The 288,358-nt window shown below is 43.3% G+C and overlaps 1 protein-coding gene across 2 annotated transcripts; it reads right to left on the reverse strand.

The window, feature by feature from the left end:
• Window positions 1–60,101: 60,101 nt before the first annotated feature.
• Window positions 60,102–218,129, reverse strand: LOC133356387 (contactin-3-like). Of its 2 annotated transcripts, none has more exons than XM_061573876.1 (23): window positions 217,457–218,129; window positions 161,134–161,259; window positions 157,329–157,458; window positions 152,815–152,984; window positions 147,407–147,502; window positions 133,528–133,731; window positions 130,695–130,797; window positions 127,747–127,928; window positions 119,126–119,262; window positions 115,483–115,615; window positions 114,487–114,637; window positions 105,481–105,608; window positions 101,315–101,460; window positions 97,843–97,969; window positions 83,224–83,382; window positions 81,406–81,555; window positions 79,472–79,542; window positions 76,873–77,107; window positions 74,125–74,240; window positions 72,204–72,390; window positions 68,634–68,746; window positions 67,086–67,254; window positions 60,102–62,740 (listed from the first exon to the last, which is right to left on the reverse strand). In XM_061573876.1, exons 2-23 carry the CDS (start codon window positions 161,186–161,188, stop codon window positions 62,631–62,633), a joined length of 3,072 nt encoding a protein of 1,023 aa, XP_061429860.1. In that variant the 5' UTR covers window positions 161,189–161,259; window positions 217,457–218,129; the 3' UTR covers window positions 60,102–62,630. The 2 variants fall into 2 exon arrangements, with proteins under 2 accessions (XP_061429860.1, XP_061429859.1); XM_061573875.1 differs by having other exon boundaries at window positions 101,285–101,460; window positions 217,457–218,125.
• Window positions 218,130–288,358: the final 70,229 nt, after the last annotated feature.

The following is a 288,358-nucleotide window of genomic DNA, read 5'->3' on the forward strand; positions in this document are numbered from 1 at the left end:
TACAAGTAAGTTGCCAAAATTGTTATCAATTGGTTGACTGCACAGCCAAATTGGCTTTTCTGTGGAGCCGATTGTGAATGGATTGTTTAAACTGCTTCATTTAAAAATTTTAGTGACTTCAAGTGTTGGAGTAAATCACCGTTTTGCAGCAAGCACAGTTCTTGCAAAGACTTTTGTGAGAGTTCTTGCCATGTTTATTTTTTTCACTTGTGACATTTGTTTTACCATTTCTGCACATTGTGTCATTTCTCACGGAACCTAATAATGGAATGGGTTCAGTTGTGCCGAGTGTAGTTTTTGAATAAAATGTGTTGGTGAAGTGGAATTAACCGAGTGTCGGTATTATGGAATCACGCAACATTGCGGCATTTCACGTGCACAGCTGACGTTGAACAACTTTCCAACGTATCTCCCATAGATGTTGTGGCGAGACAATTTGGTAGAAATCTTCTTCTTGTTCTTCTTCCACGCGTTTGGCCCACTCATGTGGGGTGTTCCACTGTCCTTGCCAACCTTTTCTATGCTGCCCTGTCATGCGCCACATCTCCTTCTGCTCTTCGGGCCACCGAGTCCGATCGCAGCACATCGCCCCATCTCTTCTTCTGCCTTCCGCTTGATCTCTCTCCTTCCACTTGCATCCACTTGCATCCCATGACCCACATCATTTTCCTCTTGTCTCTCCACACGACCGAACCACACCAGCCTTTTCTCTCTCTCGTCTTCTCTGTGATTCATACCACCTTGAGTCTTCCTCTCACGTCTTCATTTCTCACCCTGTCCTTCCTCGTTGAACCCAACATCCACCACAACATCATCATCTCTGTGACTGTCATAGCTTGGTCCTCTTTCTTGTGCCCCTGCACTTGGCCCCATACAACAGCACCGGCCTCACCACCGTCTTGTACTATACACTATACACTACTTCACTACACTATACACTGCACTATACACTACACTAGACACTACTATACTATACACCACACTATACATTATACACTACACTATACACTACACTATACACTACTTCACTACACTATACACTGCACTATACACTACACTATACACTACTTCACTACACTAGACACTGCACTATACACTACACTAGACACTACACTACAATAAACTACACACTTTTCCCTTCAACCAAACTGGGATCCTCTTATCGCACACCACACCAGTCATCTCTCGCCATGTCAGCCATCCAGCCCTTGTTCTAGTTCTCTAATCTCTCCTATCTACATTTCAGTGAAATAATACACATTTCAATCCATTTTTTTAATTGCAAGTACATTCCTGCAGTGCAATCTATGCATGTTAGGTAGTTGAACAAAAACGAAATGCTGTTCGCTTATGTAGCGCATTGAATTCCATTTTACTAATAAATATGCCACCATAAAAAAACAAGATTATTACATTTGCAGTGTTGATGACCACTTCCGGCCAGGAGGCTCAATGCCGTTTGGGGGTTGTCTCAGCCCATCATCTTTTCGTGGTCGATAAAATATATACCAGATTGCGGGAAATCAACGGTGGTTGTCCTATGGAGACACTCATCCCTGACATGGGAATGCCGAATGTCCAAAGACCACGATGTCACTTTTACTTTTGATAACTCTGTGCAACAAAGAGAATGCCACTCATCTCAGGAAGTATGCAATTAGTCTTTGTTTTTTTGTGTGTGTATGTGTGAATAAAATAAAGAATCGTGTCCATTATCCACAGGAGCAGCAATCGTGGGCGAATGCTGAAACGCGCGCTTTTGTGTGCATTGTGCGCGCGCTCCGGCAGGAAAGCATGCTGCCCCCCCCCTCCAAAAAAAAAAACCCAACCGATTTCATGCAGAAAGCACAGAGCACGCAATTACGCCAAAGTGACATCACCTTCCATCAAAAGAACCAAGTGGACTGGCGCTGCGAGCTTCGGGGGGGGGGGGAGGAGGAGGGGGGGTTTGAACCGCATCCGTCGTGAAGCGCTCACACGGGCACTTGAACATGCCCGAGACAACATCCTCGCTGCTGCTGCTGCTGCTCCACTTGTGCCCGCCCGTCCCACGCTGGGCACGGCGGTTGGCTGTGTGTGGAACGTCGGCTTGTCGGGATGAGCAGTGAGGTGCCACATGAAGCCGAGTGTGGTGCATGAGAAAATATTGTAGTCTTCTTGGTTCTTTCGGTAAAGTCACGTAGAAGGAGAATAATAAAATAATAAAAATAAAACATAATAAAATAATTCTCAGCAGCCGTCTTCAGGTGGAGAACAGGTCTGTCGAGACCTGTTCTCCACCTGTCTGTCGATACATGTTCTCCATCTGAAGACGGCTGCTTGCGTTGTGCCCGAAACGTCGTGAGAAAGAACCAAGAAGACGAATCCCTGCAGTCACGAAAGCTTTAAATCGAAAAATATTGTAGCTTTGCTTAAAGTTGTATTATATATACACATACATGTTGACCACATCTAGAGGCTGCCCAATGAAGCAATTTAGCTTTTAATGTCAGCATTGGTGTAATAATATATATTGAGAATGCAAGATTATCAGAGATGGTAGTGATAGATTTTGGAATTGTTTCGCTATTTGGGGCACGTTTCTGCAGGTTACTGTACCTCGGAGAATTCCCCAAGCCAACGCATGGATGTGTTGTGTGTGTGTGTAAATAAATAAATGTGTTATATGGTTTGCCCAGTTGATCATCCATGAAATTAAGGATTGCACAGTAAAATGTAAAATAAATTGAATGTGTATGCAAAGGAGGGTTCAGAATCGAGGGATTTCACGTTGAGGAAAAGCTTCTGCGGTGGGTGGGAAGGAGGTGGGGCTGTGAGGAGCGGTGGCATAGTAATTAGGGTGGTGGTGCAGTGATTCGAGTGGTGGTGCGGTGATTAGGGTGGTGGTGCAGTGATTCGAGTGGTGGTGTGGTGATTAGGGTGGTGGTGCAGTGATTCGAGTGGAGGTGCAGTGATTAGGGTGGTGGTGCGGTTATTAGGGTGGTGGTGCAGTGATTCGAGTGGTGGTGCGGTGATTAGGGTGGTGGTGCAGTGATTATGGTGGTAGTGCAGTGATTCGAGTGGTGGTGCAATGATTAGGGTGGTGGTGCAGTGATTAGGGTGGTGGTGCAGTGATTAGGGTGGTGGTGCAGTGATTAGCACGGTAAGGCAGAGATTCACTGTTCGTGACAATTTCGCAGCACTTATTTCCAAATGGCATGTTAAAATCACGAGCAGCACTGAATGCCAAATAAAGAAGCCGCCCTTTTAGCAACCAACGCAGTGCCAGTGTAAGGTGCATGCCTTGGCAACAGCGGAATGCAGCAGAGTTATCAAACGGAAACTATTTCCTTGATAGAAGATTTTGTTTGTTGGGTTAGATCGCGTAAATACAAGTGTACGTTAGACCAGCCACCATCCGACACAGCCAATTAGTAAGGTTTGTCACGTAAACCAAACATGGCAATTTGTTATTACTTCGGCACACCCGTGTTATGGAGAGCAAACCGACAATATTTACAATTCTAGCACGACGTTTCACCAGGAATTACAACTAGCATCATCAGGCGGCAGCCACATGAGAAAAGGACATTTCACTCACTGTTTATTGTTTTGTTTTACCAGGTAAGGCCCACTGAGCTATGTAGCTATTTTTGAGAAGCGACCTGGCCACAAATGATAGCTCAAACGAAGTGACTTATCACGTGGAAATGTATAGCAGCCAAATACTCCAAACGCACGTTGATTCTAAAATTGGAAGGAAAAACCGGAGTACCACGGAAAGAACATGCAAACCCCAAATATATAGACGTCAGGGTCAGAATCGAACCCACGACCGACTGTTTAGCAGGCGAGGTAGTTAACATCTCATCACCAGTACCGCGGGGACAAAACCTGGGAAGTAGTCTGTGAACTGCGTAGATGCATTGTTAGGACCGCTTGAGAGGGGATTGTAACAACAGAAGTCAAGTTTCCAAGTGTAAATGTGAATTCATTTGACTCACTGCACAGCACGCTTTCAGATGCGCTTCTGCAGCCGTCTGGAACGCTCTTCCTTCTGATCTACACTTTCAAATGTAAATTTCAAACTGATTTATTTTTTTAACTGTTTTTTTGTAGTTTAATATCCTCACCCCGCACCTCTGATTAGCACAGTTGGCTACGCACGGTGCAAAAGAAGTTCAACATACATACACACATATATACATACATACAAGCCATCAGCCATATCCCCCTACGTCTCGGCGCTTGTAATCGCAACGAACGAAGCTACATTTGCAGCAGAATATATCTTAAAATAAAGACATGAGCTGCTGGTATCGTGTATTTGCACTTATTCGCGCATCAAGGTCAAGGTCAGAAAAGGACTGTATTGAAAACGTAATCTTGATGTGAAAATCTGTTTACGCACGGTGTGACGAAAATGCTGGATGTACTGGCCTGCCTTGGTTATTTAATTTTTTTGGCTCAATTAACTCTTCCCAGCTGGGTCTAAGCCATAATAACTATGACGAGTAGATATTTTTTTCGAATTACGGAAAAAAAACAACTCAATATTTCAGGAGCCGCAATGCATGCGAATACGAGACGCTATGGGTCCTTAAAAAATAACATCACGAAGTGGTCCTTCAAGAGCCACCGTGGCTCCGTAGCCGCAGGTTTCTGACCCCTGGTCTAAAAGGTCACGCATCGAGCTTGACTCCACTGATGGCGTCACATCAAAGGCCTTCGAAACCCAGGCACCAGGTCCCAGCCATTGGCATGGTCTTGCACTGGCTGTGCCTTCGATAGGGCCCCAGGCCGAGGGACCTTCACGGCCTCTGTCATGTTGCGATTGGCACCGGGATGTCGTGTCAACGTTGTCGCCACCCGTCAGCAATTCTCACACTGCAGCCGCGGCGACCCTGCTATCGTTAAGGAAGGAAACAAAGTCCCTGACCACCACCAACCCCCCCACCCCCTCCAGCGTCTCTTGGCAGTTACTTTGCGAGTGCCCTACAAGCACTGCACCTCGCCTGCGAAGCCGTCTCTCAAAGCACACTGGCAGATGGTGCCACGCTTATTAATAGCAGGCAGTGGTGTCAAAGCCGCACAGGCAAATCTGCAATGGATTAGCGCTCTTGAATCTCAAGTCTCTTAACATCTGTGGCTGTGGATTCATTGGGCTTTCAAAGGGGTCTATAATTTCTTGCTGCGGTTATGGATGGTTGGTTTGAAATGTCTGTGCATGTTTTAGATATGGATATATATATATATATACGGTACGTATACAGACTGTGTGAAAAAGTACTTTTGTTAACTTTAAAATTGTAATATATAAATAGACTGGTGGAATGGACGAGGTCACAAGAGACCCATCAATTAAGTGGATGTAGGGTTTGGCCTCGGAAATCTGACGCAAGGGATACATTTTCAGCAGCAAAATATATAGAAAAAATCGCGAAGCAAGTTGAAAAATTATTCTCCTAACCGATGATGAATTAAAGCAAGTGCCACACGCACGACGAATTAATTATACAATGCCCAATCGAAGATTACATTATCCGTTAAGCAATGCAAAAACACAAAAATATTTTTCCATAAAGTTATCGTGCACGGATTATGTTTTTATTACCAATTATCTACAGATGTTATGCGGTTGTTTTTTTATTTGTTTGTTCGTGGAGGTGGTTTGACCACACACCACCACACTGGTCAGTGTGGACGGATTAAGGTCGGCAACCCAGGACCGGTGCAGACATCACTTGCCACTGGCGTTTGGCATCGTCACGAGAGCACGTTGACCAGGGAGGTGGAATGATGAAATCAATGACATGATCGTAAGAGGTGGCATCGGCTTGGGGAGGCCTTCATCCAGCAGTGGAATGACCGTGGCTAATGATGGTGATAATAATGAGTTTATTGTAGTAGCCCTTGCCATTGACGATCTGTGGCAAGATTTACAAGCTGTTAGTAGGTTAAAATCTAACATTTGCATCAAGGCCAATTCAACTTAAGTCACTGACTTCTCAGTGCAGTAACGCTACCCACTATCGCCACTCATTCCCCATTTGGATTTAGCCAACAACAACAACAAAAAAACATCACACTGCTTCTCTTATTGTCGTATATATCTGATGCACAGGTTTAAATGTGTGGAATAATGTATGCTTTAAGTGAACGCAACCAAGCTTGCCTCTTTCAATACAACAAACTGAATTGTACGGTGGCAACAATTCATGTGGGAGATATTCTCATTGTCTTCAAAGCAACACAAAGGACACTACAATAATTTAAATCGTAACAGGAATGCTAAAAAGAGCCAAAATGGGGATACTTTACAGCAATATATTCTGTGACCCTGCCAGTTAACATTGCCTTCATGTGTCTTGTATTTCTTTATGTAATATACATACAAACAAGTATAACCCGTAAAAACAAAGTGCTTCACTATAAATCCTTTATATGCGTGGCGGCTAGAGTCCTCTCGTCCTCTGGCTTGAGATGGCTGCCACCTATGGGTCAGATGATTGCATGGCAGCATTAAGCAATTGATAATTAAATATTATATTTTTGTCCTAAAAAGTGTAACATTTTTGAAAAAAATTTTCACGAACATTAATCGTCACGCACAACGAGTCTGTGTGGAAAATGTCAGCTCGATTGGATCACGGGAAGTGGGTTAAAAAACGACCGAAATATTTGCACGGTCATAAGCAAGCAAGCAAGTAAACTTAATATAAAGGATTTAAAAAACACACAAAGATCTCCCTTATAGCCTGAACAGACTGAAAGTGTTGTTAGCGAGCCGCTGTGAAGGCCGGCACGGCACACGGGGGAATTGCCATCACCACGCCTGGCCACCTTTGTCTCCCCAGTGGCGATATTTACACACCGCACCAGGTACTCATTTGAGGCTGAGTCGACCGAGGGGAGGTCCAGGACCGGTTCAGATTTTCGTCACTGGTTTTGGCCGTGAGAGGGAATCGAACTCGGGTCGCCGGGTTTGTAGTGCAGGGCGCTAACCGCTACTACACTGGCGCTCCCCACAATACATGAAGACGCCCTGAGCGAGGGGACATGACCAAGAGGGCAATCCGTGAAGTCGGCTCGCGTGCAGGTGCCAGATGGATTATTAAATCGCAGGACCGCAAGAGTTGCCTGTGGTTTTGGGGAAGCTTTCACCTCGCAATGGATCGATCATGGGTGCTTGATCTGCAATGCCATTTAATGCGTTCAGTTTTTCGCAGCACGAGGTTGCTTCAGCCTATTTTGGATTACTTTCATTATCTCGCGAGGCGTCTGCATTCAGCTGTCTTAAAGGGCATTTGTTGAGACCGCTAAAATGAAAGGACGTACTTTGCGAATTACTTGAACCTACGTTACTCGCATCGTCCGTTACTCACAACGTACCTTCTTAGCAATTGCCATAGTTCTCTGACATCTTGCTCACTCTCATCCCGTGCCGTTCAAAGTTGAATAAATAATGTTACCGTAACTCCTGAAAGATTTATCTTCTTGGTTCTTTCGGTAAAGTCACGTAGAAGGGAAGTAATAAAATAATAAAAATAAAAATAAAATAAAAATCCTGAAAGATTTATTGAAAAATCCAGCTGCCACGAAATGCTAAGAGGCAGTGCTGAAAGTACATTAATGCGTCTCTGCCAATGTCCAAGAGACAATGAAATGAACTTGATTAAGAAGTGGGGAGTCGATTGTTGAGAAAGCAATTAACCGAGATGATCAGGGACACCCATTGCAGTGTCTCGCTGCCTTTGATTTCCCATTTATTTAAATGAAGAACGTGAGATGCTTTAAAAAATTAACCCGTAAAAGCAAAGTTTTTCACTATAAATCCTTTATATGCGTGGCATCGGTTTTATTTTATTATTAAATTGGAAACAACACGATCAGACGTTCCTGAGAATAATTTTCATATTTACATGACCACCTTTTTTTTTAAACAAAAGTTTAAACAATTATCGTTTACAAAGAGTGGAAATGTAAACTGTTTTACGGTTAGCGGGTTTTTTTTGTTTTAATAAGAGCGCTGTAAATTGCAAAGAGAGAGAAATCAATAGCATATTTCCTCCTACGTAAGATAATCAATGACAGTCAAGGAAATATACGTACGTAAGCACAACGTTTCTTTGCTCAGATATCACACACTGATACGCATACAACAATCCTTGTAACGGCATTGCATTGTTTAGCTTCAAGTCTGTTTTATATTGATGAAGCAAGAAAAAATACAAGTCATCTCTGGCTTAAACGTACATTTATTTCAGCGGTATTAAGAAACACTCTTTATTGAGACCCTTTTAAGTGGAGTGTGTACATTATTGACGACAGTACTTCAGTACTAGAGCTTGATATTTATGCTGACAGGGTTGTTATATACACATCGCAGGAGTACATCTTTACAGGAACAGGTTTTTTTTTGCTTCCACGTAAATCAGGGCCCATGAATCGTATACCACGTCGTGCACATTTTTGGAAAGCGATGCATGGGGGAGGGGGGGGGGTGAACGTTTAACATGTGAAGTGAGACAGAGGAGATGGGCTCAACACATCAAGTCAATTCAGAGCAAAGAGAATAATGTTTCGTGGTATGCACAAGACATTTCCTCGTGTCAACTTGACGATGATTAAACCTTTGTAAACCAAACCCCCCGAAAAAAAAGCTGTAATGTTTAATTTTGATGGGGGCGATGGATTAAAAAAAACCACAGCGTTCTTCACGAGCATCACTTACAGCCCAAGCGCTGCGCCACTGACCTTCAGAAGAGGCCACGTGGGGAAAAAATCCGCATGGAGAATACAATTCGTCACGGCCAGAAGGGGCCCACAATGCAATGTCAAGGTCATGCTTTACTGATGTCCATTATGAGGTGTCAACATTTGTCCTTGTGGGCATAGTGCTTTCTTCGTCTTCCTCTTCCATGTTCCCTGCTCATTTATTCATGTGCACAATAGCAATTGAATAATTGGATGGCATGAATTAAAAAAATAACGCTCATCATTGATCGTTGTTGCCAATAAGCAATGCTCAACGCTACTGCTTTCTTCGTCTTCCTCTTGCATGTTCCCTGCTCTTTTATTCACGTACACAATAGCAATTTAATAATTGGAGAGTATAATAAAAAAAATAATAATCATCATTGATCGTTGTCGCCAATAAGCCATGCTCAATCTACTGCTCGATATAGGTCGTCATCTCTCGTTATCCCGTGATGTAGTAATCCAAGAACCCTGACTTGCAAACTGATGCAATCGCTCCATCTCTTCGCTGGATGTCTTCCACTTTGTCTCCCCTATTCTTGAGCCATGGGCCATCATTCTTGCTTGCGACTTGCTCTGCCCAAGCCCATTTGCTAAAAAAGGAAATATACATATTCATTTATACGGCCAATTAATTCCGAGTATGGAAGTGTTGTTATTATTATTGTTATGTAATTACATGGATGCAAAATAACAAACTTTCTTGTGGAAAATTCGAAGATCACATTGGCAGGGGGAAATAAAAAAAAATCTTTGTGTGCGTGTAACTTAATATTTTTTTAAAGAACAAAATAATAAGAAACTCTAGCGAGGTAACTACCCAGCTGAATGAGCGTCTCACAATCGGAAGGTTATGACGTAAAGCCCTGGATGGGGGCTTTACTCAGCCCATAATCCCTCCAGAGTCATTAAATAAATACCACTTCGCGAGAAAGTCACCAGTAGTTGTAATATACGAGAAACTGGACCCGCCATCGGAATGTGGGACTTCCACCACTTTCTCAGGTCTGTAATGAGGAGGAGGTGAGCGTTACCTCAATGCCAATTTTTAGCAAGAAATGACTTGAGGGGAGACAAATAATATGACCAACATCTTCTTGGTTCTTTCGGTAAAGTCACGTAGAAGGGAAATAATAAAATAATAAAAATAAAACATTATAAAATAATTCTCACGACGTTTCGGCCACAACGCAAGCAGCCGTCCTCAGGTGAAGAACAGGCCTGTCGAAAGACATCTTTCCGACAGACCTGTTCTTTCCGACAGACCTGTTCTTCACCTGAGGACGGCTGCTTGCGTTGTGGCCGAAACGTCGTGAGAATTATTTTATTATGTTTTATTATTATTATTTTATTATTTCCATTCTACGTGACTTTACCGAAAGAACCAAGAAGATGAATCCCTGCAGTCACGAAAGCTTTAAATCGAAAAATGACCACCATCGTTTTATGTTCAGTGCCCCATCACACGTGAGTTATCTTGTGGGTTATTTTTTGTAGACTCCAATTTTGTCTTATCTGTATCTTATTAAGCTCTTACCTAATTTGTGTAGAGGGCATATCCTTATAAGGGTGTTTTATTGCAAGATGAGCTTTTCTAGTTTTTTAATTAGCAATTATATGCTTTTCAAAGGTATGTTTGTCTGAGATGAACAACACATAAAGTACCTCTCCTCCAATTTAAAAATGTTATTTTGAGCAACAAAAGCTATCTTTGGAGGTCATCGCATCAGAAGAAATCTTCTAGCAAATGTGGAAACGCATAGCCAAAAAAAAACATATTTCTTACACATTCTGCGACATCTGTGTATACATTTGATGTGAAAAAAATGTTTGCAATCAATTATCTTGATTAATTGCGAGAGGTGTTGAAGGTTGTGATATTGATATATAAAAACTACCTATTTCCACGTTGTATTTTTTACGTGTTTAGATATTCCAAAGAGCACGTTTGCCGACACGAATCTTTGCTTTTTGGGACAGAATATTTGTAGCCATCGCAATATTGCGTTAAAAAAATAAACTTTACAATGATTATCACATGCTGTTATGGCATGGCATCGTTTACATACCCAGGTACTCTTATTGTGTGCTGCAAGAGATTGATATAGTTTGAAAAGTGCCTTCAGGGTTAAACAAAAAAAACACTAAGCCACTGCTTCACATTAAAGTACATGGAGTGGTATTAACGCGGTTTTCTTGGTCATAACGTTCCAACATCCCTTAAGTGCTTGACAATAAGTATGGCCATCTGGTCACCACTTGAAACAAAGGGGGGACGAGGGCGGGGGGCAGTTACCTTCCGTGGTCAACATTTATTTGTCTAACATGACAATCATGGACCGTTAATCACTTATTTTGGGTCCTATATTGACTAAAACAATACACTTTTCACCAGGTCAGGTCCACTTAGCTAAATAGTTATTTCTTTTCAAAATCGACCTGGCCAGAAATGATAGCTCAAACGAAGTGCCTTGTCGCGTGCACATTTATAGCAGACAAAACACTCTATAAGCACATCGATTATACATGTAGAGTGAAAAACCGGAGGACCCGGAGAAAATTCTGCGCGAACATGCAAACTCCAAATATACAGCAGCAGGCGTCAGGGTCGGGGTCGAACCCAAGACCTCCTGTACACCAGGCGAGGTAGTTAACATCTCGCCAGCGTTGCGCTCCAGGGACACCATCGCAACGTGCATCACTTAATTTCTCACTCGATTTGGAATCCTGGCCACAGCCACAAGTCGTGCTGAGTGACATCTGAACAGCCCCAAATCCCAACCTGACCACCCCCCTCCCCTCCCCCACCCATCTCACCAACCTGCACTGACCGGCGCGTGACGCTGCTGTCTGCCGCTGTCTGCCGGGGCGAGTCGCCCTTGAAAAATTACTTTGTAGATCGGCGGGGCTTGACTTTCAGAAATAAACTTCTGATTCTGAACTACCATTAACATAACCCTCGTGACGGGGAGGAGTTATTTATCCAGCAAGCTGCGAGAAATGAAACAAAAATACAATCATTATTATTTGACGTGTTTGCTCACGGAGCAGCACACGTGTTTGAGACTAAACCGCACACGCGGACACACACACACACGCGTGTGTGCTTGTGTGTGTGTGCGTGACTCTCCTGGGCTTAACTTGTCACTCAATCTTTTTCAGAACACTGGTAGGCTGGCTCATTACAGTATAGAGATGTTTCAGCGCAAGGCACTACCACTAGATGGTATACCCAGTGATGCGAACTCGTTATTATTGTACCCGATATTACCGACTCACCATCGCGGTGTGGTGAAGACAACATGAGTTGAGATGGATGTGATGTAACCAAAATTATTGCCCGGAACGGCGTGCAATATCTATACATCATGTGCAACGTGCATACATCATCTATACAATTTTCTCTAGAAATGAATGTAGTAGGAGGTTTAAAAAAAAAAACTGAAAACAATAATTACGAGTATCATTCACGCATATTGCATCACTGCTCAAGTGTTGCCAATTAACGATGTACGCTGGATGATGTTTCACAAATTATTATTTTTTGTCGGCAAGAATTGCCCAGGTGTAGATTGCAGCATTGCTCTGCGGCGTTCTGTGAAGTTGTCAGAGAAGAATTCCGCTCGTTTGTTCGCTCTGCGTGCAGAAAAATGTGGGAGAGGGACATTTTGATGTCATATTTTAGAAAAAACCGTGCATTATTGTGTCGTCGAATTCCATAATGTCTTAAAGGATGAGCACTAAATGAATATGTTAATCCTCGCAATGGGCTTTCACTGAGGCCCCCTGTAAAGTGGTTATGCACATTAGGACACATCTACAAGGGTATAGAAACGGCTCAAAGCACATTGTTGCTGCAAGTTATAACTTCATTCTATATTTAGATTTAAGCTTTCGTGACTGCAGAGATTCATTTTCTTGGTTCTTTTGGTAAAAGTCATCTATATCTTTTGCAGTCCCAATGATTTGGAAAGAGGCAACAGATCATATCAGCAATTGTTACTTCTGCATGGCGCCTCCAGTTGGGAAAGGTGTGTCAAAGAAGAAAAAAGTGAACGGTACATTATCCAAACATTCCATCAGCTATACGCCCAGCACCCCACTGAGAAGGACTGCGGGTGTCTGATGCACCAGAATCATTCTCACTTGAGTCAGACGAGGAAGAGGATGAAACTTCTGGTCCTGAACCATCAAGGTCACATGACCAAGATTTCCCTCCCATCCTCCTTCTTTGAACCACACCTCATAACACAAGGTGAACTGAAATACCTTGTTAGAGATTTGGAACTACCCAAGAGTAAGGCAGAGCTGTTGGGCTCCAGACTGCATCAGTGGAATCTCCTGGCAGGTGATGTTGGGGTTTCCATGTTCCGTGACCGTCAAACGGATCTTGTCCCATTCTTCTTCATGGAATGTGATCTTTAGCCTGCAACAACATCGATGGTTTTATGGCAGCCCTCAACATTGTTCATGATCCAGATGAGTGTAGACTGTGCACTGATTAATCGAAGATGAGTCTTAAAGCTGTTTTGCTGCATAATGTCAATTTTTGCTATCAATTCCAGTTGGTCATGCAGTCCATATGAAGAAAACCTATGACAACATGAAACAACTTTTGAGGTGCATAAACTATGACCAAAATCAGTGGCAGCTTTGTGGCAATTTGAAGGTTATTGCTCTCTTGCTCGGTCTGCAGACTGGATACACAAAGTACTGCTGTTCTCTCTGCGAATGGGATAGTCGTGCGAGAGATTCCCACTACATCAAGATAGATTGGCCACTCCGACAGTCATTGGAGATGTGGAAGAAAAGTTTTCAGCATCCACCACTTGTTGAGTCAAGGAAGATTTTGTTACCACCTTTAGACATCAAGCTGGGTCAGATGTAGAACTTTGTCAAAGCCATGGACAAAACACAAGCAGCTTTCAAGTACCAAGGTTAAGTGAAGCTAAGATAAAGGAAAGTGTCTTTGTTGGTCGTCAAATTCTTGAACTTCTTCGAGATGATACATTTGACAGTGCACTGCGGGACAATTAAATTACGCCATGGAAAGCCTTCCAGTTAGTGGCAGCAAATTTTCTCGGAAACAACTCGGCAGACAACTACAGGGAGTTGGTGGAAAACTTCTCAAGGCATACAAAAGCCTTGGTTGCAACAAGTCACTAAAGATATTTGTTTTGCACTCTCATCCAGATTCTTTCCCACCGAACTGCGTAGCAGTGAGCGACGAGCGTGGCGAGCGATTCCACCCAGGACATTGCAACAATGGAGAAACGCTCTCAGGGCAAATGAAGCCCATTAATGCTTGCAGACTCTTGCTGGACAGTGATATAAAATTATTCATTTAATAAATACAAGAGTCAAGCCCAGACGTGCCGAGAGGACACTAAATAAGGACTAAACTATGCACCTATTTATACATATTAGATTATTTGCCTTTTTTTCATAACACATTTTATTTATTTCACCATTTTACTGATTTTAAAAGTGTTACATGAACAGGACAGGTGACATGTTATCATGTAAAGCAACCATAAACACATGAAAAGACCTAGGTTTACGATGTATAATTAAAACTATACTATCTCGACAGTATGCTTAGACGTAAAATGTAAAAACTAAAATATCTTGGGAACAGTAGTTTTTTTGTTATTTTGCTATTTTCTTTTAACCTTTCTAAGTGACTTTACCGAAAGACCCAAAGAATATAGTAGCCAATCAACTGTTCTAACTGTCATATTTGAATTCAGCACATGCAAATCCATAATGAACGGCACATTTCATCTCTGAAGCAGACGACGTCTAAAAAATTGTAGACCAGTGTTAGCACGGTTGGCTACGTACAATGTGCAATTATTTGAACATACGTGCATACATGAAGCTGATTTCAATTCATTACCAGAGCCAGTATCAGTTGCAAGTCTTCTCTGAACTGGTTCTGACCCCTGGTAATCCACCAACTCATACTGACCAGAGGAGTGAAGTATGGTTAAACTACCCCAACCGTAAATGCAGGTTCCTGTCAAGTTGTGGATTGACAAAGGGTTGTAATTTATCATGGCAGTATTATTATAAACTGATTAGTTTAGTATAGTCATCAATATCAGCCGTGTCCGATAAACTTTGTAATGAAATCCATCAAATTCAAGATAGCAATTATATTTTACGAACTGTACAAAGAATAGCAATATTAAGTATACGTGGTTAAAATAATGATCTTTATGAAATATTAAAATTATACTCTAACAAAAATACCGTCACGTTCGTACAACACATTTTCGTAGATTTTTTTATGAAACATATTTGCAGTTCGCGGCTGTATCTGGACTGCCGTGTTGCCAGACGCGTCCGTGAAATTTGCACATTTTGCATCTGCTTGGAACATATGGATGTGACGGGTCGTGGCATCTGTCTTCGGGAGAGCTGGCTCATGGAGTGGCAGCCGGTCTCTTGAGACAAATGAGGAGAGGTGTTAAGCAACCTGGCCACCGCTAGATGAACACAACTAGCGGCTGATCTGCGCGGCGAATCTGTTGACGCTGCATTGAATTGCAAAAGGCGCATTTCTGGTTGTTTACACCGGCATGAATTATTAATAGGGCACTTCTACGGTGCAATGATGCGGAATACCCGGAATTGCAATCTTGAGCTCTCTACTTTGATTCGGTCTCCAGGTACGGCAGTTGCAACAATGCCGCTAGTGTGTTAAACACCCACCAACCCCCAACGCAACACATCCCCCCACCATCCAGCTGTACACCACAGTTAATTCTAGATTTGAAGCTTTCGTGACTGCAAGGATTCATATTCTTAGGTTTTTTCGGTAAAGTCACGTAGGTAAAAAATAAAAAATCAATAAAAGTAAAATAAAAAAAAAGAAAAAGAAAATCACGACGTTTCGGAGGCAACACAAGCTTCCGTCTTCAGGTGGAACTGTCACAGCACGCTTGTTGATACAGCAAGCGTGCTGTGACGGTTCCACCTGAAGACGGAAGCTTGTGTTGCCTCCGAAACGTCGTGATTTTTTATTTTATTTTACTTTCATTAATTAAAATTTTAATTGTTTACCTACGTGACTTTACCACAGTTAATCCATGCGGCGTGGTGAAGTGTGGGTACTGCCATCGCCTCCATGATGTGTGTGCCAGCCTGGAAGAGGAGGCACTTATGTCCATGCAGATGGGGCTCTCTAGAGCGGACCCTGGTGGAGGCCCTTCTGACAGCGCGAGCGAGCAACCGCACGGCTGCATTGTCAACATTGAGATGGTGCATGGCTGTAGGATGCCCGTGTGAGAGAAAGGGTTATTTGGATTACGATAACACGATCACCTTTCCATAATTATCAATAGCGATGTGATAGCTCACAAGCTGTGCCAGTAATTTGGCACATTAGGGCACAAACACAACCAATCTCGTTCCATTATTTCAAGCATTGGGCACTCGATAAAATGAAGGCGACTCAATGTATAGATTAATTTACCGCTGGAACACCTCTATTTGTGCAATTCGTTCTTTCATTTTACTTATATTATTTCCTGGAACCCCAAAATGCCTTTCAAAAGCTTCTTATTCCTAACCTTCCCCCCCCTCCCCGCCTATCAAATGTAGCACATCATTCTTATTACAATTATTATACTATTCTGTATGGCTAGGGTGCCATGATGGCGAGATGTTAACTAACTTGCCTGGTATTCAAAAGGTCGTGGGTTCGATCCCGACCCTGACGCCTGCTGCATATTTGGAGTTTTACGTGTCTTTCTCTCTCTCCCCATGGTCGACTGGAGTTTACTCCGGGTCCTCCGTTTTTTTTACCTCCACATCTGCAAACATGCTTTTAGAGTATTTTCCTGCTATACATTTCCACTTGATAAGCCACTTCGTTGAGCTATCATTTGTGGCGAGCTGGCTTCTTGAAAAAAAAGTCTATATAGCGCAGTGGTCCTTAGCTGGTGAAATTACAAAAACGAGTTTAAATAGTTTTAGTTTCGCCTAACAGAATTCCGTTTGCAATCGCTGTTGAAATGACTTGGGACAATGACCTTGGGCTTGCTGACTCGAAGCACCTCCACGCACCTTGCTTCTGGTCAGGTGGCTCAGCAGGAAGAGTGAGCAGCTCGCAATGGGAAGGTTGCAAGTTCAAGTGCAGGTTTGGGGGGTTGACTCAGTTCACCATTCCTCCTGGTGGTTGATCAAATGAGCAATACTTTTGCGGGAAGCCAACAGTGGTTGTTTCATTCTTTGGAAAGAACCAAAGAATAATTCCTGCAGTCACGAAAGCTCCAAAATTAAGAGTGGTTGTTTCCTGAATATCTTCGCCCTCCGTAAGAATGTGGAATTTTCACCGTAGGTTCAGGGGGCTGTAACCGGGAGCTGAGCACTGCCCCAGGATACATTTGAGCAGGAAATCACTTTGACTTGACACATCGTACACAGCCATTCCTCTGCTGCGCTTTGTTGAGAGAGAGAGAGAAAGCACTCTTGCCGTGAACGAAACACTCCAGGGAACGCGTCGCTTTCTTCGCGTGTTCGCGAGCGTCTTTGATTGGCATCAATAAGGGAAGGCGCGTGACATGGCGGAGATCGGCGCGTTGTGTGTGTGCGCAGCGTTCGTGATCGCGTGATGACGCGTCGCTTTTCAAAAGGCATTCATCTGTGTGACCTTTCTGCGTCTTGAACCTGTGAAAACATCCACGACGTCGTAATTCTTCCCACGAATGTTTTGTTACACATGAGCGATTATACACACAGATTCACCAACAGTAACACGATGTTTATTTTTTTACGTGAATTCATAATTAATTAATCAAGTATTTTATACATTTACAAAGACAAAATGTACGTCGCTTTATCGATCCATTGTGGGATGAAAGCCTCCCCCCCTTTATCGTAATTTTTTTTTGGGTGAGGATAGCTTGACCGTTGATTCACCACGCTGGTCATCGCGGGGTTGAAGAACGGAAGGGGTTGGCCCAGGGCAGGTTCACACATCACTCGCCGCTGCTGTCAGCCATCGTCATGAGTCGAACTACCATCGCCAGATACGCTGTGTGGTGTGCTCACCCACTGCAACTTGCTCTTCACCCTCGTGCCCCGTACAATGAAGTTACATCCGTCGAGATGAATGTGCAAGACGGAAAGAATAGGGGTCATTGAAATGAAATATATTCTTTTGGAGGATAAATGTGTGTCATACGATTGAACCCCTTCCGAGGAAATGAGCTCTTGAACAATGGATCATGAATTCTGTACAAACGTGCCCACTAAGATTTGTAAGCATTCCATTGAGGGCATTTGATTTACAGTTCTGATTTTAGTTTTGGGTTAAAATCATCATCGTCATCATCATCGTCGTCGTCGTGACGATCTTTCCATGTGATAAGCACGCCCCACAGATGCACCCTCAACTTATTTCGTCACTCCATCTCCGTTGTGGACTCTCCTCTCAGTCGCGCCTCGGTTTTAACTGCAACAAAAAACGTAAAAAAATGAGCGGTTAAAATAATGATAAAATGTGAAAGAGTGTGGCTTTTGTTGTTATTATACGCCCGACGGCGGCACGCGTACTGTCAGTTAAGAATAAAAATAGCCCTAACGGCTGGTGGAAGCACCTATTAAACGTCCGTAGGTTATGTAATGAATTGAAAAGTCTAAAAGTGTGCAATTTGCCGCTTCAGCCCTCAGTGATTGGGGGTACGAAATGACAGAGTGCCCTTGTCAAGTGAATGTGTGGGAGAGGGGGGGGGGGCACAGTGCACCGATGTTCTTCAGATTCTATTACCTTGCATTTTGCATGAATGCTTGGAGGGTGGTGGGGATGGGTCGGAATGAAGAACATCCTTAAACAAACACTTAGTTGACCGTTTGGTCGTTTTGGCAACGGCGACCTCGGATGCACGCAACTGTCCAGGCAACAAAGATTGCAAATGGAAATGCGTCGGCCCCCATCTCACCGCTTGTGTTAACTGTTGTGAACGCTGTGGATATCGATTTCGCTTGGATGCGACGGGTGATTGGCATCTGTGACGCTGTTGCAATGCTCTCCTCCATCGAGCCAAGTGGCCGTGCTTTCTTTCTTTTTTTTGTTCGCATGCCAATTCAAGCGTCCCACTGACAGGATGATGCCATGACAGCGAGCCGGAAGGATAGACCACTTGTGACCTCACACACACACACACCTCACAAATTGTCGTCTCGGTTCGCCCACACACACACACAAAAAACTTTCGGCACGAGCTGTTTGCGATGACGCAATTACACCGCAAAATCGTGATATCGCCCAAAAACAGCGGCGTGAAGTCTCGCATGTTAAGATGCGTATCGTGCTTCGTGCCATCAATCCATTACTTATAAATGGGTCCAAACAACAGAGATACTACATCAAATCCAGATAGAGCGAGCGCATATCTCGAGTAGCCAAATGCGGGTGAATGTGATTGATATACATCCAGATAACCTGTTTATGACCTTGTGAGTCCTCTTCATCAATGTAAAAAAAAAGCTCTCATGGATGTATCAGCGCCGTTGCTTCACTGTTTCACGCTCACCCATCAATATTTGGGGGGGGGGGGCACGCCACCCCCATCCCCCCCGTGAAATGTGGTTCATGCAAGACTTAATCGATAGAGCCACGGTGTATGATTTTCTTTGGCACTATCTGTCTCCTTCGATATTGCGGCGTCTCCGTATTATTTATCATGCAGCCATCTGCCTTCGGTGTGCAATTCCGTTCAGATATGTTTTGAGTTTTTTTTTGGTTTTACCTCAGGTTTTGGCCGCTCTCTCACCACCGATGCCTAATGTGCAGAGCAGCAATTGCCTGGAATAAAGTAATTGTCGTTGGTTCTTTCGGTAAAGTCACGTAGAAGGGAAGTAATAAAATAATACAAATAAAAGATAATAAATTAATTCTCACGATGTTTCGGCCACAACGCAAGCAGCCGTCCTCAGGTGAAACCAGGTCTGTCGAGGCGACAGCGTCTGAATGAAACAGCACACGTGCTTGGAGCATATACAGTATATAAGCTGGGTTGGAAGGAGGGGGGGGAGGAAGAGGGCGCCTTGACAAAATAATTTGCATATCAAGAGGAATCCAGCATACCAATGGGAAATGCAGGTATGTGATTAGTATTACTTATTTATTACTTCCCTTCTACGTGACTTTACCGAAAGAACCAAGAAGATGAATCCCTGCAGTCACGAAAGCTTTAAATCGTAATTGTCGTACGTTTGCACGGACATATTCACGTCATGCGATGGTTAGCGCACTGGACTTACAATCCAGAGATTACTGCTTCAATCTCCTGGCCGCGCAGTTCAAATGACGGGCACATTTCTTAAATCCCATCTCTCTGTCCACCCAGCAGGCTAATTAAGTTAGACCACAGTCAGGCGATCTGAAAGTTGCGTTTGGCGGGGGGAGTAAACTGGTGTGGACTCGAGTCATGTGACTTGGACTCGAGTCAGACTCGAGTCATGAATTTGATGACTTCAGACTCGACTTGGACTTGCATAACAATGACTTTGTCCCACCTCTGAGGTGTGGACTCGAGTCATGTGACTTGGACTCGAGTCAGACTCGAGTCATGAATTTGATGACTTCAGACTCGACTTGGACTTGCATAACAATGACTTTGTCCCACCTCTGGAGTAAAGTGTGGTCATCCTCACCTCCGCTGGGGTGTGTGGCTGGCGTGGAATACGCCGCTAAAAACCTTGGCGAGAGATTCGCCCATCCGCCGTCCGTCATCTCACTGTGCAGACGTGGCCAGACCCGTGGCTCGTCACTCCAAAGGTGGGCACCATAGTCCCGGTAACGCGTCAGTCGGTCGGTTGTGTGAGCTAAAGGTGGGACAATCTCGACTCTTCATGGAACTCTGGCTATTGTGGAAGAGGAGAGATAAAGTGGCTCCCTGTAGGCGCTGCCTGAAGCTCCCTCTATCTTGAAGGGCCTTCCTCCAGCAGTGGCATGAGCAGGCGATTTACATGGCTGCGCCTTTAACCGTTATGCGTGAATGGGCCAGAAATGTCTGATTCAAGTAAATGACTTCATTGATTTTAATTAGATGCTTTGCATCGATTTGTTTTGGTAGAAAACAAAATAAAATTAAACCGTACTCTAAATTGATGAATCACGTCTCAAATTTTACCCGCAAACTATTTCACACAACGATAAAAAAAATCGATGACCTACTCATTTAAAACAACTCTAAAATTGGTCCTTCACACACTGCACACACCCCTAAAAGCAAACGAAAACACGTTCATGTAGTCGTGAATAACAATGTCTTAAAATGGGAAAACAAATGTATCCATACTCGGTGATGTTTTGGGCAATACTCATTCTAAGTAGAACATAAAAAATCTCCAAAAACAAAATGCCAGATTTTAGGTTGTCTCTCTTTTTATTTCCATTATCAACTGACATCCTTTGGTTGAAATGTTTTAAAAACCTAAGACGTTGTGTGTCTGTCTATGAATGAACATGAATATACGCATACTCTATATACAGGGTGCTTCAAAAATCTTTGAATAATTCTGAGAATTTGCAACAATACCCCCAAAAATGTGCCTTCGGGCTCTGGAGACCACTTGAAGAAGATTCCAGGCGTGTGTTGACACTGCTGGCGAACAAGTGGAGACTCTTTGGCTTTTTGAAACTTTTAACATTACATTTGTTGTCATGTTACAGTGTATTATCCGTTCTTTTTCCATTAAAAACGATAGCCACATATAAATGTAAAAACATTCGAAGCACCCTTCAATTGTACTCATACACGCAAACAATATATATATGCTACAGCCGGTAGCTGAGTGGTAGAGTGAACGTCTTTCAATCAGAAGGTTACGAGGTCAAATCCACGTTGGGCATTGACTCAGGCCACCGTCCCGCCAGGTGCAATGCTTGTCCTATTAAGACCCATCCCCACCATAGGAACGTGGAATTTCCTTTTGCATGAACTGCATTACTATGGAAGGTGATGCCACGCCTCCAGTGAGCACGGTTGGCTACGTACGGTGCGAAAGAAGTTCAACATGCTGCACGTACCACAATTGTTCCTAACATTCCACGCATTTTTGAGCCATGCGGCCGGTTAATAGACGCTCGCTTGTCCTGTCTCCACCGTGACAGATTCATTTTGGCCTGAAATGCAAAGTGGCAAAAATTAGCCACTTGAGGATGGCTTCCTGTGGTCTCAATCAAGCCCCCCCTCCCTCTGCCCCCCTTCCCCCAGCCCTCCCCACAGTGGCATAGCATGGGGAGTTAGAGTCCATCACTGTCAGCACGTAGGGGACCTGAGAAAAAAAAACTGGCATCCGCACACCTGCACATTCGCTCTGGACTTCCATGATAATGTATCTCATTTTACCCACGCTGCTCCATACCGGGTATATCAGTTGACCTGCAGCATGTCCAGAGGGAGTGGGGATTGCTTTACGTGCTGTTGGTTACGCTTGGAATTCATGGCTTATCTCTTTTGAGCCAAAGTACTCGTGTGATACGAGTGGAGTATCACGAAGAGCACGCTCCCTTGTGTCATCATGTACGCGAAAGGTGCTGCAGGATGGTGACTTTTGTGAAATAAACATTGGCAAGACATTGAAGTGTCCTAAATGGTCACCGTCACGGGTTTTTTTTATGGACAAATAAGTTGACAAAACAGCTGTGCTAAATATTTTTTTCAAAAACACACAAGTGCTGTAACTATATGATTGTGTTCATTTATTTAAAAAAAACATGCTTTTAACACTAATACTACAATTACCACGGATAGAAATGCAATGTATAACGGGGAGCTGACCAATTTTAGTCAGTGATTTCCCAATGTAAGTCTGAGTTCCGAGGTGTGAAGCGAATGTGAAGCGGTAGGCAGGAGGGGGGAGGGAGGGGGAATTAACACATCTTCACAAGGGGAAGATGTGTTCAATTGCATTTGCCTTGCGTGATTATTTTAGAGTTTAAACCAGAGGAATAAACGTGCAAACCACGATTATTATTATTATGATACCCGATAGAATAATTGGGCATCTAATTCTGACATTTAAAATTGTTTTCGTGTTTGCCTCGTAATTTATTTTTCATACATATTTATTGCGTTGTAATTGGCAAAACAAATCAATAATTAGTTTTGGCTATGCATACGGCACTGTTTTGACGCGAAGGTTTAGCGATATACCGTCTATGCTTATAAATGATGAGGCAATATGAGAAAGCTATGCATGTCTGATTTAATTGCCAAATTACTCGATCATGTTTCATGATAATCATGGTTAATACAGTAATGTACAGTCCTTTCTTCCTCTTTCTGGTTCTCATTACGAGTCTTATTTTTTCCAAATCTACTTTAGTTGGCGTTTCGTTTTTAAGGTCATTCTGCAGGATGACCTCATTGCTATACACGAGGCTCTATAAGCGGTTTATTTACAACGGTGATTTTTTTTTACAATCGTTTCGATTCATACGTCAGCACTATTCATCGTTCATTCAGTTTGTAGCAAGTTCCGGCATATCTGTTTTGCGCGAATTATTTCACTTCCTGCTCTGGTTAATCTGCACATTCCCTCAACGTAATGTCCTGTAACTGCCACCGCTGAGGACATTCGTGCACCGTAGCCATCCTTGTAACAGAGTTGTGAGCTTAATTGGGTCGTTTCAGCTGAAACAAGAACTGAGTGTTTCGTGTGGCAGGGTGATTAGCAACGTTCTACGTCAATGTTGAGACTGGTGATGGCTTCAGGAGTGACGTCGCGAATTCCTCAAATGCTGGCCAGTGGATGGAACAAACGATTGGGCATTTCTGGACGATGCATTCTATGGCAGGGTTCTCATGGCCACAGTCGCCAAGACGATGGGCTGCTTTTTATCCCCCATCGATGGCCTCGCCTTCCACGTGGCGTTCAGATGTGGTGCATATTATCAAAGCAGACCGCGTCTTCCTCGGCGAGTCCAGCCAAGGAGGTTCTGTGGTGGGATTGGTGATCACGGTTGTGAGATGTTAACTACCTCGCCTGATATGGAGGAGGTCGTGTGTTCGATCCCGACCCTGACCCATACTGTATATTTTGGAGTTTGCATGTCTCTCTCTCTCTCCGTGACCGTGTGTATCTTTCTCCGAGTCCTACGGGTTTTCCCTCCACATTTAAAATGAACATGCGTTAAGAGTATTTGGCTGCTATACATGTGTAGTATACCAATTCAGAGACACTAGTAGAAAAAACTCTCTTCTTCTTGGTTCTTTCGGTAAAGTCACGTAGAAGGGAAATAATGAAATAAAAAAAAAATAATTCTCACGACGTTTCGGCCACAACGCAAGCAGCCGAAACGTCGTGAGAATGATTTTATTATGTTATTTTATTTTCTTATTTCTCTTCTACGTGACTTTACCGAAAGAATCAAGAAGATGAATCCCTGCAGTCACGAAAACTTTAAATCGAAATTGAACGTTCTCTTGTTTATTCCGGCCTTCACAGCCATAGGGGATAACGACACACCGGGTCAGGACAGCCAACATACTTCCAGACCCACAGCTTGAAGAGGGCGAAGACCACGACAACGAACAGCACGATGAGTTCCACTGCAGATGGCAGCAGCCCCGACTGTGAGTCGGAGCTCGCCTTTCATCCTGCCCAGCGTGGCCAGGCCTCGCCCTTGGCCCCGCCCCTCTGGATCCCCCAGAAGGCTCCTTGCCTCGTCCACAGGTGCAACTGGTAGAACGGGCTGCTACCCCAAATCCCATTGTCTACAAATCTCCCAGCGCCACGCGCTACAGGGACTCCTTCAATGTCACTACACATGTCTACATGATAAACCGCTTCGTTGACCTATCATTTGTGGCCAGGATTCACTTCTGAAATAGAGCTACACAGCTCAGTGGGACTTAACTGGTAAAATTGAATAAGTATAACCTGTAAAAACAAAGTTTTTCATCTCTAAATCCTTTATATGCGTGGCGGCTAGAGTCCTCTCGTCCTCTGGCTTGAGATGGCTGCCACCTATGGGTCAGATGATTGTCTGCCAGTATTAAGCAATTGGTAATTAAATATTTAATTTGTTTTCCCTAAACAGTGTAAAATTTTGTAAAAAAAAATTTCACGAACATTAATTGTCTCGCACAACGAGTCTGTGTGCAAAATGTCAGCTCGATTGGATCACGGGAAGTGGGTTAAAACGACCGAAAGATTTGCACGGTCGTAAGCAAGCAAGCACGCAAGCACGCAAGCAAGCAAGCAAGCGAACTTAATATAAAGGATTTATATATCTTACTTCAGTTTAGGTCAGGCTCTTGTTTGAATCGTTGGCATTGTCCCACGTTGCTCTCCAGCCCTCTTGTAAATCCACTGCTGGATGAAGGCCTTCCTATACCATGTTAGCAATGGGGGATTTTTTGTTTCGTATATACAAATGTAACATTGCTGGTCAATACACATTGGTGAAGAGTGAGACCACGGCCCCAAGCAGATATTACTCGCCACTTGTGTTAACCATGGCTGGGAATGTAGCTCGGGTCATTGGGTGCACCACTGCTTCTCCACTCATCCCCTTCCTTGGCTTATTAAGCCAATTGGAAATCCGCAGAAATATGACTAAAGTTGACATGCCCTCTCAGCGCCAAACGGTTTAATTTCGTATGCCAAAAACAACCGGCGTACGATGATGCGTTTGTGAAAATTTATTACAAATCCATCAAATTAAAATAAATAGGAAGGAAAACTTTGTTTTATCCATTGCCACCAAAGTCACGTGCATTCATTTGCCACTGGGTGACCTTTTGCCGTGAGCACACTTGGGTGTAGCACAGGTGAGCATGAGAATGCCTGCGGGTGTGGAATCATTAAAAATAATAAACGCGACGCAGCTAAAGGGAAATGAAAAAATATATATAAGTGCACAAAAAACTATATTAAACTCGTTATTTTTGACTTCTACAATATATAGTTAAATAACACACGCCGTATAAAGGTAAAGGCTTCGCGGTGCGATTGCTTGCTCTTGCTACTGCTGGCAAAGGTGGCTTCACTGGAGAGAGGGCCCTCTTACGAGGCGTTTGGCCTACGCTTCCACACTGGCCTGAAGTCTTGCAAGAGGTTCGGAGTCACCCACACTTTACCCCACCACACTGCGACCTGTTGACCGTCGAGCTGGGCGGGCGCCCGTTTGCAGTGCGGACTGAATGGATGCGTGGGGATTTCATAAATCGTTGTTCAAACCAGCACTGACCAGTTTGGTGTTGTATAATCACCCAGCAGCAGATTGACAAATGTTTTTTTACGTACCTTAAACTAGCCACACGCCCTAAAGCGGAACGCAATCCATGCTGTTGTTGTTTTTGCTACATTCATTAATTATGTTATTCCATCTTTATGTAATCGTGTCCGTGCCAGGACATCGAAACGGGCACAAAACAAGCTCCATAAACAGGTTGAGAAAAACAAATGAAATATATTCCTTGCACCCTCGCACAATATTTATATATATTTTTGTCTCCTTTTGTCTGAGCCGCTTGCCCCCCGAGCGGCGAGAGACGTCGGCTGTTAGGCAGCGTCTGATTGAGGTCATTTTGGCACGTGATGGGGGTCGGTGACACAACACGAGTAGTAACGCGCGCGGCGTTCCGCGTGGCCGCGAGAGATGCGCGGGGCTGTGCCCTCATTTCTGGCCAGAGATGACCGAGATCCGGGCACCCTCCTGGGGCGAAATGGAGGGGGGGAAAAAAGAAGCAAAATTAGAAGCCACATTCTGATAAAGAGAAGTGAAAAAAATCAAACAAATTTCTTGAACGAGGTTGTCCACGGATTTGTGTTACCTCGAAGTCTTTCACAACGGAGACACAGACGCGTGGGGCCGTTTCTGCTGCGGTTTCTGGAAAGGAGTGGAAGAAGATTTCGCTCTACAATGATAGTGATCTTCTTGGTTCTTTCGGTAAAGTCACGTAGAATGGAAATAATAAAATAATAAAAATAAAACATAATAAAATAATTATCACGACGTTTCGGCCACAACGCAAGCAGCCGTCCTCAGGTGGAGAACAGGTCTGTCGAGAAGACAGAGTCTGAATGACTGAATGACTCTGTCTTCTCGACAGAAATAACCAAGAAGATGAATCCCTGCAGTCACGAAAGCTTTAAATAGAAATGATAGTGATGTTAACTGGCTTTGGAAATAACATGTGTGTTATAGTGTTTTTCACGTAGATGTATTTATATATCATGGCCAGTCTAGATTTAATTCAATTCACTTTATTTTACACCTACGTGACTTTACCGAAAGAACCAAAGAGTATGGGTCATGGCCAGTGTAGGTAAGAGGTCTTCACTGCCTCCCCCCCCCCCCCCCCCCCCTGTTCTGGCAGTTTTTATCGGTTCTGTTTCTTGGCCACTTTTCATGCACGGCACGTTGGGATCTACGGATGGAAATGCGGCTTACAAATGTCAATTATTATTATTATTCTAGTGACCTGCTGCAGCAGAATTGGTTTTGTTCCTTGAGCATTTAATCACTCCGTGCCAATCATCTTTTAATGGCGGGCAAGAAAGGGGAATGGGAGGAGTGGGTGGTGTGGTGTTGGTTAACATGCGACACTCCGAACCTGGAAAATCTTAAACCGTATATATGTACACACGCTTATACCCATAATGTTCCAAGGCAGCGGTATAAGTGTGTATGCAACATTTATGTTTACATTGAACGTAAGACAGATAGTTTAGATGGAGTGCTCTTGCCAACGACATCTGGTAACCCAAAAAGCATTTGTTCAGCATGTTATGACTCTGCTGATTCGACTTAAAAGTCCAAAACTGGTCCAGAATTTGCTTGTTTTAACAAAGGCTGCAGGATTATACCGGTCTGGAAGGCCATTACACCGTTGGACACAAACTTATTGTTTTCGGTGTTCTGCTTATACATGCTTTGACCCGACGCCTAAGTTTAATTCCCAGCAAAGGCTAACATCATTGGCAAGGAGTAAGTAACTGAGCCCATCTTGGGTCATCCACCCTTCCAACCAACTTGCACTGACCAGCGCGGTGAAGTATGATCACACGATCCCCGTTATCAACGGCGCATGGGCAAGCCTTCGCCCAGCGGCGGATGGACTAATGGTTGTAATTCTAGATTTGAAGCTTTCGTGACTGCAAGGATTCATATTCTTAGGTTTTTTTCGGTAAAGTCACGTAGGTAAAAAAATTTAAATCTTCAGGTGGAACCGTCACAGCACGATAGCTGTATCGTGCTGTGACGGTTCCACCTGAAGACGGAAGCTTGTGTTGCCTCCGAAACGTCGTGATCTTAATTTTATTTTAATTTTACTTTTATTAATTTTAATTTTTTTACCTACGTGACTTTACCGAAAAAACCTAAGAAAATGGTTGCAAGCAAACAATTTGACCAACTTTTTGAAGTTGCAGGTTGCGTTCATCGAGTTGCCCTATTATTTATTTGCACAGGCAAACATTGCATGCCATTGACGCCTCGATGTGATAAGACGCGCAGCCTTGTCCAGCCCTTATTTACGCATAGCAGGTGTACGATATTTACCACGGAGTGTTCCATTTCGCGACTCAGGTATTAGTAGCCCCCCGTGGCGAGTTCTCGGCCGGTTCCATTAGTCTCGTTGAGTGGCTGATTACCATCTTATCATGGCATTCCCTCCGGGACGCCCTTGCCTGTAGCTTTATTATAGCGGGTCAAAGTCATTTCGGATGTTGGCAGGGGAATATTCGCGATAAGGGTGGGGGGAGGGGGTATTACACGGTCACTCAAGCAAAATAAAATAAATAAAGCACCCGCTTGCATCAAAACAAGATGAATTTCTCTGAATTCCAGGCTCATATCCTGTTCCACGCCCCGCCTATTGTGATTAGAAACGTTGGCCCTGGCTGCGAGCTCCTTGATCCCCATGGCATTTTATGGGAAATTGCAAAAAAAAAAACTTTTTTTTCTCCCTCTCATGTGGGCACATGCCATCGTGCTCACGGTTGATTCATTACGGCGAATGCTTGAGGATCTTGCTTCAAAATCACTCTTACTTAGAGAATAATTTGTGAGTCAGGGTAGACTTATTTCACTGTGACTCGACTAAAAGCCCTCCCCTATTTGCTATTCAATTGGCATTGCTCGATATTGAAGCTGGAAACGCACTATGCATAGTGCCATGAACCCAATGACCTTAGTTTGATTCCCAACCCTGGATAGTGCTGGGTATACCCCCCTTCAACAACTCACACTGACAGACGTAGTTAATTACGATCAAACAACCCACATGGGACACGCGCTTTGAGGAGGCCTTCATCCAGCAGTGGATTGATAAACGCCTGTACATCACGCGACATTATTTAAACATTGCCCCTTTTTTATGTGAATGCCACGTGCCAAGTCCACGTGACTTGTTGGAGTAACTTGGGCGATTCTAATTGCATTGTGGGGACTTAATCATTATTATCGTCATCATCATCACAATTAATATGTATACCAGGCAGCCTATGTGCTACATCTCGAATTGCATTGTAGCAGAGGGTCTCCTGGTGGCAGCTGTCCGTGTGAAGCACAGGTTGAGGGCATCACTTGCCAGAAAGTGGGCATTAGTTTGCCGGGCAGGAGGGGAGGGCGATGTTGCCAATTAAGTAAGTTGCAAATAACACTGGTCAACTAAAAAAAACATTTTTTTCTGGCCTGGTCTTTTGCAGCTGTTTTAGACTAATTTCAGGGTGCTGATTCCAAATCTAGTCTCAGATTTGCTCTATCACATCTCATTTTATGCTATCGGCATTACCCCATTTTCAGTTGATTTTACCCGACATTAACTCTGTCACTTATGATTGCAAGTTGTTGCGAGTCAGTGACTGCTTTAGTGTTAAAATATGGTACTGTATTTTTAGGATAGTGTGTATATAATATCATTTTATGTAGATATCCACATTTTTCATATTTTTCTTCTGCAGTTTTAATTGAAAATGCAATATTTGATGGTCAAAATCTGATGCCAGATTTGGAATCAGCACCCCAAAATTACCTTAAAACCGTTGGAATACCTTATGCCGGAAAAAGTGTGTTGACCAGTGTAATTGATCAAACAAAAATGTTGATAAACCCTGGCACATGCAGCCATACTCTTTTTCAAATAAACGTCACGTGATGGATCTTTAGCGTCAACCACGAAGCAGACATGCATTTTATGTTGAATGCACTCGCGGTGTTAACCAGGGCGACCACTGGACTCGAACCACGAACATCTGCAACAATTGGCCAACAATGTCTCACGGTGGCATTGAGGCACCTATCACTTTGACACCTGAGCGGCAGATAACAGTAATTATCACTCACGACACAATATTAAGAATTACATTCATAACGCACCAGATTTTGCAGATGAGTGAACAACTCTGTAAATTGTAGCGAATTTGCATGTTTTGTTTACGTGACAAACGTTACTAATCGGCAGTGTCGGGAGGATGGCTGGTTTAACAACACATTTATATTTCACGCGATCTAACCCAAACACCTCTATCATGGATCAGGAATTGTTCATGAGCCATGCCGCGAACAATTAATATTTCATCCGGATTGGAATGAGGAAGTAATGGACAATGTTCTTCCTATTGTTTGTGCCGTGGCTCCCCTCCCCCTCCCCCCTCGTCAGATCTCAGAGCACTGACCGTTGTTGATGTTGTTTAGTATTCCAGTTGGGAGATTGACTGAGAATGCCAGCCGTTGCAGGTTTTGGGTCACGAGGTGATCAGGAGATACTGTGAGTTTTTTTCGGTAAAGTCACGTAGGTAAAAAAAATGAAATTAAAATTAATAAAAGTAATAATAGAAATAAAATAATAAAAATCACGACGTTTCGGAGGCAACACAAGTCTCCGTCATCAGGTGGGACCGTCACAGCCAGATTTGCTGTATCAAGTGAGGCAGGGATTCCAAGATGCAAGTTCTTAAATACAAGTGAAGGGGGAGGAGGGGGGAGGAGCTTATCAGAATGTGGTAGCCAATGAATGGAACGTATCGGGAGGGGGGGCGGGGCTTAAAGAGAGCACGAGGTGCACGTGTACGTGGACATGTTTATGCACTAGCACCTGTTGGTGCACATGATAGAAGAGAACGAAAATGCCCATGTTGTTTTTACCAGTGTTGGCTGACAATCAAATACGAAAAAGGAGAGTACTGTTAAACGCTGGGGATGTTAACACTCGGTAAAGTAAAATAGTGCCTGTCAAATAAGACAGGAGATGGCAGTAAAGCAATCGAACATTGACTCAATCTGCGTGGAGATGTTTGTGGTACCCCCCCCCCCCCCCCCCGTTTTCGTGTGCATGGCAGAGGTCGCAAACGGGTTTTAATTCCTTACCCGTACCCGGCCGCACCAGGGTCGCAAATGGGTACCCGTACCCGGCCGGGTACGGGTAGCCGTTCGCTACCCGTACCCTACCCGAAATGAGTGACAAACGGCTACTCACCAGTGACTCACTGCCTACCCGTACCCGTACCCGGCCGCACCAGGGTCGCAAACGGCTACCCGCACCCGTACCCGGCCGGGTACGGGTAGCCGGGTATCGAGTAGGGTACGGGTATCGGGTACCCAGTTGCGACCTCTGGGGCATGGGTTTTCTCTCGGTTCTTTGTCTTCTTCCCACATAGGAAATACTGTTAACAGGGATACTATTGCAATGCAGCATCTACAACTTGTAAGAGTGAATCGTTTGTCTGTTGAAGGTCATTGGCATCATCACCATCAGCTATGATCATTCCACTGCTGGATGAACGCAAGGATCCACCGAGCGGAATTTATTTCAGTGCTCCATCTCCTTTAGCTGGGACCCTCCACTGGGGCGGCGTGATCCATTCGTTGGTTGATTGAGGGTCACAGTTTAAAAAGATCGATGTTGGTCCTCCAGCCCACAAAACCGAAAATCCCAAACTCAAAGCCATGGAGGTAGTTAAAGGCTTAAAGACTACGCTTGGCCTTTTCGCTATCTTATATCTCTACTAGACAACTAGTTTGACAATCTGAACCTAGCACTGATGTGTATTGTTCTGCACACACGCACACACACACACATACAACAAAGGTGACACATCAAACTACTTTTGTTTATTTTCAGCAACAACAAAAAAATGTGAGGACAATGTGAGGTGAGCTGTTGAAACAGAGATCATCAGAGAGTTGAGCGAGCACCGCTGAGATATTGGGTTTGAATCCAGGGCAGCCATCTGTGATAAAACCAGTTTCTCAAGTGGAGAGGGTTGATGGTCTCAGTCCAGTTACCAATGGCTGGCGGAATTTTTGTTGTTATATTACAGTTTAAAGAGTTATTTGGAAAATCCTGTGGAAATAAAACATATTTTCCGCAACCAATCTTTGACATACAGAGATGCCGCATTGCACCGCAAGGTTTCTGAATCGTTTGGCTCCTGACTTGTTCCCGAAAGCACGATCAAAAAAACATTTCGAACAAAGACCAAACGAAAAATATTTGAGAGAAAATGTGATTTTATTTACTCATGGAAAGCTGTGTTTAAATAATATTGGACAAATGCATATAGATACGTTAATTTTACCTCTGAATTGTTTAACTAATAATGTTAGTGACACTGTGTAATTAGCATGATAATAGAAAGTATAATTGCCTCCTGCAGTATTTATGAGGATCACTCTAGAAATACAAACATATAAAATGAATGCTGAAAATAAACTCAATTTATAATGCTTGACATTAACAGTTCGTTTTAATGTGTGCAATAAATTGATGATTACCATTTATTAAATTAAGATATTCCCATGTTAATTGAGCAGCTTATAAAAATAAATGTTACTATATTAAGTTTAGTCACATGTTTATTTTAAGGCAGTGGTTTATACACCTGTTAATAAAATTAGTACGAATTCACACCCCTTTGTCTACATATACTGATGGATGACGACTTTCTAACGCTGTCTTAGCCATCGGGGGTTATTTGACCATACCTCACCATAATTCACGGGGAATTCCCTGGACCTATTAAGATATCACTTGCCACTGGTGTTTGCCATGGCTAGGACTTGAATTCCGGTCACCAGTTTCACAGCACAGTGTGATCACCACTGCGCCATTGGGTTATATCACCTATATATATAATGAGAATTACGTGAGTTAAAGAGTAAGTATGGCACGTGGTATGCAATGAAACTAATTAATTGTGGTCACGTTTAAAAGGACTTACTAGGCTACCTTCATGTCACTTGATGTATAGAGCATTAGAGAGTGACTAAAGCACTTAAGGTCATGCACTAAGAACAACCAAGAAATGTCAATTATGATGGATTGTGCACACATGAATTCACTGCGGGACTTGTTATGGTATATATTGTATTTTTAATGGCTTCACAGGTCAGGAAGTGGGTTAAAGGTACATCATTATATCATTATTCTGTTTACATGTCTGAATACAATCACCTGGTAATGACTTGTCTTTTTACAAACTATGGGGTGAGTACAAAGCTCACCTCCAGCCCTGAGTATTTTTTTACCATTAACATTTTCGTGGCATTTGCATTGTTGCATATAAAAAAAAAACACGCACACATCTGTTTACAAGCAGATAGCATTTGTAATAATATTTTTAAGTAAATAAAAAAAAACCCCATGTCTGAAAGACTTTAGAGAACACAATGTAAACTTGGCATGATGCTGAGTGAAAAAATTTAATTATATTTATTGCGGATATAAATGTTGTTATACGTGTTCGATAAAAGCAAACCAGTTTCTTCCAATTTCCCAAAACTGTTTATCTGGCTGTGTAAGCCAAATTTAAACTCTACATGTTCTTTGCTGAATGTTGAAATGAATGGAATGCATCCATAATCTTCATTAGCATTTATAGCGATGTCATAATAGGGAGAATTAATCGCATACCACATTCATATTAATGTTTTTTGTTGTTGTTGAAGAATGTGTATATATTTAAAACTTAGTCAAACAGTAACAATGCCTATTTTCTCAGCGTGAGCCTTTTTTCGATGATACATCGTGGCCATGTGCTCAGAAAGTAGGTAGCCACTTCTTCCTGAATTGCTCTGAACATCTAATACCAGCAGACCTCCGTTCTGTGTCTCTACAAATAAGCAGGAGTAAGTTTTAGTCCATTGGCCTATTGGCTTTTCAGACCAATATTATCCAGCAAACATCCCTTTAAAGTGCCCTTCCCTCTTTGGTTTGGTCGGTTGCCCCTGGCTCTGTTTGTGTCTCTTGCTCTTCATGCATTACGCTTTGGGATCCTGGAAAATTGTAATTAGTATTACTTAAATTTCGATTTAAAGCTTTCGTGACTGCAGGGCTTCATCTTCTTGGTTCTTTCGGTAAAGTCACGTAGAAGGGAAATAATAAAATAATAAAAATAAAACATAATAAAATAATTCTCACGACGTTTCGGCCACAACGCAAGCAGCCGTCCTCAGGTGAGACCAGGTCTGTCGGGGAGACGCTGTCCTGTTCATCACCTGAGGACGGCTGCTTGCGTTGTGGCCGAAACATCGTGACAATTATTTTATTATGTTTTATTTTTATTATTTTATGACTTCCCTTCTACGTGACTTTACCGAAAGAACCAAGAAGATAGTATTACTTAATTAAGTGAGCAACGTCTGATCAGTTTTGACTTTCTGGGTCTCATCAGCAGGGTAAGCCTCGTTCGATCAATGCTGCTAGGATGATCAGATGTTATTGGCAAGATTCACTCCATACAATAGGATGGGGCCCTGTTCAATGCAAAAAAAATCTATATTTATATGGACATATTGTGTCTTGTTGTGGAGAGTTATGGGTGAAAGCATCTTATTTGCAGGAATCCATCTGCCATATAAATAATACGTGCCTTTTAACCAACAATGCTTGATAAGAACGCATTAGAAGTGTGTAATCTATAACTATAGCGTTCTGTAAAGTGATGATTGTTTATATAAAATGCTCGGGAAAGACCTTGGAGAGACACAGAGAGAGAGAGAGAGAGATGTAAACCGCGCAAGAGTCGCAGGATCTGGCAGAAGGAAGGAAGTGAGAGCAGAGTGCGGTGGCATCAGCAGCAATGCCCTTGGATGACCTATTGAGTATACAGTGTACCCTGCGCAAGGAATTCAATATCGCAGATTAATTGCAGAATGCAGTTGATTTATAGGGCACGCGAGCTTGCAGCGTTTAATTTACCATCACTTGTGATTGCGGCTCATCCATTTCAGTGACATTAAAATGATGTGAAAGTTATAGCATGTTTATTTATTGACGTGCAGAGTTTGCAAAGCTGTACCAGTTCACCTTGCTTACTAATAAATAAATAAACACACGGCAATAAAAATACTCATTTACAATTCTCTCGCAATCCACTGTTGACTCCCTTTTTTAAATCCTTTATATTAAGTTTGCTTGCTTGCTTAGGACCGTGCAAATCTTTCGGTCGTTTTTTAACCCACTTCCCGTGATCCAATCGAGCTGACATTTTCCACACAGACTCGTTGTGCGTGACAATTAATGTTCGTGAAAATTTTTTTCCTAAATTTTACACTTTTTAGGACAAAAATATTATATGTAATTACCAATTGCTTAATGGTGCAATGCAATCATCTGACCCATAGGTGGCAGCCATCTCAAGCCAGAGGACGAGAGGACTCTAGCCGCCACGCATATAAAGAATTTATAGTGAAAAACTTTGTTTTTACTGGTTATACTTATTTCCCCTTCAATCCACTGTTGAATGAAGGCCTCCCCCGTGCTGTGTCGGGGGTTGGGTGACCATACTTAACCATACTGATCAGTGCCGCTTGGAAATTATAGGGGGGAGGGGGGGGGTTGGTGGGAGGGGAGCAAAAGATCTGGTGTAATTTAAGATTTCAATCACCGCCGATGTTAGCCGCGGCCGGGCATCAAATTCAGATTACCGAGTTTATAATGCAGTGTGCAAATCATTGCTCCCTTCATTCCACCCAAAAGAGTTTAAAAACATTCGCTGGTATGCCAGCGCTGAGCACTATAGCTGCACTCGATAATTTCTGGCAATCTCTTAGCGGTGTGAAATTACAATTAATACACAATGTTGTGCAATACCACAACTATTTAATTGGCTGTGTGTATGATGTGGTTTTTTTTTCGAAAGAATTCAACCCTCAATGGCTACAGGATTCCCAGGGCTTGCGCGAAAGAGCTGTAAGTTTAGCAGGCTTCCTCTAGACATGTCGAGGAGCGTTATCATTCCAAGGTACCAAGGTGCCTACAGCTGCAAATTCAGAATTGCCAAAAGGCACAAATTATTCTGAATGCTATTAATGGTTGTGCTCTCACCACGCAATTAATCGCAGTTTTTTTTTTACCTTTGAAATAGTAGCGAGCGTGGCGGTCAGCCTGCAAGCGAATATTTACGTACAAAAATGTATGTGCGTGTAAAAATAACACGCAAGTACACTATAAATTATGATTTACATTAAATAATAAAGTCTGCTGTTTTATGAACACATTCGTCAATAGCACTGCCTTCTTCGGAGTGCATAAATGACACGCTAAGAATAAGGGCCATTTCCTGAAACGTCACCTATAATTTACTTTTCTTTCAAGGCCACGGTGTTAATGACGATTGCGCTCAGTTTTTGTTGTTGGTATTTGCGTTTGGGCCCCACTGGTGTATATTCTATTTTATGGTAATCCGCAGGGCCTATGGTTGATATTATCAGCACTGCCGCTAGAATACCAAGTATGCCTATCCATAAAAATCCTATATTATTGTACCCTATATATCCTATAATCATATGAACAGGTTAATAGAGCATTTGCGGACAGAATGAGAGGAGAAGGACGTGGCATGCAACAATCATTTCCGGAGCAGCATTCTGACCATATATACAATAATCAGTCATGCTCTTCTTCTTGGTTCTTTCGGTAAAGTCACGTAGAAGGGAAGTAATAACATAATAAAAATAAAACATAATAAAATAATTCTCACGACGTTTCGGCCACAACGCATTATTTTATTATGTTTTATTTTTATGATTGTATTACTTCCCTTCTACGTGACTTTACCGAAAGAACCAAGAAGATGAATCCCTGCAGTCACGAAAGCTTTAAATCAGTCATGCTCTGTCCACTGCTGGATACATGCCTCCCCATGTCCCATCACTCCATTGCGGTGATGGTCGTCCTCCAGGACAAGTTCCTTCAGCTGACGCTGTTGTTATTCTTGACTGTCGGTTGTCACCCCCTGTAGTTACTCAAGCCCACTTACGGTATTTAACGTCTCATTATGATTTCTACTATTTGTGTTGTTTTATTCTGCTCACATTCTGTTTCTTCATTCTGTCTCTCAGACTAATTCCCAGAATGCACCTCTCAATGCTTATTTGTGCACTTTTCACGTATCGTTCCACTTCATTTGTAAGTGTCCATCGTTTCAATCAATATCCCATAATATGCATTATGAGACGTTGTTTTTTTTTTAGGCTTATTGATATTTTGCTTCGCATTATCAAGTTCAGTTTTCCAAAAGCAATCCAATTCGCTTTCACGCCCCTCTTTATATCATCACATTGATCCCAGTGTGCCTCTCAATGAATGTCCCAAGAACATTTTCTCCCGATGCGTTTTCCAGTTGTGCCCCTCGATCATATCACCCGGCGCGTGGCGCTTGAAACAACGGAATGTACATACAATGGGGGCTGCCTGGTTGTCACGTGTGCCGGTTGACCCTCCCAGAACCGTGATAGCCTCATACACGGGGGGTGAATGTGTGGTTGTCCTTCCCCCGCACCTCTGATTCGCGCGGTTGGATACGTACGGTGCGAAAGAAGTTCAACACACATACATAGCCCAAGTTTCCTAAATAAGAATCCCCGCAGTCAGTGGTGTGTGGCGAAATAAAGCACGGGTACTCCCCGCTCCTCCAACATGCCTGAGCGGTGTGAAAGAGTAGGCCAAACACCCAGCAAGGGAATCCCTCTAGATATTTCCAACGAGTGGAGGGAGGCCCTTTGGCCAGAAACGGCGTGGAACCTTTCATCGGTAGACAAAGCCACGGGCTGCTTCTGTGACTCAAGCAAACCTGAGCACGCGGGGCTGCTGCATTAGGCATTCCGTGGAGGCTGTGTCTCACAACCCCCCCACCCCACCTTGTTGTTGACAAAGATTACAGCTCAGTTTGCTCGGATGATTGTTGCTCTCCGGCAGGGGCTCCACAAGATGCTCTTACACGGCACGGCGGCTCATACGAAAAGTCGCAGCACGAAGCGGTGCCAAGCGCTGCTGTGCAATTATCGTGATCGCGCACGTTTTATAGTCAGCCGAAAAACAAATTACACCCCCCCCCCCCCGCACTTTGCAGCTGCCGTGACAATTAAACAATAGCTAGTTCCATGGTGTGGACATTGGGCGTCGCGACTGCAACAAATGTGGAACAGTCATTGTTCAGATGGGAATGAAGCATACATTGACATCGAATACATACAGCGGGAGAATAACCCATGTGCTTGGACGTCGTGTGCGTGTGTGTGTTATGAAAGAATGCACTTTTCAAAAATGAATATTTCTGAAAACGCGTGTGTGTGTGTTTGGTGTGTGCAGTGTTTGCTGCCTTGTGCTATGCTACCAGAGCTCAAGTCTCAGCAGCTGCAGCCCAACATGCAACGCTTGTGATGGGGGGGGGGTGCCTTCATCTCACTGTGGATTGACAAAGAGCTGTGCATAATAATGATAATAACATAATAATCGTCATTGAATTGAAATAATACCATTTTACCATTCGCGTGAAAGCATTTGGTTTTAATGAAACAACCATAAAAGCAGTGCCTGACCTTAAGCCTTGCCTTTAAATATAGGCACACGCGGTGAGTGGTGGGAATTTTAAGACAGGATAAGATTATCAACATGGAAGTTCAGGAACGGAGTGTGGCAAGACAAAGGCGTCGACATAGAAAGAGCCCGTTTTGATGGGTGGGTCATGTGAGTAGGATGGAGGATGGCCGGTTAATGAGACAGACATTGGAGTGGCAGCCAGGGGTCTCTGACCAAGGGCAAGACCCAGAGCCAGATGGTGGGATACTCTGAGAGTTGAAGGACAGTTGGCAACCGTGCAGAGCCTAAGGATTATGGCAGGAGGAAGTGATGGTCGCGTGTTAAGGCATCAGCGGCATTGGACGTGATGACCTCTTGGTACAAATGGGCCACGTGTTGAAACACTGCTCCAGCACAATGAGAATGTTTGACTGGGCTAGTACCTCGTTGCGATTGTGTGGCGTCCACGTGAAACGCGGCAGACATCTGCCTGGTAATAATTATCACAGTACCCCATGCGTACCGCTGTCAAGCCACACCGTTCACAAGGCACGGAGGTGGAGTGTGCAAGATGCATTTGCTGCGGTGTCATTACCAAGCGATTGTTGTGCAATTAAACGTGATACATGGCCAATTTAGCAGAATTCACGAAGCAATGTTCTATTCGCGTGAATGCTACTGTTACGGCAACGAGGAGTGATCGAGATTAATACTTACGTATTTTTCGGGATATATGATTGTGGATGAATGCTGACTTGCAATTGGAGTGGGGGGGGGTGCCTTAAATCAGTAAATAACGATTTCAATTCTATGATGATTTTTTGTCAATAGTCGCAGTCAATTTTATTAAGGTGTATTGGATTAAATATATCCTTGTAATAAATGTTACGAATATAATTCTAACATAGTTAATGATTTATGCTCCTTTTCATACTTGAATTAATATTGTATTGATATTATTTATCGCTGAGCAATACATTTAACATCATTCTATTGATTTGCATTTAGCAGCATTGCTAAACAACATCGTTCCTTTTAGAAATAAACTTATTTAACTAAACTTCAGTTACAAGCCTTTCATGTTTTGCAGTCCTTTTCTTTCAGCATGCGAATTGAGTAGCATGCATTAACATCAATACGTTTGAACGTGGAGACTGAAACGCCAAAACCGGGCCAGAGTTTGCTGGACATTGTTTCCATCATCGGCACAAGTCGTCAATGTGCTGTGCAAACCACGCGTGCATTATTTTTTGAATTGTGGAAAAATATGGGAAATAGGCATTACCTATTTTTGTAATAAAACTGCAGCTTGACAATTATCTGTCGTTTTTGCCAAGCAGACTGATCTTGCCCATGTGTGTTTAAAATCATCATTGCTGGTAGTGGCTCGGTGGATGTAATCGAAGAGTCTTCAGAGAAAGGTAAACTTTGTTTTAAATAAAACGTTGTCCACACATGACGTAATATATTCTACAAACGCATTAAAGTATCCCAGCGCCTGGCTTTAGATCTTGCCACGACGCTATCTATTTATTCTCGAGTTACCTTCTGCCCTCGAAAAAATTCTCGGTGGTTTTCAATCTGTGTCATTTTCCTTTCAAACTATCGCAATTTTTACTTAGAAGGGCGTTCATTGCATCTCTGGTGCCTGAATCAATAGTCTCTAACTCTCACCGCCATTATAATTCTACACGCAAATATGCCCAACAGCGCATAGTTTTCAACGCTTACAATGCTTAGCAATCTCCATAGTAATGTATCACGACGCTCAATTTAAAACACTAAATGCAAGTAGCGGCAGATGCAGCAATGTATTTCTAAAGTTGTCATGAAGCTATTCTTAAAAAAAAAATCACACTCTAAACTTTTCCATGGAAATTCGGCTCCTAATAAATAAGAATGATACTAATGATGTTGAGTGCACATCTGTGCACTATATATGCAATTACATGTGCAATATCTCATTAGCCAAGCATCCAATTATAGGACCACAGAACTTGGGCAATTGTTGGCATCAACTCCGGCTGCCTTCCCACTTATCTGTGTTTTCCCCCACCTCTTGATCACTCCCTCTCTAGCTCTCTGAAAATGAACGAGAGCAGTGCGTGATACAAGTTCAAAATTAATTAGATTTATTTATTTACGGTACTCTAGCTTCAGGGCTGGTCGATGCCCTTCTGCGGCGTGTGGCAGCAGCTCCCGTACAGCGGCAGAGATTCCGTGTGTGAGCGCACACTCGTTAGTGTGCACGTGGTTGTTCAGGAGGCTCGTGCAAGATGCTACTGGGCAGTTTGAGGCAATTTGCCTCGAGCAAGAACAGAGGTTGGAGGAGTGATGTTGACAACAATGAGCGGAGCGCGCGGGTGGCTAAAAATTTAACCCGTAAAAACAAAGTGTTTCACTATAAATCCTTTATATGCGTGGCATCGGTTTTATTTTATTATTCATTTCTGTTTTTCTTGAGTAAGAGTTTAATTTTTATCACATTGGTATTTTAAATTAAATATGACATTTTTTTGTTCCCTAAAAAGTGGAAAATTTTGGAAAAAAAATTTCACGAAAATAAATTGTCACGCACAACGAGTCTATGTGCAAAATGTCAGCTCGATTGGATCACGGGAAGTGGGTTAAAAAACGACCGAAAGATTTGCACGATCGTAAGCGCGCAAGCAAGCAAGCAAGTGAACTTAATATAAAGGATTTAAAAACAAAGCAAGTTGGCACAGTCTGGAGCACAGATTGCGCATCTACCAGTCATATCAGTCAGTTAACGCATAACAGCTGGACATGTTCCTTGGCCTCCTGTGAATGAGCATTTAACATGCGAACTCAAAGTGTACCTAGCCTGGCACAAGCTCTATGGTGACATTGTCACCACTTCGTGGGAGATGACAGCTGTTGTTTGTGTTGTACTTGCAAGCCAACATATAGCGCATCAGTGATGTAACATTGCATGAATAAATGTATTCACATCATATCATGTGTGTGTGTGTAGGAATCTCGTTTTTTTTTCATTATGTGCTGTATATCATGCGTTCACATCGCAAAACATTCACCACGATGATAAAATAGTGAACATTTAAATAAATTCCGATTCTGAGTTAATTGATTCTTCGGGATTGGGAGGTGCAGAATTGTTTCAGACTTGATAAAAAAAAGAGATTGACTTGTACGGTGACACGGTGAAAAAGGATTTTAACTGGTATTATTTTGTATTCACTTACATAATAACAAACAAACAAATATGCTTACCCCGAGCTCTCATACTCTGATGGTGCATTGTCTTTGAGTTGTGCGCCTTTTGGCGTCATCTGGTCCAACACCATGTGAGACTAGGCTCTAAGGAAAGCTGTCTCGGGTGTGGACCAATCAACTTCAAGGACAGTGCATACATTATCAGAGCTATATTTTTTGTTTGCATTATGACTGCAGGTATTGTGGTCTATGCAAACATAACTCCTTGTTAAAAAGGTGTCAGTTTTGTTGCCAGATGAAAGGGTAAAAAAACAATTATCATATGTTTTACTGGCAAATGAGGTTCCAATGGTGTACATGCATTTTAATTAACGGTTTATAGCCAGGCTAACACATGTTGAACACAATTGCAGTCACAGTTTGACAAAGAGGACAATGCTCCAAACCGTGACTTGAAACGCCCTCCAAAGGTTTTCTGTCCTTCCCCGCACCTCCGATCATCACGGCTGGCTAGGTGTGGTGCGAAAGAAGTTCAACGTACATGCATACAAACACTGCCCCGCCATGGTGTGCTGTCCCTGTAATGCGGTGTCCAGCGTGCCCTGCCAAACGATTCCGTCATTTCCACGTGAAAAAAAAAAACCGAGAGACGTATCATTTGCAATATTTAAAAAAAGTGAACGGACGCAGAGAGCTCATTGGCCACAAGGTGCATCTGCGAAGCGACTCGGCGGGTGAATAGACACAAAGCAGAATTGGAGGCGCCAATAAGACCCCAAGCTGCCACGGTGGCTTTATCTGTCAGTCACAGATGCGTCGAGAGCAGTACTTAAAAAAACAAAACACAGAGACGTGCGCATCTCACAGGGAAAGAGGACAGATCAGCAGGGTGTTTAACCACAATATTCTGATCACCTGCAAATCTGATAAGGCTTGCTGATGGGCTGACCTTTTGCTCCCGAGATTGCTGTAAACAAGCCGATTTGGCTGGACGCGAGTTAATGATGTCTGCTTAGTGGTTTATTTTCAGCAATGTTCAATGCCCGCGATTGGACCGAGGCTCAATCCCACCGGAGCAGATCAAGGGCAAGATTTGTTTGCTGGGCAATATGAAAGTTAATATCATTGCATTGTTATTATTATTGTTGTTGTTGTAAAAATAATGCAAATCAAAAGGTAAAGGTGCAGCCCCTGCCACTGCTTGCACATGCCACTGCGCGTGGATGGGATTCAGCGAAATGTATTTGGCCTCCTCTTCCACGTTGGCCAGACGTCTCGAAGAGGACCCAGACTTTGCCTCACCACCAATTTAGAACTAATAATACAAATATATATTTAATCATTCTTCTATCATTAACGCATTGCAATAAATAAACGAAGGCTTCTAACATACAACAATGTATTCGTATTGTCGTACATATCGAAGGCGTCTGGGAATCCTTGATCTGTGTTGCGGGCACAAGTGGGAATAAACAGGAACATAACCCAATTAATAATTGATATTTCCATCAAAGTTTCACCTTTGCACGCAGTGCCAGCCCTTAATAGGCCACGGCAATATATGTCTTTAATTGGCAAAACGAAAATGTACTGCTGAGTATACAGTTTACAAAAGTTGTTAACTTTATAGCCGAACAGCCCTCTCTTGACATTTACACTCGCATTCCCACCGGCCTTGGAAGGGCCCGACCTTACTTTTTTAGTCAGGTTGCCCCAGGTAAGAAATAAAACAGCAGCTCTGCAAATGTATTGCTCAAGTCGAGGCGCGTCTTCTCCGTGCATACCCCTGCCGTGTCACCACGACTGGCCACATTTAGTTTAGCCGTGCAGATATTATATTTTATATATTTTTTAGAGCCCGTCTTATCGTCTGGATTTAGGAGCCACCTTCACCTCCTCTCCCCAGTATTTTAGAGCAACGGTTTGTTAGATGTGTGCACGTGTGGGACCAGATTGAGGTGTGTTTATCGACACCGCAAACGACGTCGGGGGTGCGTGTTGCTCTCCGGAGCATCTTATAATCCAGAGGACGCAGTATATCACAATGTTTTGAAAGCACAGGTGGCTCGTGCACTGTGCGATGAGCCCAGCGATCTGACTTCGACTGCCAGCAGTGGCTTATTGCGCTCGCGAGTGATATTTGAACCGCCCTTTACCGCGACTGACAAATGTGGTGAAGTATGGTCGAACAACCCCGACAATTGACTCAGTGTGCGACAGCCTTCATTCGGCAGTGGATCCAGAATGTAGTCGCAAGCAAGTCGAATTAAGCATCTGATGTTTCAGCTTCGGTGCAGGCGATGCCGGTAATTTGACGACAGGAAAGGATCAACAATTTGGAAGTTGGAAGAAAGGGTTGGTTAATAGTTAATAGACATTGTTGATACAATCATAAATAGCAGGTTGTAGCGGGTCGGGAACGTGTATGCGTTAGACGAATGCAATTTAGAGTGAATAACACCCAGAGGTTGGCTGGTGAGGGAAATAAACCTCAAGCCAGATGGTTTGATACTGCCAGAGCAGGCCATGGAGACTACGTGTCAACTTTGAAAAAAGCTGAGGGATCACGCATGAGAGAGGAAAGAATGGCGAGATTTTACAGCGTCAGCAGCATTGGCCAACATGATGTCTGCACCTGGCAATAATATTCTCGTCACTGTTATATCGGCAATTCCGTTTGAATTAGTATTCGTATTATTATTTGGAGTCTCGTTGAACGTGCAATTTGTAAGGCAAATTAGGTCTGCGTGTGTAATAGAAAAGGGTGCATGTGGTAAGTTATGGGTTTAAAAAATGTCATGTTAATAGTCAATTATGAAACGCAAAATGACGATGAAAGTGTTTCTAATTCCCAATGACGTCTCATAAAAATGCATTAGCCATGATCTATTACACTGCTGGATTAAGGCCTCCTCAAGCAACTGCCATCCATCACAGTATTGCAATGCAAAAATCCATCCTGCCTGCAACAAGAGCTGATTCATTTCCCCGTCTGCGAGTTTGGCATATTTCTCAGGGCATGAATCATTTGGCTGCCAATCCGTGAATAGACTTGACCATCCGCCATCATCCCATCTCGCGACACGTGCTGCCCAAGCCAGTGCTCGCTGAGCTGAATTGGCTTCCAGTTACCAAACGAACACACGATAAGGTCGCACTCATCGCAAAGAAAGTGCTTGCCGCAAATAAACCGCAATACCTCGCTGGTGTCGTCAAAGAGCACAAACCATCACCACGTGAACTAGCGGTCATCCTCGGCGGTTTTTGGCTCAGCCATCGAACAAAAATGGCCACCGCATCGCAGCGCTTTCAAATGCGCTTCTGCGGCCGTCTGGAACACTCTTCCTTCCTTTCGATATTAGGAAGCCACTGGAGCTATGCACTTTTAAATATAGATTGAAAACTGATTTTTTTGTTCGAACTGCTTTTAGCGTTTAGTTTGTTGTCCTTCCCTCGCATCTCCGTTGAGCAGGGTGGGCTATGTGCGGTGCAAAAGACGCTCAACATACATTCAATAAAATTTGCTCTGTAATCCACGTGTTCCTCTTCCAGTCTCTAAATTTAATTCTAAGAAAGTTCTTCTGCATGCTCGTTTAGCACAGTTGTCTGAAAAAATATAAACGCTAAAATAAGCCGGCTTAAAGAGAAGTTTGCTGCTATTTTTGTTCAAGTTTTAATGTTGAAGGGTGTCGGGTAGATTCTAAAATCCGTATTTATTTATAATTTACCAGCCATAGACAAAAACATGAATGTGCATGGGTGGACTCATACGGCATGATGACTATGCCACCACTTCTAGAATATATATTCTTATCCAGACAAAGGTTCGGATAAAAAAAAGAGATGAACAACTCTTCAGAGACCACTTATTGGTTACCCTCATCTGCTTGTGCAAAAGGCTGTGATAATAGGAAATGTTAGCCACTACTTCTCGATCGCTCCCTTTATCCACGCAAGTTTGCTGTCGTGGGACATTTCTAGCAACTGTGCTTAATTGAGGAAACATTTGGCAACAATTTCCACCAACTATGAAACTTGCCCGGACCCTCCTAAAAAAGCGGTATTGAGGTTCAACGATGATTGCCTGGGTACAGTAAAAATGTTCTTGCATTGTTATACATGAATGTGTATTGCAAAGGACCTTGGTATATAATGTCAGCATTCGGTGCACACTTGCGGCATGTGGATAATAAAGTGGATAGGAGGTATACGGATAAAAGGGAGTTTAACCACATTGTCATTTTTTTTTTGGTCACTGAACTTAAACATCGCGTGACAAAAACATAACATGACAGCTTGGTGGAATATAATGAAATATAATTAAATCCCAGAGCAGCGGGGTGAGTGTTGCTGCACTCAAGGTCCTTACATTTAGTAGCTGAGTGCTGGTGTCTAATTGGTGGAGCATTGTGCTGATCAATTACGTTATTTCGGTTATTTTTTTTTTCTCTTGAACCGGCCCTTTGCTTCACATTCATTTCACGTGGACGGGCTGAGTGAAAAACAAAAAGCATTGCAAACAGCGTCACTGGGAAACCATCGTATATTTTAAACTCTGAAAAAAAATTGCTTTCGGTTATTGAATGTAATTTGCTTGTTTTTTTTTCCTTCATGATTTTAATTGTCATTCCTACAGCCATATGTTACAATGTTAAACAGTACAATACAAGAAATTGTGGTGATCTTTTTCCGGCTTTAGTTTACGTGCTTAATTGGATATATGCTCATTATAGCACAGAATCGGAATGCTTGCTATAGTTGCATTGGTAGTTCGAGGGATCATTTCTAACGCCATGATTTTGAGTCGGCATCTCCGTGAACGTGTGTTCAAATCCTAAGGTAGACAAACGCATAAAAATTAAAAGATCATTCTGACAATTGTGATAATGTGGTCAGAACAGGTAACCTATTCCCTCTGGCCAACCACACAAAAAAACGAGGCAAAACCACAACGCAACAAACGGTGTGTATGATCAGGGTGCACGAAACAATCTGGGCTGAAACCGTTGAATCTTCTTGAAGCATCGCATCAGTGCAAGGCATAGCGATGCACTCACAGGCATCATCGTATTAACTCTTGGCCCAAACTGGCAATGTAATGACATCTTACACGACCTTCACTTATGAGCACATTATTATCATTCCCCACTATGAGCAAATTTAAAGAAAGCCACAAGGGAGTGAATGTGCCTCTCGCCCTCTTGATAGAAACTTTGGGAATTGTATGTACGGACAGTTTCCGCCCCTCCCCCCCCTGCCGTCTGGTAATGGATGATTCTATTCACCGATGGAATGCTAAGTGCCAGGGTAAGGCGCAGCTGAGCTCTATTGAACAATGTGAAAAGGTTTTGGTCAACAAACAAAAAAACACCACCAACCGATTATCAATACGCATCCAGCTGAAGGCTTGAAAATGGATCTGTGTTGTCAAGAGCCCCTTGATTGGTGGTCTCCTATCGGCAACAGAAGTGACAATGGATTTCCAATATAGTTTCTCTAGTCAAGAACAACATGTCTCTGTGCTCCCAAAAATACTAAAATCACAAGACAGACCATGACTGTATTTAAATATATAATCGCTGCCTGTTTTCTCTCAACTTTATCCCGATTGCGCCATCGGCATCACGTCGTACGGTGAAGCACCCCTAGCGGATCTCTGCCGCAGTGCAGTGCGACCCTTCGTGCTGGGGTCAGAGGTCACAAACAGGTTTTGATTCCTTACCCGTACCCGTACCCTACCCGATACCCGGCTACCCGTACCCGGCCGGGTATCGGGTACGGGTACGGGTACCCGATTGCGACCTCTGGGATGAAGCCATGTTGCAGGCACGGGTGGGTTGATTCTAGGAACTTGAATTGTGAGAAGAGACAAGACGTTGGGAAATGAGTGACAAACGGTGACTCACCAGTGACTCACGGCCTAACCAGTACCCGTACCCGGCCACACCAGGGTCGCAAACGGGTACCCGTACCCGTACCCGGCCGGGTACGGGTAGCCGGGTATTGGGTAGGGTACAGGTATCGGGTACCCGATTGCGACCTCTGGCTGGGGTATGGTGCCGCGGAAGTGTAAATAACAGAGCTACTCTCTGATATCCTTTCACGTGACCTCTGGTGCACAATGCAGAGGAGGTGGCACGTTCCCACCCGCTCTGCGTACGAGAGAGAGAGGGTTTCGTGGCACCAGAGTCAAAAATAAAAATTTTAATTCTCAGAGATGAAATCTCACCGAATGACCACCAAAAACAATGGTGGTAATGAATTTTATCAAACAATGTGCAATGACAAAGACAACTATCGGCTTATCAGCTGTTGTGATAACAGCGTTTTCAATGAAGTGTAAGTGCTTCTTTGGAAGCTGCAATTTTGTCATTAAAAACGAATGTATGATTAGGCATCAGGAGAAAATTGCGCTCTTAAATTGATAGCTGGCCCGAGTTGCTCTCATCAGAAGTGTTCTGTTTTGTACGCATACAGTGTCTTCATTGCCAGGCCGGGCTTGCATATCCCTGGAGCAGAACACTGACACAACTGCGACTTTTGATAAATAATTCAGAGGCATTATTTTCATCCTTCCGTTCAATCCCTTTTTCCCCCAAATTGTAAAGTGAGGCTGCATAACCTTTAGCCGTCACATCACTCAATCTTGGAGCCTTTATCTTGCCCGTGGATTTTTCTGTACCGCAAGGCCAAACAAATAATCACTCGCGATGCATTATCCAGCCGTTTGCCTTCAACTTACCAGCAGTCCTTGAGCATTTGTTCATTTATCCACTTTCAGATCAGCTTCTTTATTGTCTTGATTTGAGTTTGTCCCTTTAGGACATTCCAGCAGGTTTGCGTGCTACGAAGAAGGCCCATTACTTCGAAACGTCGTGGAGTGTGTTGGTTATTTGTGCTTGGGCACCACTGCCGATGTAGTATAACCAATTAATGTGTTTTGGAACAGTCCGTTTTGCAACAACAAAATAACATGGCATAGGCCTAATGCGTATTGATAAACAGTGCCGCACCGGTTAGCGTATGAAACCCGATCACATGAGTTTGCTTCTCAGTCAGGGCTAATGTCAGTGGCAAGTGATATTTGAACCAGTCCTTAACACCCCGCAGCCCCTATTTCACCAACCAGCACTGTGAGGTACGGTCATAATGTCATCACAACCAACATCGTATGAGGGAGGCCTTTGTCCAGTAGTGAATTGGCAAAAGACCGCACGTGTATTGTTATTGTTAAGCGGTATTAAACGGTATTGCTGTTATATAGTGTATACTGGTTATTTTTAAAGACACTCCTTAATTAGCACAAACGTGTTATAACGTATACCTATTGATTGCGTTACATTAAACAAATGCATAGCCTAATTAAAATTGTGCGTTATATTCATATGCCACAAATTAATATAAATCAACATGACAATTAAAAATGAATAACATGTTTAGGCAACTCTTGAGGATTGCCATTAGGATTTTTTAATTGTGTGAAATTAACAATTAAGCAGAATAGAAGGGGGTGGGGGAAGCACGTGAAAAGTGTTTTTTTATGAAACATTCTCTATATTTTTCCTTCAAGGGATTCCTTTTTTTGCAAACATTTCCCATCTCTCACCAGCAGTGACAATCGAGAAAAACGCAGCACGGCTGGAGGAGGTTAGAAAGTAGTAGTAGGTTTTTACCCTTTTAAACTGGTACCAAACTGACACCTTTATTCAAGGCATCATGTTTGCAATAACCACAACACAAGTAGTCAAAAAAGCAAACAAAAAGAAGCTACTCTGATAATGATAATAATATGCACTGTCCTTGAAGTTGATTGGTCCACACCCGAGACGGCTTTCTTTAGAGCCTAGTCCCCATTGGTGTTGGACCAGATGACACCAGAAGGCGTACAACTCAGGTTAGAAAGTGCTTAAATCCTTGAAAACTACCTGGAGCTAGCCTGGGAGAGAAGAAGAAAAAAAAACCTTCAGTCTAGCTCTGTCACCTGCATATTTGAAATGTTTATCTGGCCGCGCTCAAATCAAAACTCATTAGTTTGCAATGTGTCCAAGCGACGACACAAAATTCGCTGCCAGTTGCTGATACACAGTTATGCAGCCATCTGTACAGGAGAGCGATGAACAAAGAGAGATAGTGGCAGCTGTAATCCATCAAGCTTGGGAAGTTGACATCAGCAATAAAAATACAAGTTTCCGCAAGATGTGAGCCTAGCCCCTATGCTTCGCAGTGTGCTATATCTGCCGTCCCTAATTCATGGAATTGAGTAAGGCACTGCATCTATTCCTGTGCTCGTTATCTTTCACCTTGTTTGACTGCCCCATTGACAGTGACGAATGTGCTCTCCGCTCACAAACGCAACATCTGTACACAACGGAATTCCCTATCCATATCGGGATCTGCTTTCTCCAAACTCTGTGGGTCAGAGATGCTGGTTTTGTGTGTTAAAACATTTTTCCATATCCACAGCAACTTAAATGCTATAATTGTCACGCACATATATATATACATTAGGTCAATTAAAATGGTCACATAATTTAAACCCATAGCACATTATTGTTACGTTTCTACCGTATGCCAAACTGCATTTGTTGCTGTTGAAACAGCACTTCATTGGCTTCTGGAATAAAGGAATATGAACAAATATGCATGTAAGGTATATAAATATGGTTGGCTAATGCTATACAACTGTATGTACACTACATAGCAGGTATATTGAAATAAAATTTGGATGTTTGGGAATTGATAAAAAAAATATCAGTTAAATGAAGAGTTAGACTTTTTAAAGTAATTTACTGAACTGGTTATTTATTAAAGCATTGTTAAATTTCCCACAGTGCACTTGCATATCTTACACATTGAACAGTATGCTCAGTTAGACCATGGCTTTGATGGTACTTACCTTTTTTCTGGCTGCTAAAAGACTTTTGGATCTTGGGTAATGTTTACTTTGAGAGATTTTCAATCCTTCTTTGTTGATTTTGATTTCTAAGCATCGAGCCAGTGTTCCACATGAGCAAAGCATTGTGCACCTGGCAGTGAATGTATCTAATATATATTATATATATAAGAATACAATGAATATATTTAGCATTTTTGAAAAAGGGTTTATTTTTAAGTGGTTTTCAATGCAATTTATCTTGAGGGGCAGTTCTTGTCTTCTGTTTCCAGAGCTGAGCCAGTGGTGGAAATTCCCCATTTCTATGGTAGAGCCGAGTCTAGCCATAGGACAACCACTGTTGACTTCCTCACTAAGTGGTACTTATTTTATCGAAGTCAGATGCATGATGGGCTGAGTTGACCCCTGACCGGGATTTGAACTGACACTCTTCCGATGGTGCACCGCTCACTCTACTGCAGTGCCACTCTGCTGGAATATTAATATTGTAATGCACTTCTATGATCTCAAAAAAATTTGACAAGCCATCGAACAAAGACGGTCACCGCATCGAGCGCTTTCAGATGCGCTTCTGCGGCCGTCTGGAACGCTCTCCTTCCGATATTAGGAAGCCGCTAGAAGTGTGCACTTTTGAATCTGGATTGATAACTAATTTCTTTAGAAATGCTCTTTTGTGTTTAGCTTGTTTTCCTTCCCCTGCACCTCCGATTAGCACGGTGGGCTACATACGGTGCGACAGAAGTTCAACATTCCATACATACATCTCTGAGCTCACCCCTGCAAAGACAATTCTCTCTGTTATGACTTGAGAAGGTGACTTCGATTGATGCATTTGAACCTTGTCACCTGAGTCATGGCTAACATCATCGGTAAGCGACAATGGAATCGGGTCAAGTTTCTCCACTCCTGCCGGTTCGCTAACCATTAGTGACCAGCATGGTGAAGTTGAATGAAACAACCCCCCAATGAGCGACATGATTTGGGAAGTTCTTCACTCGACACTGGATTGATAAAGGGGCTGTGCAATAGCGTACCTATTTTTCTTCACGTATGAGAGTGTACAAATACAAAAAGTGTTTTGAAAAAAAAACATTTGCAAATTATAATAATAATAAGACAGTCGTCATATTGTTTTTTTGGGGGGGGGGGGAGAGATGAGCATCATAATTTTTAATTGATTTGATTCATCCATGTATTTTAAAATAAATCAATAGCAATATCATAGGCTGATTAGCGAGTGACTTTCTGCATCCACTCTCTCTATAAAACAAACAATAAGTAAATGAGCGCAACAATAATCTAAAGCTGCGTTGTGTGGTCACACGATATATGGCAGCATGGCGGCTACAAATAAAGGACTGACGCACATCGAACATTGGATGTTTCAAACGATGCCACGTGTGTAGGGATTAGAGAAGAGAGAGAACATCGAGGCAAATGTTTAAAGACTAGGCACGTTGTTTTTGTACAACCACCTTCATTATCTGTCTGAAAACACGCACGGATTGTGAATGCGTGTTGTCCATTAAATGTCTGCTCGTTTCTAAGCTGCGACTCGTGGTGTGCAAGTAATACGCAACACTTTTATTGCGTTTTTTATTCCCCAGAAATTTTTGGAGAGGGAAGGGGGGGGGGGGATTTCCATCAGAATTACAAGTGGATTACACTCATTATTTCTTTTTTGGGGGGGGGGGTTGTTTATTGCAATTATTCTAAAGGCCTATTTACCGAGTGCCTTGCTTCATAGCTCTCTCTCTTGATAAACAAATTGAGGACCATGAAAGTGTACAGAAGAATGACACTCTACTCCGACGAGCGAGCATACGTCTTGCTGTCTCCACGATGAACGTCCGCTGTGATATTTGGCGTTCTAAACTGAGATGCGGGCAAAGGAATCACGGAGACAGATCGGAGGAAAGGAAAGCGTGGATTAACGGTTGCGAAAGGAGTTCAACGCGCGCGCGTGTGCGTCCGCAGGCTAATCGCGTCGTCGGACACATTGAGAAAGGCGGGAGGTTTTTTTTTACGAGGAATAGAACGAGCAGCGAGGAATGGAACGCGTCCGAGAGAAAGTCCACCTAGGAGATGGAGCGATGTATGGCCTGAGCTGGTGTGGAGGAGCTTTGGTGGATTATTACGTCCGAGGTGGAAGGCGGCTCAGACGGGCCTTGACCCTGCAGTGGATTGACCGTGACTTTTGATGAAAGCATCGCAGCACGTGATTGCCTCTTGAATTGTGCTTCTTATTTTCCTTTATTAGCCCGTCCTCGTGTGAAAATGCGAAGCCTGAATAGTGTCAGATTTAAGCAAAGTGTGCATAATACACTTTGCTGTTACACGGGAAATACGGCTTATCGTTTCCATCGATCTGGTACGAGTCAACGTTTATTTTATTTTTACTGAAATCTACATAATGACATGATGAAGTTGACATGAGCACATTGTGAACGTGTTGTAACAATGAGTAAGATAACTGAGTTTGGGTGGCTCTGTGCTAAGAGCACGTGACTCCAAATCAGAAGTTTGCGAGTCAAACATTCCATGTTGTGAGGTTTGATTCAGCTCTACATCGTAACAGGAGGGATACAATAAGCATCGCCTTGTGGGAAGTCGACAGTGGTTGTCCAATGGCATGAATCGTCCTCAATGTAGGAACGTTGAAATTATTTTTTTCCACCATTGACAAAGGACCATCAACTAAGATTAGAATGCCCCTTTGTCATTGTGAGTGGGGGAAAGATTTTGAGTTGACGTCATGAGGACGATATGAAATTATCAACAAAATTGACAATACCAAAGCTAAAATAATCATTTTTCGATTTCAAGCTTTCGTGACTGCAGGGATTCATCCTCTTGGTTCTTTCGGTAAAGTCACGTAGAATGGAAGTGATAAAATAATAAAAATAAAACATAATAAAATAATTCTCACGACGTTTCGGCCACAACGCAAGCAGCCGTCCTCAGGTGAAAACCAGGTCTGTCGAAACGTCGTGAGAATGATTTTATTATGTTTAATTTTTATTATTTTTATTATTTCCATTCTACGTGACTTTACCGAAAGAACCAAGAAGACTAAAATAATCATTTGACATTATGGCGTCGGACCATGGCCTTTCCACGTCGTCGCAATGACCCTGCGGTGCCACAGCAAAATCTTTGGCCCTACACAAAGACAAAGACAAAGATCCCCCGTATAGCCTTAACAGACTGTAGGGGCAAGTGCTGTTAGCGAGCACCTATGAAGGCCGGAACGGTACACGAGGGGGTGGGTGGCCAGCACCACGCCCGACCGCCTTTGTCTCCCCAGTGGCGATGTTTACACACCGCACCAGGTACTCATTTAAGGCTGAGTCGACCTAGGGGAGGCCCAGGACCGGTTCAGATAATCGTCACTGGTGTTAGCCGTGAGTGGGAATCGAACCGGGGTCGCCAGGTTCATAGCGCAGCGCGCTAACCGCTACACTACCGCTCCCCACACTGCCCCTACACACACACACACTCGTGCATCTCATCGCCCCGCTCTATCTCCACGGTTGTCAAGCTCTCAGTGTTCGTTCCCTCCTTTTGCATGCCATTCCTGCCTCGGTCTCGACCACTGGCGGTCGTCCCTTCTTGCGATGTGTCCTGCTCACAGCCACGTGCTTTCATTCACGTTCAATTCCATGTCTGACTTGCACTGTTTTTTTGTTGAATCATCGCGTTCTCACTTTCCACCTCGCGGCATACTTCCCAGCACGCATCTCTCCGTGCATTTCTCGTCGTCGTCTCGTTCCACCTTTCTCCGCTCACAATTCTTCGCCGATAACGGACACCGATTGAAATCGTTATTTTTTTAGGCGAATCTTAAGTTGTTATTCATCATTAACCGCGTTGATTTTTTTCTAAAGCAGTCCATCGTCTATCTTTAATTTTGATGCCTGTCGCGTTAAGTAACATTCTTAATACGCTGCTATTTCCACGTGAAAATAGGTCAGACATGTAATAAAGTGTTTTCGAGAGGGGTAAGAATGCATTGATCCATTAATATCGATTGTTTGCTCACAACACATGCATCAAATCGTGTTTTGAAAAAACCCACGACTTTTCAGTTGTATATATCATACACAACTGCTTCGCATGATCCCTGCAGCCGAACGAGGCTGCTACATTCACAATAACATGTTTCCACAAAATCTTGAAGCAAATCGCGACCGTTCAAAATAATCTCCAAGAGAATGAATCATCCAACCTATGGTATACGACGCAATTGCAGCCAGTTTGTATGCAATATTTACATTTCAATTGCGTGCACGTGTGTGTGAGTGAATATTTAATCAGCTTGTTTTTTGATGGGCTAACCTTTCACCTACGCCCCCCCCCCCCCCCCCCATTTTTAAATCCTTTATATTAAGTTCACTTGCTTGCTTGCTTGCGCGCTTACGACCGTGCAAATCTTTTGGTCGTTTTTTAACCCACTTCCAGTGATCCAATCGAGCTGACATTTTGCACACAGACTCGTTGTGCGTGACAATTTCTTTTTTTCCCAAAATTTTACACTTTTTAGGTAAAAATATATATATATTTAATTACCAATTGCTTAGCCAGAGGACGAGAGGACTCTAGCCGCCCGTTTCAAAGACCAATGTGGGCTGGGTTATGGCCCATTGAACACGCATATAAAGGATTTATAGTGAAAAACTTTGTTTTTACGGGTTAATTTTGTTTTATTCCCATACCTGTTGGCAGCCTCCAAACTGCTGGAAAAGTTCAACTCGTCGTCTCTCGCGCGTGCGCGAAACGAGTCGGGAGAAATTTGGAACGAGAACTCACGCCCCACTCACTCAGAGAACTCGCGCCCCACTCACTCAACCCGGAGCCATGGACCTGTTCTGATAGCGCCCATCACAGCGGGTGGTGGGGCTGGGTGGCGGTGGTATCGGGGTCTGCGCGAGCGCGAGAACGACGCGTCGACGAGAGGCGTGCTCTGCGTCAGCTGCGTTGTCGAGGGTCTCGTCTGTGCCGCGTGCCTCGTTCGGGGAGGATGGAGGAGGAGGGAAGGGGGCGTGGCACGGCCCGAGTGGTGCCGGGTTTTTGCCGCCGCTCGTCCCAGAGGTTCGCTCTTTGGAGCTCGGCCGGCAGCCCTGGTTAATACTGCGGGCGGATTAACAACAACAACAAAAAACAATCGTCCGCTTCACAGTGGACGTTGGAGAACCCATGACGTTGTAAACACACGGATTGGCTGCGTGTGCCGGTGTCATGGGCTTTATATTGACACGTTTTTTTTCTTTTTAATCAGCTAGTTTTGTAAAGCCTTGCAGCAACATCGCAACTCCTACTGTGAAATAAGTAAACTTGTCAGTGAGACGTAGAGCCTTTCGCGATGAGAGCCTTGCGCTGTATGGATGACACAAAATACCAAACGTGCAAGTGATGATTTTCTTCGATTCATCGCCTGCTGTACGAGCTGGTCGTGAACAGCACCGATGTTTAATGTGCACCTTGCATGTAAAGTGCGTGCACGCGATGCTGCTTTCATGAAGTCTCCAAAATACGTATCGTGTTTATATCCCAACTATTATGAATGACAAATGTATTTTTTTTTATCCATGGCAATGAAGTTTCTACGAAACTGTGCTAAAATAAAAGGTCACGAGCTTAAACAAGTACGGCATTTAACGGATATTCCATATTCTCGGGATTGTTAAGAGAGTATTTTGTAGTTTCAAGCCAACGTTGAGGGGTTGGTCACATAATCTGGTACATCTGTGGGTGATCCGACTTGTCTCACCTTATTGATACTGGGTACAAGTTTTGGGGTGTATCTTACTCTCACGAGCATCTCATATAGTCTGGAGAAAACGAAAAACTACGAGGACATCCACGTGAGGTGTACAGATATATCATGAATTAAAACAATAAGGCAAACTGTATTAATTTATTTACATTGTTTTACACTAAAATTGATTTCACAACACGTTTTTTTTTTCAAATCGAAATATCACAAATCCAGCAATGCAACAGAGCCACACTAGCTCCCGTATATAACTAGCAGTAAAACACAATTCAGCAATCAAGATGCCAATTAATTGAAGTACATTTTATGCAATAATTGTAATAAATAAAGGGACATCACTTGAACAATGGCAAACGAAAAAAAGTGTCACCGATATAAACATTATTTTCACGGGTTTACTTTCTGGTTTAAATTGTAGATACAATGTATGTGTCTGTGTGTCTGTTTAATTAATCAAAAACAATATTACAGCACTAAAACAGCGGTATAAACAACGCGTCCTTCCCATATTTGTCTCCATGAAAAAAATAAGATCATATCAATTTGTTATTGTCTTGCTTGAAGCCTGATTCGACAATGAATGTCAAAACCGGTAATTGGTTTCCCTCTAGTCAACCAATGTCTCTGATAATTACGTACTTGAGCAATGCCTTGCAGTTCTGATGGGTTGCGTCAAACATAATCTTATTTCTAGATTTGAAGCTTTCGTGGCTGCAAGGATTCATACTCTTTGGTTGTTTCGGTAAAGTCACGTAAGTAAAAAATAAAATAAATGAAAACAACTAAATGAAATCACGACGTTTCGGGCGCAACACAAGCGTCCGTCATCAGTAGGCCACGCTTTCCTACCTGATGACGGATGCTTGTGTTGCGCCCGAAACGTCGTGATTTTATTTAGTTGTTTTCATTTATTTTATTTTTTACCTACGTGACTTTACCGAAAAAACCGAAGAGTATAATCTTATTTTTTTCTTAATCCTGGGAACACGAATATTAAAAGAGCGCGAGCATGATTTTGTCACGGGCGTTCTCCATAACAACGCTCAATGACCGTTTTGTTTTATGCATGACAAGAACAGTGTTTTGTAAAGCAAATCCATCGCAAGAAAACAAATTAAGTACCGTGACTGTTTGCTCAATTATACGCGTGTTGTAACAACTCTTTGTTAGTTTAAATGTCGTACCATATATATATAACAATGCCCAATTGCAGTTCAGACATAAACAGTTGCTGTTAATGACTTGGAAAAAAAATAACTCCTTGGACTTTGAAAGCTGCATAACAGCACAACCCTTTAAGTACATAGGTCCGGACACCGTGTCAGGTCTCGCACAGCATCACAAGCTCAAAAAAAAACTCATACCTCTCAATTGTGGTCTCTCCCAGTCAGGCCCATTGCAATTCGCTGCAATCTATAATCCACTATTTGCCTCCGGGCATATAATGGGCAGGCATGATCAGTCATTAGCCTGCCATCGTTGAAGAGGAGATGTTTAAATTACTGGTGATGTTCATTTTTGTCTTGCCATGTGGCCCACTGCATGTCACCTATTTAATTCAACTTCATCTCCAACATGATTACATCCTCATGTACGATTGTTAATTATGTGTAAAGCGCCTTGGATAAGGTGCTGTATACATTTTAAGATAATATAAGATGGTTAATATATGTAATAACCAATGTGTGTTCCTCTGCACGAGATGTACTACGAAGGGTTAAGGAACAAAGCAAAATAGACTATGGATCCTTGACGGAAATGCTTCTAACCATGCCCATTCAAAAAAGTTTGAATGTGTGTCCGTGGTGAACACTTGAAGACTCGGGTTGTGAACATTCACACCCCTGGCAAAGTCATTGCAATGTCACAGTTCAGGGTCATGATTAGATTTTTTTGTGTTACACTACGGCGAGTGTAACAGCCTCGAGTGAGAGTGCAAGTGGCTTCACACTGGAGGCTGTCGCCATCTCTCACCATCATGCGATGCAACAATCCATCGGGCTGCTTGCACGCGAGCCCATTGTATCGCTCCGTCCCTCCCGATTCGTACGCACGCGATTCCAATGCGGCTCGTGCGGGCTTTCAGTCCCGATATCAATCAAGGAATCGGTGCACGTCTGGTGCATAGCCATTGTGGTGAGAAAAAAAAAACACTTGATGGGCTTTTGTTTTATTTATGATTGTACTCAATTCTCCCCTCCGGATGCAAAAATTGTAATATTATTTACCTGGTATATGTTTGGATTCCTGCAAAGAAGCGCATGATGACCTTTACCGATCTGGACCGCATTTGTAAATTATCGTCGACACCACATCTGTGCATCGTGAGATGCGCAAAAAAAAATCTAAACTACTTGAATCAAAGCGGAGGATGTATATATTCACGCACGTAGGAGGTGTTGCCGTTGTCTGAACTTCGAGTGCCGCATACGAAGCGACCCGGTTTACTTGGGAATGCTCTTTGTCTGCTCACGTGTTATGTTTATTTATGCTCGGGGTGTTGGGCCAGCTTGATCTGGGCCCACGGCTGTCTCGCGGCAAAACACATTCAAGCACTTTGTGACCGGTTAAAAAATACTATAGCCGCAATCACCGTAGTGGATTGTTTTTGTCGTGTAAAAATTAAAATCGTGACGATATGTAACACAATTTTTGTAGTAAGTGTTTTTTCCTAATTGCTTAAGCCTCAAAAGTAAATAAAATGGCGATTATTCCCCGCAAACGTTGCTTTTGTGACCAGGACTTTATGTGAAGGAATGACACAAATGCACACCACGTTTTCTCATTGAAAATAAAATAGGTAAATTTCTAAATATCACTGTCCTGGTCACAAAAGCAAAGTTTGCGGGGAATAACAGCCATTTTATTTACTTTTGAGGCTTAGGCAATTGGGAAATAATACTTATTACCCAGGAACAATTTTTTTGTTACACATTGTATAATCAATTCCAGATTGTTTTTGGGAGTGCAGGGGGGGAGGAGGCTGACCCCGTGACCCTATCGAGTCCAAGCATTTTGGTTCAATATTTAACACCAGTGGCAGGTTTTCCGCAAAGTTCACCAGTTCCGTGAACGCCCATAACCACAAGACGAACTGTGCCGGTGAGTTGTCCACTCCACACTTCACTTCAGTGACTCAGCCACACACCGCTATTGGACCAATCCTCCTGCAACCACCAGACGAGCTACGCAAGCTGTCGTTTCGCCTGTACGGGTTACGCAGCACGTACTGTGTCGAACTTCTTTCGCACCGTACGCAGCCAACCGTGCTAATCGGAGGTGTAGAGGGGGGAAGGACAACGAACTAAACACATACACAAGGAGCTCTGCGAGAGTTTGACGGGGCTGGACAATATGCAGTTCAGCACGATCAAGCCATTGCCGGTCACAGCCTTACCTCGCATGCACTCAAAGAACACCTGAGCCCTGGGGGTGAGTGTGGGGGGGGGCAGAATGCGTGATGGCCAACGCCAGATCGCATCGTTACTCATTGCGTTTGGCATTAACAGACTGGTTTGAATTCACATTTTTTGGGGTCTTTCGGTAAAGTCACGTAGATAGGTTGAACGAAAATAACAAAAATAACGACGACGTTTCGATCACAACACAAGCGATCGTTTTTTTTTACTCCTGATGACGATCGCTTGTGTTGTGATCGAAACGTCGTCGTTTTTTGTTATTTTCGATCAACCTATCTACGTGACTTTACCGAAAGACCCCAAAAATGTGAATTCAAACCAGTCTGTTGATGTTAACACGTGGTTGATCAACACAGAGTTGATCACACAGGCTTGATCAACACAGGGTTATTTACATCGGGTTGATCAACGCATGGGCTGATCAACACGTGATTGATCGCACATGGTTTATCGACACAGTATCGATCACACTAGGTTGATCAACACAAATTTGATCACACAGAGTTGATCACGCAGGGTTGATCAACACAGCGTTGATTAACATCGGCTTGATGAACACCGGGTTGATCAACACATGATTGATCTCACATGGTTTATCGACACAGTATCGATCACACTGTGTTGATCACACAGGGTTGATAAAATCTGTGTTGATCCACACAGGGTTGATTAACATCGGGTTGATCAACGCATGGGCTGGTCAACGCATGATTGATCGCACATGGTTTATCGACACAGTATTAATCAACACAGGGTTGATCACACGGGGTTGATCGAGTGATAAGTACTCGGGGTAGATGCTGGAGGTGATACTGAGATGCAAAGCTTAGCCTTTGGAGTAGGTCTAGAATTTCACCCGCTCGAATGGATGTTGTCATTCGCGAGGATGAAAGTAAATGCTTCCCCCTGTTTCAATGTAATGTGTGTGTGTGTGTAGCCAATCTTCCACTGCGGCATTTCAACCTTTGCCAAAACCTTCTGTTTTCTTGTAATAAACGGAGTGCCGCTCAAGAAACGTGTATTTCCATTTCCATACTACAAGCTGCCGAGAAGAAAAGAATGACGCGATATAATCCACGAAATATCGTGTATTCCCCGTTCATATTCTCCGTTCATACTCTACCGGGCAGCAGCAGCAGCACGTCCCACTGGGCCAAGACCCCGGGCCGACCCCGGGACACGCTGCTGCTGCTGCTGCTGGCGGGACGATGTCGCTCGGCAGGCCTGGGAATTACCCAGGAAGAGCTAGAGTCTGTCTATAGCAGTGTATAGTGTAGTGTATAGTGTAGTGTATAGTGTAGTAGTGTATAGTGTAGTAGTGTATAGTGTAGTGTATAGTGTAGTAGTGTATAGTGCAGTAGTGTATAGTGTAGTGTATAGTAGTGTATAGTGTAGTGTATAGTGTAGTAGTGTATAGTGCAGTTTTTGTATAATGTAGTAGTGTATAGTGTAGTGTATAGTGTAGTGTATAGTGTAGTGTATAGTGTAGTGTATAGTGTAGTGTATAGTGTAGTAGTGTATAGTGCAGTAGTGTATAGTAGTGTATTGTGTAGTATATAGTGTAGTAGTGTATCGTGTAGTAGTGTATAGTAGTGTATAGTGTAGTGTATAGTGTAGTAGTGTATAGTAGTGTAGTGTATTGTTATGTATAGTGTAGTAGTGTATAGTATAGTAGTGTATAGTAGTGTAGTGTATAGTGGTGTATAATGTAGTAGTGTATAGTGTATAGTAGTGTATAGTGTATAGTAATGTATCATGTAGTAGTGTATAGTGTAGTATATAGTATAGTAGTAGTGTATACTGTATAGTAGTAGTTTATAGTAGTGAATAGTGTATAGTAGTGTATAGTGTAGTAGTGTATAGTAGTGTATAGTGTAGTAGTGTATAGTGTAGTGTATAGTGTAGTAGTGTATAGTGTAGTGTATAGTAGTTTATAGTGTAGTAGTATATAGTGTAGTGTATAGTAGTGTATAGTGTAGTAGTGTATAGTGTAATAGTGTATAGTAGTGTATAGTAGTGTATAGTAGTGTATAGTGTAGTAGTGTATAGTAGTGTATAGTGTAGTAGTGTATAGTGTAGTAGTATATAGTGTAGTAGTGTATAGTGTAGTAGTGTATAGTGTAGTAGTGTATAGTAGTGTATAGTGTAGTAGTATATAGTGTAGTAGTGTATAGTGTAGTGTATAGTAGTGCTGAAGTCTGTCGCCAGGGAGAGGGGGGTCTGGACGTTCACCAGGACCAAGCGGACTGAAAAACGAACGTACGAGCGAACTTTCGTGTTTTTGAAAGTGAACTGTCAATCATTCCAACATTCATTGCTCATCTTTAAAAAGAACAAATAATATATTTTCCAACTATACATACTTGTGCAAATAAAATCAATATCTAGGTGTATGCAATTACTGCGAATTCCGAATGTGAATCGTTGCGACTTAGTACGACATCAATTCAGAAAGGAATAAAAATGTGTCTGCTACTTGGAAGTTGCCACGAACATGAAACACTCGACCATTGTCCAGTGACCACAATGAAGAGGCGTGAACGTAGCTGATTCTTTTTGGGTATAAAACATGTAAAACAAAGCTACTGCAGTAAAAGTACAGTAGTTTCTGCGATTTGATTTTTTATTACATCTTGTTTTCGTATATAGGCTGAATGAATAAACAAGCATTTTTTGTTAAAGGACAGCTGCAAATTCCAGGTATATCGTAATAATTAAAATAAGCCATGATTAGTCCAGTGCAATTTCAGGTTCCTAAAGCTCTACATAAGCTTAGAATCATTTTTTTTTTCCGCTGGGAGGAAATCCATCGATGCGATCTTCATTTTGCAGATTCACGGTAGAGAACCCTGTGTCGTGAGGACGATAGCCAGGATGATGAACAAGACGTGCGCCGGCAATGACGGGCCTCTCTTCGATGTGCTGGAGTTGCCCGCGTTTGCGTCTGCCAGACAGAAAAAAAAAGACATCGAAATTAAAAACAGCTTGAGAGAGGAAAAAAACACGCACACACGCACGCGCGCGCAAAGACGTACACAGCATTCGACTCCACGTGGTTGGAGTTACCGTTTTGTGTCATCCCATACTGAATTCAGCCAGATCACAACAACGTTCATGCACTCACACAACGACAACAACAACAAAACCGCCATTCGCCACTAAGTGGCGGTGGCAGTGACGTCAACACGGCGCTTGTGCCAGGCTATGTGCACTTTAAGGTCACGTGAAGTGTCGAACGGCCGCTGGCTGGCAGGAGGTCACGGGGCAGACCCAGCAGGTGCCATGGGTTGACTGATTGGGATGACGGGTTGACTCACTCGATCACACACTTACCCACTCACACATCACCCACTTACCCACTCACTCACTCACCCACTTAACTCATCACACTGCAGGTCAAAACACCCAGTTTCTACTTCCCTGCGCGTAATCGCTCATAAAGTAAAAGCAGGCAGTTTGATTTATCCAGCGCTCACTTGCTCACTCATGGCGGGCAGTCATCCCCATATCATTCTTCTATTGCTGCTACTCATCCATTTATTCCTTCGCCTGTGTTGAGGACTCGGCCTAACAGATTGACCGGTTCATCTCAACCGTATGACATTCAGCCACCAAACCGCAGATCACAAGAACACTCACCCACTCACACATCACCCACTCATTCACTCACACTCACCCACCCACTCATCACACTGCAGATCAAAAAACACTTATCCTAGCTCCTTCACTTGCACTGCTCTGCTTTAGGAATTCCCTCCCATCGTCTCTTTCCCCAAGTTCCCATGACTTTGCTCAATTAAACGGACGCGTCAACACGTGAACTCTCATCCATTACAACGTTAAGAGTGCTATTGTTTCTGGCCACTTGGCATGAAAGCCTCCCCATGGAATCTTCAATCATGGGAGTTGCTTGCCCACGCATTTCATCACACCGGTCGGTGACTGTTTGTTGGGTAATTGTGCATACCTCCAAGATAATGTGTTAAGTAAACACGAGCAATACAACTATGGCGATTGCAGAAACATAAGGCTACAGAAGCGGAGGTCTATCCATTTCAACACAATGGTTGTTGATGGGACCTGTCATTCCATTTACTTAATTTACCCCAACACCTGCTGATCACTTGAAGGCACTCTAGGACGAGTGGCTGTTCACCTCGTCACGAGCAATCTACAAGTGACGCAATCTCTACGGGCGCATGCGAAAAGTTTACCGGCTCTTGTGCTCAAGTTTTCAGAGCCCAACACGTTTTAACGTAGCCTCACAAGAACGCCTGAGCATGCACGTGCCACTGGACACGTGACACCGGACACGTGACCAATTGTCGAGAGTCGCACTGGCTGTGGGGTCACCACGGCGTGGCAGTTGAAACAACGGCGCAAGTTTCTTGAATCGTCACCAATAACCCACCCACCCACCCACCACCACCACCTCTGTCCACCCAGCAGCATAAATGGATAGAGCGCACTGAGTCGATCGACACGTGCGCGTATGGTGAAGTAAAGTCTGGGCAGCACCGCCTCGTATTCATTTATTTATTCTACATTTATAGAGAGCGCCTAGGCACCGCGGCGCTTTGCATACTTTAAAATCGGCAACTACAAAAAATGAAGGCCCGACGAATGAGTGACCCGTCACACGGATGGGTCATAGGGGAGGGACGGGAAGGAGTTGGAGGGGCGAAGGGAAGGGGATGGGCAATGCAAAAGAGGTGAGGCTTTGAGAGAGTCACGAAAGGAGGATTGAGGATGGGGACTGCTTAATGTACACCTCTTCTGAGATGTCTCGCTGGAATGGAAGAGTAGGCCAAATACACTTGAGAGCTCGCACTAACGGTGGCCCTTCCACCAGCGGTGGTGTGAGCGAGCTGATCCAGGGCTGCCAATGTATCCGTATTTTCAGTAATTACTAAAAAGCGTCTCGCCTTCGCGTTGGCCCTGACACACTCTTATAGCACCAAACGCACGCACCCACCCAACATCAGAACAACTGACTCATGTTTCCATCGACTCAATAAAAGTTCGTTCATCCGGCATCAGCGATTACATCTTTAAAATCAATTACATTTTAGTGGTCAATTGAGAAAGTGCTACTCTGCATTGTTATGAAGTTGGTAAAATATAGCCTGAGATACATTTGAACAGTGTTCTAATTAAAATTATGAAAACAATTTTTATTTTATTTTATGACGCTGGATTTATGATCCTAGGTTTTACACGCATCATAACCTGTTTACTAGCATATGTTATCTTCTGCACCGTTTCACTGTTATAGATTTAGTGGGTTGGAAAGCAAATTTAAAATGTAAATGGGCCAGAAACTACAAAGTCCTGCGACCCATAATATGCCCCCCCCCCCCCGAGTTGTACCCTGTGTGAGACACACCACCTCTCAGATGTGGTGTTAAGAACGCACCATGACATACAGAGCTAAAGGGCAGTAAACTAACAACACAGTATCAGTAATAAACAAGATAAGTACACCAATCAAAGAAATCAACAGCTCGAAATAATGATGATATAAAGAAAATACTCTCCTCTGATTTCTTGGTGGAATTAAATATTCGCGTGTATATGATTATGTATAGAGGTAAAGAGCTAAAGGTGCAGCACTGAAATTACGTTCTCAAGCCACTGACGGTGGAAGGGACTCGACTAGTAGGAGCTGTGTAGAAAGGCCCTTCAGACGGTACTTTTGCTCTACACTTCAACGTTGGTGCACTACCCTTTACACCATGGCAATCCCTCCTTTGCTTACTTGCATATTTGTATTCAATAATAATAATGACATTTAAAACGCGCCAGATTTCCCAGACAAGTCAACAACTCAGAGGCGCAGAGCCAAGCTCAGGGCTGCTCGAAAGCCCTGACCCAACACAGATATACGAGGCCTTTAGATGTTTCTTACAAGTCAGGGTGCATTTGATGTTGCGAATGTGCAAAGGGACAGAGTCTCGCACTGAGAGGGCGACAGCGGAGAGCCGAAGTGAGGCTGTAACAGTGTAGATTTGAAGTTTTCGTGACTGCAAGGATCCATACTCTTTGGTTTTTTCGGTTAAGTCACGTAGGTAAAAAATACAAAATAAATTAAAATGAAAACAAATAAAATTAAATCACGACGTTTCGGAAGCAACACAAGCAATCGTCATCAGGTGTTGACTGCTCCAGCAAAAATTACCTACGTAACTTAACCGAAAAAACCAAAGAGTATGTAACAGTATAGTTTAGTGGATAGTAGTGTAGTGAATAGTCGTGTATAGTAGTGGATAGTAGTGCATATAGTAGTTTAGTGTGTAGTAGTGTAATGTATATTAATATACTGTATTGTGCAGTGTATAGTAGTGTAGTTTATCAGTGTATATTAGTGTGGTGTATCGTAGTGTATTGTGTATAGTGTAGTGTACAGTAGTGTATAGTGTTGTGTATAGTAGTGTGCCTGAGGACGGCTGCTGGTGTTGTGGCCGAAACATCGTGAGAATTGTTTATTTTATTGTTTTATTTTTATTATTTTATTATTTCCCTTCTACGTGACTTTACCGAAAAAACCAAGAAGATGAATCCCTGCAGTCACGAAAGCTTTAAATCGAAATATAGTGTATAGTAGTGTATTGCATAGTGTTGTGTATAGTGTAGTGTATAGTAGCGTAGTGTATAGTGATATGAGGCTGTAACAGTTCGACACCTCGATGTTCGAAGCTAATTTTGATTGACGCATGTACGTATGCATAGATTCACTAATTAGAATCAATTCTTAAGCACACGACACACGCATACATCACTTATTAACGATTTATGTAAATTACATGCAAGCAATATCTTACGATAACATCCAGGGTAACAGAGGAAAAACAAAATATGAATAAAAAAATAAAAATCCAGACGGTAAAATCAAGTGAGAAAGAAGAATCGATGCTTGAATTGAATGCTGTTAGCAAATTGTGACAAACCATGCATGCGCGCGTGTGTGGGTGCGTGGGTGTGATTAATCGCGTACGTATTTGTAGCGGTCGCATGCAGGCTGAACACGCACCGCATATTATTTATTTGCAAGGCAAGGGACACGGCAAATCACGGGGCCTCCGAGCTGTGCAAGAAACGCGATACATTCGGCCGTGTTCTTATTAATTGAGGTGCCACGTGGACGAACATTGCCGTAGGGAGGTGGAGAGAGAGAGAGAGCGGGGGGGGGGGGGGGGGGGTCAGTGAGGAATGATGTGCTCCGAACAATGTGCGGATGCTGGAAACCACCCCCAGCGTGTCCGGGTTAACGAGCAGTGCATTCTGCTCACCGGGGTTAGTCCGGATACGGAGCTGGGGACTGGCGGGGCCCTCTCCATCCTCGCTGTGTGCCCTCACTTGGATGACGTACGTTTCGCTGTCAGGGAAGGTCAGCTCCACATATGTCTGGTTTGTCACGATCTCCTTCAGCGTGGTCCCTTCGAGCGAGTGATACGTGATCTGCACACACGAGCGGCCAAACACTCACTCGCGCCTTGCTGGAATTTGTGCGCTCCGCGTTATGAACTGTCGAGAGATCAACGCAGCAACTCAACGGCAATGTTTCCCCATCTATGCATTCGATCTCAATGTATAATGCACGCAGATGTTACCGTACTGAAATGAGCAATGTGTGGTGGTCGTGTGCGCTGGTATTCTACCTGCCATAGAAATTGGGAATTTGCACCACGAGCTCAGATAAGTGGTGAAACCACTTTGGTTATAATATGTGGAACATATCACGATTCATTTCACACTCGTACAATGTTTGGTCGAACACGTGCTATCATTAACAAAGTTGCATATTCTTTGTATGCATATATTAAAATCTGCTTACTAGCTTCTGATTAATGGTATATACAAGCACGTGTACAGAAATAGCACTCTGCGATTGTGCCTATATATTTTGTCCACACTCTAGGATTAACCCTTATCCATGCCTTTCAATGCTGCCTTGAATGTAAGATATTAACGCATTTACATATGAATAGCAATCTGCTGTGTGTGTGAATAGAAGAGATTACCAGAGCTGAAAATATGCACCATTTTAAGTCTCAAGCAGTGCTATTTGCTATTTCATATTATCTGTATATTAATCAGCAGCAAGGCTTTATAACACCAATATTGGGTTATATATCATGATAATCAGTGTGTGCTGTAGGCAAAGAGGCAATGTGGCTTTTGTGAATGCAGAAATGAAACAAAGCATCGTGTATATTATTATTCACGATCAATTGAGGGTTACTGTTGAAATTGCGGTTCAAATCAATTGTAATATCAAAAGGCAATGGCACTTGCATCCCAGTTAACAGGTCACGAGATGCATCGTGTAGCCCAACGGCACTAAACCGACGTGAGAAATTGGCCGCAATAGCAGGGTTAGAGCAGGAGGGCCAGTTAGAGCAGCAATTGTAGCCTGTCCCTCTGTAAATATTGCTCTAGCAAGCAGATGCACTGTATGGAATCAGCTTTTCCCGTTCGCTGATCGTGCAATGATGTCACCTCACTTTGATAGTATCGATGGGCCCCTCTTACGCTATCGATATGCATCTGCGGAGGATACTGCTGCAAATATGCAGCCTCAGGGAGAATTTGAGAGAGAAAGAATATAAATATATAACGTCTAAAATAAATATATATTTGATTGCGAGCGAGCGAGCACATGTGCTGCTTTTGTGCGAACGCATGCATTAAGAAATTTGCCCGTAATGAGTAAAGATTTGTTGCAATGGCAGCGAGTCTCATAATGACGGAGCTGCTTTGTCAGACGCGTCCTATCACTCATCCCACTGTCTGCCCCCATCCCGTTGTATTTTGCAATCGTCGTGCTCGCACATTACCCTGTATCCCGTAACCGCAGACTCATCTTCTCTCGCGACGACGTTCTCCCAGTCGAGGGTCACTCTTCCACCGTCGCGACGCAACTGAAGTCCAGATGGCGGTCGGCTGGGTGCTGTGGCGTCGGGTCAAGTAAGGACAAAACATTGCATTTGTTGGGCGCTGAAATGCCCCAGCATCTCAAAGTGTCTGCGGTGTATTTGTTTTAGCCTAGGGACGTCCCCTCCCAAACCGCCAATGACACCTGTCCCTGTGCGGCGCGAGGTGACACAGCAGTGGCTTGCAAATGGGCATTTGTCCGTCAGTAGTGGGAGGTTTTAGCCATTGGTTATTCCAGTGAAGAAATATTTTTTAAGGCATATTTTCGATTTCAAGCTTTCGTGACTGCAGGGATTCATCTTCTTGGTTCTTTCGGTAAAGTCGCGTAGAATGGAAATAATAAAATAATAAAAATAAAACACAATAAAATAACCGGTCTGTTCTTCACCTGAGGACGGCTGCTTGCGTTGTGGCCGAAACGTCGTGAGAATTATTTTTTTGTGTTTTATTTTTATTATTTTATTATTTCCATTCTACGTGACTTAACCGAAAGAACCAAGAAAAAGGCATATTTTGTTTACAATTTTTTGGCGAATTTTGGATCGTGATGCCGGTGCGCAGGGATCACCCGTTTTTGTTTTTCATCGTACACTGTGATGCAGATGGGGCACGAGTTCACGGTCCACGCGCCCCGCGGTATAAACTGGCGCGGCTGGAGGGGCTTCAACCGCAAACCGTCCTCAGCAAACAAGCAGTGGATGCGCTCACTCCCATCCGGGCCATGTCGCGAGTAAAAACAATGAAACGAAAACCACAAAAAACAATCGGTCCACTGACGTGGGCGCGCATGCTTGATTGATTGAAAAGATTACGGACAGCCTTGAAAATTATTGCTTTCCATCTGATATTGATTGCGTTCGTGCGCAAATGTTTATGGGGAGACTGATGACGGAGACCACAGGCACGCTCCCATCATGCACAGCTACAATTGGTCGCTCGATCCATCGGAAGACTGCGCCAATGCACTGGTTCATGTGAACATGTCCCAAGGCTCTATTATTTTAAATGCATTGGAATGTCCGTTTCTTAATAAAAGATGCCATGCTTTTTTATGTATGCATACACACGTATATTTTGCTGGAAAGGGTAAAATCTTTTTTTTTATATTTTTCATACTTTGATACTGGACAAAAGGTGCCATGATGTAGCTGCTCACCCCGAGCTATAAATGCTCTGATATGTGCATTGTCTTTGTGCTGTTCGCTTTTTGGTGTTCTCTGGTCGGACACTGGTGAGACTAGGTCATAAAGAAGGCTGTCTCTGGTGTAGGCCAATCATTTTCAAAGACAACGCATCATATATTATCAGAGCATGTTTCATTGCATGTTCACCACAAGTACGTGTGGTTAATGCGAACTTGATTCCTTGCAAAATGTTTTTGTTTGGTGTTTTAACATCTTTACAACCTGGTTTATTGCCAGAAAGGGTAAAACCTATTCTTATTTTGAGAACGCATATGACCGTGTTCCCCACGATGTCTTGTGGGAAGTGCTGTGGGAGTACGATGTACCGGTGCCGCTTAAGTGCGCTATCTGGTCAACTCTATTACTAGAGAGAGAGCTGTGTCCGTATTCTTGGTGTTAGATAAAGTCGGTCACTGTGTCGGACTCCGCCAAGGGTGCGCTTTGTGTCCACTCCTGTTTGTGATTTCCATAGACACAAGATATCAAGGCGCAGCCGAGGTATGGATAGTATCCAGTACGGGGACATGGAGGTGACGTGGCTGTTCTTTGCAGATGACGTCGTCCCCTTTGCCTCGTCAGTCTGTGATCTCCAGCGTTTGATTCCGAGCGTGAAGCGGCTGGAATGAGGACCAGCACCTCCAAATCTGAGGTCGTGGTTCACTCCCGGCAGACGGTGGAGTGTGCTCTCCAGGTGAGGGAGGAACAGCTGCCCTGAGTGGAGGAGTTCAAATACCTCGAGGTGTCTTTCGCGAGTGATGGTGGTGGGAGCGGGAGATCGGCCTGCGGATCGGTGCGGTGTCCACAGCGTTGCGGGAACTGTACCGTTCCGTGGTAGGAAAACAGGAGCTGAGTTCTCGAACAAAGCTCCGTCGATCTATGTTCCCACCCTCACCTATGGTAATGAGCTCTGGGTAATGTTCGACAGGATGAGATCGAGGGTGCAAGGGGCGGAAATGAGGTTTCTCCGCAGGGTTGCCGCGATCACTCTCCATGATCGGGTGAGGAGCGCGTTAATCCAGAAGGGCCGCAGAGTCGAGGTGCTGCTCCTCTGGGTCGAGAGGAGCCAGTTGAGGTGGTTCAGGCACCTGGTAAGGATGACCCCCAGTAGCCTCCCCCTGGAACTCTACAAGGGCAGCAGCACGTCCTACTGGGCGTAAGATCCCGGGGCTGGCCCAGGACACGCTGCTGGTGGGACGATGTTGCTCAGCTGGCCTGAGAACGCCTGGGTATTCCCCAGGAAGAGCTAGAGTCTGTATAGCTCTTGATTAAAGCTTTCGTGACTGCAGGAATTCATATTCGTTGGGTCTTTCGGTAAAGTCACGTAAATATGTTCAAATAAAATAACGAAAAGCAAAAACTACGATGTTTCGATCGCAACACAAGCGGTCGTCTTCAGGAAAAGCGGGGTTGGCTTCCAAAGGCAAACTGTTTATGAGGGTTTGAAATGGGCGTAGCCCAAATGTCAGCAGCCAATGTTAATGCAAGTGGTGGGCAGCCAACCCAACGGTGGTTGGTTTTGATTGGTGGAAAACCAAACACCGAAAAAGCGGCTGTGAGAAACTAATGAACCATGTCCATATGGTACAATTAATAATGTGTGCACGTGAGTGTAATTTACGAAAATGTTTTTTTTAGATATATTTGCCCCAGGTGGTACAGCAGTAAAATATGTGGCTTGCAATCGAAAAGATGCGAATTCAAATTACCATAAAATGACTACTGCCTTTTATTCAAAGTCAACCCCACCATAGAAATATGAAATTTTATTCACTGGCTCAGAGCTGTTTATGAGTGGGTTCCCTTACAGCCATTTATTGGAAACACACTTTCATTTAAATGTATTCATCCACAAGCGAGCATCTGAAGTCAGGAAACTGGACCAACTTTGTCATTTTAAAATAAGTTTTAAAGTTGCTCTACTCCGCATTTGTGCCGTATCACTCTCTGATGAGCGTCCGTGCTGGACTGCGCATTGCGGGGCACGTTCAACATTTCCCTCCACATGCCACGTGCTTCTTCAGCAACCGAATTGAAAAAGCTTGCAACACGCGGAGCTTCGCACCAAACGGCATCCCGCTTCGCTCCGCGTGCCTGTGAGATGATTCAACAATTCAGTTGCTAGAGAGGCTCCCAGCGCGTGCCGGCGAAATGAAACGTCAGACGTCATGTGGTACAAAGCCCGTGGCGCAGTTAACTGCGGTGGCTCGCTTGCGACGAATGGAAAAATCGAACCCTCCGTTCGGCAAAAATACAAAAAAAACGGAGAGTGTCGTGCCATGAAATTCCTACGTGATTTCTTGGTGGTGACCGTCGTTACTTCACTCGGGGGTCCGACACCTGCGCTGTTGTAGGCGTGCGCCGCGACCTCGTATTGCGTGTTGCACTTGAGCCCCGAGATCCGAGCGGCCGTGTCCGAGCCAGCCACCCTGATCCTCTCCGCCGTGTCCTCCCTCTCGCCACTTTTCCAGAACACAATCTGAAGGGGGCAAAAAAACAACGGGATTGTCAGAAATGGGGAAGAAATAAGGCGACCGTGCAGAGACACCTTTCCAAAAGCAAGGACACAGCAAAGTCATCCTGCGTGATGGGTTTTCATATGCGGGGCTACAATGCCGTTCGCAAGTAGCCAGTACTTTGTGTTCTTTCTCAAGGTGCCAGAGTGAGCCAGCTATTTCAGTTTGCCAGTGTGTGTGTGTGTATGTGCGCATGCAATTTTGTAGAATGCAATTCGCCTGCGAATGTAGACAACGCTGTCGTGTGTGTGGCCTTGTTTAATGACACGTGCAATGTTCAACAAACTTCAAGGACAGTGCATACATTATCGGAGCTATGTTTTTTGTTTGCATTATGACTGCAGGTATTGTGGTCTATGCAAACATGACTTCTTGTTAAAAAGGTGTCAGTTTTTTTGCCACATAGAAGGGTAAAAAAACAATTATCATATTTTTTAACTGGCAAATGAGGTTCCAATGGTGTAGTATGGCAAGTATTCAGCAGAGCAGGGGGCCACCGGCCCTACCCTGCAACACTCCGTGACTAAATCTAGGTAACCGGCAGATATATAAAAATAATAATATATCCTTTTTGTTTTGGGAATACGGACTGATGCATTGGAATAAATTCTAACTGGAACAAGAAAACAAAGTTAATTCGGGAGTGACAAAAAGTACATTGAATATCAAAAGTAACAAGACTTATGCCTGCTGTGTAATTTCCCCATAGAGCCACTCGTAAAATTTCAACTATTTTACAAGTAATAAACAACAAAAATATATACTTAAGAATGCATCTAAAGTAAGGTCTGTGAGACTTTCAATATCTCCCCATTTTAATCAGCCACCTGTCAAGGATTGTAGTGTTTTTTTCGGATTTACTTCAATTTGATGTAGGAACGTGTTTTGCTATTGCTTTGATCATCTTAAGGTAAAGCTCTGTATTTGTCACGAAGAACAATATTTTCAGAAAATAGTCTATCGACTGAAATGCTCCTTCACGTAGTGAGGATAACACTGCAGACAATAATATGATATGGCTCCAGGGCAGTCCAGGTGGCTTGCGAGTTTAAAGCCTGTTTGAACACTACTTTGTGCGGAAGTCAACTGTGATGGTTGGATCAACCCTCCTCCGTCATAGGAATATGGAATTCCCACCACTGGCTCAGGGCTGTAAACAAGATATAAACAATGCCTCGATGCTCATATGAACAGGAAATCACTTTAACCACTTGGAAATTTCCCGAATGACTTTACCTCCTAATGCATTCATACAGCTTGCATTTATACATATAATTCTTATTCCACAAATATTCTCTTCCAAGACGTCTTGCCAGTGTGGAAGAGTAGGCCAAATACGCTCTTGAGGAGTCATTGAGAGCTACCTCCAGTGAGCAAAACATTGCAGGGCTGCACCTCAACTACTTTTTTGTTTGTTTATTAAGAAATGTGATTCAACGAATAAAAAGTGGATGGTTAATGTGGTATTTATTCTCTACGTCAGCAGTATGAGCCAGTACGACTGATATCCCGGCTTTGAATCTGGGGCAGTGAAAGTGATTAAACGCGGATTTCAATTGCAGAAAGGTGTTGCTCATTCACCAATTGCTCAGCAAAACGCAAAGCGATTACAGGCTTGCACCTTGACCTTCACCGCGAACAGGAGATACAAATGCATTTATCAACGCCATCAAAATCTGCTTTCGCATCAAACTCACTTCATATCCTTGCACACGTTCCAAGCTTGCATTGAGTGGAACTGGTCTCCACATCACCTCTACTTCCTTGGATGACAGGCTCCTTGCAGTCACGCTTGATGGAGGCACGTTAGGTTCTGGAGGCGACGCATTGCAAGGTGCAATTTTTCAACGTGGCAGTTTCATGACTAATTCACGTGGCACACACGCTAAGTGTTTAGGTGGCAGTACAGGCACACACACACACGTGCATACATGAAAAGAGACATTTCTTATTTAAATAATCACACTTTGCCTTAAAAATATATAAATGAATGTATTAACATAGACATATAAGAATAACTCACGTTCATTGACAAGGAGGATAGAAGAGCATCTCTTAAAATATAACTGATCTACCACTGAAATGGCACACTTACCCATTTGGCCATGTATAATTTTAACTTTTATCCTTTACGTATAATTTTATGGACAATTAAAATTAATACGACCGCATATCTTCCCCATCAATGCAAATCTCTTTTCACGCAATTGATTCCCACCAAAATTTACTTCAAATGCTTTAGGGCACATTTTTTGCCAAAGATGGGTAGCTATTAAATGACCACGGACCGCACGACTGGTCCTTAGATACAGGTCTCGCCTTGGCGTCTGGTGCCTGCCCAGAAGCAATATCCCATCCATAGCTCCGTGTGGTTGGCACGTGCCCTCCCAAAGCATCACAATGAGCACCGTTCTTTGAATCCAAACCACTTTTCGATATTTAAAACTCCAATACCATCGTGAAAGTAGCCAAATCCACGCCAAGGTCTCTGTAAATGTCACAAATGTGCTCCAGCAATGCTGAACGCACACAAGGCCAGCGGCAATGGCAAGCCATCCTGGCGTACACACACCTGCTTTGAGTCGGAATAGCTTTCACAATTTAACAAAGTAATAACGGCGACAAAGTTGCCTCGCTTTTTTTGCAAAGCTGGCTCAGGCAGAGCGTAGAACAGCACGCTTGCTCGAGACCATACATGCGGTTATAAAAGACCTTGGCACAAATTGGGCTATTTTCTCGACGCTCTTGGAGTATGAAATGTCAATCAGCGGTTTGGATTCAGTACACGGCGCTCTTTGTGATGCTTTGGGGCAAAGTGTCGACCACAAAAGCCCTTGGGATGGGATTTTGTTTCATTTCAGACATCAACTCCTCGGCGACCTTTATATCTGAAGAGGTGTCATATACCCTGTGTTCATTCTTCAGCTTCTTAACTACCCTTGGAAAAGTCTGCTTGAAAGCGTTAAAAGTAAAACATTTTTGTTTGTGTGAAAGAGATCAATTTTGTGAAAAGAGAGTTGCATTGATGGGGCGTATATTCAAACGTGTAGATTTTAATTGATGATACAATTATTCGTAGAAGTTTAATGTTAAACTGTATATCGTGAACAGGCTAAGCCTTTCGCTTTTGTGCCAGGCCAGTCTTATATGAAGGTAATAAATAAGCAGACCTGCATGCTATCTCTGACATATAAATACAAATCCATTCAGTCCATCAGCCTATTGATTTGTCCAAACCAATATTATCAAGCAGCATTTGTCAAAGCATGTTCTGCACCGGTTTCTAAATCCTGGGTCTCATTAGCAGTGAGGCTCGTTCAACCAACGCTGCTGGATTACTGGATGAAATTGACAAGTGCACTTCATATAAACTCTGATGCCCCGTTGAATGTGAAACTAAGGCCCGTATTATTACTTCCCGTGACTTTACCGAAAGAACCAAGAAGATGAAACCCTGCAGTCACGAAATCTTTAAATCGAAATTTAAGGCCCGTACACAAGCTCATTTCATGATGCCGTGGAGAATTATGGGTAAACGCGAATACGGTTAAGAGCTCCATTCTGTGTCTCCACATATAAATAAAATACTTGTACTCCATCAGCCTATATTAAGATAGCTTCCCTCACTCCTTAATTCGGAGGGATCACAGGCCAGGAAGAATATCCTCATGCACTTTTCTCGATACAAACAAATACCGTTTGTCTGGCTGACTCGCTGACTGACGGAAACAAAACAATACGTTTGGCTGTATTTCCAGGCTCTTTCGGGAACCGCATCGTGCAATTTCCCAATCCCTCAATCACCCCTTGTCCAGAATGCATGGAGTCAAACCTCTAACCCAATCCACGTCCTGTCAGGCAGCGTGTGTCCACCCCGTCAGGACTCAGTAAGCGCGGCAGCGCAGCGCACCTCCCACCGTTGCAATAACAACAATGGCATCAAGATATTTCCCACATTATGACTGTAATTCTCTGCATTCATGTTGCGTGCAGCCCTATGTGCAGCGGGCAGTGCACCACACTGTGAACCCGGTGACCGAGTGTGATTTGTGGACATGGCTGACATCAGTGGCGAGTGACATCTAAACCGGTCCTGGGCATCGCGTTCACCAACCTGTATAAACCAGCGTGGTGAAGTATGGTCAGACAACTCCTATGTCTGACACAGCATTGGGGGAGACCTTCATTCCCCAGTGGATTGACAAGGGGCTGTATATATTGTCATTACTATTATATTATTATTATAAATGTATGTTGTATCTAAACGTATGTCGCATCTAACGGTTTCACATCACACCGGTCTGCACGTCTGCAGTTTGTTGTCCTTCCCCTGCACCTCCGATTGAGTACGGTCGGCAACGTACGGCGCGCAAGAAGTTCAACGTACGTGCGCACATGGTGGATGTTCAGGACACGCTTCGGTACAAATCGTAGGCGCTTGTTACCGTTTTCCGCCGAGTGCACGATGGTGATGTCGCTGAAGGCGCTCTCTCCGTTCATGTTGTACGCCCTGATCTGGACCTGGAAGGCCGTGTACGGCTTGGTGCTCTCATTGCGGTATATGTATCTGGAGGACTCGGCCAGCGGAATGGTGACTTTCCTCCAAGGCATCGTCCCGTTCTCCCTGAAGGCCACGATGTAGCCGAAGTCGGGCCCGTAGCGATGCGTTCTCTCCACGGGCTGCAAATGCAAACAGCAGCAAAGGTTTGAACGGATTAGTCGGCAATCTAGATCTGAAGTTTTCGTGACCGCAATGAGCCATACTCTTTGGTTCTTTCGGCAAAAGAGCAGCTCTTTTGCCAACTACAGCAATTTGTTTCTTGCTGTGGCTTTCCCACCTGATGACGGACGCTTGTGTTGCTTCCGAAACGTCGTGATTTAAATTTTTTTATATTTTATTTTATACCTACGTGACTTTACCGAAAGAACCAAAGAGTATGAATTAGTCGGCAGTTTGTAACATTTATTCTCTGCAGACGTTTCATTGGGGGATGCACCCATGGTGTAATAGTTGGCACACTTCCATTTGCAATCCAGAGGGGGCCCGTTCGATTTCCCAGCCTGGCAGTTGAAACACTGGGCAATTCTTCTTCAATACTACCATAGCTGGTCCACCCAGCAGTTTTGCTACGCTTGTCATTAGCCTCAACTGAGTCTCATGGCTCCTGGTTGCACGGCGGTGGTTCGATTCGCAAGTCACATATTTTGCGGTAATTAATGGCTAAACTCACCTCTTCCAATATGTCTGGCCCCCTGGAAAAGTCGACGAAAATATCGCTCAGAGCGGCCTTCTAGTGCTCCCTCCAGTGGAGACCCTTCTACCAGTTGTGGTATGAACAAGAACCTGCAGGGCTGTACCTTTATCTAAAAAAAAAACATGAAAATAAAGTTGTGCCTGAAAACGTCTGAAACGTGCTTCACACTTAATGCTAAATTTAGCGCCTTTTGCACATAGGCTGTGCATGTTAATGAAAGTGTAAAATTACATTTCAATTAATATCTCTTTTCGCAAGTGTGTGCTATTCTTACAACATTTCACACTTACCTGCTATGACTATTAAGTATACAAAAAAGTAATTATCCTGTGGTGCTAGACGACGCAAGTGAAACATTTATCAATGCCTTTGTTTTTTGCAGAACCATTGGTGAATGGGCATAAATTCTCGTCACTGGAAAATTCTTTTTTAATCCCTTTGATTGCCCCGCTTTCACAAGCAGGATATCAGTCGCACTGGCTTCAGCGTTCTAACAGAGCCGATCATCGCGGCTGTGATCCATCCACTAACCACCGATTCATTAAAAAAAATTGGTGACGAACAAAAAAGAGAAAAAGGTGGACTTCCTGCAAACATTTATTTCATGCCCCGCTGCTGGCGAACGGGCCTGCGCTCAAAATTAACACCTCTAGAGCCACTTGCTCCACTTGCTCCACACTGAGCGGACGCCTTGCAAGAGGTGACGGTACCCACCCTGCCCCCCACCGCACGCCACCTGCCCATCGACCCACTGATGCTGCTGGGTGGACAGAGGCGTGGGGCATTGAAGTAACTCCTCCGCATCGTCTCAACCTGCCGAGCCAACAGATAGATCGACGACCTCTGGATTGCACGTCCAGCGTGCTAAGCATTACACCTCGGCAGGCATCCCTGCGTTTGGCAATTACTTGTTACGTAATATGAAAAGAGTCTAGAATATATATTAAAGTAAATAGGAATGTACGTGTATTATGATGGTAAAGGGCAATTATGTGCATACCTTTAGCATGTTATTTTCAACATGCTATTGCCACTTATAGGAAACACATTAGCGTGCCAATAAGGCATCTCGATAGTCATTCCCATTTTTCTTGTTCCTGGTGATTGCCTAGTAAGTGTGCGATAGCCTCCAGTCTGACTCACTGGCCATTTAATTGACCGGTAATGGATAGCAAGCTAAATGAGGCCAGGTTGTTGGTTCAGTGGCTTTCAATGCGTGGTCCATATACCACCTAAATGGGTTCATAATACCCCAACATCCTGTAAAATAAATAATAAATTTACTTGAACAAAAAGATCACTTTTAGGCTGAATGTTTATTCTCTCTCTGTAATTCATTGCAAGAATCTACAGTTCCATATGCAATATTACAGTAATGGATCTTCATTCCGGCATGAATCACCCCATTGGCTGCCAAGACAAATTCATGGGGGAGACCTAGCATTGCGATGTTTGGCTCATTCGATTAATGAGTGTTTCCCACGTGGGTGCAAACTGTGCTCATAAGACCTGTGTGGAAAACCCGCACGTATGAAGGGTTGACACTTAAAGCTCCACACAGATAGATTCATGAACTTATTGTTGTACCGTCATCTCCCGGCTACCTCTGCAGCCAAAGCTTACACCACCCAGTATTGCCAGGCAGTCTGCCATCCATGTACTCACGAGGATTAACCGTCGCTTAGCTTCTGAGCCCTGACCAAATTGGGTGCACTCGGGGTGACTCGGTCGTGGGCATGTGAGCGCAGGTGGGATGGCTTTGCAGCGTGACGTGCAGAGGCGTGCGTACCGTCCACGTGATGACAAGTTCATGAGCGTGTCCACCGCCGCCGCCGATGTTACTTGGAGGTGTTCTGGGGGCTGTTGGTGAAACGTAAACAACGGCACGGCTGATATACAAATGTATACAGTCCCACGCTCGCTTAGCATGCGCCGTGCACGTCATCGTAGTGAAGAAGGCTTTGGAGAGTCGGGCTCAAGGTAAAACATAAAAAAGCGAAGTGCCTTTTTTTTGCTAACCAATCAACGGTAATCGTTGGAAGAATACAACGTGACAATTACTGGTGATGCACAGTATGAAATAAAGAGCAGAGCAAGGGCAGATCAATTTAAAGCTTTCGTGACTGCAATGATTCATATTCTTGGTTATTTCGGTAAAGTCATGTAGAAGGGAAATAATAAAATTAAAAAAATAAAAAAATTCTCACGACGTTTCGATTGCAACAAAAGCAATCATCATCAGGTGTGAAAACCCACAGCAAGAAAAAAACGCCACTTTTTTCAAATTTTCTCACTGTGGTTTTCACACCTGATCATGATTGCTTGTGTTGCAATCGAAACGTCGTGATAATTTAATTGGTTTATTTTTATTATATTATTATTTCCCTTCTACGTGACTTTACCGAAAGAACCAAGAATATGAATCCCTGCAGTCACGAAAGCTTTAAATCGAAATGTAGTGACCAATTGCCATGTTTTGTTCACGTGACAAACCTTACTAATTGCTTGCGTTGGGTGGTGGTGGGTTTAACGACGCATTTATATTTACGCAATCTAATCCCCCAAAAAAATCTCTTTTACGAATAATATTGGTCGTGAAAGCCGAGGTGTTACAGACATTAGAGACATCACGTTGACCGTTACGAAAAGTAGGTGGGCTTGAGCAGGGCATGTCTCGAAACAGGAATGATTGCTGATAGTCAGGTCTAGTGACAGGGTGGCCGCCAAAGGAGAGAACACGGCCCGTGAACGTCACCACCACGGAGATGGAGCGGCGAAGTCAGATCGTGTGCACGCAGGCGTTTACATGAACGTTGCATCATGAAACTACAAGGAATGGTGGCAACGAGAGGATACCTTCAAGCAGCTGTCGACTGATCATAACTGATGATATAAGAGACTCAAGTAATGTGCACGCTTATGGAAACTATAATAATCGAGTGGGAATGTTTTTGCTTCAAAAGTGCATTTTAGGTGCAAATCGTTACAATTGAGTTTAGCCTTCCATAAGCATTTTATTCAGATGGTCTCTGAATAATATTGTAAGTTCTGCCATGGTGCTGTTGTCAGCTATGGCAGGATATGGCATATAGATCGCTGCATTATTTCACGTGAAGTGTATTATGAAAATAAATGTTAAACAATGTCGATCGCCTTGCAACACAAAGACACTTTGACGCTGCTGATTTAACCTGCGACTCATTCTGAAAACATTCATGGGTTTTATGAACCGCATGCTCCTCCGCTGTCACGTGAGTCAGCGAGTAGAAACAAACCCCAAGTGATTCCCTGCTCAAATGAGGATTGAGGCCGTGCTCATATCGTGTTTACATCCTCTGAAGCCAATGGTATAAAATCCACTTGTAGCAGGATAAACCAGTTTTGACCCCGGATGGATGATGGGCTGAGTCAACCACCGACCAGGATTTGAACTCGCAAACCCTTCCAACTGCGAGCCGCTCACTCGACCGCTCAGTCACCGGGCTGGATAAAAAAAAATGAGTGAACCTTCAAGGCTGCATAAACATAGGCAGATACAATTGCCTTCCAGTCAATTCCAGTTATTCCTAGAAGCCGGCCCATGGAGTTAAAGTGGAAACCCCGATGCAGTTTGACACGGGGACACTTTGACCTGGTAAAGTGGCCAAGCAAGAAACCCCGACGCTGCTCAGCACTGGGATGTTGTTAAAGTGATGGAGAGGGGGGGGGCGTGACGTGCTGTACCAGATGCCAACGTCCGGACGCGCCTGGATGGCGCACTGGGGTCGCTGTCTCCCAGGAGATTGGTGGCGATTGTCTGGAATTCGTAATCCATCCAGGGCGTCAGTCCCACCACCATCACCATTTCTGAGTCGCCTGCGATGTTTTCTGGATCTGTTGAATAATGCACATCGTGTAAACTGTTAATCGCATCACAGTTTGTGGTCTTTACCAAACACACACGTGCTTAAATTTCGATTTAAAGTTTTCGTGACTGCAGGGATTCATATTCTTGGATTTTTCGGTAAAGTCACGTAGAAGGGAAATGAAAAAATAATTAAAAAAATTAAACACTTGAGGACGGCTGCTTGTGTTGTGGCCGAAGCGTCGTGAGAATTTTATTATGTTTTATTTGTATTATTTTATTATTTCCATTCTACGTGACTTTACCGAAAGATCCAACAATACACGTGCTTAACATTCAAAAGAATACATGGCTACGGGGAACCATCCTCTGGCATGATTATGAACGCGTGCCGCATTCGTATGGCAAGAGATGCATCCAGGAAGATGATTCTGCATGGCTGGTGGTGTCTTTCGTTCTCTGGGTGTTCATGTAATGCGAGAGATAAACATCTTCCGCAAGGTCATTCTAAACAACCATAGAGATGTACATATATATTTCTAAACAACCATAGAGATGTACATTTTTATTTTCAAAGGAAGCTAATGGAAGACGATGTACTGTCCAGATCGAATGATGCACCTCCAAACTTTTGCTTTCAAATACACGGGGGGGGGAGAGGGAGGCGAAGGGGGGGGGGGTCTAAGTGTTGGCTTATAATATGGAGAATAATGTATGGAATTTTTTATTCTCTATATACATACTGTGAGGCTCCCAGTGAGCCATTTCCTATTAAGTTTGTCATAGTGCTGCTTGGCACACGGAGTTCTGTCCCAGATTTTTTTTATTTTTCAAGCTGTGCAAAGACTCATTGTCCTCTAAGTGCTCAACGCGAAGAACTTACCGCACGTGTCCCTAATTTAGAGATGCTGTGTCTAGACTTGTCTCCTTCTATTAGACATTGCAGGGCCGAATTTTTCAGATGCACTCAGAAAACTGGACCGATTGATGTGAGAAACCATATCATTTTCTGCAAATTGTATATTTCAGAAGCTGTGATATCTCATTATGATTTTTTTTAATAGTTGGCAACATATATACGTATTTATCCACGTGCCTGCTGCTTTAAATATAATTAGACATCAACGATTGATCTGATGTCATAACATTTTATACGATGGCACCTATACAAAATCTATATTCGGGATTAAGATGGATAACAGTAGATTTTGTTTTATTACCATAACCAATTTCTGCAAAACAACAAATCAGTATGCTTACAACACGATACGTTTACGATGTGTCAATTCTCAGGATTGATGCAGAGGCAAGGCATGAATGAACACGCTACAAAACCCTTAGCCAATTCAATTACAGCATTGCCATGCATCACGCATTACATTCCCACTGCAGTTCAACATATGATGTGATCAGATCTGTTGCATAAAGTTTAGCCGCTGCAGCCTCAACGTATGATTGCATTCTCAACACACGATCACATCCGACCATCAATGCCAACTTAGAACACATATCCTGTACGCGTGTCTTCAAAGGTAACTGTTCCATGACCCGAGTGAAAGGAATTATTCATTTTCTCAAGAGGTGGCAGGCAGCCCAGTCACTCTGCCGGAGTGATCTTTACCACAGGGGTCTCGTGTGGCCCCAAGAAAAATAAATGGTTGCGTGACATGAACATTTTGACAGCGACATTCTCTCACCCGTCTTGACGTCTTGCCAATCAGCAGTAAAGGGCGTTCGGCCTCGCACTTTATAGGCAGTGATGGGGCTGTGGTTGTTTAGCCCGGGGCTCCAGGACAGCACCACAGTTGTGTCGGTCACATCGTCAGCAAGCACCCCTTCTGGAGGGCCTGGAGGACCTGTTTGGCAAAGCGGGTTTTGTTTTTTGGTAAAAAGGACACTTGCGTAATACTCCACATTCACCGATGCGGTGTTAAGAGTTGGCGCGTAGACATTCGCTGGGTCTTTTCCGTGATGCCCGCCATTCTGGCAGCGGTGCGTTAGACCTCAAATTCAACGCACTGCAGTCAATAAGACTGCCCTAAAAAAAACAAATGGGCGATGTTTCGTGCCATGGCGCGTCTTCGTAGCAGATGAAGAAGCGCCATTACTATGAAGAAGGGCCGTTCCATGAAAGGTCGACAGAGGAAGGGGGGGGGGGGGTTATTGACGTTTACTGCCCTGTCGAGGCAAGTCAAAGCGGATCGCAATTCAAACGAGTACCGAGCGGGACATGAATCTCCGTTGTCACCCATAAACCGTCGATAAAAAACATTCCACATTACCATGCTGGGAGCTGTTCTCTCCATAGGGGAACGTCTGTTTATTAGCCATAAAGTAGTGCTCATAATGATAACAATATTAATGTAGCGAAAGTGTTTGTTGTGTGCATGAAGGAAAGCTCTGGTGAGCTTCAATGCTCGTTCCTGCTTTGATATGAATTCATATTTCCTTTATTGGGCATTGGTGTTTCATATTATTTTGCCGGGTGTAACATTCTGCCGCCGCTGTCATCTGCTGGCCGAGTTTCCCTTGAAAATATCTGAAAAGCTCAATCGACTCGGGAAACATAATTTCCCACTGACTACTGATATCCAAACCCGACTGCCGCTTGACTGCACGGAGAAAATTCGTGCACACGAGGGTAGACAACTGAATTTCCATGAAATCATAAAAACAGAGACCCACGCTTTCCACTGCATCACGTGGGCAACCACCTCAACGGACACATTTTTGGGATTCTAACCCTGAGATGTTATCTCCCTCGCCCGGTATGCAAGAGGTTGTAGGTTTGATCCTGACGCCTGCATATTTGGAGTTTGCCTGTTCTCCCCGTGGTCACGTGAATTTTTATCCGGATGCTCCGGTTTTTTCCTTCCACATTTACAATAAATGTGCGTTTAGAGTATGTGGCTGCTATAGATGTCCACATGATAAGCCACTTTGTCCAGCTGTCATTTGTGGCCTGACGCTTCTGAAAAATAGCTGTATAGCCTTACTTGCTAAGAAGAAAATTGTTGTTCATCGTTTAAACTTTCTCTGATCCACCAACCTTGTCCTCAAGCTGATTGATTATAGGCTTTGCCCATCACCGTATTCTGTTGGTGGCATTCGGATGCCTCACCATGAGGGATCGCTGCATTTGATTATGGGTGTGCTCTGGGAGCAGCTAGAATATCTTAAAATATCGGCAGGTTGGATTCGATCGCTTCTCGGATACTGCTGGGAATTGGGTCACACCGTTCGAACCGGCGGTCGGTTGTGCTGCTGTAAGATATCTTGGAATATCAATGCACTGCAGTCAATCGTGGATGTTGTCTGTTCAGATGTCTTGGATAATACACGGCCATTGGCTTGCCGTATTTACAGGATATATAAGTGGACTGGAACTTGTGTGAAGTGCGGCTAACCAATGTTGGAACAAACACCAATTACCCCAATGAGCACTCCAGAAGTTTAAAAGTAATCGTTAAAATGTATTTTCTCATAGAGAGTACTTTTTCATTGCAATACATTTATCTGAATACAGGGATGCCGCCATGCTGCAATGGTTAGCAAACGAGAGGTCACCAATCTTGATTTGAAGCTTTCGTGACTGCAGGAATCCATACTCTTTGGTCCTTTCGGCAAAGTCACGTAGGTAGAAAATAAAATAAATCACGACGTTTCGGGCAACACAACACAAGCGTCCATCATCACACGCAAAGCATGCTGTCCCACCTGATGATGGATGCTTGTGTTGCCCCCGAAACGTCGTGATTTATTTTATTTTAAACCTACGGTCACCAGTTCGACCTCTCGGTGCGGCAGTTTAAATGATGATGAAGCTATTTTAAATCCCCCGACCTCTAGCTAGCGGTGTGATTGGCTACACCGGTGTCAGTCGACTGGTGGGTCGCTTGTGGTGGCGTAAAATGTGAGTACACCCATCCTCTTACAAGGCGCATTGAGACATTAGTGGAAGGCGCCTGACAAATAAATGCAAAATTATAATTATTGTTATTATTGTTATTGTTTTCCAAGTTGCCTGGCCAGCGCGAAAGAGTTGGCTAAAATACCCTCTAGAGTGGACCTCTAAGTGGCATAAGCAATCAATTGTAGTGCTGGACCTTATATTTATATATATTTATGTTAATATTATTCAAAAGTTTATTATATTTTTTCGTAAAAATAATTATTCTTTTTTTGTACCAGTTAGGGTCTTTCCGACTCATGGATTCACATGAAGGAAAGTGTTGTGCGAAAATAAATAGCTCTCTATTGATTAGTGGACTGATGAAACTTTTCAAATTTTCTTGCTGTGGTTTTCACACCTGATGATGATTACTTGTGTTGCAATCGAAACGTCGTGAGAATTTAATAGTTTTTTATTTTATTTTATTATTTCCCTTCTACGTGACTTCACCTAAAAAACCAAGAATATGAATCCCTGCAGTCACGAAAGCTTTAAATCAAAATTTAAATTAACCTGCTTTAAAAATAAAAATCGTAACACCAAACTTCTTGACATCGCCACTTACGTGGCTGGTGGCGACAATTCATTACGTGGGCGATACTCTGAACGGCCCGCGTTTGCCAGAGCCGTGCCTCGAATGTTGAATCCACTTATCCCCATCGTGGCATCGCGCGTTCCTCTCGCTCGCATCTGTGCTCCGGTGCATTAGGACATCGCTGCACCCCGACCGCTCGATGTGCCGAACGCGTGTCCCTCACGTGCGGTTAGGCCTTTGGGCTTTAAGGGTTTCAAGTTTGGGACCATAGATTGGGGCTCACCAAGCAATCACATTCATTATACAGCACACACACACACGCGCGCACGTGTTTGTGTTTATGTTTGCTGCTTTTGGTAAGCGAACTGCATAATGGTTACTCCACACATCTCTATCCCTTGCAGTAACCCCGGTAACTAACCAAGTGGCTCAGCGCGAGAATGAGTGGGTCACAATCATAAGGTTGTGAATTCAATTCCTGGGTGTGTGTTGACTGGGCTCATCATCCCTCTGGGGTCGATAAAATAGGTATCACTTCTTGAGGAACTCAAGAGTGGTTGTCCTATGGATGGTCTCACCCTGCCAGAATTTTTTTTTTGTCATTTACACCACTGGATCAGGGCTGTAAACAGGAAATGGGTATTACGTCCATGATCGTTTGAGCAAGAAATCACTTTGACTTTTTGACTAGTAGCCACAAGAACCAACGATAAAAAAACTAACTTTTAAATTGACTATATAACCTTTGAGGTTTGAATGCAACTGTAGAAATGGGTTGATCAAATTGAACGATCTTACTATCCTTACGTAGCAACCTGTCACAGGCTAGACCCACCTATTAGCCTTCGCGTTACACTCCACAGGTTACAAATGACTTGGTTTTCCTGAAAATGGGAATCATGAGACTTTCAGAACTCTAGGCTGACCCTGCCCTATAAGTAAAATCAATCAGCCTCCAGGCTATAATTTTGGAGGCCCAAATATAAGCTTTCTAGCCTTTCTAAAAGATCATTATAATTTACGTGTCACTCAGTTATAATTGTATGTAAATTAGACATGCATTATGTTTTTTTTTTGGTCAGCATTGTCCTGCTCATGTTAAGTTAAACTACAAACTCTGCTTCTAATTGATCTATTTGTTTATCTCTTCCTTCTGTTGCACTCATTAAGCAAGCGAAACAGAAATGTACATCGAATATGTTAATTGAGTAAAATAAAAACTCAATATTAAATCAATGGTCCACGTTAAAATTATATTACGCTGAACATATTAGTTAAAATGTCCTCAGTGATGCAGTGACTTAAATGAACATATATTATTTCCTCTGTACAGCATGCAAATGATTCAGCGAGTCACCACAATTAACACACACATATATAAAACATACGTATTTTAAGTGTAGTTGTTTACAAACTCAATTAACTCTAAAAAGTAATTGATCAACATTTACATCTGACATTTATACGATCATAAAACAATGTTGGCAACCGGATGATTGACAATGGCAATACATCGTGACTTGACCAAACTGGAACTACAGTAATGAAATTAGTTTATGACAGCAATTAAATCGAGGCGAAGATTATGTTGACTTCACCAGATGGAGACTACAGCTGAACACAAATGCGTGTTAGAATTGAATGTTTAATTGATGCAATCGTTCGTTTTGTTTTCTGTCACGATACTGCATTGCTAAATCACGTCGCTTCTTGCGGGTGAATTTCGATTTAAAGCTTTCGTGACTGCAGGGATTCATCTTCTTGGTTCTTTCGGTAAAGTCACGTAGAAGGGAAGTAATAAAATAATAAAAATAAAACAATAAAATTCTCACGACGTTTCGATTGCAACACAAGCAATCATCATCAGGTGTGAAAAACCACAGCAAGAAAAAAACGCCACTTTTTTCAAATAATTCTCACGACGTTTCGGCCACAACGCAAGCAGCCGTCCTCAGGTGAAGACCAGGTCTGTCGGGGCGACAGCCTCGACAGACCTGGTCGTGAGAATTATTTTATTATGTTTTATTTTTATTATTTTATTACTTCCCTTCTACGTGACTTTACCGGAAGAACCAAGAAGATTCTTGCGGGTGGTTTCTATCCTTTGTTTTACTGGTTAGTGGAACAAGTGATGGCATTGCCAATAGTTCAATGCGACTAGCATGATCGTAGCTAAATTGGGAAACTGTGTATACAATGTACATGAGGAATGATCATGCATGTGTGTGCAGTGCCAATGGTAATGTGCGAGGCGTATTGGGTCTGTAAGGAAATTGAAGCGTTTGCCAACATGAACCGAGCTAGACTGTGCAAAATATGTTTATTGTGTGGAACATCTGATTTAACTTTCTTGAAACGTGTGCGTGTGTGCCTGTATATTAACAATACTGCAAAAAAGAAACTGATTCATAGAGCACTCTGCAATGACTGACCTGTCACTGACAATAGTTATGGCATGACATCACGATCGATGTTTTTCATTTTATATTCAAATGCCGGCTCCTTAACCCCTTGCAGGCTGGAGTTGTATTAAAACAATAAATGCAAACACACCCTCAGAGCCCTCTTAAGCAATGGATGGATATTAATAATGCATTTGAGAATAATGAAAGAAATCATACACGCAGAAAAATTATGTGATTATTTTATTAGGTGGATTTGCAATTTTGGAATATTGTTCTATAAAATTACATTTAATTAAATTGTCTAACAATTAAGATCATTTTTTTATAATTGCCACATGGCCAATGAAAACTGTGCTATAAAATGCTAGCTAGCTCTTTTAAACAGACCCACCATGACAAAGCTTTTGTCAGCAGATTAGTTTAGTAGAAAAACAAACTGTGAACAATCTTGATTTAAGCTTTCGTGACTGCAGGAATCCATACTCTCTGTTTCTTTCGGTAAAGTCACGGAGGTAGAAAAAAATAATCAAAGAAAACACGACGTTTCGGTCGCAACACCAGCGTCCGTCTTCAGGTGCGGAAAATAAAAACTGTGAACACGTGTTTACTGTATACTCTATTGGGATAGTATTACACATGTGAAAGCTTTGAGCCAAAACTCAGTGCACTACTTTTCAGTAAAATAATAAAATGTTAAGTAAACCCCTTGAAAGAAGTGAACATTTGTTTCACTGGATTTAAAATAATGTGATTACTGCGGCACAATAATAAGTACATAAGGCTGGATGAATGGCTGACCAAATTACAGCTGCACTCATAACAAGGTTAGAGATAATTTCACGGGAGTTAAGATTATTCTAGATGCTATTTTTTACCCAGATCTGGCACTGAAATCACATCGGTTATATTTGAAAATTGCACATTTTCAAGACGAGAATGAGAATATGGCAGAGTTAAATGCAATTACTTCTTGCGGCACAAAATTTATGGGGCAAATTTTGCGTGTGTTGCACATGTGCCTGCGTCTATGTTTTCATGCGTCTGAATGTTTATGCTTGTTAACCATACTTTTTTCAACAGTCTGTTAAAGGCTACGTGGGATCTTTGTCCTTGTATAGGGTTAGGACATGTGGGTGTGTATGTGTGTGGGGGGGAGCTATGTGATGCTCGCTAACAGCACTTGCCCAAGGAGCCTTTTCAAGTTATATGGGGGGATTTTTGTATTTGTGTATCGGGAGCAGAGGCGCATCGGTTAGGATATTGTGCTCCGAACCTGGCGGCCCGACTTCCATTCCCACTCTGACCAGTTAACAGCTGCAAATATTTGAACCACCCCCTAGGTCGACTCAGCGACAAATTAGTGCGTGGTGCAATGTCTAAACATCATCGCCACACGACAGACAACATCTGCCGTGCGTGCTGCTGGCCACCTACCCACTCGTGTGCCGTGCCGGGGTTCATAGGTGCTACTCGCAAACAGCACTTGCACCAAAAGTCTGTAAAAAAACTATACAGGAGATATTTATATTTGCGTGGTTACGTAGAAACGGTGGCGCAGTGGTTAAATGCACAGCGCTACAATCTTTGAAACTTGAGCTGTGAACCACGGTGATCAGTGGCGAGCGATATGTTATACGTATGCACGTTGAACATCTTTGGGCACCCTAAGTACTGATCCAGTCTTGGATCACGTCAGCCTAGAATGAGTGCCCGACACGGTGTGTAGACGTGAGCAATGGCGAGACAACCATGGCCAGGCGAGGTGCTGGCCAGCGGACCTCCCAGTGCTCCCACTCACAGCACTTTGGGGAGCTTCCTCTTTGTGTGTGTGTGTGTGTGATTGTCAGAGGACGTCATATTCTTAGGTTTTTTCGGTAAAGTCACGTAGGTAAAAAATAAAAATTAATAAAAGTAAAATAAAAATAAAATAATATAATAGAAATCATATTTTTATTTTACTTTTTATTTTACTTTTATTAATTACATTTGTTTTTCTTTACCTACGTGACTTTACCGAAAAAACCTAAGAATATGAATCCTTGCAGTCACAAAAGCTTCAAATCTATAATTGTCAGAGGACGGTTGATTCCTAAGCCTTCCAAAATGCATTTTGGGATCTCGTGTGGGCTTCCTGCAGATCGCATCAGCCTAAAAAATGCGTACCCAGAGTGCCGTGAGGTCGGTTCCGGGAAGGCGATGGCTGAACGGGGTCATTCCGGCACCACAACTTCCTCGTGTGCCATGCTGGCATTCATGGGTTCTCTCCGACAGCACTGCGATGTTGCACTTAACACATTGTGCCAAATGGCAGTAACAATTAAATGCACCGAACAGGCGTATAATGCGGGCGAGTGTAACGGATCGCGATTTGATGAAATAATTGGAGAAGAGGAAAAAAAATGCTTTAAACTATTTATCACGTGGCAACTGCCAGCATAACTAAAAGGTTAAATTAAATGATAAAGTCTTCATTATGCAAAGCAATTAATTAAACTGCTACCTGCAGTGAAAATGAGCGCATGATCAACGAGCGAGGAATGTGCTGAACTTTATATTGTTATTGTCTCCAAGCCTCGCGGCCAAGGGTTATTTTTACCACCTGACATTTCCCGAAAACTCTGCTGAGGCTGGCTTTGTGCGATAGTAACATCTGCCGTAAGGCACTACCACTCGAGTGCAACATCATGCCGATCGATAACAATCATCAGAGTCTGTCCCCTATGTTTCTATAATCCTACGAGCAGGTTCATAACAAATTAAGGCGAGAAGGATGTGCCGTGCATTAATAATAATGCCCACAACAGCGTTCCGGAATGTTCCATCGAGAAATGTGAGCGCCCAACTCCCGGCGGGTAAATTCTGCAAGTGGAATACAAGAGTTGACATCCCACGTCGTTTCGGCTGCTACCGCCACAACGACTCTGGGACCTGGCGATTCCACATTGGTGGCTACCCGCGGTTTGTCCGCAGGATTGCTTCGCGCGACGATGGCGTAGTAAGTGGAATTATTTATGTTATCACTCGCCCACTTTGTTTCTCGCTCGCTCGCTCGCTCGCTTGCTGCTGCTGCTGCACACTTATCGCGTGTGTCACGGCGCACACTCGCGTTCTACTGATCTGCATGACCCCCGCGGTATTAAGGAAGCTCACATCCATCTCGAGAACGGCGTTGTTATTGGAAAATGATGGTCGGCCGAACATTATTAAATTATTTACCAGCACGCCTCCCTGGTTAATATGCCCGTGCCCTACGTTTTTACGAGGTGGTTTGTATAGTTATTGGCGGAACTGCATAAAACGCAAAAGGTTATTACAGGCATGGCTCAGGAGGGAATGGCTTGATTTGGTTCGCTTAATTTTCCACGCAACAAGAAGCAGTTGCTGTTACTGCGGTGCAGAATTACTTCTTGCACACATTAGCTATGCGTGCTGAGGATCGATGTGATGTATGTGCAGTAATATGTTCGGTGCCTGATTTTTATTTTTTTCACGCTGGAAAGATATTTTTTTCTTTTCATATTTTAAGGAAAGACTTTCACAACCAAAAGTAAGACGAAGTGTACCATGCAGATAATGAACGCCTACATACGTGTGTGTGTGTGTGCATATAGAATAGCCCGGCTTTTCAGTTGGTTCGTACACCACACTAAGATGCCACCTATCAAGTTTGATTACCAGCCATGGCTCACATCAGTGGTGCGTAAACTATGAACCGGTTCTGTATGTACGTTAAAACTTTTTTCCCACCATACGTAGCCAACCGTGCTAATCTGAGGTGCGAGATCGGAAGTTCTGATCTCCATCTCCTATCACGTCCACTGTCCGGCATGGTGAAGTATGCTCGAGCAACCCCCATTGAGCAACCTTCGGCAATGGATTGACAAAAAGGACAGTAAACTATGTATTATATATGCGTGCACTGCAGTTAATTCGCAGAAGGTTCATTATAGCTGGCACATCGTGGCAGAGGGAGTGATTCATGGACCATTGAAGAACACCAGGGGGAAAGGTCAATGTTGCCCATGGGGCCATCGCTTCCTGAGTGATCAACAAGACTCGGGGTCCCTGACTCTCACCAACAGACAAAGGTCCCCCGTATAGCCTGAACACACCGTTGGGGCAAGTGCTGTTAGCGAGCAGCTTTAAAGGTCGGCACGGCGCACGAGGGGGATGGGTGGCCAGAACCACGCGCGGACGCCTTTGTCTCCAAAGTGGCGATGTTTACACATCGTACAAAGGTACTCATTTGAGGCTGAGTCGACCTAGGAGAGGCCCAGGAACGTTTCAGATAATATAATCGTCACTGGTGTTGGCCGCGAGGTGGGAAATCGGAGTCGGGCCGCCGGGTTGGTAGTGCAGCGCGCTTAACCACCACTTACACGACACACACAAACACCACAAACGCGCACGCGCGCACCCACACACAGAGGGCACGTTCTCAAAAAAAACCAGCAAACTTTTCATATGTACACGTGACTGGGAACAGTCGAGGACTTTAAGCTGTCACTGGATAAATATCTGGGGCGCTGCTAGACCGACCACCGGAGGAGATGGCACGTGACGAGTTGCCACGGCCATGTTGAGGGGTGTCAAGTGGGTGGTGTATGGTGACAGGTGCGAGTGTAATTGATTTTGGAGTTGAAATGAAGTCCTGGGAAGAGTGGCAACCCAGCAGTAGGCTCCGCGAGGTCCCTGCAGCACGGCTGAAGCCAAACGCTCGCTGCTAAATAAAAAGGTAACCTGCACGCTGTTTGCATGCGCGGATTAAACTTGTCATGTTACAGGTTTAGCTGTAAATTTCCTCTCGTTAATTATGCATAAGCGTCTGCTTTTGTTTGTGCAGGCAGCAGCACACACACGCACACGCTGGTTACAATTGACATTGATGCAGCGGGTTTAAATAAGCTCCGGAATGCGGTTAAACCCTTCTTGAAAGAGTGAATAAGTACAACCCGTAAAAACAAAGTTTTTCACTCTAAATCCTTTATATGCGTGGCGGCTAGAGTCCTCTCGTCCTCTGGCTTGAGATGGCTGCCACCTATGGGTCAGATGATTGTCTGCCAGCATTAAGCAATTGGTAATTAAATATTTTAAGAAATTTCCCTAAAAAGTGTAACATTTGGGAGAAAAAAAATTTACGAAAATTAATTGTCACGCACAACGAGTCTGTGTGGAAAATGTCAGCTCGACTGGATCACGGGAAGTGGGTTAAAAAACGACCAAAAGGTTTGCACGGTCGTAAGCAAGCAATCAAGCACGCAAGCACGCAAGCAAGCAAGCAAGCGAACTTAATAAAAATTAACCCGTAAAACAAAGTTTTTCACTCTAAATCCTTTATATGCGTGGCGGCTAGAGTCCTCTCGTCCTCTGGCTTGAGATGGCTGCCACCTATGGGTCAGATGATTGTCTGCCAGAATAAAGCAATTGGTAATTAAATATTTTAAAAAAAAATCCCAAAACTGTAAAATTTTGAAAAAAAAATTTCACGAAAATTAATTGTCACGCACAACGAGTCTGTGTGGAAAATGTCAGCTCGATTGGATCACGGGAAGTGGGTTAAAAAACGACCGAAAGATTTGCACGGTCGTAAGCAAGCAAGCACGCAAGCACACAAGCATGCGAACTTAATATAAAGGATTTAAAAAGGAAATTGTCTGCGGAGGACGGGTAACCCTCAGTCGATTGATAATTCACTGTGAAAAAAAAAATCAGCTTTTTGTTCCTGGGTAGCAAGTGTTATTTTCTAATTGCTTATGACTCAAAAGTACAAAAAATAGCTATTATTCCCCACAAACTTTGCTTTTGTGACCAGGGCAGTGATATTTTGAAATGTAACTATTTTCAATGAGTAAACGTGTAAATTGGTGTTATTCCTTCACGTAAAGTCCTGGTCACAAAAGCAAAGTTTGTAGGGAATAATATCAATTTTCTATACTTTTGAGGTATAAGCAATTAGAAAATAGCACATACTACCCAGCAACAAAACTATGTTAATGCGTGTAATGAGTGTGCCCCGTGCCTCGCCAAAATAGTAGTAGCAATAATCACAAAATGATATTAGATGGAGATGCTTTAAAAAATAAACTGCTGATTATAAAGGACCATGAACCAAGTATGCAAATAAGTGGGCCTCGATACCAAAATGGTGACACGGTTTTGGAAATGAGGCGTCAACAAAAGTTAGAGAGGTTAAATTTCGATGTAAAGCTTTCGTGACTGCAGGGATTCATCTTCTTGGTTCTTTCGGTAAAGTCACGTAGAAGGGAAATAATAAAATAATAAAAATAAAACATAATAAAATAATTCTCACGACGTTTCGGCCACAAAGCAAGCAGAGGTTGCCGGCACTGTGGTGTTTTCCCTTCACACGTCGCAGTCACCGTGTCCGCTCTGTCTGCCGCTCTGTCTGCCACGGATGTGCCCGAGTAAACACGAACAAATGTATTCATTCCAGTAAGATGCAGCCAGCTATGGCTGCAGAGTTTGGTAATACGTGTTGTTTACGTCGTTTATTGTAAAAATTAGGTCACATTTTCTATGACCACTGTTTCATTGCTTTTATGGCTTTATTTTTGTCATTTTCGATAAGTTTTTTGGTTTGGCCATGTTTGTTTGTTGTAGTGCAGAGTTAGACTGATGGCCTTAATCTAAGTTGTCTTGTGGTTGTTGTTGTTTGACTTGCATCCCACTGGGATTTTTGCACATTTTTGTGTACGGTGCCTTTTCTGCAATATTTTACTGTCTTTTCTTGGATTTTCTGTTTGCACTCAGTCACATATTCACTTTAAGATGTTTTTTGTTCATGTTTTTGTTTTTTGTTTGTTGCGGTTGCACCCGATTCAAGAGCCGAATGGCTCACAGGGCTATACCTAATAAATGAACTTAAACTTGAACCAATAAATGCACGGCGTGCCTTTATAATCTGTGTCTATTTAAACATGCCTCATACCACTCCCAGTTCAACATTTCCTAAAATAATAATATGAGTGCCTTTAATCAGTACATTTTATACCAACTGCTGCCGCTGAAAAAAAATATAACAGTTCATATATACAGTTTATTTTTACTGATGCTTGAGCATTATTATAATGATTCCTTGAGTAAATATGATACACAATTAACTTGCACTCAATAAAGCAATTTATTGCACTGTTCTCTGGATTTTGGAAAACATCATTATTAGTGCAGTGCTCGGAAATGCACACACATTCCGTGTGACAACGCGATGAAGGTCCTGTAATTGCGAACAAACTATTAGGGGACTCTGATATATATATTGAGTCTGATTTATATGCACAACCAGACCAAAGTATTTTTCATTTCAATGTTTTCAATTTCATATGGGAAAAAAATGCGTGTCTCATGCAGCGGTTCTCAACCCATGGGTACAGTGCAAACGCTTTTCAGGATGAGGATGAGAGGGGGGGGGGGGGGCACAGCTTGTGGCATGGATGCCGTGCAGGAGAATTACGTGAATGTGTGCGGGGAACGTCAGCGCCACGTTGCAGTGACGAAACGCACACTGAGACACAACGTGAAATATGTCTTGCTTTCACCATGTTGATGCGTAGGTGTGGGACATGGGGTCTCTCTTTTTTGCATTGTGTTTTTGTGAACGGGGGGTGAGGGGGATTAGTGGTTGATTGGGGGGGGGGGGCGTCATACCAAAGAGGTTGTGCATCAAATTGATGCGTAATTTGTATTCTTAGTCAAACGTGTAACCAAAAGTCAAAATTCAAGCCATGCAGTGGGTACAGTTACTTAGAATACAAAATATAGTATCAGATGTTAACTTGCTTTTCCATTATCAAGAGAAAATAAATCAGAAGGAAACAGTCTGAATGTTTCCAAAGGTGTTCTTTTCAAAGGTGTAACGTGCTTGGTCTTCAGAGACAGACTTTAACAAAATATATGGTAGATGTCAAAGATTTGGAGAAAAAAATAACTTCAGGTTGGAAGATGTACCGAGGCTCCCAGAAGGCCATGCGGGGAGGCTCCCACAAGGCCATGCGGGAAGGAGTGTGGCACAGTTTAGCATCAGATATAAATGAGTGTGGTCGTGTCGCTACAGTTCTTTGCGGTGAGTACAATGTCTTCAACAACAATCGGCGCTACGCCTCTCTAAATAAAATTAACGCTGAGCCGATTTCACATTCTGAGATGCAGCGGTGAATGGGACACCCACACCCCGAAACTTGCAAACGTCTCGGAACGGGAAAGGGTTATCATGCTTGTTCAGTCATCCCAGAGAAACGTGTTTCTAGCATAATAGCTGTTAAAATGTTATCTTGTGATGAAGCAATCAGCATAGTTGGTGGAGATGTAAACTCCCTACAAGGCATATACATATATTTGGTGAAACATTGAGCCTTCTTGTAAAATGAAACAAAAAGCCCAGTGTTGCTTATCCATGGTCTACAGCTTTAATGGCATCCCATTTTGAAAGCGTTTAGAGGGATAATCATCTTTATTAGATAATTTTGGACACCCTTCTAAATAATATATACTCCATCATAGAGGTGTTTGGGTTAGATCGCGTAAATATGTAAATGTGTCGTTAAAACCCGCCACCACCCAACACAGCAGATGCTGTACTAGTGACGAATTGCCACGTTCTGTTCACGTGACAACCCTTACTAGTTGGCTGTGTCGAGTGGTGGCGAGGTTTAATGACACGTTTATATATTTATGCAATCTAACCCAAAAACCTCTATTATGAATGAAATTGGTCGCGAAAGCCTATGAGTTAAACTATAGATATTCCATCCTCAGGTAATTATCCATGTGAAATATTTGATGAAAAAATAACCAAATCCACCGTGCAGATGCCACGCATCACGCAAATTGAAAAAAAGGGCGTTTGTGGAAACTGAAATATTACGAGTGAACCTGGTGTGTGCCGTACATTAGTACGGTTGGCTACGTACGGTGCGAAAGAATCCCAACATACGCAGATACATACCCTTAGGTTTTTCGGTAAAGTCACGTAGGTAAAAAATAAATAATAATTAATATAATTGAAAAAATAATAAAAATAAAATAATAAATCACGACGTTTCGGAGGCAACACAAGTCTCCGTCATCAGGTGGGACCGTCACAGCTAAATTTACTGTCTCAAGTGAGGCAAAATTCCAAGAGTCAAGCTCTTAAATACAACGTGGGGGGGTGGGCGGGCTACGTGACTTTACCGAAAAAACAAAGAGTATGAATCCTTGCAGTCACGAAAGCTTCAAATCTAGAATACGCAGATACGTACGTGTCCGCTCGTCACCCGTCGACGCGATATGTTTGCGTTGTGCGAGAACGGTCACATATTTTGTCGTTTTCATTTTTGCGAATAGGATTTGGACCAATCGCGCCCCTCCCCCCCATGTGCTTGTTTGGCACGAGCGAGCAAGGTTGGAATCGCGTTCGGGTCCTCACCTCGCACCATTAGCTCCGCTGTCGCCACGGCCTGGTCCACGACCGTTTGTGCCCAGCACGTGTAATTACCGCCGTGCCTCAGCTGGATCTTCTTTATCGTCAGGTCGCCGAAATTCTGCTTCTGCCACTGGATGTTTCCGTGAGAAAAAAAGACGGGTGCAAAGCATTTAAGAGCATGACGCACCGATTTGCAACATTCTCGCCCTGTGCCCTTTGCTGTCAAAATGTGATTCATTTCACATAAAAATCGAGTGTGCATTATAGGAATTTTAATGAAGTGGAATTTTTTTTTTTACATTAATACGTTGCTTAATCTGATGTTTCGTGGATTTTGTCATTTATAAAAAAAATAGTTTTTTTTCCCTCCTGTAATTATTTTAAAATACCTTCAAGTGAAAACAACTTTTCCAGCAAAATGTTAATCACAAGACTGAAGTCCATTTGAGAGAGCACTCACAATGTCGAGTGCTTCTCTTCCGGCCCCGTGAAATGACACCATGAGCATCGGCAAAAAGAAAGCCAAACTTTTGCCCAAGGCTGGAAGTCAAGGAATAATTTAGGACTGAACTCGGGCAGAAACGGCTTCAGCAGTGGCTCTTAAGGTGAAATAAAAGCCGCGCTATTCGCGCCCTTGTCTCTCGAAAGCACTTTTGATCCTTGTATCGGTTTTAGATGATTTTTTTTAAATGTATCCGGTGTAAATATATCAGTGTATTTGCAAGTGCCAAGTGAATTATTACATCGGGTCTTGTGGAGGTACTCATCCAGCAGTGGATTAATCATGGCTGCCGTTGATGACGACGGGACAATTCTGCGTGTGTTTATAGAAACTCTTATTTTTAGTAACTATATTCTTCAGGGATATAGTTACTGTGGTATATCAGATGAAGCACAACATATTTCAGAAATGCTGGCTTGCGTTCAAAAAGGGCCTCAGACTTGATAAACGTAATGCAAGTAGCTCTTGCGTTAAACTAGTCATCCAGTGGAGTGTTTTTCAGTCGAGCAAATTACATTTCCAATTTCCAAAAATGTGAATATTTCATATGCGCTCATAATTAAACACCGTACTTTTCCGAATATTCTAAGCTACGCTGTTTGATTTTTTTTGTAATGCCACTGATATTTACAGTCACCAGATGTCTTATGGGGCTTTTCAAAGATTCATGGTATTAAACAGCTAAAGGTTAATGTATTTTCCTTGCGATATGAAAGAAAGAATGGGTTGAAAGGAAAGCCTGTTATATATAAATGTAGCAGAGTTCTCCTGAATGATATTAGTAATGGGAGATGGTTTTTAAAGCTTACCCGAAAATATAAAAACTACTTTTTTGCGTGCATTTCGATATTTACATTTTATTTATTAGCACGTTTAACCTATACAGGAAATGAAACACTCCTGTAGAATTATACAGATATTGATGATTCTATTTAATGTGTATGTCAATTTTAAAGGGTTATATATATTTGATTTTCATTTCAAGCAACTTGAAAGCAAATGACTGAAATTGCTTTTAATGTATGTAAATAATTGTCTATGCTTTGAAGATTGCTTCCTGCTAGCTATGCATAATAATAATGACATGAACATCATTTGGGCATGAACTTCGCCCTCAGTACCTGGAGTCCTTAACTCGGATAAATTAATATTTTATGAGAAGCAAGATAACATGCAAGCAGTTTTATATCCCTATAATACAATGTTCAGGGTGGAGTGGTGGTGCCTTTGTTAGTGCACTACACTACGAGCCTGGTAATCTCAGTTCAATTGCAAAGCCACTGTCTAGCAGTGGTGATGAGTAATACATGAACAAGTTCTGGGATCCCGTATTCACCAATCCGGACAGCACCAGCATGGTGAAGTATGGTCAGACAACTCTCATTACTGACACAAAGTGGGAAGGCCTTATAGACTGTCAAAGGGCTCTCATTGCTATAATTATTATAATAAATATAATTTTCAACATCCCGCTCAATCGCTTACATGATCGGTACTGTATAGATCACACTTGGATTTCTATCACGAGACAGAGGCAGATGTTTGTTGCACGTGTCAGAGCATGGTGCTGACATTGTGAAGATTCCAAGTTCGAATCTGGCCAGCCACCCGTAACATTAAAGCGGATCCTCACGCGTAGCACACTGCTGCTCTCAACCGGGTCACCAACAACTGAATTAAAATACCACATTTTGATGTTTCGCTAAATTTGTCAAAAATATGCTTTGAGAAATCCCACAAACGTTGGTCGGGCTGCCGTGCGGCGAGCACACATCTACAGGAGGGTGCGTGTGGGTACGTGCAGTGCCTCTGGAGTGGGTGTGGAGTGACCTGTATGAGGTGTGGCTAGCCACTTCGCACTCATTACACACAAAGTGCTCGCCACAAGTGAATCACAATACCTTCGCTGATCTCGTCAAGGAGCATTAACCATCACGCGAACTCCGGACATATTCGCAGCAGCGGCTGTTGGCTAGCCGTCGAACAAAGGTAGTCACCACATCATACGCTCTCAGAGGCGCTTCTGCGCCGTCTGGAACGATCTTCCTTCCGATATTAGGTAGTCGCTGGAACTATGCACTGTTAAATCATTTAGATTGAAAACTCATTTCTTGAAAACTGCTTTTTCGTGTTTAGTTTGTTGTTCTTCCCCCACACTTCCGATTAGCACGGTTGGCTCCGTACAATACAAGATCCTTAGGAATCACAGTTTTCTCGGTCACAATTTACATCACTCTCTCAGTCACGAGACCAAGAATGTCGACACCAGTCCAGAGTTTGTTTCCTTAAACAATTCCTGCTGGATAATATTGGTCTAGAAAGCTAAGAGGCCAATGGATAATTTATATTTTTTATTTATATCTGGAGAAACAGCGCAGAGTTATGCTCATATGTATGAGATGTTTTTATCCCCTTCTAGAACAATTACATTATCCGCACAGTCCCAATCATTTATATAAATTATACATGCCTGGCCCTTCGAGAACATCATTAGATATTACATCAATCACTCACAATCATCTCTACATATTCGATATGTCTAACCCTTCCAAAACGCAATTAGAATTGATATCACTTTCTCAGTTACATTCATCCATGTGCATTACATGTGCAAGTGCTCAGTAGGGAGCAGTGGTGCAGCGGTTAGCGCGCTGCGCTACAAACTCGGCGACCCGAGTTCGATTCCCGCTCACGGCCAACACCAGTGACGATTATCTGAACCGGTCCTGGGCCTCTTCTCCAAAGTCGGCTCAGCCTCAAATTAGTACCTGCTGTGTAACTATCGCCACTGGGGAGACAAAGGCAGTCGGGCGTGGCGCGTGCCACCCACCCCCTCGTGTACCGTGCTGGCCTTAATCGGCGCTACTCGCAAACAGCCTGTTGAAGGCTATACGGGGGATCTTTATCTTGCGTGCGAGTGCTTAGCCGAGGCTGCTTGCTTACCACTTCGGAGCGGTGGTAGTGGTCACTCGCCTTGTCCAGCTCAATGGGCTGCCCGTTGAGTGACCAGAGGAACATGATGTCGAGCGAAGGGTCGTGAGCGGCTCTGCAGGGCATCACCGCGCTCTGTCCCACCGTCACCATTTTGGGGAGCGGCGGCACCGTGATTCGTGTAGACTCTGAAAAAGAGGATGGACAGCAGGTACTCTGTAGCTTTGTAATATTCACGAACGCGTGAATATAAATGCGTCGTTAAACCCCGCCACCACCACCCGACACGGCCAATTGGTAAGCATAATAGAGGTTTTTTTTTGGGGTTAGATCGCCAAGACCCAATGTTGGTCGCGAAAGCTTACGCGTTAAAGCAATTAGTAAGGTTTGTCATGCAAACAAAACATGACAATTTAGTTGCTACTTAGGAGAGTAAACCCACTAAGACGTTTTGCTGGTGATTTCAACCAGCGTCATCAGTTCGGGCGAATTGTCCGAATTCTGATGCCTATTGTGTATGCAGCATGACGCTGAAATACGTGACCCTCGTGCACTGCCCATCCTCCCCACCCGCCACCTCCCCCAATACTGTAACTGTCATTTTCTATAAATGTTCACACATCTGACCTTTACACGTCACTGCTTATAACCTCAGCCCCCCAGCAGGTAGGATATATGGCATTACGTTGCATGTCCAGCACGTAACAACTATACTAATAAACGCCTGTGCTTGTCCGTGAGCTCGTAATGGTCGAGTAGGTTAGCAGAAAAGGCCCGGGGCATTTAATTTTTATGACAAACATTTACATTGTTTTGTAAATTAATACAGGTAGGGGTGCTGCAAAGTTGTGAAGGTTCAACATATTGGATGTTGCGCTCCAGAAGTGGCCGATTCTAATGCTCAGGTTGACAAGACAAAAGAATGTGGGGACATATTATTGGTTCTTTCGGTAAAGTCACGTAGAAGGGAAAAAAAATAAAAAGAAATAAAATTAAAAAAATTTAATTATTGCTGTGGATTTCACACCTGATGATGATTGCTTGTGTTGCAGTCGTAACGTCGTGATAATTTTTATTGTTTTATATTTTATTATTATTTTATTATTTCCCTTCTACGTGACTTTACCGAAAGAACCAAGAATATGAATCTCTGCAGTCACGAAAGCTTTAAATCAAAATGTGGGGACATTTGAGATGGACCACGATTACGGTATTCTTGCTGTTGTTTCAATGCATCGGGTGTTCGAGGCTAGTTATCCTCAACTCGTTGTCATGGACAATTGTTCAGTTGTCTTTCGATAATTGTGCACGCGTGTTCTACAAGTTCTGCTTCATTGGATGGGGATCTACAAAATAAATTGGTTTTGAGAGAACAATCCTAAGATTGTGTTATTTTATTTAGGAATGCTTAGGGTTCATCTCCACAGAAATATATGGGCACAAATGTGACCTCAAGGATTGTAGGCATACTCACAGGCAGACTTCAGTATTATATATCATGCATTTGCTTGTTTTTGTAGGAGGATGGCTGTGGAATATTTTTATGTGACCTATTTGCCAGCCTTCCAGCACGGTGACGTTTTGTCGAACATCCCCCATGATCAATTCAGCGTGAGGAAGCCCTCATTATCGTAACGCGTTTTGACTTTGTTTGGGTGATCGTTTCTGTATTCAGTCGAGCACTGTAGGTACGACACGTCAAGAGTTAAATTGTCGATCTTGTTCTGCTACGATCAAAACAATATCATTAAATTCGGCTCATTAATCGGAAAACCGTCCACTACACGTAGCATTTGAATATTCATCACATTTGCTTGATGGCAATTTTAAAGATGTGCCAATATTTCCGCAGCAGCTGACAGTCAAAAACGAATCCCAGGAGCATCAATGGATTTTGCTTTCGACACGTGGAGCTTAATTAAAAATTGCCAGCTTACTCAGGGAACACGCTTTATTGGATACAATAGCAGTTTCCATTGCGATGAATACATGTCGTGTTTGCACGTGCCACGTTTCCCTTTGTGCACACTGAGACTTAGAGTGAGTTTTTTTTTATATTGACTGCCATTTAAGACCCTCTCTGCTCTTGAGTCGCTTGCGGCCGTGTTGAAGTACGTTGGCATCACGTGCAAACGGGAAGACTTCTTCACAAATCTGGCGAATCGCCTGATGGAGATGGTCGTATTCGTCGGCGAAACGTCGCTCTTAAATCGTAAACGTTGTGGGTGTACTCTCTAAATGGCACGTTTTAGTTACGTGCCAAATCTTGTTGATTGACTGTGTTTGGTGGTGGTGGGTTAAGGGATATATTTCTATGAATGCATGCAATCTAACCCCAAGCAATCGTTATTAATGAATAATATTGGTCGCGAAAGCCTACTTGTTAAGCCTAAGGTGCAGCCCCGCAACCGCTCGCTCACACCACCGCTGGCAGAAGGGCCTCCACCCGAGGGAGCTCTAAGCGAGACTCTCTACTAAGTGGGTGTTCGGTCTACTCCTCCAGGCTGGCCACATGACTTCGAAGTGGTGGAAGTACTCACACTTTACCCCACATTAATGCAGTTGGTTATATTGTTTAACATGTAGGCTTTCGCGACAAATATTATTCATAATCAACGTTTTTGGGTTTAGATCGCGTTATTTATAAATGTGTCGTAACCCTCCACCACCCGACACGGACAATCAGTAAAAAAGTGTCACGTTGACAAAAGACAAATAGTTCACTGCTTTAGCCCACCGGTGTGTTGAAGTGTGAAACCACAAGCATTTAGAATTTGAGTACGACGTTTCGCAGGTAATTGCATCCAGCATCATCGGGCAATTCGCCATTCGTTTCACGCTTCAACACACCGGTGGGCTAAAGCAGTGAACTATTTGTTTTTTGTCAACGTGACACTTTTTTACTGATTGGCCAGTGTCGGGTGGTGGAGGGTTACGACACATTTATAAATAACGCGATCTAAACCCAAAAACGTTGATTATGAGTTGGTTATATTGTTGATTCATATTTTATTTCCTCGTTTGAATATTTCATTTGCCTTTGGCAATCTAAGCCGCTCGCTGCATCATAAGTCAATAAATGCCACAACTGCTTCAGTTGTATTGGAAGTAATTTGCAACCACAAAATAAACCGCATTGTTGTAACCGTTAACATGTTTTTACTCTGCTACAAAGAAGCACTACCGCTCAAATTACGAGAAAATTGTGACGTTACTTGATCTCTGGTACTACAATTGAGGTTTCAAAGGGGGGAAATACACATTGAATGTGAAACTGTGAATGTTACTTCTACACTGAAATAAACGGTCGCCTTTTGTTGTGGCAGCACAATTGGACAGATGATTGAGATTCTTCTACTCCTACTGCACCACCACAGGCATTTTTCAACATAGGGCACACGTGCAGGTGAGTGGGTAGGCGGGTGTGCAAATGAGTGGGCGAGTGAATGAATGGGTGAGTGATTGAGTGGGTCTTCTCCTCGTATCCTGCCCCCACAGTCATAGGTTTTCCCAGTAGCAGACACATGATAATGGTCTGCTCTGTAGCCCTGGCAAGGTCCTCGATGATGCGTGGCTCAGGTCAAAAGCAGTCGTTCCGTGGTCAGTGGCAGGTGCGTGGGTCGTTATAGCAGCCCCACTTCCGAATGTTGACTTTTGAGCTTGCCGACTGCAATTCAAAGATTTTTTAAACATCTCCAGGTGTTCGGTAACATCCAAGTGCATTCCGATGGCTGACTGCTGTGACGATGACACTGGTCAACAAAAAAAAAACATTTTTTTCTGGCCTGGACTTTTGCAGCTGTTTTAGACTAATTTCAGAGGTGCTGATTCCAAATCTGATATCAGATTTGCTCTATCACATCTCATTTTTATGCTATCGGCATACCCCATTTTCATTGATTTTACCCGAAATTAACTCTGTCACTTATGATTGCAAGTTGTTACGAGTTAGTGACTGCTTTAGTGTTAAAATATGTAGCTGTATTTTTAGGATAGTGCGTTTATAACATCATTTTATGTGGATATCCACATTTATTTAATATTTTTCTTCTGCAGTTTTTATTGAAAATGCAATATTTGATATCTCAAAAACCTGATGTGATAGACAAAAACTGATGCCAGATTTGGAATCGGCACCCCAAAATTACATTACAACCGTTGAAATACCTTACGCCAGAAAAAGTGTGTTGACCAGTGTAATCAAATACCTTTCAGATCCAGGTAGCCGGTGCTGCTGGCTTTTCCAAGTTGGTTTTCAGCTGTGCACGTGTATCCACCTTCATCACCCTCCAGGACTCTCTCGATCCAGAGGCTTCCATTGTCCAGGATGCTTATCCTAGCAGAGAACACGTTCCTTCGGTTGGACGTTCGCAAACGATATTTTCAATTCGAGCACTTTTTACCATTCGATATTAGAACCTGGTCATGTAATTACTTAAGTCAGCACCACCCGTACCCCCCTCACCCACCGCATGAACGTCAAGCAATCGTCACAATTCGGATTCGCGATTCGATTGCATATCAATGTGTTATCTGTCCCATTTTTTATAGATTAATTTGTCTTCTTGGTTCTTTCGGTAAAGTCACGTAGAAGGGAAGTAATAAAATAATAAAAATAAAACATAATAAATAAAATAATTCTCACGACGTTTCGGCTACAACGCAAGCAGCCGTCTTCAGGTGAAGAATGATAATTATTTTATTTTATTATGTTTTATTTTTATTATTTTATTACTTCCCTTCTACGTGACTTTACTGAAAGAACCAAGAAGATGAATCCCTGCAGTCACGAAAGCTTTAAATCGAGATTCATTTGTATTGTCCGATTTTTCTTTTTTCTTTTTGAAATGCCTGAAATGTTAAATTAGTGCATTGTACACCACTTGATGAAAACTTTTTATCTGGATATTATTTTCTGAAATGGTACATAATAGATTCTCACACGCATGATCGATGCATGTAGCGTGGGTGGAGCAATCAAACTCAACGAAGAGACGTATATTTAAATGTCTACTTGTCATGTTATCTGCGGCAGTTAGCAGAACAGCATTGATAGCCGCTGATAGCAACGTGGCGTGTAGCAAAGGGGGGCACAGTGGCGAAATGTTAACTCATTTGCCTGGTATACAGGAGGTCGTGGGTTCGATCCCAGCCCTGACGCCTGTATATTTGGAGTCTGCATGTTTCTCTCCCCGTGGTCGTGTGGACTTTTCTCTGGGTCCTCCCCTTTTTCCCTCCACATTTAGAATCAACATGCCCTTATATAATTGGGCTGCTACACATTTCCATTTCATGAGCCACTTAGTTAAGCTATCATTTGTAGCCAGGTCGCTTCTCAAACAGAGCTATATATCTCAGTGAGCTCCACCTGGTAAAATATCAAATAGTTAAATAGTTAAAGATTCAAGTAAACAAAAAATCGCACGATCTTCGACCCGTGCAAGCTGCTGGGTTCAGGAGATCAACTCCACATCACTAACAAATTAACCCGTAAAAACAAAGTTTTTCACTCTAAATCCTTTATATGCGTGGCGGCTAGAGTCCTCTCGTCCTCTGGCTTGAGATGGCTGCCACCTATGGGTCAGATGATTGTCTGCCACCATTAAGCAATTGGTAATTAGATATTTAATTTTCTTTCCCTAAACAGTGTAAAAATTTGCAAAATTTTTTTCACGAAAATTAATTTTCACGCACAACGAGTCTGTGTGGAAAATGTCAGCTCGATTGGGTCACGGGAAGTGGGTTAAAAAACGACCGAAAGATTTGCACGGTCGTAAGCAAGCAAGCAAGCACGCAAGCACGCAAGCACGCAAGCAAACTTAATATAAAGGAATTAAAAATTGGACACGATCTCAATGATACTCAGATTGTAAGGGAATCATTGCATCCGATTATGGCCAATCATTGTCTATTCATAATTGACATTGATAGATTTTGAGCCGGGGGTAACGGTGACGACCCAAGAAAATGCATGCAGTGGCTGAAAATATTATTTGATCGTGTAAAACAAATGTTTGCATTTTATTATAATGTATTTTGAACGAGTAAATCGAAATGGTATTTAGTACAAAACAGTCAATGTAGAATAGCAAATATTGCTTAACCTGTCATGTCATTCAGAACATTACAACTCTGGCATTTTTTACACCAACAAATAACTGCAAAACATTAAGATGCACCCGCTCATGACTCAATGATTCCTCACAATGATACAATAAAAAAATCCATAGTTTTTTTATCTCATGTTTACTGTCTCAGTAGTTATGTAGCCTTGATTCTTTCTCATTTTCATTTAAAAAATGTGCACATATCATAAAAACGACGCGTAATTGGTTCTCCCCCACTTGATACCGTTAACGTACAATCCTATGAATTGATTCTGGTTAATGATTCGATGCAAGCTCACTGCTGAGCAAGCATCGTGGTCTCCCTGAAGAGGGCTCTCTACGGTTCGTTCCAGTTGGAGGCCCTTCTGCCAGCAGTGTCGAGCAAGCAATTGCAGGGCTGCGCCTTAACATCTGCGCCGTATTGGCATTGACCTCAAGACAGCTGCAACGTGAAACAAAAGGAAAAACTAAAATGGAATTGATCAAATATCACCAATGCAGGACCCTCCTGAAGAAACAGATCTTAGACTCAGTGGCAATTAAATGAATGTGAAGTAATTTCATTGAGAGATGAAAGAAAAATATTTGCATTATTATTGGCAGTCAAAAGAGAATTAATTCTACTTTTTGTATTGGTAATTTGCGTTGAGGCTCAAGGGAACTAGCAGGAATGTGTTCAAGTCTTTAAAAATACTCAACCAAAAATAAAAGAGTATATTACAACATTTTCTCTAAAATAATAATTTCCCAGTGGACCAAATGAAATTAACCGAGTTAATTAAACTTTTTTTTATCAGTGTCTTTGACAGTAGACTCATGTTTTCCAATAATCCAATTTGCTGTATAGTTGCCCCTTCACTAACCAGTCTTTTTAAAATTATCAAATATTATCTTTTAAAAAATAATTTCCTTTTACCACACTTTTAATTAAAAAACGTGTTTCACTTTGCTCACCCTTTTTTAAAAATCAGTAATATACATTTTATAAACTAATAAGCATGATCCACATATTTTCTTACAATTTGTGAAGGTTTAATTTTAACATTTTCAGAATATTTCCTGACCTGTATCATCATCATAACACGGTGACTTCATTATAATGCACAACTAAGTTTCCGAGGTAATTTTATTTAAATCTCAAACTGTTGCGTATAATTGGAACACAAGACTTTTGCAGGGTGCTCTGGATACGAGGACACATTTGACATTCCTTAAAGGCTATGTTCCCAGTAAATGAGATACGTGGAGGTTACAAGACACCCTCCTTGGGGTGTAGGGAGCTCTGGGTAGAGGTAGTACCTTTGTTTTCTGGTAGCTGCACTCAATTTTTGAGTGGACGGAAACACTGGTCCTCATCCATCTCCTAAATCTCTGACGTCTGGCTCCTAGTGCCACACCCCGGTAAACCGCTTCAGCTGGCGGGCTAAACGACGTGAGGGGGTGATGTCAACACTGCATCACTGGGCGAATGAACTCCCACGACGGAGTCACCGGCCAGGGCGGAAGGGTCTCGTTAGGACCCAATGGCCAAGTGTTCGGGACTAAGGCGCGCCACTTCGTTACTGTGGACTGCGGCTGTGGCCTACCAGCTATGGTTTGAAATAGCAGGGAAGGTGGATCTCTTCAGCCTTGGAAGGCCGTCTACCTAGGAGAAGGAAACTCTGATGTAAAACCTACGGCCCGAGGACCTCGCTGTCACCGTCCCAGCTTGCTAGGCCATGGCAGACGAACCCCGGGTTTAAAGGGTGGGGTCAGTTCTGCGCACACTGCACTCCACTTGAAAGCTCCTTTGCGCAAGCAAGAAGGAAATCTTCACGTCTACCCCCCCCCCCCCCCCCCGGTCTCACTAAGTCCTGTAGCGATGGGAAAGGGGCGAACTCGGCAGGTGTAAGATGACACTGGCAGCCGCAGTCTCAATCCTACATGCAGGCGGCTCAGGCGCAAGTGGTCGTCTGATGATGACCTGGAAACGACATCATCACCCGGCAGCACCCTGAGCGACCAAGCAGCCTTTTCTAGGGACAGCACTGCTTGCTCCACACGGAGAGGGGCCTAGAAAAGGTGGCCTAAACAAAGCTCGTCTCCTCCTCCCTCAGTTGGCTTACCGCGGTCAACGGGCATCTTCATATGCGGTCGAATTACATCAAAGAATCGACGGCGCATCCCACTCGCCTTAAAAGGTGGGAAAGGACTCAAACTCGCATGCTGGAACATCAGAACCATGCTAGACTCAGCTGACAGCACTCGACCTGAGCGACGATCTGCTCTAATTGCACACGAACTCGCTCTGCTGGATGTTGACATCGCCGCCCTCAGCGAAATCCGCTTTTCAGAGGAAGGGAGTCTGAGGGAGCATGGCGCAGGTTACACTCTCTACTGGTCAGGTAAACCAGCGACAGAGAGACGCCGTTCAGGTGTCGGCTTCATGATCAGGGACTCTATCGCTACCAAGCTTGCAAGCCTGCCAACTGGTCACTCTGACCGCATCATCTCAATGCGTCTACCACTTCGTGACCAACAACACGCAACGCTGCTCAGTGTGTACGCTCCAACTCTCCAGGCAGATCCCGCTGATAAAGACAAGTTTTACTCCGACCTACGCAGTCTTCTGCAGGATATCCCAGCTGACGACAAGATTGTCATCCTTGGCGACTTCAACGCCAGAGTGGGCAGAGACTCGGAAACCTGGAAAGGCGTACTTGGAAGGCACGGTGTGGGCAGCTACAACGACAATGGACGCTTGTTACTTGAACTCTGTGCGGAACAGCAGCTTTCCATTACCAACACCATCTTCCAGCAGAAAGACAGTCTGAAAACAACCTGGATGCACCCTCGGTCAAAACATTGGCATCTCATAGACTACATCCTTGTGCGCCAGCGTGACCTAAAAGATGTCTTTCACACCAGGGTAATGCCCAGCGCCGAGTGTCACACAGACCACCGTCTTGTCCGCTGCAAACTCAGCTTTCACTTTAAACCCAGACCAAGAAACGGTGGCGCCCCGAGGAAGAAGCTCAAAGTCTGCAGCCTTCAGTCTGCCGTGGTCAAAGCAGCTTTCCAGAAAAGCCTACGATCTAGGCTATAGGAACCGAGCTGCCTAGGAGACTCGCCTCCGATTCCTGAAGTGCTGTGGGACCGCATCAAAACTGTTGTTCTGCAAACATCTGAAGATACCCTCGGATTCTCCACGAAGAAAAACAGAGATTGGTTCGATGAGAACAACTTAGAAGTCCAGGAGCTGCTGTCAAAGAAGAGATCAGCACACCAGGCCCACCTGGCCCGACCATCCTGCCCGCACAAAAAAGCAGCCTTCCGCCTGGAATGCAGCACCATCCAGCGCAAGCTTCGAGAGATTCAGAACGAGTGGTGGACCAACCTCGCAGTAAAAACTCAGGTTTGCACTGATACTGGCGACTACAGGGGATTCTACGAAGCCCTAAAAGCGGTATATGGCCCCTCGTACCAAATCCTGAGCCCCCTGCGGAGTGCAGACGGGAACAAACTGCTCACTGAAAAGGACTCAATCCTGAACCGCTGGTCTGAGCACTTCTACACGCTCTTCAATGCTAGCCGCTCAGTCCAAGAACCAGCGATTGACCGCATCCCACAACAACCAGTGAAAACCGAACTGGATGTGGCACCAACATTACAAGAGACTGAGGAAGCCATTAAACAGCTGAAGAGTGGTAAAGCTGCAGGAGTCGATGGCATCCCTCCTGAAGTATGGAAGAACGGAGGCCCAGCATTGCACACCAAACTCCATGAATTCTTCGTCTGCTGCTGGGAGCAGGGTAAACTCCCTCAAGATCTCAAAGATGCAGTCATCATCACCCTGTACAAGAACAAAGGGGAGAAATCAGACTGTTCCAATTATCGTGGCATAACACTTCTGTCCGTCGCCGGCAAAATCCTCGCAAGAGTACTGCTGAATAGACTGGTACCCGCAATAGCTGAAGATCACCTCCCAGAGACCCAGTGTGGCTTTAGAGCCAACCGGGGAACCACAGACATGGTGTTTGTCCTGAGGCAGATTCAGGAAAAGTGCCGGGAGCAAAACAAAGCACTGTACGTCACCTTTGTGGACCTGACAAAAGCGTTTGACACCGTGAGCAGGCAGGGACTTTGGAAAATCCTGGACAAGCTAGGCTGCCCACCGAAGTTCCTCACCATGATCGTCCAGCTTCATGAAGACCAGCTTGGACAAGTCAGACATAGCAACAATCTCTCGCAGCCCTTCCCTATTGCAAACGGCGTGAAACAGGGCTGTGTTCTTGCTCCCACGCTGTTCACCATTTTGTTCAGCATGATGCTCCAGCAGGTCACAGAGGACCTCGACGACGCTGATGGCGTATACATCCGTTTTCGTCTCGACGGGAGCGTGTTCAACCTGAGGCGTTTGCAGGCCCACACAAAGACCATGGAGCAACTGATCAGGGAGCTGCTTTTTGCTGACGATGCCGCCCTCCTTGCTCATACAGAGGCAGCTATGCAGCGAATTACGTCCTGTTTCGCGAAAACAGCTCAGATCTTCGGCCTTGAAGTAAGCCTGAGGAAGACTGAAGTTCTTCATCAGTCCGCACCCCAGGAGGAGCACCATCCACCAAGCATCTTCATTGAACAAACAGAACTGAAAGCTGTCCACCAGTTCAGCTACTAGGGGTGCGTCATCTCGTCTGACGCCAAGATCGACAACGAAGTCGACAACAGGCTGGCCAAGGCAAACAGTGCATTTGGCAGACTATACAAACGTGTCTGGAACAACAGAAACCTTAAAAGAGCCACAAAGGTCAACGTCTACAAAGCTGTTGTGCTGACCACTCTCCTGTATGGCGCTGAGTCATGGGTCACGTACCGTCGTCACCTGAGTCTCCTCGAGCGTTTCCATCAGCGCTGCCTCCGCACAATCTTCAATATTCACTGGAGTGACTTCGTCGCCAACACTGAAGTCCTCAAGTCAGCGAAGGTCATCAGCATCGAGGCCATGGTCCTCAAGACACAGCTTCGTTGGGCAGGGCACATCGCCAGGATGGAGAACCACCGCTTGCCTAAGATTGTGCTGTATGGGGAACTGTCCTCTGGCCATCGCGACATAGGGGCACCACGAAAGCGATACAAAGACTCCCTGAAGAAGTCCCTCACTGCTTGCTGCATCGATCACCGTCAGTGGGCAACAAAAGCAGCTGATCGCAACTCCTGGCGGCACACAGTCCACCAGGCCACCTCCTTCTTCGAAGATACCCGCAGGGCCCGTATGGAGGACAAAAGGAGAAGGAGGAAGAACCGTGATCCCTCAGCACCCATCCCAGATGAGACCTTCACTTGCAGCTGTTGTGGCAGGACCTGCCTGTCCCGCATAGGCCTCTTCAGCCACCAGCGTGCCTGCAGAAGACGTGGATGTCCTTCCTAGATCTTCGTTCGCGAAGCCAAGCCATGATGAGACAAGACACCCTCCGTGTCTGTGCAATAGCGTGGGTGGTTATTTTCAACAACCTTAGTTCTGCTGTTTTCACATGCAGGAGCGGTTTGTGAGCATTTGAGCCAAATAAGAATACACTACATGGGCTCAACCGGGAGTGGATGGGTGTCTCAGGAGTAGTTTGCTCTGTATTTGATATTAACATTCACTGGTTGTAAGGCCTTATATCTCCGTGTGTTTTATACATTATGATTATTATTAATTTGAGGTGCGTTGTCAATCCACTACTGGATGAAGGCCTCCCCACGGTTTGTCGATCATGGGGGGTTGTTCAACCTTACTTCACCATGCTCGACAATGCAGATTGGTGAAACAGGAGCTGGGGCATACAAAATCGTGCAAGACCGATGTTCACTGGCAAAATGTTAACTACTTCGCCTGATATACAGGAGGTCGTGGGTTCGATCTCGACCCTGATGCCTGCTGCTGTATATTTGGAGTTTGCGTGTCTCTCTCCCCGTGGGGGTTCCGGGTTTTCCCTCCACGTTTAGAATTAGCATTCGTTTAGAGTGTTTGCTTGATATACATTTCCACGTGATAAGCCACTTAGTTGAGTTATCATTTGTGGCCAGGTCACTTCTGAAAAAGAGCCATATAGATCCGTGGGCCTTCCTGGTAAATGCAAATAGTTCAGTTTAAATTTTAGTTTAGAACTCCAGTTCACTGGCTTTACAGTGCAGTGTGAAAAGGACCATACCACCACTCCACCGCTTCTATTATTCATATCTCAATTATAGAGGAAGCCAGGCCGTTCCTCTTATCTCGAGTTTCAATCCTCTTGCATTTGCAGAAATTAAAATGAGTGAATAGGTCTCTAGATTTAAGTCGAACGATGTTCACTTAGTGTGCAAATTTACCAATGAGGAACGGTGCAGTTTCCACTGAAGCAAGCTGTATATTTTTTATTTAAAGCTTTCGTGACTACAGGGATTCATATTATTGGTTCTTTCGGTAAAGTCACACAGTAAGAGCATAGCACCAATCTGTGTATTATTTCGACTCGTTATAAATTCATGACTTCACACATATCAAAATGACATGCTGGATAAACATGTTTTAAGTGTTATTTATTGTAATTTTACATATAGGAGAAGTGATGCAATGGTTAGTCCACTACACCATTAACCAGACGAGTTTGATTCCTGGCTGTGGTCAACATATGTGACAAGTGTTATCTGAATCTGGCTACCTTCAATAACCCACACTTACCAGCGTGGTCAAGTATGGTCAGTGTGTTTGCAACGTGCAGAAAAAAATTCTAATTTTATCGAGTACAGAGGAGATGCCCATTATAAACGTGTTCATTAAATAAGCTTGCAGGGTAATGAAATGTTTGCATAAAACAGTCCGGTTAGTAGGTGTGCGACGCACCCCATGCGCGCGCGCGCTGAGGTCACATTCAAAAGCCCCGACGTCGGCAGAATTCTCCGCTTTGCGAGCGGGTGCAAACGGACGCGCAAAACGCACGCAACGTTAACGCGCGCACGCACAAGCTTCCACGGGGGAGGAATGATCCCCTCGGTTGTCATCGGGGGGGTGTGTGGAGGAGAGGGGTAACGCCCTACCGACCACTGCCAGAAGGGGAAGTTGCAGCGGGACCATAGATCAGTGCGGACTTTGACGGAGCGCACCTTTCTCCGATGCGGACGAGAACGTTTCCTTTGGTCCACGAGAAGGTGGGCTTGGGCCACGCTCTTGGCTCGCACTTAATAACGGCCTGTCCGCCCCGAGCCGCCGGAGTGATTCTGGGCACGGGATTGTTTTTGAAATCTGGCAGCGATGCTGAGGACGGAGAAAAATCGGGGGGGGAGGGGGGGGGTGATGGGCGGAGATGGGGGTGAGAAAAAGCTCACGTGGGCGAGCGTAAACACGTGCGCGCGCGCGCGCGACACGGCACGGCGTGTCACGACGCTGTCGCCGTTGTCTCGGTGTGATGTCTTATTACGGAGGGCCCCCCCCCCACCCGGATCCCCCCCCCCACCCCATCCCATCTCACCTCACCTTTTGTGATATTTTTCTGCTCAGCGGAGGGTGCGGTGATTTATGCCGGAAAACATCACGGGCGTTATTAACCAGGCCTCCAATATCCGTGATGAATGTCTTCCCCCGGCAAGGGCTATAAATACGCGTGGACAGATTTTTATACGTAATTAAGTGCACGGGTCTATTTATCTTCTGGCTTGTTAATAACAAACTGTATAAATAATGACAGCACAATGGACCACATTCAAACCGTCGGCCGGAAGTGCAGTTATTTTTTGGTTTTGGGGGGGGGATCAATTTGGCATGATTTTAGTTGCCAACGTGATGCATCCGATGACATCAATACAAAAACGTGGTTTCCCTAAAGCGTATGAATGTGTGCACAGGATGAACTGCATGCCGTGCACATTTTATCAGGGCTAACGGCTATCAGCGTTGACCCGCGCAGCATTTATTACCAACATTGCTTTCTTCAGAGCTGACGCTTGCATGCGAATTCATTTTTTTATTATCACTCTCGCCGTCAAGACACTTCATTACGTATCGAAAAACATTCGCTGGCTGCGTGGAATTTGTAACAATTACAGGTTGAAATTGATGGCCGGTCTGCCTTAGAAGCGGGTAAAAATAAATAAACGCGTTACCTTTGACCTTTAGTTCGGCGCTGGAGTAGATACGTCCGTGTTTATTCTCTGCGATGCATTGGAACATTCCTCTGTCCGACGGCTTCACGTTGCCGACGATGAGATCGCCGCTTTCCAAGACGCGCACCCTTCCCTGGAGAGAAGCCAACGCAGCAGCAGTACGTCCGACACTTGAGCTATGTCACGTCGTAATCGTCCACGCACAACGCATCCGACATTGCCGACCCATTTGGCAAAGTGTCACGCGATCGTTGAGATGGCTGTGGCAAGCGGCTTGGTCACTTATTTTTTTTTCGAAAAAAAACAAGGTGTTACAGATTTCAGAAAGTGATGACTTGCACCCAGGAAGAGTGTTTGTATTCAGAAACACATTTCACTACTTGTGCTGTTTATATCCATATAATCCGAAAGAGAGCATGCCCTGCCTAAATTGCTATTTGTTATGAAGTTTTGGCATTGAAACTACATGTTTTGGGCTTGCGGCTCATTTGGAAGATATTCTTAAAGTCCAATTTACAAATGAAAAAAGTACAAAATTTGAGCTCCAACGAACCTCTTCTAAAATTGACTCATCTTGCATACTACTACTACCATCACAGGCTCCAAGACCTACATCATCCATTACACATGCATATGCCATGGCCTTCAGCCCAGCCCTCAACATGTGCTCACAACGGCTTGGCTCCAGACCTCCACTACTACATGCTGTGACGATAAGCCCAGCGCTAGACACAAACCGTTCACACGGGTCCTATTAAAGAACGGATATTGCAGCCAGTTGCCAAGGGGGCATGCTCTGCTCACAGCATGGGCAGGACAAAGGCTCAAAATGCTGCCCTGGCTTAAGTCCTGGTCTGGTCTGCATCCAGCCCTGGAGGTGCCTACCGCAGTGGCATATGACTCGGCAATGTAAGACCCAAAAAGGAATCACAGATGAATATTAGTGCTGCAACCACATTGTAATTCTTCCCCGTCATGTTAACAGCATTCACACTCCACTGCATGAGTAATAATCCAACATGAGTGAACTGTTGTGGGATTGCATTGGCTGTGGTGTCCATAGACATTGCAAAGCTACTTGTTATTTCATTCAGTACAGTGGCGATTCCCGCTATGGATGTGTTCAGAAAATAAGCCTTTACATGTTACGGCATGTCAGTAAAGTTTTTGCATGATATAGTACAGCAAGTGGATGTATGAGTGTTGTCTATTCATGTGCGTAATCAAAATGATAGACACACTCTACATTCCTGATGAATACTGCCATCATCATCATCAAGATTCATTAGCAGATAACCCGTAGGTGTCCCCTGCACATTTCCTCATTTGTTTCTACTTTTCTCCGTCTTGTATTAATATGTTCAAGTAGTTCAGATCTCTCTGGCAGCAATCTCTCATGCCATCGTAAAGTCATTCTCTTTTAGGTCTTCTTCAAATTTCCTTCCGATCGCTGCCTGCATCGAGTCTTCTTCTATGTGCAACTTTTTTCTTACTTCTACAACACTGCCGTACAGCAGAAATGTGTATAACAGGCTGATAGATTTGGCAATAAGCCTTCCTCAGATCAGGGAGACGGGGAAGAAATAATGGCCGCACTTTAAAACGTGAGGCAATACACGCAAAAATCCGAGGAATTATTGAAAAAGATAACAAATGAAAGGGTGTAAATGAAAATATGAGCAGTGTCTTATCAGTGAACCTTTATTGTCAAACAAACACCTAAAAAATAAGTTGATTGCAAAAAAAAAAATCAACTTTGAGGGCAGAACTGCATCATGGGTAAAAGAGTTACCAACACAGTATCCAAGGCATTTTGATACATCCATTGCAATATGACGTCTATACATGACAGCTGATGCAATTTGAGCGGGTCAAAGCATCACATTTTCAATTACACACATTTGCCAAATACACTCAAGTCTATGCTATCTGCCAGAGGAACTCAGCTGGAAAACACAGTGCAATACGGATGCCTAGGGTGGTTATTGGAGGGGGGCAGAGAGCAATGATGAAATGAAGAGGTGGATGAGAGAGTCAGGTCGGTGACACCTTTTGGAAATTTGAACTTGAAGATGAAAAGCGAAACATCAATGTGTCTGAAGAGAAGAGTTGTTTTATCTCGTGAAGAAGCATGGAGAGATGCGCTGGGGATTACGCTGGGATGCGTAGAGAAGAGCACGCGGAATAGAAAACGTACGCAACGTTTAAAACATGATTTTTACTTTTAAGAAAGTGTAATTGGCAGTAATTCTAGATTTGAAGCTTTCGTGACTGCAATGATTCATATTCTTAGGTTTTTTTCGGTAAAGTCACGTAGGTAAAACATTAAAAAGTAAAATAAAATAAAAAATCACGACGTTTCGGAGGCAACACAAGCTTCCATCTTCAGGTGGTACCGTCACAGCCACGACAGCTGTATCAAGTAAATGAGAGATTACCATATTAATAGAAAGTATGCGGCCCTTACCCTACCACCTTCTCCAACCATTATATAAACGGAGTGGTAGCTCCTGCAATCTCTCATTTAATTGATACAGCTGTCGTGGCTGTGACGGTACCACCTGAAGACGGAAGCTTGTGTTGCCTCCGAAACGTCGTGATTTTTATTTTATTTTACTTTTTAATGTTTTTGCCTACGTGACTTTACCGAAAAAACCTAAGAATATGTAATTGGCAGTATACATAGCCAGCAGAGATGACGACCAGTGGACGAGAATTACGATGAAGCAATTAGATCGGCTCGTGTGTAGGTGCTAGGTGGATTGTTGCTTCATGGGGTCGGGGAAGATCATGACGACGACGATGAGGCAACTTGAAGGGTTATGTTTTTTTTTTTGGCAAAATATTTGAGTTCTATCCTGCATCCAATCCAGCAAGCGTCGGATTGAGAGGGGATTCATTGTGAAGCTTCCTGCCAAGAACGTTGGCTTCTCACTCGTTGCATGATTAAACATCACGTTGACCACTTTTCTGAAGAACATGGTGAGTGTTTATTTTAACAGGATAAAAAGACGGGGCCCGGTTTTTTTGTTGCCAATGTTACACTTCATCTGGTTAACAGAGTGAGGAGACTTTGAGTTGCCTTACAGTGTGACCCTCAGCAGTTAAAGGCAAAGCCACCCCTACCGCTCATGCGAAAACAACATGAAAAGTAAATCCTTTTTTTCAATCACTGAATCTTGCACGCTCCACAAATACGAATTTTAAAATAACATTTCAGAGAAATATCACATCTTCTGAAGGCATTTATTTCCCTATAACTTATCAACAGCGTTCCCACTTGGGAAGTGCTCACTTGAAAGTCATTTCAAGAAATTCATTTGAAGTAACTTTTCCAGAAACAAAAAAAGCACGTTTCACTTGCTATACGCGGGCTATTGGCATGCAGTCGGATAATTAGACTTGTTCTATAACCCGTGGTTCACAGTGCACTTACTGTGCACACCGGGCGGCATGGGGCGAGAGTTGGTCAAAGGCAACTTGAATTCAGTTGCCCGAGTTATGGATAGAATTTACGAGTTTAAAAAAGAGAAGGATTTAAAAAATCATAACTTAAGCAGCGGTAGATCGCAACTGAATCGCTTAATGATGTACAGGCCTGTTTGATGATTTACACGTGGAGACAGAGAGCAAAAAAGCTTACCTCTGCGCCCACAAGCACCCCATCTTTCATCCACTTGTATGCAGGCTGTGGTTTGCCTGTGGCCCTGCATTCCCACTGCAGCGTGTCTCCCAGGCCTTGCTCCACATCGCTAATTGGCTCAAGCCATTGTGGAGGAGCTGGTGGAATAAAACATGAAAACACTTGAGACCAGCGATTTTAATGAACACCGCACTGATAATGACCATGGCGATGATGGTGGTGATGATTGTGGTGGTGGTGGTGATAGTGATGATGGTGGTGGTGGTGGTGGTGATAGTGATGATGGTGGTGGTGGTGATATTGGCATGAGCCATAACACTCGTAGTATGACTTAAATAGAAGCAGAAGAACATTTTGCCGGATGTTTCATTGGAAATAAGAATGTTAACTTGTATAACGTATTACGGTTACGATACTGAACATAACACGAACCTGTGTCCAATACGGATTTTGTGGAATGGTACTTCGTAATATATATTCTTTACACTTTTTATATTGGACATAAATGTGCCACATTATTCAATTAAAGTCCTTGACAGATAGTGAACTGCAGAAAATCGAATTACAGTTGTTGTTATAGACAAGGCATGTTCACATGAATAATTATAGAACGTTATACGTTGGTTCAACATGATATTATAAGTTGTGTACAAGTGGGTGCTTGTGTCATGAAAGAAATACATTAATATTAATATTCACATTGGTTATCCTTGTAATAGAAAACTAATATTTTCTGTGGAAATGTTTCTGTGCTTTGCGATATTCTATACATTATATTTGAAATTCTGTCATTTCAAAATGTCATGTGATGATACATTTACTTTAAAGAAGCACCAATTCAAATGTTAAAATAAAAGTTTGAATTGAAAATTCGTAGAAATATATATACACACGCTATATATGGCATACTGTGAATACTTTTTTGCTAACACAAATGTTAACACAATCTGAAGTTTCGCGGTTTCAATTCCGACGACTCATTTTTATCACTTAATTAAATTCTATGACTGATTTTAGCTGCAGTCATGAATATGATTATGCACAATGTGCTATTAACTCGCCTTTCTTTTCCACAAAATGTAATAACGCGCTGTAACGTTAGCGTACGTTGTTCAGTGCGGTGAATGTCTAAGAGCATTGTCCAATTTTTTTCAGAAAATGATTAAATATAATAGTCACTTTTGCGTCTGTCTCGCAGAGGTGTTGTCTGAACGATTTTTTTAATACAAATACCTTTATTTGTTATTTAAGGAAAGAAAGGTTCGAGGTAAATATGTTAATGTGAATAGAAATACTTCAATGGCATTTACGCAAAGGAAGAAAATTGAGGCTGTTAGCGAAATATTTCGAGAAAAATTCAATACAACTCTTTACAAAAAAAAACATTTTTCAAACGTGTAGTGAGTTAAATATTTTTAAACAATGGGAAACGTTTCACTTTGCCAGGGGATAACGTCAAACAACAGCTGAGCAGTTGTGAGAACTAATGTCTTGGCAAGGCTTTATTGGCATCCCAGGGTGACTGTCATGAAGGATTTTTCTCAAATAGTTTACTAACATCATTCAATTAAACTATGATTCTTTTTTTCAAGCTCGCTCCGCCGAATTTGACAAGGCAAAAATTTATGCAACAAATTGTAATCTTTCGGTAAAGTCACGTAGAAGGGAAATAATAAAATAATAATAAAAAAAACATAATAAAATACAATTCTCACGACGTTTCGGCCACAACGCAAGCAGGTCCTCAGGTGAAAAACAGGTCTGTCGGAAATACATTCAGACGCTGTCTTTCAGACAGACCTGTTCTGCACCTGAGGACGGCTGCTTTCGTTGTGGCCGAAACGTCGTGAGAATTTTATTTTATTATGTTTTATTTTTATTATTTTATTACTTCCCTTCTACGTGACTTTACCGAAAGAACCAAGAAAATGAATCCCTGCAGTCACGAAAGCTTTAAATCGAAATCGTAACATTGCTTAGGCTATAGAGATGTGGAGCATGCAAAATCCTTTCAGTGGTGTTTGTCAAAAAGTCAAAATGATATCCTGCTCAAATGAGCACTGAGGCAGGAACATCCCCCAATTGCAGCGCTCAGCTCGTGGTGGAAATTCCATCTTCCTATGTTGGACTCGAGTCTAGACATAGTAAAAACACTATTGATTTCTTAATAGAGTTCTAGATTTGAAGCTTTCGTGACTGCAATGATTCATATTCTTAGGTTTTTTCGGTAAAGTCACGTAGGTAAAACATGAAATTTAATATTTTATTTTACTTTTATTAATTCTTAATAGAGGTTTGTTTGGGGTTAGATCGCGTAAATATGTAAATGTGTCGTTAAAACCCGCCACCACCCGACACAGCCAAAGAGTAAGGGTTGTCACGTAAACAGAACGTGCAATTCGTCACTAGTACAGCACTAACCGGTGTGTTGGCTTGGCTGTGTCGGGTGGTGGCGGGTTTTACCGACACATTTATATATTTGCGCGATCTAACCCAAAAACCTCTTATGGATGATATTGGTCGCGAAACCCTACGTGTTAAACTGACTATTGATTTCCTCACTCTTTGGTACTGATGTTATGAGCCCCGAGAGGCATGATGGGCTGACTCAGCCCAAACCAGGATTTTAATTCACAACTTTCAAGGGTTATGAGCCGCTCACTTTACCACTGGACCACCCGACCATAGTTGTTCATGAATAAATTGTTGTTCGTGAGATGTTAACTAGCTCGCTAGGTATACAGGAGGTCGTGGATTCGAACCCGACACTGACGTCTGTATATTTTGAGTTTGCGTGTTCTCCCTGTGGTCGCGTGGATATTTCTCCGGATCCTGCCTGTTTCTCCCTTCACATTTAGAATCAATATGCGTTTATAGTATTTGGCCGGGGTAAATTCCCACATGATAACTTCGTTGAGCTATCATTTGTGATGGTCAGGTCGCTTCTGAAAAAGAGCTACAGTATATAATTGAGTAGGCCTCAGCTGGTACATTTTTTAAATCTTTTAATTAGGTTAGTTCCTTTTTTTAGATGTGTTACATATCATCAGCTCGTATTGCAATTATTTTGCATTGAATTCTAGTCCTCTTGTTTTTTAAGTTAAATTTAAACATGACAATGCACACTACTCTATTTATTGCATTTCTGCATTGTTATTCAAGCAAATGTAAATATCACGTGGCAATCAGTCTTCATTTTGCTTTGGCAGCGTGGCATTTTTGGGGAATTATGAGCGTACTCTTTCGTGCCACGCCACATGCTAATCCATAGGCGGCCCCGATAGCAAGCCATCACGAAACACCCACCTGCAACCAATGTCACGCTCACCTTGGCTTAACCCGATGGACGCATGGCTACATCTCGAGCATAGCTTTTGCTGCAGTTACAATTTCACACCATGGATGTTGAAGAATCCTGCAATGATGGGTGTGAAAAATGAAAGTGGTGGCCTCCAATGGGACGTCCTTTAATGTTGACAAAGAGCACTTGGGATCGATTGTCACATGAACTCAGTTGGGCAAAAATCACAATATGTGGTCAGTGTGTAAAGTCCATTGCTTGTGAGCACTGCACTGCACTAGCTTGCAGTGTTGCGGTTAACGTGCTGCACTGCAAACCTGGCGACCCGAGTTTGAATCCCGCTCACGGCCAACACCAGTGACGATTATCTGAACCGGTCCTGGGCCTCCCCTAGGTCGTCTCAGCCTTAAATTAGTACCTGGTGAGGTGTGTAAACATCGCCACTAGGGAGACGAAGGGGGCCGGGCGTGGTGCTGGCCACCCACCCCCTCGTGTGCCGTGCCGGCCTTCATAAGTGCTCGCTAACAGCACTTGCCCCAACAGGCTAGTCAAAGACCACGCGGGGGATCTTTGTCTTTGCACTGGCTTGCTGGCATTCTCATGCTCGTGTTCGGTCGGTGCTTATCAGTCGTAGCGCCACTGGGCGTCCCATTTATTGTGACGCATGTAGTCATGACACCGTGAGGTTTATTACGTCTGTGTCAGCAAGATCGATGTGATGGCGTATTACGCAGCACGAGTTACAACAATTTTCAAAAGTCAAAGTGATGCTGTTTACAACTCTGAGCCGGAGGGAAGAAACTCCACGTGCCTCCGGCAGGGGCAAGTCCTTCCAGGAGGAAATAAAATGTTGACTTCACCACACAGAGGCGGATCCAAAGTTCCATCTTTTTTTTTTAAATAGGACTGTAGATTGATTGAACAAATATCTAAATATATTTATTCTATTCGGGGTCTTGAATGGTTGAGGAGGGTGGGTGATGACCTCAATCACACCCCACTCCCCTCCCCTTGGATATGCCACTGCCCCACACAAAGTGGTACACATTTTATCAACCACTGACCAGAATTTGAACTTGTCCCCCCCATCCCTCCCCCCCTCCCCCCTCCCCCTTGTCCATTTGTGAGCTGCTCGCTCTCCCACTGGGGCCGGTTGCCAGAACCACCTTGCAAAATGTCTCTGAGCCGCATTGGAAACGCGCGGAAAGGTGACTTGTGCCACATGCTCATTACTTTGCATTCAATCCCACCGTGAAGTCGATGCAGTTCCATTTTTCATCATAAATTTGATTCATGTAAAGTTTCACGGGGATACTATCAGCCAGGTGAACGGAAGGACGCACAAAGGCGCGTAAATATAACGACATATGGCATTCAATAATGTGTGTCAGAAAGATTAAAGTGAAATTCGCTTTTAAATATTTTTTGTTACATTTTTGTTTACATATATATACAATGAGAGTGGTGGTGCAATGTCTAATATACTGTGCTATGAACCCGGTAAAAGCAGACTGATTTTACTAACAAAAAACTGTCAATTAAATATGGATTGAGTGGGAGCCCTGGCACAATATGTTGAGCGCAAATCTGCGATAAACCCAACGACCTGAGTTTGATTCTCATCCATGAGTCGCATCATTGTGAGAAATATCTGAAGCGATCCTGAGCACCCCTCCACCCCCTAGCCTCCTCTCTCGAGTCACTCACAATGACCAACATGGCGATGTTCGGTCAAACAACCCCAACCGTTGCTATATAGAGTGGGGGAGCCCTTCATCCAGCAGTGGATTGACAAATGGACTGCAAATTATTATTTATTGATATTCATAAATAGTAGATGTGAACCACGCACGATTGCGCATGCAAATCAGAAAATGTGTCGGTGTTTAGTGGGTCATTACGTCTTAGGATCATTGGCGATGGTGGCAGTTTTGGGAGGCTTTCATCCAGCAGTAGATTGACAATGGCTACCGATGATGATGATGATGACGATGATGTAGAATTTTTTTTAAACATCTGCCATACCTTAAAAAAGGCCTTCGGGATATACCAGTTTGCCCACGTGCTGATTTGTTTTGTCTTCGGAAGATATGAAAGTAAATGTATCCTAACATTAACATTTCACGCCATAGCAGGGAACAATGTAATCTGAACATTAGCGGTCAGCTTTTGTTTTAGCCTGAGAAATATCCTCACGATTAACACACTTTGTTGGCAAATATCGACTGCCATCTCCATTTAGGGTGCACAGCCCTTGATCTATCCGCCAATTTGCCCGACCATTAAGTGAGTTGCCTTGGGTCAGGAATCAAAGAATTGCTCTTGCATATGTCTAACTAATATAAAGAGGATTGCCTGCCAAAGCACGCTTGGCCATTTCATTTTAATGACGGTGGATTAAAGGCACTGCTGTCTCTCTTAACAAGTTCCAGTAAAGCCCTCTGGATCACGCTCAAGTCGTCAGCTTTCCTCTGCCCTAATCACTACACTGCAACTGTCTTCATTGCCCCTTCATTCTTTGTCGTATCGCAGACGTGGCATTATTATCAACCGAACGCATCGCGCGTGCAACGTGATTTGATCAATTTAGCATACGATTCTTTTAATTGGAACGGTTAAACAAAAAATCAGGACCCTCGCAAGAATGCTAAATAGGCACACGTATGAAAGGGCTATTATCTGAAGCTGCGATAAATTAATTAACCTGTCAAGTCAAAAGAGTGCGAGCTGAACTCCTGCTGAACAGGTCCAATATCCATTAGTGGATTGAAGCGACTCAGCTCAATGATAACAACCAAATTCATCATTGTTATTTTTATTGTACAATCATAATGTTGGCATGGGATTATGACGTGTAAAAGCCATTTGTTAACAAATGTCACACGTGTGTGTCATCTTTCTAATTATGTTTTACTACTTTGCATGCATGCTTCTTTTAGATGCCCTGTGCACTTGCAACACAGTATACGTGCTTTACTGATGGCGAATGTGAATATTCAGTTGCTGGAATATTTAAAGGATAAAACTTTCCATGTGCGTAAACATATACTGTACAGATGTGAAAAAATAATAATGTGCAGCCCTTCATCAGTTCACCACTCGATGAAAGTTTCCACATGCGAAACCAGATATGGGGATTGTTTGACCATACTTCACCACACTTGTTATTCCAAAGAGATGACTTGCGTGTGATCAGGTGTTTGGACTTAATTACACACTGGTCAGCGTGGATTGATGAAATGTGATGACCCAACAATGGTGTAGATGTCACTCCCTACTAACGTTAGCCACGGCTGAGAATTGAACCCAGGTCGCCGGGTTCATATTTCTAACCACTGCGCCACTGCTCCAACTCGCTTGAAAATGAACATACAAGCTCCGAAAAAAACTTTGAGTTTTAGATTGCAGAGACATGCTACTCGTTATGAACGTGGATTCTGGCGTGTTAACTTCCAAGCGCTCAAAACACGATCTTTGTCCTAATTACAAATGCACTTGCATGCAGATGGCAGGCTGGAGTTTGTGCTGATGCTATCTTGCAATCGTCCCGCTCACGCTGAGTGCTCACACCGAGAGACTTGACAATGTGAGTTTAGGCTCGCGCGGACACTCGAAATTAAATCCAGCACTTGTGCACTTTCATCGTTATATGTCATCGCTAAATTGCTTTTCATTTTCCGTACGCTTCCCTTCCACGTGTTGCACGCCCTAAGGTATGAAATCACCTACGATTAACGTTGGGCGAAATTTTCATCCGTGGACATTCCCAATGCACGACCCCTCCGCTATCCTTTCTCATGAGAGCCCTGCGAATCTTAACATCCTCAATATCTGAAGCAATTCACCGACGTCCTTGAAAGAGTATATTCTCTGTTTTTCGGATGTTTCATTCGAAATAAGAACGTAAAATAATATAACATTGCGGTTAAGATACTGAACATAATAAGAAAGTGTGTCCCATACGGATTTTGTGGAATGGTACTTCATTAGAAATTCCTTACACTTTTAATTTTATCATGAAATATACCACTAAAGTCCTTGACAGATAGTGAACTGCAGAATTTTTTTTCAGTTGTTGCTATAGACAATGCATTTAAAAATGAAAAATTGTAGAACGTTGTAAGTTGATTCTTTCTCTTCTTTCTCTTCTTCCTCTTCTTGAGACAGGTGACCGTCGCGTTTGCCGAAACGGATTGCTCTGCCGTCCCGTCGGCGTGAACGTCAAGCCGGCCGCATCCCCGCCGCGCAGCCATTGGCAAATTGCCTGGGCCCTGGCAGCGTGGCTCAAAAAAGTCAATTCCCTTCGCGAGTTCCCGATGGCAGAATTTGCGACATCATTGATGCGACAAATTGACACGGAATCATTTGGGATTATGAAAATGCCTTCGGCGCTCTGGAAGTTTCTTTCTATTATTTTCTTGTGTGTTTGTGAGCCACGCATGACCAACTGAATTTATCCCCCCCCCCCCCCCGCAAGGACGTTTGCCCATTAAGTGCCGTGTGGAGGCGTTTGGATTTTAGCTTGGCACCATCCGGCAGAGCGGTGGCGCCCAGTGGTTCGCGCACCACACCATGAACCTGGCGACCTGAGCTCAATTTTCGAGCCGTGGCTAACATCGGCGGTGAGTGACATCTGAATCGATCCTGGGACCTCCCCGTTCACCAAACTTGCATGAGCCAGCGTGGTGAAGTATGGTCAAATAACGGCAGAGAGCGAAATACACAGGGAAGCATTCATCCAGCAGTGGATTTTCCAATGGACTATAAATTATTGTGAATTGCCATTACATGCACCGTGCACCTAGAAAGGCATGGAATAGGAATCATAGCATTGGCACATCGTGTGGATTTGCATTTTAGTCTACGGCTGTTGTGGACAAAATCTAAAACAAAATGTACGTGACTGGTTTGTGATATTTCGTTGCTTTACCCTTAGTAAGTTAACTTTGTATTTTACTAACATTTAAATAATTGGCCCGATTATTATCCCCGACTGACTAGAGCGTGCAAGTTGCACTTATTCGTAAAAAAAAAATTTTTACCACGCGAGCATAGTGTTGTGTATTTTCTTGTCGCTCCCACCATTCGGACTGGCAGCGCACACTTATTTTCTCCCCAGTGCCCGCTGTCCGTAAGCACGACCGTGAGGAACGACCGTGGTGCCGTGATCGTCGTCCCGCGCCGTGGGCTGTTCTGCCGCGACAAACGCTCCTACCCCCACCACGACCATAACCCCCTCTACTCCCGCTGGTTCTTAAGAAGCACGAACAAACGATCTTCTATCCCGCACAGTCGGCAGAGCAGTCGATGCATCCCTTACCGTAGACGGTTATCTTGCCTTGAGCCGTGTTCCTTCCAGCGGAATTCGCCGCCTTGCACTCGTAGGAGCCAGTGTCCTCTGGTTGAACGTTCGGGATTTCAAGGACAGCGTTCGACTTGGACAGCACGACCTTGGTGGGTAGATCTCCATCAATCTTTCTCCAGGATATCCGGGGAACGGGGCTGGGGATGAAATAAGGACGGCGCTTTACCTTAAGGCCACGGAAACGCCACAGTTGCGCTCGATTCATCACCGTAACTCAAGCCACGGCAAACTTGTTTTTTTTCCGGCTTGTACCGCTAACTGCTTTAATTTGTTCGAAGCCAGACAACTTGGGCTCGCGTGCGTGTGCGCTCACAATGAAAAGCTAACTCAATCGTGTTATCGTTTTGGCGTAATTATTTGTGGAGGGGGAAAAAAACGTTTCTCCCTGCTGGAATCAAGTTTTGGTTGGCGAGTTAGCGGTAGACATTCCAATATTCACATTTTCAGAGCAAGTCTATCCATTATTATATCACCAGCAAAGTGACGCTCAGTTTAATGGCTCTGGAGGGTTATTGATAGGTTGTGTGAACGTGCAGCCCAATGGTTGTTAGCACATTTCCACCTCGCCAGATATCCCTTGCACACCACGCAATGTACATTTTAAATTCTGATTACAGGATTTGTGTCGGGATTAATATTGAACTGTCATTGTTGATTAATTGGCATGATTAATCCGTAAATTAGCATTTTTAATAATAGAAAGTGTCTGTTGTCTAAAATCCTTGCTGATCAGTCAAACTCACAGCTCACGGCTGTGTTAATTTAATTATTTCAATAATGAGCTAATTGTGGGTTTGTTTGTTTATTTATTTGCACTGTTGCGTATTATGCTTCTTATATCTTCACGAAGAAACCTGCCAGCGACTCTGGTGATCAGCTAACCTGGGGATGCTAAATATAAGGCCCCTGATGTTCAATTGTTAATGAGAGGGAAGGGATAAAATGTGCTAAATTGGCCCCGATGGACAACATGTTTGTATTGAGACTACATAGCACTCTTCTGGCCCTTGAATTGTGTACAATAACCAGCACCATAAAGTATCGATTGCTCGATTTACCTATTTAGCGATTTCATAAATAGCCACGATTCATTGTCACGATCGTGGTGAATGACAGTTCCTGTCGTGGCTGTGTGGGACACATGAACCCATTCCATGCAACACCAATTGGAAATAATCAGTTCATGAAAACAGCAGGATCATTGATATTAACCCATGAATTGAGGCATCGTTCTACTCCTAATTATAAGACAGTACTGTATACACAGTTGCCCTGTATCTATAACAATCACAGGCATTTGTCCTCTGATTAAGAATCATGCAAATATCTGAACATATTTTGGGCACGACTCGTACGTGGAATTACGTCACGTTGCATGGGTGCAATATGCAGTATATATATTTTTTCTCACGTGCTAATTATACGAAGCGTACACAGTCCCGTAGCAGGCATGTAATGACACATCAATTCATTGAACCATAAATGCATTCTCGCGCTCGCGTTTGCATGAGAATCGATTGCTCCCCGCTCACATTTGACACACGTCATTAATTCCTGCCAAGTCCTGCGGCAGAGGTGGCGTTGGTGGCGTTCGCAAAGTTAAGCCGAGGCTCAGGGTCCCCCCCCCCCAAGCAGCTCAAGGGACCCCGAGATTCAAAAGAGAGCGAGAGAGAGAGAAAAAAACCCATATCGGTGAACCAAATATCAGCTCCAATTAAAAATCCTCATAAATATGAAAATCTAATGAACAGGGAAAAAGGCAATTACTCATCCCTATCTTGAATTCGTGTCAGTATTTCTTAGGGGTAAGGGACGAGGGGTCAAATTAAGTTCTCCTTTGTGCCCCCAGTGGGTCAGCACTGCCACCCATTACCCCTGCAGCCTTATAGATCCTAACTGAACCACAACGATGGTACAAAACAAATAACAATTGATTAGCAAATCGTATCATGACCTCGAATCGTGCCAATATGTTGAATGATGCGGCGGGGGTGAGGGCGGGGAGCGAATATCCTCTTCTCCACCGATACCCCAGCCAAACAGATCATTTAACACCTCTTGAAAGTAAATCTCTGGCGATAATCGTATTGCGTATTGCAATGTATTTGCTGTCGCGCGACTCTTGTGTGCGCTTGTGTTACCCATTCAATGTGCAAATTATTTATCATATTTGCGGGAAAATCGATAACGTTCACTGGACTCTACGTTGATTGGTGGTGTTTCTTCACAGCCTTTGTGACTTGAACAACCACCCTGATACACCATGGTATACTGAATATTACAGCACAGCGAACTCGATAACCTGATAATCCTATCCTTGAAATGTCCGCATCCTGGACTGATCTGTCCAAAGGTCTATCATCCGCAAAGCGGTTGTTTCTTATTTCCGTAACTTTTTTCAAGAATTAAAAAAGGAGCCACCCAGAAGTGGTGATAAATGCATCACATTATCCACGTGTTGGTTTCTCGTTCTGCAGCACGAATGGAGGTGCCTTTAAAGATCTGCCCCACAGTGCCCACCGCGTGAGATCAGAGCGGAGCAATTTCACTGTACAACCCGTGGCTGATTCATTCTGCCCAGCACAGAAGTTCAAACAATGGTGCAAAGAGTCTTCATACCCGAATACAACGATATGAATGGGTTTTGCGCGGTTAGTCCGTCGGCAGGTCGCGCATGGGATAAAGTCTGGGTACTCCAACCTACCGCTTCCAACGCGTTTTCCAGTGTGGAAGAGTAGGCCAAATACCCTCCGAGAGGGACTCTAGAGCGCCCTCTAGTTGGAGGCACTTCCACCAGCGGTGGCACGAGGCAAGAAATTGCAGGGCTGTGCCTTTAAACGTTCGGTCGACGTCAGCGCCGCAGCGTTTTCATGCCAATGAAATCACCTGCCCAACCGACTTACTTTCCGAGGGCGAAACATTCCAGGCGAGCCATGTCCCCTCTCAAGACGTGCGTCTTCGAAGGGAAGCTGACCTCGATCCGCGGCTCATACTCACCCATGATTCCTGCAGAGAAGAGCGGCCCAGGTCGCTAAGAACGAAGCATTGCGGTTTAACACTTAGTGGCGGTAGGCTTTCGCGACCAATCTTATCTACAGTAGAGGTTTTTGGGTTAGATCGCGTAAATATAGCGGTGTCGTTCAACCCGCCATGGCCCGACACACAGTCAATTAGTAAGGGGTTTGTCACGTAAATAAAACATGCCAATTCGCTACTAGTATAGCACACCGGTGTGTTGGAAAGTAAACACACAACATTTACAATTTGAGTACGACGTTTCGCCAGTAATTGCAACTAGCATCATCAGGCGACAGCCAGAGTTGTGGATAAATCCTGTTTCGTTGCATTTGATGTTTCTTGCTACAACAACAGCAAAAATCCCACCTGAGACTTTTGTGTAATTATTGCAACGTGGAAAAAAATATATATCCTCGCTGCCTTGCATCGCCACTGACCTGAAGGATGTCCCAGCAGTATGTCTTATGCGTTATCTCATTTCTCTTTTCAGTAATCAATATTTGCAGTGCTATATGCAGGTCAGCAGATGTTTGGTTAGTACACACATGCACACAGGCAGAAGGCGGTGAGGTTAGTGAGGTAGGAATTTTTTGTTGTAAGAATTTGAATTATGGAAGATGCAAGCTTCAGTCAAGACAAAATGGGATTCTATTCATCCTGAAGCCATGCTGATGGCCTGGTGAGAGTTGCCACAAATGGTACAAGCTGTCACGAAGCAAATGTCATTAATACATTCCTACAAATTGTATATTTTGCACGGAGGGCAAAGTATGTCAGTTGTACCCATTAAAAAAAAAAACATTTCCTGTAGTTCAAAATAATTATTTTATTTTTTCCAGGAAATCTAAACAAATTATCATCACCATTTTTTCTTGAGGGCACTCTGTGGCACGCTTGGCCGCGTTGTCATCGTTTATTCTGGAATGCAGGCGGACACCACACTGCCGAAATAACAACCTCTGCAGGCAATTTAAACATACTTGCTGTACTGCCTCATACAGGCGCCTTGCGACTCTGTGGGGGGTAGAGTGGGGTGAGGTCCCTCACAATCACGGTCTCCGCGGTCCACCCGCCCCGCCTTCCAAAGGGCCAAATGGACAGGCACGCAATGGGCTGCAATACAGGCATTGCCTTTCTATCGCTTCCGACATTAGACACTGATTTAATGTTTAAGAGCCTTTCAGGTTACATGGTGGTTACAGCGATCGACACACAACCATAATCAGGGGCCATCTCAGCCCTTAAAATTTTTGGGTGTCAATAAAAATGACTGATCCGGCCATAGGAATGTGGAATTTTCACCATGGGCTCAATGCAGGAAATGTAGATTAGCACCGCATTGCTTTTTGCTTCTTTTTTAACAGGTCCGTGCGTGTGTTTTTGAGACCCAGATTGCACGGCAGGGTGGTACAGTGGTACCACTTTTGCCTCGCAGCCAGAAGCTTCCGGGTTCAATTCTCGACTCGGGTGCCTTTCTGCGTGGAGTTTGTATGTCCCCCCCCCAGTCCCCCCCCCCCGGTTTGCATGAAATTGTACCGGGTTGTCCGCTTCCATAGCTAAAAAGTAACATTCAATGTGACTGGTATTGGGAAAAAAACATCCCAAAGTCGAAAGGTTACCTGAAAACAATTCAAATGGGGTTACAGGCAACATCGATACTCCAGTGAAAAAAAGATAGAAAACATGAACAACTCTTCTGAAAAATGCACCTGATGTTATAACAGCTGACCAGGTTAGAGCCTGCGTAATACTTGGAATGCGTGATCCCTGGGGCTTCTAAAGCTATTGCAGGCTTGGGCCTGCGAGGCGGTCAGGAGAAAGCAGTGTTGAGTGTTGTCCCCTTGTGTGCGTAGGTTTTCTCCGAGTACTCTGGCCAAACATCTCAAATAGCAGGGCCCTCCTGAACATATAATCTTGAGAATCAGTGGATGCTTTCCTGGGTTAACGTGTGTCACAATACAAACACTAAATAACAGTGGCGGATACCCAGAGCAGGAATTAGTGCCGTTTCGTTGCGGTGGCGAGATGTTAACTATCTCGCCGGTATACAGGAGGCCATGGGTTCAATTCCGACCCTGACGCCTGTATATTTGGTAGTTTGCATGTCTCTCTCTCCCCATGGTCACCTGGACTTTTCTCCGGGTCCTCCTGCCTTTTCTCTCCACATTTAGAATCAATGTGCATTCAGAGTATTTGGCCGCCAAATAGTCCCGCGTGATGATAAGCCCCTCCGTCGAGAGCTATCACACGTGGCCAGGTAGCTTCTGATCAAACAAAAAAACCTCTACATAGCTCGGAGGGCTTTACCTTCGCGAAAAAAAAAAATCAAAGAGAAGTAAAAGTAAATTTCGATTTAAAGCTTTCGTGACTGCAGCGATTCATCTTCTTGGTTCTTTCGGTAAAGTCACGTAGAATGGAAATAATAAAATAATACAAATAAAACTAAAACATAATAAAATAATGAAATAATAAAAATACAACTGAAACATAATAAAATAAAAAAAGTATTATGTTTTATTTTTAAGTTGTATTATTTTTATTAAATAATAAAATAATAAAAATACAACTAAAACATACTAAAATAATTATTTTATTATGTTTCAGTTTAGTTTTTATTATTTTATTATTTCCATTCTCCGTGACTTTACCGAAAGAACGAAGAAGAAGACGTTAAAGTTTTAACTGTTAAGTTGCGCCCCGTGGGTCGCCCTCACTCACCGCCGGACTTCAGGACGAGCGGTGTGGCGGGGCTCAGCGCTCGCGTGCTCGTCACCGTGTTGGTCACGGCGCACGTGTAGCTGCCCACGTCCGAGTTCTCCACCTTGGCGATGTACAGGTTCCCCGTGGCCTGCGACACGAAGCGGCGTCCGTCTGACTGCACGGTGATCGGGAAGTCGTTGAATACCCAGTCGAAAGCGAGCTCTGGAAAAAACACCGGCGGTGGCAGTGTTTGTGTGTGTTGAACTTCTTTCGCACCTTACATAACCAACCGTGCTGAATCGGCGACGTGGTAGAGGATGGAAGGGAGTTTTCCCCCGCCACATTTAGAAACAACACGAGTTTAGAGCATTTGGCTGCTGTATATTTGCACGTGATAAGCTACTTCCTTGAGCTGCCAATGGGTGGCCAGGTCGCTACTGAAAAGGAGCGACACGTGTAACTCCTCTTCTTGGTTCTTTCGGTAAAGTCACGTAGAAGGGAAATAATAAAATAATAAAAATAAAACATAATACAATTCAATATGTTTTATTTTTATTATTTTCGTATTTCCCTTCTACGTGACTTTGCCGAAAGAACCAAGAAGATGAATCCCTGCAGTCACGAAAGCTTTAAATCGATATTTTTACAGTGTAACTCCTTTCGTGGTAAAATGGAAAAAAAATAGTTTGATGTTTGAATAGTTTCAAAAGAGGGCAATGCACGTGAGATGACAACCACCATGGAGTGGGAGCAATGCGATCAGCTCACACACAGGGATGACGACGATGTGGGAGAGGCCTTCATCCAGCAGCGGATTGAACAGTGGCAGCCGACTATTTTGACAATACTGTACGTTGGCTTCCAATCTCATAAACATCTCCGTGTAATCATAAGCTGTCCTTCTTTGACAGATATGAATGAACACAATTTATTATTAATCATATGAAATATTAAATGTGGTTTTGGGGGGTGGGGGTAGAGCAGTGTCGCAGTGTTTGGTGCATTGCGCTGTTGACCTGAGTCCCTGAGTTTGATTCCTGGCCGAGGCTAATATCACCGTCGAACGACATTCAAATTCGTCTTGGACCGCTCCATCACCAATCCACACGGACCAGAGTGGTAACGAATGGTCAATTAACCCCCCCCCCCACACGATTGACAAAGTACGGGAAACTCCTTCTAGATGGACAACTCGTCTCTTGAGAACTGCTTTTTGTGTTTATTTGTTGGCCTCCATAGGCACCTCCGGTTAGCGCGTTGGAGATGTACGATGCTAAAGAAGTTATACAGACAGACAGACATGGATTGAAAAACAGCTATAAACTGGGAGGGTTGTAATTAAACTGGCCAACACACTTTTTCTGGCATGAGGTATTCCAACGGTTTCAATGTAATTTTGGGGTGCTGATTCCAAATCTTACATCTGTTTTTGTCTATCACATCAGGTTTTAGAGATATCAAATATTGCATTTTCAATAAAAATTGCAGAAGAAAAATATTAAATAAATGTGAATATCTACATACAATGATATTATAAACACACTATCCTAAAAATACAGCACCATATTTTAACACTAAAGCAGTCACTGACTCGCAACAACTTGCAATCATAAGTGACAGAGTTAATTTCGGGTAAAATCAATGAAAATGGGGTATGCCGATAGCATAAAATGAGATGTGATAGAGCAAATATGAGATCAAATTTGGAATCAGCACCCTGAAATTTGTCTAAAACAGCTGCAAAAGTCCAGGCCAGAAAAAAAATGTTTGTTTTGTGTTGACCAGTGTTATTATTATATGTAGTTATGGAGAGTTGTGTGCAGTCGGTAAGAGCATTATGATTAATTATGATTGGCGATTAATAGTTTAGACAGTGTATGGGGGGTGGGAGCAATGCAGTGAAATGTCACACAGAGAGTCTCGTAATACAATAACAACGATACTGAACGACCTAAGCATAGCACAGGCAACAGCCGAGTTCATGGCGATTGCGTGCATGGCAGCAATGCATCTCTTCCTATGAACTAAGCCGCGCAAAGCGGCATTCACTATCCCCGCCAAGACGTGTGATGAATCTGAAAACAATGAACTGATCTAGTGGCAGGTTAGGCTACAGTCTCGCGCAACGGGCACTTTAGCCGAGCGCGTGTGCTCTTTGGTGGACGGGTGACTTTTTAAGACTGGCACATTATGGGAATTATTGACGCAACTTTGAAATATATTTTGGCCAAGGTGATGGATACTGCGCTGCCGGGACGCGTGTGTATAGCCTCGCGTCACTTTAACGGCGAGCCCTCAAAGTTACGGTTTGGGGAGGTAATTATTTTCAATAAAAAAAATGCACCGCTGTGCGCCATCCTTAATACCGTGGCGCATGCCCCGCATGAATGCGTGTGTGACACGAAATTAGTTGGTGATGCTCCGTTGGCAGTGGTGCAGGAGCACAAGTAACAAGCAAAACAAAATCAACACATTCATCAACGAGACCGTGCGCGCCCTTAAAAATACAATATATATAACAGGCGACGTTCCGGGCAATGGGCCTTCTTCACAGTACATACATGGGTACAATGCACACACTATGAAGAATGAGCCATATCCCAAAATGTCACCTCTTATATGTGATCATTTTGAGGCAGTGTTACTGACCAATGTGTTAATTGTATGATATGCGTAAGCGCAGCATTATGAAACACACATGCACTAATGTGTGTGATTGTAAATACATGTCCCATCAACTAAATGTCTCACACATTGCATTGTGCATATTGCGCGTGTGTAGGCACGAGTGGATAACACGGCGTTGCGAACCCAGCGGTCTGAGTTTGATCCTCAGCCACGGCTGAGATCGGTTACAAGGGACACACCTGAACGACGTTATTGTTTATACTGGTAGGAACCCACTGGTTCCACCAGCCCACAGGGGATTATTGTGTCCGTCCGTCGTGCAAGGAGGGTCTGGGTGGGAAGGGAGGAACTGGGTGGGGAGGGGAGAGTGGGGAGGGGCTGGGTGGGGAGGGTTGGGCTGGGTGGGGAGGGGAGGGTGGGGAGGGGCTGGGTGGGGAGGGTGGGGAGGGGCTAGGTGGGGAGGGGTGGGGCTGGGTGGGGAGAGGCTGGTCATCCCGTGGTGCCCTTATAAAACTCAACGTTTAACCTACTCACGCCGGCTTGTGCCCGCCCTCACAGTCGGGCATATTTGCGGAATACACCACGCCGCCGTTGACCCTGGCCATTGACCGAGCAACCCAACGTTCCTACCAGCTCCCTCCGCAGGAGGAATGTGTTTAATTCACAAACGTACTGTCAACGCACTTCTGGACGAGAGCCTCCCCACACAGTTGCAGGTCATGGGAGTTTTAGACCGTACATCAGCACGCCATTGACATGGGAGCATAGTACAGGACAATAATTGAATCAGCTACACTACCCTCTGCTGACGACAATGGAGCCCCGCAGTAGCCCACACAAAGTTGTTTTTTTTTGCATGTTGGTCGTCAATCCGAGGTGCTAGCCAGGCTCACAACAGCTTAGCTTCAGGGATGAGGGGCTATCCCAAGTGATTTGGTCACAGACGGAGTCGTACTTGCGCACATACCGTAGCACCGCGCACGTGTGTGCTTCGGCCAGTATGGTGCACGCATAATACGCTCGCTGCAGGGACGAGTAATGCTGCCATGTGATTAAGAACAAGACTACAACTGCGAGGAGCAAAGGAGTGTGGTGCCAAGGGGAGGTTGAGACCTTGGCTCTAACCCAAGCTTGCACCTGGCATACCAATTACGCAACGCGTTAAATCCTGCGGTGGGGCAGCCGCGGCCGCAGTCTAACCACGATGCTTCAGTGCGCCACGGCGTTGCGCACCGCTTGTAGTGAGTCCTGTCATGTGTTTGAAAGCCAAACGCTGCATAGTGCACACGGACGTGATAAACAGCCAGTCGCATCGCAGACGCTTAGTCAGCCCCCCATGAAAGAAATGCCACGTTTTTTTTCGCGCTGACCTTGTTATTGCTTGTAAGAATACTAAAGCGCGCTTTCCGTAATGTGCCATATGCACTGTGAGATGCGAGGCCGGATAAAATCTGTAGCCGTTTGCAATTCAATAGAAAAAAAACTATTTGGCAAATTCAGTATGAGTGTAAGCATAATAACCATTTGTTTAGCCAGCATAAGCCTCACTGAGTCTCAGGACTCATTTTCGAGAACGTTCTAACATTGAGGGTGTTTGGACAATTCCTTTCACGAGTGTTTGGCTTCACGTGGGAAGGAAACCAGTACTCCCAGAGGAGCCCCCACTCACTCACACGAGGGTGTGATGCACCATACTGCGGCCATCTCATAGCCACCTTGCAGCCCCATGTCCGCACCATGTATGAATGTATGTTTGTTTTATTGCCAGAAAGGGTAAAACCAATTCTTACATTGTGATAGCGGCAAGGGGGGTCCCATGATGTAGCTGCTCGCCCAGAGCTCTCAATGTACTGGTAGTGGCATTGTCTTTGTGCTGGTCGCCTTTTGGTGTGCTCTGGTCTATCACTGTTTCAAGCGCATTTATTTATTTATTAGGTATATCCCTGTGAGCCATTCGGCTCTTGAATCGGGTGCAACCGCAACAAACAAAAAACAAAAACATGAACAAGAAAACATCTTAAAGTGAATATGTGACGATCTTCCCCGAGCGGTCTGCGTCGAACAAACAAGCGGACGAAGCCATCGAAGGCGAGCGGGCAACTCAAGTCCATCGGCATCGAACGCTTCGTCGATTGAGCGAGCGTCGTTGTTTGAGACTCGGCTCTAAAGAAAGTGGTCTCTGGTGTGGACCAATCTATTCAAAGACAATGCATATACTACCAGAGCATGTTTTTTTGTATGTTCACCACTAGTATATGTGGTTAATGCAGACATCATTCCTTGCAACGAGGTTTCTGTTTGGTCAGTTTAACACGTAGCAGGCTTTCGCGACCAATATCATTCATTCTAGATTTGAAGCTTTCGTGACTCCAATGATTCATATTCTTAGGTTATTTCGGTAAAGTCACGTAAATAAAAAAATAAAATTAATAAAAGTAAAATAAAATAAAAATCACGACGTTTCGGAGGCGACACAAGCTTCCGTCTTCAGGTGGAACCGTCACAGCACGATTGCTGTATCAAGTAAGAGAAATTCCAAGAAAACCGTCCTTGTATATATACTGGTTGAGATATTATGTTAAGGTGAATGACGAATTCATTTACTCTTCTCTTTAACACGTGGGAGGCTTTCGCGACCAATATCATCCGTAATAGAGGTGTTTTGGGTGAGATCGCTTCAATATATAAACGTGTCGATAAAACCCGCCACCACCCGACACAGCCAACTAGTAAGGGTGGTGGCGGGTTTTAACGACGCATCTATATATTTACGTGATCTAACCCAACATCTTAACACAACTGTTTTATTTCCAGAAAGGGTAAAACCGATTCTTATATGTACGTATGAATGTTGAACTTCTTTTGCATCGTACATAACCAACCATGCTCATCAAACTAAACCTTGGCAAAAGCCCTCGTAGTCAAGTCTGCTTCGCTTGTGAGATTGATGAGATTGTTCGTGTTGAGCGTGGTTTAGTTGCATAACATTTGATGGAATTCAAACTCTTACTCATATTTAAAAGTTCAATATACATCATAAAAAAATTGCACCACTAACAAACTGCCCTTTTGCTTATGTTATGCTACTCAGTTCCAGACATTAACTAGTGGGTTTTTGGAACAATTACACAATCCTAGGTGTGTAAGTGGTAGCAGAGCAGGGTGTGCTTTTTGCAGCCAAGGATAATTGTGCTTACAGCAAACACATTGTTCTACATAGTAATCACTGGCAGAGATCAGAGGATATCAATTACAACGAATTTTAATTGCCACGAACAAGAGGCAGCTTTGCTGTTTTTATTCACGTGCAAAAGTACGAAACTTTGATTCAGAAACAAAAAAAATACAACAAAAAACAAACAATTTGTCAAATTAGCACGTGTGTGTACGAAGCAGAGAATATCTGCACGGTGAACGGTAGCGTAGCGGTTAGTGCACTGCACTACTTACTCGGAGACCCGAGGTCGATCCCTCTCTCACGTCCAACACCCAGTGACGATCATCTGAACCGGTTCTGGGTTTCCCGTTGGTCGACTCAGTTGAACATGAATACCCTGGTGCAATGTGTAACCTTCCCCCACTTGTGAGACAAAGGCGTGGTGCTGGCTACCCACCCACTCGTGCTTTGTGCCAGCCTTCGTAGGCTCTCGCGAGCAGCACTTGCCCCAAAAAGGATTGTGAAGACTGTACGTGCGGGGGACCTTTAGCTTTGCCATTGTCTTGAGCGCGTGCATTGCTGGGGCACTTCCCGTTAGCTTAGTTATTTGCTGTTTTCCACCGTGCAGGTTTCTTCAAAGCAAAACAACACATGTACTTTGATGCGAATAACGTGCCACTTTAACTTCATCCTCATTAACCTTTTTCTTTTATTCAGATTGTAAAAATGTTCCCAACCGCCAGAGACTCAGAACATTATATACCGCACACACACACACGCTGCAACGTATCCCTTTGCTAAATTGAAATAGACTACAAAGCCCCTGATTGAAGCTGCGAGCCACAAACTGCACACACGCGGCGGGTATTTCAGCAAGAGAAACAGTCCCCTCATGTTTTGTGAGCTATGTTACATTTGCTCCTGCCATACAAGCATTCACTTTCTTTTGCTGCGATCAATAGTCAATTTAGAAGTCATCAATCACGCAATTGCCAGCATGGGTCAACAGTGCAGGACCTCCAAACGTGACGCTTGCACAATATAAATATGAATTCCATCCTGCTAATGCAGCTCGCTATTTGAACCCGTTTAATTGAACGAAACGGTTTTTCCCCCCCATTACGCAAGCAGCAGTTGTTTTTTTGCAATGGCGCTAATCGGGACATTTCGTAAATTCGCGAGTAGCATTTAAAGCACGCTTCATTATTGTCACTTTTGGTTTGTGATTATTATTTTTATTACTTTTCTGCGGCGTAATTTGACTCAAAGCCCTGATTTACTGGAATGTGGAGCGCGGTGTGTTGGTCGAGTTAGCGGGTATCGATCGCGCATGCATAAGCGTCCGCGGGTCGTATTGAAGCCGTTGCCCAGTGATTCATCACCTGCGGCCGAAACTGGGGGAAATAAACTCGGCCCGCCTGAAGGATTTAAAACCTCTGGGCCAAAATCAAATTAGTTCGCCACTTAGGGCGGCAGATGCCAAGACACCGAATCGATTTGCCATTCCTTGTCCGTTTCCTTTGGACTCGCGTTTTCACACATCAAGCTACGCATTTTGCAACCGGTCACTTGTGTTTTACGGGATGGGCGTTGGCCTCCGGTTGTAGCAACGAGTTCTTAGAACGTGCCGGAAGATGAAGGGGCACAGCAGAGGCGAGATATTAACTACCTCGCCTGCTTTACAGGAGATCATGGGTTCGATACTGTCCATGATGCCTTTGTAGTGCCGTAGATGGGCCACGCTTATCGGCAGTGGTAGACGTGGTCCATCTGCAAGGGTGCCCCGTACCGCCAGGGGGGGGGCTACGATCCCACACAACACCACCCCTCGATGGGGACCCCAGACAGCTAATCCCCTCGGTGCCAATAACGGGGGGGGGGGGCTGCGGGGGATCTATGATCCCACACAACGCCTCTCCTCGATGGGCAAAGGGGCATAAAAGGGGACCTCCCCAGCCGATCGGGACAGTCACAGCTCAAGACCCAAGACCAGCCAGCTTAGGACCCTGGACCCCCTCGCCCCGCTTGTCCTTGTAAGGGCCGGGACGCTGTGCGGGCCAGTGGTGGGACTCTGTGACTCCCGGCTCTACGCCCTTGTAAGGGCGAGTTCCGAGGAAGCCAGAGTCTAGACCCGCACCTTGGCTGGGTCGGGTCAGGTAGCCTCCCCTGGGGGTAATTGTAGCCGGAGGACCCCAGAGGATAGCCAGAGTCAGGCATGCTAGGAGTAGGCTGTGTCTCTAGGCTGTGTCAGAGTATTGTTGGAGTGTGGTATCGTAATAAAGAAGTTACCTCTAGAAGTGTCTCCGGAACCCATTACACCTATATATTTGAAATGTGTGTGTTCTCCCCGTGACCACGTTGATTTTGCTCCGGGTCCTCCGTTTTTTCCCTCCACATTTAGAAATATGCGCTTTTATTATTTCGCTGCTACACTTTTCAACATGGTAAGTCACTTCATTGAGCTATAATTTGTGGCCAGATCACTTCTTAAAAATAGCTATATGCCTCAGTGGGCCTTACCTGGATTCCTCCAGTCTAAATAAAGATTCTACATCTGGTAAATTTGAAAAGCGTTGATAGTTTCGTTTTTTTTTACTGATGGGAAGCCTCCACATCACTGCCTTGCTCCCAGTGCCGAATTGTGTCGGCCGTAAGTTTATCCGTCGGAAGCAGTGGGTGCTAAAATACCGTGATTAGCTCTTTTACAAATCAATAAAGCCAAGGAAGGAACACGTCAGAGATGTACCCCCGTCGTGGAGATGGAGTGATGTTTTATGTTTTTAGTTTCTTTTTTTTCCCTTTCTGGTCTGTGCGCGACTGTTCGGTGGATCGCGAGAGGTGGTGATGGCTTGGCGAGGCCTTCATCCAACAGTGGATTGACCACGGCTGATGATGACAAATCATTCACATCAGCGAAAGCAGATATGGGTCGGTGTGTGCATGACATTGTTCCGCGTCATTGTTATCTCATTTATTTTTAATCATCATAATCATCATCGTGAGGAAACTCTTCATCAGGGAATTGAGCAATGGTGGTCACACCTTACATGGGCAGTGAGTACCTGGCAGATTCAACTCTCTCATTAAATCATGGGGGGGGGGGGGGGGGGCTCTGCACAACCGACCAACGTGTGCTTGTCAGGAGAAGCAAACCACGGATCACCTCCCGAGGTGGCCAGCAGCACCACAATGCACTTCCTCAAGAATGCGCAATTGCAACAAGGCAGAAGCTGTGGCGCTGTGCAGAATGATGGGTAAAAGACCGCCGTCCAGGCTGGACAGGAGACGCAATGAAGACGAGTGAGAGCATGAGGAAAACTCGCGATCTTGATTATAATTGGGCAATCTGATTATTTAAGTAATCAATGAATTAACGATGACCGGTGCAATTACTCCGACAATAACTAGATATTGTTATTATGTGTGCCGCTGGACGGGAGGTGATGGGCGTGGCTTTTGACGTCATCATCATCCACGCAACGTTGGCCGTGACTTGTAGTCGGGATTGCTACCTTAGGTGGGCAGAATGTGAAGGAACCACAGTAATGGATCAAAACAAAGGAGTCGATTACAACATTTTAGACGATGAATTCACCTAATCTACTCATCGTCCCAGCTGGGGCTCTGATATAAGTAATTGACAGGAAACTAGAACGACTGCATCGCTGCTTGTTGTAGCAAGTCAACATCAATCGAGTAGATCTGCAACGGGTCTACATTTTCTGCGACAGAAAGCATAGCGTTGAGTGCATATTTAATTGATCGATTGCGTAAATCATGGGGATTGTTTGCCCATACTTCACTATACTTGTGAGTACGGGTTAGAGAAGCAGGGTAGGGGCATAGAGACCGGTTCAGATAATACTCAACGCTGATGTTATCCGTGGCCGGGAAACGAACTCGGGCCGCAGATAAAATTTCATATGACGATGACAGCACTCCACTCTCGATATATGTGATGGGCTAAACGATGTTTAGAGAGACATTACTCTGTGTGGTGCTAATTTCTACAATGTAAACTTTTTTCTCGCAAGGTAAGAAAGTGTGATTTGATGATTATTTTCATTAATATTATTTAGTACAAATACGTATTGGTTGAGTAGTCCTTTTAAAAAAAATACATTATCTCGCATTGTAATTGTCAGTTCCATATCACCGGTCAACACACTTTTTCTGGCATAAGGTATTCCAACGGGTTTAAGGTAATTTTGGGGTGCTGATTCCAAATCTGACGTCAGTTTTTGTTTATCACATCAGGTTTTTGAGATATCAAAAATACAGCACCATATTTTAACACTAAAGCAGTCACTGACTCGCAACAACTTGCAATCATAAGTGACAGAGTTAATTTCGGGTAAAATCAATGAAAATGGGGTATGCCGATAGCATAAAAATGATGTGATAAAGCAAATCTGAGATCAGATTTGGAATCAGCACCCTGAAATTAGTCTAAAACAGCTGCAAAAGTCCAGGCCAGAATTTTTTTTTTTTACCAGTGTATTTCATCCATTTTTTGTTGTTGTTTTCAGGGCCAATTGGCGAATTTTCTCTGACGGAATGCGTCACTTCGCCATAATGTAGCATATTTATCTTGATGCGGCATCCCACAGTCACTTTGAGAAACGTGTTTTCCATCAAGTGCTGAATGCAGTTGATTCTTAATAATGACTGAACATTGTTCCAAAGATCTAATGGCCCATGCCGCGTAAATTTAAATTGAACCTCTGTGTTACTGTTCATTTGAATTTGGTGTCGAGTAAGAATATCAAAAGGCGTGTTTCTGAACAAAACACAACGTTCCTCTTTGTGGTGTCGTTCTTGTTTCAAGTCAATTAAAATACAAAACTCAACACGCCTCGTCTCCCCCTTGTCTCCCCTCTACACGCTTCCTTTGAAGTGCATTCGTCCCCCTCATTCTCGCGTATATGCGATGTGCACGCTCATCTTCATTTGCCAGTGTGCTCGTGCCTGCAAGGGTTTGTGCAATGTCAAATTTGCCGACTGTTCTTTCGCGACAACGTTCCAAAGGGCGGTATGTGACGTGGATTATATGAATCTGCTTTCATCTTTATACGTCAACAAAAAAAAATGTTTCCCTACTTTGTAAGGGTAAAGTGTGGTGGTGCGTCTTATAACCTGACAAGTGTAAGTGCGTTGGTGTGTGTGTGACCAGATTTGCATAACTGCATTGATACTGTGCGTCTTACTTTCTGGAGCATCTTTTAAGACGGAGAACAGAGGACTTGGCCGACAACAAAAAATACAGAAATGTGGCTGTGCCCATACAATTGTATCAGACTTCAGGAATTTACAATGCGTTAAACTGACCTTGCCTGTATTTATGTTGAACTTCTCTCGCACCATACATAGCCAACCATGCTAGTCAGAGGTGCGGGGAAAGGACAACAAACTAAACACCAAAATCACTTCAAAAAAATTAGTTTTCTAATGAGATTTAAAAGTGCTTAGCTCTCGTGGTTTCCTAATATCGGAAGGAAGAGCGTTCCAGATGGCCGCAGAAGCGCATCTGAAAGTGCGCACAGCAGTGACCACCGTTTTTGTTCAAGAGTTAGCCAAAAAGCCGCTGTGAGGATGACCGGAGTTCACGTGATGGTGTATGCTCCTTGATGAGATCAGCGAGGTATTGTGGTACATTTTTGGCAAGCACTTTGTGTGCAATGAGCATGACCGTATAATGCATTTGTTCAGCAACAGGAAGCCAAGTTTGGCGAGCACTGGACGGACACGGTCGGATCTCGGATCTTGCAGTACCCGTCACGACACGCATTAAACCACCGTAAATCACGAAGCCAATTCTGGCATTGCACAATCCAATACTGAAGTTGTTACTGTGCAGGACTAAACCGGGAATTCCTCGCGCATGACACTTCTGTGCAGTGTGGAGACGTCGCTAACAACATGTAACCATTGCTTTGTGTGCTGTTCATTGTTTGAGCTGCGGAAATGAGATTTAGATTTTTTGAGTGCCTGAAAAACGCCCATCAAATATGTTGTTTGTGGATAAACTGCAAACATAATAATCGATATACAGACAGTAAATACTTACACAGACATACTTACACAGACATAAATACACACACACAGACACAGATCCCCCGCATAGATTTAACAGACTGTTGGGGTAAGTGCTGTTAGCGAGCACCTATGAAGCTCAACCCGGCACACATGGGAATGGGTGGCCAACACCACGCACGACCGCTTTTGTCTCCCCAGTGGCGATGTTTACCCACCGCATCAGGTACTCATTTGAGGCTGAGTCTACCTGCTGTTGTCCATGAGCGGGAATCGAACTCGGGTTGCCGGGTACGTAGTGCAGGACACTAATGGTGATGCCACCGCTCCCCATACAGATACGCATAGACATTTACATATACAGACAATAATGATTCAATAGTTATGCAGAGTCAAATTTGCATGAGAAAACAAGGAATTGCGAATGAGCCAATGTTGCTGATAAAAAACTAAATAAACAATATCCCCGAGTAAAAAGGGAGCAGAACAACGTCAAAAGCGTGAAAGTTTGACAGGCAAGGAATTAAATTAACTCTTACAGCAATGTCGTTATTCATTAATGTCTGTGCACTAATTATAATAAAGGGAGGAATGTAAAAAAATATTTCTTCATAATAATATAAAAATGCGTATAAAATATTCATTAAATTATACATATCAAAGTATTCCATGGTAACTGCATCTTTTTAATTGGAAATTCTTTTAGTGATGCACAGGATGGCATTTCTGCAATATTTATCTCGATGACAGATGTGTTTCTCATTTTTATTTTTCATTCATTGATCTCGACCCACATTTTAGGCCACTCACAGCGGTGAATTCCTTAAATTTGTAAAAAAAAAAAATCCAATCCTACTCAAATTTAGCACTCGGGTCATGTCATGACATGATACAAATTGGAACTCTGAAGCAAAACAATGGATCACTTCCGCACTTCTGAAGTCAAAAAGAGCGTTATTACTCAGTCAAATTATCCACAATTAAAGCACACCTTTGGTATTCTCTCCTCTGGTTGTCTCTCTCTGCTCGTGTGTTTGTCTATGTTGTCTCCGTGTCTATGTTTTGTCTCTCTCTCAAATTTAGCAATCTCTGTAAGAACGTTAATCAACCAGGTGGGGTGTTGACTGTTATTTTAGCCGACTCTCTGTGTTGTATTGCATTATATTTCTGAGTTTGCTAGGTTTGTTTTTCTCATTCATTCATACCTGATGATGATTGCTTGTGTTGCAATCGAAACGTCTTATTCTATTATTTTATTTCTTTTATTTCTACGTGACTTTGCTGAAAGAACCAAACAGTAAATATTATTATTATTTACAATGGATTGGTCACCACCATTTAGATTGATATGTATTTGGCGATGGGGAGGAAACCAGAAAGCCCATGCGTAACATGTGGGAGAGCGTTCAAACTCCACGCAGAAAAACACCCGAGTACATAATGGAAACTATTCTCTCTGGATCTTTCGGTAAAGTCACGTAGATAAAAATAATAATAATAGAACACGACGTTTCGGTCGCAACATAAGCGTCCGTCATCAGGTGAGAAAGAATGATCCGCTGTTGTGGCTTTATATAGGCACGGGAGGAGGGGGGGGAGAAGGGGGAGGGGTTTTGTAGAGTAAAATTAGCATGTCAATGTGATTGAAATCTGACGGACGCTTGTGTTGCAACCGAAACGTCGTCTTCTATAATTATTTTTCAATCTACGAGACTTTACCGAAAGAACTAGAGAGTATGAATTCCTGCAGTCACGAAAGCTTCAAATCAAGATTACATCATGGAAACCCATGGTCTTTCTTGCTTCAAGGCACGAGTGTTTCCAATGTGCCAACCGCCGCCACCCCAGCGCCCGTCGTCACAGTGTCCGCCTTAAATTTCGATTTAAAGCTTTCGTGACTGCAGGGATTCATCTTCTTGGTTCTTTCGGCAAAGTCACGTAGAAGGGAAGTAATAAAATAATAAAAAAATAAAACATAATAAAATAATTCTCACGACGTTTCGGCCACAACGCAAGCAGCCGTCCTCAGGTGAAGACCAGGTCTGTCGGGGAGACAGCGTTACCTGCAGAGCGCCTTACCTGCAGAGTGCGGCGGAGGTGCACAGATGAGCACCACTCCTTGGCCTTGTCGCACAGCCACCGTACCCCGGTGCTTGGTGCGGAAGCTCTCCAGATCTGGCCCAGAGGGGATACACGGCCACAATCACGGTTCGCTCGTACTGCGGTGGCAATTCGCTGATGGATCTGGAGAGAGGACCCCGCATCGTTGTATAATCCTACCGGAATAAACAATAAATACTCCTCTGATTGCAGCAGCATAATGTGGGGCCGTGGACCGGTTCAAGCACCGCGGAAAGAACGCATTTCAACGTTGTAAAAGGTTAATACGCATTTTGGAAAGGAATTGGGAGGCTCAAGATTAAAAAAAAAGTAAATCGGCAGCACAATTTTGTCAGCAGCTCCAGGGAATTTCTATCGTGCTGAAGTTATCGCCCGGGCACACCGAGCAATGCTTGTGATGTGAATCTCCCACCAGACAGGACAGCCGTTTTATAGTTGCTACTGCCTTGGCTTCTGGCGCCAAGTTGCACCGGCGATGATAAACCGTCAATGTCTTGAGCAACAACGCTTTGAGACTTCAGCTCAGACTTAGTATTTAAATAGTTTTAGTTTTTTTATGCGTACACATGAGACATCTGATTGAAGTGGAGACAATTACTATGTTGAAGAAAATTGGGTGATTTGATTAAATTGCGGAGTGTTTCCATACGTTAAAGGAACGTGAATGCTTAAATCTATATTCTTGCCGGATCAAAAGCATGTTTTATCTACCTGATCTTGTTAGCGCCTGTGAAGGATTGTTATCAATAAAAACATCCACTGGGTTGAAAAGTGGATTCTCCATAATGTTTAACAGCTCTCTCGCTGAGTTCTTCCTGGTTCAGCAGTTCCACTGCTGGATTATTTTTTTCCGCCTGAGGCCCACCACTTGTGTTGCGATCGAAACGTCGTGATTTATGACTTTTTATTTTATTTTGCTACCTACGTGACTTTACCGAAAGAAGCAAAAAGTATGGATTCCTGCTGTCACGAAAGCTTCAAATCAAGATTTTATAGAGTAGACTGTCTAATGATTGCTTGATGTGTTGTAAAACACAACTCCGGTTCAGAACTGTCGTCAATACCAACATTATAGCCATGTTGAAGACAAGGATGCTTAAATTGCAAACTTGGATTCATTGTATGACATCAGTATTATCCGATTAATTATTTAATTTAATTTCATTCGTAAGCGTTTCTTTTTCCTTTCTCTCACTGCTATCCATTCAGAGCGACCCCTTGTGTGTCAAGAGAATGGCCCGCTGAAAGTGGATATCAGAGAACTACCTCTGAGATCGCTTCAAGTGCCCTCTTGACCTATGGTTCACGCGGTTTATTGATCGGGAGTTGCCCAGAATCTTGGCAGGGCCAGGTCTGTGCTCTGCATTCTGAGCCACCCTCTCATCTCTTAACGCTTTGGTTAAATTTCGATTTAAAGCTTTCGTGACTGCAGGAATTTATCTTCTTGGTTCTTTCGGTAAAGTCACGTAGAAAGGAAGTAATAAAATAATAAAAATAAAACATAATAAAATTATTTTATTATATTATTTTATTATATTATTTTATTATGTTTTATTTTCATTATTTTATTACTTCCCTTCTACGTGACTTTACCGCTTTGGTTAAATATATATTAAAACAAATCTGCCACGTTTGTAATCATAGATGATACCTACCAAGTGTAAATATAAAAACAAATACTTCCTCTAAAGTGCCTGTAACCACAACATTAATTTATCGTACATTATTTTTATGAAGAATTCAGTTAAAGGATTACACGAATATTGATGTCCATGAACGTTAATAATTCATTTAATCGTCAAAATAATTCATTTAATCGTCAAATACGAGCAATTTAAAAGCAAGCATATACCGATCGGTGACATTCCCCTGATTATTTTTGTTCAATAGTTTCAAACGTTATCTTTTTTTCCAAGTATCTTTCGATTCCCTTTCCTGGTATCGTGTCACAAGATGAAGACATTTATAACCGTAACCCTGCCAAGGAGCAGCGCACCACTTACGTGCCAGTGAAGATGACAATGCAAATTAACTACGACTGCAGCCACCCACTTCCCACACTTGTGGGACACTTTATATATATCTGTACAAACCACAAATAGTACTTCTCTCTCACTTGATACAGCTATCGTGCTGTGACGGTTCCACCTGAAGACGGAAGCTTGTGTTGCCTCCGAAACGTCGTGATTTTTTTAATTTTATTTTTATTTGATTTTTATTAATTAAATTGTTTTACCAACGTGACTTTACCGAAAAAAATTAAGAATATGAATCCTTGCAGTCACGAAAGCTTAAAATCTAGAAGTACTTTGTATATTTAAATCAAACGAAAACGTCTTGATGTGTTTTTTTTCTTTCTCTCCCGAGCTTGGCATACGTTTTATCAAGCTTGAAAACAAATATTTTTGTTTCCTATTTCATGTATTCGTGTATGTGTTGTTATGTTGTTGCCAATATCACGTGAAACTCCAGTGAGGAGAAAACGTCAAGCTTCGTGGCACGTTTACGAGCAAGGCAAGATATTGACTTGCTCACAAATGTTTCTAAAACATGTATTTTGTAACTCATGTCCCATGCAAACAAGCAATGTAATAGGTTAAACACACAGTAAAACCATGGATTGCGAGCATAATTCGTTCCGGAAACGTGGTTGTAATCAAAAGCACTCGTATATCAAAGCACTCGTATATCAGTTGTGATCACGTGACGCTCGGCAGACAAAGCGTATACACGTACTACTCGTATTGCAAGACCTCGCTCGTTTATCAAATTAAATATTTTTTATTTTGCTCGTTTTGCAAAACACTCGTAGACCAAGTTACTCGCCATCAAAGGTTTTACTGTATATATATGAACATAAGGGGTGGTGGCGGGTTTAATGATACATTCATATTGACGTGATCTAACCCAATAAAACAACCTGCATTATGGATATATGAACAAAACATGGACAGCGTGTTGACGTGGACTATGGGAGCCGGTGCGAGTGAACGAAATATCTGCCGTATTGTCCACATTAAAAGATGCACTTGCATTCCCCTGCATTTTAAAGCACACGTTGGAGTTTCATCTTATAATCCAGTAGCCGCGTGTCTTCCTCTTCGCCAAGATTTGTAACAGCTTTACTGACACCGGACACGAGTTTGGGCTGAGTCTTGCTTTCAGGAGCATCTCGCAATGTGGAGATTCAGGTAAATATAACTGTATACATAGTTTGTGTTACTGCCATTGGCAAACCAGCATGAGTCTATCAGCTCGCCACACTTGAGGACCGTACGCGTGGCAGACTGCCCAGATTTGAATACGGATGCTGGCTCAGTGTGATCCCCCTGTGGCACGAAGCGACCTCGGTGTACTGCCTTAACTTGACAGTCCACTGATGCTGGAGAGATGGGGATCCTTTAGGCAAGTGACAATATGTGTATTGTGTGACTTCGCATAGACATCATGTCCACTGTATTGTGTGCAGCAAAAAAAAAACAACATACCGATTGCAGTGGCAACAACGATGCCGAATGAATGTGTCACCGAAAATAATTATCAACAGCTGGAAAGCCTCTCCAGATCATCACCATCCATCTCAGTATTGTGGTGTCGCTTATGCACAGGCTATCATTATTATTGATGTCGCTCCATCTTTGTGGTGCTCATTCTCTTGAGCATGTTCCCTACTTTGACTGCCATTTCATCAGCAGGCTCATCCAGTGGCCTGGTCCACATGATGTCTCTAAAATGTGTTTCTTCTCTGATCCATGCGTTCCTCCTTCTGTCTCTCAGTGCAATTTCCAGCATGGACCTCTCCATGATTATCTGTGTGTCACGGCAGCCTTTGATCTGTGTTCTTTGTCGGTGTGCACATTTTCTGATTCGTGTGTTAGAGCCGGCAATCTTAAAAGTTGGGTAATTTGGTAGAATTACATAATTCAGAGAATACGGTATGCACACATATACATACATATTTCACTCTGTACATATTAACTTAGCGTTTTACGCTGCTATTGCATTTGTCTGTGACTGATTCACCAAATCCAAATGCAGCACACAGGGCAAATTCACGATGCTGAAGGCAGACAGGGATTTATCCAATTCGATTGGCCGATTTTAAAAGGTCAGGTGCATGCGACTACCGCATTCCCCTTACAATTTCACCTCTGACCCACGGGGTTACTTTTGAAATCGGCCTTTTAATGAAAGAGCTGAAACAAACATTTTCAGAAGAAAAAAGATGGGGAAAAAACGTGAACATATCCTCCGCCATCACGTATGACAAAGTGTTAAAGGTTCAGCCCTATAATTGCCTGCTCACAACCACCGCTGGCGGAAGAGCCTCCACTATGGGACCTCCATAGGGCACTTCTTTCAAGGTATTCGGGCCATCTCGCCCACGCCGGACAGAACCCTTGTAAGAGGTGTCGAGTGCCCACACTTTATCCCACCACGTGCCACCTTCCGATCGGGCAGCTACAGTCAACCCATTTTCGCTGCTGGGTGGACAGAGGCGGGAGGGTGGTGGCGGAATTCAAGGAACTTGCACCGGTGTTTCAGACTCGGCATCTTTATTTATCCTGGAGGAATCCAACGAGCCGTGAAGCTCTCTTTCACTAATTGTAAAGTTTCAATCACCGCACCTAGCGATGGAATTGAACTGGCGACCTCGCGATTGATGCAAGTCCAGTGCTCGAACTGCCGCGCCACTGTGGCAGCATCCCTCGCTTATTTGTACGGGTAAATGTGACGTTGCCGCAGAACACCTTCCCCACCCAGTTGGCGTGCGCTAAGCGCGCATTAATTCCCCGATCAAAATCGATCCTCAAGCGCGCGACACGCGCGGCGAATGATACGCGAGTGCCAATTCCGTGCGAAAAAAACGCCTAGCGCCAAATCGTCCAGTTCGCTCACCGCCACAGCTTGGCAGCGTCTCGAACAATGTGCGTCACGTTGGGAAAGCGTTCATTTCTTACGCGCGCCTATCGTGAAACGTAGAATCCAAATGAATGGACGAAATTGACGCATCGTTGCACCTCCATTGCTGCAGATGGAAAGTATACGGCCAGTATCCATCCTTCACGGGGTATTTACCCTGCTTTTCTCCCAAATCACAGAAGGCTTTTTTTGTTTAATAGAATGCCAACACGCACTCGCATTCTATCCTACCACAACCAACTTGCGAACATTCCTATTTTACTCGTGGGCGGCTGCTGCTGCAGCAGCAAGGGATTTGTCAAAAGTTCCGGCCGCCTTGAGCTACGAATCGATGCCAACAACCCCTTGCCAGATCATGCATCTGCCCTGGCAACTTCTAAGCAAAGCTTCTGTTGTTGTTTGTTGCTCCTGCTGCTGTTGTTGTTGTTGTTGTGAGTACTCACAAGCAAACTGCAGGGCAGCCTCCCTGCTCCGCACGGTCCCCACGGCATTGGAGGCGAGGCAGTAGTAGGTGCCGGCGTCTTTCCCTTCGGCCGGGTGCGAGATCACGAGCCCCCCGCTGACGACGCCGTAGCGACCCCCCACAGACACCTCCGTGCCGTTTCTCATCCACCTGGACGACAAAGACAAATGCCTCCGAGTTATATTTGTCCCCCCCTCCCATCCACCCGTTGCTGAGCACAGGAACGAAGTCGTCCCAAAATTGTAGATTTGAAGCTTTCGTGAGTGCAAGGATTCATATTGTTAGGTTTTTTGGGTAAAGTCACGTGGGTAAAAAAATTTAAATTTAAATTAATTAAAGTAAATAAAAATCTAATAAAAATCACGACGTTTCGGAGGCAACACAAGCTTCCGTCTTCAGGTGGAACCGTCACAGCACGATAGCTGTATCAAGTAATTTTAATTTAAAATGTTTACCTACGTGACTTTACCGAAAAAACCTAAGAATATCGTGCCAAAATGCCAAGCTGCCCGGCAGCAATAACAGCGCGATCGGGGTGTGTTATTTTGACGAGAGCCAACACGTCCCTGGCCACCTAATTGGTCAGCCATGAGTCGCAGCGGTGGTGTCTCCAAGCGGGCAGTGAAGGCTGCACTCTGCTTGTAAAGTAGCATCTGACGCACACTTGCATTATTGTTGGTATGAACGAATTCCGCCTTTTCATGCTTAGTGGATTGATAACGATTGTTTAAAGGGCGATTTATAAATGTAAATGATTGTAATTATTACCACGACTATTATTAAATGCATTTTATGAAAATGTTATCCGAGTTAATATCAGGCAACATTCAACGTCAAAGTGGAAATGTTTTTTTCATGATGTGATGCATGGCATTATAGTAGTCAATCGCCTGATTTTTTTGCTCAATAATTAACCCGTTTGAGTATTATTGAACTGATGATCCTGAATGCAGAATAATGTGAGTTGCTGTAGCGATAGCCGCTGAATGGCATGGCATGGTGAAGAGTTAATTCTAAACACACTGCATGCACCACTCTCTTTACCGCACAGAGTATCTGAACATACACATGCCTTAGCCAAAATATACAATTTCAGACACTGTCTTCCCGACAGACCTGTTCTTGGCCTGAGGACGGCTGCTTGCGTTGTGGCCGAAACGTCGTGAGAATTATTTTATGTTTTATTTTTATTATTTTATTATTTCCCTTCTACGTGACTTTACCGAAAGAGCCAAGATGAAGACAAAATATACAAATTGGTTAATCGGTTATAACTAGACTCAACTGAAATATCAGATAAAGTAACGACTAGCATGGAGCTGATATGTGTGCAAGATCACCCACACCGCTTTGCCATTTCACAGGAGCAAAAGTCGCGGTATTTGAGCAGATTTTGCGTTCATATCCAGAGCTCAGCTCTTGAGCGAGAGCTGAGTAATTCCACTAGGAATGTCGTCAGCCATTCTGAAAAAAAAGGATTTGGGATGATCTGACAGGTCAGCACATTGTCTTTCCCGGAAACATTTTGTACAACCGGTCCCTCCGAGTGTAGGGAAGACGCTGAAATCCCTCAAAAGGCATCGTTGTTAATGCACTCGCGGTATTTCACGTCTGAATGTTACACGTACTCAAGAAGTTACGAGCAGTGCCTTGTTAATGGCTCTGGATGGCTCCGTTCAAAAGTGCTGCTTTAAGCCATATTCGCTTCTGTCAACAAACTCAGATTATCCGTCGGCTTTTTTGAGCACTGCCAAGTTATGCAAACAGTCTCCCGATGCGCGCGCGCCTCAAACATCTCGCATCCAAGAATTGTTTCCATCCGAATGCGCACTCGTTATGAATATTTAATCTCCAACGAAATGTGTTCCGTTGGCTCGGCCAGACTAATGGCTTATTTCATAAGGGATTCGATTTGTGTCAGTTTACCCAACGTCAACACCCCGCCCCCCTGCCCTCCAACAAGATCCAATTTGTTTATTCTCCCTGCATGCCCCCCACGCCTCTCACCCCCACCCAATCCCACCCCAAAATCGTTTTATTCCTGCAATAAATAATGCCATCATTTTGAGCATCTTCACTCCGTATTATTTGTTTCTTTTCCAACGAACAAAATGGCCCACCTGGTTACGATTACGTCAGCACCTGTTGGACGTGCTGTTCGAGTGGGGGGGGGGGGGAGCCGAGTTAGTATATTTATTTTGTTTAACTCGCCCTTGTTCGAATATGCAAATCACAGAAATTTGCTGGCAAAACTGATTTCAAAGCAAATCCAATTCCCCCACCCGCCCCAGCATGACTATCGCACATTGTCCGTGTGTGGCTGGGTGGCTGGATGGGTTGGTGGGTGATTTGGGTCGTTGGGTGGCTGGGTGGGTAGGAATGGGTGAGTGGGTGTGTGTGAGTGACTGGTTGGGTTGGTATGGGTAGGTAGAAATGTGTGGGTGGGTATGGGTAGAGAGGAATGAATGGGTTGGAATGTGTGGCTGGGTATGGGTGGGTGAGTGGCTGGGTAGGTGGGTGGCTATGGGTAGTGAGGAATGGGTGGGTATGTTGGACGTGCTGTTCGAGTGGGTGGCTGGGTGGGTAGGTATGGATAGGTAGGTTGGAATGTGTGGCTGGGCATGGGTGGGTGAGTGGCTGGGTAGGTGGGTGGCTATGGGTAGTGAGGAATGGGTGGGTATGTTGGACGTGCTGTTCGAGTGGGTGGCTGGGTGGGTGGGTATGGGTAGGTAGGAATGGGTGGGTGGGCATATATGGGTGGGTATGGGTGGATGGCTGGATTAGTGGGTGGTTTGGGTGGGTGGCTGGCTTGCATGGTGGGTGGCTATGGATGGGTGGGTGGGGTAAACCTCTGCGGATTCAGCGTGTGCGAGAGAGCCCGGGGTAGGGTTCACTGGCTCAGAAAGCAATCCCTTCCTCGGTATGCTGCGCTGGGCACAGCAACGCTGAGCTCGCTGTTCTGCAGACACTAGCCGTGTTCGGAATCCCACAGCAGTGCGTGCAAAGATCCAAGCCATTGCGTGTCGCTGTTGTCGCCACTGTCAGCACTCGCCACCTAATGAGTTCAATGAGCCGGTCCGCTGAACATTGCGCTAAGAACACGGGGCCTTCCGTAACATTAAACGCAACTCCATGGACGGCGTTGGCATCGGTGAGAAAGGGAAGGTTGAAAATGCATGACTGGTCTTGTCGAAACAAAAATAAGACGAGGCTTTACCCTTTCTGGCAATAAAACAGGAGGTGTTAAGATGCTCAAACACCAAATAGAAACTTTTTGCAAAGAATAGACTTTGCATTAACCACACGCACTTGTGGCAAAACAAGTAAACAAACAAGCTCTGATAATATATGCCTTGTCTTTGAAACGGAATGGCCTACACCAGATATAGCCTTCTCTATAGCCCAGTGTTAGACCACAGAACGCCAAAAGTACAAAGTCAACACAAGTATCAATGTATGAATAGCTTGGGTTGAGCAGTTATATCTATGGGACCTTTTTGATACTGGCAAAAAAGGTACTATAGATATCACTGGTGTTGTCACCAACTGTTGACAAAGGAGCCGTGGTGTCATACAGACATTGTCGTCATCAACAGTCGTGGTCAATCCACTGCTGGATGAAGTCATCCCCAAGTCACCACCACATCTCACAATCCTGTGATGTAGTAATGATGCACCTAGCACCTGAACATGAATGTATGTCATCACTCCAACTCATCAGTGCTCTCATTGATTCCGTTCTAAGGCAGTGTCCGTTGATGTTGAAAGTGGAAAACTGTTTTCAGCTTCTGTTTTGTACATTAGTTGTACAACGTGTTATGTACTAATATGTGTGCAATATGCTATAGAATATCAACTAGATATATAGCTGGCAAGGTGGCACATCAGCAGAGCTAAAAGTCAACAACGGTTGCCCTTTGGTTGGGATTCATCCCCATCAAAGGAATGTCGAATTTCCGTCACAGGCTCAGGGATGTGCACTGAAGATAAACGCCCCTTCCACACATATGAACGCCTAAATGTTGTTCGTAATAAAGTACAAGATTAAGGTTAAACAAAATAATTAACCCTGCAATGACAATTGACGTATCCTCCAAGTTACAATGTGCTCCGGGAGGTAAGGCGCACTGCCAACTTTGGCTTCAAAAAATTACGGGAAAAAAAAACCTGCGTCTCGTAATCAGTATCACAATCGTAATATTTATTATTTATCTAAACCGGAAGAATCACAGATGTTCCGAGCATGTGTGATTCACGAATATGTGTGACAAATTCGTACCATCAAGCATTGTAAGTGTAACGTAAAAAAAAAATGGCAAGTCTTAAACGTAACAAAAAACAGCAAAATCCACACGTATGACCACCCGGGAGCTACTTTGTATTAGGACAAGAATTCAAGTAACAAGAAAATTCTCTCATCACAATTACGCTCACACCTTCACTGGCATTTTCCATCGATCAATTTATTGAGTCACTTCAATTGTTTCCCCTCACCTGTACGTGGGCAGAGGGCTTCCCTGCGCCTGGCAGTTGAAGACCACCTTCCTTTCCGTCGATTCCACCGAATACATCACGTCGCTGGGCTCTTCCACGAACACTGGCCCATGCTGCCGGTTTTCCTGGGCTGCAAAGAAGAAATGAGATGTAAAAACCGGACGCTGTCTTCTTGGTTCTTTTGGTAAAGTCACGTAGAAGGGAAGTAATAAAGTAATAAAATAATAAAAATAAAATTATTTTTATTAATTAAAATAATAAAAAATAAAATTATTTTTATTATTGTATTACTTCCCTTCTACGTGACTTTACCGAAAGAACCAAGGAGATGAATCCCTACAGTCACGAAAGCTTTAAATCGAAATTTACCGGACGCTGGTTTTACACGAAGCATGCCCGCCTCCTGCCTCGGTGCTTGCTTTTGTTGGCGGTATCGTTTCGTCTGTCTCAGGAATCCCCCCCCGACCCCCTCCCCCTCCTCCCGAAGACTCAGTGCGCGAGGCAACAGCGTCCAACTTCACGAGCGGAGTAGTTTTGTGTCGTCAGTCAGTCGACGTTTTTCAAAGGGAAGGTGCGACAATTTAAACGTGCGGATACTGGCGACAATCGAAACGTGCGTTTGGCGCCGTGTGTCGAAGTGCATGCAGCATTATTCTGTGGCGTACGCTGGCAATTAGGTAATTTACGATGATTTTATTTTTTTACTTAAAACTTTCGTGACTGCTGTAATTCATATTATTTGGTTCTTTCGGTAAAATCACGTAGATTGGAAAACATTTTTAAATTAAAACCACGACGACGACCGCTTGTGCTACGATCGAAACATCGTGGTTTTTATTTTTATTATTGTCATTATTATTTTCTCTCTACGTAACTGTACCGAAAGAACCAAATAATATATTTTTTATATTGTAATTTTAATGAGTTGAGCTTCGAGGGAGGCACAAACTCTTCAAAGGTCACCTCAATATTGATTTAGCGCTACTACTATTACGTCGGAGTGCATGGGGTCACATTGTTAGCTTATCACAAAGAGCATAAAATAATTTAAACAGTCCCCACTCATGCCTCTGTGCCATTGATCCTTTGTGTCGTTTAGTTCTTCTGGTTTTCTTCCCCACCGTCTACCAATCCCCTCGTTACACCCTCATTTATTTTGTATCTTCTACGCATTTGCAAAAAGGAAACTCCGCACCAATCGTCCGTGTCTTTGACAGTCGCTTTTGGAAGTCGCGTCTTTTTTAAGCAATTATAAAATTAAATGAAGGCGCAGCCCTGCAATTGCTTGCTCGTACCACTGCTGGCAGAAGGAAACTCCACTAGCGGGAGCTCTCGAGAGCTCCGCTCGAGGATGTTTGGCCTGCTCTTCCACACTGGCCGGATGTCTTGCAAGATGTGGGTGTACCCGCCCTTTATCGCACCACTCCTGAGCTGCCGATCGACTATCTGTGGTGGAAGCCACCTATACCGGCTGGGTGGGCAGAGATGGGGAAGCGGGATTTAAGAAACTTGTACCATTGTTTTAATTGCCGTGCCGGGAGATCGAACCAGTAACGTCTGGATCGCAAATCTCGTGTGCTCGCTATGACACCGTGGCAGCGTCCCATTTCGGCGATTGTTTAAACTAAAAAATATTGTCCTTAAAGTGGAGGTGGCATGGTGACTCAGGTCAGAGCAATACAGGCAGCACCACTGCTCTTCTGAGCTTAGAACGTGGTTAGAGTCCACCGTGATTAAACTGGGGTTCTCAAGTGTAATGCGTACTCTTTGGTTCTTTCGGCTAAAGTCACGTCGGTATGAAATAATTTAATTTATTTTCTCCCTACGTGACTTTACCGAAAGAACCAAAGAGTATGGATTCCTGCAGTCACGAAAGCTTCAAATTAAGATTGAAGTGTAATGCGTTTATAATCGCGGCCCAATGACCAATGCCTACATGAAACGTCACATTGAATGTGTGTGTGTGTTTTTTGTTGTTGTGTGTGCATAATTTTCGTTCAATTCCAGCCCTAAGAATGGACGACACAAAATGGTTTATCATGTAGCAGGGGGTACGGGAAAGTGTGCCCCTGGTGTTTTCTCACAGAGGGCGGGGGTTTACAATACTCTGCAAGAGTCGCAAAGAGGATTCTCCGTCTCGCGACACGAGGCTGATAGCACAGTTGGAATATAATTGGAAAATTTTGAGCGGAGAACAAGTTCCAATTTGGTAAAAAAAAAAAAATCACTTGGAAAACGAATGCTGCGCAATATGAATCATTGCAGGAGAGGAAATGCAGAGCTCGGATGAGGCAGAGAGATAGCAAACTTACAAGGATCAATTTAACACGTTGGCTTTCGCGACCAATATTAACCATGATAGAGGGTTTTTTTGGGGGTTAGATCGCGTAAATATTCTATTTATCTTATATGTACGATATCTAACCCAAAACGCCTATATTATGGGTACAAGGATCAACCAAAACACTTTGTAGAACAAGGTAGTGACATCTGATATTATGTGTGCATATCTCATGATTATTTTCCCACAGATCATAATCTCAACAATCTCTGATGTCCTTTGTAACTATTGTAATAATTAACAAGCCAATTGGAATTGGGCAAGAGGTACAGAGATGAGAGTGGAATTAGAGAAGAGTATCCATAATAGATGTTTTTGGGTTAGATCGCGTAAATATCTAAATGTGTCGTTAAAACCCGCCACCAAGGGTTGTCACGTAAACAGAACATGCCAATTCGTCACTAGTACAGCACACCGGTGTGTTGGAGAGCCAAGTCACAACATTTATCGGTGTGCTGTACTAGTGACGAATTGGCATGACACGTGGAACATTGCAGCAACAATCATCCTGCGGCTGCACCCAACTATTCAGAGCGAAAGTTGCCAAAGAGAAAGTGTGGTAATTATTTAGTTTCACCATTGTGGTTTATTTTTAAACTGGATATGCCGAATCCTCGCCCAACCTCGGCAGCAGTTTAAAGACCTCAATTCTGAGGGCTTGAGCGACTGACATGGCCATGTGGTTTGAAGCTTTCGTGACTGCAGGAATCCATACTCTTTGGTTCTTTCGGTAAAGTCACGTGGGTAGAAAAATAATAATAGATCACGACGTTTCGATCGCAACAGAAGCAATCGTCATCAGGTGGGACAACCACAGCAAGAAAAAACTGCAGTTTTTGACGATTGCTTGTGTTGCGATCGAAACGTCGTGATCTATTCTTTTTCTACCTACGTGACTTTACCGAAAGAACCACAGAGTATGGCCAAGTAGGTTAATTGATTGAATTTTTAGAGTTGCTGATAGTTGCTAATTTTGAAGTAAACAAACAAGTAGTTTCAAAACCTTTGTTTATATGTATCTGTGCTGAAGGTTGGGAATGTATATTGCAAAGTATATGGCAATTATTTTTGTGTGAATTCTCTAAATAAAATAATCCATATATTTTTTAAGCAAAGCTCTGTGGTTTATTGGAACCATTCTTAGTGAATGGTATGCCTAAACCCCATATCATCTCCCTTCCCTATCTGTATCCTACTCCCTACCTCAGCCCCCCAGCTATGACCAGGCTTACCCCTATCACTACCCCAACCCATATAACTACCCCTAAAACTACCCCTACCCCTATCACTACTCCTACCCCTACCACTACCCCTACCCCTATCACTATTCACAGCCCACTTAAATATTTTTTCACTTTGAAGGTTTACAAAAAAACACGTTTTTTTTACCTTATTTTCACACCTTCTGCATTCGTTAGAGGAGTACACGTCAGATATGAGATGGGGTTATGACAGCAGCCTTACCTACAAGTTGACTAATGAAGGCCAAGAGGAAAGGGAGTTCAGTCTGTGGCATCATTCCGACTGATTTGCAGTGAAGGCAACGTCATACAAGTGCCAATTATTCTCTTGATTCTGGGAGTTCAAATCCTGCAGGGGTGTGGTGGAGGTAAGAGGAGAAGCAGCATATTCCATCAACATCGGCAAATTGAGCAAGCCAGACACACATTACAGGTAACATCAGGAGAAACACAAAAAAAGCCATGTTATTGAACGTTGCATATATCCTGAGGGTGTATGTGGCCACTCAATGTCACGTGACAGTGGTTTCCTGTACAAGTAAGAATGGAGTTATGCTAATATTTTCAGCCAATGGTGGAAGAGCTGGAGTATTATTCTTCTTGGTTCTTTCGGTAAAGTCACGTAGAAGGGAAATAATAAAATAATAAAAATTAAACGTACGACGTTTCGGCCACAACGCAAGCAACAGACCTCGTCGTGAGAATTATTTTATTATGTTTTATTATTTTATTATTTCTCTTCAACGTGACTTTACCGAAAGAACCAAGAAGATGAATCCCTGCAGTCACGGAAGCTTTAAAGCTGGAGTATAGTTTCATTTCCAAATGAAGCAAAAATAAAACGGACTTAAAATAGTGGGTAGTTTGTGCAGTCGTTGGTGACCAGGCTGATTCCATGTGCTCGCTGAACTTGAGGACCCGGTTTAGTTATGGGTTGCTGAAACCTGCATTCCTGGCCAGTATCTCAACTGTGCTGGGCTCAGTGCTAGACCCTTTGAGACCCGTACTCACCGTCTATGCATAATGATATTCTACAAAGTCACCTCCATCTAACGTTAAGCTAAGTCTTATCCGAATGTTTAAATAACACACTACTGTACAATAAAATAAAATTTCCACTGGCATGCACATGCCAAGCAAGCGTGTGTCCTCGTGGGTACAGGGTGGGTTTTCCACTGGTACGCATTTCACAAGTAATACTAATCACATATCTGCATTTCCCATAAATATGATAAATTCCTCTTGATATGCAAATTATTTCGTCAAGGCGCTCTTCCCCTTCCAACCCAGCTTAAATACACGCTCCAAGCATGGTGGTGTTTCATTCAGACGCTGTCTCCCCGACAGACCTGGTCTTCACCTGAGGACGGCTGCTTGCGTTGTGGCCGAAACGTCGTGAGAATTATTTTATTATGTTTTATTTTTATTATTTTATTATTTCCCTTCTACGTGACTTTACTGAAAGAACCAAGAAGATGAATCCCTGCAGTCACGAAAGCTTTAAATCGAAATTTTTCCACTGGTTGTTCGCCAGGCTGATTTGGAACAAAAATCGCGGCACACTGGCGTCTGAATATTGCTCAGAGCCAAGCAGGGCCGAGGGCAGGGCTGACAACGCTTTAATTTCGATTTGACGTCAGTCGGTGCGCCAACGACACCGCTTAAACTCCACGGTGGAAATCCCCGCAGGTATTTTCCCTCCTTTCGGCTGCCAGTCCGTTGTTAGTCTTGGCCATGTGCCACCATTCCATGTGCATCTTCCGCTATCCAATGGGCCTTTTCTTTGCCCAAGAGTCATTATGACATCTCTCACAAGCATGTGGTCTCTACTCCATATTTCTAGATTTGAAGCTTTCGTGACTGCAAGGATTCATACTCTTAGTTCTTTCGGTGAAGTCACGTAGGTAAAAAACATTGAAATTAAAATTAATAAAAATAAAATAATAAAATCACGACGTTTCGGAGGCAACACGAGTCTCCGTCATCAGGTGGGACCGTCACAGCCAGATTTGCTGCATCACTTGATGCAGCAAGTCACTTGATGCAGCAAATCTGGCTGTGACGGTCCCACCTGATGACGGAGACTTGTGTTGCCTCCGAAACGTCGTGATTTTATTATTTTATTTTTATTAATTTCAATTTTTTTTTTAACCTACGTGAGTCTACTCCATATGTTCTTCTCATTGTCCTGCAGTGCAATTGAAAGCACTTCCCTGCGCTTCTTTGCAATGCTTCTTAGTATCCGTTGCATGCTCTTTGTCAATGCATGGTGATTAAAATCGTTCTTATCTAGGTATGCTGCTTTTAATTTTTGAGCTTAAAAGCAATCACGCTGTCAAGATGCTGTTGCTGTTTATTTGAACCCCGAGCCAAGCCTGTGTTGCTGTGTTAAGGGTTTGCGAGAATAATAAACATTTCGCTTCTTCCCAAAGGGGCTCTTAAGCCTTCTGTGCCACCTGCGTATGGCTTTCAAACATTTAGCGGTGTTATTTTGCAAAAAAAAAAGCGAAGCTGGAGTGAGTTGATAATGCAGCATCCTTCACGAACAAAACGTGGCCGACGATAAAATTCGCTTTGATTCAAGTTTCTGCCATAATTTATTAATAAAATGAGGCATGCCTGGTGGTATGGCTACTATGCTGAATACTAAAGCTCTAAACGTTTGTCAATAACATTTTTTCAAAATGGGTATATATATATTCTAGATTTGAAGCTTTCGTGACTGCAAGGATTCATACTCGGTAAAGTCACGTACTTTTATTAATTTCATTTTTTACCTACGTGACTTTACCGAAAAAGCTAAGAGAATGAGTATATATACACACACACACATATCGCAGGTGATGTTTTTTGGAAGTGGCCCATCTTTAATCGTAGAGAAATATGTGTCTCTGCTATGCATAAGGGTTAGGGATAGCCGAATACTCTGGGTAGCCAAAGTAAAATTACAGAACTGTCCCTTACGATGCTAAATGCTTTCTGTTAACACACCCACAATTGCATGTGGGCTTATAGGCAACATTAATTGAAATTACCCTTTATCTCATAGCACAGGCTAAGCGCCATTGCTCTAAAGGTCACCTGTTATATATATATATATATCCCATTTATGGTGGCGCTATTCACAATTGAGAAGCGTTTTTTTTTGTTACTGTGCTTCTACACGACTGCCAACTCAGTAAAAAAAAAATAAACCATGAATGCACATTGTAATAAATACCCAAATAAATAATGTGCTTAATAAATTATTGTATGCTTTACTGGGTTGGAGAGCAAAAAAAAGCGAGAATGAATGGGTGTGCTGTAATTTGGACAACACAATAGATATTCATAGCTTATCCAGCTTTCTGTATTCATCAGTTTAAAAAAAAAAAACATGATTTGTGATTTCAAATTTATGGATAGCAGTTTGGTGCATAACGGTGTGAAAATCTATTTTAAATGGCACTTGGGTAAAAGGAGCTGCATGCATGGGGACTGCAGTTCTAACAAAGTGAGAAAAGCAGCTCTGAAGGCTTAGGGGAATGTCAATAAATCAATGTTCTCCTTTCTCCACGCGGTTTAAAGGCATCTTCGCACACAGCATCTCCTCACGCTGCCACTTGCCATCGTCGCATCGAACAATCGGTTCATGACTCGCATTGTCGCACGGTTCTAACGTAGGTTATGCGAGGCATTCAGGCGCTATTATCTTCAAACGTGGCGAATTTTTCATCCCACAGGCTAATTTCGGCCAGTTTATGGGTTTATTCGGTCGGCTACTTTTAACTCGCAAAAAAATGCTTCATGGATGTAAAGTCGTTGGAATAAAATGTATTAATAAATCTCCCATCAACAGGTAAATAAACGTACAATTTCAGGCAGTTGGTTGACAAATTACTTACTGTGGCAGAAATAAAATGTTCAGTGGAGTAAAACCAATTTCTATGTAACGTTATATATTCAAGATGCGACATTGTGTACGAGACATTACATACCATGCGTTGTAGATGACGTTAAAATATTTTAAATATAATACATTCACCCACGCTCGGGTATGTCTCTGTATAAATCTACACTAATGACTGCACATACAGCCTCCAGGAAAATCCTCAAGGATACAATGGTAGGAGGTGCATAGTTAAGATGTAAAAATATACCTTGCAGTACTTAATTTTCTCTGTATCCACAGAGACGGCTAAGGATTGGATTGATGATGCCACTGGAATAACCTCAACGTGAACTGCAAAGTAAAATTTATATCAGCTGCTGGCTCATACACGCACAGAATTGGCTCCAGAGATGCCAAGCAGCCAACTGAGAGTTGAATTTACCCCAAGGAGGACAAGTACAATATTTTAACAGTGCCCTGTGCAAGTTTAATGAGACACAGTGGTTTGGTACTACTGCTGCAACGTCCTATTTCACACAAATTGCCAAAGAACCGTTGCAAGTTTTTTTTGGCAATAAACAGACATTTTTGCGAGTAAATGTGTGGGGGGGTTTCCGTGAAATTTGGGCATATACGTGGAGATGTTTTTCCCCTTCACGATAAAAATGCAATGCGTATTAGTTTGATTAGTGCTGTGCATAAACACAAGCGTATTTCCTGTGCACCAGAATTAACAATATTTATTTCAATACAATTTTTTTTAATGAAGCATAAGACAATATGTATAATGATATGTAGAGCCAATTATTACGTAGGAGATGGGGGAGAAACATTCCTCAAGAAATATATACTCACTGATTTTATGTTTGTGGTGGGGGGAATTTGTAACTTTGATCTGCAAGAGGATACACATGCCAGAGGTTTCTTCCTGCCTCTCTGAGTTGGAAATGAGAGGAACTTTAAACACAGTGGGCAGGAAGAAGGCAGGCCCATGATGCACTGCAATGTGAAATATTATCTAGGAATCCAGGTTTTCCCATACCATTTACCCAAGCAGATTCACCACTCCAAACCCATTATATGTTATGTAAAAGTGATTTCCCGGTCAAATGGACATTGAGGCTGTTGCTCATATACTCATAATCAACGTTTTTGGGTAAATCAGTAAAAAAGTGTCACGTTGACAAAAGACAAACAGTTCACTGCTTTAGCCCACCGGTGTGTTGAAGCGTGAAACCACAACATTTACAATTTGAGTACGACGATGATGCTGGATGCAATTACCAGCGAAACGTCGTACTCAAATTGTAAATGTTGTGGTTTCACGCTTCAACACACCGGTGGGCTAAAGCAGTGAACTATTTGTCTTTTGTCAACGTGACACTTTTTTACTGATTGGCCGTGTCGGGTGGTGGAGGGTTACGACACATTTATAAATAACGCGATCTAAACCGAAAAACGTTGATTATGAATAATATTGGTCGCGAAAGCCTACGTGTTAAACTGATCATATACTCTTTACAGCTCTGAGCCCGTGGTATAAATTCCTCATTCCTATGTCAGGGGTGGGTTTTTCCATACGACAACTACTGTTGACTTTCCCACAGAATGCAGGGATGGTTGTCTCAGTCAACCCCCGACCAGAAATTGAACTCTCATCGCCTTCTGATTGATCACACGCCACTGTCTCTACCACCCAATATACTTACGAGCTATCTGGCTTGATTAATTATTGCCAATTCTCATTATAATATTTTTTCCAAGGAAATTATTTGCTTGTTTTTATTGCTATTATTTTACTGACGATGTAAGCAGAATCATGCCAATTATATACCCGGAAAAATCTCACTGAGACTCGAAATATATAGATATTTTTCAGGAGGGCCCTGCTTTAGAATGTTAGGCCAATTTCGTGAATTTTTGGAAGGAAACCAGAGTTTCCGGAGAAAACCCCACGAACACGAGGATACAACATTGAACATTGCTAACCACCTCGCAGGACCAAGCTTACAATACCTGGAAAGCCCTGGAGAAAAAAACCTATCCAGGTATTAACCAGGCTTTATCCTAATCCGATTTAAAAATCAGATCTATTTAGGGTATATTTGTTTTGAGCCATTATATGCTCAAATATTTTTTTGTCTCTGAATCGACAGTGTTGCTGAATGTTTTTTGTATTTGCGTGGCATTATCCATACCTCGCGAGCTTTCTCGCAGCAGTCTAATAAGAGAAAGTATGGAACCTTTAGCTATACGAACCGTTTAATCACAATAATCATCAACCATGGCCAATCCGCTGCTGGATGAAGGCCTCCCCAAACCGGCTCCATCTCTCACGATCCTACGAAGTGATAAGTCACCGATCACCGACACATGACCTGATTTCATCGCTCCATATCCGCGTTGGAAGGATTACATTTCTTGACTGATGCTTCAATTTTACTCGAGATGATCGTTTATCGTCCCTTAGACTGAGAGATGTTCTGCCCTACCTCACTTACATTTTTTTTATCAATACATATATATATGTTTTCACATTGTCATTCAAGAACCCAGAATACAAAAGTATATTTCAAAAAGAGGGAGTTAAACAGCAGGCATTTTTTGAACAAACTCGGCGTAATGCACCTTCAAAATTAGGCATCGATCGAGGGCTTCTGGGCTCGCTGCCCAACTGTGGGTAGGGGTTACGATTGGGAAAGTATATATATATAAAAAGATTTTATATTAAAAAAACACTTTTTATTTTATCAGGGAAGGCCCCACTGAGCTATGTAGCTCTTTTTCAGAAGGGACTTGACCACAAATGATAGCTCTACGAAGTGGCTCATGAGGTGGACATTTATAGCAGCCAAATAATCTAAACGCACCTTGATTCAAAATGTGGAGGGTAAAACCGGAGGAACCTGGTAAAAAACCATGTGACCACGGGGAGAGAAAAGCAAACTCAAAATATACCGGCTTGGTGTTCAGGATCGAACCCACGACTATCGTGTATACCAGGCGAGGTAGTTAACACCTCGTCACTGCAGCGTTTAAAGGGGAGGGGAGAAAATGCATGGATTGGGGGTTGGGGAAGAGGAAGAACTCACTTTTCTTAATAGTTTGGGGAACTTTAAATTATATTCTCTCATCCGTGCGTTCCTCTTTCTGCCCCTAAATATCATTCCAAGCTTGCATCGCTGTATGCGCTACGCTCGGAATTAAATTGAAAGACAGAACAAGGAACACATGAAGTCAGTATTTATGAACCAGATTTTCAGACGAATTACTTCCCCGCAAATTCAGAGAGACAGACATATACTGACACATGAAGAGTCGTATTTTATTACACGCTTTCATTTAACTCTGTTGTTGTTGTCGTATCCTCAAATCTTGTAACTCAATTTTAACCCACTTCCCAATGTGATATCGACTGCAAACTTGGTATACTTATGTCATACCGATGACAATACTATATTCTATCATTAAAAATCTAAATATATATTTTTTTAAACCATCTTTTGTATATGTTATGTTTCGCCTTGGGTTTAATTGTCCACGCTCAACTCACGTTGGCTGTAAATCACCAACGGCCCCTTACGTTATGGCAAGCTTCGGGCCACTTTCTAGAGTCGTGGAGTTCTGCCATTACTCGTACGGTACATTTCATTAAAGCGTGTTTTTAAAAAGTATTTTTAAACATGACTTATTTACTCTGAATATATTTGCACTTCGTGAGGAGACACATGCCCTCACCAAGTAGAAAAAAAAGTTACGTGAGAGTAATTGCTTTAACATACATACATTTTAACCACTGTATGTCAACGGATACTTATTAATCACTATATGCAGGGTTCCATTTAAGTGATTGAAACATTTAACAGATTTCACTATATTTCGATTTAAAGCTTTCGTGACTGCAGGGATTCATCTTCTTGGTTCTTTCGGTAAAGTCACGTAGAAGGGAAGTAATAAAATAATAATATTATGTTTTATTTTTATTATTTTATTACTTCCCTTCTACTGTGACTTTACCGAAAGAACCAAGAAGAAGATTTCACTATCCTTTGGTTTCCACGAAAACAAAAATACCTTTACATCTCTCTTAAATCACCACCAGCGATATTTAGCGTGTGAATGAACATCCAATGGCGGGAAAGTAAAAAAAAACGTGTCCAGTTTTACGTAAACTTTGTGCCTCGTAAGAATAAAAAAACGCTGTTCGTGGGATGATAGCAACAGGCAATGGTTTAGCAGTTCACAGATAGTAATGATAATATCTTAACTATCGGTGGCTTTGAAACCAGAATGGACGGCCATTGGGATCATAAAATGGACGTGACTCTTATCATGAATGAAGACGACGAGAACCACCCCTTTAAAATTGTCCAGACGTATCCAAAAGATCTTCCTCGGCATGTCAACGGTTTCAAAGAATGGACAGGTGTCTTAAGTGCCGCCACCTCAAACATGGCGATCACTGCCACGAGTTGACCTGCAGGCCGCGTGTGGGGAGGAGTGGAGTGTGGAGGTACGGGTGTTCTCGGTCCATCCAAGATGTGTGGCCAGCGTGGAAGGGCAGACCACAACACCGATCTAGAGAGGGGCTCTCTCGAGATCCGTTGAGTGGACGCCATTGTGCCAGCAACTGTCATGAGCAGGCATTTGCAAGGCTTCATCTTTATTCAGGATTCAGTATTGAGCTCATGTCGCACCGTACGTAGGCAACTGTGCTAATCGGAGGTTGCGGGGGAAGGACAGCAAACTAAAGACAAAATGCAGTTTTAAAGAAATTCGTTTTCAGCCTAGATTTAAAATTGCATATCTCTAGTGGCTACCTAATAGCGGAAGGAACAGCGTTCCAGACGGTCGCAGAAGCGCATCTGAAAGCAGTGACCATCTTTGTTCGATGTCTGGCCAAACGCTGCTGCGAGGATGAGCGGAGTTCGCGAGACGGTGGTTTATGTTCCGTGCCGAGATCTGCACGGTATTGTTGTTCATTTGTGGCAAGTACTTTGCGTGTCATGAGTGCGACCGTATAATGTATTCGTTGAGCAACCAGAAGCCAATGCAGCTCAGCGAGCAACTGGCCTAACATGATCGGATCTTGCAGTACCCGTCACAACACGTGGCAGCGAAGTTTGTACGCAAATTTTTAACCTTTTTATTCAAAAGCCCTACAGTGTTGTGAACCTTGCACTCGCATTTAATTGCATTTTGAGGTCTCCCTTTGGCAAGCTGTTTGTATCTCAATGGGTTCTATGCTAGTTAAATTTTCCACGTGGTGTTGTATATGCATCATGTGACTGGTGAACGAAAGGTCACCTCGCATTTCATGTTTGTTTTAATTGTGTATCCCTTGCCACAAAACGAGCGATATATTTTTATATTGCCATCTATAAATAAAACATGATTTGCCATTCTAATGCTTCAATTTGGAATATTTACTGTACGAATTTCAGTTTGTCAAGTGATGTTGAAGTTAAATTGTACGTCTATTTGCATTATTTTAAAAGGGAAATGCTTTTAATTCAAATAAAATCGTTGTATCGTAAATTTTTCATAGCATTTACAATCATATCAATTATTTCATAAGATATGCTAAAGCTGCAAAACTAATTAATTTCGAAACTTTTTTCTTATTACAAAATGCCAGCCAGAGTAATTGGCGTATTCGAAAAATGCAGGATTTATTGCGATGAACATCACACAACTATCTCCGTCATGCCAATGATTCACTGCCAACAAGAGAGATGCAGATCAAACCTTACGGAGTGACTGTGTGCAAAGAGGCAGGGCCATAAAATAATATCTCACGACACAGTATTAAAAACATTTTTTTTTACAATAAATGCTGAACGCTCAACGAAACGGGTAAGGACGCGATCTGGTCTTGTCTCGTGCATTAGGCTCTGGCTCCCGCTGTGTGTTGTGCATGGCAAAAGCCTGTGATGTCACTCACTTAATTGGAGTAATTTTTGTGCAAAATTCATTTGACATTACTGGGAGGTGGTGGTGTGGGGGTGGAACTGCTCCTCAATCAGGAGCTTCGGGTTGGGGTGGGCTGATGCATCTGATAAAACATCAATGCTGCCCTCCACCACCCCACAGCCAATTAGTAAGGTTTGTCACGTAAACGAAACATGTCAATTCGTTGCTAGTCCAGCACACCGCTGTGTTGGAGAGTAAACCCACAACATCTATAATTCGAGTACGACATTTCACCGGTAATTACTCTTTTAGTTTGTTTGTCCTATCTGAGAACAAAATAATGACCATAACGCACACAACCCACCAATTTTCACGAATGCTTATTTTACTCCGTGCGAAACGTATCGCCTTTGGGCAAGGATAAAGTTAGTTGAAAGTATATGTTTTGCAACAGTAGCAGTGAAATATTTTACACCATCTGTTCCTGCACCGTATTTTATGGGTGGTGATGATTAAAATTGACAAAAAGTCACGCAGGTGTACATTGTAACATAAACACGGCAATGTCTAATATGAATATAATTTTTTTTTTAATTAAAACTATGTTCGGAGGCTCTACAATGATTACTTTTTGTTTATATGACCGAGACCCGAAGTTCAACTGTTTTGATGTTACTACAATTTATGTTTAATAAATGTAGAATTTCGTTGCTGGTAACTTACGACGTTACAGGCAAGGAATTGAATGTGTCCGAAGAGGCCATCCGCCGGAGATAAGAGGGATTAAATCATGTCGCGTGGAGGTGTTGGGTGGATAATTAAACATTTTCAGGATCGTGTGAGGTGGTGGCGGTGACTTGGGGAGGCCATCATCCAGCAGTGGATTGACCATGGCTGATGATAATGATACTTAACTTTCAACGTTAGATTTTTATTCCATAAACGAATGCCTCCTATTGCTAATTATTTCAGGGCGTCTCGATTGGATTAAATAATTCTCCCCCTTCTCAATTCAATTCTCGAATGATATATACACAGGATGCTTCAAAAAATGTTAACACTTATATGGACTATCATTAATGGAAAAATAACGAATAATACACTGTCAAATTATAACAAATGTATGTTAATAGCTTCAAAAAGTCAAAGAGTCTCTACTTGTTCACCATCATTGTCAACACGTGCCTGGAATCTTCTCCAGATGGTCTCCAGAGCCTGGAGGCACATTTCTCGTGGCATTGTTGCAAATTCTCAGAACTGTTAATATTTTTTTAAGCACCCTGTCTTTTAAACACTGTGGTAAAATGTAGCGACATCGAGATAATTTAAGTGGTCACGTGACCCTATTACATTAAATTTGTATAAATAAAAAACCTAGATTTTTGCACATGCAAATTGATTCTTGTTTCATGATATTAAGAATATCTTAATTAATGAGTTATTAAACCGCTGGGGTAGATTGCATCATCATCATCATTATCTTAATCAGCCACAGTTCATACACTGCTTTAACGTATCCCGAAACTGTCACCACGACTCATGATCCTGTGATGTAATACTCCACCCAGCACCTACGCATGAACGATTATCACCTGCTCCATCACCTCATGAGACGTCCTCTCGGATGCCATTCTATTCCTTGTCTGCAATGGCGGAGCCAGGATTTTCAGGTCGGGGGGGGCGGGGGCAACCCCTCCAGCAATGAAAAAGTTTTAGGAGTTGTTAGTAAGTAAGGACTTGTCCCTTGCTTTTTATTCGAGGCGTGTGCGGCGATGGCGCAGCCATCGATCGAGGGTCGAATTCGAGCCGCGTTGTGTGATCGGCATCACGCTCGCAGAAGGTGAATGCCTTCAGGGAAGTCGTGTACTGTATACGCAACTGCGCACAATTCTGAGTCACTTATAACTGCTTTGCCGTTACTTTTGTCCTATCATCTCATAGAGTCCTTGGCACGTAATAATATGCTACACAGTGGCAGTGGGGGTCGCAAAATGCCGATTTATAACTCATAAATCCCAATGATCCGATTGAAATTAGGGATTTAGATCAGATCATTGGGGGGGCACGTGCCACCCCACCCCCCCACTGGCTCCGCCAGTGCTTACCTCCCACAAAATGTATTATTATTGACCATCGGCCATTGTTCCTAAAAGTGACATCTGTTACCTGGTGAAAAAACAAAAAGTTTCGTTGATAGTTTTTTGTTTATCTCCTGGGGTTGGTTGGATAATAGAACTTGCGTGAAAATCCCCCTTTAGTTTCCATTGCGATTAAATATAAAGGCAGGTAAATGTTCACTTAAGATCTTTGTAATGCAACTGACCCCAGGTCTGCAACTAGCCGTCGGTGCTGTGGTGCAATTTTATAACCGTTCGCAGAAATAGCCGGGTGGCTGTGAGACTCAAGCCTCTCACTTGACAAAAAACAAAACAAGAAAACGGGGCCAAGTTGGTGAGAACGTCTCAGCGGCCAGGCCTCTAGGCGACCTACACGGCGCGCGTGAACGCAGCGACGTTATACTCCTTGACGTTCGCGTTCACTGCCACCAAACCACGTCAGGCTCCATCGCCTCATTCCGCACGGATGTGGATAATAATAATAATAAATGCGGGGCGACGATTATGCAGGCATTATGCATTTTTGAACATTGCCCAAAGAATGATAGAGGAACTTGTCAATACAGTGCGAAGAGGCGCTTGTGTGCTTTATTTGCTTCATTACGCAGGGAGGCGTCGGTATTTTTCTGCATTAAACAGCTGCCCGTGAAGGTGAAATGGGCTGTAAAGCATGCGCTAACCAAATCTGGTGAGGATTACGGAGGGAGGGAGGGTGGGATTCTGTGCGTGATTGATATTCCGTACCGCAGTGCCATTGCCTCGTTGTAACTTATGCCACGGAGAGACTGCTGCGGTTGCTGAATAAGGAACAAAGTCACTTTCTAGAATTCAGCAGGGACCCAGCCCATGAACTGTGCTGTACTCTCCATGTTCACCTTTAAAGAGGAAAAAAAAACATGTTGTGATACATGCTTTTTGAAGGCACGAGAAAAAAGATAAAAATTGAATGATTGGCCGCTCAAAATTAGTATTGAGGTTGTGCTAATCTCTTTCAATCTCTGAGCGAATGGTCGAAAAGTCGACATCTCTATGGCAGGGGTGAGTCTCGCTCCATAGAACAAGCACTGTTGACTTCCTCACAAAGTGGCACTCATTTAATTGACCCCAGAGGGATGATGGGCTGAGTTAACCCCCAACCAGACGAGATTTGGCAATAGGAATTTCGTTAAGAGAGCCAGTGTTGGTACGATGCTTAATAAACTCAAGTGCGAAGAACTGTCTAGCGCAGGGGTCGGGAACCTTTTTGACTGGGAGAGCCATAAAAGCCAAATATTTCTAAATATATTGCATTGAGAGCCATATAGTATTTTTTAACGTATAATAAATTAAACATGTCTTGCTTTTAATGCGACTTCTGGTCACGGGACCCGTGACCCGTGAAATTTATCTTCAAAACTACTTTCTGTTTACTTTCAAATGACACAGTATTATTAAGCAATATTACAAGTTTTTTTTTAATCCGTTCCAAACTGATTTTTTTATTTAAAAAAAAAAAAATGTTCAACTCAAAATTGTCTGGGAACCATATACCGTCACCGGAAAAGCCATATATGGCTCGCGAGCCAAAGGTTCCCGACCGCTGGTCTAGCGGGTACAGAAAAAGCCAGATTAAAACACACACGTATAAAATCGACACCTAATAGAGTGCTTGGACTGAACTTGTGTTTTCAATAGCCAGATCACATTAGTAGATTGGACTGCGCTAAATAATATATATTTAAAACCTGTAGATTGCGATGCAGGAAATTTACTGACGCACATATCGTGGAGCTAATGACATTATGGAGGAACTTACAACCAACGTAAATATATGTTTCAAAATGTGATATAAACAAACGTTGACCTGTGATGATCTTTAGCTTATTTGTTTCCATGTCATACATTCGTGTTATGCACATTGTTGTTTGCCAACAGACAGTGGTCCACTGTACATGGAATCAAGCTAAACTAAACCACCACTTGGATGTTTAACTGGCATCCGTTTGATCGTGGGCTGCTCGCTCTACCGTTGAATCACGGGGCTGGAAACTCGCCGCGCGAGATGGAAAACTGCGAGGAGAAATGACCGAGACACTCATGGTTTTAGCCGTGCAAAAAATAAATGTGTATCCTAGAACACGTTAACAATGCATCGAAGAGATGAAAGCATGTGTAGCGGAAGCTTCTTTTTCCTGCACATTGCTATGCATATATATAATTCATCATATTTGTTTTAGAGGAAATTTTCTTAGGCTTGTTGTACAAAAATGTATTAAGCATGATGGAATAACTTTTACAACATGGTTTTAAAATGTTCGTAAATACATCATGAGGGTTATTTAAGTGCGTAATGGACATCATTTTTCTGCACATTTATTTTTTTTTGCACAAAAGGACACTCCTTCAGTGAAAGCTGTTCTTCAACTCACGCAAATTGTGACAATTGTCGCAGTGGAAACTTTCCACAAATGTTACGCTTTTATCACCATAACTTAAACATGTTGGACTTCTCGAGCACAATACATATTTGATACGTTTTCTTTAGCCAGGAAAGCCTCACTGAGTCTAAAAGCCCTTTTTTCAGGAGAGTCCTGCTAAGTTATTTTTGCTGTAAACAGCGACGTTGCAATGTCAATTCCCATTTGACTAACTTGTAGATGTTTTTTTCCTAAAATTTGGCAACTATGAACCATGACCCCCAGCGCATATGACCTACTCATTTTCAAATAACTTCCCAGGATCTTTAACATCGACAGGGAGCATACAGTGTGCATTGTTGTGGTTAATACATCCGTAGTGGAGGCTTCGTGGCACAAAACCCGCAAAAACCTCTGCACAAGTGGCAAATTCGCTACCTCTCAGCAACTACGTGTCGGCAGGGGACCTTTCTTGCTTCCGGTAAAGCGCCCCTATCTTGGAGGAGTGACGGGAAAATAAAAGTCCACGAGAGAGAAAGAGAGTACTTTGAATAAAGGAAATGTCCCAAAACACCAACATGTACATCTCAGCTCTCGTGCCTAGCTTTGAAACGTTACGGACGTGATACGTCTGTAGTGGTAACCGTGTGTAACGCTAACAATGCCCACTACACGTCTGTAAACACCAACTAAATGAACCTTGACGTTAGTCCACTACCTACCGCCTTCCCACACTCCGTGTAACTTGATGGATATGTGTTTTAGCGACCGAGGCGTGTAAGGTTATAAAGAACAGCTCGGGTAAGTCATACATAAAAAAAGTGAGTAATGAAATAACCAGCAGTGACTCATGGCTCCAATTTGAGTAGGGAACAAAATGTATACTCGGTTTGCCGGTCTCTAATTCAGTTGGTTTAAAACCAGTAATTAGAACGTGATGGTATTGGCTTCATCATCACTTTTCTTTAAACGGACTGGCACATGCAGTCCACGCGACTTCCCAGGACAACTCATCTTGCGGGAGCTCAGTACTAGCACATTATGATACGCTGCCGATACGTTCCAAATATTAAATTATACCAAAGTATGACGAATTGCAATTATTTTTTCCAGCCTCCATAAAAAAATAATCAGGAGTATCCCGAATTGAAACTTTTGACCAATACCATTGACGAGCGTTTTGGATTCACGTGGAATTGAACCACGCTGGACACACAAGTCCCACCAGGCACACAGGGGCTCGGAATACAACTGACACCTCGTATTAGCACACGTGGCTACGTACGGTGCGAAATAAGTTAAAGATACATACATACAACTCCATATGTGCTGTGTAACTGGAACATCTGAACAGGCCTTCTGTCATTAACACTCTGAGACCTCCTTTACCAGTGGCAAAATATAATAATAAGTTTTTACCCTTTCAACTGGTACAAAAACTGACACCTTTATACAAGGCATCATGTTTGCAATAACCACAACAACAAGCAGTCAAAATGCAAACTAAAAAAACAACTCTGATGATGATAATGATATGCACTGTCCTTGAAGTTGATTGGTCCAAGGACAGTGCATATCATTATCATCATCAGAGTTGTTGTTTTTTGTTTGCATTTTGACTGCTTGTGTTGTGGTTATTGCAAACATGATGCCTCGTATAAAGGTGTCAGTTTTTATACCAGTTGAAAGGGTAAAAACCTATTACTAGGCCTTCTGTCGCTAAACGATGCCCCAGCAGAATAATCTCCTGGCCACCTCACAGGCCCAAGCTTAAAAACGTTGGTAGGCCCGTGCTGATCATCCATCCAAGTACGTGCCAGGCTCAACTCCTGATCACATTTTCTTGGTTATTTCGGTAGAGTCACGTGATCACATGTCTGCGGTCTGAATAGATTGCGTACATCGATTTTGTGATAAGTTATACGTGAACATTTTGAGTGTTTGCCTAATGCTGAATGGTCTTTGCAAACAAATTAGAATGATATAGTCTTTGGTTCTATCGGTGAAGTCACGTAGTTTGGAGATGGAATTCCTTTCCAGCTCAGACCCCACTTGCTTGCCCATCACCACATAAATAACCTTGTTGTAACTGTTCTCTCGCTGGTTCAGCAGTTCCACTGCTGGATTATTTTTTCCCGCCTGAGGACGACCGCTTGTGTTGTGATCGAAACGTCGTGATCTATTATTGTTTTTTTTACCTACGTGACTTTACCGAAATAACCGAAGAGTATGAATTATTGCAGTCACGGAAGCTTCAAATCAAGATTAGAATTATATAGTTGAACACGTAGGCTTTCGGGACCAATATCATCCATAATAGAGGTTTCTGGGTTGTATCGCGTAAATATATTATAGACGTGTATATAAAATGCCACATTCAATCTCCCTTCTCCATCTTTCAGCAGCTGTGACCCGATTGCGAACGGCAATGTGGGTTGCGGTTAAGGTGATGTGATCGTTGGCAGTGAGGCTATACCTGGACTCATCGTTTGCCTTGCACTGGAAAACTCGGGTAAGACTCTGGCGCAATCTGATACGACAGCCACAAAGCTGCCAGTGGAAGTAACATATTTGACGCAGCAGCAAGCAGTGCTAGAACAAGCAGATACGATATCTTCTTGGTTCTTTCGGTAAAGTCACGTAGAAGGTAAATAATAAAATAATAAAAATGAAACATAATAAAATACAATTCTCACGACCTTTCGGCCACAACGCAAGCAGCCGTCCTCAGGTGAAGAACATGTCTGTCGGAAATACAGCGTCTGAATGACCACCACCAAGCTTGGCAGCGTATAATTAAGCTGGGTCAGGGGAGGAAGGACGCCTTGACAAAGGAATTTGCATATCTGTTGATATCTGTTGATATGCAAATTCCTTTGTCAAGGCGCCATTCCTCCCCCTATTTTATTATTTCCCTTCTACGTGACTTTACCGAAAGAACCAAGAAGATGAATCCCTGCAGTCGCGAAAGCTTTAAATCGAAATTCAGATACGATGTGTCTCCTTGTTTGGTCTTGAGTCCGTAAAACAAAAAGTGCACGTATCTGTAGCCCATGTGAGCTCACCCGCGTTTAATCACACGTACAACTGTGCACTATGCTAATAGCTGCGGTTAGTCAGCCGCGTTTTTATTTAATGTTAAGTGAACGCAGTGGTGACCATGGATAGGACCCAAAGCCCCACATGCACGGAAGAGTACGGAGCATGCCCTCTACATAGATTTGGGTGGATTTGGGTGGACTCTGTGCTGAGAGATTGAGCCGCAGTGTTGCGACGCGCAGGATGCGTGCCTTGGTCGAACTTGCAGATACGCCAATGCCCTTCGGAAGAACTCTTTCGCAATCACGTTTTTGCCGTGCCACAAATTCCTCGTGCTCAGCTGTTGCCGATTCCTACACACAACGCCGAGTCCCTGCACAACGTGTCCGAACTTTTGTCGTTTGCATTGTTGTTATTGTTGTTGTTATCTATTGAGCCGACCTATCCCCTCGAGTTAGGATTCGTGGGAGGAGAGGCACAGGGCGGACCGGCTACACATTTAGCTTTAAATTGTGCACAGTAATGGCTCAGTGACAGCTGAGAGCAAAGATGCGGCTGGACCATTTGGGGGCCTTAAGCAGAAATTATATTCTTGGGTACTCCCCCCCCCCCCACCTCCTTTTCAATTCGCAAACTCCGAGTGAGATGACAGAAGCGATATAGACAAGAGAATTGATTTAGAGATGCGAGCTTAATGTGAACAATGGATGCAATGAGCGCAGAGAAGAGATATGCGGTCAACAATGCTTGACTCAGGGAGGAGGACGCCCCTGCCATGCATATTCCCATGGGATGTTGGCTATCTACAACAAGGCAACTCCTATGACTAATTGGGAATGGGACGCAAGCGTAGGATTGATCACCCTGTCGCTGGCCGCCTTTGGGGAGGGTGTATAGTATGAAAGGCCGAAACACCCTAGGAACCAAAGGTACACTACTGACGATGCGCTCCCCAAATTTCACCAGGCTCACTGTTCATGAACTCTTGAAAGTGCTTTCACAAAGGATAGTAACATCTCATCCTGTGTTCTTGGAATCTGAATCTGGACAATGGATGCAATGAGCGCAGAGAAGAGAGATACAGACGAGACAAATGGTTAGAGTGGTTAAACGAGAGAGGTGTTGACAAGTGACGGAGATGGAGTGAGGTGACCGGATAGAGCTTTAGGCACCATAGAGATGGGAGTTGATTGATTGCATTGTTACGTCAATTGTGGTTTTTTTAATGATTCATAATTAGTTTACTTTGGGTAAGATCATCGGGTGGATATGTCGGTTTATAACTATAACCCTTCACCACCCGGACAGAGCCAATCTAATCAAGTCGTGACGTGGACAAATGTGCATTATTATATTTTCAATGTTTATTGAGATGAGAATTCGAGCAGATGGTTGGTGCATCCCTTTTATTTTTGTTTTTAAACCAGGAGCCCTTAAGCTGCTCGAGGCCCTAAGCTTCTGTTAGTTTATTCATGCCTAGAAGCAGCACTGGCTGAGACGATAAGTATAGATTGTCGGCAGCGGAGAGGGCAGGATGGAGTTTAGGCAATGTTAACAGGCGAACAATTGCATTATCTACAGGTTTCTGATGTGGTAGTGTGGGTGCAAAAGTTAGTCTAACGTATACTTATGTACGCACGTTGAGCTTCTTTCACACCGTACATAGCTATACGCGCTAATCGGAGGTGCGGTGAAAGGACAACAAACATCTATATGCAGTTATCAAGTTGGTTATTTGTTCATTTGCTTGATCTGCATGCGAGGCGATTGACGGTGTCAGGAGAATATAGCACAAACCGCAGGGGGAATGTCGCACGTCAAGGGCGTAGATGGCGCCTTTGCCGGCGTTTGTGTGCGGGATGGATCGGTCCTCAAAGACTTGCGCTGTGATGGGGCTCAGGCAGAATTCCATTCAATGGAGATGTGGGACTTGTATGGGGAGTTGAAGTTTGTTTCCCATAGTTATGGAAGGAATCGGAAAGAGAGGAATATCTAACAGAGAATGGCTTTATGACATAAGAGATTAGTGCCAGAACAATGTGGCACTACTCGAACATATCGGCAGAAGGCGGAGGAAAGTGGAAACGAATGATGAAAATGTGCAGCGGATGCCTACGGGATATCTGCAGATGGATCGCGACCATCATGATGATGATGGCAAGCACACTTTCTAAAGTCCGAGTGCTAGACTAAGCTGTTGGGCCCACATACCCTGGCGTGCACATGATTCAAGTGGTTGCAAATGAAAGATGAGCCTGGCAATTCTAAAAGTTATATGGCAAGACACAGAGTGAGCCTATTTCATTTGGAAAATGTATATACTCCATAGAGGAATTATATCCACGTGTAAAGGAGAACCCAGGCGTTTAGCTACAGAAGGCCTGTTTATTTTAGCCAGTAACACAGCACATATGGAGTTGTATGTATGTATCTTTAACTGTTTTCGCACCGTGCTTAGCCAACTGTGCAAAAACGAGGTGTGAATTATATTCCGAGCCCCTCGTTTTTCTCCTGCCTGCACCTTGTCCGTCTGTCCCAGGTCTCCTCTATCCTTCTTAGCCCCCTCCCCTTCCTGGCCAATCAATAACCGTTATGGGCCCAACGAGTCTGTAACCAACCCTCCGTGAACTCTTGAACTCCGCCCTTGAAACTCTACTGCCCAATCGGGAATCTGCTGCTCACTGCCCCATCAATTGAGTGCACATCCGGTGAGTTTGACAGCATAGCCAACGGAGACCCATAGGCGCTTCCCACTGAGTCACGAAGCTGTTAACCCCTTTCCCATCAGTTTTTCTTCCGATTCCGTTCCGATGACGTACGTGCCGATGACGTACGTGTACGTACGTGTATGTCATCGGAAGGGAATCGGAAGAAAAAGTGGGGAAAAAAAACGTTGTCGGTACGTCTTCAGGTCAGAAGACATAGCAAGGCTCCCACAAGGCTATGCGGGGAGGGTGCACGGCACAGTTTGGTGCCAGCGATCACAGAGCGCTATGGTTCTCTGCGGTGAGCAAAATATCTTGAAAAACAACGGGTGCTATGCCTCTATAAATAAAATCTATGCTAACCACTTGCGTGTTCCGAAACTCAGTGGTGAATGGAGCGGCAAAGGGTTAAACTGTGTCGTACACAGGTGGCAAATATCATTAATTAATGTGATGCACTAACGACATCCCTTACATTCTTTGCTGCAGAGCACCATGTTATTTATTAAGCCGCGGTGCGGTCTGGCAAGCTTGTCATTATATTTACAATTTATTATTTTGCGAAAGTGCCTTGAAAAAGTTATCGTGAGTGAAAACCAAACCATGTGGATAAGCCCATTGTAGGTGAGTTAACAGAAAACATTTAGCATTGCAACCGACAGTTATTGACTAAAATGTGTAAAGCTCATCTGCGGTGGGTTAAGTGGTACATAAGCTATCACACAACCAGGCTTGGCAGAGAGTCAAGATGCTTGGGATGACTTAGTTTCAGCTGTAGTGGCATATCCTTATTTTAATCCATATTTTAATACATTCTAACAATTTTGGGGGAACCTGACAGTGGAATAAAACTTAATTCTAAGTTTACAATGTAGGAAAGAAAAATGCAGTTGCGTTTATTTCTCTCCAAACAACAATATCAACCGCCATTCGCCACTAAGTGGCGGTGACATCACCAAAGCACCTGTGCCAGGCTAGTTGAACTTTGAGGCTATTACTTTAAGTGGAGAAGAATCGCTGGCAAAAAGGACACGGGATAGACTGGGGTGTTACAGGTAACTGATTGAGACGACTGACAGATACGGCACTCATAATCTCAGTCGTTTATTTTTCAGGTACATACGCACACCAAATAACAACTGTTTGCCATTCGCTGATTCCTAAGTAGCTGTGATGTCACCATGGCAATCGGGCCGGGCTAAGCGCACCTAGCCCGGCCTGATGCAGCCCTGAAATGACTTGATGGCAAAAGCGCTCCACTGGAGGGTGATTAAGAGAGGCCCCCACCGCTCACCCCTCCCCCTCTTAAGACATCGTGGCCTATTCTAAAGGGCTGTATTGATGACATAAAGTTGGAATACAAAAAGACACTTCATTGATACAGCAAGCGTGCTTTGACGTTTCCACCTGAATACGGAAGCTTGTGTTGCCTCCGAAACGTCGTGATTTTTATTTTTATTTTACTTTTATTAATTTTAATTTTAATTTGTTACCTACGTGGCTTTACCGAAAAAAACCTAAGAATAATACACTTCATTGACATCGAGTAGGGTTTCCACCTGTCCGGCAAATTGTCATCTGTGTTCACGTGGCAGGAATGTATTTGTTCCGAGCTCGAGTGGTTCTGTGTTGAACTCAAAAGCTCAGACAGGAGGTCATGGGAAGCAGATGTTATAGGTTAACTTAATCGGAAGACTCCCAGGTTCGACTTTCTGTGTTTGTCTGCTTGACTGCTCCACTCACTTCTGTGCGGAGACATTTGAGAATATGTCTCCGGTCACCCACAGCAGCATCTTTCACAGGCCACCTCCAGAGGTACAATATTGACATCACTGGTTCCAGTCATCTGCAAATCCATTCGTATCCAAGTCTGTATCGCATCAGCCTCTCCCATAACCCCCCTGTCTACCACCAAACGTAACCGCTTGGGGCGTGTGCTGACTGGGCACGATGCGCCCTGTGACCCGGGCAATAAATCGCCTTCTGCTGGAGAGGCCCCCTGATGGGACTCTATCTGGGCTGCTCACGCAATCTTTGCCGAGATAAACCCAGGATAGATTGCGAACAAGCCGGCCTGCGCGTTTCGTGCACGGACATGCGTGCACCAACGCACGTACGTGCGCACACACAAGCACGCACGCACGCACTACAACGTGCTCTTCTGATTTCAACTGCATCGTTGCCTATTTACAAATGCCCATTATTAATACGTCAAGTTCAGTTGAGTTAAAATTGCGCGCGTGATTTTTACAGGCAAATATTTCAATCGTTTGCGGTCCCTTGTCAATCAAATGCTGGATGAAGGCAACTCGATGTAGAAATATATGTTGAAGTTCTTTCTTAACTGTATGAAGGCAACCGTGCTCATTGGAGGTGCGGATGCTGTATCAATCATGGGGGTTTGTTTGACCATACTTACCACGATGGTCAGAGCGGCTTAGTGAAGAGGGGGGGTGCCAAGACCATTTTTGATACCGGTTGCCAGCAATGTTTGGCGTTCCCATGAATTTAAACGTGTACTTGCGCATGTGCGGTTTCATCATCGTCATTATCGTCTCCATAAATCTCCGTCTATCATCGTTATGCTAATGGTAGAAGGCCTCCGCACGCCTTCACCATCTCCCATTAATATTCTTTGGGTGTTTCAGTAAAAGTCACGTAGATATTTTTTTTACCTATCTACGTGACTTTACCGAAAGACCCAAAGAATATGAATTCCTGCAGTCACGAAAGCTTTAAGTCACTATTTCATCTCCCATTTTTTACTCAATGTAGCAATCCACCCAACATCTACAAACGAGATTATTTCACTGCTCCATCTCCACAGCAGGGATTTTCCCTTCGACGAGTTCAATTCTCGAGTTACGTTACCAATTTTCAAAAGCAACCTGGCCACAAATAATAACTCAGCGATGTGGATTTTATCACGTGGACATTTAAGCAGCCAAATACTCTAAACGCACGTTTTTTTCTAAATGTGGAGGGAAAAACTGGAGGACCAAGAGAAAAATCCACACGACTACGAGGAGAACATAAACACTCGAAATATATTGCAGGCGTCAGGGTCGGGATCGAACCCACGACCAGGTGAGGTAGTGAACGTATCGCAACTGTGGCCAGGTCGCACCTGAAAAATTAACCCGTAAAAACAAAGTTTTTCACTATAAATCCTTTATATGCGTGGCATCGGTTTAATATTATTATTAATTTCTGTTTTTCTTGAGTAAGAGTTTCATTTTTATCACATTGGTATTTTAAATTAAATACGAAATTTTTTTTCCTATGAAGTGGAACATTTTGGAAAAAAAATTTCACGAAAATAATTGTCACGCACAACGAGTCTGTGTGCAAAATGTCAGCTCGATTGGATCACGGGAAGTGGGTTAATAAACGACCGAAAGATTTGCACGGTCGTAAGTGCGCAAGCAAGCAAGTGAACTTAATACAAAGGATTTAAAAAGGGCCTTATAGGTCAGTGAGGTTTACCAGGTAAAATAAAGAAAACAGTTTTAAAATATTTGAAAAGTATATATTTTTGTGATTTGTTTACCTTTCCTATACTTTACACTCCTATCATGTTTTTGTATTGGTTGTTGTTGTAACTCTCTGACCCGCCCCTACTGGACATCTATTAAAAAAAAGCTTCATAGCTCATCGGATTCCTCCCAGTATAAATAAAGATCTTGATTCTGTATTGGGCTGCAACTCCAGTCTTGGTGATACTGAGCATCACCCTCGTAGTTCCGTTGTCCTGCCAACCATTATTAACTTGTGTTGCATTCTAAATGATGTCTGTAACCTGAACTGTATATGTTTTGTTTATCCACGTGTTCCAATGTCTGCCTCACCATGTAATGCTTCTTTGCGCAATTTTGACCTTTTGTTCCATCTCCTTTGTAAGTGGACCAGGTGTGTGATCCAAAGGCCACAGCAGGTAATACGCATCGATTCAGAAAGTTCTTATTCTGACACAATGGCTTGGCGCTTCACATTATCATGGCCGGCTTCCCAAAGGCTCTCCAACCTTCACTCATTCGCCTCTTTTTAAATCCTTTATATTAAGTTCACTTGCTTGCTTGCTTGCGCGCTTACGACCGTGCAAATCTTTTGGTCGTTTTTTAACCCACTTCCCGTGATCCAATCGAGCTAATATTTTGCACACAGACTCGTTGTGCGTGACAATTTATTTTCGTGAAAATTTTATTCCAAAATTTTACACTTTTTAGGAATTTTTTTTTAATTTAATTACCAATTGCTTAATGGTGGCAGGCAATCATCTGACCCATAGGTGGCAGCCATCTCAAGCCAGAGGACGAGAGGACTCTAGCCGCCCGTTTCAAAGACCAATGTGGGCTGGGTTGTGGCCCATTGAACACGCATATAAAGGATTTATAGTGAAAAACTTAGTTTTTACAGGGTAAATTTTTTTTAGTAATTCTGAACTCGGTCCACCTCCAATCACGGACCAAGGCGTGCATGTATATGTTCCGCTCAATTTTTTCCAGTTGTATCCCTCCAACAGATATCGCTGGTTGGTTATCAAAATTATTAGGCGTGAATTTCGTTTTCCTTATTTATCCTGAGCCCAACTCTTCAACCTTCAGTGTAACGTTTTTCTAAAATTTGCTCTGTTTTTTTTTTCTCTCACTTGACATTACCGTTACCATAGTCGCCGAATTTTTAATGGTTACGGTTTTCTACATTAAGATGAATGCTTTGTTTCTCCAATTCAATTTCTGTAAAAAAAAAAGTCTTCCAATGTCTCTGTGAATATTCTTGGGTCTTTCGGTAAAGTCACGTAGATACGTTCAAAGAAAAAAAAAAATCAAACTACGATGTTTCGATCGCAACACAAACGGTCGTCTTCTGTCGCAGGTGCAATACCCCGGCGTCTACAAACTAAGCTGTGTCTGCGGCAGTAGTTACATTGGGGAAACTAAGCGACATGACTCAGACCGTGTTCGTGAACACAAGGCAGATCTGAAACATGGCAGGACCAATACCTCGGCCGTGGGTGATCATTGTTTCAATGCGGTGGGCACACACAAAATGTATTTCTCTAAGTCGAAGGTACTTTGCAAGCCCACTGGCTATCAACAAAGATTCGTTCATGAAGCCATCCATATGTGTAAACAGACAAAATTTCAACCTGAGAAGATGGGTACAAAGTGAGCAATCATTGTAAGGACGATATCAACCAGTTTAAGTCATAACTGGCTGTGATGTCCCCATCCTACCACCTTGCGATGTTAGTTGTGCTTCACGTCCATTCAAACTTGCACTTTCACAATCACTTCGCACACCGACCCCTTGCTTGCGGCTCTGCGATCTGCCATTAACATGCTAATCTCTCTTTAACATGCTAATTTTCACCTGGCAGCCCTTTGATTGGTGGAAAACGAACCATCGCCGGGGTCGCTGCCAAATATTTACATTTTCATTGGCTGCTGACATTTGGGCTATGCCTATTTCAAACCCTTATTAACAGTTTGCCTTCGTAGCTAACCCCCCTTTTCGTGAAGAAGACTGCTTGTGTTGCGATCGAAATGTCGTAGTTTTTTGATATTTTCTTTGAACCTATCTACTTGACTTTATCTAAAGAATCAAGAATATGAATTCCTGCAGTCACGAAAGCTTTATGACTCTGTGGATAAATTTGGAGAAAGCACACCGCGGAGAATGTGCGCTTCATCAGTTCTTAAAACAAAATCATTCGACTTTTGTTGAGAAAAAAACTCAATGCCATGAAAACTGTGGATAAACGTTCAACCCAGAAACCGGCAAGCATGGCAGCGTTGGACAAACGTTTTCATGTGGTAATGGCCCAACGTTGGCTCAGCATTCCGTGTTTACTGGGAAGTTGCCCAATATTTGGAATTCCAAACAAATTTCGATTAACGTTGTGCAATGTTTATGTTTTTGGGGGAAAGAGGTGTTTATTGCATGCGCACTTGACAGCTGATGATACATTCACACGTTCCTTGTGATTCCATGCGGCTGAATAGGGAACGGTATCACGTCTCGCTTGCGTGTATGAGATTTAAAAAGAAAAAATCGTCTTTAAAGAAATGCATGAATAAAAAAAACTATTCAAGTATTGTTTATAAACATCGATCATTTTGCTCATTAGCAGGGTTTACTCAAGTCTGGGTATTTCTTCTTTTCATCAATAACCTACGTGGTTACATTTGGAATGTTTTCGTGATTGAGCAGCAATTGCCCTTCAAAGGTGTTTTGGATTGCGTGTTGTAGAAGCGTGCATTTTGAGTATTTGGCTTATGTAAATATCCATGGTATGAGCTACTTCGCCAGGATATTAGTTGTGTCCAGGTTACTATATAACTCAGTGGGGCTTACCTGGTAAAATAACAAATAAAACATTCAGAAGCTTTATTTGAATAGTTGTTTGGCAAAATGTCTGACGTTCCGCTCCCTGCACTGAAATCTTCCTCAGGAACAGAATGAGCATCGATTCAGTTCCTGGAGAAGCTCCCATCACGTGGAGCGAAACGTCAGACATGTACGACCAGTAAACACAATGGAGAGCTGAACATTACTTATTATATATTAATACGTACCGTTTGAAAATACAGCAGGTAAATGTAATTGCTACTTGGCATTCCCAAACCACTGCCTTTCAGTTTGACACCATTAACAATGTTACCCTTGGATTGGGTTAGAGTGAACATTTTTCACTATGTACATTTCAGATTAGTCTTTGTTTAATTTCACTTGCAATTAACACTCACTATAATAATGTAGAGTTATAGATTATGCAATGAAGATTTAAAGGGTGTCACCACTCAGCAAAATTGTGGTTTATCCAACACCTTAATTTATTCAAATTTGACAGGCTAGATATTTTTTCATATTAATTTACACTTTTCTCCATGTTATAAACTTCCCATTTATTAATATGTTACTTTCAGTGCATGTTATCATGAATGTATTTTATTGACATCGTTTTCTTGTACTTTTCCTATAGCAAAAAAAAAACCACATTATGTAAGTGTACCTGCAAATTAATTGTAATATGTTTGATGGTGACATGCTAATTAATTACCAAAAAAATCACGTCGGCAAATCTTGCAATAAAATAAACATATTTTAGTACGAGGTTGCAATTCTTCATTCCCATCATATGTTTGTGTGTTTAGTTTTGTTGTCATTTCCCGCACCTCCAATTCGCATGGTTGGTTACATACGGCGCAGAAGAAGTTCAACATACATAAAAACAAAACACCATCAGCAGCAGCAGCAGCAGCCTTGACCTATCCGCTGCTGGATGAAGGTCACTCCTCGTTGTCACCATCCTCCACGGTCTCATGATCCAACAATCTTTCTGTCTCGTGGAATGAAATATTCTCATTTCTCTATCTCTGTGGTGGTTGATCCGCCAGGCATGTTTCCTTCTCTGGCTGCCATTCCTTCACCAAACTCAACCATCGGCCATCATCCCTTTCAACGACAATTTCCTGCCAAAACACTGTTACTTTCCTAATAGTCTAAATGATGTATTTGATTGACATGTGTTTCACTAATCCACGCATTCCTCTTCCAGTTGCTCAGAGTAATTACAAGAGTGCACCTGTCCACCCTTCTTCGTGGATTTTTACTCATTTCGTTTCATATTCTTTGGCAGGGTCCATGTAGATGATTTGCATCTCGTAGCTGGCAATACAAATCCATTGACAATGTTCTTTAGACACATTGCAACTTTCGATTCGCACATCCAATGAGAGCACGGTGCGAAAGCAGCTCAACGCACACATATTGGTAGATCTGATCACTTTTCATTATCAAGTGCAGTTTTTCCACAAAGCACTCCAAGCTGCAGACTGTTTGCCTCCGAGCTTTCATCGTCTTTATCTCAGTTCACCTCTGCGCCGGTCATATCCGTCGCTGCAGTCATCGTCGTCCTTGTTGTCTTCGCGTGGAATTATTGGTGCATCGAACTCGCCGCACGCGCGGACACCCTATTACGGACTGCCAGACAGGGTTCAATTTGCGGCTCGTTTGCTTGAGGGCATGAAACCCGGCTCTCAGACGTGCTCGCTCAGTACCCCGACACACTGCAGTAGACCCTCGAAGCCGTGCAGCCGAATTCGCTGCAGAAAACTGCTACGCCCAGCCGATTGAGCCCTGCGGAAATGCCAGCGGTGCTGCTTTAAAACCAAAAAGGCACACTCGGCTGTAAAAAAAAAAAAATCATAGGCATTTCCTTATTGTCTATCCCGCACTTTGAACCGTGTGCTGCCGTATGACAAAGGCTCGCAGTTTGAACTCTACCCATGCTGTGCATTGCTTGTAAGAGCGTAACAGTTTTTTTTTACTTCAGGCCAACGCTACAATTCCATATAGGTGACATTTCTTCACTACAATCCCAAACCCATCAGGTTAGCCTTCCTGGATTCCTGCCGTCTGCTTCAAAGTGCACGTTCAAGATCCCCCCGACGTTTTCGCGGAAGCGTAGGCCACCGCGCGCGTGCGCCGCGGTACGAATTTTTCCAAATTCTAAAAATGTACACCACGATTGTAATGAGCGATCATCGCCTCCTTCTGGAAGATCAGTGCCCCAGGATGCTCTTGCAATTTAGACTCACCCTGGCTTCTCGAGTTCTCACCTGGTAAAACTAAATGTACTTAAAACTCGGATTTACCGAGGAGTGGAATGCGTCCGAGAGAGAGAGTACGTGCACTGTGGAAATGGAGCGGTGAAATCAGTTTGTGTGCAAATGCTTGGCGGATTGTTTCATTGCAGGATTTCACGAGGTGGAAGTTGCTTGGGGAGGCTTTCATCTAGCAGTGGATTGACAAAAGCTCGTGATTATGATGACCCTGGATTACTGTGACCAGGGTTAAGTCGCTTAGAAGATGGGATAGCAAAGTCAAATATACAGATTTAAATCGCTCAACATCTGCATTACCTTCTGCCAATATTCCCAAAACCCAGCAGACAATAATTCTGCTCACAATTATTTTCCAAAGTAATCAGAATATTAATTAAACTCCAGGGTGTTGTATTTTAATGTATAAATTATAAGCAAATTTTATTTCAACTTAACGAACCTTGCAAAAGCTCCAATGAGTGTGTTTTTTAATATCGTCTTCGCTCCTTATCAGTTGGAAATAAATGTTTCATTTTAAGAAGAATAAAAAAAAATCTAATAAGTCCATGACGCTACAAAAACATTCAAGTCTCTATTACAAATTTAAAATGTCCACTCGTGGTTTAAGACAGTGCTCTCGAATCGGATAACATTCCATATCTTCCCATGTTCATAGCATTATTTAGTGAACATGACGTAGTTCTGAAACTTGATCTATGTGTGCAAATATTGCAGAGTGCCTTCTCTATCCAGATAGCCACATTCAATATAAATGTAGCCTCCGACTGATTTTGTATTATTCACATTTTTAACAAAACCAATATCCCCGCACATGACTTAGAGGGATTACACCAAAAAAAATGTCTCATCATTTCTTACTAACGTTTTTATTGTTTCCTTATAAAATGTTACATTCATACATTTTTGAAGTGCTGGAGAAATTGAAAGTCCGAATTTGGGCAATTTTTATGGCAGAAATCCTCCATCACGACACTGCCAGACCTGCGCATTGGTCTGAGAACATCAGAGTCCATCTCACGGTCCGTCTGGACAGTGCTCTCACATTCACTGCACAGCCCAGACCTGCTACCCTCACAATTTCAACCGTATTTGGCTCTTTGATGAAAGGTCGACGTGTCTAAAACTAAGCTGCTGCTGGGGTATGCTGTTCGCAAAAGGTGCTGACAAATCCTTCAGCCTTGACGGAACGCGGTTGTGGGACCACATTTCCGCAAATAATTAGAATTGCAACAGTCGCCAATGACGGCTGCGTCTGAACAGACATGTGGCCTAGGGCAGCGGCCATAGCGCCATAGGCTAAGTCGAGTTTGGGGCGCTGCAGTGCCGAGATTTCATCGCCTTCGCCCGCTTGGCAGGAGGTCGTGGGTTCGATCCCGACTCTGACGTCTGTTGTATATTTGGAGTTTGCGTGCCCTCCCCGTGGTCGCGTAGATTTTTCTTAGGATCCGTTTAGATTATTTGGCTGTGATTGTGCATTTCCACTTGTGATGAGCCGCTTTGTTGAGCTATCATTTGTGGCCAGGTCGCTTCTTAAAAAAAAAATTAGCTCACATCCCATTGGGCTTGACCTGGTAAATACAACTTTTTGTTTTTTCGAGTTTCAAATGGGTATCTTTGCGAATTTGCTGCACCCACGTGTCTCCTCAGGGCGACCGACAGTACGGCGCCACGAACGGTAGTGGACGGAGACTGCGAGCGTCCATTCTCGCGACCAAACGGTCGCATTTGCACCCCGGGAGCGAAACGACGCTGTCAGCTTCAGGCAAGCCCCAGTGCTGCTGGACATCTCAGAGCCGCGTTTCTCATCGCACCAATTGACACCGAGTCGTTGACGCTGACGACGCTTTGTGCATTGCCCCGCAACCTGTCCGAGTCGGATTGCTGAACGGTCCAAGCGTCGGCGGGAGATGGGAAGGTCGGCATCGCGTACCGTCGCGTGCGCCCCGATCTTCGTCTGCGTGCCGAGCCGTCGCTGCGCCCAGATGCGGTGCAGCAACGCGATCTTCGACGCTGCGATGCCGATCCAGCAGACAATGTCGGTCCGACGACAACCGTCACAAGACCGTTAAGATCTCAGATATATGATGATGATGATCCTTGACAGACACTATGGTGTGGGTGCCCACTCCGATGCTTGGCTCAGGGGGACTAGCGCTAAGGTTACTGCACCTTTGTCATTTGCCAGGGAAAATTGAGACCGAGTGAGTATGCCACACCCTGAAAAGTGCTGGAAAGTCAGCTGTTAGCTATATGGGGGCACACACCGACAAGGCAGCATCATCTGCATAGTTTGGGTCGAATAAAAATTAGTCACCAAACTGAATACCATGGGCAGGAGATACCAACAGCACTAGCTGGTCAATTGCACAATAAACAAACAAAAACAAATCTGGAGCAGCAACGCAGCCTGGCCGATCCCCCCCGGAGGTGGTACTTAAGTGTGGTGATAAGCTGGAGCCACTACGGACGCGAAGACCTTCCGTGCTCGTTCGCAAATCCCGAAGAGAGGATCCAGAAGGAGCCGCCGGGGATGCCTGCAACCCCCTTCAGTGCAAGCCGGAGTGCTCTTCTGCCCACAGAATTGAACGCGGGCTTGAGATCAACCTGGGCCCCGTGTAAGGGGGAATTAAACTGGCGGTGTTACTGTCAGAGTGGCCGTGGAGCGGGCACCGTATCCAATTGTTTAGCGGCCGGTGGTGGTCAATCCCGATTGGTGTGGGCAGCAGCATTTGGAAAGAAGGGGATTGAGCCTGCCCAGCAGCACACAGGCAAAAAGTGGCTATCCAAGGCACAGGCAGAAAGAGAGATGTGGTAGTAAATGTCACATGTGGTGCAAGGATCTCTTCCTCTTGTATAGGATTAAACAGTGCCATATTTCCACTCGGATGGCGCCTTTCCTGCCTCCAGCATCCACAGGAGAAGCTGACGAAGAGCAAGGCTGGCCAGCTGAACGGCAAATTTCTGCAGTTTCAAGAGGTATATCGCCAATGTTGCGGAGCTTCAGAGTGACCCGTTCGACCTCTTCTGTGGTGGATGGGTTCAGTCTTTGTCTCAGGCTCTAGACTCGCGGCGACAGCTGCATCATTCAGCTCCATGCAAAAGAACAACTTCATAATGTGCGTGTGTATGTTGAGCGGCGTGGTAGCGGCTAGCGCGCTGCGCTACAAAATCGGCGATCGGAGTTCGATTCCTGCTCACGGCCAACACCGGAGACGATTATCTCAACTGGTCATGGGCCTCCCCTAGGTCGACTCAGCCTCAAATGAGTACCTCGTACAATGTGTAAACATCGCCAATGAGGAGACAGAGGTGGCTGGGCGTGGTGCTGGCCACCCACCACAACCGTGTGCCGTGCCGGCCTTCATAGGTGCTACCCGTAACAGCACTTACCCCAACAGTCTGTTACAGGCTAAATGGGGTATTTTTGTCCTTGTTTCGTATATTGAACGTATTTCGCACCGTACGTAGCCAACCGTGCTAATCGGAGGTGTGGGAATGCTCCTCCCATATCTCAGAATTCTCCTGTCATCTCTTAGACACCTCGTCAGTAGGGCTGCAAGGTGAGCCATCTGCCTGAACGATCGGGGTAGAGATTGACTTAGAAACAGCCTAGAATGTGGTGGTGTAAGCCCTGGTTAGCTTCACGGTGAAGTTGTGTATTCACAGAGGAAAGGGTGTATAGAATACAGCGTAAAATGGAAAAGGCAAACATTTCAGAAATTCCAGTAGATAAATAACGCACTGCATCAATTCAATAAAACAAAAGCTGTTCTGAATAAAAAAAAGTAGGTATTGGTAGGTCATTATTAATTTCGCACCCAGGCGTTGTGAGGATTGCGATGGGATGTAGGTGTGTGCTTATATTTGGGTGCCTATGTCCGTCTTGGAAGCTGAGCAGTCGTGCGGTGGTTAGTGCACTGCTCTATGAACTCTGTTGCATTAATTGAGATGTATTCATGGCCAGGACTAGCATCAGTGGCAAATAATATCTGAAGTGGTCCTGGGTTTCCCCTTTACAAACCCATGCTTTCTAGCATGGTGAAGTATGGTCAAACAAATCGCAATGACTGACAATAAGTGAGAATGCCTTAATCCACCAGAGAATTGACCTAGGGCAGAATATGTTTTACGTATAATTTTAAAAATGTAAGGGAATCCCTTGAAGGTTGTTCTCATGGATATTCATCGGGTCACTAAAGTCCATCCTCATGTCCATGCCGTGAGGGTCAGCAATGGTCCAAGCAGGGGACCGCTTGACAGGGTGAAGTAAGGTTTATCCACTGAACTGCTATGGCAGGAATTATACTTTGGTTCTTTCGGTTAAGTCACGTCTAAAGATAAAATAATAAATTAAATAATAGCATATTACGACGTTTCGATTGCAACACAAGCAATCATCATCAGGCATAAAAGAAATAGCAACACAAATCTAACCAAAAAAGACGTGGCCCCGTCACAGAAACGACCTCTCTCTTTGTGCCGATATGTGTTCTCTCTCTGTGTGTCCTTGTGATGTCTGCTTGTATGTCTGTCTATAGTTTTCTAGTTAGATTTTTGTTGCTATTTCTTTTATGCCTGATGATGATTGCTTGTGTTGCAATCGAAACGTCGTAATATGCTATTATTTAATTTATTATTTTATCTTTAGACGTGACTTAACCGAAAGAACCAAAGAATAATTCCTGCAGTCACGAAAGCTCCAAAATTAAGATTGCTATGGCAGGCCCATCATGAGCCCTGAAAACAGCAGCTTAGCAGGCTCTGGCACTGTAGCCCAAGTCAGGCAGTATGCTTGGTGCTACCGGGGAAAGGGTTAAGTTGAAAGTAGACTTCTTGGGTATGACATACAGCTGCACTCCAACTTTGTTTCCCAAGTGATGAGTCAAAAACCTGCCCATTGCTAGGAGACCAAGGAAGATAAGGCATTTGTTAGATTGGTCTTCTTCTCCTCTCAATTATCCGAGTCAAGATGTCTCAGTGGGTGACATTAATGCTTCGCTGTGCATCACAGCCAATATGGAGAGAGTGTTATTTCAAACGCAGTTTTTGCAAATTGACGAAGGGAAAGTGACTGCACACTTTCACCTTGGCAATCGTCGTCATTTCAGCGGGCAGCCGATTATGGAGGAATATGAAGGATCCAGAAGATATTGAGGAATGTTTGGCTAAAAAAAAAGTGCCTGTTGCAAGAAGCCAAATGTCTAATCTGCCAAGTAGCAATGGCTTCATTTGGATGCCTTTCAACAAAATCCTTCCCCGGTTTCTATATTAACTTCACATGTAAAACAATGAAAGTGTATGTTTGTCAGGTACGATACTCCAAATGTCATGATATTTCAAGAAGCTTGAAGTCAAAAATGTAACAAACTTTAAATCAATAACGGGGGGGTGGGGGGACATTTATTCCAGTTGCTCTTGGTTACACCATGATAATCACAAAGCCACGGGGATGGATGCACAGGCGAGAGTCATCAGCATTAGTGGCTGTAGGGCTGCATATAACAGTAAACGCACGCATTTCCATTGGATTTTGTCAGCTACGTCGAATTTATTGGCAAGCTGGACATTTATCAACGTAATGTCTCAAGCCATACCGCATGAACATTTAAAAATGTGGCCAATTGGCAATAAACATTTGAAATATTTGTACAGCTTTACATGAAAATTTATGTGTGTGTCCCACCCCCGCCGTTCCCCACCCCGCCCCCCAATTCACCGGAATGAACATCCAGCCCCCGAATATCTGTGCCAAGCAGGCAATGCTAAATGTTAATTTGATTACAATGACAACATTATTTATGAGCAATTGAGGGCGAATAAGAAATACGGCAATTGCTATCCAAAGCCTATGTGGGGAGAGCGAGCGGTGTGACTGCTTACACGGGCAAGAAATTATTTCATGGTTTCGTGATTCTGCAGAGCAATGGCATTTTTTTTCCCCCGGCACGTTTAATATACCTGTAACAGGCAGGGGACTAGTGTTACTGGGTCACCTTGCTTGCAATCTCCTGAGCAATGATCGATTGCAAGGAAGAGCGTGCCGAAATAAACACCGTGAAATTTTTGGGAGAATCCCGAGAATGCTTGGGAGGTTGCCTTGGAAAGCAGTCGGTGAGTGGGGCCGGGCGGGCAACCGTCGTTGGCTTTGTTTTGTTTGTTGCGGCGTAGCTGGGAAAATCTTCTTTGAAGAGGCCCCTGTTTACTTATTCATGCCGGTGCACGCGAGCTGCTGCAGAAGCTGCAGTTCCTGCAGGGTGAATCGACTTGGCGCTGCATTTCCACACGCCGCTGCTGCTGCTGCTGCCGCTGCTGCTGCCGCTGCTGCGTCGCCGTCGCTGGTAGCGGTTGCGCCACGGAGATGTTTAATTGGCAGATTTTCCAGCGGAGGAGGATAAATGTCAGCCTGGCTTCCGCGAGCCGGCTCAATTGCGCGTTGTTTGATGAATAAATTATCGTGCGACACAAAACGTTGGGGTTTTTTTGTTTTGACCAAAAAAAAAATTCAAGAAGGGAAAAAAAGACGTGCGGAATTAATTGGCTTCCCGTGGCTTTGTTGTGCATGTTTGACGAGTTGTTTCGTGACTTTTTGAAGAAGAAAAAAAACTAAGATCTTCGGTGAGTATAATTGCATTAGCATGATTTCGATTTAAAGCTTTCGTGACTGCAGGGATTCATCTTCTTGGTTCTTTCGGTAAAGTCACGTAGAAGGGAAGTAATAAAATAATAATAATAAAACATAATAAAATAATTCTCACGACGTTTCGGCCACAACGCAAGCAGCCATCCTCACCTCACCTGAGGACGGCTGCTTGCGTTGTGGCCGAAACGTCGTGAGAATTATTTTATTGTCTTTTATTTTTATTATTTTATTACTTCCCTTCTACGTGACTTTACCGAAAGAACCAAGAAGATGCATCAACATGCTTGAAATCCTCTCTCGATATATAAAAAATAATATACCTCCTAAATATGTACATGTGCTCACAATCAATATCTTCTGGAATGCTTGAAGCAGGAATTATTGGTTTAATGCACTAAGACCTGAGTGCAATGGTATGCCCATCCATTATATATTTTTTATTGTTCACTATTTTGTTTGTACATTACATTCCCTTAATCCAACTATACTGCCATATCATGAGGATGAAAAAACATTTCCGGAAGATCATTCCTGACTGATGTCATGGATTGATAATATACGTAAATTAACTTAAATTTACCCAATGTAGAATTAAACATCTCGTTGTACAAGGATAACAAAAAACATCTAATGTTAAACCTAAACAATTTATCAATGGCTGTACTTTCTGAAGAGCCAATATCACTGCGTAAAATGCATCATGGATTCGATCTAAAAATGAGCATCCAATCAATCAGAGATTGTTAGCCAATGTCCTAGCCTCATCTTAACCAACACAAATTCCATGCAAGCACAGTTTTTTTGTTCACAAATTAAGCAAGAAACATTTCTATCACAATATTGGTCCGATGCACTTAATAAAGAAGCATTTCCAATGCGGGCTGTTCCCCAGATAATCGTATAATGGCGCGGTAAATACCTGAATTGTCTCAGCAAAGAGATCAATAGAGGCTGGCCTTGCGACAAATGAATCAATGCAAGTGAGTGCCTAGCAATGAACAATGTGCAAAAAGCCAAGCACTTGGCCATTGGAAAAAAAAAGTTTTTCGTGACCTCTTTTCACAATGTGTACCTATCGCTTTGGATGTATAATATATATGCTGTAAAAGGTGACCCGAAATGACTTGATAATGCCACTGCTGGCAAAAGGCCTCCGCTGGAGGGTGATTAAGAGAGGCCCCCACCGCTCACCCCTCCCCCTCTTAAGACATCGTGGCCTATTCTCAAGGGCTGTATTGATGGCATAAGGTTGGAATACAAAAAGACACTTAATTGACATCGAGTAGGGTTTCCACCTGCCCGGCAATTGGCATCTGTGTTCACGTGGCAGGAATGTATTTGTTCCGAGCTCGAGTGGTTCTGTGGTGCACTTTTATCACCGTTTCCTGCACAGTTTTGAGGCTGACCGGAAAGACGTCCCGGTTTGGTCCACGCGAAAGGTGGCAAACCGCAACAGAAAGAGGGTGGCACAGTAGTAACACGTGCTTCACAGCAAGAAGGGCCTGGGTTTGATTAATGACTCAGGTATATTTTTTGCGTGCAGTTTGTATACCACCCCCCCCCCCCCGTTCTACACGGGGTTTCTCTGGGTTCTCCAGTTTCCTTCCATAGCTAAACATTTTTTTTTTGTAACCGGTATGCGCCAAACATCCCAATACAAAAACAAAAACATATATACAGTGATTTAAAGCTTTCGTGACTGCAGGGATTAATCTTCTTGGTTCTTTCGGTAAAGTCACGTAGAAGGGAAATAATAAAATAATAAAATAAAACATTATAAAATAATTCTCACGACGTTTCGGCGACAACGCAAGCAGCCGTCCTCAAGCTTGGAGCGTAAATATACGCTCCAAGCTTGGTGGTGCTTCATTCTTCACCTGAGGACGGCTGCTTGCGTTGTAGCCGAAACGTCGTGAGAATTATTTTATTATGTTTTCTTTTTCTTTTTTATTATTTCCCTTCTACGTGACTTTTTCCGAAAGAACCAAGAAGATATTTACAGTGCTATACATTACTCAATTGGGATAACATATCTCAACATTGCCACCTACTGACACACTCACGCACAGAGACAACCACCACTAGGGGTGCCCTCGGCTAGACGATATGGCAATCCTGGCTCCCCTACTGTGAAAATCATCGCACGGCCCTCTTGAAAGAAAACAGCAATGTTGAGACTTATCAAAGCTTTCCTGGATAAATAAATGTCATTATCATTCCGACATCATTATGTGATCACACCACAACGTCTTAAATATGAGTGGACAATTCTATTATTCATGAGATCTAATAAGCGGTGTGGCTGGATTTTTATCCCACGAGCAGCTTTGAACAACACCGTGACCGAATTAGAAGTCTGTAATCAAGCCATTATTAAGCTAATAATACGTTTTTTTATATTTCTCCCAATTAATTCAACTACAGTATTGTGAAGTGGCAACAGGTTTACATCGAAAGAAAATACCTGAAAAAGTGCAATAAAAATGCTTAATGTTTCTTTTGACATTTATGTTATGTATAATAATAATCAGTTTAACACGTAGGCTTTCGCGACCAATATTTTACGACACATTCATAAATAACGCGATCTAAACCCAAAAACGTTGATTATGAATAATAATAATAATACTATATACCCCCTATATCAATACATTTCTGGATGAAGGCCTGCCTATGCCATGTTAGTCATGGGGGTTATTTGCCAATTCTTCACCGCGCTGGTCAGCGCAGGTTGGTGAACGAGGACCCAGAACTGCTTCAGATATCTCTCACCAACTGGTATTCTTGGGTTTTTTCGGTAAAGTCACGTAGGTAAAAAAATAAAATTAATGAAAGTAAAATAAAAAAAATAAAATAAAAATCACGACGTTTCGAAGGCAACTGGTCTTCGCCATGGCCGAGAATCAAGCTCAGTTCACCAGGTTCATTGCACGGTACGCTAACCACTGCATCACCACTCCACGCTTTTAATTTGTGTAGAATTTGGCTGCTATGAATGTCCACGTGATAAGCCACTTCGTTGAGCTGTCATTTGTGACCAGGTTGCTTCTGACAAAGAGCTACACAGCTCAGTGGGGCCTTGCCTCGTAAAACAAAATTGTTTAGTTTTAGTTTAGTTTCAACTAAGCGAATATTTCATCGAACACAATTGTGTGACAGCTAAAATTTCACGAATTAGTAAAGTCAAAGGAGTCATCTTCTCAATCATAATTGCACATGTTAATCTCGAATTACCATTCCGGAGGCTCCATATTATTATTCCTTTTTTTCCGCAATCACTTTCCAATGTTGCTTATCTGTGCCATGGCATGAATGAATTCCCGGTAGGAGATCAAACAGCAGTGCACCACCGTGTCAGAGAATAGCACTGGAAGATTATATCAAAGAACTACGTCTGAGGTCCCTTCTGTCGACCTCATTATCCACAATAGCGAAAGATCTTTTTTATTTCCCCGCAAAAAAAATGTGTCTGTTAGATGTAAATCAGATGATACATTAAATCCAAAGATCTCAAACCTTTTTGCCAAATTGTGTGAACATTTTTTATTTAAAGTCACTTTCTGCGTGCGCAGTAATGAGTGACCATGCTGAGACCAGGGCTGAGACCATGAACTTGAGAACCTGGCTTAATCACGGGTGTCTGAAACCTGGATTCGAACCCAGCCTCTCAACAGCAGTGGTTCAGTGTTCTGACTCCTGCACCATCTGTGCGTCCTTCACGCGCACCTCCGATTAGCAACGTTGGCTACATACGGTGCGAAATAAGTTCAAGATACATACATGGTCACCTCTAAATTAAACCTCCCTATTGCAAGGGGCTGGACTTCGAATTAGTCAGCCACTGTCAAATTCCCACCAATTGCTGCAGCGTCAAACAGGGTGCTTAAAAAAAAATGTGAACACTTCTTAAGAATTTGCAACCATACCACAAGAAATGTGCCTCCGAGCTCTGGAAACCACCTGGAGAAGATTCCAGGCACGTGTTGACAATGATGGCGAACAAGTGGAGACTCGGTGACTTTTTGAAGCTATTAACATACATTTATTATCATGTTACAGTGTATTATCCGTTCTTTTGCCATTCAAAACTATAGTCCTATTTAAGTGTTAACATTTTTTTGAAGTACGCTGTATTTTATACTGATCCTGAATGGATCATGGGATCAGCCAACCATGAGTGTAAATGTTGACGTCATCCTTGTGATCACATGCTCTGTGTTTTGCCAATTGAGCTAGTTGTCTCCTCTCAGTTCATTAATAAAATGTAATTAACTTGGGGGTTTGGTCAACATGGTGTTCCTCCAACGTATGGAGCCTCCTAGATTCATGTTGAAGACAGTTTACAAGGAAACAGGATAAAAATCGCGTATCATTTCACGAAGAGAGAGAGATAGACATGTTTTTGTCAACAGAAGCCATTTGCAGGCTGCTTTCTCATACCCTTAGGTTTTTTCGGTAAAGTCACGTAGAGAAAAAATAAAATAAATAATAGAAATAATAATAGAAAGAAAATAATAAATCACGACGTTTCGGAGGCAAGACAAGTCTCCGTCATCAGGTGGGACTGTCACAGCTGAATTTACTGTATCAAGTGAGGAAAAATCCAAGAGACAAGCCCTTAAATACAAGTTAAGGGGGGAGCGGGGGGCTTGTCTGAATGTGGTAGCCATACTTTCCCTTGCTCCCTGCAGAATATTTTCAACCAAATATTATCCGCAGAGATATTTGCGTCGAAATGTATCCACTTGGCAATGCAGTGGCGAAACTCATCACATCAGCTATGGGTGTGCCAGGAAAACATTCCTTTTAAAGCCTGTGTGGCGATTTCATCTTGTAAATGTTTATTTCTCTTTAATCCATACAGTATATAGGCTTTTTCAGCTAACCCTCTAATATGCCTTCGCATCAAAGGTTCTTTTCTCTTATCATAGATGTCCTTCTGCTTGCATTAAAAAGGGGTGGTACATTTTTCATAATGTGTAATGGCAAGTTTTCCAACACCCAAACAGATCGTGAATGTTTAAATGAGAGAGCTGTACATTTTTAAAATTAGTGTTTTCATATGAATAAATGTAAGCACTTCATAAAGCATTGTCATTTTGCTGGTCATCCTCGCAGCGGCTTTTGACTAGTCATTGAACAAAGACGGTCACTGTATCGAGTGCTTTCAGATGCGCTTCTGCGGCCGTCTGGAACGCTCTTCCTTCAAATATTACGAAGCCACTGGGAGCTATGCACTTTTAAATAATGTAAATTGAAAACTAATTTCTCTAGAACTGCCTTTTGTGTTGAGATGGTTGTCCTTCCCCCACACCTGTGATTATCTCGGTTGGCTACGTACCAGTGGCGGATCGTCAATAGAGGGCGCAGGGGCGCCGCCCCCATCAATATTCAAGAAATATACATATACAAAATTGATATAAAAATACATAAATAAAATATTTTTTTCATACGATGTGCCGGCTGGTAGTAAGAAAAGCATCAGCATTTAATAAAAACTGGCTATAATCGGTCAACTATTTTCTATGTTTTTCAATGTGTTTCATGCGGGGCGCCGGACAAATGGATGTCTATGTGAGACTTTAAATTTTCGGACAGCATGTGACCTGAAGCTGGTCTCTAATTGGTTTCTTAAAAATTCTCCTCGGGGCGCAAGTCGTTGCGTCCCTGGCCAATCAGAATTGGATACATGTTATTTTATCCAATCTGATTGGTTCTCGTCACCTGTCATTCAAATTTACGCTCTGGGCCACTACTGCGAGTGTGCAGGCGACACCACTTTGACACTTGCTAGGCTGATCAAATTTTTTGTGTAAACAATGGCAGCAGTTCATCCAAATTCTGTAATTTATTTACAAAAAAACCCTTTCACAAGGCTTTCGCTGGAAGAAATAAAAAAGATAAAGGATCTCGGACCGGACCAACCCGATTTACAAATCCAGCAGCAGGCCAGTGACAGAGGACGAAGCTACACACGAAGCTTCACCCGCGCTTGTTATGAGAAACGGAGGTGGCTGGCTGGATGTGATGTTAGCAATTCTCTTTTTTGTTTTCCCTGTCTTTTATTTCAAAGTGTCGGCACTGAAGTTTTGTGGACAACGACGGGGGTAAGAGACCTCAAACATCTCTCTGACAAATGCAAACGTCATGAAAGTAGCCGCAGCCATATTGATAATAGCATGAAACTAACGTTTTTATGTTCAAGTAGGAAACATGCTTTTTTGTACTTTGGTCTGAAATGTATATAAAAGAGAAACATTTATGTTCAAGTAGGAAACATGCTTTTTGGTACTTCTTTTGGTCTGAAATGTAAATAAAGATCATCAAAATTTATATTCAAGTAGTCAAAATGGTTTTTGGTACTGCTTTATATTTATTTGCCCCCCTCAATAAAATAAAAAAAATGCGCCCCCCCAAAAATAAATATCACCAGCCGCCACTGCTACGTACGGTGCAAAAGAAGTTCAACAAAATACTGCTGAATGTAGGCCTCCATAAGCCACCACCACCTCTCATAATCCTACGATGTAATAATCATCCAAGCACCTGCACGTGAATTGATTTCATTGCTCCATATCATCGATGGTTGTCCACCATTATATTTTCAACACATTCACGATGTTGTTCGCTTCAATAGGATATCTCAAAGCATGCCGTGCTTTAAAACGGTTGGTAACCTGGCATTCACATGTGCTTCATAGAGTTAAAATTCACTGCAACGTTTTGAATAAATCTGGGAACACCGTGCAGTCATGAAAAACGAAGTTTCAATGATATAAAACAACACATCATACATCTTGACTTAAAGCTTTCGTGACTGCAGGAATTCATATTCTTGGGTCTTTCGGTAAAGTAACGTAGATAGGCTCGTTATAGATAGGTTTGTTATTTTTGTTATTTTCTACGTGACTTTACCGAAAGACCCAATAATATAACACATCATACGTTTTCTCATCTTTGAAGATGAGTTCTGTCAACTAACATTATTATCTTCGCTTTAAAACTAAGAATCCATATATGCACAAAAAATTGTTACACTGTGTAACAATTTTTTTTGGTCCTGGGTAGTAAGTGTTATTTCCTAATTGTTTATGCTTCAAAAGTACAAAAATGGCGATTATTCCCCACAAACTTTGCTTTTGTGACCAGGACAGTGATATTTTGAAATGTACCTATTTTCCAGAACATTCCAGATAGATTCAGATCTGAGTAAACTTGGAGTAACTTCTAGAACATTCTAGAACTTTACAGTAATATAAATAGTATAAATACAGGGGCCTTAAGCCCACCTGTTCAGTTTAGTTCCAGCTGCCGAAGTGGATACAAATCTGCATTTTTCTGAGATGGCATGAAGTGGCTGCAAGCATCTGGCAGACGTATTTTGCTATGTCTGCGGCCAATTTATCAAGACAAGAGCGAAAAAGTACTCTGTGGAAGCATTTGCTTTCAAGATGCTCATACATCATGCTACAACAGTGTCAGATGGTGAAAGTCTAAGGAGAGAGAACATGTTAAAGAAGCACTACGACAGAATGGCCACAATAATGCTCAAATTAACAGAACAATGAATGCGAAATCATGATCGCAAAGCAACCCTGCTCAAAGTGATCAGATTATTAAAACAATTAAATTACCATATATCTCAGGAATAACTGACAAATTAGCTCGTGTTTTGCAAAAGCAAAACATTAAAGTAAGATTTGGTACAGTACACAAAATTTAAAAAACTAATTTATTGTACTAAAGACGAATTACCTAAATTATCAACAGAAGGTGTATATCGGATTAATGCTTATGTGGCAGATGTTATATTGGACAGACGCGACGTAACATCAGCGTAAGACGAAAAGAACACCAAATAAATATTAAATGATCTCAAACACAACTGTCGGCAGTGGCAGAACATGCTTGCCAACAAGACCACTCAATTCATGTTAATAACGTTGAAGTGTTGTGTAAAACTAATTATTACTGGCCAAGACTAATTATAGAATCCACTGAAATTGAGAGAAATACAAATAACTGTAATTGCTCTGACAGCTAAAGGCTTAGTGCGGCCTGGAAGCGTATTATTAAATAATACATATTACAATTCCAATTCCTTATATGGGAAACACATACTAATTAACGGATTACTCACATAGTATATAATTACAATACCCCCCCCCCCTTCCGCCACCTTTGATTTCTGCACCAGATTGGGTATAGTGATTGGGTTCAGTTATTAAATAATACACATTACAACTAATTTCTAATCTACAACTGATTACTAATCATAGCAATTAACTGATTACTAATTTATTATATGATTACAATAACCCCCCCTCTCCGCCTCTGATCTCTGCACCTGATTGGGTTAAATGATGACGTCACCCTGCTGCTCTATTTAAGACTGGGAGAGCACGTGGAGAGCTTCACTATTCTGGCAAATTGCCCGACGATGCTGGATGTTATTACCAGTGAAACGTCATACTCAAAAATTGTAAATGTTGGGGATTCACTCTTCAACACACCGGTGGGCTAAAGTAGTGAACTATTTTTCTTTTGTAAACGTGACACTTTTTTTTTTACTGATTGGCCGTGTCGGGTGGTGGAGGGTTGTGACACATTTAGAAATAACGTGATCTAACCCAAAAACCTTTATTATGAATCTGCTAAGATGTGTGAGGCCTACAAGGCATATTTCGGCATGCCTGTCGGGGATCAAGACAAACCCTGGGCACCTCATTTCACCTGCGAGCAATGCAAAAAAAACTCTGGAAGGTAAGATGGACAATTGTTGCTCAAAATGTTAAGTTGTATAATTTGTTAAAATTTATAAAATTTGAAAAAGTTTATAATTTTTTTTTTACAATTTTCAATGTTATTGAAAAAATATATCATAATTAAAAATGTTGCGAGAATCTCTTAAACATTAGTCATGGGTGAAATAAATGTATTTTTGTATGATGGTACAGAGGAGAAAAGAGAGCCATGAAGTTCGCTATCCCAATAATTTGGCGGGAACCCACTCACCACTCAAGCAACTGCTACTTCTGCATGGTGGACCCTTCCAAACATAGCAAGAATGCACCTGCTATCACATATCTGGACCTTCCTTCATCCATCGCCCCGGTGCCACACTGCCATGATCATAAATCTTGGTCTCACCAAGTCCAATGCCGAGCTTTTGACGTCTAGGCTGAAGCAGTGGAACTTGTTGGATTAAAGTGTGCAAGTCACAGATCAGAGGAAGCGTCACCAACCTTTTTGCAGCTTCTTCACCCGTCAAGATGGGCTATGCTTCTGCCACAATGTGACCAGTCTGTTCGAGGCAATCGGAATCACCTATAACCAGAATGAGTGGCGCCTCTTCATTGACATCTCATCCAGTAGCCTCAAAGCCGTGCTGCTCCATAATGGTAACAAATACCCGTCTCTTCTCTTGACTCACTTGATGCACCTCAAAAAGGATTAACAACAGCATCAAGACCTTGCTGGACGCCTTGAAGTATGATGAGAACAGCTGGGAGGTCATCGGAGACTTCAAAATGGTGGCATTCCTGATGGGTCTCGAAGGCAGTTATATAAAGTTTCCCTGCTATCTTTGCCTTTGGGACAGCAGGGACACCAAGGCGCACTACCACAGGCGGGACTGGCCACAGCGGACCGAGTTCTCTGTGGGGAGAAACAACGTCAAGTGGGAACCACTGGTTGACACCCTGAAGGTGCTGATGTCACCACTGCAAATCAAATTGGGCCTTGTACAACAATTTGTCAGAGCTGCAGATAAGGAGTCGGCAGCCTTCAAGTACCTTCAATACTTCTTCCATAAGCTGTCTGAGGAAAAGGTCAAAGCCGGTATCTTCGTCGGACCACAGATAAAGAAGATCCTGGAGTGCAATGAATTCCCCAAGAAGCTCACTCGTAAGGAGAAAGCGGCTTGGGAACAGCTTTGTCGCAGTGGTTTGTGGCTTCCTGGGCAATCACAAGGTCGAAAACGATGTGGAGCTGGTTGAGACCCTGGTGAAAAACTATGTCACAATGGGCTGTAGAATGTTCCTTAAAGTCCATATCCTTGATGCTCATCTTGATAAATTCAAGGAGAACATGGGAGCGTACTCGGAGGAGCAAGGCGAGCGCTTCCACCAGGATATACTGGACTTTGAACGCCGCTACCAAGGACAGTATAACGAGACCATGATGGAAGACTACATTTGGGGGCTGATTCATGAAAGTGATTTACAGTATAATCGTACATCTCGAAAAACTACTCACTTCTAAATCTTTTGTAGTAATTTTGTCTTACTTTAGTATAAATGCATGTACATTTTTAATCATATGGTTTTTTTTTCTGACTTTATGTAAACGAAAAGTCACAAATTCGCCCGTTGTCTCATTGAAAATAGGTACATTTCAAAATTTCAATGTCCGGGTCACAAAAGCAAAGTGTGTGGGGAATAATAGCCATTTTCTATACTTTTCAGGCATAACCAATTAGGAAATAACACTAAATACTCGAACAAAAATTGTGTTACATAGTGTTATGACTTGTATGGCTTAAAGATACTGTATATATATTCTCAAAATGAGATTCATATCGAACACGTTTTCTAATTAAAAAAACTGTTGGGGGGGGGTGGGGGTCATGATAAAAATCTGTTTTGGGAGAACGAGAAAGGAACATCGGTATACCAATGGTTGGCTACGTATGGTGCGAAAGAAGTTCAACATACATGCAAGTGCAGTTTTTAATCAGTGCGTATTGCCAGCTCGAATACATCCAAGTCGCTCATAATCAGAAGGCTGCAAAGATTAAAATCCTGGTTGTGGGTTGACTTCGCCCATCGTTCCTCCGGGCTTACTCAAAATTAATATACTGATTTTGTGACTGCAAGTCAACAGTTGTCTTATCTGGAGCGACTCGTGCCAACCAAAGGAACGTGGAATTTCCACCACCGGCTTAGGACTGGAAGCAGGAGACGATCACCAATTGCCTCGACGCTCATTTGAGCAGGAAATTAGCGTGTTTGTTTGGTGCCAGCTACGGATTCGCGAGAAGTGTGTGGGAACCGACGAAGAACGTGGAGAAAAAAACATGTAATGTCCGCAAAACAAACGTGCTTTGGAATACTCTCTTCAAGAGACGTCAAGAGGAACGCACGGATTGGGGAAACAAACACACAACAACGATGTCACTTTAACTCGGCTGGAACGAGACACTGCTAGGAGGGATGATGGCTCAAGAACGTGACTGATGACAGAATGACAGCCAAATGAGAGAATCTGCCCCGAGAGGACATTCCAAGTTGGGATGGAGTGATTAAGTAAATGTATGTGCAGCATTGAGAAGGATTGTGGCATCACAGAATGGTGAAAGATGACTAAATTGTGGGGGTGGTGATGATGAGTAGACCCAATCGAAATACCAATCTGCATGTATAAAAAAATAAGGTCTAATAAAGAGATCTGCCCCTGCATTTCATTTCAGTACCACCATAACCCTTTCTATGAGCAATGAGTATCACCACGTTGTAACGATCGTCACCCGATAACGAGCACCGAATTGCTTTTTTTAAAGCCAACAAATGACCCGATTAAAATACAGAGAAACATTTCTCAATCGAAATGTGTTTCAATCTGTGCATGTCATATGAATGAAACAAAGACGCTGGAAAAAAACAGAAAAAACACGATGCAAACAAAAGCTGAAAATCGCGGAGAATTGCTCGCTTGAAAGTCACACCGTTCCCCCGTGCCGACGACTTTGATGCCGTTGTTCTGTGCTGATGCACCACGGATCTCCCTTCGCAAAGTAGCTTGACGAACTGGCGAGATGGGACCTTCCATGTGTGACAAATAAGCCTTGATCGACTGATACACCGAGTGACGGACAGACGAATCCATGGATCGGGCGACGAATGGACATCGGTGACATCGCATTCGCCGTCAAGGGAAATAAAGTGGGCTTGGTCAAGTCGCAGGACACGTAGCCGGGAGGCATGATGGCCAACGCACGAGCTGTTGACAGAAGTCCAGCCATAGGAGTAAATGCATCTGATAGGATGACTACCGTAGAGGTGGAGTGATTAGATAAGCCTGTGCAGTGGATTGAGAGGGCTTGTGGTAGCAGAGGGACCACGAGGGCGTGCATATCCAATGGGTGATGATGATGACGATGATTTTTTGTTCTTAAAGAATTACGAGTTTCCATGAGTATGTTTAACACGTAGGCTTTCGCGACCAATATTATTCATAATAAAGTTTTTAGGTTTAGATCGCGTTATTTATAAATGTGTCGTAACCCTCCACCACCCGACACGGCCAATCAACAAAAAAAGTGTCACGTTGACAAAAGACAAATAGTTCACTACTTTAGCCCACCGGTGTGTTGAAGAGTGAAACCACAACATTTACAATTTTTTTCCCATGAGTATATTTAAAGTCTATTAGGGGAGGCGGATTCTGATGTGGACGATGACGTTTCTCCGAGGCACAATGCCTTGCAGACGTGTGCCATTGTTGGCAAGTGAGACACTGGCACTTTCTGAATAAATGTCAGAGCGAGAGCAACATGGACGAGCGTGTGTGTGTTCGTATGTGAATGCCACTTGTTTTGTTTTACTGTGACCAACTTGCTCACAGCTAAACAATGTGCAGAACTGCTGTAATTTTTGTGATGTCGGGAACCTATATCATGAAGGTTTATCCACGATTTTACTCCACTTATCTTTGAGAAACACAACGGATAATTGCATATAATGGAAATAATGTGCTGCTCAACACCTGTGAGCTGATACACATGCGTGCAAGATTTATAAGACATTCAGCAATGAACTGTGAGAAACATCACGATAATTTCACAGAGGGCTGTGGATAATAGGAGTGTTCGTGGACTCTATAGCTCCCGCAGGTAATAGGAGTCGCAGGTAAAATTAGTAAGTAATAAATTATACGTACAAATTATACAAAAAAATACTAATGTCAGTGCAAGAAACTAATGAAGTGCATAAGGTCCAACAATCTCAGCTATTTTTGTTGAGCAATGCAAGCACGTTACATTTTTTATGCAGTTATAATTAATTTCTTTATTTTTATGACTGGTTTCAATCAGTCTTAGGCTTACTGTCTGTTATTTGAAATAACATACCGTGCTTTCCAAGTTTCGTGAATTCTCCCATGTAGAATGTTACTAAAATATGAGTCATTCAAGGTTCATGTGCTCTCTTGGTATGTAGTGAATTAATATTATCATAATTTTCCAGTCATTCCCCTGAAATTCATGTGCATCTGCCCCATCTGTGGCGTAACAAAGTATTACCAAAAATATATATATATATTTTAGGGGGACAGACATTCATGCAACCATCTCAGGACACCTGCTTTCAAATCCTCGTCACATTTTACCGACTCAAATCCACGCTTAAAGCATTTGTTCCACTTAACCAAACTTCCGCACGACATGCATGTATCAAATAACCTTACGGCTGTAAAATGTCATCTGGTTTAACTTTTTCCTTCCCCAGAACTGTCATTATACAATGCTTCTGCCCCACACTACATGTCACTATGTATGCCACCATCTTGGAAATAACCAGACTGCTGTAGACAGCTGTGATGTCACTTCACACAGGAGTTGCCAGATATTGTCACCACCACTCTACACACATTTTCAGTGACCTGTCAGTTTTATACGACTACAGTAGCAATCGTCCTATCCATGACTTTATTACCCACAACTTCTGATATTCGCGGGAGCTGTAGAGTCTGCATAAAACTTGTCTGTGGCCTGACTCTTTATATTATCTGCATTCATCCACATGTGTTAAGCCACCCTGCTTGCACAATGGCTTCCTATCATCTGCGAAGGGGCTGTGCATGAAGCAGTTCTCGTAGAAAATGGACCCTATTATCCGTAGGTTTTTCGCCGTTATTGATCGGCCATTTTTGTTCTGTCACACACTTTGGTAAATTACGCCATTAGTCTTATTGGCCATGAACTGCTCACAGATTAGTCGTGTTCATCAGCAAATCAATTTTATTATCAGTGGATTTCCCTCCCCCACCCCTATGGTAAGTGCGTTGCCACAACCACTCCACACATTTGCAGATAACCCCGTGAAAAATATTTGATTCAATGTTCGTCCCCCACATTACCATAGATAAGAGGGATTCTATCACATGTAGAACAAAATAGCATCAGATTACCTCCAACAATCCTCCTCTTACACCAAAGATGGTTGACAAGGTTGTTTGGGTTGTTTTTTTCATAACGCAAAAAGGGGAAAAAAACAATGGGGAAATCACCGTTGGTTGCTACAAAACAATGGTGTGAGATTTAATAATGCAATTTAATGAAATATTTATTGCACATCAATATACCGCAGCTTTATTTACTCATTCGTTCTGGAGATTGGCCGTGCTGCCCTTGATACATTGCGTTCTCTCCTCGTATTCGTAGGCATTACGTTGGCAGCTGACGGTTTCTTTGAAGATTGTATTGGATCAAAGTAACTATTGTTCCCATCGTCAAATGATCCACAAACCCCTACAGAGTTGGGCAGCCATGTGATAGCAATGCATTTTACACAGTGCAGCACTTTCTAGGTTTTTGACCTCTGGTGTTTATGGGGAGAAAAAAAACCGTGAGAGAATGGTCCTATAAACTACACGAGTATTGATTAATCTTCTCGAAATATTGTCCTGTCACTGAGGATGGATACAGCATTGATCAATATACAGTATTTGCTAAGATTATGAAGCATCCCTTAATGCTAAAGGTCACCAGAGGTCATACATCACCAAAGAAGATCTGGAGTATTCCAACAATTGTTATTATTATTCTCATCTATAAAAAGTTTAAACAGCAGTGCGAGCCAATCCGTCACAGGTTACCTGTGATACGTTTCACATGTTTTTATTCTCTGCATGTGTTGAAGCAGAGCAGGCCAGGGGATAGGTCACAAATGTCAAAACAAAATGGTCCATTTCCAATTTAAGCCAGTCCTTTGGAATGTGCTATTGCTCATAAAAATTGGTCCAGTGGCTTAGTTGGGACAAGATGTTGGACAAAGATTAAAAATCGTATTCATATATAAGTAGATAATCTGGATTCAGAAAGAGGTCCATTAACAGCCATCAAAACAAAATGACTTCCCATCAAGGAATCAAGTCAGCCGGCAGCTATCACATTGCAACTGTAATTAAATAAAATGGAATATGATATATTTATTGTTTTATTAACATTTTATTGTTTGGCAACGGATCCACTGGCCCTTTTGCTACGTGGGGTTGCCTCCACGGTGGCTGCCACCGGGCTTGAGGTTTCAATTCAGTTGCTGTGAGGCTTTGACAAAGTGTGCCATTTGTTGGAAATTAGATACCAAAGGCCATGTGGTATAATTTACAGGAAAGAGGACATTGTGTGCCAAGTCATGGCTCAAAATGCCAAAAGAATGTACGTCGGCTTGTGTTATACTCAGCCACAACATGCACTAGATTGTTATAACTGAAACGAAATACACGTTGGGTATGTTGGCCAAATACCCTCCAGAGCTCCCTCTACTGGAGGCCCTTTCGCCAGCAGCGGCCGTGATCAAGCAATTGCACAGCTGCACCTTTAGTCGGCGTCTCTATAAACAAAAAAATATACATCGATAATGGCATGAAGTTTCATTGAAATACTCGTTTGTCTATTTGGAAGCTAAATTTCTCCGTTGGACGTTAAAATAACGGCCACTAAATATCAATGCAGGTATAATGCTCAAAGAGACCAATCGACAATGCATAATTTATTTGAATACTGTATTTAAATAATAATAATAATTACATGATATTTTATAGCCCTTTGTCACTATGCTGCTGGATTACTAATGGGATTATTTGATCATTCTTCACAACTCTGGTCAATGCGGATTGGTGAGGGACGGTGGGATAATTGCGTGGTGTGACAACCACTGCGCCACCGCTCCCCCGACGGAGAATATTTGGCCCTGCAAAAAAATCGCTGAAAAGTTTTCATGCTTTTAACATTTGTTAGCAAAGCCCAAATGCTAGGATAAGGTTAAAGTGTGTGCAGACATGGTGGATTACAGCTGTTTCAACCTTTCTGCCCCCTGCTGACAGCACTGAACCAAAATGTTTCCCCCCCATCATGTCAGCTCGTGGCTGCTTATTCCAATCACAACAACCAACGCAGCACAGTGACCACAGAGACTGATATATATTCGAACAGTCAAGCTAATCCCACACGGCCACCCACTCGGGCTCTCATCACTACATGTGTACTGTATCTGATTGCGCTGTTATTAATTGCCCGCAGATAAGGCTTTTTGGTAAATGAGCATTAAATTGTCTTGGGGATGAGTGCCACCAGCTGAAATTGTGCCTTGCGCAATTACACAGTTGTTGCCACGGTGCTTGAGATTCACATGGATCGTCTCCAGGCCTCGGTCTTCCCGAGCCAAATTACAAAAAAACTGCGGAATTACTTTCTAATTGGCGCGTATTCCCTCCGAGGGTGTTGGCTCGACTGAGCTTGAAATGAGTACCTGGCAGGCGGGCGTTTTCAAGCGAGGGGATAGAATTCTTTGGTCGCGTCCGTCTCGTGTGCTGAGCTGAGCCGATCTGAATCGAGCACTCACTGACGTCACTTGCCCTGAAATCTATCTGATCGGCCCTCCAAAGGGGCCCGAGACAGGGCAAAATCACTGTGAAATTAATATTCCCGCGGAGGGAGGGAGGGAGGGGGGGGCATTTGAGATTTTGTTGGGGAGAGCAGTCGAGGAGGTTGGGTTGAGGGTGCGGATGTTGATCCTGGAGAAGCAATAAGGGAGGTCCTAGCTTGGGTGGAGAGATTTGGCAACTGGGGAGGGTTTGAAAGTTGGGTGGGAGGCTGGGAGAGGCGATGCAGGGGTGGAGGGGTGAGAGGCGCATATTGGCTGATTTCCAGCGACTCCGGAAACCATTATGAAGCATTTTTTGCATGATTCCATGGCAGTGATCGTAACCTTCGGAACGTGTCATTGCATTGCCAGTCTTCGTCTAGGTTTTATTCATTTGATATCAAACGCCTCTGGGCGGTTCAACGTGTCCCCAATTTCCATGCCGCTTCTTGATTCGCGTCGAGACTTTAAAGCGCACGCGGGTTTCGTTCCGTTCAGCTGTTGCAATGGATAGAGCTACTCACTGGTCAGGGAAACAAACAAAAAAACTAGTCGATTTTGTTGTTGTTGTTGTTTAGCACGTGGCATAAGCGCCCCATGTTGAATTCAGTTTGTACATACACCGCAGGCATGCCACGTGTACTTCTTTCCTGCTGTATCATAGCATCACGCTCAATCTTTACGCTTCCACGAGCACTCGTGTTCTCAAGTCACACGCTCCATCTCACGTGGGGTGGGGAAATAAAAAAACGAAACTCCACGCTCAGCCATTCTGACTTTGATTGTGTCAATTAAGGGCGCAGATAGTTCACCTCTATATTGTGTTTACTGTGCATTGATTAAACAGCACTTTGAAATTATCACCACCAGTACGTTACCCTCTCAATAATTAGCTGCGACTGGCCACTTGTGTTAATTTAAAATTGATATGCTCTATAGATTAGTGCTTTAAACACATAATTATTGTGTATTATGGCAGGGCTTGCTTTATCACTGCCACAACAATGCAATTCATTATCTTCGTCTCGATGTCCACGTAAGATGCAATTATACTTGTTATCGACGACGGCTGCGTGGTATGCACGCGATTCCTTGGTGTTACAGCATGCTGGATTTAGCGCTGCAGCATCACAAACAGTTTTTTGGTGTAATTATTCGGTGCATTGTATACTAATTGCGGAGTAGAGTTGGTGGAGGATTGTGTCATGAGCAGTGAACCTGAGTTTAATTCCCGGCTCTGGCTAACATTCACTGAAAGAGGATATCTGCACGTGTTCTCTCCCCCACGCCCCCACCTCACCTCTTCACCAACCCACACCAACCAGTGTGGGGAAATATGGTAAAACAACCCCTGTGACTGATAAGATTCGTGTATGTATACGTTGAACTTCTATTCGCACCGTACGTCGACAAACATGCTCATCGGAGGTTAGCATTTGGTAATGAAATAAAATTGAACGTTATGTGTTGCTGCCCGTTGTCCAATCCGTGGCTGAAGGCTTCCCCCACCGTCGTGTCGGTCATGGGGGTTGTTTGACCATACTTCACCACGCTGGTGTAGACCGTGGCAGGTTCATGACCCGACTAAAACAAGTGATTACTTCAATGGCAAGTCAGATAATACAAATTTCAAAAAAAACATAACAGAACAATTCAAAATACCAACACCGGAGTCCCGAGCTAACCATACGTCGAGTGAGTTTTCACGTGAATAATTATCAGCCCAAAACAGGACACATTCGCACTCAGCTTCTGTCCTTAACCCTTCCGTTAACCGCGCGCTCCGGCAAGAAATCCTTCCACTGTTGTCGTCTGCTCGGCCTTTTCGCGTCTCAACATCCAAAATGTGCTGCGAGGATTGCACGAACGGCGCGATTGCTGACAACAGAGATTGCAACCCCCCACCACCACCCACCCACCACCAACCCATCCACCAAGACCGCCACCCCCCCACCCATCAATCTCTTCCCTAGGGGTGGCTTAGCGGGCGTGACGAGCACCCAATCCCGCAGGCACCGCGCGCGCGCGCAATCGTAGTAAACAATGAACGTCATCCATTGGCTCATGGCTCACAGCCAATTAGCGCGGTTGGCTACGTACGGCGAGAAAGAACTTCAGCATACGTACACACATACACACGTAGCAGTCGCAAACACCATCTGTCCTTAGCTCGGGGTAACAATGGGGAACGCCTGCCTGAGCGCACGGCTTTACATGAGTGTGCCTCCCGTTCCTTTAAAACAGAGGCTGCGAATATCAAACAAGCTGATGTTTTGTTTTGCCTTTTATTTCTTTTATCTCTCTTTGTATTGTCTGTTGTTGTAATTTGCTGACCATCCACCACCGGGCTTCATAGCTCATCGCATTCCTCCTCCAGTCTAAGTACAGATTCTGACTCTGAGCTGTTATTCAACATACGCGCGTATGCGTGTTCCTTAATAGCAATGCAGTGCTGCCCCGGGTACGTTTAAATCAAACGATGATAACAGTTTGTGTCCGATTATAGTAGTTGTTCGCATGAGCTTATTTAATACCCGTATCACCAAGCGGTCAACCCATGGCACCTGGATCTGTCCCGTGACCTGCCTGTGGGCCAGCCTTCGACACTTCACGCGGGTCCAAAAGTGCACCTAGCCTGGCACAAGCGCCGCTGTTGACTGTTTCCGTGTGCATGCGCGCGTGTGCATGTCCACGAGTGCATGCGCACGTGTGCATGTCCAATATTAAGCACAGATGATGGCGGTTTTTTTTATCCACTGCTAGATTGTTGTGCCATTCTGACCCGACCCCGACTGGAAATCTGTGCAAAAGACCTTCACAGCTCATCGGATTCCTCCAGTATGAACGCATATTCTGATTCTGGATTGTCTCCGCACGCCAGAGCGCTCACGTGGGGTTGTTTGACCATACTTCACCACGTTGGTCAGTGCGAGGTGGGCGGTTTGGGGCGGAGGGCTCGGTGAGAGACACGGACTCGCCCGCGTCAGCCACATCCGGGGAATCGAACTCAGGTGGTCGGTTTTTCCGAGCAGAGTGGCACTAACCACTGCGCCACTGCCCCACCTCTCAGCTGTAATATTTGCATATAAATCATTTGTGTTGCTGTCCGCCCGTGCACTGATTAACCCTCTTCATATTAAACGGAGCGATTTTCCGTCGGCAAATTAAAAGTGCCTCTGGAAAACTGGTTCCCTTTTCCAGCGCATTCCGTGTTTAATTGACCTCGAGATGTCGATGATCTTTCGTGGCTGAATCCTGGCTGTAACGCTTAATGCATCAATTATGCATACGACTGGCTTGGTGGCAGATTCCTTGCTATGCAGTAGCCTCACACACACACACACGAGTGGAGCTATTGATCCGCAGCCCAGTAGGATCCCCCATTAAACCTAAAACAATCAAGCCCATGGCAACAATCCAGCAGTGCCAAGTGCACCTACGTTATAACCCAACAGACTGTGATTACAAAAACACCCGTGCTAATGTACGCGTTTCGTTTTGGGCCATTTCTTTTGCAGTGGGTGACAGCCCAGCAATTTACCCATCTATTTGACATTTCCCTAGACAGCATTTTAAGTTATCACAATACGCGTAAATGACGAGCACCTATATGTATATTCGTCTGTGCTTGTGTGTGACACAGAATATGAGTGTCACGATGTTTGGTGCTCGCTGAAAGCACTTGCCCCAACAGCCTGGAAAAGGCTTTACGGGGGATCTTTGTCTTTGAAACAATTGAGCGCTTCGAGTACGTTATCGTGTTTCTGATTACCCTTGGCATGCATAACTACAGCAGGACAATTATTATCAGAGCTACACGTGCCTCTGCTGTCCAGGTTCACGCAACAAAGACAAAGAACCCCCTATAGCTTCAACACACTCCTAGGGCAAGTCAACACACGCATACACATAGACCGCTCCAATCACAAGCTAATAAATTACTCATTGCGTAAATGTCTAATGACCGCGTGTATACACTTTTCTGTGTGCTACAATTGACCACATGAAGTGTCTCTGATTAATTACCATTCGGAGGTTATGGATAACTTCAACAGGAAATTAATTATTTTGAAACTACAAGTGCATATGCATTCCAGGAGCACACACAGGCAACGATCCCCCGTATAGCCTGAAAAGACTGTTGGGGCAAGTGCTGTTAGCGAGCACCTATTGACGGCCGGCACGGCACGCGAGGGGGTGTGTGGCCAGCACCACGCCCGGCCGCCTTTGTCTCCCCAGTGGCGATGTTCACACAGCACACCAGTTACTTATTTGAGGCTGAGTCGACTTAGAGGAGGCCCAGAACCGGTTCAGATAATGGTCACTGGTGTTAGCGCAGCGCGCAAACGGCTACACTACCGCTCCTCAAACACGCGAAACAAAGACAAACATCCCCCGTGTAGCCTTAACAGGCTGTCGGGGCAAGTGCTGTTAGCGAGCACCTATGAAGACCGGTGCGGAACACACACGCACGCACGCACTCGAAACAGTCACGCGCACAAACACGAATGGCATCACAGGACCACTCAAACTGGCGCGTTATGCGAGTGCGGGACAGACGTAAAATGAGAGAGAGAGAAACGTAGAATTACCTTCAATTCAGGGCGTCTGCTTGCGACGTACAAGCGAGCGTTCTTGTCACCCCAACTGTGCTCAAGCAAAGATCCATCCACCGCAGCGCGCCCTGTTCACTTTGAGCGCTGGTCTTGAACGCATAGCCGCTGTCAACACCCGCGAGCAGTGGTGGGGAGGAGAGGTGGGGGGTGGGAAAACCTTCGCACGCTGACTTTCGTTCAGCCCTGCCTGCAGCCAAAGTGATACCTCTGTGTGTGTGTGGTGTGTGTGTTAAGTGTGTGAGTGAGACAACCCAAAGGGAGCGAACGAACGAGAGAAAGAGAGGGTGGATGTGGGGGGAAGTGAAAGGGGGTGGGGTAAGGAACGATTAACAGAAGCTACAAAATGATTTTCACTTCATCAAGCAAGCCCCCCTTTTTGCTAAAGTCGTACGCGCGAGATATAACTGCACGGGTGGGTCGGGTGGGCGAAGCGATTGGCTCAATGTAAACCCAGCAGCAGTAGCAGCGGCGGCGGCGGCGGCAGCGGCGGTAGTGGCCAGTGGCATCCGCGTGCTGATGATGTTAAGCTCCGATGAGCAGGGGATGAACAGCAGCAGCAGCAGGAGGAGGGAGGAGACACGCGCAGTTGGTGCGGGCGTGTCCACGTCGCCGAAGCGCACGGTCTGACAGCGGGGAATTAGTCATTAGGACGTCACTGTGCCCGGAGTGGATTATTTTTGCCTCCGCCGAGGGTGGCGCTCGGTGGTGGATGGAGAAATAGGGGGGGTGGGGGGGCAACGAGGGGGGGGGGGTTGCCGGATTGGGTTGCAAGGCGGCGTGCCTTGTTCTGCAGGTTGCGGCACGTGTGTGGCTATCAGAACTCCAACATTTACTCTCACTGGGGGGATCCCATGCACTGCAAAAGCTCCTACAGCAAGGGGCGGGTGAGAACGTTAGGACATAAAACAATACAAACACGCGATACGAGTGCAGACGATAGGAGAGGTCAGGCAATTACTCAACAAATTGCAAATACAATTAAAACAAAACTATTTATATTCTACCAGGTAAAGCCCACTGAGCAGATTAGCTTTTTCTTTTCAGAAGCGACCTCGCCACAAATGAGAGCTCAACCAAGTAGCTCGCCATGACGTGAACATTTATTGCAGAAAAGCAGAGGCATCGGGAGGGTAGATCCGTGTTGCCTGGTGTTGGGGAATTCTGCACTGCGTCTCGTGTCGCGTCTCTCGGGCTTTCCAAAGCAACACACAAAGACAAAGATCCCCCGCGTAGCCTTCACTGGCAGTTCGGGGCAAGTGCTGTTTGCGAGCACCAGTGAGGAGTGGGTTACGGGTGCACCGACTGACGGTATGGGCAGGACCACGACCGGCGCCCATGTTGACGCATCCTACCTGGGTCAAAATTAAGGCTGAGTCAACCTAGGGGAGCGTAAGGACTGGTTCAGATATGTTGTCACCGGTGTTGATCGTGGTCGGGAATGGAACTCACAGGTGCTTGCTAACAAAACTTACCCGCTATCCAAAGACAAAGACCCTCCGTATAGCCTTAACAGACTGTTGGGGCAAGTGCTGTTAGCGAGCACCTATGAAGGCCAGCATGGCCCATGGAGGGGTGGGTGGCCAGCACTACTCCCGACGGCTTTTGTCTACCTAGTGGTCGATGTTTATACACCGCACTTATTTGAGGCTGAGTCTACTTAGGGGAGGCCTAGGACCCGTTAAAATATTCGTCACCGGTGTTGGCCGACAGCGGGTATCGAACTCGTGTGGCCGGGTTTGTAGCGCAGCACGCTAACCGCTGCACCACCGCTCCCCCACCCGCCACCCATACGCATGCACTCGTGCATGATGAACGGACACGCATTCGCTCCATCCACTACCTCTGTCCATGCATCCATGGGGACATTTAAGGTATGCTTGCAGGTTTTGTTACAGTTATCCCTCGTGGAGTGAAAATACGCGTCCCTTCGTACTCATTGACATGTAAAAAAAATTCTCTACCCCCTCCCTCTCTCTGCCTCCGCCCCCCTCTGTCTATTTAAGGCCACCCCACAGAGACGATCACCCCTCTCTGTACCTGTGTTGCTCTCTCTGTGTATCTTGGTGATATCTGTCTGCTTATATGTCTGTCTATAGTTTTCTGGTTAGATTTTATGTCGCTATTTCATTATACCTGATGATGATTGCTTGTGTTGCAATCGAAACGTCGTATGCTATTATTTAATTTATTATTTTTTCTTTATACGTGACTTTACCGAAAAAAAACAAAGAAAAAATTCCCAGAAGTTCGTGATTTTCAATAAAGCAGATGAGAGCAGATCACAAGAAAGTGTTCGGAATTGTACGGGATCGTTCCTTATGTTTCCATCTGCATCATCGTCATCACCACTACCATCAACTATGGCCAATCCACTGCTGGCTGAAGGCCTCCTCAAACTGCCACCACTAATTCGATCCAGCAAATGTAATCATAATAATAATCCACCTAGCACCTGCATGCAAATGGATTTCATCATCCTAACTTGGAACGCCCTTTTGGACAGTAAAAGTCCAATACAAGGCCATTGGACATTTTGGAACTTTAATTTTGTATGTATGACTCATGAGAGCATGCATTGCACTCCTTGAGAAGTAAAATATGCTGTGTGATTAAATTGGTTTTCATTTTCGTGTTTGTACTTGTGTATAAATATATAAATAGCAATGTTTTCTTAAAATTTTTGGAAACGTTCTTTCAATGTCTTGTAAAATCGATTCACGTTCCATAATAAGTGTATGTGGCATAGTCGTATGAACTAATGATATTCACTATTGGGTCGTTTGGCATGGAATCAAAGGTTTCATTCTCAGTGTGCTTTCCATTACGCCACGGTTGCATCCAATTTGTTTACCGATAGCAATACAATTATTATCACACCGTCATATTGCAACAGTTCCTGTATCCATTGGTCAATCCACTGATGGAATGGAGGTCCTCCCCATGCCATGTCAGTCTTGGGTGGGGTGGAGGTTTGCTCGAGCATACTCCACCATGCTGGTCAATGCGGGCTGGACAAAGAGAGCTCCACAAACCAATTCACGGTTCGCTCGCCACTGACATCAGCCAAGGCCGTGAATCGTACTCAAATGGTCTGGTTCGGAGAGCAAAAGCACTCGCCACTAAGGACGCAGCGTAACGTATGTGTCTATGTATATACGGTATTCTAGAGAGATATAGTGGATCTAATATACACATGAGGTTAATTTACAAGCAGGCAAGACCCCAAGGAAATATACACAGTGAAAAATGTAATTCTGGGAATAATTAACGGGTTTTTTTTTCGTAAAAAAATGTATGTATGCAAAAGCTAACATGAAATTTATGATTTATCAATGTATTGTACGCGAATTGTAAACCAGAGCTCATTGTTAAATTAAGAAATTTAGGCAGTCAAATAAAAACAAATGTCACATGTTCAATCCCTCAAATGTGAATATCATCTTACAGCCGACCTCTGAAAGAAACTTATTGAGACCTTGAATGTTCTGTTGTCATCATCTTCAACCGCACTTTTTTCCGCTTGTTGACCGAGACCAGTCTCAACCGATTCTCAAGACGCTTTTTCAGGAGGGCCTTGCCAAGTTTGTTGGTGTTGTACGTGCGGTAGGGGGCGATGTTGCTACCATGCCAAATTGAGGCCAGTAATTTGCATGTCATGTTTAACCATTGGGACTTTTGGCCAATACCATTTGCATTGTTTTTGTTGATTTTATCCACTGCTGGATGATGTCTAGTGCCTCTGACTTGACGGCAACAGTTAATCCATCTATTGTAGTCGAGCACCAGCCGCCATTCCTTCTCGTCACATGTCCTGCCTCATCCCACACTGACTTTTCTTAGCAGTCAAAATTATGCAGCCTCGCTTGCATTTGCTCTCTCATCCGTGTGTTTTCTCTTTCTCGTTGTCATTCCAAGCGTGCGCTATTTCCTCACTTTGATCGTAGTCTGCGCTTTGGGCCATTGGGCCTCTGCTAAGAAACTGTGATTTTTTTTAATCTGCCAAAGTTCGCTTCCTCTCCTGCTCCCTTCTTCCTATGCATTCCAATCCTTTCTCTCCCTTTCTCTCCCTCTCGTTTCTCTATGCATCCCATAGATCGGTGCTTCTCAGGCGTCATCATTCCACGGCACACCCTCGAGTTCGCTTGATGTTCGTGGCACATCGAAACCATAAACTCACTGTGGGTGCCCGGGTGGGTTGGGTGGGTGGCTGGCGGTTGGAATTTGACGGGCCGTCTGCTGCCCGTGCTGCGTCTCGACCAATGGGGAGGGGATGTTGGGAGGCGGGGAATGGATCGGCCACTGAACGACACGGTAGAAATTCGTCTGTCCTAGCTTGTGAACAGTGAGGTTATCTCTCTCTCTCCTGTAATTCCGACAACACAACAGCGCACATTTGATCGTTGTCGTGGTTCATCGGTTGCGAGGCAGTGCGCTAGGTTACCGCTTGAAACGGCTTGCCATGTTGCATCGCAATATACATTGTAATTTGTATTGTTATTAATTCTAGTTTGTACCAGACACTTAGGTGTATATGGACCCCAGTTTATTGTGTCTCTGTACTGGTATTTGTTGTTGAAAATATAAATAAAAATGCTAAGACATATTTTGTAACATTTGGGTGCATGCATAAAGGTGACGCATAAATTGTACATTTGCACCGAATAATATAAATAAATGATTGTGAAAGAACTTTAATGGAAAATCTAAAACTGATATCAATATCTGAGAAACAAATATTGCAATCTTTTATGATATTTTTTTGTATATACATTTCATAACACCAATCCAACCCAAAGCATACATTGCCATGTATTTAGCCAATTTCATCAGCGAGAAGGGGGAAAAAAACATATTCGGTTGACATGATTTATGTTTGCAGAAGATAAATTGCAGCTGAAATTACAAACAACCACGTGCTTTTCAACACCGGCAAGGTCTAAAGAAGCAGGCAGACAGAGCCACATATTTTCCTGTCACCATTCGCCATCAGCAAAAACCCACAGACTCACAAAACAGTTTTTCGACCAGAGCATGAACGCATTACAAAATGTGCATCCACAAAAAGAGCCACACAAACAAAATAAAAACTGGCTCTGCAATGTAAAAAAAGGCCCAATTTTTTTTAAAAAATCACATTTTATTTATTCAAGCACAGAGTAATACAAGTCTCACGACTTCGTTTAGCATTGTCCTGGTTTGGTTTGTTGACCATTTCCATGTCAAACTGATATGCCATGAAGAGCATGTTCATGCCTCCCTACTATTATATATTTTTCTAGGTATACCTGCTTGTCGTTATATTCACCGTACTATCCCGCACCCCAGCACGTGTACCCGGTGTTTTATATAAGGTGCAATCTTAACAACGGAAGGGAAATGGTTAAAGACGTGTTAAACCAAACATTACTTCATATATATTTTTACAAACAATACAGCAAGTCCATCTTGATGTTGTTTATTTCTCCCCCTCCCCAGTTGCGCTCGTGTGCGATGAAGAAGTATCCAATTGGAACTCTTTCAGAGCAGCGCCAGTACCTGGTGCTAGAGAATAACCCGTGGAAGGAGATGTCATAGAGCTACTTAAGAAAACTCTTATTTTCCTCATCCCTCTCAAGTGACATCTGTACGCTAGGGGGCGCAATTTCCCAAATTCCAGCAACACATAGGGGCATTTAATTGCACGTACAACAGGAGTCGGTCAGCCATATCCACACCACCAACTCAAGAGAACTGGGCTGTGTGGCCATTGTGTCGTTTAGACCGCCAACTCAAATAATTGAGATAATGTGGCCGGCCATAATCGGAAGCAGTCAAACAAAGAAACATCTGTAAACCGGTGTCATCCTCATTGGATCTCATCGGTAGAGCACAGTCATCAACGGTCGCTGCTGCCATATGTTTCTGGAAACCCCATGTCTGGAGCATGCTTACCTTTACACTCAAGGGACCCATTCGCATGCTTTAAAGGCGACGCTAATTCAAATTTGTAACTGATATAAAAAGCCATCACACGATGAAAAAAAAAATTTGGTAGGCCCTTCATGGCATAATAATAACGCTGATAAATTAATTATTACAACTGATATTTAGCCAGATTGGTTGAAAAAAATGTGATAACCTATGTCAAGGTATTTTAAACGTTACCAGGTTGACCAGGTGAATGCCTGAAAATTATGCCTAATTATTAGCAAATTGCAATATTTACCAATCAATTTGGAGATTCGCTAGGTAGATTTTTGCTGAGCTCATGATGTATGTGTGAAAGACACCCACAATCATTGACGGCAAAGCGCAGGCAGTACAGTAAGTAGGTCTTTACACCTTTTGCCGTGAAACTGGAGCATGACATTTTTTCTTAGGATATTCTGGTTTCCTCACACGTGCAAACGCATTCCTTTTTTTTACGTTTCAAAATTAACTCGCGAAACTGGAGCAATTCATATCGAAATCGCTACATCATGGACTATTTTATATACTCTCTCTCTCTTTTTGGGAGAAAATTCGGCCAGCCCTTGGCTAATTGAATGGTAAATTGTACCCGACACAAAGCAGTATTGCTAGCCTACTCCCTTAGTGAGCAGATGGTCAAAGCTGCACAGATGTATCTAATGGATGCTGCTGTTTCATTTCCAGGTGGCAGGCATGATTAATTCATCTCAATGAGCAGTAAATGTCTGCAGACAAATTATACAGGGTCAGGCTAATCTCAGCTGCCTCGAGAACTAAAATGGCATGCAATAATTATCGTCATACACGGTCATTGTATTTCATGTATACTTTGTAATAATTTTACGCATATATAGAGTCAATGCATTGCATTGTATTTGTCTGCGCGCGCGTATAACGTTGGTCCAGTCGTTAGCGGAACACTGTCCTTGGTTTGATTCCGAACAGGAAACGTTTCCAGTGGCCAGCGGAATCCTGCACTAGACTTGAAGCTTTCGTGACTGCAAGGAATCATATTCTTAGGTGTTTTCGGTAAAGTCACGTAGGTAAAACATCAAAATTAATAAAATAATAAAATAAAATAAAAATCACGACGTTTCGGAGACTTGTGTTGCCTCCGAAACGTCGTGATCTTTATTTTATTTTATTATTTTATTAATTTTGATGTTTTACCTACGTGACTTTACCGAAAACACCTAAGAATAGGAATCCTGCACCTTTATCAGCACTGGGGAGACAAAGACGGCCGGGTGTCATGCTGGTCCCGCGACCACTCTCTCGTTCTGCCACAATGACCCGGATAAGATCCTTGCAGCAGCAGTCGCAGTTGTGAATCTGTCGGTGGGACGGGGAGCGGCGGTGCAGCGGTTAGCGCACCGCACTACGAACCCGGCCCACCAGAGTTCGATTCCCGCTCACGGCCAACACCGGTGACGATTATCTGACCTGGCCATGGTCCTCACCTAGGTCGACTCAGCCTAAAGTGAGTACCCGGTGTGGTGCGTAAACATCGCCACTGGGGAAACAAAGGTGGTGGGGCATTGTGCTGGCCACCCGCCCATACGTTTACCGCCCGTCATAGATGCGTTGATATTATGATCTCTCTGTGTTGCGTTCTTCGTAAACCTGGGTAAGAGAGGGGGGGGGGGGGGGTTAGGGAGGCCATTCCAAAATGTTGGGAATCGCTGTCCTTCTGTCTAGAAGGCTACACTTGGGTTATTGTTCCTCGCGTCGGCATCTACACGTATGTATGTTGAACTTCTTTCACACCGTACGTAGCCAGCCGCGCTAATCTGTGTGCAAGGCGAGGTGACAATCAAGATGAAGATACCCTGGTGAATACCCATCTCGTTCTAATGAGGTGGGTACATGCCTGAATACGATGTGTTTTTGAATTGGCAAATATACAGTTGTTACACAACTATTGAGGGTTGAGTCACTGGTAATTAATTATCAAAGAGAATGGTCTTTTAACCTAAATATCATACCTCTATACTGTGCATTACAGAACATAATATAGTTCGATGCATATATAAGCATTATTACGCAGCCATTACTTATCTGCACTTAACCTGTCTGCATTAAACATAATCATCTATCGGTGTGTGTTTTGCGTTAGCGTGTGCGGGTGTATATATGTGGGAACATCAGCTGCGTATTGCTGTGTGGTCTGTCACTCCTTACGAAGCTCCAAGTTTTCTCGGCGAGTAATACCTTCCCTCCTCTACGCTTGTGAAACGTGGAGCCATGTAAAGGGACATCTGCCTCGGTTTGAAACATTCAGGCTAGCCTGCCTACGATCCATCTAGGGTTTAACCAAACCGGATTGTGAGGAGTTTACATATCCTTGGAAGATCTGGAGATAGTCCCATCCGTGAGCTCCTGCAATTGACCGGGTCATATAACCCGCATGCCCAGCCACCGCATCCCCAAGCAGCTTCTGTTTGGCTAGATAGATGGGGCTAAATGGGCGCTGCACGGGCTAGAGAAGGGATGTAGTTATGTGGTGCAACAGAATGTGACACTGATTGGACTTGACGATGACTGGTACCAGCAGTGTTAAGATGGGCCTCTGTGGAGGACGTTCGTGAAAGATGCTTCTGGGGAGTTGGAGGCAGTCGTCCTGCAGCGACAACGGATGCCAGAGGAGCAAACTTCACAATAACGAGCAGAGCTCTGGGCGAATAAAAGGCTGAAAATTGGCACAGTGGGGAGCACAGTTGGTGCATCTGTCAATCATCTCAGATAGTCAACCCATGGCATCCACAAGCGCCGGAGGTGACATCACCGCCACTTAGTGGTGAAAGGAAGTTGTTGTGCGTTGGGAACATCGGCACAGTGGTTCGGAACCACTGTACCCCGCGACCTGAGCTCGATTCCTGGACAACATCAGGGGCAAGTGATAACTGAACCAGTCTTGTGCCTTAAATGAGTACCTGGTGTGGTGTGCAAACATCAACCCTGGGGGGACAAATATGGCCAATGATGGAGTCGGTCACGCGACACCCGAGTGTGCTGTGCAGGCCCTTTATGGGCACTCATTAGCAGCACTTGTTCCGCCAAGTGTGTGTAATCCATACGTGGGTTACTTGACTTTGTGTGTAAGTGCGTGCGTGTTTGTTTTGGTGTTCCATCTCTTTCTCCCGCACCCTGCTGGAAATACCGAGGATAATAGATATATTTGTCTGGTACATTGCGTACCCTTTAACACTGACATGACTCATTTACTTAACAGGCACTCTGTGTCACACAGTACTCGTTACATGGAAGTAGCAGTGCTTGTGTTTTTTGTATGAATGATTTGCTTTTGCTGAGTGTCGTCATATTATATATTTATATCTGGCCTAATCATGCAAACTAATCCAAAAGTCGTGATAACGATAGGGGTTTTTTTTTTCTTTCTCTCGCAATTTGTGTAACTGTTCCATTGATCAAGGGAGGGTCAGAAGAACGGCAATATATTTTCTAATTAAGTCTGCATATGCATTCATAGATAGGTTTAAAAGCAATTAAGATCGCTGCTTCTCGCTTCCGGCAAAAAACGCTAACAAGCATGAGTAACCGCACACACATCTGACTTTGAATTCAAAATAATTGAACTCCACATCCCTTTGCATGGCGTCTCTCTTTCCTTCTTGCCGCCTTCATACCCATCGCTATTTGAGCCGTGTTTCATGAAATAATTTCCACTTGGTATTTTTTTTCTTTTTGCTTACAGATAAATAACGTACGTTGGTTGCCCAGGGACAACAGTGTTCTCATTGGTGATGGCACAAATTGCGTGAGGTTGCATGATTCCTATATGTATTTAAACCGTATCATGCGAGGCAAGCGATGCAGCCCAATTAACCTCGGTAAATTGTCGCATGACCCAAGTTTCCTGGCTCAACCATGGGAACTGAAGCATCTTGTGCTGTTTGTGAAGCTGGCCCTGGGAAATGTACACATCCCCCCCCACCCAACTAGGAATAAATACCGGAGCTTTTAGCCTGCCACTTTCTATAAAACACATATGTACATATTTTACGTGCATGTAATACAGCTGTGTGAAGTGCTTAAACAAAAAAATGGTGATTTAATATGATGCACAAATTAGAATAAGTACAAGGTCTGTCATGTGTAAATTGAAAAGGCATATTTTTAATGCACTGATTACCTGTACCTCATTTCAGGTATGTAAAAAATCTACCTAATTTTTAAACACAACAGCACTGTATTGAGTTACTCATTTCCCTGTTCCACTTAAATCAGAATCATTATTTATACTGGAGGAATCCGATGAGCTATGAAACTATTTTTTTTATATAGATACCGACGCAGGGCCCTCACGTGTATGTGTGCTTTTCCACTGGCAATTTTCGTTGCCGAGTCAGAACCAAACTGCGAATTGTTGGCCTCAACTAGGACGCCTCAATCTGGCTGAAGGCCAAGCAGGGCCAGGAGGCGGGGCTAAGATGCGTTCGATGCGGGTGACGTCAGTCGGTGGTACTGGGAGGACACAGCAACGCCAAGTCGTCTACACGTGTCTCAACCTGTCCATTACGTCCACAGCATTTGCTTCAGTTCTTCAATGGAAAAAAAAACCTGTGCCTGGCTGACTTGTCACAGGCCTAGTACGCTGGACAAATACATTATAACGTTAATTGGTATTCGATTTATACTAGATTTGAAGCTTCCGTGACTGCAAGGATTCATATTCTTAGGTTTTTTCGGTAAAGTCACGTAGGTAAAAATTTTAAATTAAAATTAATAATAGTAAAATAAAATAAAAATAAAATAAAAATCACGACGTTCTTAGGTTTTTTCGGTAAAGTCACATAGGTAAAAAATTAAAATTAAAATCTATTATAGTAAAATAAAATTAAAATCACCAAGCATGCTGTGACGTTCCACCTGAAGACGGAAGCTTGTGTTGCCTCCGAAACGTCGTGATTTTTATTTTATTTTTATTTTACTTTTATTAATTGCAATTTTAATTTTTTTCCTATGTGACTTTACCGAAAAAACCTAAGAATATGAATATTCGATTTATATTTTAGTTTTCACATCGCTCTATATATATGTGTGCCTGTAGCTTGTCTAGCTTAACTATATAATGTACCGTGCAACTTGTAGGAACCATGCATTTATTAGCTTAGGCGTATTAATTGCGCGCATAAAAGTTTGGATTGTGTAATTTTTTTTAGAATGGTTGATGTAGATGCATAGCAACAACTGCTAATTTTGTCACGTAGTTAGTTAAATGCTTGTTTATATATTGCTGTAGATTGTACTCAAGGGATTTTTTTATTCCTTTCCATGAGAAAATATTCTTACGTCAATCGCAAGTTAAGTTTGATTTTGAGTTTAATGTCTTAATTATTGAAAAAAAATGACAGTGTTTAACAATCCATTAGATGTTCTTGGGTTGAATCGCGTGAATATAAATACGTTGTTAAACCCGCCACCACCCGACACAGCCAATTATTAAGGTTTGTCATGTAAACAGAACGTGCCAATTCGTGACTAGTGTAGTGATGTATATTAGGTCACTATGGTGTTTAGTGCCAGCTACTGATCGAAGAGTGGAACTGCGAGTCGTAGAGCCTCTCTGTGACACCAGAGTACGTTATGGCATGGAAGGTGGCCCTAGGGGGCATGGTTCTGGTTACTGTCAGAGAGAGAGGGCAGTTGAGGACATGGCAGTCTGGTTGAACCCGAGAGGGCACGTGACCAGGACAGGGTAAGAATGTGGCCCAAATGTGGCGAGAGGGACACGTGGTGTATGGGCCAGAACCTTCTGGGAGGATCCAGAAGGGGGCGTGTCCGAGGGCGGAGCCAAGCCACGCTGAGGGACATAAAAGGGAGGTCCCGAGAGCCGTTCAGGGCTGTCTTCTGGAATGGAACCAGCCGTGCTACGTCTCTTCAGTTTCCGGTCTTCACGCTCGGCATCGTGGGTCAGGCAGTGTGTTAACTGACCTGACCCGGTTATATAGTTACCCCGTGGTGGTTACCACTGTTTAGTTATCCCGTTGTACGTTTATATAGTTACCCCGTTGTGGTAAAAAAATTAACGTGTTGCCTCCGAAGTGAAGTGTGTGTCCCAAATGAACCCACTCCACTAGTATAGCAAACATTTACAATTCGTATTCTTGGTTCTTTCAGTAAAGTCACGTAGAAGGGAAATAATAAAATAATTAAAATGAAACATCATAAATGAAATTCTCACGACGTTTCGGTCACAATGCAAGCAGCCATTCTCAGGTGAAGAAACAGAGCTGTTGGAAAGACAGCGTCTTAATGGCGCTGTTTTTTTATTAAGACGCTGTCGTTCCGACAGCTCTGTTTCTTCACCTGAGGACGGTTGCTTGCGTTGTGACCGAAACGTCGTGAGAATTTCATTTTATTATGTTTAATTTTTATTATTTTATTATTTCCCTTCTACATGAATTTACCGAAAGAAACGAGAATATGAATCCCTGCAGTCACGAAAGCTTTAAATCGAAATTTACAATTCGAGTACGATTTTTGTTTTGATGTGTTTCAATCCGTTGTCATTTTGGTTGGAAAATACGGTGGGCATTATGTAAAAAATTAACCCGTAAAAACAAAGTTTTTCACTATAAATCCTTTATATGCGTGGCGGGCAGAGTCCTCTCGTCCTCTGGCTTGAGATGGCTGCCACCTATGGGTCAGATGATTGTGTGCCAGCATTAACCAATTGGTAATTAAATATTTTTAAAAAATTCCCTAAACAGTGTAAAATTTTGGAGAAAAAATTTTTCACGAAAATTAATTGTCACGCACAATGAGTCTGTGTGCAAAATGTCAGCTCGATTGGATCACGGGAAGTGGGTTAAAAAACCACCGAAAGATTTGCACGGTCGTCAGCAAGCAAGCAAGCACGCAAGCACGCAAGCAAGCAAGTGAACTTAATATAAAGGATTTAAAAATAACAAGTCGCGTGGCTTTTGGCGCCGGCTCACTGCCTGGTTGCAGCGTTGCCACTCATCTGCGGCTGCTCTCCGTGCCTCTGAGTCATCCTCTCTCTCTTTGCGGGAGCGAGCAAATACTGTGCGGTCCATCACAAGTGAAATCAACAAAAAAATACATATACTATTCTATCGAGTGACATTTCAGAGTTAAAATTGTGTTATTAAAAAAAATTTAGACGCAAATAAAGAAGTAAATGTTTGAGACATCACGCAGCAGCAGCAGTTTGTTGCACTGTTCTATGAGCCCGGGTTCAATTTCCATCGATGATTAATATCATGGATGCGTTCAGAGTGTTTGGTTGCTGTAAAATTTCCACGTGATAAGCCACATCGTTGAGCTATCATTTGTGACCAGGTCGCTTCTGAAACATAACTATATAGCCGGGTGGGGCTTGCTTTGTAAAATAAAAAAAATGTGTTTTAGTTTAGGTCGTTACCTATTGACACTAAATTATTTATCATTGTGCTAGAGGATTGCTTTATAACGATTATAAAGCACGTTTGGGGTAGATTCTAACAAGTATAACCCGTAAAAACAAAGTTTTTCACTATAAATCCTTTATATGCGTGACAGCTATAGTCCTCTCGTCCTCTGGCTTGAGATGGCTGCTACCTATGGGTCAGATGATTGCATGGCAGCATTAAGCAATTGGTAATTAAATATAATATTTTTGTCCTAAAAAGTGTAAAATTTTGGGGGAAAAAAATTTCACGAACATTAATTGTCACGCACAACGAGTCTGTGTGGAAAATGTCAGCTCGATTGGATCACGGGAAGTGGGTTAAAAAACGACCGAAAGATTTGCACGGTCCTAAGCAAGCAAGCACGCAAGCACGCAAGCAAGCAAGCGAACTTAATATAAAGGATTTAAAAATATCCGGTCCCAGGGCAGCAGGCCATTAAACCCTCCCCCATTGCGTTCTGACTATACTGTCCGAATCGAAACAAATACATTTAATTAAGTGAATGTACCACGGTGTCTATCAACACAACTTGAAAGTTAATTTACTCTCTACAGGAATTCAAATTCACAAAGAATGTCCGGAGTCGTTTCCTTCCACCAGATACATTTAAACAATGTCAGACCCTCGATTTACATTGAGCATCAATGCATTCCATAGTTGTAGCATACGACGTATATATATCCTTGAGGCTCTTTACTTTTAAAATATTTACTTTCAGTTTGGCCTAATGTGACATTGCCATTGTGGTCATGCATCATGACTTTCCCCCCTGGGCTCCATTTGAACTTATTCGAAGCGGCGGCGGCAGTTTTTGTTGTTGTTTTCAATGCTGCAGCGTTGCAGGCCGCGTGGCTATTTCCGATCTCCTCCTAAGAGCGTGCCTTTTTTTCTCTCTCTCTCTTCATCAGCTTCTCTATTCAAGGCTGCGTCTAATTATTACTACAAACGTACAAAGAATTATTAGGATATTCGCAAACAATGCGAAAAGATGGATTCGTTTTGCGGTGCATCTGTGCCGATATCGGGAATCCGAGCTAGCACAATGGTGTACCCGTGTCACGGTTTGTTCATCGCGAGCGAAAATTTTATTTATTTATATATATTTTTTGCTTTCAAAAGTCTGAAGCCATCTGCGTTGACCTGTGTTTCGTGCATTGACGCCGTGCTTTGTTATACAATGCAATGCAGATTCAATGCGAGCATTGTACCCACTCTGCCTGCGGCAGAAGGCCCTCTGTGAAGAGCAACTGCCTCCTCCCCGATCGTCATCCCTCCCGATGGTTGCGGGGCCCTGTGAGCCCAAGCGCTTCCAGAAGGTCCCATTTTCTGAAGGGGACTTTCGCCGCCAGAATGTGTCGCGTTCATGAGCCGTGTTTTCCCCCGCCGATGGTTGTTTGTCGGGTTCTTGAACGAAAAAAAAAACTAAATAAAATACAGGGTGTTACAAAAAGATGGACCCTATTCGAAATCGCTATATCTTTGAAATTGGGTCCATCTTTTTGAAACACATGCGCTCTTTATTTGGCCTACTTTTCCACGCTGGCCGGACGTCTTGGAAGCGTAAAGCCAACAGGATTTTATTTTTTTATAAATGCGGCACTTGATAACGAGGGCATACAACACACTGCTGTGCAAATGCTGCTGGAGTAAGGCAAACTTGTTTCTTTATACTGCTTGCGATATATATTTTTGATAGCCATTTCAGCTTGTCTCCCGAGAGGAAGCCATCACGGGAAAGCAACGCTTTTAATAAAATAGTTCCTCTGGCAAGCGAGTGCTCTGCTTTAGCTACCACGCCGCCCATGTATTGATAAGTCGTGCAGAACCTTGGGTGCGCATTGTCACTTTTTAAATCCTTTATATTAAGTTCACTTGCTTGCTTGCTTGCGTGCTTGCGTGCTTGCTTACGACCGTGCAAATCTTTCGGCCGTTTTTTAACCCACTTCCCGTGATCCAATCGAGCTGACATTTTGCACACAGACTCGTGCGTGACAATTAATTTTCGTGAGAAAAAAATTCCAAAATTTTACACTGTTTAGGGAATTTTTTTAAAATATTTAATTACCAATTGCTTAATGGTGGCAGACAATCATCTGACCCATAGGTGGCAGCCATCTCAAGCCAGAGGACGAGAGGACTCTAGCCGCCCGTTTCAAAGACCAATGTGGGCATATAAAGGATTTATAGTGAAAAACTTTGTTTTTACGGGTTAATTTTTTGTCCAAATACCCAATCTGTCACGGACCGTCCCGTGTTGCTTGCGCGTCGTTCGTCGATGAACGTGTTGACGTGCGTTCTCGAGTGCTCGCCGTCGACCCATCGCAAAGCCGCATTAAGCTTTTCGTACGCGAGGTGCTTTGAACAGCGGTGTGTGTAATTTGCAAGGATGCACTTGCCATTTGTTTTTGGGTGGGAGAGGGAAGGAGGCGATGTGACAGGGCAATTTGACTGCTCCATTGCACTCTCTGGTCCGCAATTAAAGTCTAACTTTTTTTTTTTACAGAGCATGTCAAACGCAGTGCATACCTCTATAACAAAAAAAAACCAGACCGACTTCTAATTATCGCGATGGCAACGCTCGACCAGAGTCACAGATCAGCCCCGGAGTAAGGCAAAGGTGCAGCCCTGCAATTCCCTGCTCACTTTGACCCGCTGGCAGATGGGCCTCAGCTACCAGAGGGAGCTCTGGAGAGCACCTCAATGTTTCCATGCCTAAAACATTGCATGCAACCTGCCGATTTTGCTGAAAGGCGGGTGCGGAGAGATTCAAGAAGCCCGCGCCATTGTTGAAACTGTCATGGCGGGATATCAGTTTCATTTCAGTTTTCAGTTTCATTTATTTGGTGTAGCCCTGTGAGCCATTCGGCTCTTGAATCGGATGCAACCGCAAAAAAAAAAACATGAACAAGAAAACATCTTAATGTGACTATGCGCAAACAGAAAAATCCAGGAAAAAAACTGCAAAGTCTTCCAGAAAAAAGCACTGTACACCAACGCTGTGCAAAAATCCCAGTGGGATGTAAGTCAAACAACAACAACCACAAGACAACTTAGATTAAAGCCATCATTCTAACTCCGTACTACAACAAACAAACATGGTCAAACCAAAAAACGTATCGAAATCACCAAAATAAAGCCATAAGCAATGTAACAGTGATAATTGGTTTTTCACCCTTTTATCTGGTAACAAAACTGACACTTTTTTTACAAGGAGTCATGTTTGCATTGACCACAATACCTGCAGTCGGAATGCAAACAAAAAAACACAACTCTGATAATGTATGCACTGTCCTTAAAATGGATTGGTCCACACCCGAGACAGCTTTCTTTAGAGCCTAGTCTCACATAGTGTTGGACCAGATGACGCCAAAAAGGCGTCATCTGGTCCAACTAGACTGTAAAGAAAGCTGTCTCGGGTGTGGACCAATCAATTTCAAGGACAGTGCATACATTATCAGAGTTGTTTTTTTTTGTTTGCATTCCGACTGCAGGTATTGTGGTCAATGCAAACATGACTTCTTGTAAAAAAGGTGTCAGTTTTGTTGCCAGATAAATAGGTAAAAAAACAATTATCATATTTTGCTACTGGCAAATGAGGTTCCAATGGAATGTAACAGTGATCTTGTCGAAATGGTGATAACGCCGGGTCGCAAGAGCGGCGTGCTGCTAATCGTTGCATCCCCCTCACTGGACCCTCAATAGTTAAACAGACGAACATGTAATGGGAGGCATACCAGCACCCTCCGTGTTTACCCCACTGGCCCAAGACTATTACGTTGACGTGTGGAATAACACGGCGGAGAAAGCTATGTTGGCAGAGAATTTGAATCTTGGTGTTTTTGCCCGCAGGTAAAACTACAGGGAAACGTCAGGATCCTTTGGAATGGTTGAATCAAGCGGCTGTACACATGCGTCCTGTGCTACAAGCAGGTGCACCGAATAAATTTATTTAGAGACTCTAAAGCATAGAGGCGAATTAAATAATGTTTTTCTCCCTCCTCACCCTCATCCCACTTTTAAGTGACCCCCTGCCATCAAGTGAAGATTGTGTTTGTGCATGCCTAAGATACAGGCGGCACAGGTGGTAAGCCTGCGGATTTATTAAGAGGGTTGAGCGCATTGAACAGCGTGGCTTTTGTTATTATTTCTCAGTCGGGGCTAAATTTCGAATCTGTCGAAAAACACCGTGGCTGCCATTCACGTTTTCCTTTAAAAAATGCATTTATAAGTTTCCGTACAACAAAACAAAAAAAACATCATGGATATTCAAGCATTTACTGAATAAAACTTGACACTTTGGATTAACATGAGAAGGAATCGGATTAAAAAGCAGACGAGTCCGATTTATCTTCATGTTAATAATGAAATGTCAATATAATTAAATATACGTATATATTGTTGGGTTTTTAAAAACGGAATTGGGCACGACTTGTTCGCAGAAAGTCTGAATATAAGTGTTGGAATAGCAGCGATAATGAGTGGATAGAGTCACGTGATATGAAAAAAAATGAGAGCACATCTCGGAGTCAAAGGAGGGACTGGTGGAGAGTGGTGGCACAATGGTTATCGCACTACGCTCTAAACCCAGAACCTGAGTCCGATTGAGGCACGTGGCGAACATCAGTGGCGAGTAATCACCGAACCCTCCAAGGGCCTTGAAGTCAACCGGCCTACGCGAACCAGCGTAGTGAAGTATGTTCAAATGATTCCCAGTGAGCGACTTGATGTAGAGCCGCCCTCATCCAGCAGTGGATTGACGATGGTTTTTAAAAAACGTTCACGTTTTTTCGTTGTCTGTCCGAGCCGTCAATACCACTATGCACCACTCACCTGTCGCAGAAGCTGTACCCCCCCCCCTCCCCGTGGTTGAATCAATTTAAAAATATTTACAAAAAAGTTCACATTTCTATGTATTCAATCTGTCTTATTCAATGTGCACTGTATTACGCCTATTCTTGGCCACAACGCAAGCAGCCGTCCTTAGGACGGCTACGTGACTTTACCGAAAGAACCAAAAATATGAATCTCTGCAGTCACGAAAGCTTTAAATCGAAATGTATTACGCCTGATATGCTCTTAGGATGATATATCATGCCGAAGAACAACGCAGCGAATTGTGCTTGATCGCATCAGATCACTACAGCTAAGCAGAATAAAGCACGATTGGAAGTTGCCTTCTATTCTAACGTGGCTGTAGTCACTGCTGAGACTACATTTTAACAATCCAGCAGTAATTATGAACACAAGTTTATTTCGCGTTTAATTATTCATGCTGTATTGCTCGTAGTGGCTTGTTCATTGATTTCTCATTTTTCATGCTAATGCATCTTAGTTAAAACGTTAAAACGTTGGCATAATGTATTCGTCAGACTGCCGTGGCTCTCACTTTTGTATTGACTTTGCTGTCTCTGGCTGTGAAGATCAGAGTTTCAGAGTCCCCTAGCTTCATGCACCTGAACCTTGAAGACTTTTATATTGATTTGCAAATCTTCAGTCGTCATTATTAATGATTATTAATCATTGATCGCTCGATCACGATGCTCAGTCGCCTCATTGTCACTCGTGTATTGCTACTACCGCTATGGTTCCTGTTCCAGAGAGCTTCAATTTTCTATTAATCCATCTATGTTAATGACTCAGCCTCCTAGACTGAGTGTTTTGTGTTATCCGCACTGCATTAACCACCACACTGCATATCGAAACTCTTCTCTATCGTTCCACTTTGATATTTTATCCCGTCTTCTCCGCAAGTTCTTATAACCTCGCTCAACACATGAAACGTATTCACTGTTATCTTGTACAACATTACTCGGTGCAGCCGCTTACCTGTAATTGTCCCCCAAATATGAATCTTTCACAACTTGTATAGTGCTGCTTGTTGATGGCCGTTTCATTGTGGACCCGTTCTAAAAAACACCTGATGTACATTTAAGAATAACCCATCACACGTCTATCTTATGATTTTGACGATTGTCAGCAGAGTGGTTAGCATCGCACGTTATGAACCTGGTTAACCTAAGTTCCATCCCTGGCCTTGCCTCGACTTTGCACTCCGACAGTGTGCTATATCGTCTGCTGTTGTCACTTTCTAACCCACCCCTAAACTGGACATCTGTGAAAAAGAATTGCATAAGCTCTTTGGAGTCCTCCAGTATTTATATAAATAATCACGACACCGATTCCGTATCTCAACCGGTCCTGTCTCAACCCACAAACACCTTCCATCTCCCACCTTCACCACGCTGCACTGACCAATCAGGTTGGAGTATGGCCAAACAATCCCCACGGCTGACGAGGAGTGTGGAGGCCTTCACCCAGCAGTCACTCGGCAAAGTGGGGCTTAGACGCATCATTTGAATGTATATTCTTCGCATGTCCATGTTCTGCATGTTTCGTGTTTGTAGAACCCCCTTTTTTTATTTCACGTTTGACAATCGTAGCCTTAAATAGAGTTCACAGGTGCCAGTGTCACGCTCCGGAGAACAATGGCGCACTCTAGCTAAGAGTACCCGGGGGACGTTTAAAGTCTGCGCGGAGGCCTTCTCGTGAGGCCCAATGTCTCCGTTGAAGAATTGGATCCTTGCGATGCAGTCGACACCGAAACTCCACAGGGATATCGTCACAATTGCCTGTTATGGGATCTGTAAATTACCCAATAACAGGTGTGATTTCTATGCAGTGGATATTTAAACGATCGGGACGCCTGTTATTTTTGACAATTTGATAGTCAATCATCGTACATTGATTTCCCAATTGCTCTTCTTTACTAATGGAGTGACGTTAATACGTGTATAGCAAATTATGCAATAGATAAAGGTGATGTCAGATTATCTCTTAGCCTACGAACAAACAATGCTAGTTGTCCTCCGATCTTGCCAGATAAACTAAACTATGAATTATATTTATTTTACCATGGTAAGGCCTACTGAGATATAGAGATATTTTATTCAAAAGGCCACCTGGGCACAAATAACCATCTCAACGAAGTGGCCTATGGGGCCGTCCATAAATGAAGTCACGCACCTGGGGGCGGGGGGGGAGTCAGACATTTGTTACGATGTGTGACGAGGGGGGGGGGGGGTTGAGACATGTGATGTCACATCAAAATGCGCAACTTTAAATAAATATAGACAACACGTTCTACTTAATTAAATAAACGTGTTAATAAATGTTTTCTCCTACATCAGAGTGCAGCGCTACATTAAATACGCACTACAATGACAATAGTTTAAAGCGATTTGAAGGATGTTTTATTTTCAAAATGGAAATATGGTTTTGGGGGGGGGGGGGGGCAGAGCTTTGTGACGTCATATTTGAGGGGGGTCTGACTATTTGTGACGCCGTGTGACGAGGAGGGGGGGGGGGTCAAAAATCGTCCAAAATCGTGTGACGTCATTTATGGACGGCCCCTATCGCGTGGAAATTTACAGGAACTTACAGCAGCCAAATACTCCAAATGCATGTTTCTAAATATGGGAGGGAAAAACCGGAGAACCCGTAGAAAAAAACCACGTGACCACGGGCGAAAACATGCAAACTCCAAGTATACAGGCATCAGGGTCATGATTGAAGCCACAACCTCCTGCATACCAGGCGCGGTAATAACATCTCATTTAAATGCAAATCAATTTATACATTTTTTGACATGCGTTTTTCTGAATTTTGTTGTTGTTATTCTGTCTCTCACTGTTCAAATAAACCTACCATTAAAATTATAGACTGATAATTTCTTTGTCAGTGGGCAAACGTACACAATCAGCAGGGGATCAAATACTTTTTTCCCTCACTGTATGTTGAACTTCTTTCGCACCATGCACAGCCAACCGTGCTCATCATAGGTGCGGGGAAATGTGCATGGCTGGTGTCACATTTTCCAACATGATGTCGCCTCTAAAGTATAGATTGTATATTTTTACAGGAATACAGAACCGTTGGAAAACGTCAAAAAATAATAATCGTGACTACATTATTTTACGAACGAAAATAAAAGGAAATTATATATATTTAACATATTTAGCGCGTCGTGGCATATAAAACAAAAGATGAACAGCAATTAACAAAACAAAAACGAAAATTGTGCAATTCCAGTTACGTTAAGAGACAAATGAACGCGTGGGTTTAAAGTTCACGAGCATTTGATAATTGTTTTACGAGTGTCATCTTGATTCCATTACAGACAGATAGACAGCGCTAATGCACGTACAATTTTAGCATGGATACATTTAGTGCTGCATAGTGTTTCCAGGTAATGCATAGTCATTTATGTTCTACCCTGTGTAGCATATTTCAGTTAAAGACAATTTTTATCATTTGGCGGAACATTCAAGATGCATTTGGCGGAAAAAATGTGTGATCCTGCTGTTCCTGTTATTTTAAATTAACATTGACAACTTAGCTGGTTAAGCGTTTACCAAATGACTTGCGGTCTAATCATTTGTGGAAGAAAAAAATAATATGCACTCAAATCACAGCATTGTGTGTGCAGCGATGTCTAGCAAGATACAGCACACGCAGGAAATGAAAGCATGGCTTTGTACTCTGAAGTAATTATTGATTTCACTACGGTCGCAATTTCTTACAAATACACCACGTGAAAACGGCAGCATAATAAATACACAAGATTAAATGTCATATTGTACTAAGTTTAACGTGCCATCACGTATCGAAAGAATGTCAGCCGTGGTCAATATCACGTTGAATGAAGTGTCAATCGCAAAATATTTGTGCTGCATTTAGTCGCCCGTACTAACATTGAATCGCACGTTTAAAAACCCATTAATTCCCCGTTCATTGTTATGATACAATTGGGTTGACCGCTTGATCGTGATGAATATAAATTGCTTCCGGACAAATCTGTACCCAATACCAACAGCTAAAATCTATCCTCGTAGAATGTGCTTTTGAACTAAGGTCTATATGGCTGAAATGTATTAAAGTGGTATTTAAGTCATACTGTACATTAAACATGTACGCTACTTCACTATGAATTGGCGTACGTTAATATTATTTGGGTCTTTCGGTAAAGTCACGTAGATAGGTTCTAAGAAAAGAAAAAAAACTACGACATTTCCATCGCAACACAAACGGTCGTCATCACTTCTAAAGCTTCTAAAGGCAAACTGTTCATGAAGGTTTGAAATGGGCGTAGCCCAAATGTCAGCAGCTAATGTTAATGTAAGTGGTGGGCAGCGACCACAACGGTGGTGGGTTTTCCACCAATCAAAGTGCTACCAGGTGAAAATTAGCATGTTAATGTAAGATCGGTGAGCGGACTCCATTGCGAGCGCGCTGAGGTGGCTATGTTAATGTGAGTGATTAGCGTGTTAATGGAAGATCGCAAAGCAGCAACCACGAGGTCGGCGCGTGAAGTGGCTGTGTTGGTGTGAACCTGTTAATGAACAACTAACATCGGAAGGTGGTAGGATGGGAACATCACAGTCAGTTAACCTTGTTGATAATGCAATTCCAATGCATGCTCAATTTGTACCCATCTTCTCGGTTGAAATTGTGTCTGTGTCTACACATATGGATGGCTTCATGAACGAATCTTTGTTGATAGCCAGTGGGCTTCCAAAGTACCTTCGTCTTAGAGAAATACATTTTGTTTGAGCCCACCGCATTAAGACGTACGTACGTTGAATCACTTTCGCAATCGGAGGCGCGGCATGGCACCATAAACTTTTCAATTGGTACTGGCTAGGTGCCCTATGATAGTAATTACACCACCTTGGCGCTTGGCCTTTTTGAGAATCAAAGAAAAGAACTGAGGCATGCGCTCTATATTATCTGTGCAACGGAGCGAAACCCTCCAATACTTGATGTGACGTCATTCCTGTTGTGCTTGCCTTTCCGCGGTTTGGCTCAAGTGATTTCTACCCAGTTCAGATATCCAGGGCCTTGACCTAGCAAGCATTCAGGGTGGGGGATTAAATGATTCAGAGATATATTTGAAATGTTCAATTGAAAACCATTACATAAGCAATACTGTCACTTGTGCGTCATCAATACAAATTAGCATACTACACGTGTCTCTTGTGTGATTACGATGCTCCCCATTGTATTGTATTGATGTCCAGGTGGGACTGTAATTGGACGTTGTTGAATGAGAACCTATACAAGAAAATATTTAATGAACCAGTGACAGGCACATTATTTAAATGTATGCTTGCTAATATATGCTACATAAAGTGAAAATGTGCGTATATATTAAGTGTGCACGGATATTCAGTAATAGAAATGTTTATATCTGTGCCTGTGGTACATGATGACGATGACGACGATGCTGTTGCTCGCCTATGACCACAATGTGCGAGCTCTTGTCACGTATCGGAAATGAATCAGGTTTAAACTTGTACATTAAGCAGTACACCTCGCCTGGTATACAAAAAGTTATGGGTTCGATCCCGATCCCGACCCCGACACCTGTATAATTGGAGTTTGCACGTTCTACTCATGGTCGCGTGTATTTTTAAATCCTTTATATTAAGTTCGCTTGCTTGCTTAGGACCGTGCAAATCTTTCGGTCGTTTTTTAGCCCACTTCCCGTGATCCAATCGAGCTGACATTTTCCACACAGACTCGTTGTGCGTGACAATTAATGTTCGTGAAAAATTTTTTCCAAAATTTTACACTTTTTAGGACAAAAATATTATATTTAATTACCAATTGCTTAATGGTGCAATGCAATCATCTGACCCATAGGTAGCAGCCATCTCAAGCCAGAGGACGAGAGGACTCTCGCCGCCACGCATATAAAGGATTTATAGTGAAGAACTTTGTTTTTACTGGTTATACTTATTTTCCTGTGGGTCCTCCGGTTTTTTTTCGCCATCCACATTTAGACACTTGCGTTTAGAGTATTTGGTTGTTCAACATTTCCACACAATACGCCGCTTGGTTGAGTTCTAATTAGTGGCCAAGTCACTTCTGAAAAAAGAGCGAAATGTCCCGGGGGGCCTTACCTGGTAGAAGATATATCACCCTAGCCTCATTGTCGTGGGGCCTTGACCTAACAGGCATTCAGGAGTCAGATGAATGATTGACTAATTAGTTATATATCCTCAAACGATGACCGTGACAGCAGATATGTACTCTGTCTATTTGTCATCAATATGAATTAGCAAAGGCAATGTGGTTCATGTCATGATGCCCTGAATAACATTATCTGGGGGTCAAAGTGGTGCTATAATTGTCAGTTGTTGAATAAAAACGTATCAAAAAATGTTGAATAAAACAGCCACCGTGAAATGTCTTTCAATTTGTGCGTGTATGCATTTACATGCCACATATGGTTTGTGTGAACAGATATTACGTTGTACGTGATTATCTCTGTAAAGGAATTAGTTCAAGATTAACATTTCAGGTTTTCATATTTTGGTTGATTTTAGGAGTATTTGTTTTATGCAACAATTTAAAAAACAGCGTTCATTCTCGCTGTTAGTGATGTCACCCGATGTCACTTGGCACCAGGTTTGGCCGCAGAAGTGGCCTCGTCTCCCTCGTCTCACGCCCGGTGTTAGAATCTTAACCTACCATTTAAAATCATCATAAATGCCATATCTAGCCCTCATTTTTGGGATTATCTACACATATGGTAGAGTATATGTAACTATCTAGATACGTGGGATTCCATTGATATTTATAACAACCTCCATTCGCCACTTGGCGGTTATGTCACCACGGCGCTTGTGCCAGGCTAGGTGCACTTTGTGGCGACGTGAAATGTCGAACGCCCGCTGGCAGGTCACGGGACAGACACAGGTGCCATGGGTTGACTAATCAACAGTACACACACACTCATGTACACAGCTAGATGATCCCTCGATCTCTGTTGAGGCCACGTGAAGTGTCGAACGCCCGCATGCAGGAGGTCACAGGACAGACCCAGGTGCCAAGGGTTGACTGAGATGACTGGCCGATGCACCACCTGTGCCCCCTGCTGTGCCAACTCGCTGTGCTTTAGCCACCCGACGCTCCGCTCGCTGTTGTGAGCGTCGCTCCTCTGCCCTCCGTTGTTGTTGCTGGAGGGCGACTGCCTCCAATTGCCAAGTAGCAGCGTCCTTCACGAGCCTCTTCCACAGACATTTACACATACACACGTGCATCTTAAGTATTATTCCTTAAAGAAAAATTAGATGGAAAACGTAAATAATATTCAAATATTTAAAATGTTAAAGAACACATCCAAATCTCAATTGGTGGGTCTGTATCATTTAAGATTCATTCAATCTAACTTAACAAAAAGGTTAATTTAATATAGACGTAAATGTCGTTTCTGAAATGTAAAACTAAAATAATATGTAATACGTCTCGACAAATGTTTGCCCGAAAGATGACATATATATTAAGTGTCACTAAAATTTGCCTGATAATTTTTTATCTGCCAAATATATTCTTTCCTCTTGCCATTTATTGAGTGGTTAAAGCCAAGGGAAAACGGTCAAAGCAGCATCATCTAATAATCCAGGGTTATTCTTTGTCTACATTCATTAAAAAAACAGACCGTTCAAAATTCAACTATCCCTTATGCTTGTGCAATAATAGTTTTAACGGTTTTCACATTTGCATATTGCAATCGGCGTTTAGAAATTGGGTAGACGTGGAACAGTTACAATACATTAATCATTCGCCAATAACACGGGAGCTAATTGTTCAACGCAATTTACTCATTAAATGTCACATTTAGTGTGTTTATTAATTTAATCACCAGCATTGTCACGTCTCAAATGTGTTCCCTTACCATTTCAAACCTCGGCACAATGCACCCACGTAACAAACCACAAAATGTGCAGTCTTTTGTCGCTCCATTTTCAGATGAAGGCCTCCATCCCGCCGTGTCGGTCATGGGGGTTGTTTGACCATACCTCACCACGCTGGTTCACTGTGGGTTGGTGATGGGGGATACCGAAAATTACTTCTGATTCCACTGGCAAACCCAGGTTGCCACACATAAGTTATCAAATAGTAGGACATCACTGGAAGAGGGGAGTACTACCTATGAATGCGTTGTCTGGAGTAAGGATATTATTATTATTATTGGGCAACTGACACGCAAAATATGTCTTGCATGTCTCACAGAAAATGTGCCCGTTGGCCACATTTTCTCTTTGTTGTGGTCTTAAATTACAACATGTAATACACATACAATTATTTGGCTTATGTCCATACAATGCACATCCTCTGTGTCCTTAAAACGACTCCCCTTCTGGCGTTAGCTCTGGGGTGAGAATTACATTCATAGCACAGTGCAACGCTTACCGCTTCACTCCCGCCCCTCCCGCCGCGGTTATTTGGGCTTGACCACCTGAATGGGAAATCGTAGTTATTGTTGCTCTGTATCCACATCAGCCGTACCACTGCACTACATCTCCCCCCCCCTCCCTCCCCCACCTGCCCCGGCCTCCTCCGATAAGAGCAATTGCAGTGGTGTCACGAGCAGGTGATTGGCAGAGCAGGCAGCTCTATTTTTCGATTTAAAGTTTTCGTGACTGCAGGGATTCATCTTCTTGGTTCTTTCGGTAAAGTCACGTAGAAGGGAAGTAATAAAATAATAAAAATAAAACATAACAAAATAATTCTCACGACGTTTCGGCCACAACGCAAGCAGCCGTCCTCAGGTGAAGACCAGGTCTGTCGGGACGGCTGCTTGCGTTGTGGCCGAAACGTCGTGAGAATTATTTTATTATTGTTTATTTTTATTATTTTATTACTTCCCTTCTACGTGACTTTACCGAAAGAACCAAGAAGACAGGCAGCTCTACTACACACAGCTCTTGGCAATCTGGGTTTGATCCCAGGCTGTGGGGAAAGGTCTGCGGGCTGTAAGAGCACGGACACCTCACGGCGCTGAAAGGAAATCAATACCGTGTCTCTAATCCGCTCTAATCCCTAGAATTCCGTTTCCGCTTCCTCTCCTCCCTTCCATTACTTCATCTACACTCGCTCGCACTCAACCTGTCGACTGCATTGAATGTCACCACCCCTTCCGTCTTTCAAAACCCTTTCGTGCAATGCAGATGTGACCGATGCCACTCCCCTCTCAGTGAAAGCAAATATAAGCAGTGCTCCCTGATGTCCGTTCACTTAGAAATGAAACTTGTATTTAGTCCAGCAGCCCATTGGCCTTTTCAGACCCATCATATCGAGCGGTATTTGTTGCAGCAAGCAAGCGAGCACTGAGCTGGCTTTGACATGCGGGTCTCATCAGTAGAGTCAGCGGTGTTAAACAAATGCTGCTTGATTTCCAGATGTTATTGGCAAGAGTACTCCACGTAAAATGTGGGTCCCTGTTCAACGCAAACGAGCAATGCAATGTAGACGTTGCTTTCACACGTCGTTTGCGAATCACAACATGAATATTGGCTGTATTTATAAACAGCTACATAAACCTACCAGACCGGTCTTTCATATGTACATATATCTCAAAGAAGATGTTAAAGCAAATTATTATCCATCCGCTTACAGTATACATCCTTACGACAGATAAATAACAATACACAATTTAATTACTTCATGACTTGCGTGACGCTAACACATGTTTGACGTTATATGATAATCCGTCGTTGTTTTTTTAACACTTAAAAATATTATTTTTTCAATTATATTATTTATTCTTTATTTTTTACCTACGTGACGTCACAGAAAAACCTAAGGGTATTAAAAATAAGTGTTTGATTGAAGATTATCATCATCATAACGGGTCAAACTAAGTCTTCTGACACACATATATCTATCTATCGTCTTCGCATAATTTTAATTCACAACATATAATCTCTTTAACAAATAACACCCGTGCGTTTCCGAAAATAAGGCAGGCTTCAAACTCAAAAGTATCACTTTATTTCTGAATTCGATAGATAAGCTTTATTGCGCGGTGTGTGCAGAGACGATAGACATTTTTTGTTACAGAATTTCAGGAATGATGCATCGGAGCAGATGATGCTTTGACAACATTTACCCACACTCCGAGATACATACGCTCTTACTGGCACTCATCATTTCCCCCTTCAAACACGTGTGCACCAAGTGAGCCATTGCTTCTGGCATGCCAGCGAGCAGAACAGTCTGTAATGGACAGCATGGAGCTTCGTTTCCATTGGGGGCGGGGGGCGGGGGGGGGACCCGTTATCTGAAACGCATTTGAAAAATGTGCGGGGAATGTGATTCATATCAAGTGAGGAGAGTGGCAATATGGCAACCTGCAGTGAATGATCTCTTATTGAGGGTTTTCAATATAACCGGAGAGGTTTAACAAATATCTCTTTATTAAAGTAACAATATCCCATTTTGTTGTTGTTGTTTTTTTTTTATTCGTGCTCATACGTTTGCGGTCTTATTCCATGGGTCTTTGGGTAAAGTCATGTAGATAGGTTCAAAGAAAATGAAAAAATAACAAACAACTACGACGAATCAATCGTAACGCAAGGGTCATCGTTAAAAATGTGTTCTTCCTCCCGAAGACGAACGCTAGTGTTGCGATCGAAACGTCGTAATTTTTGGTTATTTTTTGTTATTTTCTTTGAACCTATCTACGTGACTTTACCGAAAAACCCAAAGAATATGAATTCCCGCAGTCACGAAAGCTTTAAGTCACGGTTTGTAGTCTTGCTTTACAAATTCAGATACGGAGCTGTGTTAACATGGACCGATCTCCCAGACTGACTGGCATGCGCCATCAGTCCCAACGTATTTCAATCCTTGTTTTAGAAATCACTCGCACGGCGTGAGCGACCCACACATTCTACATGACCAGGCGGTATGCACCACTTATCGCTGCGTGTGACTGCGGCGTGATGCTCAGGCACGTGACTGCAGTGAGATGGTCACGTGTGCGAGCGTGGTGTGATGAGAATATGTTTTCCCATTTTTTTCTGGCAACAAAACAGTTGTGTTAAGATGTTAAAACACCAAACTGAAACCTTTTACAAGGAATCATGTCTGCATTAACCACAATACTTGTGGTCAGAATGCAAACTAAAAAAAACTTATTGTGGTTTAATTTCGATTTAAAGCTTTTGTGACTGCAGGGATTCATCTTCTTGGTTCTTTCGGTAAAGTCACGTAGAAGGGAAATAATAAAATAATAAAAATAAAACATAATAAAATACAATTTTCACGACGTTTCGGCCACAACGCAAGCAGCCGTCCTCAGGTGAAGAACAGGTCTGTCGGAAAGACAGCCGTCCTCAGGTGAAGAACAGGTCTGTCGGAAAGACAGCGACCTGTTCTTCACCTGAGGACGGCTGCTTGCGTTGTGGCCGAAACGTCGTGAGAATTGTATTTTATTATGTTTAATTTTTATTACTTTATTATTTCCCTTCTACGTGACTTTACCGAAAGAACCAAGAAGATGTATTGTGGTTAATTCAAACATGATTCTTTGTAAAAGGTTTCATTTTGGTGTTTTAACATCTTAACACAGCTGTTTTGTTTGCCAGAAAAAAGGGGAAAACCTATTCTCATATTTTCGTACTGGCAAAGGAGTTTCCATGATGTGGTGTGATGTTCACGCGTGGCAGCAGTGTGATAGACGTGTGACTGCGGTCTGACGCTCAGAGGTATGAGTGACTGGGCTGTTACCATCAACTCACTGCTTTTGATAACGCAGTTAAATTACTGGCGGTCGAAATCCAGATTCAAACCAACGATGTCAGAGGTGCTGGCCGAGGCATTATGACATCTGAGTCACGCAGCCACTTAAAATGCTGCTCTATGCATCCATTCCCTTTGTACACTGCAGCATCGGCGTTGCATTTGGCAGTGAACTTGGCCACTGCTGGGGCAAAAATCAAAGGCATCTAATGCCTTGAATATCCGCATTGGGTGCACCACGGGAGACTGCCTTTCGCAAATCTACTGGCTTCAAATCCTGACTTTGTAATCACTTGCTTGTGCCCGGTATGAATGCGTCATGGCAATCCCAGGCATGTATTCATGTAAACTCATATCTCTCGGTGGACTGCTGCCAAGAGGAATATTCAATGGTGATGGACACCCCTCAAGGAGATCCCAGTTGCTGACACCGTTGATGGCACTGGCGGAACCAGTGGGGGGGGGGGGTAGCACGTGCCCCCCCAATGTACCGATCGAAATCCCTAATTTCGATCGGATCATTGGGGTTCATTAGTAATTAATCGGCATTTTGCGGCCCCCACTGCCACTGTGTAGCATATTATTACGTGCCAGGGACTCTATGAGATGATAGGACAATAGACTGAGTCCATAATTAGCAATAAGTAATGGCAAAGCAGTTATAAGTGACTCACAGAATTGTGCGCAGTTGCGTTTACAGTACACACGACTTCCCTGAAGGCAAACAGCTTCAGCGAGCGCGATGCCGATCACACGACGCGGTTCGAATTCGACCCTCGATCGATGGCTGCGCCATCGCCGCACACGCGTCGAAAAAAAAGCAAGGGACAACTCCTTACTTACCAACAACTCCTTACTTACTAACAACTCCTCTGTCATTTTTCATTGCTGGAGGGAATGCCCCCCCTACCTGAAAATCCTGGCTTTGCCATTGGTTGATGGTCGTGTGTGTGGTAGAGGGGTTACCCCCACTTTTGCCCATCAAACACAACTCGCCAATTAACTATGGTGTACCCGTTGATACTGCTGGGCGGGCAGCAGTATAAATGGGTACAGAGGCAGGGGAAATGTAAATTGCAGGTGACTTCTACATTGACTAACTATTCACTATTTTATTTTACGAGGTATGGCCCACTGAGCTACATAGCTCTTTTGTAGCAGCAACCTGGCCACAAATGATAGCTCAATAAATTAGCTTGCCGTGTGTAAATGTCTAACAACCAAATATAAATGTGGAGGGAAAACCCGGAGGACCGGGAGAAAAATCCACGTGACCACAGGGAAAATATGCTAACTCCAAATATACAGGCGTCAGGGTCGGGATCGAACCCGCGACCTCAGGTGAGGTAGTTAACATCTCGCCAACGCGGCGCCTGTGTTCTAACCAATACACCACGTTAACATCATACATTTTCGGGCGTGGTGCTGGCCACCCACCCCATCGTGTGCAGTGCTGGCCTTCGTACGTGCTCGCTAACAGCACTTGCCCCAACAGTCTGTTCAGGCTGCACAAGGCCCTAAAATGCGTGGCCTTTGCTGGTAATGTCCCATAAATACCAAGAGTACACACATTCATCTGCTGTCTAAATATATTTAAGAGCTGTGATATATATATGTACACGTATGTGATGTTACCACGGGGTAATGGTTAGCACACTGACGAATGCAGAAGTCGCCGGTTTAAAGCTCCGTGCCTCCTCTGTAACCCCATTCACACTACTGTCCAGCCGGCAGTATAAGTGGGCCAATTGGAAAATCGTGTTTGGTGGGGTAAAGTGTATGTGCTTCCACTGTCAAAGAGTAGGCCAACCACCCTCTACAGGCACTATCTTGAGCTCCCCGTAGTGGAGGTCCTTCCGTAAGTAGTTGCATGAGAAAGCAATTGCTTTTATTGGCTGCATTTAATATTTTAAGAATAAACCATTAATCATATTTTGCGCAAAATGCTATGTACGTGCATTTCGTATCATTTACCCGTTGTGCTGTATTTATGCCTTCACGAATTATAAGTATAAAAATAACAAATCTCGGAGCGTTGCTTCACCCCATACATTCACACGTGGATATTAAAGCTTAGACCATTTGCAATCGTGCCTTTATGTCACGGTGTTAATGACCCATACATATCTGTCAGAGGGACACAAGAGGAAAACACATCAGAGGGTAAGTTAACGAAGGCAGTGTGGAATTCACGTTATGAAATGTAAAGGTGAAGTGGATTTTTGTTTTACTGAATACCAATCTGTTCTAAAAAAAAAAAAATTACATCAGAGTATCGCCACTTGTTCACGCGTGCACAACTGAGCGCCAAATAATGTGTTGACCTCTTTTACTAAACCAACGGAGCTGTTAGCGAGGCCAGCATACGATGCAAAAGTTGGAAACTTCGGGGTCGTAAGGTGGCCAGCCACTGTCGCTCTGCTAAATGACATTTCAGTTCGTGGCACGGTTGAGTGACAAAAGGCAAGCGCACTGTCGGACGGTGTCGTTTGTAGTTTTTTTTATATTTGTTGAGTTGGAGGAAATTGAAAAAATATTGAATTGTACTCTCGGGACAATGCGTTTGTATGCATGCCGGGGGAGTCTTGGACACGTGTGGGAACTTAATGGAGATTTGGTTGACCACGTGGCGGTGTTATTGACAAGTTGTTTTCTTCTCAGCTCAGGTTACCATTGTACACAGGTGTTCGCTGTGAATACACTATCCGTGCGGTGTGTTTGGCAAGTGATGATCACATTATATATTCTATGCACGCATTGTTTTCAGTCTCCCGGTTGCCGCTTTGCAGCAAAATTGTTTAGAGATGCCCCTTTATGATATACTAGCTTCTTTGCCTGTCCTAGGACGGAAGGTGTAATATTTTTTGAAAAAATTGAGCAGATTAAAATGTGTAAAATTCATGGCAGTGAACCTTGCAAGATAGTATATAATCAAACACTCCACTGCATTTCACTGTAGCACTGTATTAATGGCAGTGATTCTTGCACGAAACTACGTCATAAAACACCTCACTTAATGGCACTAGCACTGTATATAACTGACCTTCAATTTGTTTAAATCCACTGCTCTGATACTTTATTATATTCTGCTTTCAATCGCTGGGGTTGAAATAAATTGGAAATCGATACAATATCTGGAAAATCACCAAGAAATGTAAATTTTACCAGAATGTAGAAGCATTATTTATTCAATTCAACACAGTACTTAAAATTCGTGATCTGACCCCATCTGTGAAGGATGTGATCCCTGACATACAATACCCCGGCGTCTACAAACTAAGCTGTGTCTGCGGCAGTAGTTACATTGGAGAAACGAAGCGACATGTCTCGGACCGTGTTCGTGAACACAAGGCAGATCTGAAACACGGCAGGACCAACACCTCGGCCGTGGCTGATCATTATTTTAATGCTGCGGGCACACACGAAATAGATTTTTCCCAGACGAAGGTAATCTGCAAACCCACTGGCTATCAGCAAAGATTCGTTTATGAAGTCATCCAGATATATAAACACAGACACAATTTAAACCGAGCAGATGGGTACAAACTGAGCAGTCATTGTAAGGATGTTATTAACCAGTTTAAGTCATAACTGGCTGTGATGTTTAGTAGTTTATTTTCGACACTCTGTTGTTACATTAACAGGTTAAATGCCTTTACATTAACAGGTTAAATGTCTCACTAACACAGCCACCGTTGCTCGTTTTCCTTGATGTGGCAGTGGCTCTACGATTTTACATTGACATGCTAATCTCTCTTCTTGGTTCTTTCGGTAAAGTCACGTAGAAGGGAAGTAATAAAATAATAAAAATAAAACATAATAAAATCATTCTCACGACGTTTCGGCCACAACGCAAGCAGCCGTCCTCAGGTGAAGAACATGTCTGTCGAGAAGACAGAGCCGAAACGTCGTGAGAATTATTTTATATATTTTATTTTTATTATTTTATTACTTCCTTTCTACGTGACTTTACCTGAAAGAACCAAGAAGATGAATCCCTGCAGTCACGAAAGCTTTAAATCAAAATGCTAATCTCTCACAATACAAGGGCCACCTCCGCAATCTTCATTGTCGTGGAGGTAGCTCAGCTCTCCGATCTCACATTGACATGCAAATCTCTTCGCTAGCCCCGCCCACTTCGCTTATGACCCTTGGGCTACACCCATCTCTAACAACCTGCCTCAGCAGCTCTCTCGCTATTTTTTTCACCTGATGACGATTACTTGCATTGCGATCAAAACTTCGTGATTTTTTTTCTATCTTCGTGGCTTTACCGAAAGACCCAAAGAATATAATTATGTATTCGATTCACTTTCAATGAAGAAACATCACACTTAAAGCGAATTTACGAAGAAAAAAAAAATGCCGCTCAATCTTCTTCTGCGTGAGTGTAAAAATCCACCCGCTCATGAATATTAATGACGGGTGGGGGGGGGGTGCGGCATGACGTCACGCGCGAGACAGACTTTCTTAGCTCATCATGATATATATACTCAATATAGCAATCGGTATAAAGTGGTAATGGTGCAGCGCCGCAATGTCTTGCTCGCCTCCCTCTTGCCTTCTCACAAAAAGACTTCCACTCGAGGGAGCTCTAGCAAATCCCTCTAAAGAGCCCTTTGACCTGGTCTTCCACGTTGGCGAGGCATCTTGGAAGAGGCGGGGGGACCAGTGCCGGATTATCCCAGTAGCAAAAGCAGCTACACATGCTACGGGCCCCGTACTTTCAAGGGCCCCGTGCTAAATGCTTTCAAGCGATCAATTCCGGTTCAGTGATTCTGCACTTGCTCTATTACTATAGTACTATACCGCCTTCAACTTTTATGAACGACTGGGTGTTTAAGGTTAGCTATTTGTCGTATTATATGGCTGTAGAGCAAGTGAAAAAATATATTATTTTACTAAGCAAGTTAAAAAAATAAATTATGTTTTAATATGTACGTGTTTTTTCTTTCATATTTAGGGCCCCTTCATAACATGCCCCACACTAGCTCAATCAGCCCAACCAAAGCTGATTTCGCTGCTCAAGTAACCTGTAGATCTACCCACGTATGCTGCTGGGTGGACGGAGACTGTTATGGGGATGATTGCAATCAACTTTTACCCCGTTAACACTATGAGACCTCCTTTAGCAGTGGCAAAATATAGCAGTAGGTTTTTACCCTTTAAACTGGTACAAAACTGACATCTTTATACAAGGCATCATGTTTGCAATAATCGCAACACAAGCAGTAAAAATGCAAACAAAAAGAAACAACTCTGATAATGATAATGAAATGCACTGTCCTTGAAGTTGATTGGTCCACACCCGCTCTAAGGAAAGCTGTCTCGGGTGTGGACCAATCAACTTCAAGGACAGTGCATATCATTATCATTATCAGAATTGTTTCTTTTTGTTTGCATTTTGACTGCTTGTGTTGCGGTTATGGCAAACATGATGCCTTGTATAAAGGTGTCAGTTTTTGTACCAGTTTAAAGGGTAAAAACCTACTACTATATTTCACCCAGGTTGTTTCAACCGCGGCGCCGGGAGATCGAATCGGCGACCTCCAGGGATTGCAAGCCCAGTGCGCCCGGACCGCTGCACCACCGTGGCAACTTCACCAATGGTTAATTTGGAATGCGTTCGTGCAACGGTAAGACAAGAAGTGTTCATGTGCAAATGAGAATGTCATTGCACTCTGCTGTTTTGTGTTGGTGCCATGGGAAGAAGAAGAATAAGAAAAACTGGTGTCATATAATTACGTAATTCTATTTACACCGCAGTTGATTTATGTGGATACATTAATCGTAGCACCAGGTGGCCCTTTATTGGGAAAGCAATGTTTTCCACGTGATAAAACGTTGAATATGAATTGTGTACTATTGCTATATTCTGATGCTTATATTTAATTAATTCATGATTTTTATTTTACAAAGTGGGTTGGAAATTGTAAGGGCACAATTGCAGTTGTTAATTTTGGCATGGATCCATTTTATTCCCTTCCTGCTCAAAGGCATTCATTGTGACAGACAGATTTTTGTAAAATTACACGGGTCTACTGCCAAAATGTTTCCGAAATAAATGTTATCCAACATTATTAATTCTGGCTCACTGAGAATGAAAACGATGCTTAAAATTGTTGATTAGCTTTACCTGTCAAGATATGCGACTGGGCCAGTGTATACGACCCTTGACTTGGGAATGGTGGAGGATAAGTGAGTTATAAAGGGAAGGGATCTCAATTTAAACCAGACATGACTAAAATACATCTTTGACTGAGTCTATGAATAAATCTACGACTGGGTTTGCACAGTACTTGCTTGTTGAGCAAAACAATGAATGATGCAATCTGAACCTGGTATTGCATCATACATGATATGAATTGCATCATGTTATTGCTAGAAGTCATGGATGATGCAATCGCAACTAGGCTGACATCCGTCTGCTGAACAAATTACCCTATATCATCTACAGAAATGATACAGTGTCGTGCTCTCTTATTTGTCAGTGTTTGATTTTGCGAAGGGACACATTTATGTTTATCCAAAGTGAGCAGATATGCCTCGTACTTGTGCGAACAAAGCAGATATCTTTTGCTATGTTTGTGGTGAAGTGACTTTTGCATCACAAAAGTGCAGTATAACCACTATGGTTAAGAAAGCCTATCAACTTTTTTTGGCTGCAGAATTGGAGATCGGGACAAGATGTGGGCCCCACACATATGCTGCAACTCGGCAGACAACTACAGGGAGTTGGTGGAAAACCTACTCAAGGCATACAAAAGCCATGGTTGCAACAAGTTACTAAAGATACATTTTTTGCACTCTCATCTAGATTATTTCCCACCGAACTCCAGAGCAGTGAGCGACGGGCATGGTGAGCAATTCCACCCAGGACATTGCGACAATGGAGAAACGCTATCAGGGCAAATGGAGCCCATCAATGCTGGAAAACCATTGTTCGACAGTGACAAGAGATGCTCCATTTAATGAATACAAGAGACAAGCCCAGACGTGCCGAGTGGACACTGAATAAGGAGTAAGGTATGTTTTTTTGCCTTTTGTTTAATAATAAGCAACCATAAACACATGAAAAGACCTAGGCTTACAATTTATGAGTAAAACTCTACTATCTAAATAATATACATAGACGTAATATCTTGGGGACAGTAGCCCATCGGTTATTTTAATTGTCATATTTGAATTCAGCACATCAAAATCCATAACAAACGGCACATTTCATCTCTGAAGCAGACGACGTCTAAAGAATTGTAGACCGGTGATATTAACGGCGACTACGATATGGATTTTAGGATAATGTTTGCTTTAAGTCGATTTGAAACGGTGCATCTACGAGTTCTATGATTGTCTTAACACAATTGTCGAATTTTATTTATTTAAATCATACCTAAAAATTAATTATTGCAACACAAATGTTGGGGATTGATGCATCACATGATCATGAGGGGTGGCAGTGGCTTGGCAACGCCTTCATCCTGCAATGAATGAACCATGACTGCTGATGATGATGACAATGATGACAATTGCAACAAGAGTGGTTTGTGGCCTGCAGGGTTTTCATAACGTAGCCACACTGAGAGCCCCTTTAATAAATATATATATATGGCGAACGTGCCAGCTATGCAAATGTACGCACTTTTTTTGGAGCACATATTTCCTTAATCTTTTATTAATCCTAAGCTTTGATGAATTGAAGGCAAGTAATGTATTACCAGCGTGGTATTAATGAAACTCTGTGTGTGCTTCCAACTATGCATCTGAAATAACGGTTCTTGTTTTTTTTACTCCAGAGGCTTTTATGCCGTGACATTCAGAGTCCTCTGGGAGATGTTGCGAATTCCAAGCTGCTGCGTTAAGGATAAGCCTTAAAATGTCACAGATTGATTTCTTTCAATGCACTATTTTCATCTACAATTTCGTTTGCTTTGAGATAAATAAATAAAAATACCCCTTTCAAAATACAAATGTTGTAAAGTAAATCAAAATGTGAGTTACAGTCTCGTAAAATGCAAGGGGATAGTTATACAAAACAAATAGTTTTCTTTAAATGGGAGTAAACATTTTATCATGGTTTTTATATGAGCAGAACTGTAATGGCTACCAATTTAATGGACTGATCGGATTATATGTATCATAATACATGTGAACATGGTACGTACGCCAATTACATATCGGTTAAGGTAGTCCAAAGTGCGGTCGCGTTAGCAATTAGAACGAATAAAATAAATATAAAGGTGCAGGCTCTGCAATGTCTTGCTCATGCCACTGCAGGTGCAAGGGCCTCAAAGGGGAGCGAACTCTACAGGCCTTTCGAACCTGTGACCTTTCTTTACCCATGTAGTATGTTCAATGAGACGTGGACGACGTAGTCGGAGGCCCAATTATTTATTATAACGTTTCACTCAGCACAGGCCAATTTATACAACACTCGAAGGGGTAACGGCCCCTTCACCCGTCCTAACAGGGAGACCTCACTGTCTCTAACCCGGCTAGCCTACTCCCAGGTCCTCCACTCGAGAGCTAGGGGAGGCTAGCTGATCCAGCTCTGGCCAAGCTAGGATCACGGCACCCTGAGTCACCAGACCGGCTCTTACAAGAGCATCAGCTCTGGGGTCTCGGGGCCACGCCACTGATTTGCCCTGGTCGGTCCTTAGAAGGACAGCGATACAAGGGAGTCCCAGGGCCTATCTAGCCGGTCTTCACTCTTCACTGGTTTAAGCTGAACACTGAACCCCGAGCCCACCGGCTCACCGCCTTATATAGCAACTCCCCCCCGAGGGGTGGGGCCGTGGGGGATCACAGCGACGTTACAGCCCCCCAGGGCTAACCGATGCGGACGTGGATGTAAGCATCCTTCCGCGTGCGGGCATAACCACCCCTGGTGTGTTTGTTCGCCCTCCCGTAACACCCCTACACCCACGTTCAGCCAGCTAAGCATTACAACAGGGCAGCTCCAAGGACTAATGCCGCAATAAAATTATATCATATTATCAAAAATACCAGCACCGCCTAAGGCTGTCCCTCTCAGACAATAAAACTGCCAGCACATACGGTTCATTTATTAAGAGATTTTTCAAAGCAATTGGATGTTGCTTATGGAATAAAGTGCCACCTGCATGAGTTACGAATCTAAGTGTGCATCCGGCAATATTTTTGAGGGGTTATTGGCATTGACTTCATGCGTTGCAACATACCTAACGGGCTGGGATGCCGCCGTGACGTAATGGTTAGTGCACTGGGCATCCAGATGTTGCAGGTTCAGTTCTATCACTTGAGACGGCTTTTAACAACAACAAAAAACCCAACACATTCGTCAATAACACTATGGCCTTAATGAAAAATATATAAAGGTGACATTTTGGCCAATTGACGTCAATCGTTATGTCACATGTTATAGGCTAAAATGTGATTGTCCTATTTCTTAAAAAAAAAAAATTAGGCCCAAATACCCTCTGGACGGAAGGAGGGGAGGGGGGGCCCTTCCTCCAGCGGTGCCATGAGCAGGTAATTGCAGGGCTGCACCCTCACCTTGACATTCATACTGCCAGACCGGGAATAAACCAGAAAGGCCCCCAGCATAACTCAACAGGTATAGACATAAACCGATCCGAGGGTGGCTCGTTTGCTTTATTTATTTCTGTGGCGCTACTTTTTTTGTTGTTGTTCTTCTTCCTCACCTTGATCAGTGATTCTGTCGCATGCGATGCTCTTCCGACATACAAATTAATGGTCAGCCGGGGTCTTGTGTTAGGAATGTGTGCACGTGCATGCTAAAATCCATCTCAATGCTAATACAGCCCTGCCGATGCCACGCTCAGTTCAGGCCACGCTCTTTAATTAACGGACAAGGCATCTGCTGTTGTACCGACATGCCCCAAAAGGCGTGCCAGTATGGTCCAGAAATGTTGATGTGTTGGTGTGTGTGTGTGTGCGCGTGAACACTGACTTCCCAATTGTGAGCTTCCTAGTGTGCCCCAACGGGACACAATCATACAGCCAGTGCATCGCCTAGCCATCACCCCATTAGCAACATCCTAATAGGTTCTCCAGAGAGAGACAGAGCATGGGAGATCGTGCATGACCTTCTACATTTAATATCATGCAAATGCATGATCTTTGATTTAAATTAAAATTCGACCATTCTAATCATTCGCTTTTGTAAGTCTGTGTGCTCTTGTGCGATGTGATCTTTTTTGAGTCATCGTCCATTTTTCGATTTAAAGCTTTCGTGACTGCAGGGATTCATCTTCTTGGTTCTTTCGGTAAAGTCACGTAGAAGGGAAGAAATAAAATAAAAAAAATATTGTGTTTTATTTTTATTATTTTATTACTTCCCTTCTACGTGACTTTACCGAAAGAACCAAGAAGATCATCGTCCATTGTTCATTGTCTTTGTTGTTGTGTAATATCTGACTCAGCCTGTTTACATGTTTTGAGAGTTTGAAGAAATGCACAACCTACTTGTGTTTACCTATTTTTATTTAAATCAGCTTCGATGTGATGGCGCCAGTGGTCAGCACATCGCGCTCTCAACCTGCCGGCCTTCTTCGTTGAACCGATGTGGGCACCGGTTCTAGCCAACCGGAGGTGCAGGACGAAGGACAACATTCTAAACACGAAAATCATTTACTGGTAGGAACTATCTGGTTCCATCAGCCCACAGGGGATTATTGTGTCCGTCCGTCCGTCGTGCAGGGAGGGGCTGGGTGGGGAGGGGAGGGTGGGGCTGGGTGGGGGGTGGGAGGGGTGGGGCAGGGTGGGGAGGGGCTGCTCACCCCGTGGTGCCCTTATAAAACTCAACGTTTAACCTACTCACGCCGGCTTTTGCCCGCCCTCACAATCGGCCATATTTGGGGAATACACCACGCCGCCGTTGACCCTGGCCATTGACCGAGCAACCCAACGTTCCTACCAGCTCCCTCCGCAGGAATGTGTTCTAGAGACTTGAGTGTAATTCCAGTGGCGAATGATATCTGAGCAGGTCCTAGGCTGCTCACCTTCAACCCACAATGGCCAGCATTGTGAGGTATGAGGTTAAAGAGCCTCACCACTTACATGGTGTGCAGAGGGCCTTCATCCTGTCGTATATTAATTCGGCGCTGTAACTAGCATTAGTATTATTTCACTGCTTGAATGTATACGTTAGATATGGAATTGTATTACAACTGACATCTTCTCAATAATAATATCCAATTAGAATGATAACTTAATATTACTGTCACTTATTGTTACGTGAAGTGGACTAACATATGAGAGCCAGTGTGTACCACATAGGTTTGCGTAGCCATAGAGAATAACCTTTACTTGAAATGTAACGTGCAGCTCTTAGACAGACCACTGCCGAATGAAGGCAGTGTGGGGCGTTGTCCATACTTCCCCATTCTGGTCAGCGTGTGTTGGTAATGTGGGAGACTCAAGGAGCAGTTCAGATGTCGTGCACACGCATAATATACTAACCACTGTGATATTCTAACCACTGTAATTAATATATACTAACCACTGTGCCACGTAAAAAAAAACACATTTCTGCGGAGGGAACTGGTAGGAACGTTGAGTTGCTCTGTCAATGGCCAGGGTCAACGGCGGCGTGGTGTATTCCGCAAATATGGCCGACAGTGAGGGCGGGCACAAGCCGACGTGAGTAGGTTAAACGTTGAGTTTTATAAGGGCACCATGGGGTGACCAGCCCCTCCCCACCCAGCCCCACCCCTCCCACCCCCACCCAGCCCCACCCTCCCCACCCAGCCCCTCCCCACCCTCCCCTCTCCACCCAGCCCCACCCCTCCCATTTTTGGATGCACGACGGACGGACGAACACAATAATCCCCTGTGGGCTGGTGGAACCAGGTGGTTCCTACCAGTAAAAATCCAAATGTTTATTCAAAAAATGAAGAAATTAACACGCAGGCTTTCGCGACCAATATTATTCATAATACTGTAACGTGGTTTTGGTGAGATCGCGTAAGTATAAATGCGTCGTAACCCTTCACCACCCGGCACAGCCAGTAAGATTTGTCCACATTGTCAATGTTGTGGATTTACTCTCCAACACACCGGTGGGTTGAAGTGGTAACTATTTGGCACTGTTTTGTTTACGTTGACAACCTCAACAACAGTGCTGATGATTTTTTTGTTGACGTGATTTGTGGCGTGTAGGTTTGTAAACTAGAACCTTGGCTGATGCTTTACAACTTCGGACAGTCAGGTGAGCACTCAGTCACGCAATAGAGCCTTGCGGTAAGCTGTGCAAAGGCTAATTGGATAGCAGTATGCACTTTTATCACAGGCATTGCTAGGAAGGGAGAAAGTTGGAGTAATGGGGTAACTTTCTTTGTATCTACGTAGCAATGTATAGAATGCAGGGGAACGTGAGATAGAGGCCGAGAGAAGTATTGCGTTCGCAGGGTGGTTTTATTATGGACTACATAAACCACTTTAAAAGAGTAGAGATGTAAACTGTCATGGATAGAATAAAAGTTATAGGTATGAGCAAAGCCTATGTTATTGAATGGATCAGAGAGATGGATTTCAGCATAGCAAGCAGAAGGGAAGCTACTGGCTTTATATTACAGGTGGATGTGAACGTTTGGAATTCATTAGCAGGATAAGGCATGCAAGCAACTTGGACGTTTGCAATGGAATGTGGCATAAAATGGTTGTAGGTGAAATAGGGAAGAGGAGGTTGAGATGGGTGGGACGATTGTGTGCAGGATGGAGCAGAGCAGGTTACCGAGACAAATATTGGAGCTGCACTCATAGGTCAGTCACCAAGAATTTCACTCAAATTCTAGCAAAGGGAAGTAAAAACAATTTTAGTTTTGGGATGTTTTTTTTTGGAGGGGGGGGGGCAAATACACTAGCCAAAGACATAGTGTATACCCTTTGAAATTGAGTTTCTATCATTGACTTTGCAACAAAGACCGAGGCTTTGGCGAATTGAAAAACGACGACGTTTCCGCGGCAAACGAAGCCGTCGATGCTGCCACACTGCGCCAGCTGCTGCCCGCCGAGACACGGCTGCATTCTAGATCTGTCCCCATCGCGGTATCCACCGCCATCGGGCTCTGGGGACTTTCGCCCTTGGTCGCCGGTCTGGTGGAGACCTTTCCAACGCCCACCTCGGAATTTTGGCCAAAACCTTTTCTGCACAAGTTGCCCCATCAAGCAGCTGCACTGGGTAGAACATGCGCGCAGGAGGCACCGAATTTAGTGACATTATTATTCGTAACTGCTCTGGATGAAGGGCTTAGTGACTGTAGGAACGCAACTGTTGATTTGTGCAAACTGGCTCGGTGGTTGAGAGTATTAAGCAGAATTATAAACGTAAAAAAATATATACGTTAAATAAAAAAATACATTGGTGGATAAGGTAATTCCTTTTTTTTGCAATGGTACGATGCTGTTAATACAGCGTACAGATTTGCAACGAGGTGGGCCCGTGAAGGGCATGTCGGAGCAAAGTGCTTATTACCAGTGGCGGCTCGTCAATAGAGGGCGCAGGGGCGCCGCCCCCATCAATATTCAAGAAATATACATATGCAAAATTTATATAAAATACATAAATAAAATATTTTTTTCATACGATGTGCCGGCTGGTAGTAAGAAAAGCATCAGCATTTAATAAAAACTGGCTTTAATCGGTCAACTATTTTCTATGTTTTTCAATGTGTTTCATGCGGGGCGCCGGACAAATGGATGTCTATGTGAGACTTTACATTTTCGGACAGCATGTGACCTGAAGCTGGTCTCTAATTGGTTTCTTAAAGATTCTCCTCGGGGCGCAAGTCGTTGCGTCCCTGGCCAATCAGAATTGGATACATGTTATTTTATCCAATCTGATTGGTTCTCGTCACCTGTCATTCAAATTTACGCTGTAGGCCACTACTGCGAGTGCGAAGGCGACACCACTTTGACACTTGCTAGGCTGATCAAATTTTTTGTGTAAACAATGGCAGCAGTTCATCCAAATTCTGTAATTTATTTACAAAAAAAACCCTTTCACAAGGCTTTCGCTGGAAGAAATAAAAAAGATAAAGGATCTCGGACCGGACCAACCCGATTTACAAATCCAGCAGCAGGCCAGTGACAGAGGACGAAGCTACACACGAAGCTTCACCCGCGCTTGTTATGAGAAACGGAGGTGGCTGGCTGGATGTGATGTTAGCAATTCTCTTTTTTGTTTTCCCTGTCTTTTATTTCAAAGTGTCGGCACTGAAGTTTTGTGGACAACGACGGGGGTAAGAGACCTCAAACATCTCTCTGACAAATGCAAACGTCATGAAAGTAGCCGCAGCTATATTGATAATAGCATGAAACTAACGTTTTTATGTTCAAGTAGGAAACATGCTTTTTGGTACTTTGGTCTGAAATGTATATAAAAGAGAAACATTTATGTTCAAGTAGGAAACATGCTTTTTGGTACTTTGGTCTGAAATGTATATAAAAGAGAAACATTTATGTTCAAGTAGGAAACATGCTTTTTGGTACTTCTTTTGGTCTGAAATGTAAATAAAGATCATCAAAATTTATATTCAAGTAGTCAAAATGGTTTTTGGTACTGCTTTATATTTATTTGCCCCCCTCAATAAAATAAAAAAAATGCGCCCCCCCAAAAATAAATATCACCAGCCGCCACTGCTTATTACACACACATCCAGGGCATTCAAGAGCCCATCGCTGCCAAGTGCCGTTATAGTTTATGCTATGATCCATATGTCATCTTTATAGCCATTCCAATGCTCACTTCCACTGAACAATTTGCGCGCATATGTGAGTTTTGTATGAAAAGGGAGGCTTCTAGGGGCGGGTCGTAATAATGATGAAGAGACAGACTGCTCAGATTTAATAAATCCCGCGCATGCATTTATGCATCAAACGCGAACCAATGAATGTCTGCGCTAACACAGAGTGTACAGCTTCGTGTGCACAATAAGAAACAATAACACGTGTCGTCAACGTCGGTGCGAGAGATTATAAACTTAGCGTAACACTCTTAATTATCTCGGTATGAAGTAACACAAACAATTGAAATGACATCCGTTCGTCGTAAAATAAAGTGGGGTTCGTCCGTTCGTGTCTCAGGCCGCTTGTCCTCGTGAGGTTCACGGCGGCAACGTGTTGAGTGGTGGCGGTCCACACCTCCCTCTCCCTGGCGAGAGACTCCAGCACTACTACACTATACACGACTATACACTATACACTACTATACATTATACACTACTATACACTACTACATTATACACTACTATACACTATACACTGCTATACACTACTACACCATACACTATACACTACTACATTATACACTACTATACACTATACACTACTATACACTACTACACTATACACTACTATACACTATATACTACTATACTACTACATTATACACTACTATACAATAATAGACACTACTACACTATACACTACTATACACTACTACACTATACACTACTATACACTACTACACTATACACCACTATACACTACTACACTATACACTACTATACACTATATACTACTATAGACTACTACATTATACACTACTATACAATAATAGACACTACTACACTATACACTACTATACACTACTACACTATACACTACTATACACTACTACACTATACACCACTATGCACTACTACACTATACACTACTATACACTACTACACTATTACACTCTACACTACTATGAAAGTCGGCTGTGCTCTGATTTATTTAATTGCGCAGAAGCTGTTGCACGGCAGCTGCCACGCAGTTTCTTGACAGAACGGGAATCACGAATCCAATGGCAAGAAGACCGAGACGATCGTTCTGCTGCAGCGTTCCTTCGTCCGCCTTCACAGCTGTTGAGATCTTGACGTTTTCGTTGCACCTGCTCTGCCGTTGAGGACACCTGCCGAGTACATGGCTTTGACTTACGTCATCTCGATATTCGTCATCGAAACCTTCAAGGAACGCTTCCCCGACGTAAACCGGGGAATTGCTGTGTTAACAAACAAAACAAATATCTCGTAACAACAACAACAACACAAAACTAGCCAAATGTGCGGAACTAAAAGTGTGGATAGATGCGTGCAGGGAATTTACACTGTTAGACACAGGAAGAGGAACACGCGAATTCGAGACGGTAAAATATCTTTGGCAGGCATCTCCTCTCGCGCGCCGTTCCATTCCTTCATTCCGTTATTATTATTATTGGGACCTTTTTTTGCCAGTATAAAAGTATAAAAAAATAAGAATAGCTTTTACCCTTTCTGGCAATAAAACAGGTGTTAAGGTTCAAACAGAAACCTTTTGCAAGAAATCAAGTTCGCACTAACCAAACGTACTTGTGGTGAACATGCAAACAGACAAGCTCTTGGTAATATATGCATCGTCTTTGTAACGGATTGGCCTACACCAGAGACAGCCATCTTTTGGGCCTGGTCTCACCCAGTGTTAAACCAGAGAACGCCAAAATGTTTCTATTTGGTGTTTGAACATCTTAACACATCCTAAAAACTTAATTTGGAGCTTTCGTTTCTCTGTGTGCCTATGTATGTGTCTCTCTCTATGTATCTCTGTGACATCTGTCTCTGCTTATATGTCTGTCTATATGTCTCTGGTTCTGTGTTTTATCTCTCTCTCAAATTTAGCATTTTCAGGAAGAACGTAATCAACCAGGTAGGGTGTTGACTGTTATGTTATCCGACTCTCTGTTGTATTACATTACCTTTCTAAGTATATTAGATTTGTGTTTCTATTTCATTTATACCTGATGACGATTGCTTGTGTTGCAATCGAAACGTCGCATGCTAGTATTTAATCTATTATTTTCTCTTTATACGTGACTTTACCGAAAGAACCAAAGAGTTAACACCTCCTGTTTAATTGCCGGAAAAGGGTCAAACCTATTCTTATTTTTTCATACTTTGATACTGGCAAAAAAATATCCAATGATGTAGCTGCTCACCCCGAGCTGTGCATGCTCTGATAGTGGAATTGTCTTTGTGCTGTTCGCCTTTTGGCGTCGTTCTCTGGTCTGACATTGGTGGTGAAACTAGGCCCTCAAGAACAAGGCTGTCTCTTGTGCTGGCCAATCAATTTCGAAGACAATGCATATATTCATCTTCTTGGTTCTTTCGGTAAAGTCACGTAAAAGGGAAATACTAAAATAATGAAAATAAAACATAATAAAATACAATTCTCACGACGTTTCGGCCACAACAAAAGCAGCCGTCCTCAGGTGAAGAATAGGTATGTCGGAAAGACAGTGTCTGTCGGAAAGACAGCGTCTGAAGACAGACCTGTTCTTCACCTGAGGACGGCTGCTTGCGTGGTGGCCGAAACGTCGTGAGAATTATTTTATTATGTTTTATTTGTATCATTTTACTATTTCCCTTTTACGTGACTTTACCGAAAGAACCAAGAAGATGAATCCCTGCAGTCACGAAAGCTTTAAATCGAAATGCATATATTATCAGAGGATGTTTGTTTGCATGGTCGCCTCAAGTACTGTGTGTGTGATTAATGCGAACTTGATTCCTCCTTGCAAAGGGTTTCTATTTGGTGGTTTGGACATATTAACTCCTCATAATAAACGTTTTTGGGTTAGATCGCGTTATTTATAAATGTGTCGTAACCCTCCACCACCCAACATATAACGCGATCTAACCCAAAAACGTTTATTATGAATAATATTGGTCGCGAAAGCCTACGTGTTAAACGTGTTAACTCCTGTTTTATTTCCATAAAGGATACAACTTATTCTTATTTTTCATTCTCCTTTGTCCCGTCTTGCGATGTGCCCAGTCCGAGCCCCTTAAGCAACGCGTTTCTGAACAGTTTAAACGATGCCATTAACCTCACAATGGTTCTGTAATGCACGTGGTGCTTGTTTTGGTCTCTGTAATTCCAAGCACGGATATGCGTTTACCGGTTATTGATTTTTTTAAAGCTTCTGAAATGCGAAAACAATAATCTTACAATCCAACCTCGAATTTCTTTCTGAAGAATACGAAAAAAACATTACGTCTCGGAAAGCAATATTTGCGTAAAAAATATATATAAGCAATTGTCTGTTTGTGCTGGTGTGATATGATCTTGCACAATACTCAGTGCAGCAATGTCGTGTGCGTTATTGTGATAATGCGAATATCACTGATTAAAATCATCGACCTGCTTTGGAAAAGCTTTCATTGCGAAATATGTGGAGGGTTTTTGTGCAGCGCAAAGCTCTTTTTGTTTGCGATGTGCGCCGTGAGATGATAGCGAATTGCGACGCCAGGTTGAGCATCATCATCGAAGGACAACACATGCTTCAGTTGGATTGCCAAAATGAAATCTGTGCCCTCATGTGACACGGGCTGAGAAGGCAAATGCCGGTCAAATCAACAGCAACGTCACATCACATGCAGGTGTGACGTTTTGCCACAGACAATGGATATAATTCAGCGTAAATCGGTCAGGTTCATTGTTGATCTAGCAGTCACTAAATTCACTCCAGTCACTCGCTCACGTGCGCTCAGTTACCGACGTATCACTCTTCTATCGCTACGGACACGGTTACTGTTTCGGGGAACGTCACTCGATTACACGCTGGTCAACAAAAAAAATTCTGGCCTGGACTTTTGCAGCTGTTTTAGACTAATTTCAGGGTGCTGATTCCAAATCTGATCTCAGATTTGCTCTATCACATCTCATTTTTATGCTATCGGCATACCCCATTTTCATTGATTTTAACAGAAATTAACTCTGTCACTTATGATTGCAAGTTGTTGCGAGTCAGTGACTGCTTTAGTGATAAAATATGGTGCTGTATTTTTAGGATAGTGTGTTTATATAATTTTATGTAGATATCCACGTTTTTTTATATTTTTCTTCTGCAGTTTTTATTGAAAATGCAATATTTTATATCTCAAAAACCTGATGTGATAGACAAAAACTGATGCCAGATTTGGAATCAGCACCCCAAAATTACCTTGAAACCGTTGGAATACCTTATGCCACAAAAAGTGTGTTGACCAGTGTTATTCCTTCACCCATGTTGACGACTGTGTTATCTCATCCATCCGTAGTGTGTTCAACCACCACGCCGCAGGTCAACGTGAAGAGGTCCGATTCGCACGGTCGACAACGTCCTGTGCGAAAGAAGTTCGACATTCACACAAACAACGCTCCTCCTTCTCTCTCTTCTTCCCTCACACTTTCTCCACGTCGCCATTCATTCCCATGGTCTCTCGTGTGTGTGCGTGGTTTTATTTTGTATTTTTACCAAGCACTCATAATAAGTTTGCTCAATTAAAGGAGCATATCAATTCAAGTAAATCCCAACTATGATCGTGATTTTTTTTAAAAAGCTGACTGGCTCAGCAGCCGTGATTACAAGAAACTCACCCTCCCCCCACTCCCCACCTCTTTCCCCTCCTCTATCATGACCTCTTACTGCCCCCCCCCCCCCCCCCCCAAGTTTGTTCGTTATCTTGCCCCCATTACCCTTCATTACCCTTGTCCACTCCTAATATAAACTTTCACGTCCCATCCCCCCCCCGCTCGTGGCCCCCACCTGGATGGGTCAGCCAGCCACCCCCCCCCCCACCCCCCGGTTTCTCCCCCCCTTCGCTATTGCTGGAAACAAAATCTGTGAAATGCTGGAGGACATCTGTGAACACAAAGAGCTTCATGGCTCATCGGATTCCTCCAGCGCAAAAACATATTATGGATTCTGATTTGTTAGGCCTTGTCGCCTCGAACTCGATGAGAGCTGCCGTTAGCGGAATTTCTGTTCCCCCCGCCCCCCTCTTCGTTCGGTGATCGGCGCTTTGGGGCCGTCCATAAATGACGTCACGTCACACGGCGTCACAAAAAGTCAGACCCCCCCCTCAAATATGACGTCACAAAGCTCTGCCCCTCCCCCCCAAAAAATAAAACATGCTTCAAATCGCTTTAAACTATTGTCATTATAGTGCGTATTTAATGTACCGCTGCACCCTGATGTTGTAGGTGAAGACATTTATTAAAAAGTCTATTTAATTAAGTAGAACGTGTTGTCTATATTTATTTAAAGTTGCGCATTTTTGTGTGACGTCACATTTCTCAACCCCCCCCCTCGTCACACATCGTCACAAATGTCTGCCCCCCCCCCCCCCCCGCAGGTGCGTGACGTCATTTATGGACGGCCCCTTAGTAATGGGCTCGCGTCGAAGTTGTAATGAAAAACGATTAAAAAAAACACAAACTCCCGCCATGCATCTCGTTTCTTTCCTATCGCTGACTCGCGCGTTGCCATCTGGGAGCATTGGCGGGCGCGCCGTCGATTGCCCGCGTGTGCCTACCGCGTAATAACATTTGAAAACGACAGCAGCAGTCGAACACCGCCGCTTTCCCCCCCCCCCCCACCACCTTTCTTAAACTATTCGAGTCAATAAATCAATAGACGCCCGCTTATTAACTCCGCGAGACAGCGACGGGAGTTGCGTGCCCGATGGTGGCTCGCTGTGAAAATGGATGGCTTTTATAACGTCTGGCCCGCTCGCTTGCTCGTGCGAAAATGCGCGCACGTTCGCCCCGGCCCCTGTCACGGGTTCGAGGGGGGGATGGGGCGACAATTGATAGCGCCAGACAATTGCTAGAATTATCACGGCAAGAGGAGCCGAGGTCACAGTTTGAATGTTTTCAAAATCTATTCGTTGTTCCTCGGCGGATCGTGTTTGGAACCAAACGAAAAAAGCTTTTAACCTATGTAATTATGTGCACTTAGAATTTCACCCCCCCCCCCTCCTCCATTGCCACCAAGCAACGCTCTGATCTTTTCAAATGTCAATTTTGTGATAATATATGTATTGTGGATGTATTCTCAATTCGAATGAGTCTGTTGGCTGCGATTTAGGAATTGTGTGAAGTATCCGAGACAATTTCAGTGTAATATGTGGCCAAGTTAGAGATGAAGGGAAAATTATATTAAATAATTCTTATTGATCAAGACTGTTCTTCCCCTTAGATTGCAAGATATACAACGAATGAACTATACCAACTGTATATATATGTAATAGACAGACATAAAATAACAAAATAAAGTGCTCTCATTATTTACATGTTTCATTTGTTCATTGCACGGACCATTAGTCGCGTGAATCTTTATATATTTTTTTGGGCTTAATGATTTCACTGTTCATTCACGCTATGAAACACGTTGGCTGCCTTTGGGACGAATCTTAGGAATAAAATGGTTTTACAATCCCGAGGTATAGTTATGCAGTTTGATGTCTCTATTGAGAAGAAGTAAATGGTGACGACGATGAAAGTGAACTCATAGACAACGAGACAAGAAGCATCGAGGATGATATTGGGGGGAGCGCAAACAAAATCAGAATCAGAATATGTATTGATACTGGAGGAATTCGAAGAGCTATAAAGCTCTTTTTTCACAGATGTTCAGTGGGGGCGGGTAAGAACGTTACAACAACAAACCATACAAGTACATGATAATAGTACAAAGTACATGAAAGGTAAAAAAAAATCACCCAAAAACATAAAAAAAAACTAAACCATCCCCATCCTACCAGGCAAAGCCCACTGAGTTATTAACTTATTTTTCAGAAGCGACCAGACTACAAACGAAAGTGTTAAAGTGATGCGGAGATAATGTTCTGCATTTACTCATAGTACCAACTGTTCAGATTCTGGAATGACAAAACAGACAGACGATTGGGAAAATGTGATGATGTCAATGTCTGTGAAGGAAGCAAGTTGGAGCGCAGCGATCATCATCAAAGCGTTCATCCACTTACCAGCGTGGCTGGAAAAGTGTACGTTAATGGATCTAGGACAGAGCATCTTTTAAAGTAACATTTTTGGCTAAGGAAGATGCTTCGAGTGGGTTTCTTCCACATAGAATTGTCCCAAATTATGGGTTAAGAACCTGCTTGTAATGTATCTCCACTGATTAAAATAATGTTGCAATGTACAGGCCTTTTCAATCCACTTGCAGGATCCGTTTAACACGTAAGCTTTCACGACCAATATTATCCATACTAAAGTTTTTGTTGCGTTAGATCGCGTAACTAATTCTGCCAAATCGCCTGATGAAGCTGGTTTATAATCTCCAGCGAAACGTCGTACTCCAGGGTCGGATCGAACCCACGACCTCCTGTAAATCAAGCGAGGTAGTTAACATCTCCTAGCCACTGTGATGCCCCTAATAGGAGGGCAGATAAGAGTGTCACTATATATCTGTGAAATCTTTGTACCACATCAGAACAATGCACAGCGGATGCGTCTCTACCCTGAAACAAATGACGATTAATAAAATCTCACCGTGCACACTGCGGTCGCCAATCTCTCACTGCCCGCTTCGATTATTCGCCGTCGTTTTAGATGTTCACAAGGCTACTCCTGAAGTCGTCCACAGGCACACTCACCAACCTCAGCATGAGCGTGGCAACATTGCGATCAACCAGCTGAGCGGCGTTTCTCAGTGACCGCTGCGATCATCTGGAACTCTCTCCCACTTCACATGCTCAGCAATCAAGCGCCATCCACTTTAAAGTGGCAACTCAAGTTCTATCGATATGCTGATGAAACTCAATTGTACACCGCTGCGAAGTCAAAGGTAGGTGTGGAGAGCCTCGGTAACTCAAGTCTCACCTGTTCAGCCCCACACCTGTTCAGGCTGATGTATGAGCCAGTTTAACACGTAGGCTCTATTATGGATGATGTATGAGCGACTTATTTTTTGCTCCATGCCTCCGAGTACTCGGTCGAACATCGCGTCCGATTCCAGAAATATGTCCACGTTTTCAAAAGTTGTATTATTATTATTAGATTATTATTATTAAGTCCCTACTGTGATAAATAATAATTGGAAAATATACTCATGTCAATGTGGGAGTAGCCAATAGAGAAGTAGCCTACAGCTGATGGACTGCCATCGTTGGGGAAGAGGTGAGGGTAGGGGGGAAGTGGGGGGAGCGAGGGGAGAGGTGGATTTTGATTTTGAATAAAAGTGCAAATGAAATGCCAGCAAACTTATTTCATCCCCACGTGAAAGCAAATGGGATTTTAAAAAAACATAGCAAACATTGTCAAAACCGGCCTACGCATGAATACATTATTTTGTAATGAAGGCACTAAAGGCAAATGAGAGAGACAGCAAAATCAGCATACGCTGCATGAAATTAAACTGATCAGAATGTGTGCGTGTGTGTGTGTGGTTCACAGAAAGCTGGTGAAAATGAAATGTCCTCGATATAGCGAGCTGCAGACTTCCAGATATGAGACACGAAGCCGAATGGGAAATCAACGAGAATTGTATTTCAGAAAGAAAGCGTCCAGGCAGCAGTTCCCAGGCAGCAAGGGAACGGGGGGGGGGGGGGGGGGACATTTGCTCCACGCGAAGGTCAACTGTGGGATTTCATACAAAAGTCACGCACAGAACACACGTGAACTTGGACAATGCACCATCATGAGTTTTAAAATGTAGAGAAGTTGCGTGGTTTGTTCTGAGCACATGCCCCCAATGAAAGTTATCACAGTTCATTGTCCGCACGGCGTGACCTGGCCGTAGTCATTGTCTACTTTAATTGTATTCTTAGGTTTTTTTCGGTAAAGTCACGTAGGTAAAAAACATAAAAAAGTAAAATAGAATAAAAATCACGACGTTTCGGAGGCAACACAAGCTTCCGTCTTCAGGTGGTACCGTCACAGCCACGACAGCTGTATCAAGTAAATGAGAGATTGCAGGAGCTACCACTCCGTTTATATAATGGTTGGAGAAGGTGGTAGGGTAAGGGCCGCATACTTTTTATTAATATGGTAATCTCTCATTTACTTGATACAGCTGTCGTGGCTGTGACGGTACCACCTGAAGACGGAAGCTTGTGTTGCCTCCGAAACGTCGTGATTTTTATTTCATTTTACTTTTTAATGTTTTAACCTACGTTACTTTACCGAAAAAACCTAAGAATATGAATCGTTGCAGTCACGAAAGCTTCAAATCTAGAACTACTTTAATTGTGCTGCAGTGAGTATTTTCGTGCTCATGCAATATGCCACGCATAAGCGGTAATGAATAAATAGCTCCGTGAAAAGCACACGGGAGCATTATTCTTTCACTGTTGTGAATGTCAGTTTTAAGGCAGCTTGACTTTCAGACAAGGAAAAAAACTGAATTATTTTCATTGTGGCCATGTTATAACATTCTCCCAGCACATGTAGATTGACCCATCAAGAATAAAAAATTGTGTATTTTCATTTCGGCGCAAAGTAAACATTTTATTTCCTTTACTTGTTCTTCCACAATACAGGTATTTTGGGTTACATTGTGTAACCCAAAAAACCTGTATTATGGATTAAATTGGTCGCGACAGCCTGCGTGTTAAACTTATTTGTTCTTTGTTTCATTAACACATAGACTGAGATGTGCTTTAGCAGCCATTTTCAAGTTATCCTTTCTGTCTGTTTCATTACTTCGCTGGCGAGATGTTAACTACCTCGCCTAATCTACAGGAGGTCGTGGGTTCGATCCTGGCCCTGGCGCCTGTTGTACGTTCTCCCCGTTTGCATGTTCTCACGTGGCTTCTTCTCCGGGTCCTAGGAGAAATTCCCTCCACATTTAGAAACATGCTTTTAGCGTATTTGGCTGCTATAGATGTCCATGTAATAATACGACACTTTGTTGAGCTATCATTTGTGGCCAGGTCGTTCCTGCAAAAGAGCTATAGCTCAGTGGGCTTTACCTGGTAAAGTAAAAACAAAGTTTAGTTTCATAGTTTATTTTTCGATCATCTTCTTGGTTCTTTTGGTAAAATCACGTAGAAGGGAAATAATAAAATAATATTAATAAAACATAATAAAATATTTTATTATGATAAAATAATAGAAATAAAACATGATAAAATATTTTATTATGTTTTATTTTTATTATTTTATTATTTTCCTTCTACGTGACTTTACCGAAAGAACCATGAAGATTTCACCGTTTAGTTTCATAGTTCATCGCATGTCAAATACATTATGATGTCACTTCCAAATAAGCCTCACATGAGGGTGGTGCCAACAATTTTTTAGTTTCTCATTATCAAAAGCGACTTACAAGAATGCGGGAAAATGGAGATTTAAAAAAAGATCCTCCTAATCTCTTTTCTTCACAAGTTATATTAAATTTTTTTCATTGGGAGTGTCTGCACGTCTGCGAGTGACATAAATTAATATTTCGTCAGCGTGTATGCTGTTGACAATGTCTTCAGGTTTTGTGTTGAGACCAATTACAGCGGCAATCATAGCCACGCTAAAAATCATAGCGAGCCTGCAGTTTTAACGAGGGCGACAACACTGCTCGCCCAAACACAGTATTGCATGGAGATCGTATTGCACGACTTTCATCCATCTAAATCAGTGCTTCCGAACATTTAATGCAGACTTGCACCCCTTTGGTTTTCGTAATAAAAAGTAAAATGTGAATAAATACATCGGGGTTTGATTAAACAAAGTAGTTGTACTTACGAGCCCGTGTTAACTTTGTGTTTTCTACGATTTACCTTCGAAAAAAATCTGGCCGTGTCTCGCACTCCCAGGGGGTGCGTGCACCGCAGGTTAAGAACTATTTCTCTAAACTTTCTCTCCGTGCACAGTGGTCTTGGCAACGCACATCAAATGAAGATTAGAGAGACTCACACTTGTTCACTGGCATCTCAGTTGTGGATTGTTTGATCGTAATTCACAGCCCTCTGGCAATCCCTTTCGTTGTCCTTCCCCCCGCACCTCCGATTAGCACGGTTGGTCACGTACTGTGCGAAAGTTCAACAATCATACACACAATGCAATCAATTAATGGATGGAGGTCTCCCCATGCACTGAGAGTCGTGGAGGTTTTTTTGTCAACACACTTCCTCAGGCTGTGGTTCGTGCCAGTAGGTGAAGGCAGATAGGAGGGCCCATGGGACGGTTCAAATATAATTTGCAAATTGCCTTAGCCACCGGCGTATATCGAGCTCAGGTTGCTGCTTTCATAGTGCAGCATGCACGCCGCTGCCACCACCGCTTCGACGGGCGTCGGTGCCAGGACTATTAAACTCGATGGGAAATCTACTTATTTTGGAATGGCCTCAACTCAGAAAGCCGGACCGTGTCACTATAATAGGTTTTTCATATATTGGTACTGCCAAAGGAGGTCCCATGCCGTGTCACTAGAGGTAGGGATTTGCTGTCGTTTAGTGACACAATGAGAAGAGAAATTGTTGAGCGTACGCACATGGCGAGCCTTTGATGCTGGGTTGTAGCCTGCGAAAATAGTCCGGTGTGCGAACCCCTCACGGATTCAAAGTTTTTTTTTCGCCACTAAAGAGTCTCCTGGCTCTGCCAAGAACGCGCCGTTGGACCATTAACACAGGGGGCTTTATATTCTTGGTTCTTTCTCCGCTCGGACGCTCGGCGCAAAAGGTGACCAAGTTTCACAGGTGAGCGCCGTGTTGCTTCAACAGTGGCCGGTTTTTTTCTAATCGGATCTCTCGGGGCTGTGTTACTGCAACAGTGGTCAGATTTTAATCCGATCTCTCAGGGCCATCTGCAGGAGTGAAAACAACTTTGAGCATTTTTATAGATTTGAAGCTTTCGTGACTGCAAGGATTCATACTCTTAGTTCTTTCGGTAAAGTCACGTAGGTACCTGAAGACGGAAGCTTGTGTTGCCTCCGAAACGTCGTGATTTTTATTGTTTTATTTTTTATTAATTTTAATTTCATTTTTTACCTACTCAGAGTATGAAGCATTTGCCAGAGCACGATAAAAAAAAGACGCCTCGCTGCTCAGTAATGGTGGAGGTCATCGCGAAGTTCTGAGTTAGTCGGTTAAATAATTTGGGCCTGATCAATTGTTAATGTTCCATCGTTGTCGCCATCGTCATCAGCCTTGGTCAGTCTACTGCTGGAAGAAGATCTCCCCAAACCGCCACCACCTCTCATGATCCGAAGATGTCGTAATCCACATGAGTTCATCTCTCAAACTTGCTGGGACAAATCCTTTCGGACTCCTTCAATTCCTTGGCTGCCACTCCGTCATTAGTCTTAATCATCAGCCATAAGAATAACTGAGTAATTAAAATCGCGTGAGAGATATCCTCCCCACGCAGTGTGGGTCGTATGTTGTTGTGCAAAACTTTACCATGCTGGTCAGTGCGCCTTTTGCTGAAGAGGGGTGCTTAGGACAACTTAATATATTACTCGGTGGCAAGCTGTTAACGACCTTGCCTGGTGAATAGGAGGTTGTTCAAGTTGAAGTTGATTTATTTGGTATAGCCCTGTGAGCAATTCGGCTTTTGAATCGGGTGCAACCACAACAAACAAAAAACTAAAACATGAACAAGAAAACATCTTAAAGTGACTATGTGACTACGTGCAAACAGAAAATCCAAGAAAAGACAGCAACATATGGCAGAAAAAGCACCATACATCAACGCTGTGTGCAAAAATCCCAGTGGGATGCAAGTCAAACAACAACAACAACAACCACAAGACAACTTAGATTAAGGCCATCAGTCTAACTCCGTACTACAACGAACAAACATGGCCAAACCAAAAAACGTTTCGAAATCACCAAACTAAAGCCATGAAAGCAATGAAACAGTGATCATAGGAACCGTGACCGAATTTTCACAATAACCGATATACATAACATGTACTACCAAACCCTGTGGGTTCGTTCTCGACTGTGAAGCCTTTTTATTTGGACTTTGCGTGTCTCTCTCCCCCTGGTTAGGTGGATTTGTCTCCAATTCTTACGGTTTTCCCTCCACATTTAGAAACATGCGGTTTGAGTATTTGGCTGCTATAAATGTCCACACGATGAGCCACTTCGTTGGGCTATCATTTGTGGCCTGGTCACTTCTGAAAAGTGCTATATAGCTCAGTCGACCTTATCTGGTAAAAAATTTTTTATTTAGTTTAATCACACTCACCGCTGACACCATCCATGGCTGAGATCACCGGATCTTTGGGCTCATAGTGCAGTGTGCTAACCATCACAATTATTGCAGAAGAATAAACTATAAGTGAACATGTGTGCCTTCTGATTAAACCGCTTCCACCAAAAAATGTGACTTGTCCTTTCACTTTCTTCACTTCCCAAGTCCACACACAACTCAGAAAGTTAGAGGACCTGGTAAAATCTCCCTTTCATTTTAGGTTATTTTTGGCAAAAAGAACAGCGAGTCATTTCTCTGCCAACCAAGTCAGCTACTGACAGTGTAACACGGCTCAAATCAACAGGGCCGAGTTGCGGTAGATATCCAATTAATTTCAGTGGGATTTGCTGAATGCAGTATATTTATATATTTAGTCTTTGACAACCAGTGCCAATTGTAGTGAATCTGCAGCCTTGTTATTTGCAAGGCCTACTATATGCCACGTCTAGCCAAATCTGTGATCATTCCCACCATTTATGGGCTGGCCTTCCTATTACATTCTATGCATTCTAATCTATACTATGGATCTCTCCTCGATGTTCATATTAAACTGAAACAAATCTGGAAATTGGGCCAACATTCAACATTTTGGGTGATCCGGATTATTTCCCATTTTGTATTTGTCTGAAAATGTGACGTCATGGGAAGTTGCGTCACTTCTATGACATCACTGCTGTGCTCTTCAGGCCAAGTGAAGTGTCACGTAGCATCGGACGATGGCACAAAATGTAAAGGATATGAAAATGCCAAAAAAGAGTCACGTAGAAGGGAAATAATAAAATAATAAAAATAAAACATAATAAAATAATTCTCACGACGTTTCGGCCACAACTCAAGCAGCCGTCCTCAAGGGAAGAACAGTTCTGTCGGAAAGACAGCTTCTGAATGAACACCACCAGGCTTGGCAGCGTATATTTAAGCTGGGTTGGAGGGGGAAGAGCGCCTTGACAAAGGAATTTGCATATCAAGAGGAATTTAGCATATTTATGGGAAATGCAGATATGGGATTAGTCACTACTTGTGGAATGCGTAGGAGGTGGGCGGGCGGTTTCAAAGTCATATTATGCCCGTGCATTATGCATGATTAGCAGCATCAAAGGGAGGGAGTAAGGTTAGCATTAATAAAGGAAAGGAATGTTAATAGTATGGAGCTGCAGCAACTAAACCACCACGTAAAAAATTAAAATATAAACTACATCAGTTTATATCCCTTCTACGTGACTTTACCGAAAGAACCAAGAAGATGAATCCCTGCAGTCGCGAAAGCTTTAAATCTAAACCCAAAAGAGAGGTTTGAAATTGCGAGATTTTTTTGTTGGCCGGACTTCACCGCCCGGATCAGTGCACGTTCCCGAAGTCTCGGCGCATCGCCGTGGGAGCACAGAATTACCTTTGCAAAAATTGATTTTCCTGCCACTCTCCTCTGCTGTCCACCTCTTCGTCGATCAGAGTTTCTATAGCACTCGCTAAAACAAGCCAGTGTCCCATTCAAGCATTGTTCAGACTCAAGACTGCTCATCTTTGACACGTCTGATGAGATCAGGGGGCGTTCCCGGTGATTTGGCTCTGCACACTGGGAGCAGCATCACCATTTACAAAGTGCAGTGCATTTCAGGATTACATTTCATGTCAATTTGTTTGTTACTGCACATCTCGGCTTTAAGATACGAATTAATCGGGTAATTTGAATAAAAAAAATGGTTTGAATTAAATCAAATACTACATAGCTCTGTGATGCTGCTACAAATTAGTTTATTCATATAATTTAAAATAGCAGTTATATATTTATCAGCATAATCGGAGCCAACGGCAGCAGCCACGATAAATCCGCTGCTTGACGAGGGAATCCTGAATCTATCTCCACCGTTCATGATCCTGCGATGCAATGATTCACTGAACAACCTCCTACCTCCCTGCTAGAAATCCTCTTGGACGTGAGTTCCATTCATTGGCTGCCGCTCTTACTCAAGCCCCCTTAGAGTATTAATGAAGTCATTAACTGGCTTTGTTCTCTATATAAATTATAGAGTAAACTATTCAGTTTTTTTTTTTTTATCAGGTAAGGCCCACTGGGCTACATGGCTCGTTTTCATAAGCGACCTGGCCACAAGTGACAGCTCAACGAAGTGGCTTATCGTGAAAAATGTATAGCAGCCAAATACTCAAATCCATGTGTCCTGCTGTCTGTCTCATTGTAATGCCAAGCGTGCATCCCAATATATTTACCTGCATGAAGAAAAGTACATAAACGTACAATATTCAGTTAACTCAGCAAACTGTATTATTTCATGGAAAAAAAATGAGAATTGAACATGTGATAAGGACCACATTAAGTCTTTTGTACACCGCAACACTGTCAAGCTTCCAAGCAAACTTGGCTGTCGGGAAATAGAATAGCGGTGACTGCGTGAATTATGAGGCGACTCAAGCGCGCTCGGGATAAGCCAGCGTTGGGATACAAGGCGAGCGGAAATGAGTGGGCATCTCATTAAAATTGTTTTAAAAGGTGAATGGGATTTCCAGGAAAAATAGAAGCAATAATGGTACCATCGTAATTACAACGTGATGCATATTCTGCAGGAAATCATTACCACAATAGTAAACCTAACACAGGTGGTGGCATTGTGTAAAAATACGGCCGGCGAACTGTACACATTGTGGAACTGACTGTCATTTTTTTAAAGTAATTGAAAGTGTACAGGGTGGTCCAGATGTCTTGCGACCCATATTTAATTCTCTAAATATTTAGAAACAAAAATTAATATACAAATGGGAAACAAAAATGTTCTGGGTCAATTAATTGGGATCGCAAGACATCTGGACCACCGTGTGCACGGTGCTGATGCGTAACGCCGGTGGTGCAATGGTGAGCACACCGAAATTACTCTCCAAAGGTCGCCGGTTCAAATCGATCTCCAGGCGCGGCAGGTTGATACAATGGGGCAAAGTTTATTTCATAACCCAGTCCCTGTCCACCCAGCAGCATCAATGGTGACACTGCAGTTAATCGATCGGCAGATTGCGTGTGGCGGTGTAAAATGTGAGTGCTTCCATATCTTCCTGGATGTTCGGCCCAAAGTGGAAGAGTAGGCCAAATACCCTCTCGAGGCGCAGCCCTACAGGGAGTTGTAGGGTTACACCTTTAACTTGTACATGGTATTTCAGGTCCTAATTAAAGGGATACTTTGTTACCCTTTTCATTAAATAAACCACCTCTAGAAATTAATTAACATTTTAATTGAAATAGCATACATTCCATGATCAATCAACGAACTGGATGGAGGCCTTACCATTTGTATGATGTAGGTTGCTTAGCGATACCTCACCATGCTGACGTGGGTGAGTTGCTCAAGAGGGCGACCCAGGACAGGTTCAGATTTTCATCGCTACTGATGGTAGCCATGGCTGGGAATTGAACTTAGGCAGTCGTGTACTTCGTGGAGTGCACTAACCACAGTATCACTGCTTCCCAAGCAATATGTTGTGGTAGAGTATATTGATTCTGTAACAAATTACTATACAGGATGCAACATTGTGTCCTATTGTATGTTGTCATCCATGGACCGTATACGCCACCTCTAAGAAGTTAAGCTTTGGTGGGATTAGCATACAAAAATGCCAAATAGGAAAGCACTTTGTAGAATCTAAAGCAGATTGATTACTTGGCATTTTAGAAGTTAATGCAGTGAAGTTAATGGATAAAACTAAAGCTCATGTCATCATTGCCAGATCCTCTTCTGTTTTCCATCATTCACACTTTAAAGGTCAGTGGCGTAACATGGGATCATCTTTCAGAGCGGAGTGACAAAGTGAAAGCAGTGGGTCATAAAATGACAGCGGAAGGGAGAAAAAAAAGCATTGATCTACAACACAAACGGGGGGAAATAAGGACTTGACATCTTTGTTTTCAACAACTGTTGATTTAAACTCCTTACCAGAGGAGTACATATCGGGTAATAACGCCGACGTTGATTGGCACACGTGGGAAATGTGCTCGCTGACAGCACCGGTAAGCGTGTGTGTGTGTGGGGGAGGGATTAAGTAACTTACACTCTCAGGCTACATTGTTCCAGAGGGTCACATTTGAATGAGTGTCTGTGTAGCGATGCTGCACGTTCATTCAGATACAGTATATAGACAGAGTGCTTCAAAAAAATGTAAACACTTACATGGGACTATCGTTTTTCATGTAAAATAACGGATAATACACTGTGACATGACAACACATTAATAGTTTTAAAAAAGTCAAAGAGTCTCCACTTAGTAATAGGTTTTTACCCTTTCAACTGGTACAAAAAACTGACACCTTTATACAAGGCATCATGTTTGCAATAACCACAACACAAGCAGTCAAAATTCAAACAAAAATTAACAACTCTGATAATGATAATGCTATGCACTGTCCTTGAAGTTGATTGGTCCACACCCGAGACAGCTTTGTATCAGTTGAAAGGGTAAAAACCTATTACTATATTTTGCCACTGGTAAAGCAGATGTCTCATAGTGAGTCTCCACTTGTTCGCCATCAGTGTCAACACGTGCCTGGAATCTTCTCCAGGTGGTCTCCAGAGCCCGGAGGCACATTTATTGTGGTGTTGTTGCAAATTTGCAGAAGTGTTGAACAAATGTTGAAGCGCCCTGCAGAAAGATAAGTTAGATCCCCAATGTGCACGTGTTGTTCTTACTCAATAACAGACACAAATGTAATATTGTTGCTTGCTCAAAATCAGGTTGCCGAGTGATGTTGAGTTGCTGATATCAATCACCACCGCCAACTCAAAGCTGGCACTGAGTTCACAGGACTGAGATGGCACTGCTGATATCCTGGGTTCGAAATCAACCTTCATGACCTTCGTGACTTTCACCATCAACATCACATTCATCATCTCAACGTTGTATTTCACATTATTATGAATGATGTTATCGTCCTTGGAAAATCGTGGATAACCGCATGTGCTCTCCTTCCTTTCAGGTGGTCCGGGTTACTCCGCAGGTGAGGGCTCTGGGCTGGCACGACTGCACCCCAAGTTTCCGAACAGCTTACACAATTGCATACATTGCGCGGACCACAATTTTATCGTATTTCAGATTTGCCACGAGATTTATCATGCAAGGGGATTGCGTACATTTCCGTGAGGTCATATAGGTGGTCGGGCACACCCTTCATTTCCCACAAATGTGCACGTTTCCACACACACGCACGCACGCACACGCGGTGCCCTCACAAACAAACACACGGGCGTAGTAGCATACAACATCACAAATACGCATGCAGACACACGCACACATCCACACGCTGACGACAACAAAAAAACACGCACGCAACCCACACACGCAAACATTCGCGTGCACAATCGCGTGGAAATATTCTCTCCACACAAGGCATTCGCTATCACAAAAAAGACAAAACATCCCACTCATAGGAACTATTAAGGCCGGCACAGCACACGACAGATTCATACAACACGCACAAAATCGCACTCTCTCACATGCACACAAAGACAAACCCACGCAAAGTAACAGACTCGAAAACATCACATGCATGCGCACTCGCAAACCAGCACAAATAAATTGCATGCCAAATAGCACGAACATTTACTTTAAAAATAAGTAATATTTAAAAAAACTTTTTTTAAAACACGCTTTTATGAAATGTACTAGTAATTGCAGAACTCCACGACTCCAGGAAGTGACCCCGAAGCTTGCCATAACGTAAGGGACCGTGGCCAATTACAGCCAACGTCAGTTGACCGTGGACAATTAGACCCAAGCCGAAATATAACATAAAGAATGTTTAAATATAGTATTGTCATCAGTATGACATAAGTATACCAAGTTTGCTGTCGATACCACATTGGGAAGTGGGTTAAAATTGAGTTACAAGATTTGAGGATAGAACGACAATAACAACGACACCAACAACAGACAGAGTGAGTTAAAAGAAAGCGTGTAAAAACATGACTAAAATGTACAATGTACAACTTATTTCATGAAAGCCATGTTGCACAGGGACTTGATGAAACAACAGGAGCTACGTTCCATCAGGATTATTTCCTAGGCAGCTGATTGGCTGCTGTAGCAGGAGTGGTGACGTGATTTATAGCAACTACTGTGTGGCTAAGATGCACACAATTACTCCGAGGTCTCGTCTAGTGAGGTCATGGTTCCTAGCTTCCTCACCAATGAATGCTCAAACAAAATGTATCGTTGTTAAATTTGGCCTTTTGCTTAATCTAGAAAAATTCCAGATCTGAGGATAAAAAATATATTATTTTTTCTGACATGTGACACGTAGAAGAGAAAAAATAAAATAACATAAATATAAAACAATAAAAAAAATTCTCACGACGTTTCGACTGCAACACAATCAATCATCATCAGGTGTGAAATCCACAGCAAGAACATTTTCTCTTTTTTCTGTGGATTTCACAGCAAGACAATTTTCTTGCTGTGGATTTCAAACCTGATGATGATTGCTTGTGTTTCAGTCGAAACGTCGTGAGAATTTTTATTGTTTAATATTAATATTATTTTATTATTTCCCTTCCACGTGAGTTTACCGAAAGAACCAAGAATATGAATCCCTGCAGTCACGAAAGCTTTAAATCAAAAAATATTTCTCTGTAGCGGGGTTTGTGGGACACTGCACAGCTTTGAGTGTGTGGATTAAAAAGGTGACTTTAAAGCATCTCAGAGGAAGTTCTATGAGATGGCTCTTTGTGGTCCGTTGTCTGACACAGGTGGGTCACTGGCAATCCTCCAGGCTGTGGGAAGTAATCTGCGGAACTGTTCCAGATACTAGAAGTTTTTGTTCCACAAAATGCCAGACTGCTTTGTCAACAGCACAACGGCTTGCTTTTTTTGTATAAAAAAGCAAGATAGCGAATTGTATGGCTCTTTAATTAACGCTTTACACCGTTTTGAGAGTAGTTTTATTTTCTGTTTAACACGTAGGCTATCACGACCAATAGTATTCATAATAAACGTTTTTGGGTTAGATCGCGTTATTTATTAATGTGTCGTAACCCTCCACCACCCGACACGGCCAATCAGTAAAAAATTGTCACGTTGACAAAAGACAAATACTTCACTACTTTAGCCCACCGGTGTGTTGAAGAGTGAATCCACAACATTTACAATTTTTTTAGTACGACGTTTCGCTGGTAATTACATCCAGCAATATCGGGCAATTTGCCAGAATGGTGAAGCCCTCCACTTGCTCCCGGTCTTAAATAGAGCAGCAGGGTGACGTCATCATTTAACTCGATTGGCCGTGTCGGGTGGTGGAGGGTTACAACACATTTATAAATAAACGTTTATTATGAGTTTTATTTTCTTTTAGAAATATATTCGTGGTGCATTGTTCACAATTGTAGTTTTTGAGGTTTGACAGTGCTGTGCTGGTTGAAAAAGTTGAGGGACCAACGCTGTAATACATGGGGCTACACTGGTCTGTGAGAGGTCCGATGTTTACATCACATGACCTGATGTTGATAGTCACAACTAAATAAACAAAACAGCGAAAACAATGTATAAATAAACTACTGCCAAAACTAATATCATATACCATTGATATGTTCTACAATTGTGAATAATGTTGTGAAATGAAGTAAACAGTGGGATTTGATGGAGTGATAGAGACACTTTTATAAGCAGACATCACTTCTCAACGCAGGGATATTCCAGGAAAACCCAAGGCAGATTTGCTGATAGGCTTACAGTTTTAATTTACAGATACAGCCTTGATGTTATGCATTAGATTGAATGAATCCTTAGTGAATTAGAGACACTTTCAGTCTCGTGTTGTGCTCAGTCTCGTAATAAAATAATGTGCGGGCTGCTTTTTTATAGCTCATACATGATTCAGTAGATAAACAACTGTCCACTGGTATGGTTACCTAATTATTCTACTTGTGCTGCATCCCATCAAAACTCAACTCGGAGCGGGTACATCATCATCATCATAATTATCAACAGTCATGATCAATGCACAAGTCTTCGCTGTTCATCACGGTCTCGTAATGCCAGAATCCATCTAACTTTGTTTTATCATTATTTTATCAGGTAAGACCCACTGAGTTATTCGGTCTTTTCAGAAAAGACCTGGCCACAATTAATGGCTCAACGAATTGGCTTATCACGTGGAAATGTATATCAGTCAAATTACAATAAATTCCTGCACATGAGCTGATTGGGCGTAGTCCCGGATTGAAAAACAAAAGGGATGAATATAATTTTAAAAAAAAATTATATCTTTTAACATTTGCTGATAGCATAGCCATTATTTTAGCCAGCATTAGTGAAGTACATGAAATTATTGAATAACTTAATAACGGAGCCTGGAAAGTTGGGCTCCAGATAGATATGAGCAAAACAATAGTCACGGTTTCGATTTAAAGCTTTTGTGACTGCAGGGATTCATCTTCTTGGTTCTTTCGGTAAAGTCACGTAGAAGGGAAATAATAAAATAATGAAAATAAAACATAATAAAATAATTCTCACGACGTTTCGGCCACAACGCAAGCAGCCGTCTGAATTTCAGACTCTGTCTTCTCGACAGACCTGTTGTTCACCTGAGGACGGCTGCTTGCGTTGTGGCCGAAACGTCGTGAGAATAATGTTATTATGTTTTATTTTTATTATTTTAGTATTTCCCTTCTACGTGACTTTACCGAAAGAACCAAGAAGATAAATTGTCACGTTCGCTGAATAATTGAAGACATTTTGGACAAACATAACTGGAAGAAAACAACACCGGCGTATGAATACACAAGGCAGTTATTGAATGTTTATATATATATGTGTGTGTGTGCTAATAGGATGAGATAATGATCACAATCATAGAAGTCTGGTGATATCACTGGATAGGACAATGATTGCACAGCATCTGCATTTGACCAGGTGGCTCAGCGGATGACAGAATGACTCGCAATTGGAAGGTTGCGAGTCAAGATCCTGCTTGGGGGGTTTGGCTAAGTTCATCAAGCCTCTGGGGCTATTCAAATTGTCCCACCAATGTTGTGCAGAAGTCAACAAAGGTTGTCCTATAGAGAGACTCACCCTCGCTCCAGGAATGTGAAATTCTCACTATCGGCTCAGGGTTCTAAATAAAAGATGAGCGCCACACCAACGCTCAATTTGAGCAGAATTTAGTTTTTTTTCCTCTTCTTCTCCTCTGTCCGTAAACATTTGGGACCCGAAAGGAAACGCTGGCATACTTTCAGGCTGTGTTCACTACGCCGAGAGAGAGAGAGAGGGAGGTTGAGTTGAGTAATGGGTTACGCGTGGAAAAGTTCCAGGGAGGCCAATTGAGTGGAGACTAAAGCGTGAGATGGATGGGCAATGTCGTGGAGCGGAGTGCGCTAAGCTCTCGAGAGGCTGAGCTGGAAGGAGGCGATCGATGTTGTGGCCGGAGTGCTGCTGTCTGCGTAGCCGACACGAGCGGACAGCAGCATAAACAGCGAGACGTTGCTATTTGGTTGCAGGAAAACAACAACAACAAAAAATGTGATTGGGACTCAATTAGGCTCCCCAGCTCATTCTGCGCCGTGGCATTAATTGAGCCGCTTCTTTGAGCGTTTGTGAAAATCCAACGCAGGCCATATTTTTTTTAGCGGTAGCGATAATAAAAAACGTAAGTTCGTTTGATGGAACTTCTTTGGCCATTTATATCGCATGGCTTGCGCTTTTTATTGCAGTCGTTTTATATTTCTGTATGGAGTCATATTTTTTTACGTGATGATTTGGCCAAACTTCGTGACGAAGGAATGTTCTGCAAAGAGAGTATTAGAATCAGTTGAGACTACAAGGTAAAATAGGTAAATGTGTATCCCTGCAGTGTATTACTCAGTCCACTGCTAGTGGACAAGCCTAAACTAGACGGAGCTGTCGAGGGCCCTCTTAAAGTTGATACTCTTCGAATCATTAATACTATTTATTATTCATCCTCTCAAAATTATTTCCCGCACCTCCGATTAACACAGCTGGCTACGTACTGTCTGATATTTTGTTGTGACAGTTTCACCTGAAGATGGAAGCTTATGTTGCCTCCGAAACGTCGTGATTTTATTGTTTTTATTTTTTATTTGTATTAATTTTAATTAGATTTTTTACCTACGTGACTTTACCGAAAGAACTAAGAGTATGAATGAAGTTTCTTTATTCCTGTCCATAAAATTATACCATTGCCAATTATGTACGACATATTGCACGTGAATTCCATAAACAAAGGGATGCTGCCACGCTGTAAAGTTTGACACACCGGACAAGCAATCCAGAGGGCATCGGGTTCAACTTTCTGGCACGGCAGTTTGAAACAATGGGGTCAAGTTTTTCTTATGTCCCCCCCCCACCACCTCTGTTCACCCAGCAGTGTGATTGGGTGTGCCGCAATCAAGCCGTAAGCTGCGTGCATTGTAGTAAAGTGTAGGCACACCCACCACTTCCAAGGCCTCAGGCTGGTGTGGGAAGGTATAAGGAAGCACACCGTTGGGAGTAGCTCCCTCGAGCTCCGTCTGGTGGAGGCCCTTCTGCCAGCAGTGGCGTGAGCGAGTTCATTGCCAGGGCTCTTTCTTTATCCCCGTCCCATCAATGGCACAATCCTTTTGAATTGGTCGCGATTAACGTGGCCAAGGAATTCACCAAACGGAGGCAACTCCGCCACGGAAACAAGGTCCCTTTCCATCACTCACTGGGCCGTCTGCCAAAGGTCGATCATTTGCGTTACAATTCATGGTGTGTGTGTGTGAGCTGGCAAGGCCTGGGCGTGAGCTCACATTCAGCATTCGTGTCCTTTTAAATCTCAGAAAGATTTGGTTCAATGGTCTCGTCCTACACAGTGTGAGAGTGCACATCTTTGTGAGTTGTGCCCGTAAATGACCTTTGAAGGATTCCCGAATTCCCCGTCGCTGGCATTAGTGCTTTATTTAAGTAACACATTTTGCCTAATGTGTGTTACATTCACCGTGCCACGTCGCGCGTTAATGGGTGACCTGCTGCGACTCACGTCTGTAAGGGTCCGTCCATAAATGACGTCACGCGATTTTGGACGATTTTTGACCCCCCCCCCCCCCCCCTTCATCACACGGCGTCACAAAAAGTCAGACCCCCCCCTCAAATGACGTCACAAAGCCCCCCCCCCCCCCCCCCAAAAAAAAATGCTTCAAATCACTTTAAACTAGTGTCATTGTAGTGCGTATTTAATGTGGCGCTGCACTCTGATGTTGTAGGAGAAAACATTTATTAAAAAATATATTTATTAATTCGAACGTGTTGTCTATATTTATTTAAAGTTGCGCATTTTTACGTGACGTCACATTTCTCAACCACCCCCCCCTCGTCACACATCGTCACAAATGTCTGACTCCCCCCCCCCCCCAAGGTGCGTGACGTCATTTATGGACGGCCCCTAAGGCTATACCGGGTAGAATCTTTGTCGTCGCCGTGTGAGCTGCGTGTTTACACACAGGATATATAAAGAGAGAGACGCACGGAGCGCGTTTGAGACAGAACGAGTGCGACACGAGGCGCGTCGCGCTGGCAGCGAGCGTTTCGGATTGCTCAAGCATGCGTCACTGCCAAGTTAACCTGTCCCAGTGGACCTCTCCCATTCACAGCGCACAGCCAGGAGATTAGTGATGGAGGAGTCAAAGCAGCAAACCGTCGCATGCAGATGTCGTGAGCGGCGGTGTCGTGGCGATGGCAGCCGGGAGGGCAGCCCGCCGGTCGTGGTCCCTGTAGAACTCGTTGCCAACAGCTGCTCAAGCTGCGTCGTGCGAGGAAACAACTGCGACCACGTTTCGTACACGTGGACGTTAATTGATGGAACGGGAGCGCTACGTTCATTTCTGTCGATGCGTTGTCCGCAGCCGGGACATTTGGGTCTAACTTTTTTGTTCGATACTTGCAACAAAAAAAAAGAGGTTGAAATTGTTCATGCTCGGGCTCTGTCTTTCCGTAACGGGATGGGTGGGGGGCACGATGACACTTTCATAGAGATCATGGACGGATCTGTAGCATGATGTTGTGTTGCTGTTCTGGACTCGCACTGTTGAATGCGGAACACGTGGTTGTGTGCTAATGCATTCACAGCGGCGCCGATGCCCAAACAACAACAACTCAACACAAATCTTGATTGAAAGCTTCCGTGACTGCAGGGATTCATATTCTTGGTTCTTTCGGTAAAGTCACGTAGAAGGAAAATAATTAAATAATACATATATTTAACAATTACAAAATGTTATTGCTGTGGATTTCACACCTGATGATGATTGCTTGTGTTGCAGTCGAAACGTCGTAACATTTTCTTGTTTTATATTTGTTTTATTTTATTATTTCCCTTCTACGTGACTTTACCAAAAGAGCCAAGAATAAAATAAGATATGTTTTATTTGTATTATCTTATTATTAAACTTCTACGTGACTTTACCGAAAGAACCAAGAATATCAACACAAATCGTCAACGTATCCGCCCGACTTATCTGGCCTTTCCACTTATGTGCTACGAAGAAGCGCCGTTGTCCAAAATGTCACAGACTATATACTTTTCCTTTCAGGGCGGGCTTATTGACGGATATGTGTTGTGTGTGTGTGTGTCTAAAATAGGGCTGAAACTTGGGAGACACAAACTGGAGGGAAATTACCATTTGCAAAATATACAACCGTCAGTTTAACATGGAGCAGGCTTTCCCGACACAGCCAATTAGTAAGGTTTGTCACGTAAACAGAACGTGCCAATTTGTTACGAATACAGCACACCAGCGTGTTGGCGGGTTTAACGACACGTTTATATTTATGCGATCTCACCCAAAAAAAACTATAATATTCAACCGTGTCTTTGCCCCGACAGCTACCCATCGGTTTCCTTACTGCCAAAACAATTCTTCTGGGTGCAAATCAACGAATGTTGGAACGTGTTACAGCATCGATGCGATTGTATATTGTGTGCCTAACTTCGTGTAAAAGTTCG

Source organism: Lethenteron reissneri, chromosome 54 (genome assembly GCF_015708825.2).
Source record: "Lethenteron reissneri isolate LAM-NWPU_2019-01 chromosome 54, ASM1570882v1, whole genome shotgun sequence".
Classification (NCBI taxonomy): Eukaryota; Metazoa; Chordata; class Hyperoartia; order Petromyzontiformes; family Petromyzontidae; genus Lethenteron; species Lethenteron reissneri.

What these genes read in the sequence shown, in the direction of transcription:
- LOC133356387 (XM_061573875.1), bottom strand. Translation starts at nt 161,188, where the DNA reads ATGATGCCACAGACTGAACTCCCTTTCCTCTTGGCCTTCATTAGTCAA. An exon ending in AGCCCTCTGCCCACGTACAG is followed by an intron (nt 152,985 to 157,328) that starts GTGAGGGGAAAC and finishes TTTGTCGTCCAG; the next exon opens with GTGGATGAGAAACGGCACGG. An exon ending in CTGCGGTTACGGGATACAGG is followed by an intron (nt 67,255 to 68,633) that starts GTAATGTGCGAG and finishes TCGTGTGTGCAG; the next exon opens with ATCACGTATCACTCGCTCGA.